The sequence below is a fragment of the Giraffa tippelskirchi genome, chromosome 4 (genome assembly GCF_054371585.1).
Source record: "Giraffa tippelskirchi isolate mGirTip1 chromosome 4, T2T-mGirTip1v1.2.pri, whole genome shotgun sequence".
Taxonomy (NCBI): domain Eukaryota; kingdom Metazoa; phylum Chordata; class Mammalia; order Artiodactyla; family Giraffidae; genus Giraffa; species Giraffa tippelskirchi.
In genome coordinates this window covers 73060998-73265859 of record NC_137278.1, presented here as the reverse complement: position 1 = coordinate 73265859, position 204862 = coordinate 73060998, and the positions used below count along the sequence as shown (strand labels likewise).

Here is a 204862-nt window from a genome sequence, read left to right as displayed (position 1 = left end):
GTGTTGGGGAAGACTCTCGAGAGTCCTTTGGACAGCAAGGAGATCAAACCAGTCAATCCTAAAGGAAATCAGTCCTGAATATTCACTGGAAGGACTGATGCTGAAGCTCCACTATTTTGGCCACCTGATGCGAAGAATTGACTCATTAGAAAAGACCCTGATGCTGGGAAAGATTGAAGGCGGGAGGAGAAGGGGACAACAGAGGATGAGATGGTTGGATGGCATCACCGACTCAATGGACATGAGTCTGAGCAAGCTCCAGGAGTTGGTGAAGGACAGAGAAGACTGGCGTGCTGCAGTCCATGGGATTGAAAAGAGTCGGACACGACTGAGCAACTGAACTGAACTGAGAGTGCTTATACAATTTGTCTTCACTTAATGTCAGCTTACTAACTTACTTGTGGTCTCTCAAAGTATGCCAAGTCCATTACTATTTGTCTGCTTTCTACTCTCCAAAATTTGGTTCTTTTGATATCCTCTTTCACTCTCTTTATCCTTAGGATTTATGCCACGCCTTTACTGTATTTTTATGTGGTGAGATTGAGAAGGATGAAAACTAAATATGTTTCATTCCACTGTCTTTATCCAGAAGCTTCAATTTCACGTACTTTTAATACTTGTCATGTTTCTAATTGTATTCAGACACTTACCCTTTGGAATGTGGGCTATCAGGTGGAAGAGAACAGATACAGCCTTTTTTTCCTTCCCACCCTTTCTTATAGATAATATTATAATTGGGAAGTAGGAATGAAGAGAAAGATGTTAACAGAGCTTATTGGAGATTAACTGGTTGAAATTGAAGTTCATCTTGAAGGGTTATGGGAGATACGAATACAATAAATAAGGTGGGATCAGATTATGAAGCCTAAAAGACTGGTTTGTTGGTATCATATTGAATCCAGGAGGCAGTCAGAAAGCATTATGGACTTTTTATCTGAGAAGTGATTTGACGAAAGTAGATTTTATAAATATTAATCTCAGAGCTCTGACAACAGATGGACAAGAATAGGGAATGAGTAGAGGCAGAGGAACCTTCCATGACTGTGGCTGAATAGTCACAGTCAGATAGAGTGATAAACTAGGCCACAGTGGGAAGCATGGGAATGGAAAGGACAGATTTAAAAGTCATTGACAGGGAAAATTTGATTGTTACCTCCAGCAGGTATAGAAGTTAGATCACAGTCGAATGTATAGAATCTTACATTCATGGGTGGTAGATCTGAAACACCAAATAAAATGTCATTTGTGGCAAGAAATGTGCCTGGTTGAGCACCACGTGATTTACTGAGAAAAGGCCCAATCAAGACAAGTCAAGAAAAGGGAAAGGGAGGCTATTATAAATTCACAGAGTGGTTGCACTGGAATATAAAGATTCCTGAAGAACAGCCAGTCCTCTGGAACTGGAAACAGAAACGCTTTCTCTTTTTCGCTTCTGCTTTATAGTGAACACATCTGGCACAAGGCCCACAAAGGGCCATTCTAATTCCCGAGGTCACATGACCTCTCTGGCTTCATCTCTACCACCAACTATTTCTTCCCTCTAGTGTTTCAGTTCAAGCTACTGAAAGAGAATTAGGGCCCAGCTCTACGTTTCAATTCAGGGCACACGTTACACATGCCTGAGCCTCAGTGGCCAGTAGTGACAGAGGATGGGCTGTGCTGTCCATTCAACAACAACCACAAATATGGCAGGCACATTGACTTGCCCAGACAAAAGAGTTGTTTTAATGAATCTGAATTAGAACAGAAGTGAAAATTTTTGGTGAACAATTTTTCCTTTTCAAGTTGGTGTCAGCTACAGAATCACCAAGCTACCTTACGAAGCAGCCATGGTGGAAATGTGAAAAGACTATGGGATCGGCTCAGTGTGCTTATTCCTTCTGTGTAAGTAGTTTGCACTTCAGACTAACAACTCTCTGAATTCAGCACCAGGTCTGCTGCCTACAAGCCAACTAGCCTCGTGACAACACCTCATCCAGGTTTGCTTATGTAATGTTTGTAGAAAAAGGGCACAGTTTGCTAACAAACGGACCAATACACCCTCATCTCGGCCCCACAGAAACTGGTCTGCTGAGGTGCTCCAGGAAACTTGTAATTCTTTCAAATGAGCTTGCAATTTTTCTACATCTATGTAGTTGTTCAAGAGCCAGCAAACTATGAAACACAGACTAATTGCCTGTTTTTGTGTATACATTTTTACTGAAACACAGGTATGACTATTCATTAACAGATTGTCTGTGGTTGCTTTCTTGTACAACAGCAGAGTTGCAAAGCTAAAATATTTACTACCTGACCCTTCAAGAAAAATTTTGCTGACTGTTGTTCTAGATAGTTCTAGAAATGATCAGCATTTCGGGAAAAATCTTGAGTAGATATAAAAGGTTAGTGGCTGCACAGTAGTGGTACAATGTTTTCCCATGCTGCTACTTTTGTTGTTTCTTAATTCCTTAATCACCTTATGGGCCACATTTGGCCAGAAGTCATTCAGACATCTCTCAGGGTTATCTTACTGGACTAAGCTAAAGCTCATGTTATTCTCTACTGATGGATTAGACTGTTAAGTAATTCAATCTAGACGACTGTTTACAGTTTAATGCAAATGTCTTTAGTTTGTTCCGATTATTTACCCTAGGATTTTATTTTCTTGCTACATGTACTTAAGAGTAATAGTACATCTTTGTTTCCTGTGTGATCTGGAACACTGGGGTCTCTTGCCAGATGCAGTCCTTTGATTTGTTTCCACATCACTGAGTTGCCCCTTCAGGTGATGTCGTTGAGGTTCCCCAAACAGGATATTAAGTTTTGCACAACTAGAGAAACATCATCCTATTTCATGATTTAGTGGGCCAGAGATCCTCCTGCCTTCTCACACTATCCTTCATCTATAAAATAAGTGTTAATTTCTTTCTTTGTGGCTCATTTGCAACAAACCTCTATTTTCAAGACTCTCTCCTCAAATTCAGGTGAGCATACTCAGCTAAGATAGCCCATTTGGAACACATGAGCTTTGGCCAAGAGTTTAATGATAAAAATACATTGCTTACAAAAGTTCTCAGGTGTCTGTTGGTTTTGCCAACAAATTCTTCTTCTCTTGAAATATAGGATCTTTTTTAATTAAAAAAAATTTTTTATTTTTATTTATTTGGCTGCCCCAGACCTTAGTTGCAGCACATAGGATCTTTAAATGTGGCGTGTTAACTGTTAGTTGCAGCATGGGGGATCTAGTTTGCTGACAAGGGGTGGAATCTGGACGTCTGTATTGGGAGCATGGAGTCTTAGCCACTGGGCCACCAGGGAAGTCCCTGAAATGTAGGATCTTTAAAGTCAACTGCCATTCTGTCTCCAAGAGGGCAGGGGGAGAGTTTGTAGCTGTTGCATGGTAAAGGACCTGCCCCACTCTCACACCCACCCATTTCTCCCGTAGGCTCTTGATTTAGCACAAGTTGAGAAACAGGGAAATGGAACATTCTGGCTTAGGCTTGCAGTTAACAGCCTTTTGAATGAGCAAAATGTGTTCATAATAGTCAAATTTGAAAGGTATGGCTACTGGAAATTTGGGCTGTTTCAGAGCCTCCCAAGTTTGCCCTGCCCCCAAAGCCCTGGTGCTACTTCTCTCAAGTTCTACCTGATCCTTCGTCTACCCTAGAAGCCTTCTCTGACACCTCCAGACTTGCCACAGTGTTTCACTACATCCTGCATTTTCCCATCATGATATTGACGTCCTTCTCCTGTCCTTTGCATGGGTTTCACTCCCTCCCGGACTAAGTTGTAAGGTCTTGAAATCCAGTGACCATGCCTTTTCTGTTCAACAAGATTCATAAATAAATTCACCAAGACCAAAACAGGGTTGCTTGTTCTCCAGAACATAGTATAGGAATTCAGTGGTTATGAATGAATGAACGAATTGAACAAACACACTTCAGATCTACCTAGGGCAGGAATATCAGAGTTAGTGGCAGTTGCCTTTCCAACAGCCCTAGGGGCAAGAAGTTCCAGAGAGAGCCTGAGAGGAGAGCCACAAGTGATACCCTGGCAGGGTACAGCACCTCCCCTTTCTTCTCATCCTTACCCTCCCTCTCCCAACATCCAGTCTGACTGGTTGAAGAGCCTTCATATTCCACAGAAGGAGCTTTCAACCTTCACCTCATCCCTAGAAAAGATCCTTTTATTACTCAGCATCATGTCTAAAAGTCATTTAGTCTTGGATGCAAACACGGCAGAAAACATGAAGAGCCTTAGAAAAACTGCACCACTGCTGGGAGTCTTATTTTAATTATTCTCTAAAAGTTCACTCTTTGCTCAGTGTCTGATTTCATTTGGGGCTAGTTTCCCCTCTTGCAGGCCCTGGACCCATGAAATCTGTATTAATTTATATATGTGGCAGAATAGTACCAGCCTATCCCTTTCCCTGTGTTTAACTGCCTTCTTTCTTCCCCTCACTCAGGCATCTAGCCTAGTCTGTGCTTCTTACCCAGAGAGATGTGATAGCTACAAGTAGAGAAATGAGTGTCAGAGAAAATGGCTTTTGGTTTCAAAATTTGCACTTAGGATAAAGAAGAAGAAAACTTACACCATAGACAAAATATTTGGAGGAAAAGATACTAAGCATAGAAAAGAGCTCCTTATTCCCGGTGGGGTGGGGGGATGAATTCCTGGGAAAATACCAAGGGCAGAAACGTTTCCAGGTCCTGGGCACTACTCTACAGGATCACCCTGGAAAGGAGGCACAATCCTAGATGGTTGTATGGGGTCTGAGAATAGAGAAAATGTTTCTTACACCCTCAGGAGAGCCCCGGGAAGGTTTCAAGACCTCAGAGAAGGACTAGGTGCATGGTGGCTCCCTGATGAAAGGGCTTTAGGTAGGCTGGTAGAATTTTTCATGCCCCAGTGAGACATAAAGCTTTTCTCCTTATGCCTGAGAGAATGCCAGAGAAATGGAGAGTGCTTCTGAACCTGAAGGGGTCATGCAACCAGGGTAATGGATGTCCCAGTAAATACCAGCGTATGTGATAGAACAACCTTGGGGAGCAGATTCAGCACTCCCTCCACTCCCCCTCCCCCACCACATACCTTGTCACTTAATAAACCCCTCCTAGGAACTAGACACAATCAGGGGAAAGGGGAGGTTGAAATCTACAAATTCACTGAGATTAAGTTACTGACAATGCCAAGAAATGAAAGACTGGAATAAAATTTAGGTTCTATTTCTTACATAAATTTATGAATTAAGACATGTATCCACTGCTCATACCTTATATTTAGGGGTGACATTTCCCACAGAGCAGCTGTGTTCAAGTAGCCATTAAAATGTCTTCTTAGGTTTTAAGTTTCTAGAAACCAAATGGTGAGTGTACTATCCAACATATGCCATGAAAGTAGAGCCAATAACTGGAGGGAAAGGTTTTCTTCTAATGGTAAAGTGTCCAAATTCCCTGACCCAATAACAAAGTCAAATGATCCAAGTATAAAGACTGCGTGTCAACATTGAAAAAAATGTTTTTGCTTAAATTCAAGCATGATATTAACTCGACCTTTTTTAGTAGCCACCTACTTTTTTTAGTATCCACCTGATTAAGAAAATACATAACAAAAAGCTAAGATATATTCAGCAACATTGTAAGATAATTTCACTCATCATAAAAACATTTATGTGTATTTGAGAAAGAATCCATATGGATGTGCACATTTTTCACTTAGTCTACAGACAGAACATGCATGTGGGTTTGCAGATCCCCTCAGGTAACTCCACTGCTCCCAGGGGTCTGAGGTCCACAAGTGGGAACCTGCTGGGCCAATTCATTTGAAATTAGTCTTATTTGGCAATTCCAACATGTGTGATGGTGATGTCTTGCAGAAATACCTCTTTTAGTATTCCAGTCTGTGAACTCTGGCAGAAATAATAGTTTGTTGCAAAACAGATCACTCTTTTTTGTTTGCAAAGTCGTCATACCAGCTGAATCACAGCTTGCTTTTCACTTCTCCTAACACCTTGCAACATCGCAAAATATTTGCTGGAGTTTGTGAAGGGCGGCTACAGAATTAGTAAACTGAAAGGAAGCCTGCCTTCACTCCCACCCCTGTCAGCACCTTCTGTTCTAGCAGACCGAAAGGCAGCTTGAGAACTCTGATTGCTTCTCCAGATAAGGACTACTCTTGGCACTGTTGCCTCGGGCGAGAATGGAAGCAAAGCAAACATTAGGGAGTTGTGCAGGTGCCAGTTCATGATACTGTCACTTCACAGAATGAAATCAGTAAATGACTCCATGAAGGTAAATTGCTATGGTAACCAACCTTCTCAACTTTTCTATCTGTAAGTGAGGACAATGTGGGCCGTTTTTATTTGGGGGTATATAATCTGGTTTTAATGAATGACCACCATGCTCTAACTCCTACTTAACTAGGCTTATACGATGCTAAGCCAGGGAGGGACCTTAGCTAGTATCTAACTCACTTCCCAGGTTGATAGATGAGGAACTGACTCAGAGAAGTGAAGATATACAGCTAACATGTCTCAGACCTGATCCCTTGTTTCCTCATTAGTTTTCTAGTGCTCTTTTCCTTTTACCATGCTGCCTCTGGATGGACTCACCCAGCTTCCATGAGTGGATAGGAGAAATGGGACCACTGTTAGACATAAGGCCACCATCACTTCTTACTGAGAGGTCAAAGCAAATATTATGGATATACTGGGGTCTTAACTTTCTCCAGAGTTATCACAGATTTCATATTCCAACAATTTTCATTTATCCAGCTGATATGAGTAGAGTTAATATCACGCTTGAGTTTAAGCAAAAATATTTTTTTCAGTGTTAAAATGTACGCTTCACAATCAGATCATTTGACTTGATATTATTGGGTCAGAGAAGTTGTACAGTTTACTATTAGGAGAGAACATTTCCCCCAGTTATTGGCTCTACTTTCATGGTATATGTGGGGTCATCAAAGGTACTAGGGGAAGACATAGTGTGGAGAGGTAGGGTGTGACCTGGGGAGATGATCCAGTGTTACGGTTCTATCATACATAGGTTAGAAAAGAATTAGAATGTACCAAAATTATATTGGACAGACACAGTAAGAATAAAATAAACTTCTTTTGTTTATTTTCAATTTTTATTTATTTGTTTATTTTTGGCTACACTGGGTCTTCAATGCTGAGTGTAGGCTTTCTCTACAGTGGGCGGGGGGCTACTCTAGTTGAGGTGTATGGGCTTTTCATTGTGGTGGCTTCTCTTGATGGAGCATGGGCTCTAGGGCATGCAGGCTCAGTAGTTGTGGTGCGTGGTTTAGTTGCCCTGAGGCATATGGAATCTTACTGGACCAGGGATTGAACCCAAGTCCCCTGCATTAGCAGGTGGATTCTTATCCTCTCTACCATCAGGGAAGTCATACGCTTTAGTGATTCAGAAAACATCCTTTAGGAATATGCAAAGCCTAGTTTCTTCAACAACAGTTTCCATTGTATAAATACATGTGAAGGTGCTTTGAATTAAAGATTTCCTTTCAGTTCGTGAATCACAAGGCCACAGACAATGTGGCTATTAGGAATCTTCATAAGTTCTCATAGACAGAAATGGCAGAAATTTGAAATACTTAATACCATTCTTTTAAAAGCAAATCAAATGCACTGTGGTGACCTGAATGGGAAGGAAGTCCAAAAGAGAGAGGATATATGTATATGTATGACTGACTCATTTTGGTATATAGTAGAAACTAACACACTGTAAAGCAACTATACACCAATAAAAATTAATTTTTAAAAAAGCAAATAAAAATCTAAAGTTAAACTGAACAGTAAAATTGAGGAGCATTTTAGATAGAGTACTATTTCATTTTAAAGGGACATGTGAATACTGATACTCAGTCCCCAAAAGTCTGAAACCATCTGGAGATCCTGTTAAAATGCAGATTCTGGTTCAGCAGGTCTGAGACGAGACCCACAGTTCTACACTTCTAACAAGCTCTCAGTGGTATCAAAGCAACTGGTCCTTAGTCCACACCTCTAGAAGAAAGGGACGAGTTTACTTGGTGCCCATGTCTTTAAATGTGTTTCCTGTGGACTGACTTTTTCATATCTACGACTACCCTCAGTGATAGGAATCTTTCTGCCCTGAACTCCTAGTACACTTATTATATGTATCATCCGCAAGCTCTTAGGTACTATAGTGTATTATGTCCTGTATAGGCATGTCTTGTATCCCCTAGTAGATTATAAACCTATCTGTGTTTGCTCAGCCCTATGTATACAACGTAGATGCTGAGTGAAGAACGACTGATAACCGATCGATACATTGAAGATCATCCCCCACTTCCTCAGAATGCTACACCTAGCTCATGAATGAGCTCAGGACTTAAATCAAATGTCTGGTCTAAGAGACACTGAGTCTATTCTGCCTCTCATTTCCCCTCTCTAAGTTGGTGTTTTAGAAACCGGTGGTTGTGTGGAGAGTTCTGCTTGGGTATGTGATAAGACAACAACTAGCCATGTGGGGAAAAGAAGTCGGGGTAAGAGTGGGGAGACTGTTGCAGCAGGAAGCATGTCCACTGGCTGCGTTAGATTACCAAAGTAAAAACCCTGGAAAGAGCACAGGCTTAGAGGCCGACAATCCAGTGTTCAGAGCCTCATGTCTCCCGCAATTGTGTTGGATAGTTTTCATGAAGGGTAGTAGCTCCATCTAGTGGCTTACTGCTAAGTTCCCTCACAAAACTATGTCTTCTCCTAGTACAGTTGATGGTCATTTGATTCATCCATTCATTTCGTTCAACAGCATTTACTGAATGCTTACTGTATGCCGAGCATTTGTCTGCTAAATCTACAACAGTGAATGAGACAGATGTGGTTCCTGCTTAGGGGAGTTTGTGGTCAGATGGGAAAGACAGGAATTAAATAATTTGTCAAGTACATTTTTGTTTTTATTTTTGTCTTTTTAATTTTTACTAGTTTTAATTGAAGTATAGTTGATGTATAATCTTATATAAGTTACAAGTGTACACTATAGTGATCCATAATTTTTAAAGGCTGTCTTCCATTTGTAGTTATTATAAAATATTGGCTATATTTCCCAGATTGTGTAATATATTCTTGTAGATTATTTTATACAGGACGGTTTCTACCTCTTAATCCCCTTCCCTCTTGCCTCTCACTACTGGTAATCACTAGCTTGTTTTTTATATCTGTGAGTCTGCTTCTTTTTGTTACAGTCAGTAGTTGGTTGTATTTTTAAGATTCCAAGTAAATTTGAATTCAAATTACAAAAAGTTGTATGAAGACGTATAGGATCCTTCTTATAAGAAGTATGAGGGAAGTGACATTGAAGGTAAGAAGAGAAGAAGCTGGCCAAGAGACAACATCAGGCATGAGTTAGACACCCAGCAGCGTCTCTCTGGAGCCCTCAGCTCCTGTTTCAGATCAGGACCAGTCCACTGGGACCTCCAACCTTAAGCTATGGCCTCGTTCATCAGTCATTTAGCATCTATCAGTCCACCCTGTGCAAATCGCTTTATATACATCAGCACTGATCTTCTTATATTATCCTTTTATGACAAAATTCAGAGAGGTTAACTCACTCACACAAAGGTCTAAAATGACACATCAGAGACAGGATTCACACCCTGATCTCTCTGCCTCCAAAGTCCATATTCTTTCTTCTACTCATGGAGTCTCCCTAAAGCCAAGGCCAGATCTCTTTATTCTGCTGTTTGCCTTCCCCTAAAAGGAAATCATTAGGAGAAGTGTTTAGGAAGAGTGAAAATATGAAAGGAAAACAAAATAATAGCTTGGTGGATCATGTGTGAAGAGCCTCTTACTGAGGGACCTGAGTCACTCTTTGTCTCACCTTGTCTGCCGTGGTCTATGAGCAAGACCTGCATTGGACCCCAGGTGTCAATAACTGTCCCAGCCTAACTTTCATGGCCTAACTTTCAGACTCTCCCAGTTTGGCCCATTTCTAAGGTGACCAATCAACATGGTTTGCTAAGAAATGTCCCAGTTGTAATGCTGAAAGTCCTGTGTTACAGAAAGCCTCTTAATCCTGGGCAAACCAGAATGGTTGGTCACCCTACACACCACACAAGCCTGCAGCCATTTTTTGACCCATTGAAGTTTTGCTCTTGGTGTTAAATCACAAGATCATAGGAACATTGTTGGGGAGACTTTCTTTCCTAATGGAGGAGATTGCTCCAGTTTACTTTTTTTAAAACACACTGATTGACCATAACTAGCCAAGCCAGCAGAGCAGTGCCTAGCCCATAAGAATACGTGAACTGTCACAATGGAATTCTCAGGAAGAGAAACTCATGTGTCACCCTGTTCTGATCACTTCTGTAGCTCAGTTTGCCCATCTTTGTAAAGTGGAAATCAAAAGCCCTGTGAAAATTTCCAGAAGAAACAAAATGGGCCATGATCAACAAGGAAATGGATCATGGTTAGGAATATGTGCTCTGAAATCAAACCGCCTCGGTTCTGCCCTGCTCTGCCAGAAGGTCATTTGTTATTTCACCAACACTTATGGGCCAGGCACTCTTTTGAGCACTTAAACATTCAGGTTGGTACTGTTATTCATCCCATTTTACAGAGATTGAGGTGAAGCACAGAGAGGTTATTTAACTTGCTCAACTCACACAGGAGAGAGAATCTTGGGCTGGTTTTTTGACATCTCTGTTCCCCTACTTCCCCCAGAATAGTGGGGATAATAAATTATGATGCCTACTTCATTGGGTTGTTATGCAGATTAGCTGAGGGTCTAGACCATAGTAGGCTCTCCATACTGAGTCACAATGTACTACTTAACTGGAGTGACAAAACACATGTGCTGTAATTATCAAAAAATATAACTGGTAGTTTAGGATAATGGCTAAATGAGTAAAGTAGAAGTCTAGGGTGAAGCAGGATACATAAAAAGCCCTGAGTTTAGGAAAAGGAAGGCACAATTAAAGATCTCATTTACATGAAAGACAATTCTCCCATCTCTTTGGGGAGAAATGGCAAAGAAGACTTCTAAGGATTGATGATTGGTCCCAAAGCCCCAGGCTTTCCTTTCCCAAAAGAGGGACAGTAAACAAGTCCTCAGTTCTGGGAAGAAGTTCTTGAAAGCCCCAGATAGGTGAGCTGAGGTACCTGGAGAAGCCCAAACCTGGGCCTGAGCTGGACTGGCCAGGGAGGCCTGAACATGCTGCCTTTTTGGGCCTCTGGAGCAGGGCTCCACCCCACACTCCAGAGTTCTACCATGACTTGCTTGCCAGTGTGAAGCCACAGTTGTCTTGGCATTATCTCCCTGGTGTCATCCATTTAGACTCTCATCTTTGGCTCACAGAACTCAGCCCTCTCTTCTTCACCCGTTCTATTTTTTATTTGCTCCCCTGATTCCAGGGAAGACACAGGACTATCTGCCCCAAGCAGGGGGGAACTTGAAGGCAGAGGGGACTGGCAGGGTGAGAGGAGTAATGCTGATCAGAGTTGCGGCAAGGTTACTCACAAATAGCTTTAGACTCTTGTCAGGGTCCTAGAAACTCACTCAGGTCCTTCATCAGAGAGGGCATTAAATTTCATTTCGGCGACCTAGTAAGAGTTGTAATTAGCAGCATGGAGAGAACAAGAATCTTCTCCTCTCGGCTGAGTGACCAGAGCAGTAAGCCTTGAATGGACATTGCTTATCCAGTCAACCCATGGTCCCTTTCTTCTTCTCCCACCTCTTACAACGTGGCTGAAGCTGTGCTCTCAGTCTCAGAGACTTCGTCCTGGTTGCACTGCTTTGCCTGCAAATGGATTCTCCATATCTCCGAAGCCCTTTTGGACAGATGACTACATTAGATGGGACCAGGTTTGCATTTCCATTTCTTGTCTGGATGTTGCTCTCTTCAAATCTTTGGCATCCAAGACTGCTGATTCCATTTCTCCTCCTTGTGTGCTACACCCTGCCCGGAGCCAATGCCTCTGGACCCCTTGTCTGTGTGGAGGATTCAGATGATGGTTGGTGCCTGACACATCAACCTTGGTTTCTGGGTCTTGGACTGTGGGTAGGAAGTTGGAGAATGGTGGCTCAAAGGAAATTGAATTGTATCCTACAAATTAATGTTGCCCAGGGAGACACAGCTAAGGTCATCATGTGCCTCTAGATTTCCTCTAATGAAGCTTTCAAGAAGAGACCCAAATTGAGCTTCAGTTGGGCTTGAAGGATGGACCACCCACACCGTGCATTCAGGTCTGCATTTCAGCTCAAGGTGTTTCAGGAAAGTGGAGCTGGAGAGGATGGTCATGTCCCAGGTCTCGGGTGAGTACCTGGGATGCGCTGCCAAGTGAGGGTCCTTGGCTTTGTGCAGGAAAGAACTCAAGAGTGAGCCATGGTAAAGTAAAAGCAGGTTTATCCAGCAAGATACACACTCCACTGACAGAGTGTGGACCGTCTCAGAAGGTAAGAGGCAGCCCCAGGGCATGGGGTCATCTGGGAAAGTGAGAGCAGCCGTGGGGGTGGTTAGTTTTTATGGGCCAGGTAATTTTATAGGCTAACCAGTGGGAGGAATATTCTAACTATCTTGGAAAAGGGATGGGGATTTCCAGGAATTGGGGCACGACCCACTTTTGGCCTTTTATGGTTGGCCTCAGAGCTGTTCTGGAGCCTGTGGATGTGTTATTTAGCATAGGCTAATATATTGTGATGAGTGTATAATGAGGCTCAAGGTCGACTAAGTCGAGTCTTCCTCCATCTTGGATCTAATCAGTTCTAACCAGTTTTTGTCATATCCTCTCAGATTTGAGGTGAGCCTGTCTATGAAATAAGGTGTGGACATATTTTTGTTTATTGTGATTTCAAAGGGCGAGGAGGAGAAAATGAAGATGAGAGAAGGAATGAGGAGCTAGCATTTGTTGAGCCCTTGAGATAGAGGCCTCACATGCATTAACTTTTTCTTCCTCACACTGATCTTGGGAGGTGTTTATTCCACTTTACAGAGGAGGAAACAGAAGGTACATTGTAGCACAAGTACCACAGCTAGTAAACCGAGAAGCCAGTTGCTACTTTGTTCTTTATTTAGTGTAAAAATTGATGAAAAAATTCTGAACAATTCAGTCCTAAAAAATAAAAAAAGACTTCCTGAAGCATGCCATCCAATCCAATGAGCTGTGTGACCTGGGACAAGTCAGTGAACCTCTCTGGGCTATAATTTGAATAGCTATCTCAAGAAGCTATCCTGGAATGATCTACCATCTAAGAGCTTCTGACCTGGTCTCTAATCACCCTTGTTCTCAAAGAAGGACTTCCTCTTGCCCAGTCCGAATCTCTCAATAACCTACATTGTACTGGGAGGAAATAACGGATTAGTACTCACCAGGAGTACATCAGGAATTCACATCCTCCTTGGCTGGACAGCACTGGCAGAGCTGTGCTATAACTCTCCTAAATCAGGCCCTTGAATAGGCAGGAGAATGAAAACACACAGTGAGTGCTGAAGGGGCTCTACATCACCTGGGTTCCCACCTCACGGCTCCCCCACAGTCACTGCAGCCGGTGTGCCTTCCCCCTGCCACTGCTCCCTCTTCAGCTCAGGTGTGCCCCCACAGCTGGCCTCCTGCACCAAGGGAAGAGCCAGTGGCCACCATGCTTTATCCCAGGGCAGGCCTAGCCAAGACAAACAGGTTGGACTTGCATGGCCTCCCCTGTCCCCTGGGAGAGCACTGCCCAGGTAGGGACAATAAGATAATGTTTATGAGAAAAAGTATAATCTACAGCAGCACATGCACCTTGAAATTCTAGGAGCTCTGAGCTGCAAAGGCACTCCCTGGTTCCCTGTGCAATTTGTACTCACTTGGTCTCGGTGGGGAAGGGAGCACACATCCACACACATATATGCATGTACATGGACACACATACACACATATGTATATATATGCATGTATACATACCAACTGTCTCCTTGGGGTTTGCTAAGCCTCTCACATGAAGCATCAACAGCACTAGGAAATTGTACTTATGAACTCTAATTCCACTGGAGCTTGCCAGCATTCCAGGGCCAAGTCAAGGCTTTTAAATAGCTGTGGACTAGATTCTAACCTTGGAGCACAGACTGGACAAAAAAGGGCCTGAAAATGCCAGGGAAGCCAAAGTCTACCTTTCTCACCACCCATGTCCCTCTCTCCTACCCAGCCTCCTATATTTACCCTGCAATACATACATCAAAAAATCAGTAAATCCCAAAATGAGCAATTGGCTGTAAGAGAGACAGATGCCAGTTGAAGCTTTGTGTGTGAGGGTGTGTGTAGCTGTGCCCAGTGCTTGATCCAGGGATGGCCACCAGAGGCAGTGTCATAATTTAAGTCAAGTTGTCTTTGGCACCCACCTGCGGCACACAGATTAGCCTCTTTGTTCCCATCCCAGCCCTCCTCAGGCATGCATCCAAGCTGCTCTGTGCACTTCAACTAAATTTTTAGGACACTGCTCCACTCGGCACTGTGCTGAGGAGTACAAAGTCATTCTGGTATCAGGTCTGTTGCAAGCTCTGCGACCTTGGGCTTCTCAAGTGACTGTGTTCTTTTTCCACCTTAGAGATGCTGGCATGATGCAAGAAAGATGATGAGGAACTCACACTCAGAGGAAAAGCCTAGGCTTCTCACCAAAAGACTGGCAAATAATCCCCTGCCTGTATGTTATAAGTTAAAATAAGGCTTCCCAGGTGGCGCTAGTGGTAAAGAACCTGCCTGGGAATGCAGGAGATATAACAGATGCTGGTTCGATCCCTGGGTCAGGAAGATCCCCTGGAGAAGGGAAGGACAACCCACTCCAGTGTTCTTGCCTGGAGAATTCCATAGACACAGGAGCCTGGCAGGCTACAGTCCATGGGGTCACAAAGAGTTGGACACAACTTAGCAACTAACGCTTTGTTTCTTTCAAAATGCTTAAGGCTTGTGTGTTTCATTGTCTTATCTGCTCTAACCAATGTTTTCAAGTAACTGATAACAGTAGTCTCAATTGCATTTGATGAGAACATCTACAATAATATCCTAATTCCCTTTTTTTTTTTAAATTAGCATCTACAGTTTGTAAGAGACTAAGGAGGCACTGTGCTGGAGGGGAAAGGGAGGAGTTACTGGGAGGGGTGGGACTTAGGGGTGGGACTAGAGCCAGGCTGATTGACAGGAGAAAGGATCAGGCTGGGGAAGGATACAGAGCATCAGCCCAGGTCTGGATGCAAGGCCAGAGTTGGGGGTCAGGGAGGAGATAGGGTTGCTGGGACACAGGAACTTGTAAGAGAGTAAACAATAGGACATGGAATTGGATAGAAAGAATAGGGAAGAAGAAAGACTTTTTATTATGCACCAATTAGTGAGCAACTTCACTTTCACTTTTCCCTTTCATGCACTGGAGAAGGAAATGGCAACCCACTCCAGTTTTCCTGCCTGGAGAATCCCAGGAACGGGGGAGCCTGGTGGGCTGCCGTCTATGGGGTCGCGCAGAGTCGGACGCGACTGAGGCGACTTAGCAGCAGCAGCAGTAGCAGTGTATCACATGATTTTACATACTAATTTCATTTAATCTGAACATCCCTGGGAAAAGGTGGGGCTGGGAACAGTGGTTCCTCAGCCTTTAACAGGGTTCAAGGAAACTAACCTATTTGCTTAATCTCAAACAGCTAGTTAGCAGTAAAACCTAGATTCTAATTCTCCATTTCCATCTCCAGGTCCAATGGCTATTTCTTTTCATTTTACTGCACCTACCAAGTTTATATCATGTTAACTTTCTAAAAATAGAATATGACATGGATTGTATGTGCAAATAAATAGAAATAATATAACATGTATTGTTTAAGAAAATTAAGTCCTTATGAACCCACCCCTCAACTTAAGGCATAATATACTACCAATATGATTGAAGTATCGTATTCCCCTCTGTTCCCAGCCCTGGAGGTAACCACAATCCTGACATGTGTTCCAGCGATTCCTTTGTGCCTTTTAATTTTACCACATGTGTTTGCTGTGCCATTGCCACTTGCCGCTCCAGATCCATTCTCCAGTTTTCTTCATCACAACTGGTGTCCCCTGAAGCTGCCCTGTATTGACTGCCCTGGGAGGCTCCCTTGATCCCTGGCTTCCTGATGGGTTTGGCTAAAGTGAAGTGCTGGCAGGAGATCAGAGGATGAGGAGAATGATGCCAGGGTGTTAGCCCCCCTGCCCCTCCCTGCTGGGTCACCCACTGTAATAAATCAGTTGCATTCCTCTACCAAAGGTAGGCAGCCTTCCATGCAGCTATCCCCTCCCTGCCCTTCCCCTGCCCCCACCAGCTCCTTCAGGCTTAGGGATGGTAAAGCTTCTCAACTGCTTTGCTAGCCCCAGGGCACTTACACCATTCTTTGTGGTTACCCAAACCTAGTGTTTCTCAAATATTTTTTTTCCCATGTTCACCACCCACCTCAACCACCAAGTAGCCTTTTCAGATTTTTTTCCTAATCTTCTTCCCCACCGTGAAATTTTAATACCACAGACATACTATGTATTTGTTTATGTGCTATACATATCTCTGCTTTACACATGAAAAGAATAATACTTCTTTGCCCCCTTGGGGATAATATGGTCCCTCATTGAAAATGTATACCTCAAACCAACTCATGTTTTTTGTAGAGTCCCTTTAAAAAGTTTCCTCAGCCACCCAGCTTGCATATGCCATTTCTTTCTTGCCAGAGCACTGACTGACAAGAGTACATATCTGTGTCCCTGAACAATACATTTTTAGTTTTTCTGGGTTCTGTCTTACATAAATGAAATGACACAGTGTATTTTTCTTGGTCTTGCTTTTCTTCGTGTAGTTTGTAAGAGTCATCCATAATGAAGTGTGTAGCTATTGTTTATTTGCTGTATAATACTGTATTGAAAGGAACACATCAAAATTGACCTGTTCACTTAGTGTTGATGGATATTTGGGTTGGTTATTCTGAACATGTGGCACAAAACATTCTTGTACATGTCTCTGGGTTTAGATACAGATATCTATAAATGTGGATATGGATATAGGTATAGGCATAAACAGGTATAGATATAAATAGGTATATAGGTATAGGCATAAATAGGTATAGATATAAACATAGATACAGAATGTCTATGGTACATACCTGCATGTAGAATTACTGGATGGTAGGGTATGTTTGTCTTGACCCTAAGCAGGAAATACCAAATTATTTTCCTGTACCTGTACCAGTGTACATTCACACTAATGAGGAGTTTTGGTTGCTCCACATTCTTTCCAGCATTTGTTGTTGTTAGACTTTAAAATTTTTGCTCATTGGTTGGGTATGAAATGGGTATCTCATTGTAGCATCTTTTTACTTGTTCATTAGCCATTTGTCTTTCCTTTTCTGTGAATGCCTGCTTATAACTTTTGTCCATTTTTCTATTGGTGTATTTCTCTTTCTCCTTGATTCATTGGTATCCTCCTTATATTGCAGGCAGTAATCCTTTATCAGTTATATATGTTGCAAATACTTTCCCAGAGTGTGGCTTATCTTTTTGCTCTCTTCAAGGTGAATTCTGATTAATGGGAAATTTTAAAATACAATGTAGAAAAAATGTACTATTCATTTCCTTAATGGTTTATGCCTTTTGTGACTTATTTGAGATACTCTTTCCAATGCTGAGTTTCTAAACTTATTTTGTAGTTCTTTTTTAAGATCTTTTAAATTGTACCTTTTACATTTAAATTTTTATTCTATCAGAAATTCATTTTTGTACATAGTAGGGATCAAGTTTCTTTTTTTCCTTACGATAAAGGAAACTAATTTTCCAGTCTCACTTACTGAATAGACCCTCATCTCCCTTTCCTATCTTTAGGGCTTTCTCAGTAATGTATATGTATGTGTGTGGGTCTGTTTCTGGACTTTCTTCTATTCCATTAGTCTAGTAATATAGCCCCACACCAATAACAGTTTTAATTTCTATAAGCTTAAGAATAAGTCTTAATATCTGGTAGAGTAAGTCTCTTTACTTTTTTAGAAGTATCTTATCTATTCTTTGCTCTTGGCTCTTCCCTGTAAAAAGTTTTAAATGGTTTGTCAAGTTCCTGGAAGGACTTGTCATGGGTGGAAGCAGGAGCGGGGGGCATCCACATGAACACCAATGAGGACCACTTGAGGCAGAGCAGGTGACGAAAGGTGGCACCAGTCACCATAGCATATCTGAGATCCAGAAACCAAGGCCTCTGGAGCCAGAATACCACCCAACATGGGAAAGCTCAGCCAATGTCAAAAAGTGATATGGGGCTGTATCTGCTTATTTTTATTAACCCAGTGGCCCAGGAATATCATAAAGGTACTAAACCTCCATGTTTGGGGAGGTTTCTTGAAGAACTGTGGCACAGGTGTTCCAGGTGGCACAGTGGTGAAGAATCCGCCTGCCAATGAAGGAGACACAGGTTCAATCCCTGGGTTGGGAGATCCTCTGGAAGAGGGCATGGCAACCCACTCCAGTATTCTTGCCAGGAGAATCCCATGGACAGAGGAGCCTGGCAGGCTACAGTCCATAGGGTTGCACAGAGGTGGACATGACTGAAGCGACTTCGCAAGCACGCACACACTGAAGAACTGAAATTACTTATTCTGAAAAAAGAGGAAAACTAGGAGTGACTTAATTGTTGAATACTGTTCTAGGCTAAGGAGATAAATGAAAATTGGAAAAGAAGCCAGAGTTGGGGATTCAGACTCATAGGCATCGATAAATATCACAAGAGACAAACTTAGTTGAACCCATAGCACTAGTCTGTTTTCTTCCAAAAAGAACATAGATGGTTATGGTATGAATCCATGTCCATTTACTGATATTTGTGTTTGTTTGTTTAGACACCACTGATCATTTACTATGGGCCTCTCTTCCAGGCACTTACTCCATGTAGTAATTTATTTAAATCTCAACTACTCCAACCTAAATCAACTCAGAGTATGTATCCAGCTGATGCTTTTTCTGTTGGTGTTTTCCCATGAGGAATAGATCACTGAGGGAAGTTGAAGAATTCTATGTATAGACTGTCCACGACCATTCCTCAAACCAGGCTTTCAAATGTTTTCTAGTGGGTCTTGTTTATTTGACCTAAACAGTAAATTGTAAAGCCAGGTGTCAAGTTATGCAGTTTAAAAACAAAAAGCAACAGGATCATGGTGACCATGTTTTCTCTGAGGAAGCAGGTAGAAGGAAGGGGACGAGCAGGAAGAGGGGCTTTTCTAGAATAAGCTGCCTGGAGCAGCCATTGTATCTTCCACAGAGGCTGTACGTGTATCTTCCACAGAGGCTGTACAAGTAAGACCGAGCCCTCTGCTCCAGGCGGGGATGTCCACGGCATCAAGGATTTTTTTCAGCAAGAAGGCAGCGCCTCAAATCCTTTGTGGAGCAAGACAGGTTATAAATAGATCCATAAATTTTTTTAACTAGAAGGCAACAGGCTTAGCACAGCTATTCTTCCCCGTTGGTTCTCCTCCCTGCACCGCTTTGCCTATTAAATCCCTGCTACCAGGCAGATCCACCTGCCTCTTAGCCAATCCGCTGCAGGAGCCTCAGGAGAGCCAGGCTGGAAACTGGCTTCTATTAGGGCTCCAGGTTGTGACCTTGCTTGTGGAAAAGACTAAATCTTCCTATCTTATCTCTGGCTAATTGGGCAGGAGGTAGAGGAGAATTTATGGTCCAATTTGCCACCTGCTGACTGAAACACTAATGTCTCCATTTCAGAGGCAGGCTCTGATTTTAGTGACAGGCTGAGGAGAAAAATGATGTAGGCTGGGTTTCTGGAACATGTAGTGAAGACCTGCTTACGGGGCTTTTAATTACAAAATCTGAAGACTGGTATTTTATTGGCCAAGTTATATGTGGCTTGTGTTTTGTGTGTGCATGTGTGTGTGTGAGAGAGAGAGAAACAGAGAGAAACAGAGAGAGAAGCAGAGAGATTGATTTCATCTCTCCTAACATGCAGGGACTTAGAAATTTTTAGCCCAGGGCATCTCAAACTCTTTTGTACATCAGAATCACCTGCAGGCTTGTTAAAGCGCTGACTGCTAGGTCTCGACCCAGTGTTTCTGACTCCGGGTGGGGCCTGAGAATTTGTAGTTCTCACAAGCTACTAAGTGACGCTAATGCTGCCAGTCTGAGGACCCCACTTTGAAAACCACTAATTTAGTCCAATGTCCAGATCACCGATGAGGAAACTGATGCTCAAGAATTAAAAGTACATGTTTAAGGGCCCACAACTGTTTATTAGCTAAAGCCGGACGAGAACAGAGATACCTGACCTCTAATCTGGTGCTTTCCCACTGCTTCAAGCTGGTGCCTGGTCAGGGTGCCAGGGAGGTGTCATTCCAACGATAAACATGCTATCCTTTATGGCTGAAGATGACCAGCGTCCACGTTATTTTCTGCCGTCCTCCATAGCCCAACATCACTGGCTCTGCTGGCTCAGTACATAAATAGACCAGACCAGCCCAGCCCACTCGCTCCACCACCCAGTGGAACTGACAACCAGGTCCTGTTCCCACAGTCAGGGTGCCTACTCACTCCGCTCATATCCTCACGGGCAACTGAGCTGAGATCTGAGGCCTCTGTGGTGACCACTGGTCATGCATATTGGCCCTGAGGAATAGTTCTTTCTACATCCTCCCACATTCACCAGAGCTTTGACCTTGGTGTCTGACATTTAAGCCCTTTATCCTGCTTAGCAAATAAGTTCCCTTCTGAGACTGGAACTCACTCTGAATGACCATCCAGAACTGGAGGACTATCCTTCTGTTGGTCCCCTTCCTGGGCTGGAGTGTTGGCCTATACCCAAACCCTGTGGTTGGGTCCTACAGCCCATGGGCCAGCCTTCTACATGGTGTTTGTCCATTCAGAGGTCTTCTGAGCGCTAATTGTCTTCTGAATTCCCAGGGTCTGTGCTCTGCCTGCCAGATTGGAAATCCCAGGTTTGACCTGGTATAAGTCAAAGCTGAGATTTTCATCAAGCCTTGGGATGCTTGTCTATGTATCATGGGCCAGTTTCTCCATTGGATCAGTTCCCCAACCCCATATAACCCTAGCCACATTCCTTGGTTTGCCCAATGAGACCCAGCACAAAGATGTCCTAAAGAGGACAAGTGCTTCGAGTGGGTTTTCCCCACCACGAGGAAGGGATACACTGACCCATCCACAGTGGTACCTTACAGGCCTCTTTTCATTTGGAAGTGATGCTCCAAGACATGGTCTTATAGGAGACAAAGAATTGGCTAGATTATTCTGTGTAAGGAGTTGGTAGATACTGGAGATGAAGGAAAGAATACAAAAGAGAGGATCCTGGAGAAGTTTGGAGTAGTTTGAGTGACATAGAAAGATTCTGGAACCTAGGGGGAAAGGAGCCAATAAGAGATTCCCTATGTGACATGACCAGAGGACTTTTGCTGTTGAATTTTAATTTGTCTGCTGTCAGGCAAGATGATCTCTTCCCTACTCCAAATCTAGATACACCTCTATAGCTTTTGTGGTGGAGACATGAGGAGTGAGACAGCAAGACAGTATAGAGAAACGTAGTCTGCTCCACTCACCTCTGCTGAGACTCATGTAGCTAGGGGTGTTGGATCTCGATTTTAGGCTAGAAACTGCTAGTTCCAGTTGGTCAACACTAAGCAGGGTGAGCAGAAGCTAAAAGTGGGTCTGGGAGAAGCAGGGAGGAGTGCTTGACACAGAAGCAACTGCCAGGTGGACTTAGGCAGGGACAGGAAACATATCCCCTGTTTGCCAAACACACCAGAGGCTTTGAAGGCAACTCTTAGACGACTGTGCTGGGTTATTCTGGGATTCACTGTCATTACACTCTCATCATTTGAGAGAGCTAGCCTGATATCAGACACTCTAGAGTCTCTTAAATTTGGATCCAATTAGCTTGGAATCTGCGTTCCCATGGTCAGGGGTTTGGATGAAATTACCTTTTTCTTGTCTGTGAAGAAATAAATCAGAAGTAGAGACAAGATGGTAGGAAACATGTTTAGCCTATGCAAATTTAGTAATCCTTGGCTTCCTGCCTTGGGGGGAAAATGCAATAAATGCATTGATAGTTGATGGGGGTTTACAGTTTTAGGGGAAAAAATTTTAAAACATTTCATTCTTTTTTTTTTTTTGTAACAATTTGATTTGAGGATGGTTCCGAACCCCTTTTCTAGTGACTCCCTCCGCTGTAGAATTGATTCTTTTGTTTCTCCCAAGCATACCTTGCCTGGTGAGAAGATGGTGTGGAAAGTCAGTTTGCCATTTTAAAGTGTCCCTCAAACATCCTAGAATGGGACAGCTTTTCCTTCTCCCCTCCAAGTAAGTGTCAACCATCAGGGCTGCAGTAGACTGTCAGGCTGTGGCAGTGGGAATGAAAAGGGAGGCGAGGAAAAGGTTCTTGCTGAAACTATTCCCTTCCCTTCATTTGTTCCTAGTCCAAGAGCGGCTGGAATGAGTCACTCAGAACACACCTTGGTCCTTTTCCTGAGGAAGCCAAACTTGGAAGTGACTAGCAGGTCTAATTGTGCCTCTGTGGAATCTAAATTCTGGAAGGAGACAAAGAGAGGTCTGGAGGCCTCTGACTGGAGAGCCTGATGGATTATATCCAAGCCGCCAACCGTCCCAAGAAGCTGTCAGGGTGCCTGGGCCGTGTGGAGTCGATCTGGACGATGCATTCCAGATGGTTTGCCTTTCTTCCTTGGGTTTGGGGCCAGTTGGAGTCCTGGGCGGTCTCCCAAGGTAGACCCCCAGAGAGCATAGGGCGACTGTCCAGATGGGAGGGACCAGGCTGAGGATCACTATGGCAGGCTCGAAATTAGAGGGAAGGGCCCCCCGCCTTTGTGTCGAGCATCTGGATATCATTTTTCAGGCTATTAAAAACACTAACTCTACTCTGCTAAATGCAGCCAATTCATTTTTTTCAAAAAGCAGTTGGGGGCCAAGCAGTTGCCCCAAAAGGGATCCAAATAACTTGGGGCTGTGATATGGGGTGGCTCAGAAAAGGGGCTCCAAACCTTGCTAACAAGCATCCAACCACCACCTCCACTCCAACCTCCCAACTTCACCAGTTCACAGGCAATGAACCCACCAATAGCCAAGACTCAGGACAGTTCCAGGGCTTTGCAGTGTATTTTACTTTTTGTTTTTGAGTGAAATGTACGAGGCAGATGAAGAACATTTTCTTCCACATCGAAGGCTTTCCGATTAGGTTACTGAAAATAAGCAGGAGATAGACAGAAGAGTGGGGGCAGGAAGAGCAGGCAAGAGAAGAGAGAGAAGGAGCAGGCTAGATGAACCACTGAAAATTCTCTGTGGACTCCAAGGTCTCTGAATCAGCTCTAGCCATGACTGAATTTGCTGCCATGGAAAGAAGGCCTGTTTACCTGCGGTCCTGTTGCAACCACGTGGTTGGCCAGCAACCTGAGGGTAAGAGGCTAAGAGCAGCCCATTCTCAAAGAGCCTGGGAAAGAGACAGGAGGTGAAGGATGAGCTTCTACCCATGAGTGTCCCAGGCTGGTTGGAAGAGAAGTGGTCCCAGCTCTCGGGAAATCCTGGCTACCGAGGCAGCAGGCCCCAGCTCTAGGGAGATTCTGGCTTACTAGAAAGAGAATAATTGCAAAGCACCTGTAATAAACAACTACAAGGGAAGGGAGTTTGTAAGTACCAAGGGGACACAGGGACGGGGTGAACAGAACAGTTTGGGATGCTTTGGAAGGAGAAGAGTTGCCAACAAAGGAAAACCTTTCCAACCCAATAACCTTACCCAGAGGAATCAGAGGAAGCCCAAGGATAGATCCTGCCCAACCATCCCAATGTCTGTTCTGTTGCTTTGAGAACTGTGCTTTAGTCAAACTATTTTGGACGCATTTCTAGAGGGTAGATATCAGAAAGTAAAAATCTTACACATCCAATCAATCCCCGGAAGTATCCTGTTTGAGGGGTGAAAATGTCTTCTATATGTATCTCCTAGCTCCAGGCACTACCTGTGATGGCAAAAGCAGGCTTCCTAAAATTTTCAGCCTAGTCCATATTGGGAGAAAGTGATGACATTCAGGACATAAATGTTTACTGTAAATATACATCATTATACATGAACAAACCAGAAGTCATCAAGTACACAAGTCTGTACACTGCAAACTTGTGGTGACATGCCCCTATGCAAGGTATCCATGCCCCTAACTCTTATTCATGCTTTGTCCTTAGGAATCAGTCAAGAGGATTGCTATCCCCATTGTTTAGAGACCTCACTTGACCCTGGTCCTCACGGATGCCTCAGCATGAAAATCTCTAGCTCCGAGGCCCAGACCCTCACCTGTCTTGACAGGGCAAACAGCTCCTGTTGTGTGCCAAGGTGTTATTAATGAACTCTGATCTCACTCATGGCAGCTCTGCTGCGAAATGCCAGTCCTGTTAATAGCTCACCATCAGGCTCTGTGCTTGTCTTCATGGAGTCATACCTCAGGACTAACCTTTATCTTCCTTTTATGATCCCAAAACATCGAGAGATTCTCAAATGCCATAACAATAAAACACGTCATGAGCACCAGCCAGTCCTTCTGAAATAATATTGATGTCAGTGACAGGCATGCTGTTTTCACTTCCAGATTTAAATGGGAGTGTTTTGATATGGTTTCCCAGACCAGGAGACTTACATGGTAGAGAACTTCCATGGACTGGAGCTTTCTTGCTCACTTGAATTTTAAGAGAAATTTCCTCAAGGGGTTCAGATAAGTGTTGCTCTAATTCTTTACACAGAGCAACATCAGTGCTTGTCTTGTTCACACTTGTTAACCAGCATTACTCTTCTGCATGAAGTTACATCCTTTCCTGCTGTGGTTGGATCTCTGCCTTTGTAACTCCTGCTTCTCCACAGTAAGTTGATGAGGGAGCCTGGGATTCTCCCAATCAGTAAAACCTGAGCCTGGCCCCAAATCAGGTTGCCTAGGGAACAGAAACAACAGGTGAAGGGCATTGCTGCCCAGCCCCAACTCCATGGCCATCCCATCCTCATTTTTTTCTCCTGGAGTTGCCACAAGCTCTACTTGAGGCTGAAGCTCTGGTGCTTGCTCAGGAAGGAGATGCGTGGGGAACTACTCCCTGATGAACTGGAGTCCTTGAGTCTCTATTTCATAGGGTTTCTTCTAGATTTTCTAGGATAACTCATTCCACCAGAGGAAATGAGCTCATCTAGTCACTGACCTGACAGATGGCAATGACTTTGGTCAAGAGTGCCAAGGAAAACACCCCAGAAGATGGCTGCTCCTCCCTGTGGCTTTGGTGGCAGCGCCACGTGGATGGGTCTGTCTGCCTATAGCCTTCTCATACCCACAGAGTGTAAACACCAGGAGCAGCCACATTCCTTGGGATCTGAATAGGGGGTGCCTCAGCAGGCATCTGACCTGATCTGAGTCCACAGAGAAGAAGCTGTCAAGCCAACTCTCATCTGGGAAATGCAGAGCTGTTTTTAGACTCTGATCTGGTAGAGTTCATCCTGGAACCGTGAGCCAAGGAAAGTTGGCTGAAACGAGCAAGACTCATTTAAGAAGCTGTAATGGAGGAACGCCCATTCTGCCCTGGTGGCTGGCTGCCAAAGTAGATTGGCTCCAGGTAAGTCACTGGCAAGGACAACAATGCTTCTTCCTGCTCCGCCTCAGTAACCTGTGCATGGGTCGTGTGCTGCAGGAGGAAGGGCGAGGTGTGGAACTGGAAGGGTGCCAGAGGTTTATGTGGTCTGTAATCCTGGGGCTCAGTGAATTCTTCCATCTGATCTCCTACTTCCAGGAGGCTTCCTCTCCTCACTTCTCTCCAGGTACTGTGATGAGCCTATGATTTGATATTGAGGCTTTCATCTAATATTTCCATACCATCTCTGTCCACGCCTTCATCTGAGATTTTGTTGTGTTCTTGGCTGACCCAAATGATCATAATTCTGAGTTTTTTCCTCAAGTTTCTTCCACTTGTAACTGAGAAATGAGATTATCATGTAGTAAGTACTCTAAGAAAAAGGTACACAGGTTTGCTGTTACCAAGAGTATCTAAATTGACTTTAGTCTATAGCAATTCATGTTAGGGGGAAAGGCACAGCAGTTTCCTTTTTGAGAGTTTTCCCTCTGTTCATTTTGTCCTTGTAACTCTTAGGACCATGTAGAGACAAGTCAGATTATCTCCGTTTGAAAGCTGAGGACAATTCAGCTCCATAGTGACTTGTTTGAGGGAGTCCAGGTAATTGGTGACAAAGCTGATGTCTGGTCTCCTGATTTCCATTCTGGGGTTCTTTTTACCAATCTTCCTTATTTCATTCGTGCATGTGTGCTAAGTCACTTCAGTCGTGTCCGACTCTTTGCAATCCTATGGACTGTAGCCCACCAGGCTCATCTGTCTAGGGGATTCTCCAGGCAAGAATACTGGAGTGGGTTGCCATGCCCTCCCCCCAGGGGATCTTCCTGACCCAGGGATTGAACCCTTGTCTCCTGAGGCTCCTGCACTGCAGGCAGATTCTTTACCGCTGAGCCACCCAGGAAGCCCTTTTCATTCATTCAGTGTAGCAAGTAAAATAAAAAATTGCCCCTACATGCCATGGTAGAAACAGGTCTATAGTCTTATCTCCTAGCCCGCCCACAGAAACCATCTGTCCAGTCACACAAAAATAGCACCGTATTTCAGCCTCAGCACCTTTGCTCCTGCCATCACTTGTTTGAACTGCCTTCTCTTAGTTCTCTGCTTAATGAAATTCAACTGTCCCTTAAGCCCAAGTTTAACTGTCTTCTCTTCTATATTGCTCTTCTGATTATAGCAGCAAAAGTAGTTTTTCTTACTTGGGAGTTAATAAAAAAAGGTGTAAAAGCCATCATATACTGCCTTGGATTATAGCTTTTTTCGCAGGTGAATTTTTTTCTACCCAAATAAACTGTGAGTCCAAAAAGACAGAAATTGTGTGTCACACATCTTGTGTTCTCCGGAAGGTCTCACATAGAGTATAAGCTCAGTCTTCATTGAATGAGCAAATGTGACCTGGAGAAGGTTAGCTGGCTCCTCGACATAGTCACAGTACTGAGCTTTGAATTCTGAATTCCAGAAGCTGGCCTCCATGTTCTTTCCACCAAGAAAACAATGCAGTTTTCACTATGATTAGCCTCTTTGCAGGTCAAAAGTGGTTGAAAATAGGCTACTTCATATGGATCAGTGTAATACAATGCATATTGAGTTATTCTAAAAAAAAAAATAGAATAGGTAAAAAAACCCTGAATTTTCCTGGGTTGTTGGCTAGTGGTAAATGAGTAGCCCTCTTTCAAGGATGCTGCTTTCTCTCACAAACTTGAAAATTGATTCTCACCATGAATCAATGTGGGAATAAAGTATGGTGGTCATTAAGGTGGCTTCATGGGCCAAAGAAAGAGGTGACTGAGAGTGACCCAGTGTTAATCTTTTTTTTTTCTCACTTTTTACAAATTTAATTAATTAATTTTATTTTTGTCTGTGACGGGCCTTTGTTGCTGCACTCAGGCTTTCTCTAGTTACCATGCATGGGCTTCTCATTGTGATGGCTTCTCTTGTTGCAGAACGTGGGCTCTAGAGTGTGAGCTTTAGTAGTTGCAGCACATAGGCTTCCTTGCCCTGCAGCTTGTGGGATCTTCCTAGACCAGGTATCGTACCTGTGTCTCCTGCATTGACAGGTGGGTTCTTAACCACTGGACCACCAGGGAAGTCCCAGTATTACCTGCTTTTATCAATCATGCACTGTTTCCATCTGCATTGACTAAGCATGCTCTGTCTGCCCACAGTGGACGAATTTATGTAGATACAGAAATAACACAGAAATCCCTCATAGAATGGCAATCTTGTGATCATCTATTGCTACTGCAAGTCATTTTAGTAAAAAGCTTAGATTTAGTGGATATCTTTTGTCTCTCTTCTTTTTGTTTTATCTTAAGAGTTGAATTAAGGGTAGAACTCCAGGCCTCATTCTATAAATGAAATGTACACTCAGTCTGTATACTGAATCAATCTGTATACTGAGATGGAATAAAATAGAAATAATTATGCTTACTTGAAACCTCTCAAGAAGCTGCTTGGGTTGGGAGACTCCCAAGGGAATTATGCAAGTGACAACAGTATTTCACTCACCTGCCTTTAGAGTGGGATGGGATGTGGTCAGCTGTAGAGCTCTTCTTCTGCTGAGCAGAGGTACAAGTTTGATCAGAATTAAATCTCAAGCCAATAGAGGAGAGACAGATTCTATCCTCTTTCACTTGTGGTTGTGAAGCTGTCTTTAAATAAATATTAAGCACATATTTAACTATATGTGTTTTAAGCAACACAAAGTTGTCCCATTAAGGCATCTGTCTGTCTTGGTGCAGCCTTGTTTATCAGTGTCATTTTACTTATCAAAGGGAATGGACCACTCCTTGAACAGTCACAGAAACCATAGTGGAACTCAGGAATCTTAACCCAGTCTTGCATCCTATGCATTCACATCCCATTGCTAAATAACAATTAATTCCATTTGTTTATTTATTAATGACAATTACCTACATTGTTCAAATGACTTCCTCATCCAAATTAAATATTAGGATACTAGGTCACAACATGGCCTTTCTGAAGGCCATACCTCTCTGATATACAAAAGAGAATCAACAAACCAAGCAAAGGCTAACAGCCTACTTCCTACCAGGCACTGTGCTAGGTACTGGATAGTACAATAGGTTGAATCTAGTTTGGCTTATTCAGAAAACAACCCTGAGGCAAACCAAGGACTGTTTTTATAGAAGGATAAAAATAGTCTTGAATAAATCATCTTTACAAAATTATAGACACATCCTAAGCAACTCTTGCTTCCTTTAACAACTCATTATGAATTCTTTATCCATGCAGTTACCTACATTGCAGTAGCATTTATTTTGTTCATGTCTCTAGTGCTTCTTGGTATGATAAATTTATAACTCAAAGACTAAAAGTAGAATCCCCTCTTACGTGTTCTAAAATTACTCCTTTCAAAGTTCAAAAACTCCTTCTCCCTTTTAGTTTTAGTGGTGGAAAATCTGGTGAATCATTCCTGATTACACAGTATATAAACTTCATAGTTTCATAAAATCTAATCATGTTCCTGTTCAGTCTTCCTTCCAAAGTGCTTTACCCCATTCAGTAAGTCATCAGTCCTCAAGTCATTTCTGAGACCCTTCTGGAGCTTTCTAGATTCTCATATTTGTATTGATGTGTACTTTTTCCAAGAGAGAAAGCAATAATTTTTGAGGTTTAGACTGCCACGATTCTACAAATATCCAGGTTGATGTTTACATGGCTCTTTAGTAATAAACTGGTCAGTATTTCACATCACTATTTGTCATTAATCCATGCTTCTTACCCAGATATTTCTTGCTGTATAAACATCTTTACTGCAAAAATAAAACAGCTATACTGAAGCAAACACCTATCTAGAACATTCCTTCAAAACTCCTTGTCTGCTGCTGCATTCTCTTCCCTGATTTTGGTTTTCTGTGTACATTTAAGCACTCATCTATGTGCTCAAAATAAACAAAGATGCAAAACAAAACAACCAATATATCTTTCCTTTCCTCCTGCAGAATTCCAATCAACAAACCCTCTCATTATTCCCTCCCTTCCCATCCTCATTTTTCTCTTTACTCTATTTCTACACCCTTACTAAACTCTCTTTTCTCTTCATTCTTTGTCATCTTTTTTTGTCATAGTGTATACGTTGAAAACACAACAAAAAGAAAAGACTTCCCATTCTCCAGTTAATGTGTAGCCAATGCAGCAAGGAGAAACTAGGTCTCTTAGGCTAAATAAATTTTAGCAATTAACAGTTATCTTCTGTGCATCATACTTAAAAATGCAGTTTTTGACATTTCATACTTCACAAATGTCAATTGTGAGACTTGCACTTAGGTAATAATTAACTACTTTAAAACTGCTCCACAAACATTGAATATGATTTAGCGTGCACCTTGGGTATAGGAAATGTATCGTAAATAACTGATGAGGCTTTACTCTGATAACTATATGAGAAATGCCTACTGTCCTGTAGGTTATAGTACTTAATGCAGATGTCTGGTGGCAGTTTAGTTAGCTTTATGAATGTTCTTGATGGATGGATAGAAATCACGTAGTGGATTGATAAGGAATGGATGGAGCGTATGGGTTTAAGTTTTTAGGAGGTAATAGTCCCTTTGGGATCTTCTAGATAGTAGTCCCTTTGGGATCTTCTAGATAGTTTGTGGGCTAGTACTGTGCAGAGTTAACACAAATATGACAGCAATATATATTTAAGGAAACTAATTAGTTCTAGAAAATGATGCTTTTTAATGTTTCATTGGTATATTTTCCAAAAAGGCAGGATTGCACCCATTCACTCAGGAAAAGCTTTTTTTTTTTAAAAAAAAAAAAAAAGCAGATTAAAATTAGAAAATTGTCCCGAGTGTCTTTAATCTTTCATTGAACTGTCCACTCTAAGTACTTCTATTCTAAGGACTCATCACCGCACTCCAAACTTCCCCAAAAAAGCCTCTACTGAATTTTCATCCTGAGTTTTCTAGTGACAGGTTCAATGCCAGCAGGGCTCCATGGACATGTAAATGGGATCTTCACCTTTACATACTCAAGCCACTGAGTAGGTGGCATCATATTTCTGTGAATTGGGAGTGAACATGAAATTCACAAGGACAAGCATGTTGACCCAAACATATGAAGATTGCTGAGTCTAATATTCTAAAATACATAATTAGTCAATGACTAGGAAGCCTTCCTCACATCAGTCTGGAAAAACAGTCAAATACAGAATGTTTTCTTTTTCTTAGATAACTGCGCTAGTTGACTAGTCAATACTATGAGAGTTGCTAATTTTAGAGGTTTTGGACTCAATTTAACAGTATAGACATAAACAAAATATGAGGACAAAAAAAGGCAATTTTTTTGAGAACATAACAAAAGTTTCTATCAGTGGCTGCACATCGTTCATGAGAAGCCTGTTGAAATAGAAGAATATAATAACAGCCAACTGTCCCACCCAGCTGACTTTAGAAAGCTGAAAAAAACACAGACATATCACCTGTGGTTTGAGAGATGCCCGAATAGACTCCTCTAACATATTCGTATTAAAACTTGACCCCATGAGATCTTCAGTTTCTGCTTCAAAGACACTGTGGCTTATGGAAGGGGCCATATGCTCTTCCTCCTGACTTGGTCTCTGAAAGGCAGTGTGCCCCTCTGTCCTCCAGCTGCACTGTTCATCTCAGAGCAGTGCATAAAGATTCCATAAAGATACTACAGAACTGAAGATCCTACCAGCTCTTATTTACAAACCTCTTTGATATCTATTCACAGACATTGGTTCAGAATGAAAATGCATAGGACATACAGTCTCTTCCTAAGATTTCACTATTTTCTTTTTGCAATTTAGGAATAGGAAGTCTATTAATTTAAAGTAAATGTCCATGATTTCCCCGGTGGTCCAGTGGTTAAGAATCTGGCCTGCCAGCGTGGGAGATATAGGTTTGATCCTTGGTCCGGGAAGATTCCACATGCTACTGGGTGACTAAGCCTGTGAGCTGCAACTACTGAAGCCCGCACATTCTAGAGTGTGTGCACTTCAACAAGAGAAGCCACCACAAAGAGAAGCCGTGCACAGCAACTGGAGAAAGACCGCGCAGCAATGAAGACCCAGCACAGTCAAAAGTAAATAAGTACTTTTTTAAAAATTAGGCAAATGTCCACAGAAAGCACATCATCCTCAAGGTAATTTGATCACACCTACCAAATTTTAATTAATTTGCAAAAGCGAAGAGGAACTGAGGAGCCTCTTGATGAAAGTGAAAGAGGAGAGTTAAAAAGCTGGCTTAAAACTCAACATTCAAAAAACTAAGATCATGGCATCCAGTTCCATCACTTCATGGCAAATAGATGGGGAAACAATGGAAACAGTGACAGACTATTTTCTTGGGCTCCAAAATCACTGCAGATGGTAACTGCAGCCATGAAATTAAAAGACACTTGCTCCTTGGAAGAAAAGCCATGACAAACCTAGACAGCATATTAAAAAGCAGAGACATTACTTTGCGGACAAGGGTCCATCTAGTTAAAGGTACGATTTTCCCAGTAGTCATTTATGGATGTGAGAGTTGGACCATAAAGAAAGCTGAGCACTGAAGAATTGATGCTTTTGAACTGTGGTGCTGGAGAAGACTCTTGAGAGTCCCTTGGACTGCCAGGAGATCAAAAGGAAATCCTAAAGGAAATCAGTCCTGAATATTCATTGGAAGGACTGATGCTGAAGCTGAAACTCCTAAAGGAAATCCTAAAGGAAATCAGTCCTGAATATTCATTGGAAGGACTGATGCTGAAGCTGAAACTCCAATACTTTGGCCAACTGATGCGAAGAGCTGACTCATTTGAAAAGACCCTGATGCTGGGAAAAACTGAAGGCAGGCAGGAGGAGAAGGGGACAACAGAGGATGAGATGGTTGGATGGCATCACCGACTCGATGGACAGGAGTTTGGGTATGCTCTAGGAGTTGGTGATGGACAGGAAAGCCTGGTGTGCTACAGTCCATGGGGTCGCAAAGAGTTGGACATGACTGCATGACTGATATGAACTGAATCAAATTTTAAAATGAGGAGGAAATTATGGAAAGATGGAGGAAGTGGTAACATAGCTTTGAATCTCCCCAGATCCCTTCCCCAAAACAAATAACTGGATAGCAAAACTCGAAACCCTTGAAAATATTTACAGTAAAGCTTAGGTGATAAAGTAGCTCTGTGAACATCAAAATACCAAAAATGGGATAGCCAGAAGACCTGCCTGTTATCAGCACCTATGCATGAGGAAGCAGAGAAATCCAAGAGAAACAGTGTATCTAAAACATCAGGGGACCGAAAAGTTCAACAACAGCCAAGAGATATTTGCTGGAAAGCGTTTTGGGCTCCTGTGGTAACAGCTCTTGCATGGAAAAGAAAAGTTTGGAAGGGAAAACGTGCAAATTTAAAGAGATTTGAAAGATATATCAATAGTTTTTTTAATGGACAAAACTAAATTATCATATTTATGGATGCCACTTGGGTGGTAAAACCACAGAAGAAATTGATTTCTATAAAAATCAGTATAGTGGTTATTATCAGGGAGGGAAGCAGTTGTGATCATGGAGCACATGGAAGGCTGGCAAAGTTCTCTTTCTTGACCTAAGTGATGGTTAAGGGAGTGTTGCCTTATAACAATCCATTAAGCTCTGCATTTATTTTGTTTGGTGTTCTGTATTTGTATTTTATTTTATAATAAAAAGAGGCTTTAAAAAATTTAAATGAACATATCCTTTGGCCTAGTAATTTCACTGCTAGGGATTTGTCTGTAAGAGAAACTCACCAAAGTATGCAGAGATAGGCATGTTCATTGCAGCATTATTTGAAATAGCCAAAAAGTTGGGGGAGGGGTAGATATGAATGTGTATTAGGTGGAGACTCTGGGGTCTCGAAGAGTCGGATGCTACTGAGTGACTTCACTTTCACTTTTCAGTTTCATGCATTGGAGAAGGAAATGGCAACCCACTCCAGTGTTCTTGCCTGGAGAATCCCAGGGATGGGGGAGCCTGGTGGGCTGCCGTCTATGGGGTCGCACAGAGTCGGACACGACTGACGCGACTTAGCAGCAGTAAATAAATTATGATATAGCCAGCCATTTAAAAGAACACTATGCAGTCAAGGAAAAAATTGAGATGGGTCTCATCTATACACGTTCCCAGACATATCATTACGTTTTTTTAAAAAACCAAGATGTACAACAATATTATTATGATCCCATATATGTAAATACATACCCAGACACACAATGCATTCACATTTAAAATATTTGGAGGAATATCTAAGAAACAGTTACAAATCTTTACCCTTAAAGTTGAGTGGGAGTAGGGATGGAGTCAAAGGGTGAGAATTCAATTGTCATTTTGTGTGCTTTTGTATTTTTCAAAAGTATGTGTGTATTTTATTGTTATTTTTAAAAAGCTGATGCCTTGATTGCAGTCTTGTGAAAGGCCCTGAGCGGGAGAAATCAGCTAAGCTGTACCTGTATTTCTGACAGAAAGAAACTGTAAGATAATAAATGTTGTTGTAAGCTCTGTTTTGGAATATTTGTTACACAGTAACACAGAACTAACACAGTTGACTAAATCCAGTCCCTTTTGGAAGTAGAGCACATATGGTAAAACACTTGCCTTTGGGAGGCTATCTGATACATCGGGTGGATGTAGCAAAGTCAGGATGGTTTGTTTTTTTTAGCAAATGTCCTCACTTGTACCACTTAATTTTGTTTCAACTCTTTTCTAGCCAGGTGACCTTATCTCTGAAGACTTTATTCAAAATGGGCTTTCTTTACAAAGTCATTTTGCTTTCTTTTCTAGCAGTGAGTTTTTTCAATCTCATCTTTTATTTGAAAATTGCAGTTTGAAAGTGATTTAGTTAAGAATCATCCCAGATTCCAATTTATTACTCTATACACTTCTTATTTTCTGTCCATGACTGCTTTGTCCCATTGTCTGCATTCTTCTTTCTTTAGAGCTTTTCTTAATTCTTTCAGCACTTGGATGGAGCATAAGAATCTACTTGAGTAAGCCCTCCTATTATTTCCACATTTCAACATTTTTTCTTTTCTTTTTCTGCCTGGAACTACATTTTTTATATTATAGTCATTGCTCTGAAAGCTTGTGCATGACTTCCTTTTATTTCTCATTTAATTAAGAAAGAAGGAATAAATCCTCCTATAAGAGATAGACCATATGACCAATTTAGTAGTTCTATCAGGAGAACAATATTTGCATTATTTTTTGCAGCATTTTCAGAATGCTTAGTTCTTTGAGCAACATAAGGAATCCCAGATTTAGGGGGCCTGAAATTAGAGGAATGTGCTTCCCTCCCCTCCCCCAGCTTCTCAGAATGGCAATTCCTCAGCTATATAGGAGAATTCAGAAAGATAAGTGGAAAGGGAAGATTTTTGAGTACCATTTTCCTTTGTTTACCAAGTTGGTGTGAAATACAAAGGGACCTAAGGATTTATTTTGAATGAATAAAAATTACAGGCTCTATAAGTTACAAATAATAACAATAACAACAAAACAAAACAAAACAAAAAATACATCACTTTTCCTTCCAAAATATTTGAGACGCACTCTATATGAGGAAAATGGCCTTAGAAGAACATAGCAATATATATCTTCTGCCACAAAATACACACACGACATTGTGTCAAATAAGAGATCAAAAAACCTGGCAACCTATCCGACAAGGCTTTGACTTGCACTAAATGTTTTACCCCTTTCTAAGGGCAGCACAGTCCTGACATAATAAACATATTCTTCGACAATCCAACCGCAGCAGTAACAACAACAAAGACAAATGCATAAAAGATTTGCTAAATTTTATTTTGTTTGATTAACACATGGCCTCAGAGAAGCTAACTAAAGATTCGACCCTCTAGCTCTGTGGTGTTGCTCCTCAGGGCAAGGGTGACATTAGATACAGGTATTTGAAAATGAAAGATACTCCTTTCCAACCCAGAAGACATTATTCAGGAATCTGGGAGGCAGCATATGATATTTTGCCAGGTGCCACCAGTCTTTCTCAATAAAACATCCCTAGTGAAAAAACGTGGAGGCCAGAAAGGGCTGGTGAGGGAAAAGCATGACGAGGAGGGCTGGCAGCGGTGAACCCTCAGTGAATTCAATGTAAGGGAGAAATTCAGAGAGACACCATAAATGTGCTTTTCTCATCAAGTTCCTTTCGTTTTAGAGTTTGGAAAACTGACGTGCAGGCATAATCACCAAAGGCATACAGCTAGTTGCTGACAGAGCTGGCTGTCTCTACTCTATCATACTGCTTCTTCACTTTCCTAATTTCCTACCTCTGTTCTGTTCTGTTCTAAACTGCCCTTGTTAATTGGCACTAAAGTCTCTGCACCTAGAGTTTCAGACATATCTGGAAACTTCCTTTAAATGTGTTGATTGAGTGCTGAATTATTTGTCAGAGCAAGAACAACTCCCTCCAGAATGAGGTATTCAGAGATCAGTCATGATATGTTCCATTCTTCTAGGCTCTCTACATTTTCACACAGGAGGAATCAGTTTCTTGAGAGTGCACAGGCCCCCAAAAGCCATCATAAAGGTATCTGTGGAGAAAACAAGGCAAAATCCCATGGATCCAGCTGCCCTCCACAATCATCCTTAGGATGACCTTGGAGAACCTGATTCCTCCTGTGGCGATGATGTGTGTGGACCGGGTGATTTGTGAGAGGCAGGTGAATGAGCTATATGTACAGCTGGTCCTTGAGTCTTTGGTCCTCCTTAGCATCAGCTGGCAAGACCATGTCCTTGTCCCATTGCCTCTGAGAGACACTGAATCTTGGCAGGGAGAAGAAGAGGGAGTGATACTGCATCTAACTTTGAAAATAATCATTACCATATCAGTGTGCAAAGGACATGTTCCAATGGGCAGTGTAGGAGTATGCCTGTTTGTCTAGCTATCTTGAATATTATAGACATGGTCTAATTCTTCTTTATATTCTTTCTTCTAATAATGAATTGCAAAAGAACAAGATGTACTGTTGTGCTTTATAGTTCAGGCCAACAATACAGGTATTGGCTTACATGGTTTGATATGATCAGCTTTTTTTTAAGCCGATCTGGCAGAAAAGCAGTGGACTATTGCAGGAGTTGCACTGGCCCTTCCAACACTTCTCTGTCCAGTCCATTAATTAGCAGCAGAATCGCCAAGACACCACATTACTGTGCTATAGCTCAAGGAGGTCTGTGGTTGTAAGTGGGTTGACTGGGAACAAAGTTATATCATTCCAATTCTGATTGATTAATGCTGAAGTCCTTGCTAAAAAGTGGTTACCAGTCTCAGTCTCCACAAATCATTCAGTGGTGAATGAGGACTAAGCTAAACAAACTTGGGCCTGTGAACACACATTTTTCCTGCAGTGTGGGGCAGAGGTGTGGAGATGGTAGAAAGGGAAGAGAAAAACTAGATTTGACTGAAGAAGAAAAAAACCCTGCAGACTGGGTTCTTACGGCATCTTGGGCACTTCCCCTTCTTTTGTTACCTTGTTCCCATCTCTGCATTCACTGTCTCTCTGCAGTCAGATTACCACCAAATGGTACCACCACAGTCATTCCTTTCTATCACCCTTGGCTCTTTCTTTACAGGGCCCATTATTAGCCAGATGGAATTATTGCCTAGTTAAATGACTTAAACCTCCCTTCTCTGAAGCTTTTCTACCCAAATTCTCCAACTCCACCCAATTCCTCCCAATTACTTTTTTTCTAGCAAAGTACACTCCCAGTCATTTCCTTTGTCTCTTTCTCTCAGTCTCTCTTTTTCATCACTCGCATATCTAAACTTGCTCATTTGTGGAAGGATAACATTCCTCTACTTGGGTTAGATAATCTTTTCAAAAATGCTTTGTGTATTTCCACCAATCCTGGACACAGAGTAGGTAGGGTATTAGAATTGCAGGAATGTTTTGGACAACATCAAATTTAAATATTGCTTTTCTGTTTGGAGTTCTTTGAGACATATCCAAACAAATAATAGAGGGAAATGTTCTTTTCAATTTTAAGTAAGCTCTGGTTGTTTTAGTGTCAGCAATCTCAATGACTTCTTGCCAGCTTTCCATTTGGTAGAAGGTGCTTCCTAAAGATGAACTTCCGTGGAGTCAGAACCAGCATAGATGAGCCAAATCACAGTTAAAATGCTTGCTGGCTGCTCCTTTTGCCAGTGTAGCTCTGTGTTTCCACTTGTTGGAAATCTATCTGCCTGTCAGTGTTTGTGAACGTCAGTACCTTTTTTGATATAACAAACTCACAGTGTTCCGCTTCAAGAACGCCAGCATTCATAATTTTTAAGCCTCCAACTTTCAAGAAACGGAAGCAACTGAATTTCCCTTCATTTAAAAGTAGAAATAGTAGTATTACATAGTTAGAAATTTCTGTAAAGTGGAATTGCAATAACATTACTTATGCTTTCAAAAATAGGATTCTTCGAAATTTATGCCTGTGTATCAGTCACAAGATAATACATTCTTTGACTTTAAACTATTTTCTTTCTTGTCCTAGAAATCCTAAATGATTGTTACGCTGTGGACATTTACAGAAATTTGGCTTGAGAAAAAATGTTTCAAAACTCAGGTAGAGGTAAATTATAATTTATTACTGGGAGGAAAACACTCTTAGTTGCAACATCTCTAACTGGAAAGCTTTTGAATTTTCTAGATATGGCATAAAGATTTATGAGGTGTGATTTCACAGAAGAAAAAACATTTTGGTAAAAACATTTTTTTGGTAGGTAAAGTAGGAACTCACAAGAGTAACTAGATGAACTTTAGTGAAAGTCCTCTGTGAACTTAATTGAGCAAATGAAATCCATTAAACTCCAGGAAACTAAACATGCATGTTTATTATTTATTTCTGGCATTGAGTCCTTTCCATTTCCCTACAGAGTTGTTTGAGGAATCTAATATTTTGAAAACATGCTATTTTAACTTGAGTCAATAACTTGATTCTAGTAATTTGGTGAAAGGGCATGAGATTAGAGTATGGCCAGGGTCTCATTCTCACTCTGCTACTCACCGGATTTGTGACCGTGGTCATCTCTCTTCCATATTTTGGACTTCTGTCTTCTTATGTGTTTGACAAGAATAAGAAATACCTGATCTTGTTGCCTCTTAACATTGTTGTGAAGATCAAATAAAGTCCTAGTTGTTAAATCAGTTTGAAACTATCAAGTGCTATACAATATAAGGCAGTCTACTCATTATCACCTCAAAATTCCTCTCAGATTACATTGCTTCAAATGCATTATTTAGGAAAAGTACAAACTTGAATGCCATATGGAGTCCCTGTTGACACTGCAGATGTTGGTTAATTTTAGATTCTAAAAGAACAAAAGAACAGAAGCAGTACCAAGCAAATTAGCCTCTCTTTAGCTTTTTCTTCGAAATCTCCTATTATACAAATACCAAACTAAAAATGGCAGGCTAAATATTATAGAAAATTACATCATTTGAAGCATCAAAATTCTGTATATCCAAGCCTTTTTGCAGTTTATTTTTGCAGGAGTTTATTCCCTTCAAAACACATCACCAATGAATTTAATGCTATAAGATTAATCATGGTTATTTCTTCAAGGACCAAATAAGAGGATTTTAATCTTAAATTTTAACCACAAATAACACAGAGCCAGGAGAAATAGAAAAGTCTCAGGAAGACTCACAAAAAGCCATTTTGGTGGTCATAGTCTCTCTTGAACTAATAGAAAACTGAACTAAGCTCACCTAGCCTTGGTCTCTGATTCTGAAGATTCATATTTACCAGTGGGAATTTCCTTGAAGAACAGGTGTGGCAGACTTGCACATACTCATGACAACTGCTTTTACAGCCTCATCAGCTTGAGAAGACTCGTCCTGCTCACATGGGCCATCTGTAAGACATCTCTTTGCATTTTGTCAAACCTGACTCTGCTTACACATGCACAAGCAAGAGGTGTTTTTGTAAAACATATAGATGGCATCTGTCATTCTATCTCTTGTTTGTACACCACCCACTAACAAAAATATCCTGGAACAAGCTGAGCATTCTGTAAGTGCCTTGAAATTATTTATATTATATATAACATTTTTATATATTAAAATGTTATTATTATATATATTATATTAATAATATATATTATATTATATATTATTAATATAATATTTCTTATATTTATATATACAGAGGTCAAGTTGATATTCTGAACCTAGATTTTTACTTTTTAGAGGATAATCATGTCCCCAAATCGTTCAGTAAGTCTATTACTTTAATTAGAAATAATTTTCAAACAGAGGCCATAAGTGTTTCACCTATAAGGCACCTGCTCCTCTAAAAGAGGCAAAAACTTTAAAGTTTGTCTTAACTTATCTTTTAGTCATTTGGTGGATACAGTCTGATATTTCAAAGTCTACTCTCACGTGGATTAGAGTTATTAAAAGCAAACCCAAAGAGTAGATTTTATGATACAGCTTATTATAGATACAGTCTAGGCTGATTATTTTTGTATTAAGTATACTAGTAATCGCCTCCCTATCCTCCATATACTGCCCCTGTTAGCACAAAAGGCCTAATAAGACAGGTGCAACTTGATTCTACATTACATGGTTCCCTCATACTGGAACAAAATTTTAACTCCCTCAAATATTTTCCCCAGTGAAGGACTTTGGATTACAGCAGATGATTACAGGCCTAAACAAGAAATGGATTCAAACAACTCTCATTCACTGCTGAAACTGAACTGGAACTGACCCCTAAAAGAAATTGGCTTAATTCCTATAAGAGGAATATGAATCAGGTTGCCATCTGTTCCCTTCCTTCTTTAACTTCCCCAGTGAGCTGGGTTTAAGCATAGAACTGGAGGAGTCTTTCAGGGAAGGGAAAGAGGACTCTGGTTTGGTGTTTTGATGGGTTTGCTGCAAGGCTAAAGTCACTCTAGATGTGAGAAGAAAGGAGTCTGGGAATTAGCTGGGGAAATCACAAAATTTGGCAAACCATGGGCACAACATGAGCTTAATTTGCCAAATTTTGTTTGAAGATGTTGCATCAATCAAAAATCCTTTGCTCACCAAAGTTGAAAAAACATAACCCAAAGTAGCTGAACCAAAAGGTAAACTTATTGACCCATGTAACTGGCAGCCCACTCCAGTACTCTTGCCTGGAAAATCCCATGGACAGAGGAGCCTGGTAGGCTGCAGTCCATGGGGTCGCGAAGAGTCGGACATGACTGAGCGACTTCACTTTCACGCATTGGAGAAGGAAATGGCAACCCACTCCAGTGTTCTTGCCTGGAGAATCCCAGGGATGGGGGAGCCTGGTGGCTGCCATCTATGGAGTCACACAGAGTTGGACACGACTGAAGCAACTTAGCAGCAGCAGCAACATCCATTTTACCAGGCCCTTAAACCTATTTTCCAAAAGCAACCATGGGAAATTGAAGAATTACAAAGACAAATGCAAAGGGATGCTAATTTAAAAAAAATGGCTGATATCCAAAAAAATGGATATCTGAAGCTGGGGCTAGAGTAGCACTAGAGCTGTTTGGGGCAGTCTACACCTTACAAGTTCTCAACTCCAAACCCATTAATCCCATCATAGATTTCATTCAAAAGATGCTTCTATATGTTGAATTAAGAAAACTCAAGTATTTTCTAGAGCTTGCAATTTATTAACTGGCACATAATCAAGCTGAATATTATTCTTTCTTCTTTTTAAAAATACGCCAGCCATTACTGGTTACAGGAGAAGCAGATTAAATATTGTAAAATTTTCTGGACTTCCCTGGTGGTCTAGTGGTTGAGAATCTGCCTGCCAATGCAGTGGACATGGGTTCAATTTCTGATCCAGGAAGATTCCACCTGCCACAGGGCAACTGAGCCCATGCACCATAACTACTGAAGCCCAAGTGCCCTGGAGCCCATGCTGGGCAATAAGAGAAGACTGCACACTGCAACTAGAGAAAGCAGGCTTGCAGCAACAAAGACACAGCACAGTCAAAAATAAGTAAGTAAATAGATAATTTTAAAAAATAGTTAAACATGATAAAATACCAGTAAATGCTCATTGCAGATTTTTTTTTTAATTCTTTATTAGGAAATGATAAAAGCTACAATTTGCAGGCCAAAGGTTGAGGAATTATTTTTAATGGAACGTGAGAGCTAATCCTTTGAAAGTTGACATTCTAATTTGGAAACCTACTCACGCCACCTTAGAATATTCCTTTGGAAGATTTCATTAAAGTGTTAGGAAGACTTCTGGGGATTTATCCTAAAGATATACCTGCAGACATATGTGCCGGTTTATTCATCACAGCATTGTTTGCGATAAATAGCAAACATTGTAAACAGCTCAAGTGTTCATCGATAGGGGAATGGTTAAATAAACTGTAGTGTAATGCTATGCAGCTGTTTAAAAGAATGAGGAAGCTCTCTTAGTACTGATATGGCAGAGCTTGAAGAGACATTGTCAATGGGAAAAGCAATATGCAAATCAGGAGATATAATATACCACCTTTTGTGTAAGCAGGGAAGAAGAAAAGAAAGAAGAACTGCTTACATGTGCATGAAGAATCACTGTCAGGACACATGGAAAAACCAATATAAGTAACTATCTCTACCTATGAGGGTGGTGGGCATGAAGAAGGGGTAGAAGAAGCAGGGTGGGAGGGAGAATTTTCACCATATACCTTTTTTTTTGTTTTGATCTTTTTAACAATTTCTGGTGGAAATCATTTTTTTTTTAAGTTTATTTATTTATGTATTTATTTTTGTCTACACTGGGTCTTTGTTGCTGTACACAGATCTTCTAGGGGCTACTCTCTAGTTGCGGTACCCAGGCTTCTCATTGCTGTGGCTTCTCTTGTTGCAGAGCACAGGCTCTAGAGTGTGGGCTCAGCAGTTGTGGTGCATGGGCTTAGTTGCTCCATGGTATGTGGGAATCTTCCTAGACAGGGATCAAACCTATGTCCCCTGCATTGGCAGGCAGATTCTCAACTACTGGTCCACCAGGGAAGTCCTGTTTTGATTTTTGAAACATGTGAATGTATCAACTGGTCAAATATTAAAAATTAAATAAATACCAGAAAGAAAAAAGCTTGAGAGAAGTCATTCAGGAGTCATATAGTAATTTCATGAGAGTTACACTTACAATAAAAAGAAAAAGAAATCTGAATTCATCCTCAACCATAGGTATACTGTTGGTCAGGTATGAGTAGGCGGAAATAACAGAAGCTCAGACCACAGTGACTCCCATTCCTGTTAGCAGAGCACCTTGCTTCTGTCCAGTATCTTAACCTTGTGGTTCTTTTTCCATATCCTTCTTTTCTCTTCTCTCAAGGAAAAAAAAAAAAAAAAATCCAAGATCCCAGAAGATGCCACCAATGGAAAAGTTACCAATAGAAACTACCAGGGTAATTCTATTAACTGGTAGAGGCAGTCCTCCCCACCAGCCTGGGTTTTCTGAGGACAAGTACTGTGTCTTACTCAATGGGCTTTGTATTCTCAGAGCCTAGTGCAGCACCTCCATAGGCACTGTGTAAATTCAGTAAGCTGAACTTCTATCTGCCTGCTTAGCTCCTAATCCTAAGAGTCATCTTTTAGCATCTTTCCCTTGCTCGCTGTCATTAAATCCATCATTAAATCCATCAGTTAGACTCATCAGTTCTATCTGCCAAACATACCCCCAAACTACTACTCTTCACCAAGATCAACCTCTCTAGTTCAGACAGAAATCACTAGTCTGCCTTCGGATCCTCATTCCCACCTCCCCCGGAACACATTCTCCATATGTAGTTAGGGCTATTTTTAAAAAAACCAATCAGATCATATCATACTCCTGCTTAAAATCCTTCAGTGGTTTCTATTACAATTAGAATATGACTTAAACTCTCTACTCTGTCAGTCCAAGCTCTGTCTGCTTGTTTGACTTCACCTCCTGCCACTTCTCCTCCCTCCCTTCACACCACGTCAGCTTACCTTCAGTTCCTCACATAGACTTTGCCTTCCCCTGTCTCAGGGTATCTGTCTGTGCTCTTCTCTCTGCCTGGAAGGCTATTCCTCCTCCTTTTTGTAGGATTGTCTCCTTCTCATTATTGATGCTCAAAGGCCACTTTCTCAGAGAGGCTTTTTATGACCACTCCAGTTACATCAGTACCAATTCCCCATGCTCTTTCTGTAGAACCTTTAACTATGTAGATTAAATATCATTCAGTGACTCTAAAAAGTTTTTGTTGAATAAAAACAAAGACTTTTAAAATTAATCATGGATACACTATATAGTTTATTTCCTCAGAGACCTTTTGATGAAACTATTTAATTACAAAGGCAATAAACAGTTATAAAGGGCTTCCCAGGTGTTGCTGGTGGTAAAGAATCCACCTGTCAATGCAGGTGACATGGGTTCGATTCCTGGGTCAGGAACATCCCCTGGAGTAGGAAGTGGCCACCCACTTCAGTATTCTTGCCTGGAAAATTCCATGGACAGAGGAACCTGGCAGGCTACAGCCCATGGGGTCTCAAAGAGTTGGACATGACTAAAAAAGAAATAAAGTGTCATGATTTGCTTTTATATTGTACAAAGTAGGCTAAGAGAATAAATGAAGAGAATATAGTTCTATTAATACATGAAATAGTAACTTATGTCATAAACCAATCTAGGCGACAGGCAGCTTGAGCACTATGTTAAGTAGAAGGAAAATAAAGATGGCCAGATGTTGATTTTGCACTCAAGGAGCTCAAAATCTAGCAGAAGATATTTTAAATATCTTAGTTGCTTAATTGCTCAGTAATGTCCAATTCTTTGCTACCCCACAGACTGTAGTCTGCCAGGCTCCTCTGTCCATGGGGATTCTCCAGGCAAGAATACTGGAGTGGGTTGCCATGCCCTCCTCCAGGGGATCTTCCTGACCCAGGGACTGAACCCAGGTCTCCCACATTGCAGGCGGATTCTTTACTGTCTGAGCCACCAGGGAAGCCCAGCAGAAGATACAGCTTTGTCATTATAATCTCTAATATCTGTATAGTGCAAAATACATTCACATTTATAATTACACTTAGTTCATTTAATCACCAGAACAGTCTTATGAGTGGGTATTATTCAAAGTGTTATCTCAGTTTTATAGTTAAATAATCAAGGTTCAGAGAGGTTATATGACTTGCCTTAGATGGCACAGCAAGTGGTGAATGAGGTTTTTAAGTTAGACCCAGATCTTCTGATTCGGCTCTCCTGTTCTTCTGTTGTTGTTGTTCAGTGTTCAGTTGCTAAGTCATGTCCAACTCTTTGTGATCCCATGGACTGCAGCATGCCAGACTCCTCTGTCCTCCACTATCTCCCAGAGTTTGCTCAAATAAATTCTGTTCATTGAGTGGGTGATGCCATCCAACCATCTCATCCTCTGCTGCCCCCTTCTCCTTTTACCTTCAATCTCTCCTAGCATCAGAGTCTTTTCCAATGAATCAACTCTTCACATCAGGTGGCCGAAATATTGGAGCTTCAGCTTCAACATCAATCCTTCCAGTGAATATTGAGGGTTGATTTCCTTTAGGATTGACTGGTTTGATAACCCTGCAGTCCAAGGGACTCTCAAGAGTCTTCTCCAGCACTACAATTCAAAAGCATTAATTCTTTGGCACTCAGCTTTCTTTATGGTCCAACTCTCACATCCATATACAAATACAGGAAAAAACCACAGCTTTGAATATATGGACCTTTGTTGGCGAAGTGATGTCTCTGCTTTTTAATATGTCTAGGTTTGTCATAGCTGTCCTTCGAAGGAGCAAGCATCTTTTAATTTCATGGCTACAGTCACTGTCCACAGTGATCTCCTGTTCTACTTAATCACTATGTCTGTTCAGTGTGATAAATATATGTGCAGCATGCTATGGGAGGTCAAGTGTAACAGACGGAATGACTATTTTTATCTGGAGAGGTCTGGGAAGGCTTTATTGAGGAAAGTCGTATAAATGGGGCTATGAAATGTGGAGGAGTTTCCAGGTGGAGGAAGAGGCACATTTCAGACAGAGATCTGATACAAAGCACAAAAAGGTGAAAATGTATAGCATGCTTTATGTGGCAGGGAGCAGAGGAATCCAGGAGGGGAGGTTGGGGCCATACTGTGAAAGATTTTCAGTGCTACTTTTTATGCTGTTGGGCAGTCTCTGAATGCAGAGGTTTGAAACAGTCAGCTCTGGGTTTTCAAAAGAGAATTAGAGGGGCAGATTGGTGGATGAATTGCATCATGAAGAAACTAGTTAGGAGGTTTTTTTTTATTTTTATAGTGATTGTGAGAGCAAGATGTATCTGAATGATGATATTAGAAATGGAAAGGACTGATTACACAATGTTTGTGTGAAATAGAATCACTTTTTTGGGAGGTTGGAGAGAGGGAAGAGTGAAGATTATTTTTTAAATTTTCATGCTTATATGCTTGGGTGGATGATAACTTCTTCAGCAGAATTGAAGAATGCAGAAAAATGATTTGCAAAGGGAATTGGAGGAGATGGAGGTTTTCTTGTAGCTAAGATAAAGCTTTTAGTCCTATTTGGTTTGAGGAGCCTGCCGGCCTCCTCTGTCTATGGGATTCTCCAGGAAAGAATATTGGAGTGGGTTGCCATGCCCTCCTCTAGGGTATTTTCCCAATCCAGGGATCGAATCCATGTCTCTTCCGGCTCCTGCATTGGCAGGCAGTTTCTTTTACCACTCGTGTCATCTTGGAAGCTCAGCTATGTCAAGTAGATGGCTATAAATATGGGTCTAGAATTTGAAAGCACGGTTGAAGTTAGAGACTAGATTTTGGAGTAATCAAAATATAAGTTGTATTAAAATTTCTGCTGCGAAAGGGGCACAAGGGAACTTTTGGGGGTGATGTAAATGTTCTCTTTCATGATTATGATAGAGATTACAAGGGTATACATGTCTCAAAACAGATCAAATGGTGCACTTTAAATGGGTTCATTTTATATAATCTTGAATTTCTTAAAAAAAAACTGCTAATAATAAAAGTGAACTGCCTTGTATAACATACTGCTAAATTGTTTTTAAAAACTGTTAATTGTTTTATAAGAAAGAAGAGAATGAGAAACTGTTCTACACACATCAGTTAAAAACAACTGATAGGCAGCAAGGAAAGCTGCCATGGTTTCATTGGTTCCAGAAGCCAGTGCCTGAGGTGCCAGTTTATGGGCCATTTGGGAGTCCTCCATTCAAAAACTTATTCCCTACCCAAACCACTCTCTTTCATCCTCAGCCCACCCTTGTACCACCTGGGTCGACTTCCCCATTTGGAAGAGCTGAGATAATAAAGGTACTTGAAGAATACAATATGACTCACGGCTGAACAAGAAATCTTTCCATATTGATTGATTTCAGGCTTATGGCCAATTTGGCCTCCTTGTTTGGCACCATTCCCTCAGCATCATTTCTGAATTGTTCTTTCAATGTTCAGCTTAAAATCTACTTTGTTCAAAAAACCATGTTTAATTTGACAGGAGAAGGAAGAGTCTGATACCTGTATTCACCACCCAGTGTGAACACATCTACCATGAATATACAGTCACCAAATTTGTACATTTATGTTGGAATCTCAGTTCTGTCACTAAGTCTTTGAGACCTTTAAGAAAATAAGGATTATAAGAGGCACCTTGTAGGGTGGTGTGGATCAAGTCAGTTAGCGTATGTGAAAATGCCAAGTATGGCATTGAGTAGGCGCTCAATAAAAGGCAGATGCCTTGTCAAGCCTGACTATACTTTCTGAATTATTTAGTCTGTATTATAAGTTTCTTGAAAGTAAAAGCACCCTTTTCTGCACTCTGCACTCCCACCCTAACTAATACATCCTCCAGAGACATGGGTGAATGATGCTTAGAAAGCTGGCAGGTCAAGGATAAAGTTGAAAAAGATTTACACAATAAATATGTAGATGAGAAGAGATCATTCTGGGGACATGGAAAAAAATGGAACTCCATTTAGAAGAGGTGGCAAAGGTCTTTCTTTACATTTCCTCTTTTCATTCACTTAAAATTTTATCTTGCCAAGAAGAGGGGACAGAAGGTTTCATCTTGATGAGCAGAGCTGCAGGACTGTGTGCCAATACACCTGGTATTGATTCATGCCAGCTGGGAGAGGAGCTTGGCTTCTCTGTGTTTTACGACTGTGGTTTTCTGGGCTGGGCAGCTGGGTGCCTAATAATGATAAAAACCATAATAGTACTTCATAATTACGCACTGCCCTTTGCCAGAACTTGGGTTTAATTACAATGACTATGACGGAACTGGCAACATCTCGCTCCCTGTTGGGGTGCAACACCCAAGGGCCTGGAAATAGAGTCAAGTGGCAACTGCAACCCTTCTCCTGCAGAAAGTCTCCTGGCAATTTACCCAGAGTGCTCTGGGTTTGAAGCTCCTCATCAGAAACAAAGAGTATTTTAAATTGCCCACGTGTACTTGGCATTGTCAAGTAAAGTAGTGTTTATGATGCAACTCCTGCCCCACATGGGACACAGCATCATGGAATCCCAGGCCTGGAAGGAACCAACAGAGGTAATCTCATTCATTTATTACCCTGCCCTCTGCCAGGAGGCATCACAGCCTCTACACTCTAATAGATGAGCTTACTGACCTTCCATTCTGATTGGGCTCAAGATGCTTTTGTGGCAGTATGCTTCAGGGGTCAGGAGATTTCACCAGTTTATTTCAGTATGCATTTTGTGAGTACCTATTCTGAGCCAAGACACTGTGGAAGCCCAAAGATGTATAAGGTGTGACCCCTGCCCTCAAAGAAGCTTATCTCCTAGCTGGGGAATTGGTATTGAGGCAGCCCTAACAAAAAGATAGATGGAAGTCCTCACAGATGAAACGAAGTAAAACCGCTCCAGATGAAACAATCAGGGCCATCTTTTCTTCGAGAACAAGAAGGAAGGATGAGAAGATGTTAAGCAGGGTGGGGAGGCTGGGGGAGAGGGATGGAGGGGGAGACTGAGGTGAAGAGCTGGGCAACTACTTCCAGAGGTTCTTGCATGTTTCTCTGTTTTTTGGTGGGAGATCTTTATAGTACATATCACCCCCTTGAATTATTAATTTGCTACTTTACTCATATATGCATTATTTCACCCTATTCAGGAACTTTGTCAGTTTTGTTCACCACTATATCCTAAGCACCTAAAACAGTGCCTGGCACAATGTAAAATGCTTAGTAAATACTGGGCTAATGAATAAATGGCCCAGGTGAAGCAATGGCTGTTGAAATTGAGAGGAAAGAGCAGTTAGAAAAGATAATCAACAGGACAAAGCTCAAAGGGGTACAGAAGTGTTACAGCAAGGAGGGAGTAGCCTGGAGGATTGCTCCCAGGTTCTGGTTTGGTTAAGTGAACGAATGGTGATGTTATCAAAGAAGATAACAGACAGGGACGAGAAGGTTTTGTGGACTTCTTCGGCTATTTCAGTTCGGATTTGGATGTGTCAAGATTAGATTTAAGTGGAGACATCCAAAAGCACTAAGACAGGCAGATTGGAACCTCATTAAAAGTACACTCAGTCATCAGAATGGTTAGACCACCTTAGTGTGCAGCAGAATGACTCTGTACCTAAAGGAGAGGACTAAGGATTAGATCCTGGGACTCTCTTAAAAAGCCAACACAATTGAATTAGAAAGGTTAACTGAAAAGAAATACAGTCTGAGAGTTTATGGTCTTAGGGAAACTGGAGTGAGGGGAGACCTTAGAAACTACTACAAAAGAGATCACCTTATACAAGCAACCCTTGAACTCGATCATAAGGATGTCACTGGTGGCCTTGAGAGGGGTACTTTGAGTGGATTAGTAAGGAACATAATTTAGTCTGTACTGAAAGCACGAATTGAAATACAGCTGAGAGCTAGACAGGGTCTCATAGTCAAGTTTGTTTGGAGGTGTTGTAACATGACCATGGGTATGTCTAACACAAAAGTGGCCGGTAAGTTTGTGAATGACAAGGCTTCTATAAGTCCAGACAGCCTGTCCTGGTGAAGTCATACTGCCTCAACTATGCTTTTATCCTTTTAGCCATTTCTAGGGCGGGGGCCTTTCCATCCAAACTGCAAGCAAAAACTGGGAGACACCCCTCCATCTGATCTGAGTCATGTTTGTGACAGCTGGCAATAGGGATGGGAATACTTGAATTAAACGAAGTGCCTAGGTTCCTGTGGATCTTGGAATTCAGTAATAGGCTCTTTGCTGGAGGGAACTAGGGAGACTCATTCACATTTTCCGACCAGGAACTCACGCCTCCATTCAACATTTTTCCTTTCCTTTTCCCTAACAGAGTTGAAACCAGGGACAAAGCGTTCCTCCTCCTACCACTTCAAGGCTGACCTTCCGCCCTCAAGCCCACCGCTGCCCCTTCTCGGACCACGTGACCCTGCTCAGACCCAGTGACTCGCCGCCGCCGCCCCCTCCCCTTGGGCCCGCTTTACTCCGCCCCTCAAGCCCACGTGACCTCATATCTCCCATCTGACTGGCTCCTCCCTTTCCCCCGGGCCGGACCCGGCCGCCGTCGCAGCGGCCCGACTCCAAAATGGCAGCCGCGCACAGACCGTACCCAAGCGGCCGGACCTCCCTGACTCCCGGGCCGCCCAACTCTCGCTCCCAGCCTCCTTCCTTCGGCCTTCACCTACACGCCTTCGGATTGGCCGCTAGGAATCCCGCCCCTCCAGAGCCCCGCCTGCTATTGGTCACGGTAGGCTGCCCTTCAGAGAGGCGTGCCGCCGCCGCCGCCCCCCGCCCCGGGAGGTATTTTCCATTCCGGTGGGGGGTGGGGGTTGGGGGGTGGGGGGAGGGGTAACGGTGAAGAGGGGGAGGCGGCCTGGGAAAGGGGTGGGGGCCTGGAGGGGGCATCCGGCGGAGCTGGGGTCCCCAGGCTCCGTCCGGAGGAAGCGAGACTACGCTCGCTCGGGCAGTCGCTGGGAGCCGGACGGGACTGGCGGGCTGGCCGGCGGACTCGCTCTCGGTGACTGCGCCGTCCGGGCCCGTCCTGCCTGGCCGCAGGTGCCCCTGGATGAGGCCGCCCCGCGCGCCCCGACCGGTGAGTGTCCCCGCGGCCGACCTGGTTAGTGAGCGCTCCCCGGCCCCCGCGCCGCCGTTAGCTGCCGCCTCTCCGGCCCCAGGTGCTTGCGCCGGGCGCAGTCCGTCTCCGGCCGGCGCCTCCACATCCCGGGAGGAGGCAGCCCCGGCCCTCTGGCAGGGAAGAAGACGACGGGCGGGGGACGGCGGACCCGGGCCGCGAGCCCGGTGCAGACAGTGCGGCGCATAGTGGGAGCTTGCGCTTGGTAGGCTTTCGGTGCATTTCGTTTAATTATTTTTCTGGTTGGAGGAATGTGGGGCGCTTAAGGGGAGAGGGATCGCTCCAGGCTAGTCGGAAGGCGTTCATGATCAGGGTCGTGGCCAATCTCGGGGGTCACCAGAGACTGGGGCATTTGCGCGCGCTGCATGGAAGAGGGCACCCGTCAAGATACTGGGCTCTGAGGCTCCAGTCCGGGGGTCCTCAAGGTCGACGAGAAGGTCCACCGGGAGATGAGAGAGGGAACTGGGAAACTTGGATGGGGGAAGTGACTGGAGCACCTCCGGAGTTTAACTCGAGGTGGAAAGGGATGCTCAGGCGGGCGCTGGAAGACCCTCTGCAACTACTTGGGGTCCTAAGATTCTTTGGTACTGGGATTTGGGGATTCAAGTAGCTGAGGCGAAGTGACTTTCTGGAGAGGGCGTTGTATTTAAAGAAGGATGCTCAGAAACAGTTTAAGCGCTCATCTTGGCTCGGTTCTGAACTTTGAGAGGCTGGAGGATTGGAGTCCCGAGGTGATTTTTGACATTTTCTTTCGGCATTCCAACCAAAAGGTGGACCTTGGCAGCTACCTTTTAAAATGTATGTATGCGTTCGATGGTGTTTTACCGGTTATTATTTTTGCTGGAAATTCTCAAACTGCACCTTGAAATTCACAAACTGCACCTCTTGTAGAAGCTTCTCCATCTGCTGAAAATCCCTCCTTCAGGTCTCTTCTTCCATAGCAGTAGTTTACTTCTTCCAATTGAACATTTAGACTGGTGTGTGCTATTATTACAGTTTGCTAATGACTCTTATTCTATAAGATTAATAAGTAATTCACGGGCTTTCTTTCCCTTGTTTTGAATTGCTTCTTTACAAGGTCATATAAAATTGAACCACAAATTTTATAGAAGTTTAAAATATTTTAACTTTGTTGAACTGGGAAGATGTTTGGTAGGCTAGCAGCTCTAGAAAGCAATACTAAAATCAGGTTGATTTTTCTAACAGTTGGGAATTTTAATGTCAGAAGCTTAGTTTAAGTTTAATAATATTGTATTTGCATAACACTCTTGAGAATGAGTTAAGAGCATAGAAAATGCATACCAGGGTTAGTCCACAGAATCCACCTCTGTGGCAGCCCACGGAGATTGTTCATGTCGCTTAGAAGAGGAAGCTGAGAATTTCACAGCTAGATTTTTAATCTTTTCACAATCATATATCTTACTGATTCATCAAAATTTATAAAATAAATGCTTTTTTTTTTAAGGGAGTATTTAAGCATAAGAGAAAATTTTGTAGATCGTATTTTCACTTTGATGTAAAATGTAGTTCATCAGTCAGAGAAAACATTTCTGCAAAAGGATGTTAGTATCTTCACTTGGCACCTTCTTAGTTATTGAATAAATAATAGAAAATTAAACTTTTTTCTCCCTATTGTCCTTGAATTTTACTATTTGTCCTTAGGGAGAATGTACTGGCACACAAAACAGTAGCCTAAAATATTGAAACCTAACACCTTTTAACATTATAATAGCTTCTACATTATTCACCTTCGGACTCATTTATGGCAAACTAGTGGTCAGAAAGGCTTTCTCCTCTTAGCTTTGTTTAGAATGGGATATTCTCCCATTGTAAAAATAAGGGAAAATAATGCTTAATGCTTGCAAAGTAATGGTAATAACTAAACAGAGTGAGAATAGGAAGCTTGGAAAAAAGATTTATGTGTGTGAGTCACATTTCTTTTAGAGTTGGAAGAGTAGAATTTGGATATGATTATTTTGCAGATCAGGAGACTGAGACCCAGACCAGTGGAAGGGTCTAAAATGCTAGCTAGTGATGAGCTGTGATTGGTGGGCAGGTCTCTGGACTCTGGTGCAGGGTTTTTCTACTTTATCATGTTCACATTGTTTATTTCTAAAGCATTCTAGTGCCCACTATAAGTGGTTTTAGGATTACGGGTGATGTTGTTGCCGTCTAAGGATGGGGAAACTTGGGTTGACTACTATTATATATGAAATGATATACAATGAGATGAGCTTTTATTGAAAATTTAAAAACAGTATGCAACATTGTTAGTGCAAGTGCTGATAATTCCCTCTCATTGTCATCTAGATTGAAATATTAGGTGAACTTCTTAGAGTAGGCTAGTGTTCTATAATTTTTATGCTAAAACTTAATTGCTTAAAAATTTTTCAGTTCAATAGGCTCAGATATTTTCAAAATAAATTATACAAAAATTATTATTTTACATAAGAGTGGGGGTTTTGTTAAAATGTATTTTAGTACCTTTAAAAAGAACAGTAGTAGAATTACATAATTATAAAAACATGATTTTGATCATAGTTGTAGTAAAGACTGAATTTGTATAATAACGTCATGATCCCTGGCAAATTATGTTAACCATTGTGTACCTAAGCTTCCTCACATGTAAAATGAGGTTAGTAAATATACCCCCTCATGGGGTATTGGTGAGGATTAAAAGTACAGAGTAAGGGTACAACAAATAGTAGATATCATTTGTAATGTTCATTAGGTATATACAGGCACTTATATGTCCAGTTGTTTACTTGCTATTAATGAAGTCACTTTGTGGCTACACAAATTTCCTAGATAAATACATGATCAAATAACAGTCTGCTTTAAGGGACACTTAGAGCAAATGATGCCCTCCTTTATTTATTTATTTATTTATTTTTAGTTGTTAATCTGCTCACCTTGGAACTTGAGTTAGATAAATCTGTCAAGTTAGAGTGAGTGTGGCTGTTCTGAATGTCATTGGGAGACCCTTGTAGAAGTTTCATTATTCTAGAGTTAAAATGTTAACAATTGATTTGCAGATATTCTGTTGAAAATACAGTGAATTCTGCAGGCCTCCTTGTTAAACTTAGATGAGGAAACCAGGTCTCTGTAAGGTCTATTACTATTTGCAACCCCCTTCTCCCAATGGAACTATGAGAAAGTCATTGAACATTGTTTTCTATTAAGTGAATATTTTGATGACTTCATTCATTAAACTGTTAGGTTTTAGTGATAAAATTTGTTTAGCTCCAGTTTTATAACATTTAATTCTTTTTGATTTGCTGTAGCCCACATCTCACTAGTCTCAAGAACATGTGGTTTAGCAAATGTGTTTTATGGTGACAGTGGTGGATTTTTTTCTCCTGGGCATTTTGGAGTTCGTCCTCATCAGGTTCTTCAGTTGATGTTATAGCAGCTTGTCTTCTGTTTGTTGTTGTTTACTCTCTAAGTCATGTCTGACTCTTTGAGACCCTATGGACAGTAGTCTGCCAGGCTCCTCTGTCCATTGGATTTCCCAGGCAAGAATACTTGGGTGGGTTGCCATTTCCTTTTCCACGGGATTGTCCCCACCCAGGGATCGAATCCGCGTCTCCTGCATTGGCAGCGGGTTCTTAACCACTGAGCCACCAGGGAGCAGTCACACAGGAGCTTACTTTTTTTTAATACCTTTTTTTTTTACATTAATTTCAATTATTTTTTAGGTTATATCACATAATATTTAAAAATTGCCCTTATTTTTAGAATTTCATTGAATTCAGCCCATTTTACATGTCTGAGATTAAAATAAGAAATAAGTTGTAGCTCAAAAGCATTTTTATTATGCCAGTACTTGATTTTGACTATTTTGTTCTAGATCTCAGGTAGGCATTCTTTTGGTCGTACTTCAGATGATAAACACACAGGTCATCCCTTTACTCTGAAGTAATGCTGACCAGCAGGGCTAAGAGTTACAAGGAGTCACCAAAAGTTTCCAGAGTCATTTTTTTTTTTTCCATTGGTACAGAATTTTACTGTTTGAGAATGACCAACCCCTAGTCCTCTTTTGATAAATTATTATAATAAATATTATGAAATCACTACAATTTGTTGGTCATTTTTGGCCTCACAGTGTACTTTTAGGAATTTCGTAGAACTTAGACATACAGATCTTTTCTTCACATCTATTATATAATCTAATTATGTGAATAAAATATTTAGTTAAATATGGTTTCAAAAGATATCGTAAATACCATACAATAATAAAAAAACAACAAACCGTTACTCAATTTTTCATTAAGTTGATTTTCTTCATGTATTTAAAAATAATTATGGTGTTGTGAATTGCCTGTTAGTCATATGGAAAATTCATGGGTATATGGACTGAGTAGATACAGACCATGCAAACTGCTTTTCTTAGCCTCATTGTAGATGTTTTCGAGTGACAGGGAAAATATAAATCATTTGCCTTGCTCAACTTAATGAATTTTTCATATGACTTATCCAGCTATCCTACTTTTAAAGGGGGGAAAGGACTTTTGTATCTGGTTAGAGCAGAAGTAATCTTGAAGGGTAATTGGCTGAGTTGGACTGTTGGTTTGGGTAAGTTTGCATCTGAGTAGTTTAACTGAAAGTTAGTTACTTGTCTTTACCCTCCACCTGGTCTTCCCTGGTGGCTCAGTGGTAAAGAATCTGCCTGCAGTGCAGGAAATGTGGGTTTGATTTCTGGGTCAGGAAGGTCCTCTGGAGAAGGAAATGGCAACCCACTCCAGTATTCTTGCCTGAAAAATCCCATGGACAGAGGAGCCTGGTGGTCTATAGTCCATGGGGTCGCAAAGAGTTGGACATGACTTAGCGGCTAAACAACAGCAACTCTCCATGCAGGTGACACATTCTGAGGAATGCCCTGAGGGAAACCGTAGTGACAAGATTGCTAAATACATATAGAGAGAATCAGTTCAGTTCAATTGCTCACTCATGTCCGATTCTTTGCAACCCCATGAACCGCAGCACCCCAGGCCTCCCTGTCCATCACCAACTCCCGGAGTCCACCCAAACTCATGTCCATTGAGTCGGAGATGCCATCCAACCATCTAATCCTCTGTCGTCCCCTTCTCCTCCTGCCTTCAATCTTTCCCAGCATCAGGGTCTTTTCAAATGAGTCAGCTCTTCGCATCAGGTGGCCAAAGTATTGGAGTTTCAGCTTCAACATCAGTCCTTCCAATGAACACTCAGCATTGATCTCCTTTAGGATGGACTGGTTGGATTTCCTTGCAATCCAAGGGACTCTCAAGAGTCTTCTCCAGCACCACAGGGAGAATATATGTCTGCAAGTTCACTAATAGTATATAAGCATTTTACTTATATGCTGGTTCACATCAAAATTAAATTTACCTTCCCTTTGGTGAGATGTCATATGGTTACTGTATCTTTATCAAAGCTAATAAGAAGAAGCAGTAATGAAAATAATTTTGAAACAGTTATTTTTGAAATGAGTTTATCTGCTCTGGGATTGTCTTCAAATAATAACTTCCTTATTTTATTGGAAAACTACAGAGCTTCCCTTGTGGCTCACGTGGTAAAGAATCTTCCTGCAGTGCGGGAGACTGCGGAGGTGGAGTTTGATCCCTAGGTGGGGAAGATCCCCTGGAGAAGGGAATGGCTGCCCATTCTAGTATTCTTGCCTGGAGAATTGCGTGGACAGAGGAGCCTGGTTGGAGCTACAGTCCATGGAGTCACAAAGAGCTCAACATGACTGAGCGATTAAGCATGCATGCATGCATACAGGAATAATATCCAGTCTTTCTATTCTGAGCCAGAGTCTTCAGTTAGAGGTGGTAATCAAGTATTCATATGCGGTATTTCAAGCAATTGAAAAGGATAGAAGCTTACTTAAATTATATATATAAATACACAGGCTTAAAATGGAACATGAAAGATAAAATGATGGAATGAAAATGATTTGGGAACGGAACTTCAGGCCTGCATATGCGGCAGGTAGTCAGAGGAAGAAAGTTAAGAATTAGAGGTTGGATAGAGAATGTTGAAGAAAACTGGGCTTTGGTAGGAGTTTAGCCCTAGCATTGATCCTAGGTTCTATATATTAGGTGTGTCTTTGTATCAGGAAAACTGCTGAAAGATAAACTTAGTAAACGTTAAATATAACCTGTTGGGAGAAGTCCAAGTACTTTAAGAGTTAAAATATGCATGTAGTCACGGGGGGGCTAATTTATCTAATTATTTATTTAGTCTTTGACCTTGGTTATTAACATGAGAAGTAGGTCATCCTTATTACTCTTCAGATGATCAGTGCTGGGACTAATTTTATTTAACATTTTTATAAATGGTTTAAAGACATACTGGCATTGAAAGTTGCCAGATTTGCAGCTGACTCCATGTGTCTTTCCAAGCAGTTAAAAGCCAAGCCAACAAGGAGAAGCTACCGGAACATCCTTCGATGAGTTTTTGTGTGGCAGAGAACAAGATAATGCATTTAGGAGAAGATAGTCCAAATTATATTTATAGCCTGAGCTGTGACCCAGGAAGGGGATCCAGAAGTTGCGGCGATAACTTCCTTGAAGGCATTTATTATAGTTACTGCTTGGCCACAAAGTCCAAGGAAGAACATGTTGAGTGTTGTGGGGCCAGGTTCTGAAAACAAGAATGTTTGTACATGAAAATAATTACACAAAGGGTTACCATTTTTACTATTATGTTCCAGGCTAAGAGATTTGCCATCGTGCTTTGATTTAATTCTGTTTTAACAGTTTTGAAATGTAGATGGCATTCAGTTTTATCAAAGAGGAAGTTTGATTTAGAGGAGTTAAGTAACTTTCCCAAGTTGGCCAGTATGTGGTAGAATTGGGGCTGAGGCCCTGGGTTTTTTTTTTTTTTTTTTTTATTGTTAACCCTAAACATTTCCTGGTATATTAAAGGGCAGCTCTTCAAACTTGTCATCATTTAGGGTTAATGGAATGTGGTTGTACTCCTTTGCTGTGGCAGCTTTGGATGTCGTTACCAGAAGAGACAGTGTCTAGATATTTTGAGAGGACTTAGAGACGTTCCTTAAATTATTGATTTTTAAGGAAAACTAGGGATGTTTTGGGTTTCCTAGGTGGCTCAGTAGTAAAGAATCCGCCTGCCAAGCAGGAGACAGGGATTTAATCCCTGGGTCAGAAAGATCCCCTGGAGAAGGAAATGGCAGCCCACTCCAGTATTCTTGCCCGGGAAATCCAATGGGCAGAGGAACCTGGCAGGCTACAGTCCATGGGGTTGCAAAGAGTTGGGTGTGACTTAGCAACTAAACAACAACAACAATAAGAATGTTTTAGTGTATAGTCTTACTCTCAGTGCTGGCTGCCCATAAAATGTTTCTCCTGTTGACTTTATAATATGCTGGATTATTAATGGGCATTACTAAGGAAAACATGAACAAAAAATAGTTTTTGGGTGGAAAAGACACCGGAGTAGGAGTCCAGAGACCTGGGTTCTCCTAGTGGTCTGAAAGAGGGGTGTGAAAACATTTAGATAACATTGAAACAGGCATTAATTTTCTTGCTATGAAAGTAGGAGAAGGCTTGAACTGTGTTTTAAGAGATGAGAAGGTGAAGAGAGAAATTGTAGTTTCTTTAAATATGAGTTAAAATGTAAGAAAATATTTTATATTTCACTTAAAAGGATGACATCTATCGTGTAGAAACTGTTACACGTATTTTGTATTTATTGATTTTGGCACCCTCAAAAAATGAGGTTCTAAGAACCAAGTGAGTAAGTAAATGTGAAAGTACTTTGTAAATTTTTTAGTGTTCCATCAGTAAGAGTGATAGAGGAATACTGATTCTCTTGAGAAGAATGGGCAAAGAGGATGCTGTGAAAACTTTAAGTAGGAAGAGAAAAGTACAAGAGGAGAAACAGCAGAAGTGTTGAAGGAAGATGTTCAAGATGAAAGAAAGGAAGTGAATGAATGTGAAGAAGATTGAGCTGTAGTTCTCTTTGTGCCAGTTGATCAAAAGGAGAGTAATACATCTGTAAGTGAGGACTTTTTAACCGTAACTTATGATAAGGAAGTAGCTCAGCAGGTTGACCATGTTAATAAGGCTAGGAAAATAGGCTAATTGAGAGTTGACTGTGTTGTCTGTTTCTCCACTTCCATATAGGTGTAGCTAATGGCTTTAAATTGTATAGAAGTGAAAGTGAAGTCACTCAGTCGTGTCCGACTCTTTGCGACCCCATGGACTGCAGCCCACCAGGCTCCTCCATCCATGGAATTTTCTAGGCAAGAGTACTGGAGTGGGTTGCCATTAAATTGTATAAGGGTGCTCATAAAAATAAAATAAGCTGGACTGAGTTATTGTTTATTCTAGATTATTAAAAATAAAAGGGCATAGTGTGTTTAAGGAAAAGGGTGAAGTTTGATCTGTCAGAATAAGTGCAAAAGAAAATTAGGGAATCAGACTAGAACCAAGGTAGAATGGGAACAAATGCAATAGTACAAGTTAGGGTTTTTATTTTCTTTTATAGATGAGGAAGTGATAAAAATCATTTGGTCTTTTAAAAACAGTTATAGGTGTAATAAAGAGAACAGCCTAGAGGAGCAGGTAATGGAGACGTTTATTCACCAGTAATGCTGCCCTGGTGGCTCAATGGTAAAGAATCCACCTGCAGTGCAGGATCAAACCTGATCCCTGGGTTGGGAAGATCCCCTGAAGAAGGAAATGTCAACCCACTCCTGAGCCTGGCAGGCTACAGTCTGTGGGGTCACAAGAGTCAGACACGATTTAGCGACTAAACAACCAACAACAATACATACAGTAGAGTGAGTGAAAGAGGTATTTTCTCTGGCCTCTGGTAGGCAAATCACAGTCAAAGATGCCATATAAGGCTCTATAATTCTCATTCAAGAATGAGATTATGATGGTCTGAATTAGGAAATTTGTAGTAGGGATAAAAATGAGCACTGATTTCAGTGATATATAGGAGTTTTAACTTCTCCAGACTTGGTTTGTGTTTGGAGTTTAAGGAAGTTGAAGATGAGTCTAAGGTTCCTGACTTGGCAGTAGAATAATATGTGCAGGTAAGAGAAGGGAAACACTGAGTTTGCTTTCAGGTAAGTAGTTATGCTTTTTAAATAGGTAATAAATTATCAGTTGGAAATAATGGGTCTAGCTCAGGAGCATGGTCAGGTTTATAGATGTGATTTGAAAGGTATAAAGTTTGTAGTTGAAAGGTTTGAAATTAGACAAGTAATGACCATAATTCCTAAATAATAATGCATGCAGAACAAAAAGTAACTGCCATTGCTAACACTAAGCTCAAGAATGTAGACATTTTTAAATATTTGTTTGAAATTTTGCCCACCTCTAGTCAAACACCCACCACGTAGCCTTACAAAGAATACATAGAAATATTTACTGCCAGCAAGCCAGAAATATTTTAGTGTCCTTGAAATAGTGTACCACATCCTGTCTGGCCATCCAGCATAACAGGGAATTCGTAGACAAATGCACTTCCTTATTCACTTTAGTCTCTTTTTGGAATCCCGTTTGCTTCCTTGAGCTGGCGGGGTTGTCTGAACAGATACTGAAGCCTGAAGGCTTTTTTTACCTTTAAAATCTCACCCAGAGCAGCTCTAATTAACCAACTCTTTACCTCTCTTTCCTACTTTTCCAGCCCTATGGAGCTCAAGGCTCTGGCAATAGAATGGCACTCTTAAGAGGGAAAAGTAAAAACAGCACAAGAGAAAGAGCCTTGAAGAGGACTATAATCTTTTCAGTTCTCCCCCAAGGTTCTACTCTCTAATCCAGGGGATGGAGTTGGTGAGTCATTAAGAAGAGCTGTCCAAATTCAGTAAAATAAATACATCTATTAGGAGCTAGGTCTTCAAGTGCAGAGGGAATTTGGAAAGAATCTGAGGTGGTTTAGTACTTAGTGGAAAAGATGAGTTTTTGGTTCAGTTTTAAAGGAGGTAGCAAGACAAGGCTGTGCAGCGAAAAGTAAGAATAACACTATTAAAGAACTAGGGAAAACAGTATGTACCAAAAAGGTAGAACTTTAAGAAAGCAAAGGAACTGGTGAACAGGATTCTTTATCTAAAATGCATAGTTTGGGATGTGGTTCATGAGGAATTAGTGTTAAATGACTGAAAACTAAAATTTGGAGTTAGTACTCCTTAAAGTACATAAGTAGAAAGTTGAATAATTTAAATAGCAATTAAGCAATTATGGAAGATGACAACTGTTATATATAGGTTATGGTGTAATTATGATGTATATGGCAGTGATTAATTTATATAACATCCAAATTCCTTATTTTTTGTCTTTGTATTATGTACTTCTATACCGGTAGTTCTCAAACTTTCCTGGGCATAAAAATTATATAAAGCTCTTGTTTGAAATATAGATTCATCCTGATACATGTAACAGTGTGATACATGTAATAGTGTTTAATTCCTTTCAGTTAGCTGACTAGTGTTTCATTGTATGGATATACTGTGGTTTATTATTATGGAAGAAAGGGTTGTTGCAGTTTTCGGCTGTTATGAGGAAAGCTGCTTTGAACATACCCATACAGGCTTTCTGTGACACATGTATTCCTTACTTTTGGGTGAATACCTAGAAGTGGAATTGCTAGGTGTATGGGATAGGTGTGTTTAACATGAGAAACTAACAGAACAATTTTCAAGGTGGGTTTCGCAATTTGCACTCCTACCAGCAGTGTTCCCGCTTCCTTTTTTTTAGGGAAGAATTTGGGTACGATTGATGTTCTTCCTTAAGTGTTTAATAGACCTCACCAGTGAAGCCATCTGGACTTGGGAGTTTTCTTTGTAGAAAGGTTCTTAATTAAGGATTTGATTTTTAAAGGGATAGGTCTAAGACACTTCAGATTTTCTATTTCTTTTGGTTTCTGTTTTGGTAATTTGTGTCTTTTGAGGAATTTGCTTCATCCAGCTTGTCGAATTTATCAGCTTGAAAAATAAATTACACATTTTATGAAACCGTATTTTGTTTTAATGTAAGATATGTACTGGTGTTCCCTCTTTCATTCCTGGTTATTGGATTTATTTTCTTCTTTTCCCTCCTGATTACTCGAGCTAGAGGTTATCAGTCCTTTCCAATAATCAACTTTTGGTTTTGTTGATTTGCTCTGTGATTTATCTGTTTTCTATTTCATGATTTATGTTTTTTTATCTTTTACTAATTCCTTACTTCCTCTATACTTTGGTTTTAATTTGCTCGACATTTTCTAGCTTTTAAAGTGAAAATTTAAATCATTGATTTTTAATTTTTTGAAAAGTGATCAACATTTAAAGCTATAAATTTTCATTACCATTACATTCAAAATAGTTCCTAATTTCTCTTATAATTTTTCTTTGACCCATGGGTTGTTTCAAAGAGTTTTGTCAAATAATTTCCCAATATTTGGAATTTTTCAGCTATTTTGTTACTGTGTTTTCATTTAATGCCATTGTGATGATAGAACAAACCTAATAATTCCAGGCAACTTAGGCTTTTTTATTATTTTATGGCCCAACAGATAGTATATCTTGGTGAATGTTCAATGTGTATTTGAGAAGAATGTGTATTCTCCTATTGCTGTGTGGAATGTTCTCTAAATGTCAATTAGGTTAGATTGGTCTTTGTAATCTTCTTATATTTTTACAAATTTTTTGCCTGCTTGTTCTATCAGTTACTGAGAGCAGAGCTGAGGTTTTCACCTACAATTTTGGATTTCTCTACTTCTCTTTTCAGTTCTATCAGATTTTGTTTCATGTTTCAAGCATCGTTACAGCACTCTTAGGTGCATACATAGTTAGGATTGTTAAGCCTTGTTAATGAATTGGGCTCCATGTCATCATGAAATGTCGTTTTTTATTCCTGGTAATTTCCCTTGTTGTGAAGTTTCTGTGTTCTTTTGATTAATGGTATATTTACCATTGTTGCATGGTATATTTTCTTCCATCCTTTTAAAAGCTTTTAACCTATCTGTATCATTATATTCAAAGTAGGTTTCTTGTAAACAGTGTGTAGTTGCATCTAACTTTTTAAATCCAGTCTGATAATATCTCTTTTAATTTGGTATATTTAGACCAGGAGTTGGTAAAGCTTGGCTGTCAGATCAAACTCTACCACCTGTTTATGTAAATAAAGTTTAATTGGGACATAATCATACTCATTCATTTACCCACTGCTTGTGGTTGCTGGTGTGCTGTAGGTGGCAAGGTTAAGTAGTTGGGACAGAAACCAAAGCATAACATATTTTCTGGTTCTTCATAGAGAAAAATTACCAACAACTACCTTAGACTGTATACACTGAATGTAATTATTGATAAGGTTGGATTAAAATGTATCATGTTACTATTTGTTTACTATTCATTCTTTTCTTCCTTGATGTCCTTGTCTTCGTTTGGATGGGTTATTTTTTAAGGTTCTGTTTTATTTTTTCTATTGAATTATAACATTTTTCTTAAAATTTTTTAGTGGTAGCCCTTATACTTAATTAATAGTCTGCCATCAAATAATATCATGCTACTTCATAAGTAAAAATCATACATAATATTACACTTCCAACTTCTCCTTCCCATCTTTTGTGCATTTTTGTCATACATTTTGATATGTGTGCTTTAACCCTGTTGCTGGTTTTTTTGCTTTTGTTAGGCAGTTGTACCTTTTAGAACATTACAGGTAAGAAAAATGTCTTTCATATTTCTCTTACTTTAATCATTTCTTTATGTGGATTCAAGTTTGTATCTAGTATCATATTCCTTTCGTTTGAAAAACTTTGTTACATTTCCTTTAGTGCAACATTCTCTCTTTCCCTCTCTCCTCTTGCTTTCTCTCATTTTGCCTTCAGTTTTGGAAGTTATTGTTAATATTAATAGTTACAGAATCCTAGGCTTTTAGGATTTTCCCCTCTTTTAGTACCTTAAAGATGTTATTTTCCTATCCTCTCATTTGCATAATTTCTGATAGAAATTCTTTGGTGATATTTATGTTTCTTTCCCTATATGTAGTGTGTGTTTTCCGTTTGGCTGGTTTTATGATTTTTCTCTTTATTGCTGGTTTTCAGAAACTTTATTATGATGTTCCTTGGTGTGGTTTTATGTTTATTCTTGCAGTTTATTGAACTTTTAGATCTGTGGGTATATTGTTTTCACCATGGTTGTAAAATTTTTAGCCATCTAACTTCAGATTTTTAAGTTCGCAAGTATTTCTTTTCTCCTAAGACTGCAGTCCTACATATATTCATTTAGCCACTTAATATTAATTCACAGGATCACTGAAGCTCTTTTCATTTTTCTTCCAATCTGTTTTTCTTCTTTTCATTGTAAAAAGTTTATGTTAACCAGTCTTCAAGGGCACAAATTTTTAAAATTCTCCTTTGTCTAACATACTGTTATACCCATCCAGTTAAATTCTTCTGTCAGATATACTTTTTTTAATATAATTCTAGAATTACCATTGATCTTTTAAAAATAATTTCCACTTTTCTGTTAAGGTTTTTCTTTTTATTATGTCTGTGTTTTCCTTTAAGCCTTTGAACTCTTTTCTAATAGCTATTTTGAAGTCCTTTTATTAAAATTCTCTTTATCCCTGCCACTCCTGGATCCGGATTATAGATGACCATTTCTTATTTTTTCATACATTTGGTAATTTCTTATGGGATTATGGTGTTGAATATTTGTTTTTTTCTTTTTTTCTTTTTTGAGTAGTAAGTTTAATTCTGGCAGGCAGTTACTTTGTGGATCAGCTTGATCTTTTAAATTTTGTTTTCGGGGTTTTTTGGGTTTTGGTTTTGTGTGGTTCTAGAATAGCTATTAGTTTAGGGCTAGTTTGGGCCCATTACTGAGGCATGTTCCTTCTTGTGTCTCACTTCATTGCCGTATGTGTTCATCAAGGTTTATTCATCCTGGCTGGTAGAAACGGAATGATCCTGGCCCTGTGTGAACTCTGGGAGTTGTTAGAGCTCCCTAATATTTGTTTTTTTCTTAGAAGTTTTCCTCTGAGAGTCTCATAGATTTACATAACACACATATGCAGATTGGTATTTAGCCAGAAACTCAAGAGGCCTCTTCTGTAGATTGTTGAGGGTTTCTGTTTAGTTTCTAGCTTTATGATCATATGCCCTGAAAATCCTACCCATGTCAGACTCCACAAATTCTGAGCTCTGTGACCTTAACTCGGTAAGACTGTTGACTCTGTTTGGGTTCCCCCTCCTTTTGTTGTTGTTCCAAACAGAAAACTAGGGCAATCTCTGGGTTGACCTCATTTGTTTCCCCTCTTTCAGAGGTCATGTTTCCATACTGCCTGTTACCTAGTGTCTGAAAATAATTGATTTATGTTTTGTCTAGTTGTCTACTTGTTTGTGTCAGGTGGACAATTCTGGACTTTGTTGGTCCCTTTTGCCTTCACTTTTGAAGGATATTTATGCTGGATGTAGAATTTTAAGTTGGCAGCTTTTTTTTTTTTTTCTTGTAGCATTTTAACACCATCATTTCATTACTCTCTTAAGTTGTTTCTGATAAGTTAGTGGTCAGTCTTACCATTGTTCGCTTGATGTAATATGTCTTTTTCCCCTCCTCTGGCTGCTTTAAAGATTTTCTCTTTATCTTTGGTTTTCAGCGATTTTATTTACTCTAGGACTAGCTCAGCCCTAATACCAAGCATGGCCTTTCTGAGATCTCTACCAAATGCATGTAATATTCATTGAGGTCCCTCCTCTCCAGCTGCCAGGAATTTGAATGTCTCCCAGGTAGTTGTTCAGCTCATGCTCCATAGCTGTTCTTTCCCCAGATTTTGTTCTTTGGCCTCATGGAGTCTTGCCTTGTGCATATTCAGCTTAGTCTTGGCAAAGAATTAGGAGATCTCTTGACAGGTTTTTGAAATGTTTTCTCACAACTCCCTTCTTTCTTGTATTTTTTTTAAATTCCAGTGACTTCAGTAGCCTCAAACATGAAGTTCTGTTTTTTTCAGCTTAGTGAGATCTCTGTGTTCTTTGGAGGTTTCCCTTCCCAGGTACATGCAGAAAACCAGGGTGTTCATGAGTCTTTGTTTCCCTCCTCTGAAGAATCGCAGTCTGATGCTGCCTGTTGTCCAACATCTGAAAATAATACTTAGTATGTATTGCCCAGTTTGATGGTTTTTCACAGCAGGAAGTCTAGCCCTGTATCAGTTACTCCATCATAACTGGAAATGGAAAATTTCATTTTAATTTTTCTTCTTTTTAAAAACTTTTTTTGTTCTGTGGCTTGTGGAATCTTAGTACTCTGACCAGGGATCAAACTCAGGCCCTCAGCAGTGAAAGTGCAGAGTTCTCACCACTGGACTACCAGGGAATTCCCTAAAAACCTTTGTAACTTTTGGTACAGCATATCATCATATTTTAATTTTCAAGCCATACTGAGAGCTATAAAGAAGAAAGTTCAAAAGAAAGGAAGAAAGCTTAATATTCCAAAATGAGGTTACCATGGTTACCTTTATCATTTCAGATCTCTTATTGCAAATATTCACATAGAAAAATAATTTTTTAAGGTAGATTTATGCAATTCATACTATTTTTAATTAAAAGCACTGTAATTAACAAGGGTAAATTTATTAAGCAGAATCAACAGTGGAAGAATGGCTCAGCCACAGCTAAATATTTATTTACTACAAGAGATACTTCCTAAAAGATTTTTCTCTAAGGTTATGAAATAAGATTATGGGAAGAAGCCCAAGAGGTTGGAATCATTACATCATAGTCAGCATGCTTCAATAGGTCTCTCATATTAAAAAAAAAAAAATCAAGTGTTGGCAAATACTTGCTGTTGTTAGGAGCATAAATTGATACAAGTTTCTAAATGGCTATATTAGCCCAAGCTTCTATAACAAATACTATAAACTTATGGTATTATAAACAACAGGTGACTTATAAACAACAGAGTTTATTTCTTACCGTTTTGAAGTCTTGAAGCTCAGGATTGGGTGCTAGCATGGCTGAGTTCTGGTGATGCCCTTTTCAGAGTTGCAGACTGCAGACTTCCTGTATCTTCACATGGAAGAACCAGAGCTAACTAGCTCTTTGACTGCTGCTTATAAGGCACTAATCCCATTCTTGAGGGCTCCATCCTTGTGATCTAGCTACCTCCCAAAGGCTCCACTTCCAAATACTATCACATTGGGTATTAGATTTCAATATATGAATTTTGGGGAGACACAAACATTCAGTCCATTACAATGGCAGTTTGGCAATATATATCCTTTGCCCCCAATTCCATTTCTAGCAATTGATTCTAAGGAAGTATGGGATGTATATGTATATATGAATGTGTGCGTTATTCATTTCCATGCTATTTATAAAGTTTAAAAATTAGAAGCCTCTTAAATGATTAAATTATGCTACAGCCACATAACCAAATACCATAAAACCATTGTAAATTACGTTTAAATTTGTGTTTAATATACTAAAAAGGAAAAATTGCAGGTGACAAAAATCATGAACTCTAAGATGTTTAAGAAAATATTGAAAATATAGTAAATGAAAAAACTAAGATGATACTTTTGAGTTTCTTATAAAGGAAATATTTATGTAAAAGAATATAAAAGCATCCTAACTTTAAGCAGTTAAGTTATAGGTTATTTTCTAATTATCTCTTATTTAATGTTTTTCACATTTTTCTACAAGAAGCATGTGCTATGTTCACTCATACAAAAAACTTAATTTTAAAAATTCTGATAAAATCAATGGGAGGATAAGGGCAGAAGGATTTAAGTGATTGTAGTTTTTCTCATCTTAATCATGCCTCTTCTCTACTTTTGCAGATACTTTAACTTGAGCTTTATCAGTATAGATATAGTGAAACATTTATTTATTCTTACATTATATGTATAATATATATATCCTAACTTTTTCTATTTTAAGGCAGTCTCCCATGTTTCATAGTTTAAAATTGTGGATTTCAATCAAGCACTGCTTTGTACACTTGAAGAGATTAATATCACTTTCTTTCCCCTTTTTTTAGAGCTTTTTTTTTTAAGTTTTTGTCTTGCTTTCTCAGCCACCTGTTACTATGCACCTGCTTGCAGATGTGGATACCCTTCTGATATAAAAAAGAAGTCGCAGTCTTTACTTTTCTCAATAAAAGACTACATTCGCTGTCTCAGTCCCTGGCATCTTAAAGGGTATGGACCTGGTGTTCTTTAGGAACTCACTCCAGTGACTCAGCTTCACATTTTTTGCTATATATAGAACATGCTAGAAATCCAGTGGAGAAAGTTAATATACCAAAGAAGAGACAAAGGAATGTTGTGGTTAATGAATAAAGAACTAAACATGTCTTCCAGGGAGGTACCATTTATATCAGACTTCAGAGAATGACCTTAACTTGGACAGTCTGGTGTCTATTCCTTAGCAGTTGCAGATCCAGAAACTTATTTTGGTCAGGGGAACTGATTTCATGCTACGCAAAGTTACTGAAGATTCCTATGGGAAACAAGCAAATTATTTCTTAATAGTATCAAGCCATAATAGTTTGATAGCTCATATCTTCACTGTAGGGCTACATCTGCCAATGGAATGTGAACAGTTAGGGTCCAGCTAATCAGACTGTGTTTTCCTGAAGGCTCAAAGCAGTACATTCTTCTTTGATTACCTTATTTTTAGACTTTGTGAAAGACTCTATAGCTGTAGGCAAATTTTTTAATCTCCGCAGTCTCAGCTGTCTCATCATTAAAATTGTGATAATAACTAGCTACTTCCTAGACTTGTTGTGAGAACTAAATAAGGTAATCCATGTACTGCAGTGCCTACTAGAGAGTTGCCATTCAGTAATTGTTCAGATGATTTGTTGTCTTTGACTTCTAGATTTGAGGTCTGGGAGTTAAGACAGGCACTCTTATCATTTCTTGCTCCCTGCAGGCATTGATAGGAACTCTAGGTGGTGTTGAGGTACTAACACTATTTGATTTCTAAGAATATTGTTCTGAGTGATAAAGTTAACTCAACCTATTGAAGAACTGTGATGAATCTTTGCATAAGTTATGTTTTACTATGAGATCTAACCGTTTTCATATTTTTAAAAAATTTTATTTTATTTATTTATTTTTGGCTATGCTGAGTCTTTGTTGCTGCATGGGCTTTCTCTAGTTGCAGAGAGCAGGGGCTACTCTCCGGTTGTGGTATGCAGACTTCTCATTGCAGTGGCTTCTCTTGTTGTGGAGCACAGGCTCTAGGGCACATGGGCTTCAGTGGGTGAAGGCGTATGGGCTCAATAGTTGTGGCTCCTGGGCTTTAGAACACAGGCTCTATAGTTGTGACTCAAGGGCTTAGTTGCTCCGTAGCATGTGAGATTTTCCTGGATCAGAGATTGAACCCATGTCTTCTTCATTAGCAGGTGGATTCTTTACCACTGAGCCATCAGGGAAGTCCCCATTTTAATATTTTGAGACTAAGGTAAGAATCATTCTTTTAAGGACTTCAATAGTGTTTTCTTTTCTAATTTGACATTTCTAAACAGCTTGGTATTTCTTATAAAACAAACAAGTCCAGGTAATAGATTTAATAAACTGTTTTTACTTGTTGCTGACAACTTAGGTTCATACTCTCTAGTTAATATTTCTAATTTATTACATTTGTAGATTATAATGTTGTAAAGGACTTGATCCCATTCCCTTTCCTTCAGATGAGCTTACTGAGACCCCGAGAACCAACCTGAAACTAAGTCAGACTAAGCTGATGCGTCATAGTGGGTCTCTGGGACTGTGAGGTGCTGGTGAAGCTGGGTCCAGGACAGTGCAGCCCTTGATGAGTTTGTACTCTAGAGGAGACAAGGGGAGCAGCTAGCTCCTTCCTTTAGGTGTCAGCATCCTTTCTTTCACGTGGTTGTGAGAAGGTGTTATTCAATGCAAGCAGGGAGCTTGCGGTGTCTGCCTGAGTAGCAGACATCCTAAGTAGGTTCCTTCTAGAAGGAGCCCCTGCTTGCCCCTCCTTCTTGCTTAGCCAAATGCAAATCACAGTGAATGAACAAATGTCCTTTTTGTGTCAGGTACCAACCATGTCTACTCCCTGGGCACTGTGGAACAGCTGGGACTTAACCCCAGAGTTTTAATGGCAGGGCTGAGACAAGCCTCTGGACTCCAGCACACTCTTCTTTTTGCCATACCCCCATCCTCTCTACATCAGATGATTTTTTTTTTTTCTCTTCTGAATTACCATTTGATTTATATAGGAGACTTGTTAAAGAGTGTTTTGAAATCTGTTTAGATGTTACTCTTTAATTGTTCTACATAGTACTTTCTTACTTACAGTTCTGGTGTTTTATTATCTCACAGGTGTGTATTGTATCCTCAGCTAAATCCTTGAGGATCTGTGCCATTTTGATCTCTTTTCTGTGACCCTTAGGGCTTGGAATACTTCAAGCATTCAGTAAATTGTTGATCAATGAGTAAATATGTTATCAATTTTTTGATTACACCAAACTTTACATTTTAACATACTTTCAACTCGAGAAAGATCTGCATTTGCTACTTAAAGCTTGTATCCTTGGAAGAGTTAAGATTGAAAAGAGTTACAAAAGTGCTGTTATCATTTGGAAAAAATTGAGTACTGTCACATATAACTGTAATGCTTTAAGAACTAGGAAAAGTTGCAGGTGGTGAGGTTGGTTACTTATTTGAATAAATGACTTGTGGTCATCTGTTTGTGTTTTTGTTTTTTACAATCATAACCTAAGGTCTAATTTTATGGCACCCATCACATATATATCATTATAGAGAATAGCTGTCTCGAATTATAATCCTGTGTGTGTTTTAGTAGATTGATTTACTCTGGCTTTATTTCTTGAGAAGAAAAAAAAAATTATTTCATGGCTCCTTAGGATGGTACAAGTGTGGTACAGTTATGACAGTCTTAGTATGTGGTCTCAGTCAGCAGTTTTTTGTTTTTTTCCTCCCAGCTTTATTGAGGTCTAATTGATGAGTAAAATTTGTATATAGTTAAAGTGTATGTGTGCGCATGCGCACTTAGTAGCTCAGTTGTGTCCGATTCTTTGCAACCCATGGACTATAGTCCACCAGGCTCCTTTGTCCATTGGGATTCTCCAGGCAAGAATACTGGAGTGGGTTGCCATGCCCTCCTCCAGGGGATCTTTCCAACCCAGGGATCGAACCCAGGTCTCCCACATGGCAGGCAGATTCTTTACCAACTGAGCCACCAGGGAAGCCCATGAATACTGGAGTGGCTATATATTTAAAGAATACAGCGTGGTAATTTGATACACATATACATTGTGAAATGATTATTGCAATCAAGCTAATTTACATTTCCATTGCCTCACATAGTTACCCTCTTTTGCAGGAGGAAATGAAAACATTCAAGATCTACACTTTTTGCAGATTTCAAGTATATAATACAGTAATATTAACCACAGTCACCATGCCATACAGAAATTATTCATCTGATAAATGAAAGTCTGTACTCTTTTATCTCCCTGTTTCTCCTACCCCCTCCCCAAGCCCCTGGCAAACACCATTCTACTTCCTGTTTTTATGTATTGTCACCTTATCTTTATTCATCATGTCAGCATTCTTAAAAGTGTTTTTTTTTGTATCAAGCTGAATCAGTTGAGAAAAATTTGGATAAACCACTGTAAATCTATAATTGCTATTAGGAAAAACAAGGGACATACGATACTAATAATAAACAATGTCATTTTTATTTCAAGGACCAAATGAATATCTAGTATGAATGTGGAATCTTTCTTTTGACTTAATGTATGCTCTATTTGTTTTGTCTCAAATTATCTTTTTTACATGGTGATGTTAAATATTTGTCTTTAGTTGTTGCTAAGTATTAACAGCCTCTATGGTTAGTTGAGGGATAGAATTTGAATTTCTGAGTTTAGAATTTATATCTTTGTATATCTGCCATATCTTTGTATAATTTTTAAAAATTTAAGTCTCCTGTCAACTGTCTTTGTCCTCCCATTTCATTGGTTTTCACATGCTGAAAACATTTATTTTGAGCCTTAATTCATGACTAACTAGAAAAGGAAGTTCTACGATAGCTGAAACTATATATTTTTAAAAGCTTTGAAAAAAGTCTTGATTAACCTACAGTATAATAGACTTTTTTGGTGGGGAGGGTATTGTTCAGTCGCTAAGTCAGGTCTGACTCTTTGCAGCCGCATGAACTGAAGCACACCAGGCTTCCCTGTCGTTCAGTGTCTCCCCGAGTTTGCTCAAACTCATGTCCATTGAGTCAGTGATGCCGTCAAACCATCTCATCCTCTGTTGTCTCTTTCTCCTCTTGGTGTCAGTTTTTCCCAGCATCAGGGTCTTTTCCAATGAGTTGGCTCTTCACATCAGGTGGCCAGAGTATTGGAGCTTCAGCGTCAGTCCTTCCAATGACTATTCAGTGTTGATTTCCTTTAGGATTGACTGGTGTGATCTCTTTGCTGTCCAGGGGACTTGCCATAGTCTTCTCCAGCACCACAGTTCAAAAGCATCAATTCTTCAGGGCTCAGCCTCCTTTATGGTCCCTCTCACATCCATTCATGACTACTGGAAAAACCATAGCTTTGACTATACGGACTTTTTCGGCAGAGGGATGTCTCTGCTTTTTAATACACTCTCTAGGTTTGTCTTAACTTTTCTTCTAAGGAGAAAGGGCCTTTTAATTTCATGGCTGTCATTGTCTACATTGATTTTGGAGCCCAAGAAAATGAGGGTTTATGGTTGTATAAATTTTAACTTGTATATACATCCATGTACCCACCACCACAATCAGGATACTCAACAGTTCCATCACCCCCTAGAACTCTCTCATGCTGTCCCTTTGTGTCACATCCCAAACCCCTGGCTATCCCCGCTTAGCCCCTGATAATTCACTGCTGCTGCTGCTAAGTCACTTCAGTCGCGTCCGACCCTGTGCGACCCCATAGACAGCAGCCCACCAGGCTTCTCTGTCCCTGGGATTCCCCAGGCAAGAACACTGGAGTGGGTTGCCATTTCCTTCTCTAATGCATAAGAGTGAAAAGTGAAAGTGAAGTCGCTCAGTCATGTCGGACTCTTCACGACCCCATGGACTGCAGCCTACCAGACTCCTCCGTCCATGGGATTTTCCAGGCAAGAGTACTGGAGTGGGTTGCCATTTCCTTCTCCTGATAATTCACTAATGTCATATAAATGGAATCATACAGGATGTAATCTTTTGAGACTGGTTTCTTTCACTGACAATAATGCTTTTGAAATTCATCCAAGCTATTGCGTGTATCATTAATTCATTCCATTTTATTTTAATCAAACTGAAGTTTGATTATCTGTTCACCTGTTGAAAAACATTTGGGATATTTCTAGTTTGGAGTGATTATGAATAGAGCTATTATAAACATTTATGTACAGGTTTTTGTGTGAGCACAGATACTCATTTCTCTAAGATAGATACAAGGAATGGGATTGCTGGGTCATATAGTAAGTGTATATTTATTAATAACTTGATAAGGAGCTGCCACACTTTTTCAGAATTGCTGTCCTATTTTGCCTTCCTACTTATAATGTATGTGAATTGTAGTTGCTATGCATCTTCTCCAGCATTTGGCATTGTCACTCTTTAAAAACAATTTTAGCTGTTATAATATCATTATGTCTTTAATTTGGACTTACCTAATGGCTAAAATTACTGTATATCTTTTAGTGTAGTCAGTTGCCCTCCGTCTAGCTCTTTGGTGAACTTTTTGTTCAAGTCTTTTACCCAATTTTTAACTGGGGTCTGTGTTTTCTTGGAAGGAAGGTTATGGCCAACCTAGATAGCATATTTAAAAGCAGAGACATTACTTTGCCAACAAAAGTCCGTCTAGTCAAGGCTATGGTTTTTCCAGTGGTCTTGTATGGATGTGAGAGTTAGACGGTGAAGAAAGCTGAGCACCGAAGAATTGATGCTTTTGAAGTGTGGTGTTGGAGAAGACTCTTGAGAGTCCCTTGGACTGCAAGGAGATCCAATCAATCCATCCTAAAAGAGATCAATCCTGGGTGTTCATTGGAAGGTCTGATGTTGAAGCTGAAACTCCAGTACTTTGGGCACTTCATGTGAAGGGTTGACTCATTGGAAAAGACCCTAATGCTGGGTAGGATTGGGGGCGGGAGGAGAAGGGGACGACAGAGGATGAGACGGTTGGATGGCATCACCGACTCGATGGACATGGGTTTGGGTAGACTCCGGGAGCTGGTGATGGACAGAGAGGCCTGGCGTGCTGCAATTCATGGGGTCGCAAAGAGTCGGACACGACTGAGCGACTGAACTGAACTGAACTGTGTTTTCTTACTACTGAGTTTTGAGAGTTCTTTACATATTTAGAATACAAATCCTCTGTCAAATATGCCATTTGTAAATATTTTCTCCCAGTTATAGCTTGCTTTTAATTTTCTTTGTCTTTCACAAAGCAAAAGTTTTAAATTGAAGTCTAATTTATAATTTTTTTCTTTTATGGATCATGCTTTTGGTGTTGTGTGTAAAAATTCTTTGTCTAACTCCATGTCATAACAGTTTTATCCTGCAGATTCTAAAAGTTTTTTATCTTTGTATTTTACATTAAGATCTGTAATCCAGTTTTAGTTAATTTCTATAAGATATGAGACTTAGGTTATATTTTTGCCGATGGATGTCCCGTTGTTACAACACTGTTTTTGGAAAAGTTTGTCCTTAAATTGCCTTTGCTTATAGTTTCCTTTGCCGTGCAAAACTTTCAAGTTTAACTAGGGCCCACTCGCGGAGAAGGCAATGGCAACGCACTCCAGTACTCTTGCCTGGAAAATCCCATGGATAGAGGAGCCTGGTGGGCTGCAGTCCATGGGGTCACTAAGGGTCAGGCACGACTGAGTGACTTCACTTTCACTTTTCACTCTCATACATTGGAGAAGGAAATGGCAACCCACTCCAGTGTTCTTGCCTGGAGAATCCCAGGGACGGGGGAGCCTGGTGGGCTACCGTCTATGGGGTCACACAGAGTTGGATGCAACTGAAGTGACTTAGCAGCAGCAGCAGGGCCCACTTGTTTACTTTTGTTTTTATCTCAATTACTCTAGGAGGTGGGTCATAGAGGATCTTGCTTTTGATTTATGTCATTGAGTGTTCTGCCTATGTTTTCCTTTAAGAGTTTTATAGTTTCTGGTCTTACATTTAGGTCTTTGATCCATTTTGAGTTTATCTTTGTGTATGGTGTTAGAAACTGTTCTGATTTCATTCTTTTACATGTTGCTGTCCAGTTTGCCCAGCACTACTCACTGAAGAGGCTTTCTTTGCCCCATTGTATATTCTTGCCTCCTTTGTCAAAAATAAGGTACCCATAGGTACGTGAGTTTATTTCTGGGCTTTCTATCTTGTTCCATTGGTCTGTATTTCTGTTTTTGTGCCAGTACCATATTGCCTTGATGACTGTAGCTTTGTAGGTATAATCTGAAGTCAGGAAGTTTGATTCATCCAGCTCCATTCTTTTTTCTCAAGACTGCTTTGGCTATTCGGGATCTTTTGTGTTTCCGTATGAATTGTGAAATTTTTTGTTCTAGTTCTGTTAAAAATGTCATTGGTAATTTGATAGGGATTGCATAGAATCTGCAGATTGCATTTGTTAGTATAGTCATTTTCAAAATATTGATTCCTCCTCCCCAGGAACGTGGAATATCTCTCCATCTGTTTATGTCGTGTTTGATTTCTTTCACCAGTGTCTTATAATTTTCTGTATACAGTTCTTTTGTCTCCTTAGGTAGGTTTATTCCGAGATATTTTATTCTTTTTGTTTCTGTGGTGAATGGGATTGATTCCTTAATTTCTCTTTCTGATTTTTCATTGTTAGTATGTAGGAATGCAAGTGATTTCTGTGTAGGGATTTTGTATTCTGAGACTGTGCTAAATTCACTGATTAGCTCTAGTAATTTTCTGATAGTATCTTTAGGGTTTTCCATGTATAGTATCATGTCATCTGCAAACAGAGAGAGCTTTACTTCTGCTTTTCTGATCTGGATTCCTTTTATTTCTTTTTCTTCTCAGAATGGGAGAAAGTAATAGCAAATGAAACAACTGACAAAGGATTAATTTCCAAAATACACAAGCAGCTCATATAACTCACTGCCAGAAAAACAAACAACCCAGTCAAAAAGTGGGAAAAAGACCTAAGCAGACATTCCTCCAAAGAAGACATACAGATGGCTAACAGACACATGAAAAAATGCTCAACATTGCTTGTTATTAGAGAAATGCTAATCATTACTACAATGAGATATCACCTCACACTGGTCAGAATGGCCATCATCAAAAAGTCTACAAACAATAAATGCTGGAGAGGATGTGGAGAAAAGGGAACCCTCTTGCACTGTTGGTGGGAATGTAAATTGATACAGCTACTATGGAAGACTGTATGGAGATTCCTTTAAAAACTAGGAGTAAAGCCACCAGATGACCCAGCAATCCCATTCTTAGGCATATACCCTGAGAAAACCAAAACTGAAAAAGACACATGTACCCCAGTGTTCATTGCAGCACTATTTACAATAGCTAGAACATGGAAGCAACCTAGATGCCCATCGACAGATGAATGGATAAAGAAGTATGGTACATATACCCAATGGAATATTCAGTTCAGTTCAGTTCAGTCGCTCAGTCATGTCCGACTCTTCACAACCCCATGGACCACACAGCATGCCAGACCTCCCTGTCCATCAGCAACTCCCGGAGTCTACTCAAACTCATCTCCATTGAGTCAGTGATGCCATCCAACCATCTCATCCTCTGTCATCCCCTTCTCCTCCTGCCTTCAACCTTTCCCAGCACCAGGGTCTTTTCAAATGAGTCAGCTCTTCACATCAGGTGGCCAAAGTATTGGAGTTTCAGGTTCAAAATCAGTCCTTCCAGTGAACACTCAGGACTGATCTCCTTTAGGATGGACTGGTTGGATCTCCTTGCAGTCCAAGGGACTCTCAAGAGTCTTCTCCAACACCACAGTTCAAAAGCATCAATTCTTCTGCGCTCAGCTTTCTTTATAGTCTAACTGTCACATCCATACATGACTACTGTAAAAACCATAGCCTTGACAAGACGGACCTTTGTTGACAAAGTAATGTCTCTGCTTTTTAATATGCTGTCTAGGTTGGTCATAACTTTCCTTCCAAGGACTAAGTGTCTTTTAATTTCATGGCTGCAGTCACGATCTGCAGTGATTTTGGAACCCCCCAAAAATAAAGTCAGCCACTTTCCCCATCTCAATTCAGTTCAGTTCAGTTCATTTCAGTCGCTCAGTCGTGTCCGACTCTTTGCGACCCCATGAATCGCAGCACGCCAGGCCTCCCTGTCCATCACCAACTCCCAGAGTCCACCCAAACCCATGGCCATCGAGTCAGTGATGCCATCCAGCCATCTCATCCTCTGTCGTCCCCTTGTCCTCCTGTCCCCAATCCTTCCCAGCATCAGGGTCTTTTCAAATGAGTCAGCTCTTCGCATGAGGTGGCCAAAGTATTGGAGTTTCAGCTTCAACATCAGCCCTTCCAATGAACACCCGGGACTAATCTCTTTGCAGTCCAAGGGACTCTCACGAGTCTTCTCCAACACCACAGTTCAAAAGCATCAATTCTTCGGCGCTCAGCTTTCTTCACCGTCCAACTCTCACATGCATACATGACCACTGGAAAACCCATAGCCTTGACTAGACGGACCTTTGTTGGCAAAGTAATGTCTCTACTTTTAAATATGCTATCTAGGTTGGTCATAACCTTCCTTCCAAGGAGTAAGCGTCTTTTAATTTCATGGCTTCAATCACCATCAGCAGTGATTTTGGAGCCCCAAAAAATAAAGTCTGACACTGTTTCCCCATCTATTTCCCATGAAGTGATGGGACCAGATGCCATGATCTTAGTTTTCTGAACGTTGAGCTTTAAGCCAACTTTTTCACTCTCCTCTTTCACTTTCATCAAGAGGCTCTTTAGTTCTTCTTCACTTTCTGCCATAAGGGTGGTGTCATCTGCATAGCTGAGGTTATTGATATTTCTCCCGGCAATCTTGATTCCAGCTTGTACTTCCTCCAGCCCAGCATTTCTCATGATGTACTCTGCATATAAGTTAAATAAGCAGGGTGACAATATATACAGCCTTGACGTACTCCTTTTTCTATTTGGAACCAGTCTGTTGTTCCATGTCCAGTTCTAACTGTTGCTTCCTGACCTTCGTACAGATTTCTCAAGAGACAGGTCAGGTGGTCTGGTATTCCCATCTCTTTCAGAATTTTCCAGTTTGTTGTGATCCACACAGTCAAAGGCTTTGGCATAGTCAATAAAGCAGAAATAGATGTTTTTCTGGAACTCGCTTGCTTTTTCGATGATCCAGCAGATGTTGGCAATTTGATCTCTGGTTCCTCTGCCTTTTCTAAAACCAGCTTGAACATCTGGAAGTTCACAGTTCATGTACTGCTGAAGCCTGGCTTAGAGAATTTTGAGCATTACTTCACTAGCGTGTGAGGTAAGTGCAATTGTGCACTAGTTTGAGCATTCTTTGGCATTGCCTTTCTTTGGGATTGGAGTGAAGCTGACCTTTTCCAGTCCTGTGGCCACTGCTGAGTTTTCCAAATGTGCTGGCATATTGAGTGCAGCACTTTCACAGCATCATCTTTTAGGATTCGAAATAGCTCAAATGGAATTCCATCACCTCCACTAGCTTTGTTTGTAGTGATGCTTCCTAAGGCCCACTTGACTTCACATTCCAGGATGTCTGGCTCTAGATGAGTGATCTCACCATCGTGATTATCTGGGTCATGAAGATCTTTTTTGTACAGTTCTTCTGTGTATTCTTGCCACCTCTTCTTAATATCTTCTGCTTCTGTTAGGTCCATACCATTTCTGTCCTTTATCAAGCCCATCTTTGCATGAAATGTTCCCTTGGTATCTCTCATTTTCTTGAAGAGATCTCTAGTCTTTCCCATTCTATTGTTTTCCTCTATTTCTTTGCACTTATCACTGAGGAAGGCTCTCTTATCTCTCCTTGCTGTTCTTTGGAACTCTGCATTCAAATGGATTTATCTTTCCTTTTCTTCTTTGCTTTTTGCTTCTCTTCTTTTCTCAGCTATTTGTAAGGCCTCCTCAGACAGCCATTTTGCCTTTTTGCGTTTCTTTTTTCTTGGGGATGGTCTTGATCCCTGTCTCGTGTACAGTGTCACAAACCTCCGTCCATAGTTCATCAGGCACTCTGTCTATCAGATCTAGTCCCTTAAATCTATTTCTCACTTCCACTGCATAATCGTAAGGGATTTGATTTAGGTCATACCTGAATGGTCTAGTGGTTTTCTCCACTTTCTTCAATTTAAGTCTGAATTTGGCAATAAGGAGTTTCATGATCTGAGCCACAGTCAGCTTCCAATCTTGTTTTTGCTGACTGTATAGAGCTTCTCCATCTTTGGCTGCAAAGAATATAATCAACCTGATTTCAGTGTTGGCCATCTGCTGATGTCCATGTGTAGTCTTCTCATGTGTTTTTGGAAGAGGGTGTTTGCTATGACCAGTGCATTCTCTTGGCAAAACTCTATTAGCCTTTGCCCTGCTTCATTCTGTACTCCAAGGCCAAATTTGCCTGTTACTCCAGGTGTTTCTTGACTTCCTACTTTTGCGTTCCAGTCCCCTATAATGAAAAGGACATCTCTTTTGGGTGTTAGTTCTAAAAGGTCTTGTAGGTCTTCATAGAACTGTTCAACTTCAGCTTCTTCAGCATTACTGGTCGGGGCATAGACTTGGATTACCGTGATATTGAATGGTTTGCCTTGGAAACGAACAGAGATCATTCTGTCGTTTTTGAGATTGCATCCAAGTACTGCATTTCTGACTCTTGTTGACGGTGATGACTACTCCATTTCTTCTAAGGGATTCTTGCCCACAGTAGTAAATATAATGGTCATCTGAGTTAAATTCACCCATTCCAGTCCATTTTAGTTTGCTGATTCCTATAAAATGTCAAGGTTCACTCTTACCATCTCCTGTTTGACCACTTCCAATTTGCTTTGATTCATGGACCTAACATTCTAGGTTCCTATGCAGTATTGCTCTTTACAGCATCAAACCTTGCTTCTATCACCAGTCACATCCACAACTGGGTGTTGTTTTTGCTTTGGCTCTGTCTCTTCATTCTTTCTGGAGTTATTTCTCCACTCATCTCCAGTAGCATATTCGACACCTACCAACCTCCGGAGTTCATCTTTCAGTGTCCTATCTTTTTGCCTTTTCATACTGTTTATGGGGTTCTCAAGGCAGGAATACTGAAGTGGTTTGCCATTCCCTTCTCCAGTGGACCACATTTTGCAGAACTTTCCACCAAGACCCGTCCGTCTTGGGTGGCCCTACATGGCATGGCTTAGTTTCATTGAGTTAGACAAGGCTGTGGTCCGTGTGATCAGATCGGTTAGTTGTCTGTGATTGTGGTTTCAGTCTCTCTGCCCTCTGATGCCCTCTCGCAGCGCTTACCATCTTACTGGGGTTTCTCTTACCTTGGACATGGAGTGTCTCTTCACAGCTGCTCCAGCACAGTGCAGCCACTGCTTCTCACCTTGGACGTGGGGTATCTCCTCAAGGCTGCCGCTACTGACCTTGGACGTAGGGTATCTCCTCTGGGCTGCTCGCCACTCCAGTGCCGCGCAGCTTGGCCATAAAAAGGAACACATTTTAGTCAGTTCTAATGAGATAGATGACCCAAGCCTATTATTACAGAGTGAAATAAGTCAGAAAGAGAAAGGTTAATATCATATACTAACACATATATATGGGATGTAGAAAGATGGTACTGATGAATTTATTTGCAAGGCAGCAGTGGAAAAATGGACATAGAGAACAGACTTATGGACAGGGGTAGAGGGGGGGAGAGGGTGAGATGTATGGAGAGAGTAACGTGGAAACTTACATTACCATGTGTAAAATAGATATTTTGCTGTCTGTCTCAGGGAAGTCAAACAGGGACTCTATCAACCTAGAGGGGTGGGATGGGGAGGGAAATGGGAAGGAGGTTCAAGAGTGAGGAGACACTTGTGGCTGATTCATGTTGATGTTTGACAGAAAACAACAAAATTCTGTAAAGCAATTATTGTTCAATTAAAAAATAAATAAATTTAAAAAAAAGAAGAAATTGCCTTTGCAAACACCTTTGTCCAAAATCATATGGGCTGTATTCATGTGGATCCGTTTCTCAGCTCTAGTCAATTGATTTATGTGTCTGTTCTTTAACCCAATGCCATACCCTCTTTACTACTGTAGCTAAAAATTGTTTGGCTTTTTTAGCTCCTTTGCTGTTGTTTTTAGAGTAAGTTTGTCTATATATACAAAAAAATATTCTGGAGGGTGGTAGTTTGATCAGAACTGTGTTTAACCTACAGATTAAATGAGAAAAATTGACACCTATACCATGTTGCACTTTGAATTCATGAATGTAATAGGAATTTTCCATTTAGACCTTTGATTTAATAACAATGTAGTTTTTGGCATACAAATATTGTACCTGTTCTATTAGATTTATACCTCCGTATTTAAAATTTTGGCAAGATATTGTAGTGGCGTTTTAAAATTTTAGTTTCCACTTGTTCATTGCTGGTATATATGTGATTGATTTTTTTGTGTGTTTTCCTTATATTTTATGACTTTTTATAATTTTACTTATTATCCAGGAGGTTTTGTGTAGATTCTCTGAGATTTCTATGTAGACAATCAAGTTGTCTGCAGATAGGAGCTATATTCAACATACTTTCATTGTTAAGTATGTTAGCTGTAAGCGTGTCCTTCCTTCTACTTGATTTGGGTTTATTTTGATCTTTTTTTCCCCTAACTAAGGTAGACACTTAAGATTTGAGAATTTTCTTCTTTGCTAATATAAGCATTTAATGCTATAAATTGTCCCTTGAGCTTTGTTTAACTGCATTGTACAAATTCTGATGTGTTTTAATTTTCTTTGAAGTAAAAATATTTTCTGGCTTTTGCTGAGATTTTGTCTCTGACCTATGGATTATTTGTAAGTGCACCATTTAAATTTCCAGTTTTTAGAGATTTTCCTGTTACCTTTCTGTTATTGATTTCCAGCTTAAGTTCATTATGGGCAGAGAACATATTTTGTGTTACTTTAGTTGTTTTAAGTTTGTTAAGATTTATTTTCTGACCAAGGATAAAGTCTGCCTTGATGAACATTCTGAGTGTACTTGAAGAGAAAGTACACTGCTCCTATTGGGTGGAGTGTTCTATAAATGTCAGATGCAGTTGGTTGATGGTATTCTATATCCTTGTTGATTTTTTATCTACTAATCATATAGATCACTGAGATAAGAGTGTTGAGGTCTCCAACTGTAGTTAGAGATTTCTTTATTTTTTCTTCCAGTTTTGTCAGATTTCACTTTATGTAATTTAAAGCTCTACTACGTGCATACTTATGTAGGAGTATTATAATCTTCTTGGTGAATTGACCCTTTTATCATTTTATAATGCCATTTTTTATGCCTTATAGTTTGCTTTGAAGTTTACTTTGAGATTAATACAGCCATTCCAGCCTTCTCATGATTAATATTTCTGTGATACATCTTTCCCCATCCTTTTACTTGTAACCTACTTATAAGTTTTTGAAATAAATTTCTTGTAGGTAGCATATAAGTGGATCCTGTTTTTAAAATCCATTTCCTAGTCTTCGTCTTTTAATTGATGTGTTTAGATGCTTTACAATTAATATAATTATATATTTGGATTTAGTGCTACCATTTTATTGTTTCCTTTCTGTTCTTTTTTGTTTTTTCCCCCCTTTCTGCCTTCTTTTTGGCAGAAGCTAAAACAGCTTTTAGTGTTTCATTTAAGTTTATTATTTTTTTTTATTATATCTCATTCTAGTCTTGGTGTGGGTGTGTGTGTTTGCTCTAGGGATTATAATATATCTAAATTCTTATAGTCTTCTAAGGATAAATGTTTTCCCACTTAAGTGGGGTGTAGAAGCCTTGTTACTGTCTATTTTTGTAACAAGATAAGAGTTGTATTGTCATATATTATGTTTGTTGTATTGTCATATATTATGTCTACATACCTAGAAAACTCCATCAGACAATGCTACAGCTTTTACTTTTAACCACTAAACATTTTAAAGAATTCAAGAAGAGAAAACATAGTTTATTGTATTTACCCATATGGTTATTAATTCTTTTTTATTACTAATGTTCCATTTTTCCCTTGGCATAATATCCCTTGTGCCATTCAGTAATTCTTTCAAAGCTGATTTGCTGGTAATGATTTTTTTTGGCTTTTCCCGTCACCTGAAGGATATTTTTACTGGATATAGAAATTCTGCATTGACAGTTTTTTCCTTTCAGTCTTTTAAAAAATATGCCTTTTCTTTCAGAACTTAATGTTTCCTGCTGAGAAATTCACATCCATTCAAAATTGTTCTTCCCCATAAGCAATTAATCACTTTTATTCTGTCTACTTTCAGATTTTTTCTTTGCTTTTAGTTTTTATCAGTTTTACTGTTATGTGTCTGGGCACAGATTTCTTAAGGGTTTATTGTGTTTGGGTTCTTTGTGCTTCTCAAATCTGTATGTACATTGTGTCTGTTATCAAGTTTGGAAAGTTTTCAGCCATTATTTTCTCAAGTACTTTTCTGAAGTGCACTCTTTCATGCTCCTTTTACAATTCTAGTGATACCTTAGTTAGACCTTTTAGTATCCCAGAGGTTCTGAAGGCTTTGTTTATGTTTTTTTTCCTCCTTGTTGTTCAGACCTGATAATTTCTATCAGCCTATCTGCAAGTTCACTGACTTTCTTTTGTCACCTCCATTTTGCTTATTCAGCCCATCCAGTGAATTATTTCAGTTGTTGTATTTTTTAAATCTAAAATTTACATTTGGTTAGGTTTCTTTGCTGAGACTTTTTCTTTTAGTCTTTTAAAGTGTTAGTTTAATATAACTTAGTTTATATTAGTTAATTTATGTAACAGTACATGCTTGTTGTAAAATAGATATATGTGGAAGTATATGGAATTTTAAAATTTCGTTGTATGGATGTTACTATTAATGGTCATATAAATTGTTTTTACTTTTTTTTCTGTGCAAACCAACATGGATGTTTATATATGTATATTCATGCACACACATACTCACTTGTATATCTGTAAACTTTTAGAAGTAGAATTCTAGGTAGGCATTGTTTTTAATACCCACAAAATAGTTCACATAATCTTTCCCTGTTGAGGTGTAGTGTGAAGATTATTTTTTGTTTTACACTAATACAAATTCTAAAAAAAAAAAAAAGCAAAACCCCACTATTCAGTGAAATGGCTTTGCAGAACTAGAATTAGTATGTTAAGTGTTATGAACATGTTTAAATTTTGTCATAATTTGTAAATTGATGTTCCAAAGACTTGGTGATAAATTTACACTTATAATTGTGGAATTTAAACTCAGGAATAAAACCCTTGTGTTTCTCCTGGCAAAGAACCAGAGACTACTGGAAATATTTAGAGACCTGTTTATTTCAAAGGTGTTTGCCCTTCTTGGAGCATTTTTATAACAGCTGCTTTCAAGTTTGTCAGATAATTCCAACAACTATGTTGTTTCAGTGTTGATGCCTCTTTATTGTACCAAGCAAGTTGAGATTTTCCTGGTTCTTCATATGCCAAGTAATTTTGAATTGCATCCTGAAATATTATGAGACTCTGGGTCTTGCTTAAATTCAGTGGAGAATGTTCATTTTTGTGTTTTAGCAGGCTATGGACCCTGTCGGTTTAGGCTGTGAGTTGCAGCTAGCTTTCTGTGGGTTGAGATTTTAGTATCAGTTTGGTTTTCAAAGTCTGTAGTGCTCTGCTGTTTGGATCTGTCCTGTGTGTACCCTGCCTATTGGCCAGTTTGAGATAGGTGACTTTGTGTCTTTGTTCAATTCTCAACCTTTTTGGTTTGTTATTTAGGATCAATTCAATGCTATGTTCAGCTCTGGAGTGACCCCAGGTGTTCATAATCAACCTTATGGGGTTGCTTTTCTGAATTCCTCCCACTCAACTATTTCCCCTACCCTTTCTGCTTCCCTGGAATCTCCCTGAACGCTGTCTACTGTGCTTACTTCCTGTGATTGTGCCCACATGCCTGGACCAAGTTGCAGGGGAGGAAGGGTTAGGAGAGGGGTTTGCCCCACCCTGTTGAAACCACAGCTTCTGGGATTAAGAGAGGAAGATTTCTCTTGCTCATACTTTAAAGTACCTGGGGGCCCCCTGCCATTCCTGCCCAAACCTTGAACTAAAGGGTGCCATGTGAAACACAGTCTGCATTACTGCCCACTTCCAGGTTTTTCCCAGTCTAGGTGAGTGATAGGATACAAGAGGGAAAGAAACCCACCTCTGGTCAATGGTACTTTGAATCCTGGTCTTGCCCAAGCTACCTGCTACCGTTCAATAACTGTTCCAGACATTTTGTTTAGATTTGACAGGTATATTCAGTAGAAGGGACAGAGTGGAGTGTTTTTACTTTATCTTAATTGCCACTGGAACCCTGTATTGTGTGCTTTTAAATAGGTTATTATTTATTCAGCCTGTATATGTCCTTATCATTTCAGTGAGGACCGTGTGCTTGGCAGTTTAAATATATTATTTGTTTAATTCTCTGACAACTGTCTGTCTTTGGACATGAGGAAATTGAGGAGTGAACTCTTAAACTAGGTCCAAAGATAGTAAGTGACAGGCTGGGAATTAACAGAGGAGCCTAGGTGTGTTCCCAGGACCAGCATCATCAGACCCACTTGAGAACTTGCTAAAAATGATCTAGCCTCACCTCAGGTCAACTAAATCCGAATTGTAGGAAGGGGGCCCAGTAATTGGTTTTGATGAGCCTCTGTTAACCTTATGGATGCTAAATTTGAGGACCATTTCTCTATGCTATAGGACTTCACAATACTAAGTATATTTTAGTTTCTTTTCTGAACTCTAATATAAGAAACAGAAGTAGCTTTTCACCATTGTTTGAGACATATGGTAGTATGCTGAATGAGAACTAATTTTCTTACTGATGTAAATAACATACAGCTTTAAAATTACACTTTATTATTCAAGTTTACAGTAGTTAAAATATTAATACTATGAATTTAAAAATTTAAATGTGTGTGTATGCAAAGATATCAGTTTAGAGGTGGTTTTTGGCCAATAAGTCATTTAGTCTCTGGTAGTTACTATATTATATGAGAAAGTGAAAAGGTTAGTCTCTCAATTGTATCCAACTCTTTGTGACCCCATGGACTGTAGCCCCCCAGGCTCCTCTGTCCATGGAATTCCCCAGGCAAGAATACTGGAGTGGGTTGCCATTCCCTTCTCCAGGGGATCTTCCCGACCCAGGTATCGAACCTGGGTCTCCCACTTTGCAGGCAGATTCCTTACCATCTGAGCCATCAGGAAAGTCCATGATCTGTATTTTAAAGTTTAGGATATTAATACTTATTTCCCTAGATTTCAGGGTAACTTGTTATACAGGTTTAGACTAAGATTGGGTTAGATAAAATGGCCCAAATTTGCAGATAGTCCTATTTTGTGTAATTCTATTTTTTTCACAAAAGATTAAATGTACACCTAAGTTTAATTTGCATGTCCTTATAAGACATTTCGTTTTTTTTAATTGAAGTATGTAGTTGATTTAAAATGTTGTGTTAGTTTCTGGTATACAGCAAAGTGATCAGTTTTTTATACATACATACATACGCACACACACATTATTACTTTTCACATTCTTTTCTATTATGGTTTATTATAAGATATTGAATGTATATAGTTCCCTGTGCTTAAGTAGGACCTTGTTGTTTATCTCTTTTCTATGTAGTAGTTTGTATCTGCTAATCCCAAACTCCTAATTTATTCTTCCCCCACCTTCTTTCCCCTTTGGTAACCATAAGTTCTTTTCCATGTATGTAAGTTTGTTTCTGTTTTGTAAATAAGTTCCTTTATATCATAATTTAGATTCCACGTATAAGTAGTATCATATGGTATTTGTCTTTCTTTACCTGACTTACTTCACGTAGTATGATAATTTCTGGGTCCATCCATGTTGCTGCAATTGGCATTATTTCACTCTTTTTTATGACTAGTATTCCACTGTGTGTATATGCCACACCTCCTTCGTCCAGCCATCTGTTGGCGGACATGTAGGATGCTTCCCTCTCTCGGCCGCTCTGAATAGTGCTGTGACGAACACGGGTGCATGGATCTTTTCCAGTTGTAGTTTTCTCCTGACATATGCCCCTCCTGCTGGATCATATGGCACCTCTGTTTTTAGTTTTTTAAGGAACCTCTATACTGTTTTCCATAGTGACTGCACCAATTTACATTCTCACCAACTAGTGTAAGAGGTGAGAATGAATCATTTCCTCGGCAAGCCATTCAATATCACAGTAATTCAAGTCTGTGCCCCAGGCACTAATGCCGAAGAAGCTAAAGCTGAATGGTTCTGTGAAGACCTACAAGACCTTCTAGAACTAACACCAAGAAAAGATGTCCTTTTCATCATAGGGGACTTGAATGCAAAACTAGGAAGTCGGGATATCTGGAGTAACAGGCAAGTTTGGCCTTGGAGTACAAAATGAAGCAGAGCAAAGGCTAACAGAGTTTTGTCCAGAGAACATACCAGTCATAGCAAACACCCTCTCCCAACAACCAAGAACATCACCAGATGGTCTGTATCAAAATCAGATTGATTATATTCTTTGCAGCCAAAGATGGAGAAGCTCTATACAGTCAGCAAAAAACAAGACCTGGAGCTAACTATGGCTCAGATCATGAGCTCCTTATTGCAAAATTCAGACTTAAATTGGAGAAAGTAGGGAAAACCACTAGACCATTTAGGTATGACCTCATTCAAATCCCTTATGGTTATACAGTGGAGGAATCAGATCTGGCAGACCAAGTGCCTGGAGAACTATGAACAGAGGTTCATAACATTGTATAGGAGGTGCTGATCAAAACCATCCCAAAGAAAAAGAAATGTGAGAAGGGAAAGTGGTTGTCTGAGGAGGCTTTTCAAATAGCTGAGAAAAGAGAAGAAAAGTGAAAAGCAAGGGAGAAAGGGAAAGATACACCCAACTGAATGTAGAGTTCCAGAGAATAACAAGGATAAGAATGCCTTCTAAGTGAACAATGCAAAGAAATAGAGGAAAACAAAATGGGAAAGGCTAGAGATCTCTTCAAGAAAATTAGAGATAGCAAGGGGACATTTCATTTAAGGATGGGCTCGATAAAGGACAGAAATGGTAAGGATCTAACAGAAGCAGAAAAATTAAGAAATAGCAAGAATACAGAGAAGAAGTATACAAAAAAGATGTTAATGACTGGGATAACCACAATGTGGATAACCATGTGTGGTCCCTCACCTAGAGCCAGACATCTTGGAGTGTGAAGTCAAGGGGGCTTTAGGAAGCATTACTAGGAACAAAGCTAGTGAAAGGGATGGAATTCCAGCTGAGCTATTTAAAATCCTAAAAGATGATGCTGTTAAAGTGTTGCACTCTATATGTCAACAAATTTGGAAAACTCAGTAGTGGCCACAGGACTGGAAAATGTCACTTTTCATTCTAGTCCCAAAGAAGGGCAATACTAAAGAATGTTCAAACTACCATACAATTGTGCATATTTCACATGCTACCAAAGTGAGTGAAAGTCGCTTAGTCCTGTCCAACTCTTTGAGACCGCATGGACTGTAGTCCATGGAATTCTCCAGACCATAATACTGGCGTGGGTAGCCTTTCCCTTCTCCAGGGGATCTTCCCAACCCAGGAATTGAACCCAAGTCTCCCACATTACTGGCGGATTCTTTACCAGCTGAGCCACAAGGGAATACCCAAAATTCTTCAAGCTAGGCTTCAGCAGTACATGAACCAAGAACTTCCAGATGTAGAAGCTGAGTTTAGAAAGCCAGAGGAACAGAGATCAAATTGCCAACATTCCTTGGATCATAGAGAAAGCAAGAAAATTCCAGAAAAACTTCTGCTTCATTGACTACACTAAAGCCTTTGATTGTGTGTATCACAACAAACTGTGGAAAATTCTTAAAGAGATGAGAGTACCAGACCATCTTATCTGTCTCCTGAGAGTCAAGCAGCAACAGTTAGAACCTTACATGAAACAATAGACTGGTTCCAAATTGGGAAAGGAGTACGTCAAGGCTGTGTATTGTCACCCTGCTTATTTAACTTACATGCAGAGTACATCACGTGAAATGCTGGGCTGGATGGATCACAAACCAGAATCAAGATTGCAGGGAGAAATATCAACAACTTGAGATAGGCAGATGATACCACCCTAATGGCAGAAAGCAACGAGAACTAAGAAGACTCTTAATGAAGGTGAAAGAGGTTAGTGACAAACTGGCTTAAACCTTCAGCATTCAAAAAACTAGGATCATGGCATCCATTCCCATCACTTCATGGCAAATAAAAGGGAAAAAGTGGAAACAGTGACAGATTTTATTTTCTTGGGCTCCAAAATCACTGTAGATGGTGAGTGTAGCCATGAAATTAAAACACGCTTGCTCCTTGGAAGAAAAGGTATAACAAACCTAGACAGCATATTAAAAAGCAGAGACATCACTTTGCTAACAAAGGTCTGTATAGTCAGAGCTATGGTTTTTCAGGTACAGATGTGAGAGTTGGACCATAAAGAAGACTTAGCGCCAAGGAATTGATGCTTTTGAATTGTGGTGCTGGAGGAGACTCTTGGCGAGTCCCTTGGACTGCACAGAGATCAAACCAGTCAATCCTAAAGGAAATCAACCCTAAATATTCTTTGGAAGGGCTAAAGCTCCAGTACTTTGGCCACATGATGGGAAGAGCTGACTCATTGGAAAAGACCCTTGTACTAGAAGAGATTGAGGGCAGGAGGAGAAGGGGGCGACAGAGGGTGAAATGGTTGGATAGTATCACTGACTCAATGGACATGAGTTTAAGCAAAGTTCGGAAGATAGTGAAGGACAGGGAAGCCTGGTGTGCTGCAGTCCAGGGGGTTGCAAAGAGTCAGACACAACTTAATGATCTAAACAATAACAAGTGTAAGAGGGTTCCTTTTTCTCCACACCTTCTCCAGCATTTATTAATTGCAGACAATTTTTAATGATGGCCTTTCTGACCAGTGTGAGACGATAACTTGTAGTAGTATTGATTTGCATTTCTCTAATAATTAGCAGTGTTGAGCATTTTTTTATATGCCTGTTGGCTGTCTGTGTTGCTCAGTCATGTCCGACTCTGCGAACTCATTGCCCTCTATATGGGAAAACATTTTATATAAATTTACCAATCAGAAAAAAATCTTATTAGATCACATCTTCAGAATTTTTTAAATTAGCCTACAATCCACCTATGCTTTTGAGGTATGTGGGTTGGTTGATTAGATTAGTAGGTTAGTTATGGAACATTTCAGAGAAGGCAATGGCAACCCACTCAAGTCCTCTTGCCTGGAAAATCCCATGGACGGAGGAGCCTGGTAGGCTACAGTCCATGGGGTCTCGAAGAGTCCGACACGACTGAGCGACTTCACTTTCATTTTTCACTTTCATGCATTGGAGATGGAAATGGCAACCCACTCCAGTGTTCTTGTCTGGAGAATCCTAGGGACAGAGGAGCCTGTTGGGCTGCCGTCTATGGGGTCGCACAGAGTCGGACACGACTGACGCAACTTAGCAGCAGCAGCAGCATGGAACATTTTCTTTTGTGATAATCTCTCTTACTGGTAGAATAGCTGGGGATTGGGGTAGAGTAGGTCTTAATTCTCTATTTTAGAAGTAGGTTTTATAGTTACTATTTATATTAGATTTTTAAGTCTGTTACCCCATGGTATCTGCATTAGCAAGACACATAATTATCGCTGAGTACTCTTGTAAGGTAAAAAGGGCCCTGCTCTCAAGGAGCTTACAGAGAAACAGTTACTATTCCAAAAAAAATAGTTACTCTGACAAAGATATATGGAGTATTGTGAGTGTGGTGTATTGGAGACAGGCTGGACCTGCGACCCGAGCTGTTAGTATTTGAAATCATCTGTGGTGGTATGTACACCACACCAATCAGAAATGTTACGTATATAGTTAGTTCTGCTGTAACAGGACAAATGCATTCCTAAAAATCACTAAGTATAGGGAAAAATGGGATTGGGACACACTACTCGAAAACTTCCACAGCCACACATTTCTTTTTAAAAAAAAATTAAAAAAGGAGAAACCTAATTAAAACGGTAAAACAATTTTGCATATTAAAATGGAAATGGTTAAGAAAAAATAAGCATTATTATAATAGGGTGCTTTAACTTGAAAAGCACCCGGTTTGTTTGTGAAGTGGGTGTGGGGGAGATTGCCTCTTGTGAGTTGTGGAATGGTGGAGGGAAGGTGTCTGATGCCTGAGGCAGAGTTAACACCTGATGTGGATGGGTGAGGCTCCTGACAGGAGGTGGGCTGAAGTAGCTGGGAGATGTTGGAGGTATGTGTGTGTTCTGTGTCTTCCTAGGCGCAAGGCTTAGTGCAGCTGGGTGCAGTTTTCTGCATTCATCTAAGCGTTTAATCGCACATAAGCAAATGACATTCCTGTGGTGCTCTTGTTGTTCCGTAGTGAAACAAGGGCAGTGAAACAAATTTAAGTTTTCTAAACAAATGTTAGAGCAGAACTGAGTGTAATAGAGCTTTTTTTCCCTTCTGAGACCTGGTTTACCAGCATACCTCTGCAAGTGGAGCTCTTTGGTCAACCTGAAGGAGTCTTGGAAGACTTGACAGAGAAGACAGTTGAACTGAGACTTGGCAAATAAATACATTGTTTTGCCAGGTATGACATAGGTAGAAGGAGGGCATTCCAGGCAGGGTGAACAGCAGCACCTGAAAAAACAGGCAGATGTAAGCCTGGTATGTTTGAGAAACTCTTATGTAGTTCAGCATTAAAGAAGGTTAGAACTTGGAAGGAAGGAGAGAAGGAAAGAAAGGAAACATAGTTAATAAAACATAATAGTTAGGCAGGGGCCAAATTCTCAATGGCCCTGAATAAAGAATTTACATTTTATCCCTTAGTGGGTAGAGAACACTGAAAAATTTTCAACTGTGAATTATATTTTTTATCACTGATTTATATAGCACTCACTGTGACAGTATGGAAGGTAGACTGAAGGAGACTTAGCTGGAATCTGGGAATCTCATGGGATAAGGAGGAACTAGTGTGGATTTTTCATAGCCTTGACCCCTTTGAGAGTATTATCAAAGCTGTAGATGCTTACTAGCAACTGTGTCCTTTCTGTGTTCCTAGAAGTCACTACTACTGTAACCCTGTTTCTTGGTTTTAAGGGCTAGGGCCTTGAAAGTTAGTCTTCTGTATGGTGAGGAGTCCACTGAATTTATTAATATAATCAGCTTTCACAGTAGCTAGTCTCACTGTTAGCTTTATTTATATAATGTTTAAAAATGATGTGGCTAATCACTACTGGAGAAGTTGTATCATTGTGCATTCATTGAGAAATAATTACATAGGCCAAAAGTCTCTTTGCCCATTGAAATTCCTATTTTTGCCCAAATTAATAAAGCATAACTATTGTAAGGGATAAGTAATTATCAGATGAAATTCAGGGGTTAAGAAAATGATATAACTAGAGTCTTCCCAGCAAAAGTTAGATACAAACGATTTTAATTACAAGTCTAAATAAAGAAAGCCATCTAGCCCACCCCTTAAAAAAGTGTATCTTTCCTCACAGGAGTCCATAGCATATTTTGATGCCAGTTAACCAGAGGACGATACTGGTAAACCTCACAGTCTGGTTGAAGATACCAAAGATACTCTAAAACTAATTGAAAACAAGAATATCAGGATAAAATATATATTTTAAAAAAGAAAACAGGTCTTGCAGTTTTCTAGTTAATAAATTCTAGTATTCCATACAGTACTTAAGGTCTGGTCAGCAAGTAATAAACATTTATTAGGAGGCTAAAATGCTATACTTAAGTTTAGGGAGAACTAGAGACAAAAATAATGGAAACTGAGAGATTTCTTAAAAGAATTTTCTGATCTTTGAAACTTTGGAGAATATAATTATTATATTATGGAGTTATGGAGGCCATATACTCCTTAGTGTTTTGTCTGTAATACTTTAAATAGTTGCTGCTGCTTTTTTATTTAATTTTTTTGATGGGGCATTGTTGGTTGCTTGTTTCCTTAATTATAAAACTAAAAATTTTCAAAAATAATATATGATTATTGCAGAAAATACTACTACTTGCATGAATAAAAGTTAAAACTCTTAATAACCTTAATGCTATTTTGTTTGTTTGTTTTTGCTCCCTCCTCATTTTTATAACTCTTCTTTGATGGTGAAAGGAGTTTGACCATCAAATACCAAGTTCTTACTGTGGACTAGATGCTGTTCAGTTATTACTTATATGATAGTCTCTGATAGCCACTTTGAAAAGAAACCATGGGTATAGGTATACAATAAAAATAAAATGTGTTACAATCAGATGGCCATATTTATACTGTAATTCACGGACCTCTGTTTGCTTTAAAAGGCAGATTCTAATCTTTGCCTCATCCAGACGTTGCTATATTGTATGCATGCTCCTTTTCTTGTACTGTCCATGTTTTCTTCCTTCATGCTCTCATAACTTGTAATCTTGGTGCCAAATATTACTTCTTCTAGTCCTTAGGATTTACAGAAATAACAATGTGTCCTTTTCTCATAGAAATAATGCTTTGTTTTCTCACTGAGCCATTTGGCTCTTCTAGAATATGCAGAGAATCATCAGTGAAGTCGCAGTCATTCAGTACAACTAAGTACAGGAAGAGAAGCACCCTTTTTAAGCATGTCATGTGAGACCCTTTAGAGTCTTTATTTCCAGCTTTTCAGGTTGCGTTTTCTTTTTATTTCACTCCACCTACCCTGTCCTTCAGCCACCTGAACACACCTCTCCTTTGGGAGGCCAGATCCTGTCCTCTGTCTCTGCCTTAAATACCTTTCTCCACTCACTCAGCAGGCAGCTGTTCATTTTTCAAAACCTAGCGCAAAATCACCTTTTCTGTGAAGTCTTCTTTGACCCCCTGTGTTAGTTAGGATTAGGTACAGTGCAAGCAACAGAACCTACAAAATAACAGTGGTCTAAAGAAAAGATTTATTTCTCTTCTGTAACAGTGGAATATGCAGCATAGGGCTGAAATGACAGCTTTGCTTCATGATGTCATTAGAGAAGTGATGTCTCCCTCAGGGCGGCAGAATCTCTCAGATTTGTCCTCACCATCCAAAATGGATGGTAATCTATTTTATGTACTATCATGTACAAAGGAAGGGAACAAAAAAAGGGACTAAGGGTACATGAGCTGTCTCATAAAATTTTCCTAAAGCTGCCAAATTACGTATCTGCTTACATCTCACCGGCCCCAGGGAAGATCTGGAAATATAGTCTTTATCTTGGTGGCTCTGTACCAGCTAATCATATTATTATGGAAGAAAGGGAGAACATGTATGGAATACAGCTAGCAGTGTGCCACAGTTGCCCAGCTAGAGATGGTTGCATTGTGCTTTGTGTTCTGGACAGCACTCGAATTAGCATTGAGGTTGTATTAGAATTCATGTATCTTCTCCACCAGATTGTGGACTTCTAAAGGCATTCAGGAAAATTACAGCAAAATTATCAGAGACAAAAGCAGGCAATGATACTTAACTATCCATGTGAACGAGGGAAATTGCTTACATAGACACTGATCTCTTAGACCTAAGTTTTTTTTTGTCTTTTTTCACCATTTTGTAGAGGGAAGTGGACACTGCCAATAGTCGAGGGCATGGCTTCTTTTCAGTAATGCCTCAAAATTGACCACACAGAACACAGAGTTATTTAAAAGGTTGTATATAAACAAGAATCATGCAATCATGCTTCACTTAAAAAATTTTTACTGAAGTATAGTTGATTTACAATGTTGTGTTAATTTCCACTGAACAGCAAAATGACTCAGTTACACATAGACATATATACATTTATATATATATTCTTTTCTATTATGGCTTATCAGGATACTGAATATATTTCTCTGCTATACAGTAGAACCTTGTTTGTCCATTCCATGGACAAATGGAATATGCTTCTTGATGTGCCATGAGTAATAGAATTCCATGTTTATGACAAAGAAAATAAATAAAAATGACTAGTGTCAGGAACAATGAAAAATAAAAGGTATATTCTCTGTATTATGCCATTTTTAAGAATTGTAGTAAAATTTACCCAAGAGTCACCATTTTAGCCATGTTTAAGTGTGCTGTTCTGTGGTAGTAAGTGCATGCACACTGTTGTGGAGTCATCACCACTGTCCCTCACCAGAACTACAGCATATCTGATGCCTAGGAAATTCTGGATATTGACCCCTATCCCACTAGATACAAAGTCCAAATTAGCAATTAAATTATTTTACTAAAATTCTGATTAAACTTTGAAAGTTACGTAAATAACAAAGTACATGTCCAGTGGTTTAAACAGAATCTCATAGATACCTTCCCATTGCAGCTGATTGTTTGGTCAGTTTGACAAAATAGTGAGTCATACTTCTCTAGCTAACCACAGACCAGCTGTTGATTTATTCAGTTACGTGAACCAAGACCAAAGCACCAGAATAGAATAGAGAACCTTGGCTCTGTTAACATTTTGTCTTTTCCCTGAAAGTCTGAATGTCAGTTTCCATCCTTCCCCTAGGTGTTTTGAGTTACTAGAGGCAGTCGCAGACCTCGTTGTCATTTAAATCTTTTAGTACAGTTGTAGAGATAAAATTGACACGTCTGAAAGGATCTGAGGAGAAAAGAACATACTGTGGTGTTAGCTCTGAATTTGGGAAATCAGAAATTGATACAGACATTAAAAATTGACGTGAATAGTAAAGGACAAAGTAGTGGAGGTGTTTTAGAGTAAGAAATAAGTTCGAATAAAATGGGACCTGATTATGGATGGCAGTGAGTGAAAGTGAGGTACGAGAAGGTGTGTGTGACTGTTGAATGTTCCTGAAAAAAAATGAGTCTGGCAGGAAAAGAAGAGAGACTAAGGTGTTGCAGAAATCTAGGAAAGTGGCAATAGAAATTTGGACAGGGTTACTGGCAGTGAAAGTGCAGAAAGAAAGATAAGTTTGAGAGCCATTCTGGGGGGAAAATATCTGTGGAACTAAATAACAATAAGTATAATTGTGTCAAGTGGAAGAAGAGCAAAATAAAAATTTTTCTGAGAAATTCCATAGAAATGTGACTGATATCCCATTTTGGGGAAAGTTCTTGAATTAACTTTAGATATGGTAAATTTGAGTTGTGAAGGAGAATAGCCAAAATGAGACAGATATTTTTGGGGGCTCGTAGTGGACTGAAAAGTGGGTGGAATGTGTGGTACAAATCCAGCTGTACTCAAGGAGGTGAGAACTGGTCCTGGAAAATAGGATCACTGATTATAACAGTAACAGCGAGAGCACATTTTCTCCTAACTTCTACATACCTGAGAAACTCTTAAATAAGTGTTTTAAATTTATTTATTTTTAATTGGAGGATAATTGCTTTACAATATTGTGATGGTTTCTGCCTTACATCAACGTGAACCAGCCATACGTATACATATGTCCCCTCCCTCTTGAACCTCCCTCCCACCTCCCTCCCCTTAAATAAGGTCCCCCCCCCATTAGCTTCATTTCAACTGATGAGACTAGTTAAATAGATGTAATTCATAAATTACATCCAGGACACTGAAGTTCTTCTCCCATACTGTTAAATCAGAAAGCAGAATCTATGCCTTACACAGAAGGATGCAGAACAGGGACAAGAACTTCGATTCTTTCACAAAGAAGAACATCTTAGAATAAATATTGTGGCACAATAATGTCTTGCCAAGGAGCATTATATTAAATTTTATAAGCTACTGAATTAACTATTTAATTTGTTTGATTTATAACATTTGAAGTAATCTACTAGTGTATAATTGAATGTTTCATGTTTTCCTTTAGTGGAACATTTAGTTGAAGGTGCTATGCCAAATGTTTATGGCTTTCTGTCTCAGAATGGCTCTTTGTGTATATAGCAAAACATTTATAACCATATGGAGTTAAGTAGAAAAAAACCTTGGCAATAGAGTGTTTCTCTTATAATTAGAAATTGCCTAAAGATACAATATGTTACAGTAAATGATAAAGGTAATATAATTGGAGAAATAGTCAATTAGTATAGAGATGATTGGAGTTTCACTGAAGATACTAAGGTGGTAAGGTTGAATTCACATCAGAGTGCTACTTTTTTGATTAAAATTTTTATAACAGTGGAATTCCCACCATTCCTACCACTGCTTTTTATCTTCTTTTTATTACATGTTGGAAACTCATCTTCTAAGCTCAGCTGTACTAGAAGTGTTAAAGTTGTATTGCATCACATAATCTATTTCTGTTGGTTATCCTGTAAATAGTATTACCATACACAAAAGAATGCATATTACTTATCAGTACGCTTTGGCAAAGGATATTTCCTACTTCCCAGTCCAGTGTTATTTACTGCTGATCCCAAATACTGTCTGAGAATCAGGTTGGCTTTAATGGAGAGCTCTGTGTTTGTTATTCCTTTCTCTACTGATGGTGTTTATCAGCCCCTTCAACCCCCATTTCTTTGTATCTTTTCTAACTCACTGTTCCCCCACCTTTTTTTAAAAAAGCTTTAAAAAATACTTTATTTCTTCTGCATTTTACACATAATTTGGGTTTTATAATATGAAATCAGATTGGTGTTTTTCAAGATACACTTCCTTTTGAAATAGCATTTTTCCAACTAGGTAATTAATACACTACATTTGAAAGTAATATCTTGGAAAAGACAGAAAAGAAAACAGGAATACAGAAAAGAAAGAAAAAAATGAAATTACAGTAATTAAAAACCACCCAAAATAACTACAGTGCTATTTCCTATCCATAATCTTTTTATTAAAATGTTTGTATTTATGTGTAGAGGTTAGTTTACATACTAATGATATTTTATTACCGTATTTATTTTATTTCATGAACATTTCCAAAACACTAAATGCTCCAGAAACATGGTTTTAATGTCTATTATTCCCATCAATGAAAGCACTACAATTTATTTAACTAGTCCTCTATTAACTGAACAATACAGTTTTCCCCCAATTTTTGCTAATATTACTTAGGCTATGATGAATATCTCTTTGTATATAAACTTTTGTGTCTTTATCTGATTATTTTCTTGGAATATACTTCTAATTGTGAAGTCTTGTCAAAAAGTATACACATCTTTTTTAAAGTTTTGGTAACATAAAATTTCCTTCTTGAAATGCCATGTGGATTTATGTCCTCAGGTTAATATGTAAGATTACAGGCTTCTCAATACCATGTTTAGATACTACCATTAAAATGTAAAAGAAAGAAAACAAACTTTGCCAAGTTGATAAGTAAAAAATCTTATATTACACTTTGATTTGGATGTCTGGTAAATTCTAAGAATAACCTTTTTTCCTAAATTTATTGGTCAAGTGTTTTATCTGATTTTGTTTTTGTTTTTTTTTTTTCCTGGACATACCCTTTGCTGTTTTCTATTTGTGGTGTTGTACTTTATCTTTTTCTTATAAATGTATTAATACTTTGTCATATGTTGAAATTTTTTTATGTAGCATACCATTTGTCCTTTAATTTTGTTTATGGCATTTTTTGACATGTAAAAGTTTAAAATAGTAAGCCATTAAGTATTTTGATAATTTCCTTTTGGTTTCTTTCTTCAGCATTTTGTTTAAATAGACTTTCCCATCTCTTCTTTGATAGGTTAGACAGTCTCTTATGTTTATTTTTTTATTTATGGTGAGTCTGTTTTTACAGTCCATTGAAATGCTCATCCATTCCTTTTATGTTGGAAAGATTACAAAATTTTAGATTCAGAAGTATAGAGTTCTCTAATTTAAGAAAATCTGTTAACTTTATTTTTACTCCCATCTCCTTAAGGGAAAAAAAATGATTTAACAATAAATCTACACTTGGATATTTAGTATGGTGATAACTGACTTATACTTATGCAAGGGAGTGGGAGGGGTAATCTCCAAGTCTGTAGGCCTTCCATTCAGGTTTCCTGTTAGTAATAGCAGAAAAGAGGAGGAACAATGAGTTACATGTTTCTCATTGTCTGCTTAAAGGAAGCATATCAGTTTTCTTAAGAGAGAAATCTTGGCAGTAAAGTTAGAGGAATTTTTTGTGTGGATCTTTATATGAGGATTAATGTCTTTGATACCATTTTTATAGGACATGGAATAATAGAAGGCCATTTATTTTGTAAACTCTTAATAAAAGTTAAGGGCATAATATTAAGTTTTAATTGTGGTAAAATACTATATCTGCAGGAGTCAAAATAATACAAACCACATAGGTGTCTTTTTGGTGAAGTTATTTGATAAGGGGGAGAGTTTAGAAAATGTCTTTGGTTGGTTAGATATTTCTCTCTTCCAGCATAATAATTGAAATTTTTAAAAATTAGATTTTGATTTGTGTGTATTTGTGATTCCAGTTAGAAATAGCAATTGTGGAATAGTTCATACACATTAGATCCAAGTGTTTAACTGGAAAGTGTGACGTTTCATTGTGAAAATTAGCCAATTATTTGACAAAGTCAAGAATTATCTCATATAAGTGGCTTTCCAGGATTACCTGCAAGCAATAACAAACTATTTTACTTGCTATTTTTACTTCAGACAGTTAAAATGTGAACAGTTTAAGTAAATAGTAAATCTTAATTCATTTCAGATCTGACAGAATATCTAAGAATTTTTTTTAATAAAGTACTGCTTTATTATCAAAGAATATTGAGAATTAACTGTACTTCAAATTGCTCAATTTATCTTTGACACAATTTAAACTTACTTTATCTGTAAAAATAACCCTCATTTTTAAGCTGTATGTAGGGCAAGTAAATATCTCTTAAACTGTGCTGGGAATGTTTATGTAAGGGAAGACAGGAAGGAGAAAGTTTGTGACAGAGTAGTACTTATAATTATGAGGGTTTTTGTTGTTGCTTTGCAGCTGACCCTGAACCTTTAGTGTTTAAATTCAACATTAAATCAGCACCTGACTGAAACCTGACTAGTTAAATAGAGTACAAGACGGTTAGAATAGCTCAGTATGTTGGACATTGGGGGATTATACTTTAATCGCACCGTAGTATGATTAGGACTCAGAATTGTATTTGATGTGCTTGCTGCTGGTCGATCTTAAATAATGTGACTCTATTTATGGAATGCTATACTCAAATTTTAAGTTCTGATATTTTAAAAAATCACAGATCGTTGAGGTTAGTTAATGTAGTTGCTTGTATAGAGAGGACTCCCTGGGCTGGCTGGAGACAGAGGGTTGCTTATCCTCTTTAACATCTCCCATGAAAGACTCCTTACAACCTTCTTCTGGTTGTTTATTTACATTTTTAACTATTTGAAATACTAATTTTTTTCTAAGAGTTTCTTTGTTTTTGTCTTCCTAAGGAATAAAAAGAATTCTTCCTGGAGAAAGACTCTTTATATCCCTACAACAACCATCTGGTTACCTTATTTCTCCAGGTGATATGGTTTCAGCTGTATCTTTCTATTCCTAAGTTATAATACTGATAACTGTTGATTTGTTGCTCCTTTTATGCTGAGATCTTAAAATGTAGAGGAAGAGCCAGACATAGAGTCCCTTGACTTTTCTTCGCTGCTTGAAATCCTGGGATCAGTCTTAAGGCAGATGTTCTAGAGGGGAGTGAGAGTGAAGGAAGATGCATTACTTAAGCAGCTGTTTCAAGTAGTGTATGCAAATGATGATGAAAACTGAACCTGGGAGAGGGCAGTGGAAAACAGAGGGGAGGCATGGACCTGACAGGGCTCTTGGGTGGACTGTAGACCACATTTTTCCAGTTCACCCTTTCCTAGGGGAAGTATATAGGCAGTGGTAACTCTAGGATGTCTATATTTCTCCCCTTGCAATTTGAATCTCAAACTTCCAAAGCATACAAAAGTTAGGGCTTTGCCTAAAGAGTAAAGAAATGACCTACCAATGCTTTAAGGTCATGTTCATTGTTGCATCTCTTCAGTTTCCACGTTTGTGTTTTTAGCGTATAGATCTTGTATCCTGCAAACCTGCTGGGCTGTCTTTTCCTTTTTTTTTTTAGGATTCCTTAGGTTTTTCCATGTGGAGAATCATGTCATCTGAAAATGGGCAGTTTTATTTTTTCTTGCCCAATCAATTAACATTTCTTTTTCTTGCTTTATTGTGGTGGCTTTCATTTCTCTCTTAACCCTAATCTCTTGCTCTGGCCACCAGTGATTTAGAAATCATAGTTGTTAGATTGACTTCTGCCTGGAACACTTGCCTGGGTTGGTGCTTTCCTTATGCCAAGATTTTTCATTACAGATTCAAAATCTTTTAGAGTTATGGGCTTAGTGTTTTTTATGTTTTCTTGAGTCAGTTTTGAAATTTTATATTTTTCTAAACATCTAGCCTTTCTAAAACCCTTTTTAATTTATTGGCTTAAAATTCTTCATGTTTTATATCTGTTTGCTCCTTGTTAAATGTCTTACAGTGTATATCCATGTAATTTCTGACCCCCGGCTGTTATGCTTTCTAAGATTCTTTAGTCTCTTGCCCTGGTCAGCTTACTTCCTCAAAGCACTTCTCTTTAAACCTCTATGCCCCTGCCACCCTTTTTTCATTTAGTTTCCAAATTGCTGTGCACTTCTGCATGTAGTATCAGTAAACGTTAAAATGAATATATATTTTTATCGTCTTTTCAGATTACTTGTTTTTAATCTTTTGATAGGTGAGGTTTTATTTCAGTTGTTAGCAACCTAAAGGTTTTTTGATTGTCCTATTTAAAAAAAATAAAATTGTATGTAACATGGTAATACATAAAAGTGGGGTATATTACTTGGAGTTTCTAGTCTATAATTTTGGTCAGAGTGCTTCTCTTGAAATTAGTTTTCTTAAATGGTTAAAAGGTATCCTATTTGTCTTTACTTCTTCCAGTATTGCTCCCAAATACCTTTCTAAAGAATAGACTCATTTCAAGATGTTTAAAATTTCTTTTACTTAGGCCAATTTAAGGATCTAGATAAAAAACCAAAGAAGTTGTCCTGATTATGGGGCTTCTTCCTTTCTTTTACTCACTCATTACAAGCTGTCAAATTATTTGAAGACCATGGATTATCTTCAGGCCTATAATTTGGCATAGAAGGAAGGTAGTATCCTTTAGTTTGTATAATAGTGATAATAGAAGGAAAGTGTTATTTTAAAAAATCATTTTATTTTAGTCCTTGGAATCTTTGTATTTCTGTGACACTAAACTACTGGAGTTACAAAATGGTTATCCTTCCTAGAGAAGGAATGCTCCAGATTATAGTTGCTCACTTACCATTGGTAACTAAATATTCTTTGTAAATTATTAGCAGGACTGCAGTGAGCTCATTGTTAAACAGGCCCCAATCAGCAATGAAGGCTAACCAGTGTAGTTAACTTGATCCACTAAATTCCTCAACTGAGAGCTGTTTTCCTTTGTAGATATTTGTTTCTAGTTTACTTTTTGGTATTAAGGGAGATTTGTGTATGTGTGTTGGGGGTAGGGGGTTGGCCCTGTGCTCTAGGAAATGTTATAGGCATTTCTGAGAAGGTACTAATCACATTGGACTTCCATGGAAGCTTAGTGGTAAATAACCTGCCTGCCAATGCAGGATACTCGGGTTCGATCCCTGGGTCAGGAAGATGCCCTGGAGAAGGAAATGACAACCCACTGCAGTATCCTTGCCTAGGAAATCCCATGGACAGAAGGAGCCTGGCGAGCTGCAGTCCATGAGGTCGCAAAAGAGTTGGACATGACTTAGCAACTAAACAGCAACTAATTGCATCCTGTTTTGATGCTTAGTAAAAACAGTTTTTACTAAAAAAACAGCCAAAGAATTGATGCTTTTGAACTGTGGTGTTGGAGAAGACTCTTGCGAGTCCCTTGGACTGCAAGGAGATCCAACCAGTCCATCCTAAAGGAGATCAGTCCTGGGTGTTCACTGGAAGGACTGAGTTTCATTGAAGCTGAAACTCCAATACTTTGGCCACCTCATGCAAAGAGTTGACTCATTGGAAAAGACCCTGATGCTGGGAAGGATTGGGGGCAGGAGGAGAAGGGGACGACAGAGGATGAGATGGTTGGATGGCATCACCGACTCGATGGACATGGGTTTGGGTAAACTCCGGGAGTTGGTGATGGACAGGGAGGCCTGGTGTGCTGCGATTCATGGGGTCGCAAAGAGTCGGACAGGACTGAGCGACTGAACTGAACTGAAAAACAGTTTTGCTTTTTGCTGCTATCACCAGCACGTACTTTCTGCTGCCCTGTAGACTGTATAACAGAAGTTACCTCTTCTGAGCCCTTGTTATATATACTCAGCTATACTTACTTTTATGTCATGTTATCCTCTTAAAAACCCTTGTAAGAGAGGGGTAGTTATTTCCATTTTTAGATGGAAAGGCTGAGACTTAGATTTCACAGCTGGTGAGTGCTTGAATTTGCTTTTAAGGCTTTCTGAAGCGAAAGCACATGTTCTTTGTGTTCTACCACAGTGTGCCAATAATGCTAGCCAGATAAGAAACATCTCAATGAATAGTATGTTTGTTAGTATATTACATAAGATACTTTCTCCATAGAAAATGAAGCATAACTTACTAGGATTTTATGCCTCCCTAGCGTGCAGTATATATATGGTAGAATTTAAATGATGGCAGTGTTATAAACTAAAAAGAAATTTTGAATCAAAAAAAAAAAATGAATGAGGACTATGTTCCTGGGCCTTGCCCAGTACTGTACATATTAGCTATGCTTAGTTTAGGTTGTAGATGAGCAATGGCTTCAATGACTAAGGAATACTGAAATCCCTGTAATACTTCTTAGGAAATAATATAGAATTTTAAATGATTAATGATAGAACTTTCAGTCCGGTAGATTTTGTACATCGGAAAATAAACTGAAAGGGAGCATTATTTTTAAGAAGAAAGGAAAGCTGAAGGTTCATGCTAGATAGTACTGGTAACAGCCACTGTCTTTTGAGTGTCTCCCATGAACCAAAGGCTTTATAGATATGGTTTCAAATCCTCACATCCAACCCATGAGGTAGATACTGTTATCCTCATTTTACCAAGAGGGACATTTAGGTTCAGAAATGTGAAGGACTATTCTTATTCAGCCTCCTCCCCGACTCACGCCCTCAGTTGACTATCTCATGCCTATTCCCTTTTCACTATGTTGTCCTAAGCAAAGTGCAGGAAGAATCACTATAAGTACTCTGTGTTTAAGAATCTGGGATTTTGATGGTTTGGAGCACCCTCCTGTATAACACTGGAAATTAGAATTATGTGAGTACAATTTAAGAAAGATGCAAATTTTAGACACTTTTTTTTTAAATCAGAAAAAGAAGTAGCTCTTAAATTGTCTTTCAGGGGGTTTATTAAGGCAGTCTGTATAACACTATGACTCTTAATTTGATTTAATGTCCATTTTTTTCTTCTTTTTTAAGATGTGCTATTGTATTTACCTTAATATGCAGAAAGAAATACAAGAAATTACTAAGCTTCATCCCTTGAAATTAAGCATGTGGTTCCAAATATATTCATTTTTTTAAAAAATTTATTTATTTTAATTGGAGGACAATTACTTTACAATATTGTGATGGTTTTTGCCATACATCAGCATGAATTGGCCATAGGGATACATGTGTCCCCCCATCCTCAACCCCCCACCACCTCTCTCCTCACCCCGATCCCTCTCGGTTGTCCCAGAGCACCGGCTTTATGTGCCCTGCTTCATACATCGAACTTGCACTGGTCATCTGTTTTACATATGGTAATATATATCCAAACATGTTCTTAATTGATCTTATATTTGAAAGTAGTATTCTAGAAAAGAAGTGAAATTTAGTCATATATTGATAGATCCATTAGTTATAATAATATCAGAACATTTCTGAGTGGTATACAAGCCTACAGAAAGAGTTATGACTTTCATAGTAGGTAGGCATAGAATAGAGACACCAAAACATTCACAGTAGGCCTGTGAATACACCTTTTGCTCTGGGTTCTTTTGGTCAGTGTTGTTTCACACATTGCACTTAAAATGGAACAAGCCAGTGGTTTTCTTCTGAGTGCTAGCTTTGTCACATTTTAATATCAGTTCCATCCTTTAGTGGAACATTTTGATAAATCACCAAATTGCATATAGAAAAAAAATCTCCCAAATGTTAATATGCTATTGTCTAAATCATCTGCAATTTTCAGTTTTGAATTCTTCTACCAAAGAGTTATGAGAGCCTTTTATTTTCCTAGTAGCTTTTTAAATAGTGTTTATTAATTCCTATTGTGGTCAAAATGTGGCTGTATAATTTTAAAACTTATTGTGCAGTGTATTGGATACAGGAAAGACTGTGTAAAATTGTAAGTGAGGTCCAAAAAATATTTAATAAATAAACACCATGTAGCCATTACCCAACCAAAGAAATAGAAAATTAATAGTGCTTTAGAAACGCCTTAAGTGCTTCTCACTAACTCTGTATCCCTCCCCACAAACATAACCATTTACCTGCTTTTTATATTCTTACTAGATACATATGCCTATCTCAACAACATATTTTGGACTTTAACAGATAAATTGATTCATAATGTATATATCTTATGTATCATATCTTTCTCTAAGCATTGTCTTTGAGTTTCATAGGTATAGATGCAAGTGGGTTATCACTCCTGCTTGTCTAGTAATCATGTGGATATACACTCATGGAGTGATGAGGTTTCACTAGGATGTCTCAGTGACAGCCTCAACTGCAGTGTTTCCTAAACTGAGTCTATTAACTCGCTTCAACCTCTCATTGAAACTGAGTTTATTAGCTCATTGGAACTGAGTTTATTAACTCTCTTCAACCTCTTATTGGAAAAGGAAATGGCAACTCACTCCAGTGTTCTAGCCTGGAGACTCCCATGGACAGAAGAGCCTGGTGGGCTCCAGTCCATGGGATTGCAAAGAGTCAGACATGACTGAGTGACTCTCACTCACTCACTCAACCTCTCATGTGCCAAAACTGCTCTATCTACTGTGTTTTCTGTCTCTGAAATAGCACTTCTTTCCATCCATTTACCCAAGCCAGAAACTCATTTTTGACACCTTTCTCTTCCTCTTTCACCATTTCAAGGCAATCATTAATTCTGTAGGTTTGACTTCTAATCATTTCAAATCTGTGTCTCCCCTGTTACCAGCCTAGTGGAGTCCTTACCTGGACCTCTGAGGTGGTCTTTGTGCAGCATCAGTATCCTTTCCTGTTCTCTTTCCATGGATTACAGCCCTGCCTCTTCTGCGTCACCTTGGCCCTCATTCCCTTCACTTGCTAGTGTCTGTTAACTTCAGCCATTGTTCGTGCCGTGCTCCTTCCCGCTTCATGACCTTTGCAAATGCTGCTTCCTCTGCCTGTAGAACACTGTCCTAGTATTCTACAACACTGTTGAACACTGTTCATTCTCATTCATCCTTCCTGACAGAATTTTGAAATATCACCTCCTCAGAGAGAAGTCTTCCTTACCATCCCTGAATCTAGCTCATGACTCCCTGTTATCATTAGGACTTTGTACCAGTCCCACCTGGCATGGCTATAAAATTAATTAACTGGTTATTAAGGAAGCCCTTTCCTTCGATTCAGTCAGTACCAGTAGTCTACAAAGTCTATTAAAGCAAGAAATCATTAAAAGGGGTGCATGCCTTAAGTATTTTACTCTCAGAACATGACTCCGTGTTCATTTGTCAGTCTTTTTATTAAGGGACAAAGGCCTTTTCTTTGGGAGTAGGTCTATTAGTTGCCAGTTTCATGTTGTTTATCTTTTAGAAACTATACTCATAATATTAATATATCATTTAAGATTTATAGTTTGGGTTTTTTAAGAAGAACAAGAGTTTAGACTTCTCTGATGCATTCTGATCTTAGAATCCTTGTATATTTTTGTAGTATTTTTTCTAATTTTTGAAACTGTTTTCTTGCGTGTACCTAATTCAGCAACAGAAGTATCTCACTTTTATTGAGTATATCAAAAGTTATTCAGCTCAGTCTTCACATTCCCCCACATTTTGTTAGGTTAATTAACAATTAAATCACCTAATTACAATAGATATAAATGACAAAACAGATCTAAAACTCAGTAAAACTCAGCTGATGGGGAGAAGTCTGAGTCTACTAGGTTAGTGGATTCCACGTGTACATACTCTACTATATTAATGTACTGTGTATAGTATCATACTGTAACTGAGTTATATGACCATTTATTACCCACAACACAGCAGTTTTATATGGTTGAATATAATATTAAATAATAGTGTAAAAGATATGTAGGCATACAGTTGGATAATGTAGATCATGTCACAGACAATAAAGTATGTTAAAAATATTTAAAAATAATTTCCTAAAAAACCCCAGTGGTTCTCAGTCTCTTTTAAGGGACTAGAGCTATGACAGCCACGCATCCCTGGAGTTCTGGATCAGTCTTTAATATTAAACACTGTATTTTTTTTTTGAGTTATTGAAATGTTGCCAAAATATCAATCAAAAATTAAATCTCCTAAACTGCATCTTGTACTTGACTTTGGCACACAAATACTTCAGTCAGTCAATGTGTCCCAGTTTTTGTACTGTAACTGAAGAGCTTTCTATTGAAAAGGTATTATGATTAGTAGTCTAGATAGATTAAAAGTAGAGGAGAGGTTTAGTTGGGTCACATGTTTCCTCTCTGCCCACTATGGCATGCCATGTAGTCTTAAAATTTATTGAATTTAATTTATTTCTGATAAAGTATGGATTAAGTTCCACTGGAATGAACTCCTGGGAACTATTTCAATGACTTTGTTTTGTGGAAATTTTGTAATAGATACTACTTGGCATTAAGAGGGCCATTGACTACAGTCTTTACTTTGTTAATATATGTAAATTTTTTAGTAATGGAATTTGACCTCTCATTTTTCATAATTCTGACTTATAGCTTATCCTGTTAATTATCACTTTTCAACAAAAGCTGTTTAACTTACAGTATTATAAAACCAATTTAAATTATGATTGTCCTTCAGGAAAGGAATGACTTTTTAGAAATTTGCTTTGGATAGGTTTAAAGATAACTCTGCAGGTATAGAAATGTGAAAGACTGTTAATGGATGATTTCAATCTAGAATCAATACAATTGAAATTTAACACTTTTTCATGAAAAAGCACTGTGTAACTTTATATGAAACCATAAAGTAATCGAGTTGTAATTTAGTTCTCAAATGGTTTCAGCTGTATTTCCAAAAAATTTAACCAGAAAAACAAAAGAACCTCAAAATTGACATTGTAAATATTAAGATAGTTGATATATCTTCTTGATTCTTGTATGGACTCTTCTATGAATCACTATTGGGATTTTCTTCCCACTATTATAGCCACCCACATAGCATTCCCCACATCAAGAAAATATCCATGTTCTGTCCCCAAGGAGTGTGGAAGCATACTAGTCTTTTAAGTTAGGATATTTTGTCACAGTGCAATCTGGCAGCAGCCTTCCACATTAGAAACAGAGAGAGCACTAAATTTCATGCTCTGTCTGTGAAACTGAACCAGAGGTTTAGTGTTAGAAACTGCCTGCTATCACCTGGCCTGTCATGCAGCTTGTTCATACAGCTTACAAAGAGCTATATATGAAAGTAAGTGGTTTTAAGTTTGGTCGCTTTCTGAAATGGTTGTTTTTTTAGATATAATTTGCTTGTCAAAGAAGTATCTTTAGATAGCTACAAAACGTATCTTATAAACATGGAGATGAGAGATTTCTGTACTTTTTGAATATTAGTCTTCTAGTTTCTGTGGTGATATGGCTTATTATCTTAACATACACTAACTAGACCAAGGTCAACAAACTTTTTCTGTAAAGAGCCAGATAGAAAATACTTTAGACTTTGTAGGCTTCATGTGATCTCAGTTGAATGTTCTTTCTGGGCTTTTTGTTTTTGTTTTTTTTTTAATCCTTTTAAAAATGTAAAAACCATTCTTAGCTTGAGTCTATACAGAAGCAGGCCACAGGCCAGATTTCCTCCTCGGGCTATAGCCTGCTGACCCTTGCTCTAGATCAGCGCTGTCCAGTAGAATTATAATTTGAACCATATATGTAATTTAAAATTTTCTAGTGGCCACATTTAAAAAATAAAAAGAAGCAGATGAAATGAATTCTACTACAATATTTTACCAGTTACATCCAAACTTGTTATTTCAATATGTGGCACTAACCACATTTCAAGGACTCAATAACCACATGTACCAGACAGTACAGTTCTACACCAGAGCTATTCAAAGTGTGGACCATGAACTGGTGTCAGTCTACAGTTTGTTACCAGTTTTTGACAGGTTAAGTATAGAAATTAAAAACAAGCATTTAAAATATTTTATAGCAATTTAACAGTTACTTTATATCTGTTCAATTAGTAAGAAACTTGGCAGTTATATTTCATTTCTTTCTTACATTTCATTTTTAAAGCAATTTTATTATATTTTACAAAAGAATCAGTCTATGAAATTAAGAAGAAACTGCTTTCACTACAGATAATTTAAGAGGCCCCTTCAGTGCTTCTGCAACCAATTTATGCTGCTGGCTCAAAAATTTGAGGAACCAGTTACCTGGTGGTAAGGGTCAAGTATGGAGCTGAAAACAGAACAGTGGGCAGTCTGTGTATCAGTCTGAGCAGCCTGGAAATGACTGTTCCTTTACCTTGGATAAAACTAGAGGTCAGAGCTGGGAGGAGTTTAAGAAGTTTAGTCGTAACTAAAGTTGGGATATCTTTTGGAAATAAGTGCAACTTTTGAAAAACAGAGACTAACTGAAAGTGAGAATACTGAGGTTAAGACCTCACAACTCGCCTTCCCTGTACTCAGAACATGGCAGTCAGGTGTGTATGCCGCACACAGGAGATTGGAACGTTTCTTTCTGGGATGAACAGCCAGGAGACAAAGCTTACAGATAGTAACTATTGAGGATTCCCTAATAAAAAACCAACTCATTGTCTCATTACGTTGTAACAAAGCCAACCAGTCAGCAAGCACCGCCCCCCTGCCCCCCCATCCCCCCCTCCTCCCCACCCTCCCAGCGAACAGAGCTTCTGATCAGTGTGTCAATGCTGATGCATCATCAGACACTTACAGAAAGCCTCGGAAGTAAAAAACAAAAACCTAAAGATTTAAGGAGAAAAAATGATACACTTAGAAGAAACAGATAAAAATGTTTAAAATGTTAAAAGAAGAAAAAAAGGAAAACAACGTTTTAAAACTTTGTATCCTTAGAGAAATGAGATACTATATCCAGGAAGCTGGAATAGGATGCTATTAAAAAGAACATTCAGAGAACAAGAAAATTTGTCTTGAAAATTAAAACTGTGATACAAAGAACTGGAACTGCCCTAGAACTGTTGGAAAGTGATGTCAAAGAAATCTACCAGTAGAAAATGAAAAGAAAGACAATCTTAAAAGGAGATATACGATAATCAGAAGATGAATATAAGTGGTCTAGTGTCTAATGAACTTTCAGGAGGGAGGGAGGGAAGATGGGGGAGTAAAAAGAAATTGAAAGGGCCTGGCACAATGAGTGTAAAAAAGGTCCCACACTATGGATAAAGTGTGGATAAAGAAGCTACAGTGTTTCACGAAATAAAAACAGGTCACATGCAGAAGACTGGGAACTGGTATAACATTAGACTTTTCAACAGCCAAATTGAAGCCATTAGAATAGTGGAATAAGGCCCTCAGAATTCTGAGGGTGAATTATTTCCATCCTAGAATGTTATCAACTGATATGAACACATTATCTAGAAACAATGAGGAAAATAGCAGCAGAAACAGCTTGACAAAATTCAAAGTAACTTTCCTTGACCCCTGAGAGTGGGAATCAAGAATGGAGAAAGTGTATCAGTCAGTACTCCTTTTTGTTATAAGCCTTGTAGTAGTGTTTGACCTTTGAAACTGTAAATGTATGAATTAGGTAAAAATAAAAAGCAACTTTAAGAAATGAGAAGGAAGCCAGGCTAAAAGGGCTAGGATGTTGGAAGAGTACATCTACAAATTCTAGTCAACAAGAATGGAGCAGGAATTAGCCCTAAAAATAACAGGGCCATAAGTGAAATCTTAATATAAAAAGAATAAGTGATAAAACATGTTCAAATGGTGTAAGACTCAAAAAATGCTTACAAAAGATTTTTTTTGCAAGGAGAGGAAGCAAAATGTTCTGACAGAGTTTAATAGATTTAACAGTCCCATCTGACATTTTATTAGAACATATACCACCTATCATGCAAATTTCTATGTACTTAACAGTATGCTTTTAATAAAGAGGACTCTCACAGTACATTTTATGATTTCAGAGATATAAATTATCTATGTTGGCATTGTCATTATTCCAAGAGCACTGTTAGTTCAAGACCGTTTCTGTAAGAAACTAAAGAGAAAATACATAATTCTTCTTAAGAAAGTTTCTCTTGCTCCTAGTCAGCTTCTTGAAAATGGAAGTATTTCTGACAAAGAGATTTAGTCAATTATGGAAAGATCAGCTCTAATGAATCTTATCACTGTTAGAACAAAACTCAGTTTTCCAATACTGATTCTGAACTGTGCAGAATAGTACACAATGAGATAGTAAATAAACATGAACAAAAAATTCAGGGGAAAAAATGCCATAAATATTAAATGGCAAAATAGAAGAAGAAAAAGATTCTGCTATCATATTGTGATAAAACTGGTTGAAGTTTAGGCTTTTCTATTTCATCTAACGTTGATTTTTAGGTTAGTAAATGAGACAGTGTGCCTATAAATGTCATAGTCTTAAAATAATTTGCTTGTAAAGTGCCATGAACTGCTTTAGATTTTTTTTAAAGGAGCAAGAATAAAGAACCCAAACTGCATAGTTTTTGTTTTTTAATTACTATAGTATCATAACTTTTTTCCTATTATTCTGTTATTTTCAAGTTTTTCCAGGATTAAGAATCGGGATGCTTACCTTCTATTTAAATACTGTATTATCTTTTCTTTTTTCCTGTTTTCTGTTATACTCAAACTACTTCAAAATCATGGAAAAAAATTATGTCATAGGATGAGGAGGGAAGATTAGGAATTTTTACAAGTGATTGACCTGTAAGGCTTAGATTGCTAGATGAGTGGAGTAGAGTTAGTTGGTAAGTGAAATTAGATGACTGCTTCAAGGTTTTTTTAATTAATTTTGATGTATTACACAAATGTGGTCCTGATTGAAACTTTTAAGAAGTTGAATGAAGACGTGTTTCGACAACGCAAAACGTATTTTCCCTTTATAATACTTGAGGCAGTACCTAAATTATTCCAAGTAAGGAGACAGAAACCAATGTCATAATGGCCTGATGACTCAGTGGTAAAGAATCCACCTGCAATGCAGGAGATACAGGTTTGATTCCTGGAGATCCCACATATCGGGAAGATCCCCTGGAGAAGGAGATGGCAACCCACTACAGTATTCTTTCCTGGGAAATCCCATGGACAGAGGAGCCTGGTGGCCTACAGTCCATGGGGTTGCAACGAGTCAGACACAACTTAGTGATTACCAACACCAACACGTATGAAAAAGCCACCCGAGTTTAATTAAAGGGTTTGTTTCCTTTCCTCTGAGTTCTGTATTCTATTTGAAGACACAGTAGGGCCTCATAACCCTACAGGTGCCAAACCTCATCATCATAATGGGGTGATGTAATGTAAATTTCTGACCAGAACCACTGATGTTTCCCATGGAAAAGAGGGGTGGGTACTTACTGCCTTTTTTGTTTTCACACACTCCTTTGATTAACTTATTTTCTTCTTTTTCTATTGTTTGTCCTTAGGTCTTATAATCAATGGAGAAAGTGGGGAAAATGTGGAATAACTTCAAGTACAGGTGTCAGAATCTCTTCGGTCACGAGGGAGGAAGCCGTAATGAAAATGTGGATATGAACTCCAACAGATGTTTGTCTGTCAAAGAGAAAAACGTCAGTTTAGGAGACTCAGCTCCTCAGCAGCAAAGCAGTCCCTTAAGAGAAAATGTTGCCTTACAACTAGGGTTAAGCCCTTCAAAGAATTCTTCAAGGAGAAACCAAAACTGTGCCACTGAAATTCCTCAGATTGTTGAAATAAGCATTGAAAAGGACAATGACTCATGTGTCACCCCAGGAACAAGACTTGCAAGAAGAGATTCCTACTCTCGACATGCTCCTTGGGGTGGGAAGAAGAAACATTCCTGTTCCACAAAGACACAGAGTTCACTGGACACAGATAAAAAGTTTGGTAGAACTCGCAGTGGACTTCAAAGGAGAGAGCGGCGGTACGGCGTCAGCTCCGTGCACGACATGGACAGTGTGTCCAGCAGGACTGTAGGAAGTCGCTCTCTTAGACAGAGGTTGCAGGATACTGTGGGCTTGTGTTTTCCCATGAGAACTTACAACAAGCAGTCAAAGCCCCTATTTTCTAATAAAAGAAAAATACATCTTTCTGAATTAATGCTTGAGAAATGCCCTTTTCCTGCTGGCTCAGATTTGGCCCAGAAATGGCATTTGATTAAGCAGCATACGGCCCCTGTGAGCCCACATTCAACATTTTTTGATACATTTGATCCATCCTTGGTTTCCACAGAAGATGAAGAAGATCGGCTTCGAGAGAGAAGGCGGCTTAGTATTGAAGAAGGGGTAGACCCCCCTCCCAACGCACAAATACATACATTCGAAGCCACTGCACAGGTTAACCCATTATACAAACTGGGACCAAAGTTAGCTCCTGGAATGACTGAAATAAATGGGGACAGTTCTGCGATTCCACAAGCTAATTGTGACTCAGAAGAGGACACAACCACACTGTGTTTGCAGTCACGGAGGCAGAAGCAGCGTCAGGTATCTGGAGACAGCCATGCCCACGTTAGCAGACAGGGAGCCTGGAAGGTCCACACGCAGATTGATTATATACACTGCCTCGTGCCAGACTTGCTCCAGATCACAGGTAATCCCTGTTACTGGGGAGTGATGGACCGCTACGAAGCAGAAGCCCTTCTGGAAGGGAAACCTGAAGGTACATTTTTGCTCAGGGACTCTGCACAAGAGGACTACCTCTTCTCTGTGAGCTTCCGTCGCTACAACAGGTCCCTGCATGCCAGAATTGAACAGTGGAATCACAACTTTAGTTTCGATGCCCATGACCCATGTGTGTTTCACTCCTCCACTGTAACAGGACTTCTGGAACATTACAAAGACCCCAGCTCTTGCATGTTTTTTGAACCATTGCTTACAATATCACTAAACAGGACTTTCCCTTTTAGCCTGCAGTACATCTGCCGTGCAGTCATCTGCAGATGCACAACGTATGATGGAATTGATGGGCTCCCTTTACCGTCGATGTTACAGGATTTTTTAAAAGAGTATCATTATAAACAGAAAGTTAGAGTTCGCTGGCTAGAACGAGAACCAGTCAAAGCAAAGTAAACCCTCCTGTCCCCAAAGGGCATTAACTAGGTCTGCTTTTATGTGCATCAGGCAGTATACCTATAGCAAGCACACATATCAGTGTTAGGTTTTTTCAGTACAGTATGTAAGCTTAGTGTTAGTATCTGTCAGGTGCAATCTGCTGTTACTTTTACTCAGTAAATGTGGTGCCTATTGAGACAACAGGGGATAGAGCTACAGGTATTCAGTAAGGCTGCAAAAACATTCTGCCGATTTAGCTGACAGTTTGGTTTTTAATGGCGGTAGTAACTGAGTGAAGCGACTCTGGGGCATTTGCTATGAAGAATTCTATTTCTTACTGAAGAACAAATTATTAATAGTGAATGAGTATTTCAACAGTATGACTAATGTTTGAAATTATTATTTTTTCTAAGAATTTTTCTATAACCTTCCAAAAGTAGTGATGTTTATAGTTAACTATAAGTCAAGTTTGGAAGTCCAAAAAAATAAAGACTGCCTTTCCTTTTAGAAAAAAAAAAAAAAATGCAATTTTCTGGCCACAAGGGCATAGTGCAGTTCACGTAAGTGTTGATATAGTTTATAGTCAGTCTCCTTTTCTCTTCTGCAAAAGGTACTGTTAAGTAAACCAGGTTTTCTAAGTAGTAGTTCTTAAAATTTCAGACTTATAAAAAGTTGGTAGTAGAATTTTATTTAAGGCCTTAGGTATTCCATTTTTTAATGAGTGCTTTAACTTAAAACGCATTGGAAATAGCTGCTGCAAGGTAGGCCTGCGTGTGATTTTTTTAAGTTGACATGTGCAGTCGAGTTGCTGGTTTGTTAAAGTTGGATCTTTTTCTATGCCCATGATGAGTTTGTGAACCATGAAGAAAGTGAGACGAGAAGATACCCAGACAAGTCAGATGATACTAACTACAGTGGTTGCTGGTCGTTGAGATTATTGTTAAACTGTAACTCATAATTTGGATGGCAGTATTTATCTCTTTGTTGTAAACTCTCATAGCTGAATTGCTTAAGTACAAGTTATAGAATTTCAGTGCACTTAATTTTTAATGGAAAATCTGAAACCTAAATTGCTGATTTAAAAGGTACTGTACAACCGTTGTATCTGTAAATAACTTTACTTAGCACCTTTTTGTCACTTAGAATAGTATGCAATACTACTTGAGTGAGCTATTTTGGACGTAATACCAAGTTCTAGTGTTTGCTTCTTAGTATTGAACCGAATTTACAGTCTGTCTTAGACATTTTGCACTAAAGTAGTCAAATCCGTTCTTGTGTCTTTCTGTTAACGTGCTCTGTACCACTGGTGAGTGCTCCCTAGTTTCCTTACCTGCTGCTACAGAAAGTTATTTTACATCCCAATGGCTATCACCAAGGCCACAAAAAAGAAAAGCTATATTTGTATGCAACACTAACCCTTTGACTGCTAATGTATGTTTCTGCTTGCTGTGCCTTGTTACGGCTGCTTTTTTGTGCTAATAAAGTATGTTTGGTGTTCTCCTTGTATATCTGCTGTTTTATACATTTGCAACAATTTCTCTTGTAAGTGGAATGGTTTGGGGTTTTTAAATAAGTATTACCTGGCAACCTACTATAGTTAATGCAGAATTACTGAACAGTCTAATATTGACTTATTCCAAGTAAGCTAATTCTAAATTTAATTCTGTACATCTTTCCAATCATAATCACATATACTGTGGAACAGTATCTCTCTAGTTACTGAAAATTACTGTATAGTTTAGGTTATAACAGAAAATGAACAGAGAAAGACTGACTAAACCTATTGATTTCTCTGCTTATAAGTGAAAGATTGAAACTATCAATGACATGTTATAATAAATGAATATCTGTAGCCTCCTGCATCAGAAGCAAGTTAAATGAAGTCTTGTGAACTAATAATACAGTAGCACCATTTATTGGTTTGGGGACCATTTTAATTAATAATAAATGCCCAAAATGTAGAAACTTTAACCAAAGACTTGTCCATTTTAAAGCAAAATGGGGATTGAAGGGACTTATAATTCCTGTCATTTCTAACAGAAGTCCCTGAAGAACATATACCAAAGTGTTTGAGAACGTCATCCAAACCTACTTTAAAGCATTATGTGCAATTAAGTTGTTATGACATAATTACATTGCATAATTGTTGGGTCCGTTTTCTTGAACTTATAATGTACCTGAAAAATAAATCTCTTGGGGAAATAAAGAGTTCATACTGATTATTGGAGAAAGACTATATATGCAAGCAAGATCTTGTTTTAAAGAGGTAACTTGAAACTCCAAGAAAGCACTTGATGTTTTATATGCTTGTAGGAAATTGATGTTTTAATTGTAGTTTTATAGAAAGTATTAATGCTTTTATGTATTTCAGAAATTTCTTATGTTAAATGGAAATTGTTTTAAATGTGTAAATATTTGAGTTTATGTAAGCATGTATACACTGTGCTAAAAGTCACTTATGTTTCAGTTTGTGTGTAATATCCATATGCAACTTTTGGTTTAAATTTTTTTCTTAAAAAAATTAGTGGCTTACATTTTAAAAAAAGAAAAATCACCAGCATGAAACTGCACCTAAGTCTATATTCACTGTGTCTTTTTCTGAATCCCACTGTAGCCTGTCAACTAAATTTATGTTTTCATGGTTTTTTTGAAGTGCATTTTAATACAAACTAGGAAATTCTTTAGAAGTTTAGATACTTCATATAGAAGTAATTAACCCAAAGAAAGACTGCTCTGGTTCATATACATTCTCATTCTTAAGTTCCTTATCCATTCATTCATATTCTCTATATACATACACACATACATACATATGTGTTTATGATGTTAATATTACTTTCAACATTAATATTGACATCTGATTCAAAATCATTTAAAGGCTTTATATATATATAAAGGCTTTTATACATATATATACACACTCTGTCCTTGTACCATTCAGGTTTGATTATCTGCACCTGAAGTTTAGACTTGTAACTATAATCTTGTTTGTAATACCTTATAAAGAGAAAGCATTCATTAGTATTTTCTTTACTGGCTAAACACAGCAAAGATTCTTTGAAGAAACAGCTTGGTTTAAATATAGTTATTAAGAGTCATAATTAAATTTATATTTCTTAGACAAAAGTTGAGCCCAAATAATGACACTTCACAAACTGATGTGTGTTCTTATGGTCCATGAGAAGATTTATATAAGATTTATAGTGGCTTGAACCATAAAAATTGATGCTTGAATTCTAAGCTTCATTTTGACAAAATTCAAAGTTTATGAACATTTTAATTTGACATTTTGACCTTGTTGCTGTTCATTTTCATCCTAAGTTTTCTCTTACTCCATGTCACTAAATATTAGTTTGGTAAGTTTTATTGAGATTGGTCTTAGATTCCTTATTTTTATAACAAAGAAAGCTATAAAGTTGCTTTTTGGTAGTGGCAAAGAGTCTGGAGTGAGTCAGAACTCTCCTAGGAAAGATGCAGAGCCTATGTCCATCTCTGGGTGTGTGTTAAGTGTTAACATGCGGCAGATCACATGAGTTCCTTCATATTCCGTACCACAACACATACAGTTTAACCTAGATGAAATTAGATAAACATGCACACTAAGGGCTGACTTAAAGGTGAGAAGTATTATTTCCAAAGGAGGCAATACTGCTTGGTGCATAAAAACTACATATCTAGGCTCATGTTTTATTTCATATTTTTGCAACAGCCAAATACAGAACATAGACTTTCACAATGTGGTATATTTCTAAGGAGGTTTGGGATGGAGTTTTTGTGGGAGGTGGTTGGTGGTTTGGAGGGGGGGCGGCGCAGGGTGTGGATGAATTGTCCTTACAAAGTAAGGATCAGTTGGAACAACTTTTCATACCCAGGAAGCTTGATTAAATATTAAGACTCATTTCAGCTATTCATTCAACAAACACTCAAAGACCCATGTGCCCATCACCATTTTAGTGATGGGTTATCAGACAAAGTTATAGGGTCATTGGGGAATGGTGACCTTGAGTGACGAGAAGAAAATCACCAATATCAAAGAAAAGTATTTTATGAACAATAAAACTAAAGATCTGAAAGCAGGAATGAGCTTTTATACTGAAAAAGAATGCTAGTGAGCCAAGTCCATTGAGTATGGTAGGAAATGGTAAATGGTAGGTGATAAGGTTGTAGAGATGACAAGGGCCTGACCACTTAGGGCTATGGGTCCAAAGTAAGGAATCTAAATTTTATTCTGAGTCTGATGGTAATAAGGGGGTGCCATCGTCTGCCTTATATTTCTTTAATATATGGAGAACAAGCTGCAGTGGGGCAAAATTGTAGTCATCTAGGTGAGATGGTGAGAGCCTAGATTGGAGTGGTAGTCATGGGGAAGAGTCTTGCTGGAAAAAGATAACAGGATTTGGTGATAGGTTGGATGTGAAGAAAGAAGAAATCAAAGATGACTGATTTTGAGCAAAGAATGGTGATGCTATGATTTTAGAATAACATTGGAGGAGCAAATTGGAAAGTATAAATCAAATCTTGACCTTGGGTATGTTGAATTTTGAAATTACTATTAATTATCTCAGTGGAGACACTGGGATGTATGAATTGGTTATCTCAGCAGAGACATTGGGATGTCTGAATGTAGAGTTAAGGGGGAAAGAAAATATGGGGCATTGCTATATGAATAATACTTACAACTACAGGACAGGATGGCAAGAGCTAGGAATTTTGCAGGGGCTAAGTATTTCTTTGGAAAAAGTGAAAGTGTTAGTCGCTCAGTCATGCCAAACTCTTTGAGACCCCATGGACTGTAGCCCACCAGGCTCATCTGTCCATGGAATTCTCAAGGCAAGAATACTGGAGTGGGTTGCCATTTCCTCTCCAGGGGATCTTCCCAACCCAGGGATCAAACCCAGGTCTCCTGCATTACAGGCTGATTCTTTACCATCTGAGCCACCAGGGCAGACCCACCAGGGAAGCAAGTATTTCTTTGGGAGAAGTAATTATGGCAGTACTTAACTTTAATTTGTCAATTCAAGATTCTGTATCATTAACTTTTTTGTTTTTTAAGCCATCTACTTTCAATAGAGGACTTGCGCTCCAAAAACTTTTCAAATACTGGAATCATAAGCCTTGTACCCAGTTTTAAAACTTCATCCATGTCAAATTAGTTGTCATGTTTTCCATGTCAAGTTAATATGCCTTTTTTTAGTACAAGTGTTTATATGAAAAATGCAACTTCATTATGGAATATTTAGAAAATACTGAAGATTATAAAGAATTGGTACCTCAGATGGGACTTCCCTGGCAGTTCAATGGTTAAGACTCCATGTTCCCAATGCAGGCTGGGCACAGGTTTAATCCCTGGTTGGAGAACTAAGATCCCACATGCTGCACAGCATGGTCTAAAAATTTTTAAAAATAATCAGGACCACAGAAAAGTCTGTATTACCATTACCTCTACCATCATCAACCCTGACCCTGACCTCCCAACTCCCATTTTGTAGAGGTAACTGCTATTAACTTTATTATTTTCTCTTCCACTATTATCCATGCATTTCTAACAAGATAAAAGTTTTTGAAATATGGATAAAGATAGATGATATACCAAGAGAGGAAGAGAGTTGTGGACCTTGAATCACTTTTAGGGCATACTCCGATATGGTCCAAATTTTACTCTCTACCTGATTGAGTGTGGATCTTCAGATTTTTGAGACAGTCATTCAACAGTTAGAGTAACTGACACTGCTAAGCCCCAGTCACTGATGGTTTCTTGAAATAAAATTGTCAGTAGAAGATGAGAATCTTCATCTCAGAACTTTTAAACTAACAGGGACAGAGGCAAGTATATAAATGTGGAGTGATAAAAATATATGAAAATAGACTGATGAAAAAGTAATTTAGCAGAAACTGGTTGCATGCTTGATAACGAAAAACATAAAAGTGACCCACTTGGAGGCAGGGTGATTTGGTGTCTTAGGTTTATTTCATCACAAGAATGTCTAAGAAATTGATCAGCAGATAGTGGAGAAGTTAGGTGTAAAAGTGTAGTGGTAAGTAGCAACTGATGAAGGCAGAGTGAGGTAGACGAATCTGTTGAGTGTAACATTTGAATATACTAGACTGAAGAGTCTGAATTTATCTAGGTTCATAGCAAGGTAGAATTTAAGAGATTATGCCAGCAGCTGAAAAATGGATTATAACCAAGAGAGGCTGGAGAAAGGATGCCCTGTGAAATTTGCCTGGGTCAGGTTGACACCACTGGAATTAAGCTGAGGAGCACATCTGAAAGAAACTGGCAAAGGGGTGGGGGAACCCCACCATTTTGGATAAGGAAAACAAGCAATTTGCTTGCCTAGAAGATTGTTAGGTATGTCATAATTTCTCCAAATGCAAGCAAATTATAGGAAAGCCAAGCTAGTATCTCATTTAATGTGAATATGTATCCTGTTTTTAAATATGGATAGTGTATTTTTGAAAGGCACATTTTTAATGCAAAGAAGTAATATTTAGGGAAAAGTTCATCACTCTTAGCTTTATATAGAGAATTGGAAAATTATGTAAAATCTAAACATTTTCAACCTGACAAAAATGCTGAGAACAGGCGGCAAAATAAGATTTAAGAGGGAGTTACTGAATTTAAACCCCCCAAAAGCTGTTCTAATTGATGGAGTTTTTCTCATTTTTAATTTTAGTAAGTGAAGACTGCATTAAGTTCTTATTTTAGTACTTAGGGTTATATTTATAAATGTATAGTACTTATTTTCTGATAACTTCTTTAAAAAAGTATTTCTTATGTTTAACTAGAACCCCAAGATTGTAGGGTATTTTTTAAAGAATACAACTTAGCATTACACTGAACAGTTTAATATGTTCTCATCTGTCTTAAAATGCATATAATTATGCACTAATCCTACTTTTTATTGGCTTCTGTTTAAGATGAATTACTCTATAATTTTTTGTAAACACTTGAATATATTTTTAAAATTGAACTGGAATAATTTTTTATCTAATTTTATAAATATTTTAAGATGCCCTTGAGTGTAATAAAGGAAGTGTTGAATTTTAATGACATTATATAGGAATAGAGAAAAATTTTAGTATATAGTAGTAGTTACAAGACTGATAAAATTTGTAAACTGTATTTTAAATTATCTGTTAGCAGTTTCTATCTGAATAATAATAGGATTAGAAAACTAAAATTAATTTCTAAAATTTGGCTATACTCTATTTCCATCCTTCAAGTAGATAATCTGAGAGGCAGTAGTACTGGTGACGTGAACAAAATAAATGTTAAGGGTCTACATTTAATCTATGAATTCTGTCAGAGGCTGGGTGACATACCTAAAATAATCCTAGAGGGGAAGCCATCAGAATAGTCTCCTGGCCCAAAAAAGAAACCATATATAACCTGATGCAGCAGATGAATTATTGTGTAACACATAAGATTTACTTGAGCTGCTGTGTCTAATCCTCTGCTTGTCTTGATACTTGACTTAGAAGGGTTAAGTACTTATCCAGAGTCACAGAGAGAGTGAATGTTGGAGCTAGGTTTCAAACATGGGTTGAGGCCAGAACCTAAGCGCTTATCAATGATACCTTTATTTTCTGGATCCTAATTTTGTGAACCAAATTTCTTTCAGTACTTTGTCCCGTATTTTCATGTCAAGGGGACAATAGATTTTCAACAACTGATAAAAATAGATTCTAAACCATTCACAAAAGTGTTGAAGCATTAGGCCCCTAGAATTCCGTAATTCATACTCCAGTTCATTATCTAAGGAGTCTTCTATTTCTCCAACTTTTTCTAGCACCGCTGTCCTCCTTGCTCACTTCTCTGCTGTCACGCTGGCTTACAGTGGCCTCAACACTCCAATATCTTTCCAACCTCAGGACTTTTGCACTTGTTGCTCCCTTCTGAAATTCTCACCTTCACAGTCTTCCACATAGCAAGATAGGTGCTTTTCGTTCTTTATCTCTTAAGCTTAAATGTCACCTCCTCAGAGAGACCTGATCATGTCATTTAAAGCAGCTCACACCCAGAGACAAAAAACAAAACCCAATGGAACCAAAAACTAGTTCATTGAACAGATAAACAAAACTGATAAGTCTTTAGCCAGATTCATCAAGAAAAAAAGGAGAGGGCCCAAATCAGTAAAATCAGAAGTGAAAATGGAGAAAGTATAGCTGATGTCACAGAAATACAAAGAATTATAAGAGACTACTTACAAATAACTATACACCAATAAAATGGACAACTTAGAAGTCATGGAAAAATTCTTAGAAAGGTACAATCTCCCAAGACTGAACCAGGAAGAAATAGAAAATATGAACAGACCAGTTAACCATTACTGAAATTGAATTTGTAATTTAAAAACTCCCAACAAACAAAAGTCCAGGACCAGATGGCTTCACAGGTGAATTCTACCATTTAGAGAAGAGTTAATGCCTATCCTTCTGAAACTATTCAAAAAATTGCAGAGGAAGGAAAACTCAGCTTTATGAGGTCAGCATCAACGTCAGAGATGAACAATACAATAACTGAAATGAAAAATGCACAGAAGGAATCAAGAGCAGAACAAATGAGGCAGAAGAATAAGTGAGCTGGAAGACAGATCGGTAGAAATCACTGCTGCAGAAGAGAATAAAAAAAATGGCAAGAAATGAGGACAATCTAAGACCTATGGGAAAACATTAAATGTACCAACATTTGCATTCTAGGGTTCTCAGAAGGAAAAGAGAGAGAAAAAGGACCCAAGAAAATATTTGAAGAGATAATAGCTGAAAATTTCCCTAATATGGGAAAGAAAACACTCAAGTCCAGGAAGTGTGGAGAATCCCATACAGGATAAATCCAAGGAGGAGCATGCTGAGACACACACTAAATGGACAAAAAGAGAAAGAACCTTGAAGGCAACAAGGGAAAAGATACAAGGGAATCCCCATGAGGTTATCAGCTGATTCTTCAGCTGAAACTCTGTAGGCCACAAGGGAGTGGCATGAAGTATTTAAAGTGATGAAAGGGAAAAACCTACCAACCAAGAATATTCTTCCCAGCAAGTCTCTTGTTCAGATTTGATGGAGAAACCAAATGTTGATAGACAAGCAAAAGCAAGAATTCACCACCACCAAACCAGCTTTACAACAAATGCTGAAGGAACTCCTCTAGATGGAAAAGAAAAGGCCACAACTAGAAACAGGAAAACTATGAATGGGAAAGCTCATTGGTAAAGGCATAGGAGACAACAAGGTACAGGAAACAAAGCACCTGTACTCTGAAAACTGTAAGATGCTGATGACAGAAATCAAAGATAACACAAACAGGTGAAAAGATATACGGTGTTCTGGGCTGGAAGAATCAATACTGTCAAAGTCACTATACTACCCAGGGCAATCTACAGATTCAGTGCAATACCTATCAAATTAGCAATGACATTTTTCACAGAACCAGAACAAAAATCTTGTAAATTTGTATGAAAACACAAAAGACCCCGAATAGCCACAAGAATCTTGAGAAAGAAAAACAGTTGGAGGAATCATTCTCTCTGACTTCAGACTATACTACAAAGATGCAGTAACCAGTGTGGTATTGGCACACACACACAAAAGATCAGTGGAACAGGATACAAGGTCCAGAAATGATGCTCATACTTACAGTCACACAGTCTACAACAAAGGAAGCACAAATGCACAATGAAGAAAAGACAGCCTCTTTAAGTAGTGCTGGGAAACCTGGACAGCTACATGTAAAAGAATAAAATTAGAGCATTCTCTAACACCATATCCAAAAATAAACTCAAAACAGAGTAAATACCTAAATGTAAGACTGGATATTATAAAACTCATAGAGGAAAACATAGGCAAAACATTTTTTAACATGGATCACAGCAAGATCTTTTTGGATCCACCTCCTAGAGTAATGAAAATAAAAAATAAACAAATGGGATATAAGTAAAAGCTTTTGCACAGCAAAGGAAACCATAAATAAAGCAAAAAGACAGCTCACAGAATAGGAGAAAATATTTGCAAATGATAAGACTAACATGAGATTGATCTCCAAAATATACAAACAGCACTTGCAGCTCAATATCAAAACAAACAACCCAATCAAAAAAATGCATAGAAGATCAAATACACATTTCTCTAAAGACATAAAAATGGCCAGAAACACATGGAAAGATGCTCAACATTGTTAATTATTAGAGAAATGCAAATCAAAACTATAATGAAGTGTATCACCTCATATTGATCAGAATGGCTATCATCAAAAAATCTACAAATAATAAATGCCAGAAAGTGTGGAGAAAAGGGAATCCTCTTGCTCTGTTGATGGAAATGTAAATTGATACAGCCACTATGGAGAATAGTATAGAGGTTCCTTTAAAAAACTAAAAGTAGAGTTACCATATGATCCAGTCTGGGCATATATCCAGAAAAGGCATATGCTCTTTATTGAAAAGATGGATGCATCCCACTGTTCACAGCAGCACTATTTATAATATCCAAGACATGGAGGCAACCTAAATGTCCATCAACAGATGAATGGACAAAGAATATGTTGAGGGAGGGGTGTGTATGTAATGGAATATTACTCAGCCATAAGAAGGATGAAATAATGCCATTTGCAGCACATGGATGGACCTAGAGGTTATCATACTAAGTAAGATGGATAAAGACAAATATTATATGATATCACTTATATGTGGAATTTTTTTTAAAAAAATGATACAAATGAACCTATTTACAAAACAGAGATAGATTGAGACATAGAATACAAACTTCTGGTTGCCAAAGGGGAAAACAAGAGAAGGGATAATTTAGGAGCTTGGGATCAACAAATATACACTACTAAATATAAATAAACAAGGAAGATCTACTGTATAGCACAGGGAACTATATTCAGTATCTTTTAATAACTATAATGGAAAAGAATCTGAAAAAGAATAGTTATAGATGTTTAACTAAACACTTTATTATACACCTAAAACATTGTAAATCAACTAATACTTTCAATTAAAAAATACAAAAAAAAAAGACGAGGTAACTAATATGATGACCCTCCTGTGGTGAATGGGAAAACCCACAGGTAATACATAGAACAAACGAATGCTAGAAAAACTAAGGCAGATGTTTCACGTAGTTGGAGGTAACTATATCTATGAAACTACATACCCTAAGTTTTATGGCACTGAAAGTCGTCTTTTTAAAAACTAGAAAACTGTGCCCTTGAAGAAAAACTGTATGACAGTTTATGAGATTTTAGGGAGGCCGGATGTGATTGGGCTTCCCTCACAGCTCAGTCGGTAAAGAACCTGCCTGCAATGCAGGAGACCGGGGCTCGATCCCTGGGTCGGGAAGATCCCCTGGAGAAGGAAATGGCAACCCACTCCAGTATTCTTGCCTGGAGAATCCCATGGACAGAGGAGCCTGGCAGGCTACAGTCCATGGGGTCGTAAGAATCGGACACGACTAAACTACCAACCAGAGAGGTGGGATGTGATGGGGTTAGAAGACTTGGGTTCAGGTTCAGAGATCATCACTCATGTCACCTTGGTCAAATTACAGTTTCTCTTGGCTTTTGTTTCTTTTCATTGTAAAGGAATTATCTGCCCATTTCACAGAATCACATTTTGGAAATTTATCTCAATAAGAAATGATAGGAAAAGCACTAACTGTTAATTTTCAGAACTCTGGCAGTTGAAAAAAATTTGTAATATGTGACTTAATATAAAGACAGAGATGTACCTAAAATGATTAAGAAAGAAGTCCTTTATATGATGGTTTTCTCTTGAAGAACTCAAGTTTCTTTTAGCTGTGTAGCTGCTGTCAGACTGCCTGGGTTGCATTTCAGTTCAGCTGCCTCCTAGCTGGTAAGCTTCTTAACTCTTTTCAGGCTCAGTGTCTTCATTTCAGGCTCATCTTTACCCTCATTGTGGTGTGGAAACACATTTAATAATCCTTGAGAAACACACAGCATAGTGCCTGGCACATACTAAGTTTTCAGTAAATATTGTTTTCTTATCCTTCCATCCATCATTGATTACATTAGCACATGTGTAGAACTGGAATCTAGAGCTTCTGATCAAAACCAGTCTTTGTTTTTCTCTGTTAAGGGCTTGACTGAAATGTAAATTCAGCCAGTAAGTTCTCTTATATACTGTTGGCTTAATGTGGAGTTTTGATGGACATAATCAAAATGTTGAAACATTATTTCTAAATCTCAGAAAATTATTGGGGAGCAGATAGGATAAAGAGAACCATAATTCTATTCAAATTTTTATTTCAGTGCTCATAAGATGTTTTAGTTTTCCATAAAGCAAAAGAATTTATCTTTGGAATTGACAGATGTATAGTTATTATGTATTTGGTTCATGTTTTTACATCCCAGTAGAAATGTGGCAGTACACCTAGAAAAGTTTCAGGAATTATTTTTCTCCAAATGCACCATTTTATTTTCTAACCTGGCTATGACTGTTAGGCTTAGGAAATATATACACACACACACAGCATAGGCATGGCTACAGAATGCCTTAAAACCTGTTGTAGCCATCGTGTACCACCAATACAGATTATCACAGTATCATCCTGTGAGAAATCCATACTGTTGTCAATTGTTGCCTGAGACTTTGAAAACCAATGTGGCTCCTTTCATGACTGAGATTTCTGGGGAAATCTCCCTGTACCCCTTTTCACTTAGTTTGTTGCCTCCCCACTTTACACATAGTGCTGTGCTTAGATGCTCAGTTATGTCCAGCTCTTTGTGACCCCATGGACTGTAGCCTGCCAGGCTCCTCTGTCCATGGGGAGTCTCCAGGCAAGAACACTGGAGTGGGTTGTCATGCCCTCCTCCAGGGTATCTTGCCAGCCCAGGGAGTGAACGCAGGTCTCCTGCATTGCAGGCAGATTCTTCACCCACTGAGCCATCAGGGAGGCCCAAGAATACTGGAGTGGGTAGCCTATCCCTTCTCCGGGGGATCTTCCCGACCTAGGAATCAAATTGGGGTCTTCTGCATTGCAGGCAGATTCTTGACCAGCTGAGCTACCAGGGAAACCCTTACACACAGAGTCATTGCTGTGTGTTCATCGAAAAAGCAAGAGAGTACCAGAAAAACATCTATTTCTGCTTTATTCACTATGCCAAAGCCTTTGACTGTGTGGATCACAATAAACTGTGGAAAATCCTGAAAGATATGGGAATACCAGACCACCTGACCTGCTTCTTGAAAAACCTGTATGCATGTCAGGAAGCAACAGTTAGAATTGGACATGGAACAACAGACTGGTACCAAATAGGAAAAGGAGTACATCAAGGCTGTATATTGTCACCCTGCTTATTTAACTTATATGCAGAGTACATCATGAGAAACGCTGGGCTGGATGAAGCACAAGCTGGAATCAAGATTTTGGGGAGAAACATCAATAACCTCAGATACGCAGATGACACCACCCTTATGGCAGAAAGTGAAGAAGAACTAAAGAGCCTCTTGATGAAAGTGAAAGTGGAGAGTGAAAAAGTTGGCTTAAAGCTCAACATTCACAAAACTAAGATCATGGCATCTGGTCCCATCACTTCATGGCAGATAGATGGGGAAACAGTGGAAACAGTGGCTGACTTTATTTTTCTGGGCTCCAAAATCACTGCAGATGGTGACAGCAGCCATGAAATTAAAAGACGCTTACTCCTTGGAAGGAAAGTTATGACCAACCTAGATAGCATATTAAAAAGCAGAGACATCACTTTAACCTTAACCACTAGTCAAGGTTATGGTTTTTCCAGTGGTCATGTATGCATGTAAGAGTTGGACTATAAAGAAAGCTGAGTGCCAAAGAATTGATGCTTTTTAACTGTGGTGTTGGAGAAGACTCTTGAGAGTCCCTTGGACTGCAAGGAGATCCAACCAGTCCATCCTAAAGGAGATCAGTCCTGGGTGTTCATTGGAAGGACTGATGTTGAAGCTGAAACTCCAATACTTTGGCCACCTGATGTGAAGAGCTGACTCACTGGAAAAGACCTTGATGCTGGGAAGGATTGGGGGCAGGAGGAGAAGGGGACGACAGAGGATGAGATGGCTGGATGGCATCATCGACTCGATGGACATGGGTTTGGGTGGACTCAGAGAGTTGGTGATGGACAGGGAGGCCTGGCGTGCTGAGATTCATGGGGTTGCAAAGAGTCGGACATGACTGAGTGACTGAACTGAACTGAACCTGTGGGTTTGTGGGCGTAGAGATCATACCACCAAGCTCCTAGCCAGATCCCTAGAACCCAGCTCTCCTCGTGGCTCATGGCACGTGCTCAGTAGATATTTGTTCAAAGAGTGGATTCTCAAAAATTAAGTAATTTAATATCTATTGTGGATACATTTTTAAAACATAAAACATGAAGGAATTAAAAAGCAAGCTAGCATTGTGTAACTGCTAGTTTTAACTTATGTCAAAACATTAATAAAAGTCATTGTACTTTATTGTAACCTAATTACTTAATTAGTTTACTGCCTTATAGTTAAAAGTCTCTTAATTTTGAAATTGAGACTTAACCTTTTTAGGCTTTATTGCATCTTTCTGCTGCTTAGGTAACTCTTTGAAACCATAAAGAGTAACTCAGGTTACTTAGACTTAGGTAACTCTTTGAAAACGTAAACTCACATCTTTTGATTCTGGAACTGCTGAAGGTTTAGAAGCCAGTTTTGCTTTGAGGTTGCAGTGCCTACCATTTGTTGAGAAGTGAGGCTCAGAGGCCCTGCAATGCATCAGTAAAAGGCAGAAAGTGCTCCCACCTAATTAACATCAAGTATTTCCTGAAAGAGAGATGAGCTGGGGGACATACATAGATACAGGCCATAGAACTGTCCCTCCTGAACGTGTCTGTTTACACTGAATGGCTATCGTAGTGGTGCTTCCATTCTCTAGGGCAAAATGTTTAGAATCTTGGGACCTACGCTGGAGCAGTTTCTAATGGAACATTTTGAAAACTCTATGACGCTTTAAAGACTGTCTGAAAGCCATTATGCAGACCAAGCCAAAGAAAGTACTGTTTTGATTTTAATGGTTTGTGACTTCTACTATGTGTCCTGTCCTTGGGTCCTGGCTACTGTGACATTGTGTGTAGGCTTCACTGCAGAGGCATTTGTTTCTCTATGTCAGCTTGGGAAGGAAAGTCAAGGTGAAGACAGGGTATCCTCAGACAAACCACTTTGACCATATCCTTAAATTGAAGCTAAATTCTACCTTCAGTCAGTTGATTCTAAATTCTACTGTAAGTCAGTTGAGTTCAGGAAAGCTAATAATACATAATCAAACCAGAAACATTTTTCAGGAGAGAATAGTTCCAATCTCTTTGAGTGATTCTAGCACTTGTTAAAAACTTTATATTTTTTGATCCTATGATTATTTTTATTCTATTATTGAATGAAAGAATAACACTGAATGGGTCAAAATATATTTTAATTTGTAAGTGTTGGTTAAATTTAAGTGTTTAAAAATAATAATTGCCTGGATCTCTCAACCTCACATCTTGGAAAAAGAATATCTCCATGCTTACCAGGAGTCTCTGTGTCCAATAAGTGACTCCTCAAGAAATGATATGGCCCCCACCCTCACAGAAGTGCAGCTCCGGTCCCCACCAGACATTTGGGAGTGGCAGTTGTTTGGACTTTTACTCGTGTCCGTGTTCTATTGTCTCTTCCTGAAATAAGAACCGCTTCCTTCCTCTAACTGATGCATACCTCACATCATTTGAGCCCATGTCCCTGAAATCCTAGGTTCCCATCGGTTTACAGCGGCAGTTCTCAAACTTTTGGTCTCAAGACTTTATTACACTCTATAAAATTACTGATGACCCACCCAAAAGTTTTATTTACTGATTTATCTATCAATAGTTACCATTTTAGAAATTAAAACATAAAATGTTTATTTCTTTTTAAAAATTCATTATACATTAAATACATAACATTTTTTTGAAAAATAACATATTTTGGAGAAATTGGTGAGAAGAGCCAAATTGTTTTAATTTTGAAAGTCTCCTAAATATCTGGCTTAATAGAAGACAGCTGAATATTCTTATTTCCACTCAATCTATTGCAATATGTTGCTTTGGTTAAAGAATTTGAAGAAACTCTGGCCTTACATAGATACGTAGTTGGAATAGGAGTATTTTAATAGCCTTTTCAAATAATTGTGGATATTCTTCAATAATACTAGAGTAAAACTCAGCAGATGATAGTTTCTTAAAGGCTGGTTACAAAGCAGAGTCTGCAACTGTATCAAGGAACTAATGGTCTGTCTTGCACTTTGAATGAATTTTGCAGCATCATGCATTGGTCATTTGGAAAATCTTAGGTCACTGAATTATGCCTTTCTTCCAAATATTTATGCCTTTTGATATACAATATTATAAAATCACATTTGCTAACAGCACCCCTAATCTCATTGATAAATAACTGGGAAACTTATAATATTTGATACCAGTTCTCCAAAATTCAAAATTTTGATTGAAGACTCAAATTTTATTATTAGCAACAAATTCTTTCAATTATTTACCTTGAAGTAACAATTTCAAGAAAATGTCTGCCAGATAGAAATCTGAGTCACCACAGTTTGTCAGCCATTCTTTCAAGTAAAAATGGTGTTTCATTAAGAAGTGGCTAGTTCAACTTGAAACTCAGTCACACAAGTGCTTTTCACGGAAACAACCATTTACTTTGAGAGGCAGCAGAATGTTTTTTTTCACTTCCTCTGTTGGAACGCATAATATTAAAAAGATGTGTACTTAAGAGTTGAAATTGAATAAAACATCCTTTCTACTGCTTTTTCAAGGACTTTCTTAGGTGGAGCTGGCTCTTAGTTTTGCCAGTGCATAGCAGTACAGAACACAATCATTCCTAGTACAGTTTGGTATCAACACCTTGATTCATGCAAGGGCACCATTTTTGCCCACCATGGCTTTTGCACCATCAATGCAAATTTTGACACAGTTGTATAGAATAAACCATGAGATTTGAAAAATACCTTTAAAATCCTAAAATTAGGTCGAGGATTTACTGATGCCTCAAATGAAATAATCAGTGGCTCCCAAGAGCCATGGATTCAAACTTGGATCCAGCATCTCCTTCCACCTTTGCAGTATGATTCTGGAAGCCTAGTCAGTTCTGGTAAAGAAGCTAGAAATAACTTTTCACTATTTGATAAATTAATGAATTTAAATTCCCACATGCTGTTCCTCCAGACCCCTTCATAATCATTAATTTTCTTTCGAATAAGAAACTGCAACAGCTAAAACCATTTGTATACAGTTAAAACTTAATCGCTTTACATTTTGAACATTCCTTCTAAAAGAAATTTCCTCCGAATACAAAATACATGAGTACCTATCATGCACTCACTACTAACTAGGCACTTTAGGGAATAAAACAAGTGCACATTCCTACTCCTCAATTATTAATTTTTGCAAAGGCTTACTGCATGAAACAAAGGATGTATGGTTAAATGTTGCCTCAGATGTAGGTTATAAGTAATAAAAATAGAGATTTATGGATTTCAAAGAGAAGCTGACGGATAGAGGAGCTAGCCCAAGGAATCTATGGTTTGGACAAAGGTACTGAAGCTGGGGCTTCTCTGGTTGTTCTGACAGTAAAGAATCTGCCTGCAATGCAGGAGACCCGGGTTCAATCCCTGGGTCAGGGAGATCCCCTGGAGAAAGGAATGGCAACCTGCTCCAGTATTCTTGCCTGGACAATTCCATGGACAGAAGAACCTGGTGGGCTACAATCCATGGGGTTGCAAAGAGTTGGACATGACTGAGTGACACACACACACGCACACACACACACACGTGCGCGCGCGCGCGCACACACACACACACACACACTGAAGCTGGAAACGAGCCAGTCCTGAGGGGTTGGAGGTAATCGGGACTGTAAATATTTATACACAACCACATCCAGAGCTGGAGAGGTGAAGAGAAAGGGCTGGAACAGCTCTTTCTTCTTCACCCTCCTACCCTCCAATTGCCTTTAGTTGAGCAAAGAGATGTTAAATAAACCAAGGGACATGGGGGAGGCAACTCTAGAGTGAGTCACAGCCAAAAGGGGTTGTCAAAATAAAATGACAGAGTGGGACTTCCCTGGTGGTCCAGTGGTTAAGACTTCCAATATAGGGAGTGCAGGTTCAATCCCTGGTTGGGGAGCTAAGGTCCTACACACCTCGGGGCCAAAAAGCCAAAACATAAAATGGAAACACTATTGTAACAAATTCAATAAAGACTAAAAAAAAATTTTTTTAATGACCCAGATTATCAGGGCACCATTATCTGTGGTATACCAGATGCACTGCTTAGATCTCCATCCTAGAAAGAACCAGCTATCTATCTATAGGAAGTGTTGACGATCAACTTCCAACTGTCAGTTCCTTCAGGGTCGGCCTCAGCTGCAAAAAGCCACTTCTCTGCAAAAAAGCTACCATCCTCAAGGTCATACCCTTCCCAGGACAGTTTATATCCATTAACAGACAGGGGCAAGGATGTAAAAGCATAGCCATTCTAGACAACTCTGCAGACAGTATTCACTCCAAAGCTCCCTGCTACATTGGCTGAGGCCTTAATGCAATTCAACTTCTTCTGACCCATCCTTCTTTCTCCTTCTGCTCACAGGTGGGATCCCCTGTGAGAATTCCTGCACTCCAAATTCTGCCTCAGTACCTCATTCTAGAGAATCTAACCTGTGACATTCTCTCTTGCTGATCGGTACATATATATATGTGCATATGTTTATGTATACATGTGTGTGTGCTCTGTTGCTCAGTCGTGTCTGACTTTTTGTGACCTCATGGACTGTAGCCTGCCTGGCTCCTCTGTCCATGGGATTTTCCAGCAGGAATACTGGAGTGGGTTGCCATTTCCTCCTCCAGGGGATCTTCCTGACCCAGGGATCAAACCCATGTCTCCTACACATGTACATGTTTATGTATATGTACATATGTCTATGTATACATATATTTTTAAATTACTTTCTCCATTCATACAGTATACTGTCCACAGATTATCAGCAAATAGTGTTTTCAACCTGTTGGCTTATTTATTCTAAATATAGTCATTATTTCCCTCTAATAAAAATGTTTGTTGCCAAAAAATTTTTATAATGGCAAAATTATTTATTTTCCCACTAATGCCTATGTTATTTTTGCCCATTTTAGAGATATTAAGATGCTAAATATACATAATTTGTTCAGAACAGTGGGGCATTTTATCTGTTTACCCCTGGGTTGGGAAGATCCCCTGGAGAAGGAAATGGCAACCCACTCCAGTATTCTTGCCTGGAAAATCCCATGGACAGAGGAGCCTGGTGAGCTACAGTCCATAGGGTCACAAAAGAGTCAGACATGGCTGAGCACGAGCACAGTCAACAACTGAGAGTAATTCTTAGTAAGAAGGAAAAATATTCCAGTCGTAACTTCAAAAATATGACATGTGGAAGGTTGAAAGTCACTTTCTCAGCAGTGTGGGGTATAAGCCTTAGTCTTGACACCTCTATTTAGTAGCACGCTCTGAGGTCCTTCAGCCTCATGTGCAGGGCAGAGGACCAAGATCTGTTTGCAGGAAACTCAAGCAAAGTCATGCCCTTTCTGAAAGACCTTCCACCAAAGAAGGTGATGGACTAGAGGATCCCTAAGGTGGTTCTTTTTCTAACATCCCAAGTCCCAAGTTCTGTGCTGTGTTGTCACATAGGTTACTTGGAGTCCTGAGAAGCAGATTAAACTATGATTTTAAATTTTTATTTTAGGCAAGACTTTTTATATAAAGCAACAACAAGCATTTGTGGCAGCCCTAAAATCATTTCTTTCATGAAGCCCAGGTGGGAGGGCAGCCCTGGGCTGGACTGGAAGCCCAGCAGAGGCATCCTTCTTCCCAATACTCTCTCTGCCCTGTCTGGTGACTCCTGCCAGCCTGCTCCTCTCACCACAGCTCCCCAATATCACTTCTACAGTCGCTGCTCCACTGACTCCCCGGGGCCATAAGATACAAGCCAGATCCCATAGGCTGGCACACACGCCCTCTGTGGTCTGACCAGTGGTCACCTTTCTAACTGCCCTGGAGCCCCCCTCCTACCCATGCACTCTGTCTCTAGTGGCTCTGGAATCCTCACAGTCCATGAACACACTGCTCACTCTCAGCTCTGCCGCTCTGCACATGTTCCTCTTTCTCCTCACTTGGCCCTGCCCTCTGTCCTGCCACCCCATCTGCCTGGCAAAGCCCCGCCCCATGCCTCCCTCTGTTATTTCCTCTGACTCTTCCTACCTACTCTGGATACCCATCTACTCTGTTTGTAACTTCATTACAACTAGGCTTTTTGCAGTAGAAACCGTTTATTTTTCACATCAGACACCTCACTTGAATGTGATGCCTGAGGAGCAATAGCAGGACCCAGTTCACCTTTGCATCACCAGCGCCATCACAGTGCCTGATACACAGTGGGCCTCAGGCACTGTTTCACATAGAAAGTTGAATTAATGGCTTCCTGCCACTGAATCCGCCACCCAGCTCTGTTGAAAGCATTGTTTTGGTCTCGTGTTGTTTGCCTCTTTTCTTTCCTTCTGGCCAAAGCATCTCCAACAAATGGGAGAAGTCTAAAGAGTGACTTGCAGACAAATCATACGCTAACCACAATGCCCAGCATCTAATAAACAAGTACTAAAATGTCGCTAAATTAAGGACTGGAGGCCCCCATCGATAGGCAATGCTATGCCTCTCTTTTCTAACTCACTGGTAATTCAGTTGCAGGCTAGCAGGAAGGCATACGGTAGGGAGAAGCAGGCCTCTCAATGGCCTCAAGTCATGGCATATGGGGGTTACCGTGGTCTAAATGCTTGTGTCCCCCTCAGGTTCCTATGTTGAGATCTAACCCGCAAGATGATGGTATTAGGAGGTGGGGCCTTTAGGAGGTGCATAAGTGATGACAGTGGAATCCTCACGAATGGGATTCATGCCCTTGTAAAAGAGACACCAGAGAGAGCCCTCGCACCTTCTGAGGACATTAGTATTAGTTTAGTTAACTAAAGTAAGATGTGTTAGTGAACCCTGGAAACCGGAGTTGAGTGCTAGCAAGGCTACAACTGTAAGTCTGCAAGCCAGAAGAGGACCCTTACCTGACTACACTGGCACCCTGGTCTTGGACTTCCAGCCTCCAGAACAACAAGCGATGCATTTCAGCTGTTTAGAAGGTATCCAGTCTCTGGCACCTTGTTAAAACAGTCTCAATGGACTGAGGGGACCACCTGCTCATACACCTGGCTCCTGGAGGCTTAAAAAGGAAATAATTCAACTCTTTTCCAGGACAAAGTATGGTCTGGGCTCTAGAGGTATTAGTTTAGTAAACTAGAGTGAAATATGTTAGCAAACCCTGGGAACTGGGGTTGCATGCTTGTGTGAAGCTGAAGTTGGTAGAGTCTCCCTCATCTATATGTTTCATGGGGATGATTGATGTTTGACTCTTGTCAAGTAGGGCTACAGGGAGGTTCCAAGAGGGGCCTTTCACTAGACTAAGAAAAGAGGAGGTGTGGGAAAATGTGTCTGAGAAGCTCATCCAGCACAAACATATTTGCTGCCAAACTGTGAAATTGTTAAATTTATACCACACAAGACTGTTACTTAAAACATCATGGTAAAATTGCCTGCTGAAGCAGAAAAGAGAGCTTTACGCACCTCTTGAAGGAACATATGTGCTCAGGTGTAGGTCCCTGCCTCCTCCTCTCCCCTGTACTTGGTAGCTGTGTTTCCTAAGACCCTGTGCTGCTCTCTGTCCTGTGAGTTTCAGCTAGGATATGAGCTTCTTAAGGACAAGGTCCTTAGTATCATCTTCCTCTCTTATGCTGGGCACACAGTAGCTGTTCAATAGATGAACATCTAATTAGACTGGAAGATGTGCACATTGCCAAAGCTGAATTGCCACCATGTGGCAGCGTGAAGAATCCAAAAACAGCTGCCCTTTATTGCTCTGCACAAGATATGCATGTTCGTGCATGTGTGCGTGCTCAGTCATATCCAACTGTTTGTGACACCGTGGACTGTAGCCTCTCAGGCTCCTCTGTCCATGGAATCTTCCAGGCAAGAATAGTGTAGCAAGTCACCATTTCCTACTCCACGGGATCTTCCCAACCCAGGGATCAAACCGGCGTCTCATGTCTCCTGCATTGGCAGGCGGATTCTTTACCACTGTGCCACCTGGGTGCCTGAGAAAGACCCTACCAGACCAGCATTCCTACTGACAATAACTATAAACTCTCAACAGAATGCAGGTGATAACTAAGTAAAACAGCTATTCAAAGGTACTGGAGAGTGAACAAAAGCAGGCAGATTCTGGTGAGGGGTCCATGCTTGGAGGAGGGGAGTTGTATGGAGTGAGTTGCCATTTTAGACTATAGCCAGGTAGTCATTGTGGCACATGGGACAGTGGAAATGCTGATGGAACAACTGCTGTCTTTCTGGGGAACCAGAAGACTAAATATGGGGGAACCACAGCTGCTAGAAGGGGCTCCAGAAGAGAGAGAGCTGGAGAAGAGATCCCCAAATTCTGTCTGTTCACATCTCTATTGGCTTTGAATCACACATACGCAGAACAAACTGAAAGCAGCTCTGCTGAGGGCAGACAATCTGGTTTGAGATTGGCGGAAGTGGCCAAAAAAGGATGTGTTGCGGTTTGAGTTCAACAAAGATGATTGCCTGCTTTAAAAAGAAAAGAGAAAGAAGAAAGGAAACAGTTTTTAAAGAAAGAATGTTTATCAGGGTAAAATAACATAATCTTGAGTCTCCACAAATTAAAATTCATAATGCCTAGGATACAGTCCAAAATTACTCAACATAAAAAGATCCAAGAAAATGGAACATATTTTCAAGAGAAAAGAATATCCACTGAGGAAAAAGCCTGAGATGAATGAAATATGGAATTAGCAGGCCAATTTTAAAGCAGCTATCATAACTATCCTCCATGAAGTAAGAGAAAATGTTCACAATGAAGACAGAAAATTTCAGCAAATTTAAAAAAAAGATATTCTTAAAAATTGTATGTGTATAATATATAAAAACTGTATAATGGCTGAAGTTTTACAAAATCTACTGGATAAATTTAACAGAATGGAGATAACAGAGAAAAAAGTAAGTGAACTTGAAGATAGATCAGTAGAAACAATCCAATATGAAGAATAGAGTTTAACAACTGAAAAAAATAAAAGCCTCAGACATCTTTTAGATAATATCGGTCAAAAATATATGTAGTTGAAGGGGAAGAGAAAGAAAATAAGGCAGAAAAAATATTTGAAGAAATAATGAATGGAAATTTCATGAATTTGTTGAAAACATAAATCTATAGATTCAAAGTATTCAAAGAACATCAAGCAGGCTGTGCTAAGGCACATTTTATAGTCAAAATATTGAAAGCCAAATACAAAGAGTAAACATTGCTGAGGTAGCAAGAAAAGAATAACGTACTACATTCAAAGAACAGTTCAATAAATGGCTGACTTCTTATTAGAAATTATGAAGTCCAAGAGAGAGCAGAACAATATTCCTGAAGTGCTGAAAGGAAAGGAAATCTATCAGTCCTGAACTCTATATCTAGCAAAAATATCCTCCAAGAATGAACGTCAAATAAAATTTTCAGATAAAACTAAGAGAATATGACACCAGCAGACCTGCACATAGAAATGCTAATGGAAGTTTTTTAGAAGAGGCTAAATGATACCAGCATGAAATTCAAATCATCAGAAAGGAATGAAGCAGAAGAAGTGATTAGGCAGCATTAGAACCTGCTTCCTCTTTTTTGGCCCAAACCCCTGCAGTAGCCCAAAAGTCAGACTCGAGCGTGCCAGGTTTCCAAACAATCCACAACATTCTGTTAAAACTAAATACCATTTTTAGTAGGATGAAAAACACCAAATACTTAGGAATAAATCTAACAAAAAATGTTCAAGGAAAACTGAAACCTACAAGACACTGCTCGGGTCAGAGAGCAAAAAAGAAGAGGAGACTGTTGGTGGAGCACATTTGTTCCACCCCCTCTGCACGTTCTGCCTTGGTGGTCTAGTGCCCCAATTTAGAACAGGGAGCAGGATGGAAAACATGGGCCTCAGACTTCTTGCTAAGTCCATATTCTAAGCTGTTCAGTTGCTAAGTCATGTCTGACTCTGCGAACCCTTGGACTACAGCTCTCTAGGCTTCCCTGTCCTTCACTGTCTCCCCCAGTTTGCTCAAACTCATGTCCATCTAACCATGTCATCTTCTGCTACCCCCAGTTTGTCTACCCTTGAAACAATTAACCATAACCGTGCATAATTGCATAAAAGAGCTACCAGGACCAATTGCTTTTACCAAACGAGTTGATGGGAGGCAGTTTCTACAAAGTAGGCAGGAAGGCAGCTCATTTGGTATCTAGCACAGTAAGAGAAGAATGAAGAAAACTCTCTTGATTTACCAGCAAGCAAATGTTAAGGTGAAACTACGTCTTAGGAAAGCCTCCTATTGGGAGGGTACAGGATGTGCTGGTAGGAAAGGGGGAAAAGAGAAGGAACGGGATGAGCTGGAGGCCAGGAAAACATTTGTAATCAGGCAGGCAAGATGTTGGTGGGATAATCAGCAGGAATATGCTGCAGGAATTGCCATGCCAGTTCTTCTTATTATCATTACTAAAACTTCCATGATGATTGATCAAGAGTGTAATAGTAACTGCAGCTTGTGGTAAATACACATTTCGGCATATGTCATTTATCTCCAAAACCACACAAGAATGCCATTTCAAAATGTTTGTCTGGTTTGGGCAGCGGAGTTTAGAGCTGGGGGTGGAGAAAGAGTACAACCTGGAGGGTGGCAGACACCTTGCTGTTTATTTCAGGTGTTGGGGACTTGCTTATTCTCCATGACCATTCATGTTTCTAGAATCCCCTCCAATATCCCCATCCGTTTCCTCCTAGACTCTGCAACATTCTTGAGGGGGACTACAAGTACCTCCATTACAACTGAAGAGGAGTGTGAGGCTTAGAGGTGGGGGCAGCTGCTCAGGGTTGGCTCTGGCGGCAGGGCCAGCTTTCAAGTCAGCAGCGACGATGTCAGCACAGGCAGCAAGAGCCCACCTTTGAGCCTTGGTCACTGTGGCACTGTCTGTGACCTCCAGCCCACGGGGAAGTTCCTTGCAGGCTCAGAGAACAGTATGTGCAGATGACTTCTTGCCTCAAACACCTGAGGCTCTGCCCAAGGGTTTTGTCTGGAACCCTGAGCACTCTTTGCCTGTGAACAGGTCAGACTGAAAGTCTGAGGGAGTTAATGCTTTTTTAGGGGCCCCTCAAAATACAAAGAACCAGAGTGGGCGGAGATACCTTAGCTTCCTCTCTGTTCCAGCCTCCTTGCCCTCAATGCTGCTGCTACTGCTGCTAAGTAGCCTCAGTCGTGTCCGACTCTGTGCGACCCCATAGACGGCAGCCCACCAGGCTCCGCCATCCCTGGGATTCTCCAGGCAAGAATACTGGAGTGGGTTGCCATTTCCTTCTCCAGTGCATGAAAGGGAAAAGTAAAAGTGAAGTCGCTCAGTCGTGTCCGACTCTTAGCAATCCCACGGACTGTAGCCTACCAGGCTCCTCCGTCCATGGGATTTTCCAGGCAAGAGTACTGGAGTGGGGTGCCATTGCCTTCTCCACTTGCCCTCAATAGGGTGACTCAAGGTGAGTTGTACGCTGAACTTCAGCAGATCCTCAGCAGGATTGCCTCTCAGTTGCCTAAGCTCAAGGCCCAGAACTCACTGACATAACCCTGAGTGGTCTCCTCCCTTCCCTGTCTCTTTCCCTCTGGCCTTTTCCGTGCTTCTGGGAATCATCACCAAATAAACAAAGTGAAAGTGAAAGTGGAAGTCACTCAGTTGTGTCAGACTATTTGCGACCCCATGGCCTATACAGTCCATGGAATTCTCCAGGCCAAATAAACAACTTGTACCTAAATCCTTGTCTAGAGTCTGCTTTGGGGGGCACCCACACTGGGACAGACAGCAATCCCATCCAAAAGTGCTGGACCCCTCTGCCCAGAGGAGTTGGGAGACCCCTTCAGGTGGCTCGAGGAGGGATGGGGAGGGACTGTGAGGTCAGCAGATGGCATTTCAGGTAAGGGGTCTGGCATGAGCCTATTCTGGAGGGTGTGTGGGATGTAATGTGTGTCTGTGGTGGGGTGGGCAATGGGAGTCTGGGGGTGGCGGGGAGGAAATCGGGGATGAGACCCTGACTCTTCCAGCAAAGGGGACTGAACCCACAGGCCTCCAAGCAGATGCCAGGGATGCCGCAGTCACCCTCGATTCAGTTACGGCTTTTAAGGGATGGAATTGGAAATGCCATTTTCTGGTTTGCTATTGACCCAGTATTTCTTGTTTTACATTTTTTTTCTCTGGAATTTCCATTGTCCTTACTCCTTAGAGGAGACTAGACTTTTGTGGGTGGTAGAATATGTCCTCTAAGTCAAATGTCGTTTCTCCAAGTGCCATCATCACATTTTTCAGCGCCTGGCCATTTACATAGCTCTTTCATTTTGTGCTGATAAAATAGCTCTTTGAGGTCAGAAAGGCAGAGGCTAGAATTTCCATTTCTGAGATGCTGGCTAATGTGCAGTGTGACCCAGCTGTAAGTGACAACACCTACCAAAGTGGGAGGGGGCTCCAAGAGCCTGGCTTCACTCCTGCAGCAAGATGGAGTGGGGAGCTCAGCAGGACCCCTGTGAGTATGGCCCCTCCACTGGGCCCAGTCAGAAACATTCAGAAATTTCTTCCTAGAAAAGTGAGGATTTTACAAAGGAAACTATGAAACTCCTCTGTTGGAATCAGACAAAAAGGATGATCTTTAATAAAAGAATCAATAATGGATGTTACACAGTTAAGCCTAATTCTCCATGAGGGCCCAGATGACATGAGAACTAATGTTCTCTCAGTTCAGTTCAGTCGCTCAGTTGTGTCTGACTCTGCAGTACGCCAGGTTTCCCTATCCTTCACCAACTCCCAGAGCTTGCTCAACTCATGTCCATCGAGTAAGTGATGCCATCCAACCATCTTATCCTCTGTCATCCCCTTCTCCTCCCACCTTCAATCTTTTCCAGCATCAGGGTCTTTTCCAATGAGTCAGTTCTTCACATCAGGTGGCCACAGTATTGGGGTTTCAGCATCAGTCCTTCCAATGAATATTCAGGACTGATTTCCTTTAGGATGGACTGGTTGGATCTCCTTGCAGTCCAAGGGACTCTCAAGAGTCTTCTCCAGCACCACAGTTCAAAAGCATCAATACTTCAGTGCTCAGCTTTCTTTATAGTCCAACTCTCACATCCATAGGTGACTATTGGAAAAACCATAGCTTTGACTAGACGGACCTTTGTTGGCAAAGTAAAATTTTTACTCTCTGCTTTTTAATATGCTGTCTAGCTTGATCATAGCTTTTCTTCCAAGAAGCAAGTGTCTCTTAATTTCATGGCTGCAGTCAGCATCTGCAGTGATTTTGGAGCAAAAGAAAATAAAATCTGTCACTGTTTCCATTGTCCTCATTTATTTGTCATGAAGTGATGGGACCAGTGGATGCCATTAACTTATTTTTCTGAATGTTGAGCTTTAAGCCAACTTTTTCACTCTCCTCTTTCACTTTCATCAAGAGGCTCTTTAGTTCTTCTTCCCTTTCTGCCATAAGGGTGGTGTCATCTGCATAGCTGAGGTTATTGATATTTCTCCCAGCAATCTTGATTCCAGCTTGTGCTTCATCCAGCCCAGCGTTTCTCATGATATACTTGGCAAATAAGTTAAATAAACAGGGTGACAATATACAGCCTTGACGTACTCCTTTTCCTGATTTGGAACCAGTCTGTTGTTCCATGTCCAGTTCTAACTGTTGCTTCTTGATCTGCATACAGATTTCTCAGGAGGCAGGTCAGGTGGTCTGGTATGCCCATCTCTTTCAGAATTTTCCAGTTTGTTGTGATCCACACAGTCAAAGGCTTTGGCATAGTCAATAAAGCAGAAATAGATGTTTTTCTGGAACTCTTTTGCTTTTTTGATGATCCAGCAGATGTTGGCAATTTGATCTCTGGTTCCTCTGCCTTTTCTAAATCCAGCTTGATCATCTGGAAGTTCACAGTTCACGTACTGCTGAAGCCTGGCTTAGAGAATTTTGAGCATTACTTTGCTAGCCTGTGAGATGAGTGCAATTGTGCAGTAGTTTGAACATTCTTTGGCATTGTTCTTCTTAGGCATTGGAATGAAAACTGATCTTTTCCAGTCCTGTGGCCACTGCTGAGTTTTCCAAATTTGCTGGCATATTGAGTGCAGCACTTTGAGAGCACCATCTTTTAAGATTTGAAATAGCTCAGCTGGAATTCCTATACCTCCACTAGCTTTGTTCATTGTGATGCTTCCTAAGGCCCACTTGACTTTGCATTCCAGGATGTCTGGCTGTAGGTGAGTGATCACACCATCATGATTATCTGGGTCATGAAGATCTTTTTTGTACAGTTCTTCTGTGTATTCTTGCCACCTCTTAATATCTTCTGCTTCTGTTAGGTCCATACCATTTCTGTCCTGTATTGTGCCCATCTTTGAATGAAATGTTCCCTTGGTATCTCTAATTTTCTTGAAGAGATCTCTAGTCTTTCCCATTCTATTGTTTTCCTCTATTTCTTTGCATTGATCATTGAGGAAGGCTTTCTTATCTCTCCTTGCTATTCTTTGGAACTCCACATTCAAATGGATATATCTTTCCTTTTCTCCTTTGCCTTTAGCTTCCTTTCTTTTCTCAGCTATTTGTAAGGTCTCCTCAGACAACCATTTTGCCTTTTTGCATTTCTTTTTCTTGGGGATGGTCTTGATCACTGCCTCCTGTACAGTGTCACGAACCTCCATCCATAGTTCTTCAGGCACTCTATCAGATCTAATCCCTTGAATCTACTTGTCACTTCCACTGTATAATTGTAAGGGATTTGATTTAGGTCATATCTGAATGGTCTAGTGGTTTTCCCTACTTTCTTCAATTTAAGTCTGAATTTGGCAATAAGGAGTTCATGATCTGAGCCACAGTCAGCCCCCAGTCTTGTTCTCTCAGCTCCTTTTCAAACCTTCAAGATCTGAGTCTAGCTAATTGACCACACTTTATTATTATTGCTTTCATCATATTAACACACAGAAATTTTTTCCTCTGTGAATTCTCTAACATTCCAGTTGCCATGGGATTAATCTGGAGTTTAGAGATGACATTTTTCTTCTCTTTGGAGAATACTGTGAGAAGGCCAACTCTGAATGCTCAGAAGAATAGCTTTTGTCTCTTGTGTCTCCACTAAGGAAAAAGATGTCACCTGGGAGGCCAATCTTGTTTCACTCTTCACCCCCAACCTATGAGAGCCTGCCCTCTGCCCATGTCAGGTACAGCTGCCTAGACCAGGGGGGCCTTTGACCTCAGGTTAGCTTTCCCAAGGCCACTGAATTGTGGCCTGGTTAAAAAAAAAAAAGATCCACTAAGATTCCTCCTTCAGGCCATAAGTGGGGGAAACTGAGAGGCTGCTGACGTTTTGGAAATGGAAACCAAAGCAGAAGGTTGTGGTGCAGAAAGGGGAGAGAAGGGGGTGATCAGCAAGATGGTCACACACCAGATGAGGGCATAAAGGAGCCAGGGGCAGAGACGGGAGAATGGAGCAGACAACAGCAGCATAGAGGCCATGGGTTCCTGGAAAGACGAGGAGTGTGGCCTTATCTTGGGACCGCTTTCCCATCTCAGTTCCAGCTCCATGGGAGCCAGCTGGGTCAAGGCTTCTTTTCTAGGGGTCACCATCCCTTCCTCACAGATCCTTGCACTAAATCCCTCTTCCCTGAGCCAGCTCAAGGTGGGTGGGGAGGTCTCTTTCTGAAACAAGAAAAAGTGTTTAGATCATTTACACTTAATGTATTATTGATAGAGCCAGGTTTCTATCTACCATCTTGCTGCTTAGTTTCTACTTGCTCCCTCTATTCTGTTCTCTTTTTAATCTTTTTGTCTTGTTTTGCATTAATTGTGCATTTTTTAGTGTTCCATTTTACCTCCACTATTGGTTTGCAAACTATATCACCTTGTCTTATTTTTTCAATAGTTACTCTGGGATTTAAAATATGCATAACTAATGTATCACAGGGTATCTTCAAATATTATACTACTTCCCATATAAAACTTTCCAACAGTATGCTCCTATGCTCCCCTCCTGTACTCTGTGCTACTGTTGTCATATATTTTACTGCTGTATATGCTATTAACACCACAATACATTCTTTTGCTTTAAGTCATTAGTCTTCTAAAATTTTTTAGTAAGGGTAAAAAAGGTCTCTTATTTTTACCCACATTATTTACCATTTCCCAATCTCTCCAGGCCTTTGTGTTGATCCAACTTTCCATCTGGCATTATTTTCCTACTGCCTGAAGAACTTTAATATTTTTTAAGTTCAGGCCTATTGGCAACAAATGCTTGCATCTTTTGTCTGTCTGAAAAAGTCATCATTTCACCTTCATTTTTAAATTACATCTTTGCTAGATTTAAAATTCTGGGTTGACTTTTTTTTTTTTTTCCAACACTTTAAGATGCATTCCACTGTCTTCTGGGTTGCATTGTTTCTTATAATAAATCGGTGACAAGTTTTATCTTTGTTCCTCTGTACAAAATGTGTCTTTTTCTCTGGATGCTTTAAAGATGTTCTTTTGTCACTGTTTTTCAGAAACTTGATCATATTGTGTCATGGTGTAAGACATTTCTATCTGTAGATTTATAGTTCTCAACAAATTTGGGGAAAATTTTTGGCCGTAATTTCTTCAAATACTTTTTCTGTTTACTCCTCTTTTCCATCTTTCTGGAAGTCCAATTTCATGGACACCAGACTGCTTGATATTATTGCACAGGTGATTGGAACCGTGCTATGCACTTTAAAAATGTATGCATTTTCTTATATGTAAATTAAAACCAAATATAGTTGATTTAAATCAATGAGAATATATACAAGACCCAGCACCATTCATGGCACACAACAGGCGATTAATAAATGCTGCTTTTCATCTCCCCAACCTCACCTCTTTAATCTCTCTCTGTGCTCGTGTTCTTTTTATCCAGTTTACACACTTCAGCCTCTTTCGCTTCTCATACCCTTCTGGGTCTCCAAATTCCTCCCATCCTTCAAGGCACAGTTTGAATCCCTTCACCCTGAACATTTTCCAGGTTACTTTAGGTCACAGTTCAGGTCTAAGCATTCACCATTTGCCTCCCCAGAATTAAGCATTATTGTATATTGATATGCATCTTTCACAGTGCAAGGGTGCTTCTGTGTCTTGCCTCAACTTTGATTTTGAATTCCTCAGGAATGAGTACTATAATACTTTTTCCCCCTGCAACATCATCACTGCCTGCTCCAACAGTGCCAAGAGGTGTTTCTCATTGTGAATCACCTGGGACAGAGCCTCCCAAGCATCCTGGAGCACCAAAGACCTCCTGCCCCTGGCCAGCCGGCTCCCTGGGGAAAGAAACTGCTCCAGAGTGACACTGTGGTGTTCTGAAGGAAAAAGGACTCTGGAGACCAACCATCCTGGTAGAAATCTCAGCCCTGTCTGCTTCCTTCTATATAACTCTGGCCAAGTTACTTAGCCAGACTGAGTCCCAGTTTCCTCATCAGTTTCATGGATGTGATGAAGTAAAACAGAGACTTGTGTCAAGCCCCTAGCTATTATCTGCTGTCATGATAGCTGGATTCATGAATGTAGCACAGGGTTCCAGTCTTTCAGAGGGTACACGAAGCTGGTACTCTTATTCAGAAAACACCTAGACTTGTGAATTTTTGTGCCAACTATGAACTCATTTCCCCAGGCTGTGTCTAAGAGTTCTGCATCCCTCACAAAAGCTTATTGTGTTTCTTTAGTCCCATCCACACATCTGGTTGCACTTACTGATCTAAAAATGTATCCATCCTTCTTGCCATGTTCACATTTCTGAACATGGTGCAACCCCAAGGGGGAAAAACTCGTAAATACCATGCATTAGAAAAATTAATGCCATGCATTTACATCCTTCCAAAAAAGGAAGGTCTAGGACAAAGAGCATAGCCCTCTGTAAGTAGCAGGGACATGGACAGCTCTGCACACCAGGGGCTGACTCACCAGCATCCCTGGGACTTGAATCTAGTGGTCTTGGTGGTGGTAGTTAGTCAGTCATGTCTGATTATTTGCGACCACATGGACTGTAGCCCACTGGGCTCCTCTGTCCATGGGATTCTGCAGACAAGAATACTGGAGTGGATTGCCATTTCCTTCTCCAATCTAGTCGTCTTAGGCTAGGAAAACCCCTCCAAAGCAGTGAGGAGGACTTCTAGGGCAAGGAATCCAGAAAACAAGAAGTTCTTTTGACTATCTGGTAGAGGTTTACTTCCAAAGGTGAGAGGAGTAGCAAGGAGAAGTCAAGAGACAGGACACCTGGTTCTGCCTTTAGATTTCCCGAGTGACCAAGAACATGTCACTCAGTGTCTGTGGGTCTCTCCGACCCATCTGTGCATAATCACTTATGTCTCCACTGCAGCTGTGATTCTGTGAATGTCTGAAATGAGGCAGAGGTATTTATCTATGTGTTTGTATCTGTCCATGTTCTCAATGCCAATTAAGTGTTTGGCATATAGCAGATACTCCACACATGTTTTTTAAACAGATGAATGTTATAAGGTTGAAATTGTAAGCCTCTATCTAGATATGCACTTTGCCCTCAATTACTGTGACATCAAGCAACTTCATCTCTGAGCTCCAATTTCCTCATTTGTAGAACAGATAATGAGGTCTATACGTGATGACTGTGAAAATTAAAACAGGAAACCCTCATTTTAAATGGACTTGGGAAGTCCTGAAGGGGGATCTTTCACACGCAAACCACCAGTTGCATTTTATTTTATAATTCTGGGCAGGAAGAAGCTTACCTTACCACCCCATTAGCAGAAAGTAAGATTTTCTCTTCACCCAGTAACAGCCCAGCCAATGAAAAAGTCCAATAACTCAGCTAATGAGAAACTGTCACCATCCTGACCCCTCACTTTCCTTGGATGGACTTTCATTCAAAGAAGCCCCCCTCAACTTCCTCCTTTATCTCTATAAAGTTACACTCCTCTCCTTTTTTCTCCAGACTTGCACATGGTTTGCCATAGCTTGCATGTCCTGCATTGCAATTCTTCTGCTATTCCAAAATAAACCCATTTTGCTAGTAAAAATAACTGGCTGTCTTATTTTTAAGGTAGAAATGGTTAAAGGAGATGTTTGTTAACTCCATAAAGGATGCCTAATACAGAGAGATTTCTCACTAAATGACAGGGATCATGGTTATTGTTATATCTACCACAATTCTGCTTGTTGGTTTTTTGGAATGGCTGTAGGAATTTCCTCTCTTGTCTCTTTTTCCCCCACTCTCCCACTCCCAGTATAATGCTGCAGTGTATGGATTTCCTCACTCAATGGGCTGTCTCTAAAGATCAAACCAAAAGAACAGACTTGTGTTGTAGTAGGAGATTAGATTGGAGTTCAAGCTGAACAAAGAAAGAAGTTATGAAAAGAGATGGGGAACTTTCCCCAGGAAATCTGTTGGAATATATAGATGTTTTCATCAGTGACTGGCTCCTGTGTTGACCCATATGGGTCCATATGAGCTTTTACTTAATGGCCTCTACAGGCCATGAAGAGCTCAAGGAAACTGTGATGAAGCCAGTGGGCTCCGTCAGAGATGCTCTGTGTGTGATCTGCTCCACAAAGACCCACGGGTCTTTGAAGTTACAGAGCTGCTGAGATGCATTAGTGCTACCCAAGGATACAATGAAAGAAGTAGATCCCTGACTGGTACCCAGCCAGCCCTGAGGCCTGAGTTTGAAAGAGGTAATAGAGAATGGGCCCGCCAGACCTGCTTTCTCATGAGACTTTTATGCACTGGGTCTTTGTAGAACCTCCTGGCACCTTTAAAGCCAACCTAGGGCACTTGACAGCCTCGATGGCATGCCAGCACAGCCTGAATGGCCAGGTCTGGTGGGCTCATATACCTACCATGACCTCTTCTGTCCTCCTGCCCTTTTCACTGTGGGTTCGGTTTGTAAGGGGAGAAGAGGAGTCACATTCTAGGCTGAGCTGTGTCCTCCAGAGGCTCTCCAACCAGTGTTGAGGACTGCCAACCACCCCCAGGGCCAGTTGACTAAAGGAGCTGGGCCTTTGGTTCCTGTTGGGAGGGACTGGGATGGGGGTAGGTGAAGTAAAGGGGAAGGGATGTTGTGAGTTGTGAGTGGTGCAGAGAAGAGAGAGAAAATTTCTGCTCGTGTTTTTCAACGACTTCACTAGCTCAGTCAGCTGAAGATAGGGACGGCTGACCCAGGACAGGTAGGTAGCGTGAAGAGCAGGTTATACTGGGCTGAGCTGAGCTAAGTGGAGTTGGAAAGACAGATCCTGCTCTCTTAGAATCCCTTGGGCCGAGGCATCCGTTCTAGGCAGAGATTGAGTTTGTTTTCCTAAAATTGTCTCTGGCAACTGAAGAAGAGAAATGCTTGACTTATGGACAAGACACCCAGGGAGACCATCTCAAGTCCCCAGAAGCGAGTCTCCTGAAGGTGCCCTCAGAAAGCTCCTGGGCTGCCTCCACTTCCACTGCCCCTGCTCTTCCCTGCTCCTCATTCCCACTCTTCCTCTGCCCTCACTCCTGTTCCCCCAGGGGAATGACTTCATGCCTTCTTCCCCAAGGGCCTTCCAGACTTCCGCACTTATCTGGCTGCATTTTACCATATCCTGACCCCCATTCTCCATTTGTTTTGTTTCTCTGGGTCCTTTCCCCTGAATAACCGACTACTGTAGAGGCTAGATACATAATTCTTTGGTGTCTCCTAGAATACAGAACTCGGAATATAATAAATACTTCTTGAATGAATGACTGAAAGGCTGTATTACCTCAGATCTTCAAATGCAATTCTAGGGCTTCTCCAGGTGGTCTAATGGTTAGGAATCCACCTGCCAATGCAGAGGACATGGGTTTAATCCCTGGTCTCGGAAGATCCCATATGCCGCAGGGCAGTTAAGCCCATGTGCCACAACTACTGAAGCCCATGCACCCAGAGCTCATGCTCCGCAACAAGAGAAGCCACTGCAATGAGAAGCCTACATGCCGCAATGAAGAGAAGCCGCCACTTGCCACAAATAGAGAAAGCCCTTGCATAGCAATGAAGACCCAGCGCAGCCAAAAATTTTAAAAATAAAAAATAAATTAAAAGTTCAGGTCATAACAGGTGTATACATTCCAACTTATACCTTAAGGATTATTACTGAGTAACTTGGGGCTTCTAAGGCTCTAGCTGTGAGTCCTCGGAGGACGGTGGGACCAGGGCTAAAGGCATGAGGCAGATGTCGCAGCCCTGCCACCAGTTTATGTGTGATGGAGAATAAGTCATGTAACCTTTTCTCCATGTCCTTACCTGCTCAGAGGGTCACCACCCACTTGTATAAAGTATTGAGAGCAGAAAATGGGGCAGTTTTGAAAGCGGTTTGGTAATGCTGAATAAATGAAGGAGATTATTATTCTCAGGGGTTCACGAGGGATTCATTCAAAACATCCTTAGTGATAGTCTACTCTGCATACTAGGAATACAAATACAAAGGTGCTTCAAACCTTGCCCCTGGGAAGCTGGGGAGAGAGACTCCAATACCAACAATGGGATCAGCATTGTAGGAAAGGGGGAGGAAAATGTCTGAGGGGCAGACAGGAGTGCATTTAAAGAGACCTTTGGGAATCATCAGATGTCTCCGGGAAGAAGAGTGGAGAGGCAGGAACCTGACAGTAGTGAAGGCTGAAGGCGTGGACAGGAGCTGGGAATGGTGCCTCGTGGCTCCAGTGGAGAAAAGCAGGGTGACAAGGCTGCCAGGGAGCTCAGCACAGATGCTGGGAAGGTAGGTGGCTGAGCTGGGGAGCTCTGCCACTCTGGTGGGGTAAGGCCAGGATGGGGTGAGAATGCAGGGGGAGAAGTGTCAGAACCCTTCTGGGACTCCAGCTGGTGCAACCACAGGCAGAGCCTGGAGTTACTGGGTGAGCAGGGAGGCCAGGCCCTCCAGGTTGCTCAGCACAGATGGGCAGAAGCATAGTGCCTGTATTGTAGCCATGCGTTCTGGGAAACAAACTCACTCAGAAGGACAATGCAGATAGTGGAGTACAGTTCATTACACCAGTGGGCCCAAGGCAGAGTCTCCTCTTAGCCAAGGACCCCAACCAGTTTTTGTGAAAACCTTACATACCTTAAGTGTACGTCAAACCCACCTCCCCAAATTCCCTGAAACTAGTCTGAACAAAGGAAAAGAAAGATACAATCAAAGTTAACCCGTGATTCCTATGCCTTAAGCCTAGGTAGTTAACAGTGGACAATTATCGATAGGCCTGTGGTCATACCCCAATAAGCATAATAGAATGTATGATTCTATTCAGTTACACAGATAATTAGGGTATTCTTTTAGGCAAGGGAGAGTCTAGGTACGAGCCCTGGGGCTCTTCCTTCCAGGGGCCTGGTTTTCCAGTTGGTATGTTGTTTCCATAGATACTGGGCATATAGCTCAAAGTCCACAGTCCGGCCCAAGATGGAGTCCTGCCTTTCAAGATAGAGCCTGTTCTGTTTCTTCCTTCACCTGGTCCTTCCTTCTCTTAAGAGCTCCAAGGGCAGCCAGGTCAGATTACTCGCCTGCAACTCAAACGTGTAAAACTCTCTCACCTCTGTGCCTCTGTACGACTCTCACTCTGCATGGACTGTTGTTAATGGCCCTCATCCTCCAAGTCCCTGCTTCCATGTCACTCCCCGCCCCAGGGCCCTCCTTGGCCCATGGGTCCTCCTCACCATTCTCTATTATGGCACCCCCATTGTTCCTTTAACACCTTGTAACACAAGTGGTTCTTGTCTTTCCTGTTTCTCCCCTCTAACATGTCAGTTCTGTGAGGTTGGGGACTTGGTCTCTCATCCCGAGTTGTTGCTGGCACACAGTAGGTGCTGAATAGCTGAATCAATGGCCTGGCTGTAAAGCGTGACTTGAAGGGTGTTGCACTTAAACCTGCAGTATCATCCATGGGTTCTGGTGGGGATCAGCATCCCCCATAGTAGAAATCAAGAAATCGGGGTCCCATTCTTGGTCTTAAATATGTATCACGTTAAATTTCATAGTAGGCAACAAGGAGAATTGACCGCAAAGCTCCAAGGCTGAAATCTGGCTCTGCACCTGCCTCTCCTCACTCCCCGAGCATCATGTCCTAAATCCTGAATCCCAAATCCAGCCAGGGTGGGAAGCCCAAGGTGGACACAGTCCTAAATCCAGCCTGGTCAAGGAAACCCAGCTGGCACAGGAAGGTCTCCTGTAGGGCCTGGGCCAGCCACAGAGAATGGAAAGAACGGGCTTCAATGGGCAAAAGCTGCCATTGCCTTACTTGGCAACACACGTGTCTTTTTAAATAACAGATTTAAATAAGTAATGCAAACTGTGAAAATCTGTGGTTAAAAATGAAAGAGGAGGGGTGGGAATAAAGACTCTAGCAGATGGTTGCCGGGCCTCCCTCTCTGACAGGTGGGACAGATCATCTACACCAACACATCCCGAAAGGTCTTCTCTCTTAGTGGAGTGTTTATTGGCATCCCACAGGATGAGCCCTGCACGTTCAGACTGCATCAACAGCTAAGCCCCGAGCAGCTCTGGAAAGAGGACCTTGGCCTTGGCTGGGCCTCACCTGTGGCCACAGAGTTACCCCTCACCAAAAGGGGGGCAAGGAGAGAGAAAATCCTGCAAGCCTAGGTAAAGGCACGATCCAACCAGAAGTGGGGAGGAAAGACTCGACACTAGCCCTTGGGGTGTCTGAGTCAGCATCTCACTCACACTCACTCACTCACTCACACACACACGTGCTGCCTCCTGCAGTGTCTTGGCCCTGTTCATGTCTGCTCTGCTCACACCTGCTCTCTGACAGCCAGGACTGTGGGGCCCATTTAAAGACCCCACCTGGCCCTCTAACTGGTTCACGGAGGAGAGTCATGGGCCCCTAGCTAGACTGTGGCCCAGTGGGAGGTGGAGACCAGCCCTTGTCCTCCAGTATTCCCAAGGCCTAGTGTCCAAGAGGCTCAGGCACAGCCACCTTCATTTCCCAGCAGAGCCATCAGTTTGGGGTCAGCCACTGAGGGTCATGGGCAGGCCTCCTCCCCACATCCTCCAACCCCTGGGTGTGTTAGCGCTGAAGGTTGGATGCTGATGCTGAGTCAGCACTGGGTCCACAGGGTGTCCCTTGAGGGACTGGCAGGGAGCTGTCCTAGGAAGCAAACCCTCATCTCATCTCGGGGTCACCTGCCATCATTAAGCACTTGTCGGGCTGGCCACTGTGCTGAAAGCTTTATGTGCAGAATTGCTTTAAATCCTTACAACACCCTACAAGATGTGCCAGCATCACCCCCATCACTGTCATCTGCATTTAATAGAAGAGGAACCTGAGATGCAGGGAGGGCACGGAACGGGTCTGCGGTCACAGTGAGCGGGATGCGGACACACGGACCCCGCAGTCTTGCCCCACAGTGTGTGCTCCAAACCCCAGGGAAGCCAGAGCCGTGCCGCACAGCCACCCTGACTGCACTGTCCCTCAGTCACTGGCACCTGTACATAGGCTGCAGGACTGTGCAGGCTCAGCTGCTGGTGCCCCTGGTCAAGTCCTTGCCTTTCCCTGAGCCCTCGGTTTCTCATTAGTACAATAATACAGGGTTTCGGAGAAAAGCCATCTCACAGGGTTATCGGAGGAAAAATGTGCTAATATGTGTGACAGGCTTAGAACACTGCCTGGTACCAGACACACTCAACAAATATGAGCCTTGTCACGATTATGGATAATATGAGTGTTCCAGTGGAAACTTCCAAGTCCTTGTCTGAGCTACAGTCCCTTCTCCATGGGGTCCGTGTACTGACCTCCCATATCCACTGTCTTTTTAACATCTCCCTCCAACTCATTCTTCCACCTTCTCTTTTTCTCCTCCTTTTACTCCCAACTTGCCATTGAATCTGTTTAATTCATTTTAATGCTCGGAGCCCCAGATCCCTGACTGTGACAGATTGAGGGGGTGGGGTGGAGGTGGAGAATGGAGGAGCTTGTGTAATAGGACATAAATAAACTTGCACATGCTTCTTGGTTTTTACTTGCAGATTTTATCCCATCACAGGGCAATCTTTGCTTTGTCTTCTCTAGAATCAGGGGGAGGATGTTTTATTCATGCCCATCTCCCCAGCACACAGTGCAGGAGGCGCCCAGTGTGCCACGTGCCCGGTTCTGTGAGAGCTGATGTTTATGCCAGGTGCTGTTTGTTCTCAGGGCCTCACACACTCACTCACTGAGGCTCTGATACCATCTTAATGTCCCCACGCCCAGCAGATAGTAAGCACTCTGATGGCTCGCTAGCAAGGAACAGTGTTCAGTCTGTACCCTCTACACCATTTAAAACCCCCATCTCGGTCTTGGTGACTCATGACCATCCCCTCTTACTTCTGGCCTCACCCCTCTCTAATATTTAGGAAGGGGGTTTCAGTGCAAACTTTCAACGTGATACATGGCCCAGGTGACAACAACAAAAGTGAGTGCACACCTAAAGCCACTTAGGTGCTTCCCTACAGGGTGTGACTTGAGCAGCATCAAATCATCTAAAACCTCTCCCTCAGCACTGGTAAGACATTCTAGTTACTTTTCCATGTAGCTCTCTGGAAACCGCAAATCATGGAGGTGTAACACATCACACCAAGTCATGGTCAGATAGGCTTGGCTTCACATGCTCTCCCGTTATTTTCTGAGCAGATTCCTGATGTCCTCTGAGCCACAGCTTCCTCAGTGATGGAGCGAGGGCTGTGGGCCACCCTGAGGGGCCATGGGAAGATGACCCAGTTCAAAGGTCAGCCGTTTAGAGGGTGGCTTCCTCACTCTTAACAGCCCACCGAGTACAGGCTACTAAGGAATGAAGAACTTCGAGGGAGAAGAAAGGAAGGAAGGATGATTTTAGCGTCTGTCAGGCCTGGGGTGGGACGGGGTGGTGGGTGGAGGCTGGGAAGGGAGCGAGTTGTTTACCGGCACAGTCCACAAATAAGGATCGAGACTATAAAGCCAGGCATTGTGCTGAGTGCTGAGGCAGTGCAAAGGAATTTTTATTTATAAGTTATACTCCACCTACTTCCCAAGAGAATTTGAAGGTGACTCAAAATGAAAACCACATATGCAACATGATCAGTAAAATAGAAAGTCAAATCCGTGGAAATGAAGAAAAGAAACCAACATTGATGATCACCACGCGTCAAGTTCTTGAGTGTCATCATTGTTTAATCCAACAACCCCATTTTACAGATCAGAAAGGCAAGAGCAAAGAGGCAGGCCCAGACCAAGTGCAGGTACAAGCACAATGGGCTTGGGATATTTAGGAGCCCGTGAAAATGTTTAAAACATTCTTTTAAAATCAGAGTAAGAAGAAAAATTTAGGTTGAAGAAAATGTTTTAATATGCAATCTTAATATATTCTTCTTTATACCTCTATACTTTCTATACAATCGTAAAATATAATTTTTACTATTTTTAATGGAGGAGGGGACTCACAAATGGTAAAGTGCCCCAAAAGTCATCCTGCAGCCCCAAACTTCAGCCTATCTAATTCCAAACCTGTATGTGAGAGTATTTGTTGTTATTGAGTATCATGTGCAAGTTATCTCTGAAACTAAAGAGAGAGGATGATGAGCTAAATAATTTTCAGTTTCATAAAAAGGATGTGTGGTGGGGCACATGTACTTATTTTACAATGTGATTGTAGTTTTCTTATTTTCTTTGTAACTAGTCATCCCTTTCTTACCAGTTCCACCAGGGAGCCAACCCCTAGTTGGCTGGGGGGATTGGCTAAATGTTGCCCAATTTGATAAATTTCCAATCTGATTCAGTAACTAAAATTGTCTAAGTAATGGATGACTCCATTGAATCTCAACCTTTGGGAGACTGTTTTGTCTGCCTCCTGAATCCAGTGTGGCAAACGGTTCTGATGAGATCATTGTAGCATCCCCGGAGAACATCCCTGGAGCATGCCTGGATCCTCACTGCTCTCCACTGCCAGGGTATGTATGGACCAGCCTGCTACCTGAGCTGATGGACCACTGAGGTGGGATGGGCTGCATCTTGCTTTGCAGGGTGCTGGGCCAGGATGCATCAGCGAAGCCTGTGGTCCCCACCAGCTGCCAAAGTGACCACTCGGTCCTGCGGCCAGGCCTGTCCTCCACCATCCTGCTGGCTCTCCCGGTAACTCCTTGTGTGCTGCCTCAGGCTTCCCTACCTACCACTCCTGCCACACATTCACAGCATCATGTGGGTACCTCCGGACCTGTCATGGCCCCCACATACCTGGAGGCAGATAGAACACTAGCCCAGACGCTCGCTGTCTCCTTCATACTTTTCTGGATGCCTTAAAAACTCCAACAGATTGTACCCTGACATATTGGTAGGGACAATGGAGGAGGCAATAAGGAAAGTGGCAGAGAAAAACCCTGGGGCCTGATCTGTTATCTCTCCATCCTCCTTCCCACAATCTATCAAAAGAGAAGAAACAAGATTTCCTCTCTTCATTTTCTAAAAATTAGGCAGGCAGGCCTAATTCTTGATATGTTAAATGAGAGATGAAGGAATTCAGAAAATCTTTTCTTTTAACAATGACTGCATTCCATCCAAGAATTTTGCTATGACTCAGACAAAAATCTAATTGGAATATACTGAGCTAGTATTCTATCTGTCTTCCCCTTACCTCCTACACCAAACATTGCTTCAGTGGGCAAGCAACCCCAGAACAAGATTTATAGGATGTGAAAATTCATTGAAAAATAATTTCAGAGTGTCAACCCTGTTGCAGAAACATGTTAGTTCAACAGGAGAAACCAACTATAGTGTATTAAATCCCCCCAAAAATGTATTCTGTGGGTCCTTTTACAAAGAATATTGAACAACATGATGAACACCATTTTCAATGCTTTCTTGAACCTACTGGATCACAGGTTTATTATAAAAGAATATAACTTGGGAACAGCTGGGTGGAAGAGATGCATAGGGTAAGGTATGGGGAAAGGGCACAGAGCTTTCATACCCTTTCCAGATGCACCACCCTTCCCCCGTTTGCATGTGCTCACTCACCCAGAAGCTCTCTGAACTCTGACCTTTTGAGTTTTTAATAGAGGCTTCATCACATAGACATGATCAATTAAATCATTGGTCATAAGCAACTGATTCAACATCTAGCCCTCTCTCCTCCACAGAGGACAGGAGTGGGAACTTCACTGCTTGCTTTGCAAAACTTCTTCCAATACCTTTTGCTATATGGGCTTCCCTGATGGCTCAGTGGGTAAAGAATCTGCCTGCAACTCAGGAGACACAGGAAACAAAGGTTTGATCCCTGGGTTGGGAAGATCTCCTAAAGGAGGAAATGGCAACCCACTCCAGTATTCTTGTCTGGGAAATCCCAGACAGGAGGGCAGAGGGCAGTGGGCTACCGTCCAAAGGGTCGCAAAGAGTTGGACACAACTGAGTGACTAAGCAACACCTCAACAAAAGTAGACCAGAATATTAGGTATTTCTGTATGAAAAGGGGATCATTAGGTGAGTTCAGTTACGCTATACCTGGTGTTCCTAACAGTTGAATACAGGTTAAACACCCCAGAAAAGATAGCACAGCACTGTCCACCTAGGTTTTTCAAGCAATGTTTAGATGGGGGAAGAAAGTCACTGTCCTCCTCTCCCACCTTGAAGGAGATCAGGGAGAATTTAAGAAAACAATGATAGGTGTTTTTTGTTTTTTTTTTAAGATTCATTGTGATTCAAAATTTGGGCCAGAAGTGGTTTGAGAGTTTGTGCTGGACTTTTACGAAGCTTTATTAAGAGATATTTTATTTTATTTATTTATTTTTTTAATAAATTTATTTATTTTAGTTGGGGGCTAATTACTTTACAATATTGTAATAGTTTTTGCCATACATTGACATGAATCAGCCATGGGTTTACATGTGTTCCCCTTCCTGGACCCCCCACCCACCTCCCTCCCCATCCCATCCCTCTGGGTCATCCCATTGCCCCGGCCCTGAGCCCTTGTCTCATGCATCAAACATGGAATGGTGTTCTGTTTCACATATGATAATATACATGTTTCAATGCTATTCTCCCAGAACGTCCAAAAAAAAAAAAAAAAGAGATATTTTAAAGAATGTGCTAAGAAATGCAGAGATATTCTACATTTATGGAAGGATGAGCTGGTATTATGAAGAGGTCATTTTCACAAGTTTATAGATAGATTCGATGCATCTCAATTAAAATTCCAATACATATTTACATGTAGAATCTGGCAAGCTTATTATAAAACTCATTTGAAAGTGCAACAATGAGAAGAAAACAAGGTGAAGGAATTGTCCTACCAGGTATTATGACTAACTACAAAGCCATAGTAATTAAGACAGTGTGACATTGGCACAGACAGAGAGAAATAGATCAATGAAGCAGAATAACGAGCCCGTGAACAGACCACACATATAGGGATGCTTGATATATGATAGAGGTAGGATTACAGAGCACTGGAAAGAACAAACTATTAAAAAAATGATGCTGAAAAAAGAGTTATGGGGAAATGTATTCTAAGTGGGGATTAATTCCTTTGTGGGGTCTTTAAGGATCACTCCAACATGGCCATAGAAATTACACTCAGAGAGGCATACGAAATGAAAGGGTTTATTATACTCATGGGTCCAAGAAGAGAGAGGCATGGTAGGCTACACAAGGTCATTTATATCTCAATTTAAAAAAAATAATGCATACAGTATGTTACTTATTTACCAAGCCTAAAAATAGACTCAACTACTAGCTTAAACTACAGTTGGCCCTATGTACTTGCATGTTGTGCATCAGTGGATTCAAACAATTGGGTATGAAAACTATTCAGGGGAAAAAAAATCCCAGCAAGTTCTAAAAAGCAAAACTTGAATTGGCCATCCTTCAGCAACTATTTGTAGTACTCACATTGCATTTACAACTATTTACATAGCATTTACATTGTACTAGGTATTATACATAATCTAGAGATGATTTAAAATATATAGAAGGATTGCATAGGTTATTTGCAAATACTGCACTATTTTATATAAGAGAGCATCTTAGGATTTTGGTATCTGTGGAGGTCCTGGAACCAATCCCCTGTCAATACTAAGGGATGACTATATGTGAAATTGCTGATATTTAACCATTTTTGTGGGACAAAATGGCAATTTCCTACAGTTTACCCTAGACAGAGTAAAGCAGTGGGAAAGAACTATTAGAAATGATGCTGATAAACATTATGGGGAAATGTGTTGTAAGGAGGGACAGTAAGTCCCTTGTGGGGTCTTTATGGATCACTCCACCATGGCCATAGAAATCCCTAGTATTTTTAGGGTGCATACACAGATGGTAAAACCATAAAAGAAAGCAAGGTAATCATGAACTGAAAGGTCAGGATTGTGTTACCCCTCTGGGGAAGAGGTCGGGAGATTTGATTGAAAGAGGAGGAGGTGGAAGGGGGACTTCACAGGTACTGGAGATGTTCTAGTCTATTTCTTGACCTAGTGAGTGGTTACAAAGATATTTGCTTTACAGTTCTTTAAACTATAAATAATTTTATGCATTTTTAAAAAAGGAAATAAGAAAAATGTAGATGCCAGTTCTCAGGGTTCTCGGGCACCCTAGCCAAACAAGTTTTCTATGCTTGAGTGGCAGAGAGAGCAGGGCACCTCCTGTTGGATGCCAGGGGCCCTCATTGCAGATTACCTATAATAGCTGCCCTGGCACCATTGGTTTGTCTTGTTTTGTTTCTCCCAGATAACAACTGGTGATACTTTTATTACCCTACTTATAATGATATATTATACTAGATTAGTTATGTGCCTTTTCCCAGTGAAGGGTAAGCCCCTTGAGGGCAAGGACTGAGAAGTTTCCATGGTTGACCCAGTGAAGCCGAGCACCTGACACACTGTAGATCCTTGAATAATTGCAAGGATAAACTCCAGAGGAATGTCTGATTGGAAGATAGATGGATGGACAGAGAGCTTACTGGCTGCAGGTCGTTACTGAATAGGGGATTTTATTTTCAGAACTAGTGAAGAGAGTTTTACAGCCAAACATGATGAATAGAGTGGCTTTATATGTGTAAAAGTGCTAGTACAGTATAGTATAAACGGAGTATGGTATAAGCCATACTCAATGATTTAGTAACTGGGACAACACACGCTGTGTTTTGAATATTCAGTGATGTCCCATCTAATTATGCTGCTAGGACTTGCCAGCCACACAGGGCCCACTACTTCCTTGCACAGCTGCAGGGCAACTACTCACTTCATATTTACGTAAATAGCACTCCCTGAGTTGTGCAATAAGAAGGTTTGAAACCTGCCTTTGTCAGGAGGACCATGGAGCAAGGGGCTCAGGGATGACCCAGGAAGGAGGTTGTTGGAAAGTTACCCATGTGTGGACTGGTTCCTTGGTGCACCTCAGTCTTGGGAGGCCGCACTCAAGAGGACAGTGTGCAGGGAGACATGTTCCTTCCTCACGTCTCCCCTTCCTTTTTCCTTCCTTCCTGCCTGCTTTCCTCCCTCCCGCCCCTCCTCCTGTCCTCTCTTTTCTCTCTCCCTCTCTCTCTCTCCTCCTCTTTCCCTTCCTTGATTCTCTTGTCCCTCTGCCTTCTCTCCATCCTTGTCCATGCCCCTCTCTCTCACTCCCCCTTTCCTTCCCCGCCCCTGCGTTCTTCCCAGTCCCCTATTTATATCTCCCACCATCAGTCGGCTGGACCCAGCATAAAGAAACCCAAACATTTTAACTATCCTTCCCTTCGCTCCCCAAGAGACAGCTCTGCCCGTGGTTTTTAGGAGACTGAATTCCCTCTGGGTCCTTCACCCCAAGCACTTTCCATCCACCCACACAGTCCCTGGACTCCTCTGGGTGGCCTGGAACCTGCTCCACCAAGTGACCACAAAGCCCCCCTTGGACTGGCCTGGGACCCCTTCCCAACCCACAGCCAGAGAAAGGGCCATTTGTTACTTCTAAATGTCTCCATCCTCAGCTCTATGAGCAAATGGCCCCCCTTTCTAGACCCCATAATAGAAACACAGATTTTGGCTGCCCTTCTCTTCACCCTAAAGAAGGGCTGCTTTTGCAATAAGGGGCATTAGAAAATTGTCGTCTGCCAGGAACGCAGAGATGTTTTTTCTCCACAGTCTCTGCCCTGGGCTGATCTGGCCTGATTGACAGGAGAGACAGAGATCATGGGATGAGGGGGAGGAGGAGGGTAAGGAGGAGGTTGGAGAGAGTACAGAGAAGTAGAGAGAAAGAAAGATCAAATTCCAGAATTTTAAAACTGGAGGAGGAGGAGGATGGTCATCTAGTAGGGTGGTCCCAACACACACACCACCCATTCTGCAGAGAAAGAAACTGAGGCCTCAGAGACCAGAAGCGCTCTGCTTCCATCCTGTCCCGCATCAATAATTGGCAGAGTCCGGACTAGCAGGCGGGTCTCCCGGACTCTAATCCCAGCCCAGCAGCAGCACCCCCGCTCCCCTGCCTGACTCAAAGCAGAGAAAGTTGATTCTCTTGGCAGCAAAATGAAACCTTTTGATTTACGAGGAATTCTGAGATATCTTCCAGTTGACAGTCTGGAGAATTGCATAAGTCCACACTTTTTGTGGGGGTAGCATTTAATGAAATGAACACGAGTTATTCATTTTTCATTAAGGATGACATGCAGAGAGTCCATATCTAAAGATGAAAAGTAGGTCCCCGCCTGGAGCCCCACAGTCCCATGGTCCCCTGTACCACTTGTCTCAAAACACAAACATTGACTGTCAGATTCATTATCTCTTGTAACACTCATAGAGACACAGAAAGCTAGGAAATATCGCTCCAGTATTAGGAGAAAAGTGAGGCTCAGAGAGAGCAAGTAACAAGCCCTAAGTTACCCAGCTAGGAAGCGACAACTAGAATTTACATCCCAGGAGGCTTTGGCTCAGCTTCAACAAGCTCTCCATGTAGGAATGGGAAGCCTGGGGTCTAATTGTGTAGATGTTGCTCAGAGCAGGGCCTGAGCTGCAGCCACTCACTCCAGATGGATGCTCTAGAGATAAAGGGGCCCTGAGTCCTGGCAAGGGGATCCGTGGGCTTTCGTGTTCAGCCAGGCCCAGCTGGACAGTGACTGAGTCCATGAAGTCTAGGGGACAGTGGAGCCATGAAATTGTTGCCCGAGAGGCTCTGATTTCACCACTTTGCAAATCCCCATCCTCGAAGAAGCTTGGCATCTGCATCAAGAAAGCCAGCCAGGGCCCCATCTCAGATGCAAGTAAAAGTGTGAGCCTTGGAGCTAGTCAGACCTGAGTCTGAATCCTAAGCTTGCCACTCATTAACTGTCAGACCCTGAAAAAGTGCCTTAACCCTCCAGAGCTGAAGTTCCCATACCTGTAATAAGTATGTAACAATACCTACCTCTGGGTATTGAACTGAAAATAATAAAAGTTATTATTAACAGCAACTATTGGATAGTAGTAATGACAACTAATACGCACTGAGGGTAATTTTTGCACTCTATGCTAGGCAGAGCATTTTACTACATTACCTGAGTTAACCTTTGATACAACCCTCTGAAGTGTATTATTATTAGCTCCTATGAGGAAATGAAAGCACAGAGAAGTAGTAGTACTTGCTTGCACAGACCCCAGAGTTAGCAAGTGATAGGATCAGCACTTGCACGGAGGTCTGTGTGCACCCCCAGCCCACTAGCATGACTGTAAGCAAAGTACCGAGCACATAGAATTCAAATGGGAGCACTCAAATGGGAATTCCTGTCCCTTCTTTTTTCCCCTAAAAGCCCAGATTTCCACAGTGCCCTCTGGGATCTGCTTTTGGGCTTGCCTACACAGACTTCTCTGGAAGTCAGGAGAAAGCTGGAGGTAGGGGATGAGGGGTGGAGGGGAATCTCTCATTCCAAACTCCCCTCCCCTCTCCCCCCGACCCTCCCCTCTCCCCCCGACCCTCCCACTCCCCTTCCTTATAGGGTTTGGCAAAAGCGGCTTCACTCAAGGCCTCTTGTGTTGCTGGAAACAATGCAAGTTTATTTTGGCACCACAAAGAGAGCCCAACTCTCCCATTCTGGATGGCTATGTGGGAAGAGGACCCAGAGAATGTGGCCCAGACCCCCTCAGTTCCTATTACTCTGCAAGTAGCCATCCCGTGCAGCTTGGAGAAGGAAATGAGATAAGAGCTTTCTTTCAACTTCATATAGATCCTAAGATTTGTCCGCCCCTTCTGGGCTCCCTCTCCAAAAAGAAGTCAAGCTGAAGGCATGGTGCAACATTTAACTACCCACTCTTATCCCAGCCCATATAAACCCTGTGGGCACTTGGTCTGACAGTGTCCTCACCTGGGCCGTTGGTTACCTATGCTGATTAAAGTCATGGGCCCTCAGAGTTGCAAGGGATCACCTGGTACAAGCCCCCACCTGGCTTCTATTCACACTCAACCAGCATTTATCCACTACTGACAACTGGGCCAAGAGTATTTTTGCATGTTAGTTCATATTTCAGAATCCTCATACTGCTCTTTTTCAAAAAAGCCTTATTTCCACATTTTCACAAAAGTGGAGCCCGTGGTTCAGGGAGATGAAGCAGCTGACTCAAGACTGTGGGGACTGTAGGTCAGAGGTGGACCAGGATGTGGTCTTCCAGTGCTGACACCAGCCCCGTCTGCCCCAGCCTGAGAGGCGGCCTTCTGCAATGCTCTCAGTGGAAGCTGCATCCAGGCTTGGTCTGAGCTCCTCTGGTGTTTCCTGAGAAAGCCTCTTTTCAAAGGTTGTCCAGGTGAGCTAAAATCTGCCTCCCTGACAATTTCTCTCTCAGGCCCTCGAAGTCCTAAATCTAACATCAAGCAAAAAGGGAAATCCAGGAATCTGCCCTTGGCCATATCTGTTCTTCAGAGGTGGGGAAATGGCCCCAGGTGGTCCCTGATTCTGTCCCAGGACTGGCTGGGGATAGTGTTTGCACCCTCCCAAGGAGGCTGACCGTCAGAACCCTGTCTCTGTGGGCCTTCTTAGGCTCTCTGACTGCCCCTCATGGCTCTGAGTGGGAGTTAGGGCAATCTGGAGGTTAAAGGTGCAACCAGGTGAGCCTGCCAGGCAGGCCCCAGGTAAAAGGGATGGATGGGGACTCCAGCCCAGGCCCAGAGAACAGGAAATGTTCAGGAACACCGAGGACGGCACCACTGAGTGGGCTGTGACCTGTGGCGGGGGGAGAGTCCTTGGGCCCTAGAGGGCACATGCTCCCCACATCCCACACACCCTGGCTTGGCCCAGGGCCAGGTAGGGGAGGTGCTGATGCACCAGCAATAATGGCCTGGATGACAGCTTTCAGAGCTCGTTGAAGGAGGCAGGCAGGGCAAGCTTCATTTCGGTTTACAGATGTGGCAATGGAGGCCCAGAGAACTCAGATGCCTTTCCAAGGCCACACAGCCCCGAATGCAGGACCCTGGGCCCCTTTTCTTCTGTCAGCTCTAGGAGGATGGGTCTGGGCACAGCCACGAAGGTGCAGATAAGAGTAAGTAAGCTCGGGCAAAGGAATGGATGGATGGATGGGTTGATGGGTTCAGTTGATTGGATCAGTGAGACCTCGCCTTCTGAGAGCTGCCAGTCCTGCTCAGTCCACCGTCTCTACTGCCTCACCGCTCTGAATAGGAGGAGAGCAGATCTGAGCTTGCAGTTCCCACTAAGGGTGTGACTGAAACACTTATGGTTCCTATTTAAAGCCATACCTCATTCTTCATTTCAGCACCAACCAACAATTAAAGATGATTCAATCAATTTAAAGCAGGCCTCACAATTGGCCTGTCCCTGGCTATTTAAAACCCTCTCCGGACTCCTGGGGCCCTTCAGAACTGGGACTCTCTGTCCTGCCAAGAGCAAACTCTGCCTGTCTCCTTCTGGATCTGCACCCAGACCCAGATCTGGATGCATGCATCGTCTAGGGCCTGTTCCAGCCACCGGGGCCCCTGCGGCCATGTGTCACATAGCCTTCGGTTGGGACTATCTCTGCCATCCCAGGCCTGGACTGGCTGTCTGCCAGGGCTTAGGGGTGCTTCTGGGAGGGCTTGGAGATGCCAGGGAGAGGGAGCAGGGGTAGCAAAGAAAGGCAGGAGCCCACTTAAGAGGTCATAGAAGCCCCAAGGGTACACACTTTTGGTCCTCTGTTGGATTTATTTGGGCCCTGAGCAAATGTGCCCCCTGCCGCCCAGGGAGTGATGAGAATGTGGGAACCTGGATTTGAATCCTGACTTGGCAATGGACTACCCAGTCCTGTGACCTTGGCCAGGTCTCATGGGCTTTCTCAGCATCACCATCCTCATCAATATAATGGGAATTGAAAACATCCCTCCCAGTCCATCTCCCTGAGTGGCTAAGAGATCCCTGCCATCTGACCCTCCTGGGGAGGTTCTAAGACATGGAAGTTATGAGTAGGGCAAACATGATCTTGCATTAGGTCTGGTGCTATGAGGACAGCATAGTGATCCCAATACCTGGTTGTAAGAGTGACACTTGGTGTTCATAAGGCACTCTGGGGCTGCAGAAACACAACAAATCACCTAGTGCAGATGATGACCCCTTTGGGCTGAGGACTCAGTCCAGACTGGTGTAGTCAAGGAAGTCTTCTGGGAGGAAGTGGGCTTGAGCCAAGTTTTGAAGCTTGGACAAGACTGGAAAAAGCCAAGTGCGGCAGGGAAGCTAAACTATGTAGAGCTGCTGAGAGCTGGTGAAGAACTTCCATGGCTGTTTCTCATTTAATCTTCATGATCACGCCCAATTTAAATAATTGGCTCCCTGAGAGGTTCAGGCAGCCAGATATGGCTTGGAGTTCCTGATGCCAGTTGCCTGGTGTGCTCTGCCCCACTTGCAGAGCAGAGAACACCAGAGATGGGAAAGGGGAAACCAGGGGAGTGGGAAGATGGGAAGATTTCCAGCAGGGTTCCTTCCTCTGGGATTCCTGGTGCGTATCCTTCTCAAAGGAAGGAAAAGCACAAAAAGTGCTGAGATAATGTGAGAAGTGTGTGTGTGTGTGTGTGTGTTGGGGGGCGGGGGGGGTTGCCATGTGAGGGGCTAGGGAGCATGGGGTAGTGACAGCCAGCCATCCTTGTCACTGTGGGAGCCTAAGCTGCCCTGACGGGATAGAGGGGTCTTTCAGGCCCCAAGTTCTGGTGTGTGGGAGGGAACGATAGCCTCTCCTCTCAAGCCCCAGGGATGAGGCTGAGGAGTGAGATCATGTCTGGGGAGGGAGGGGCAGGGACACAGGATGTGAGTGAGCACCCAGGGGAGCCAGCCGCCCTCTCTCCCTGAAAGTTTTCCCCTCTCCCCATCCACCCCCCCTCCCTCACCTCCATCCCAGTCTCTCTCCTCCAGGTTCCATAAGTCAGGTCTGTGTGACCCTTCTAGGATTCTTCAAGGGTCTCACAGACCCAACTAGACTGCAAGCCCCTCAATGGCATGTGCACAGCCCCACATGTGTTAAGAGCTCAGGAGCCGGCACAGAGCAGCGGCTTGGGGGCGGGTGCAGGGAAGGCCTCCAGTCCTCACACTTATTAACTGCGTGATTTTAAGCCTGTCCCTTAACCTTGATAGTCTCTTGTGCAATGAAGGTAAAAATAGGACCTATCTCATAAGGTCATAGTGAAAATTAAATGAGTTAATCAGAGTACATGCTTACCAAAAATACCTTCATCTGGTGCAGCCCAGAGCAGCTAGCACAGGCTCAGTGTTTAGCAGTATATAACTTGACAATCAGCCGATTGCTGCAGCACCGAGTCCTGGGGTCGGGTGTGAGCAAAAGCTCTATGACACAGACCCATGATTCCAAATCAAGGGCAGAGGTTGTCTGGGGAATTTCCCTCCTTTGAGGCCTCAGGAACATGGCAGTCCCCAGGTTAGTCTGCCCTGAGGGCCTCACACCCCCATATCGTGGGCAAATCAGCAGCCCCTAGACTCTCCCTGGGGTCTTCCTGGGGAATGTTGGCCCCTGCCTCGTGGTTGGGGTGGGAGAAGAGACCTAGGGATAGGGCTGCCCTCCTCTAGCTGAAGCTTAGCAGGCAAACATGGGGGTGCTGGCTTCCTAGGAGGGGGGGACAAGGGAAAGAGAAAGGACCCCAAGACCGTGAGGATTAAGTAAGGTGGCATATATCAGTCTCTAGACCATAGCTTCTGAAGTTTTCTGTAAAGGACTAATTTTGAAACTATCCAATCAGTCACAGACCAGTGCTTTTGTAAGGCATAACAAACTTGAAATACTAGAAAAAAAGATGATCACATATTTGAATACTGTGGCATTATCAAATGGCTCTACAAATTTGTATTTATTCTGTTTCTGGACTTAAGAGCAACCAGTGACAAACTTAGCACCTCCTTAACTGGGTGGCGAAGGGGTTCTAAGAACACCGCAGAGGGCATGGCAACCCCATGGCAATACCCCTCCAGTATTCTTGCCTGGAGAATCGCATTGACAGAGGAGTCTGGTGGGCTACAGTCCATGGGGTTGCAAAGAGTCGGACATGACTAAAGCGACTTCGCATGCATGCACAATCCATGTGTTTAGAAATCATTATCTGTGGTTCTCATCTATGGTCCTATAGCTTCTTTTTTGGAGGACAGTCCTGATTATACATATTCTGTCTCATGGAAATGTGTTCTGACTTTTTAAAATGTAGTGTCTGCCATACAATAGATGTGTTCCTGAAAAGATGAGCGTGAATTCTATATTTATGCAAAGAAATGTGTGGAGAACTGGGTCCCAAGGCAGCAAGCCCTTCCCAGGGGTGAGTATAGAAACAGAGTGTCTGTCTGTCTGGATATAGAGCAAAGGCTTCCCCTGGGAACTAGATGAACAGCAGCTACTATTTTTTGAGCACATAAACTATGCCAGACCCTGAGCACCAGTAATCTGTTTTCCCACTGATTCTACAAGGTAGAAAATGTTTTGTCCGATTTAACAGGAGACATCTCGACTCTATGAGTTCCTAGAAGGAGCTATGTAAGTGCTACAAGGTAGCCCAGAGGGTTTCAAAACAGCCCCTCCCAAATGCTGATCCTGAAAGGGGTTCTTAAAAATGTACCTTCTCCAGCTCCACATCCTAGATTCTGATGCCCAAAGCCTAGGTGGTAACGAAGTGATTCTGATGATGGGCCAGTTCTGGCATTACTATACTCACTGATGCTCAGACCTGGAGGCAATCCAAGAGAGCCCATCTGATACAGAACTCAAAAGTGAAGTCTTTCGGGGCCAAGATGGTGGAGTAGAAAGACACTGCACTCACGTCCTCTCACAAGCACACCAAAATCACAACTAAGCTGCAGAAAAGTCATCAGTGAAAAAGACCAGTACCTATCAGAAAAGATCTACAGCTAAAGACATAAAGAAGGAATTGCAATGAGATGGGTAGAAGGGGTGGACTTGAGATATAATCAAATCCCATACGTGACCCTCACCCCGGATGGGTGACCCACAAACTAGAGAATAATTATAGTGCAGAGATTCTGAGACAGGAGGGGAAGGGGCAGGACACGAGGGCTAGATAAATGAAGAGGGGGCATGGCTGTTTGGAAGATAATCGAGACTAACTGGAACCAGCTGAAACCAAGCTGGCTTCGAGAATAGTTTGGTCATTGACCTTTAGCCCATCATACCTTTATGGTCATATTAAAAGTCACTCTCCCTAATGCCATGATGGTTCTGAAATGGACCATAAAAGGCCAAAGAGTAGGCAGTGGCCCATTTCCTACAGAATCCCTGCAGTTCAGACCCCTGTCTTGTCATGACATCCTAACCCAAAACGGGAGTGATTATAAGCACTGTGAAGGACTCTCTGTTAGAACGCATGTTAGCTAACTGTGGCAGATTCAGACAGAATGGCTTAAGAAAAAAGAAATTAATCTTATTTTGAACACTGCATGGCCCCAAATAGGGGATCAAGAGATCTGGCCAGAAAATGGATTATTGAACTACAATGCCATCTTGCAGCTGGATGTGTTTTGTAAAAAGGAAGGTAAATAAGGGGAGTCCCGTATGCTCAAATGTTCATGACCCTGTCTCAAGATCCATATCTAAAAGACTCCTGACGAGTGTGCCTGGCTCATACCCCTCCGAAGTGACTTCTTCCCCCACAGGAGCCCGCTGCTTTCCATGGTCCTTTATAGGTCCACCTCCTCAATGTCCACAATTAGGAACTCCTATGCCCCCCTAATTCTGAGGAAGGACAGTCTTTCAGATCATCTACCCCTAGTCCCCCATCTGATCTACTGGAAATCCCACTGCCTTATCCCTCCAGTTCTGTCCTATATCCTCTGGTACCAGTGCCAATACTACACGAAGCCGGGCTGCCTACCAGCCTCCTCCTACCAGATTCTGTCCCTTAAGGAAAGTGCCCGTGGGTGATGGAGGAACAATGAGTCCACATCCCTTTTCCTATGGTTGACCTAACTACTTGCAAAGAGAAATTTGGACATTTTTCTGAGGACCCTAGTCAGTTTGCAGAAGAATTCACCAAGCTGACAATGTCTTGAGAACTTACCTGGGGGACTGTGACAGATCCTCCTTTCTACTTGCTTCACCTTTGAAGAGAAAAGCTGGATCCTTGCTGCAGCCTGGGCACATGCCGGTAAACTGGCAGCCCCAAATCAAGGACATACAATCTACCTTACAAGAGAGAATGCAGTCCTTGACCAAGACCTCCACTGGGGCTGCCAGCAAAGAGGTAGAGGGCTCACACACAAGAATCACATGGCGACTCGCCTCATAGAAGGGATGAAAAGGTGTGTTGTTAAGCCTGTTAATTATGATGAAATCAGAGAAGTAACATGGAAAAGATGAGGATCCGGCCCTCTTACAGGGCCAGCTGGTAGAAGCCTTTAGAAAGTATACCAGTATTAATCCTGACACCCACAAAGGGCAAGTCCTAGTTAACACTCATTTTATCACTCAATCTGCCCCAGACATTAGAAGAAAATTACAGAAAGCAGCTAGGGGACCCCAGACCTCCATGAACCAGCTCATGGACTTGGCCTCTGGAACATTTAACAATAGAGAGAGGATTGAGGAAGCGAAGAAGATTCAGGGAAAACCACAAAAGACACAATTATTGGTGGCAGCCCTAGCCCCTGCACCACCAGGGTTATACCCAACCCCTTGTAAAAGCCAACAGCAGGGGCAGGATCTGAAAAATCCCTCAGAGCCACTGCCCCACTGAGAAGGAACCTGTTCTAAACGCAGCCAGGAGGGCCACTGGAAGCTTGAATGCCCTCTGTATGGGAAATGTCCACCCAAATCCTGCCTTGCATGTACACTAGAGGACTCCTAGAAGCAAGAGGGCCCCCAGTCCAGTTAGGGGCTTGGGGATCCCCAAGCCGATGACAACCAAGAGGACTGAAGAGTTAGGGGGCCCAGGACCCCCTTGGCTCCCAAAGGACACCAGGTCATTTCCCTGAAGGAGCCTCAGGTAACCCTTGATGTGGCAGGTAGAAAAGCTATTTTTTTTTTTCCACTAAATATGGGGCCCACTCCTCTGTGCTGACTGATTTCCCTGGACCCTTGTCCTCCCCATCCTGAAAGTAATGGGGATGGATGGATGGTCTAAAACCAAGCAATTCACCCCCCACCTTCAGCTGCTTGCTAAGAAGTTTTACCTTTGCACACAGTTACTACTCCTGCCTGAGTGCCCTGCCTGCTTGCTGAGAAGGGATTTGCTCACTAAATTCCAGACAGTAGTTCAATTCAGAGACCCCCTCAGAGAAGGCACCCACCAGGGAAACAATTGCTCTTGACCAATGGAGCGTGCCTCAGTCACAAATCAGAGGAGGTCTCCTTTCCACCCCACAATGTTTCTCAAGTAAACCCCTCTGTCTAGGACACGGAGGTTCCTGGCAAACCCAGCAATCTGCCTTAGCTCAGATTTCATTAAAACCAATGCTGATCACTGGTGGATAACCAGTATCCCTTGAAGCCCAAGGGCCAATGAGGTATCCAGCCTTTAATAAACCAAGTTTTAAAAACATGAGCTGTTATGACCCTGCCGATCTCTGTGTAATCCCACGTTCTGCCCATAAAAAAGCAAAGTGGAAAATATGGGTTTGTTTGTTCAAGACTTGAGGGCAGTTAATGAGGCAGTGGTCCTAGTTCACCCTATAGTCCCTAATTCACATGCCATACTGACCCAGGTTCCAGAAAACGCTGGTTTACAGTCCTAGAACTAAAGGATGCCTCTTTTGCACTCCCCTGCAGCCAGACTCCCAGTATCTCTTTTTGAGTGGACAGATGCAGACCCTCATAACACTTCACAGCTAACGTAGACTGTGCTGCCCCAGGGTTTCAGGGTTTCCCTCCTGTTTGGAAATATATTAGCAAACAAATTAAGAGAATTACAACTGGTAAATAGGTCTCTCCTACAGTATATGGATGACCTCCTAATTTCTAATCCTACCAAGGAAGACAGATAAAAGCATTATTCAGATCCTTAGCTTCCTAGGTGAATGAAAATATTGAGCCTCTCCTCACAAGGCTCAGATTCCTCCCAACAAGTTAAGTACCCAGGATATGTGCTCAACTCTGAGCTTCCTTGGTGGCTCAGACAGTAAAGAATCTGCCTGCAATGCAGGAGACCCAGGTTCAATCTCTGGGTCAGGAAGATTCCCCAGAGAAGGAAACGGCTACCCACTCAAGTATTCTTGCCTGGAGAATCCCATGGACAGAGGACCCTAGTGGGCTGCAGTCCATAGGGTTGCAAAAAGTTGGACACAACCGAGCAACTAACACTTTCACTTTTCACTGGGACAAGGAGACTGTAACCAAGGACCAAGGAAGCCATTATAACCACTCAACTCTCCCCGACCCCTGGACCCAGACAAAGAGGCAACTGAGGGCCTCTGTGTGGATGGCAGGATTTTGCAGGATCTGGACACCTGGATTCGGGCTTATAGCAAAGCCTCTCTATGAGGCTCTAAAAGAAGGTGACCACAAACCCCTCAACTGGGATGAAAACTGCCAACAGGCATTCCTGGCCCCTGTGTTGGATTTCCCAAACTTACTCTATGAGAGACAGGAGTAGCCCTGGTGTCCTCACCCAAAAACTGGGGGACCTCCCTAGACCAGTAGCTTATTTCTCAAAACAGCTTGATCAGATGGCCACTGGATGGCTAGGATGTCTTAGAGCAGTGACTGCCACTGCTCTGCTAGTAGAAGCCAGTAAGTAAGTTCTCCCTGGAACAATCACTGGAAGTCCTAACCCCTCACCAGGCACAAGGAGTCCTAGAAGCAAAAGGGCACTGGTGGCGACTGATTAAATACCAAGTGAAGTCACTCAGTCATGTCCAACTCTTGGCAACTATGTGGACTGTAGCCTGCCAGGCTCTTTCATCCATGGGTTCTTTAAAGGTTAAGTATACTGGAGTGGGTTGCCATTTCCTTCTCCAGGGGATCCTCCCAACCCAGGGATCGAACTCAGATCTCCCTCATTGCAGGTAGACTCTTTACCATCCGAGCCACCAGTGAATCTCCTACTCCTGTCTCTCACAGAGAGGGTAAAGGGTTTTTACTAAGTTTGGGAAACCCAACCCAGGGGCTAAATACCAAATCCTCCTGCAAATCAAAACTACAATGAGGTATCACCTCACATGAATCAGAATAACCATCATTAAAAAGTCTACAGTAATAAGTGCTGGAGAGAGTGTGGAGAGAAGAGAACTCTTCTGCACTGTTGGTAGAAATGTAAGTTGGTGCAGTCACTATGAAAACAGTATGATGGTTCCTTTAAAAAACTAAGTGTAGAGTTGCCATATGATCCAGCAGTTCCACTCCTGGAAAACTCTATTTTGAAAAGACATGCATCCCAATGTTCATAGCAGCACTATTTGTAACAGTTAAGACATGGAAGCAACCTAAATGTCCACTGACAGATGAATAGATAAAGAAGATGTGTGTGTGTGTGTGTGTGTGTGTGTGTGTGTGTGTGTGTGTGTGTGATGGAATAATACTTGGTCATAAAAAAGGATGAAATAATGCCATTTGAAACAACATGGATGGACCTAGAAATTGTCATACTAAGTAAATCAGAGAAAGACAAACATCATATAATATGGCTTATATGTGGAATCTACAATATGATACAAATGAACTTATTTATAAAACAGAAACAGACTCACAAGAGACTCACTCAGAGTGACTGAAGGGAAAGGCAAGGGGTGGGGGGCAGGGGTGGTAGGGGTAGGAATAAACTAGAAGTTTTGGTAGGGGTAGGAATAAACTAGAAGTTTTGGATTAGCAGATACAAACTACCATATATAAAATAAGAAAACAAGAGAGTTCTACTGTATAACACAAAGAACTATATTCAATATCTTATAATAAATCACAACGGAAAAGAAAATGAAAAAGAATATATATGTATACCTAAATCACTTTGCTATATACCAGACACTAACACAACATTGTAAAACAACTTTACTTCATAAATAAATATATAAACCAAGCCCTCCTACTTAGTCCCACAGGCATCAAACACTTAAGGTTTGCCAAGTCCTGAACCCAGCAACTCAAATACCAGAGCCCCCACCCCAAGTATTCCTTGTTCACTCCTGCATGGAGACTATTGAACAAGTTTACTCAGTAGGCCTGACCTCAACAGTGAGCCCCTGACCAGTCCCCATGCAGAATGGTTTACTGATAGAAGCAGTTTCATACATGAAAGGGCTAGAAAGGCTGGCTATGTATGTCATAGTCAGCCTGCAGACAATTTTTGAGCTTTACCCTCTTATACTTCTGCCCAAACGGCTGAGTCAATTACCTTGACCAGAGTACTCCAACTAGGAACAGGAATAAGAATCAATATAAATCAATTAAGAATCAATATAAATACTGATTTCAAGTATGGTTTCCTAGTGCCACACGCCCATGCTGCCATATGGAAAGAAAGGGGGCTACTGACAGCCAAAGAATTCGTGCCTCTATTAAACACCAGGCACAAATTCTAGAACTCCTAAAAGAGGTCTGCCTCCAGAGGAGGTTGCAGTCATTCATGGCAGGCGTCACCAAAGGGGCCACAAATCCTTTGAAGGAGAAATGCCCTGGCCAACAAGGCTGCTAAGGCTGCAGCCAATAACACCCAGTCCTACAAACTGCAGCTCTCAGACCCGACAGTCCACCCTTCCCAGCGGTGCCATCTTATACACCTGAAGAAACTGAGGGGGCTAAATATACGGGACTGGAAAGAAACCCCTCAGGGTGGCTGACAAAAGATAACAAGCTTCTCATTCCTGGGGCTGAGCAATGGAAAATAAGCACGTCCAAGAATTCTCCCACTTAGGGTGGGACTTCCTGTTCAAACTGTGTTCCTGGGTAAGAGACTGTCCCAAACTGTTAAAAATGTCACAGGGGCTTGCAAGCTTTGTGCCAAAATAACCCAGAAAGCCACCCCATACCTCCACTCCTAACTCAGCCCATACAGCATCAAGGAACATATCCAAGGGAAGATTGATGAACAGACTTGACCCAAATGCCGTCAAATGGGAATGGTAATGGTATTCCCGAATGGGAATACCTATTGGTATTCATAGACACCTTTAAGCTTTCCCTGCTAGAACTGAAAAGGCAATAGAAGTATCCAAATTTCTGTTTAAAGAGATAATTTCGAGATTCAGGTTACCAAAAAGTCTACAGAGTGATGACGGACATCCTTTCACTGCCAAGGCGACCCAACAAGCTGCCTCAGTTCTGGGTATTAACTACCGCCTCCACTCTTCCTGGAGGTGGCAAGGTTGAAAAAGCAAGTCATGTTCTAAAAAGAATGCTCACTAATCTATGTAAAAAGGCTTCAGAAACCTGGGTCTCCCTCCTCCCTGTAGTCCTTCTATGGACTAGGATGGCCCCAGAGGAAATTTTGAAACTTAGCCCTTTAGACATGACTGATGGGAGGCCCTTCTTTACTTCATATCTCTCGTTTGATGAGGAAGCCCCAAAATTGGATGCCCATATTGTTCAGCTTGAGCCAAGCTCAAAGGGCCCTCCAAGAGTACAGAAACAAAGTGCTGCCCCCACCCCTATGAAAGAAACGGGTCGAGGTCTCCATCCAGTCAGGGGACTTGGTCCTACTAAAAACTTGGAAGGAAGCGCCCCCTGAGGACCAGCTACAACCACAATGGAAGGGACTGGGTCAAGGGTAGCTAAGCAATCCAACTACTGTCAAGTTATGAGAGTCGCTAGTTGGGTACGTCTGTCTAGAATAAAATCTGTGTAAGTCCCAATAGAAACCAGAAGAGACCTACTCCTGTGAGCCCGTGGAAGACAGACAAGCTATTCAAGAGGACCAGTAAGTGACTTCATGTTGCCAAGGTGGCTTGGTCTAGTCAACCTGGCATTTCTGACTATCATGCTCTTATTCTGCCGCTTTTCAGAATCCCCTCGCCCTGATAAGCATCTTCTTTGCCCCTGCTGGGTCTGAACAAAAAAATATAGTAATACAATGTCAAAAGCCATAATACTCCTAGTAGAACTTCTGACAATGGTCTCAACTCAGGAGGAATGGGAAAAAATGCTCTATTAAACGTATCTAAAATAGTCACCAGGGAGAAAAACTAGTTAATTGTTGGGTCTGCCATGAAAACCGTGGCTTACAATCGTCCTTACAGATACAAATAGGTACATACCACAAGAGCTTTACCACAGACTCACCGATTTCAAAAACAAATCTGTGGGTGCCAAAGGGGAGACGTCAGGAGTGGGGAGTGATAAATTAGGAGCTCGATATTAGCATATACTCATTACTATATATAAAACAGATAACAAACAAGGACCTACTATATAGCACAGGGAACTCAATATTCTATAATAACTTAGATGGGTAAAGAATCAGAAAAAGAATGAATATATGTATACGTAGAACTGAATCACTTTGCTGTACACTGAAACTAATATAACACTGCACTACTCCAAAAATTTTTTTTATAAAAGAGCTTTACCAGTTCAAACACATGGAAACAACCCTCCCCCACCACACACACACATATACCAATATGAGCTCAATGGGCAATGCTTTCATCAGGCCTGATACCTTGCCACATTTAACTCTTTTTAAAAAATATGACATAACTTTTCCATTAATCATGGCTACTGTTGTCATCCAGAAAACCAGTCATGCTTCTGATGTCACTACACTTATGGCTCTCTAGGCTGTGGTGAGCCTCTTTGGAACAATCCCTGGTTGCCGGATGTTAAGATGACCACAGTGTTTTGGAACCCAGACCCAAGCTGCATTCTCATGAATGCCTCCATTCTGTGTGCTCACAGTGGAGCCCAGGCCCAAGGTTCCTACAGGACAGGGATGGATTGGACTAAAAACTGTTGGACTTTATGGAAGGGGTGGGTAAAGCCCTTTTGTACCCACCATCTCATCCAAGCCAAGGGTGTGGAATACTCCCAGACTTAACTCTTTTCAATATACTATTGGGCCTTTGTCCCCTCATTGAGTTCATGACCTGTCCCTTCTATGGATCTGGATGACTGGTTGCTTTTTAAAGTCTTCTGTTCCCAGATCTCTTATTCCACCTTTAGGATATGCCTGCATGTGTGGCACTCCCCAGAATGAGGGCCCAAAGACAAGGGCATCCCATAGGAAATTTGGCCCCTGTGTAATTGCTTATCCTTTTATTAATACTGTATGGCACAAGGGAACCAGTACACCAGGACAGTTGGTCCCATTCACAGTCACTATACATAGTAATACTCAATACCACCCCAGGAGGGTCATTGGATTAATACTGGCAGGAATAGGACTGGCAGAGGGGATTGGCAGCTCTCTGGGGAGGCTTTACCTTTTGTGAGGTACCCCTAGGAAATCTAACCAACACTTTAGAGAGCCTAGCCTGACCACTGGAAACGCCCTAAATAGACTTTCGGCTTCTTTAAACTCACTGGTCAATGTGGTTATGGACAATAGATTGGCCTTGGATTACTTGCTGGCCGACCAGGGTGGTGTGTGTGCAGTCATAAACAAAACCTCCTGTACCCATGTCAATAATTCAGCCCAGATGGAGATGGACATCAAAAAGATTTATGAACAAACATCATAGTTACACGGCTACAACCAGGGGTCAGACCCTAATGCCATCAGGTCCACCTTAAGAGTGCCCTCTCTAGCTTTATGTGGTTCCTGCCCCTCCTGGGCCCAGTTGTGGTCATGTTCCTACTCCTCCTCTTCTTCCTGCCTCTTTAACCTCCTGGTGAAGTTGATGTCTTCCAGGTTACAACAGGTTCATGTCAAAATGATGGCTCTGCAAGGATTCCAGCCCATACCACCCTCCAACTCGAAACAAGGAGCTGTCCTGCCCCTGGGACTCCCTAGGCTAGGCATTCCGGGGGTTTTACTCCCTAACAGGCAGAGTCAATGGCCCTGCTCAGCCCTGAAGTGGGTACAGACGATGGCCCATTGTGCTTCTGCTTCCCATAAGAATATGGGAGTAAAATCTCTGCGGGGAGAATAAGACATGAGGGAAAGCAGCAGGACACGGGTGCTAGATAAGTGAAGAGGAGGTCCGGTGCTGGGATTCAATAAAGACTGGCTGGAACCAGCTGAAACCAAGGTGGCTTCGAGAATAGTCGGGTCATTGACTTTTAGCTCATCATACTTTTATTGTAATACTAAAATCACTCCCCTTTATGCCACGACAGTTCTGAGAGGAACCATAAAAGGTCAAAAAGTGGGCAGTGGCCCAAATCCTGGGAAATCTCCACGTTCCCCTGAAATAACAAGAATATTCCTCCCACTCTTTTAGCATATGAAGTTACACAGTCCATAAAAAACAAGGACCCCATGCTCTGGGGCCACTCTCACTTTCTGAGCCAGTCCGAATTCTGCCTGTGGAGTCATGCATTCTTCTAAATAAACTTGCTTTTGTTTGTCTCTGGCTCTCCCTTGACTTCTTTCATGCACGAAGCCAAGGACCCTCACTTGGTGGTCTCTCCTAAGGACTCCTGCAAGTCCCAGGACAGGATATTTCCCTCTTCTGTAACGGTTCCCCACAGGAATGACAGTTCTGAGCCCCACATGGGGCTCCCCAGCACGGGGAAGGCGAGCCCCCAGAGCATTAGGCTCTGAAGGCCAGCGGAGCTTGATTTCAGGAGCCCAGGGGTCTGGGGGAAATGCACACTAAATGCCACACGTCCCAGGACAAAAGCAGTCATTTGATAGGTGCTTGGGCCAGACCTACCTGCTGGTCTTGGAGAGTCTCCTGGAGAGGTGGGGACGGCAGCAGTGCATCCCGTGAAGCTGCTTCTACCTCGTGAAGCCAGTGCAGGCAGGCGCCGTTGCGGAAGCTCCTCCCTCTCCTTGTTAATGCCCAGACCTGCCCCGCCCAGCCGCCTGCAGGTGCCAGCGATGGGGGCCTCAGGCCAAACAAGTAACAGGTGGGCACACAGCCCCACCCATCAGCAACTGGCTGCCTAAAGACTTATACTAAGTGAAGTAATTCAGTCAGAGAAAGACAAATATCATATGATATCACTTACATGTAGAACCTAAAAATGATACAAATGAATTTGTTTACAATACACACTCATAGACATAGAACACAAACTTATACTTACCAAAGGGTTTGGGGAAGAGGGATAAATTAGGAGTTTGGGAAAGAATCTGAAAAAGAATGGATAGATGTGTATGTATAACTGAATCATTTTGCTGTATACCTGAAACAAACACAATATTGTAAATCAAATATGGGTGCATCCTCTATTGTGTCCGACTCTTCGTGACCCTATGGACTGTAGCCCACCAGGCTCATCTGTCGATGGAATTCTCCAGGCAAGAATACTGAAGTGGATTGCTATTTCCTCCTCCAGGTGAGGTTCCAGACCCAGGGATTGAATCCCAGTCTCCTGTGTCCCCTGCATTGGCAAGTGGATTCTTTACCACTGAGCTACCTGTGAAGTCCATAAATCAACTATAAAAGTGAAAAAGTGTTAGTCTCTCAGTCGTGTCTGACTCTTTGCAGCACCATGGACTGTAGCCCACTGGACTCCTCTGTCCCATGGAATTCTCCAGGCAAGAATACTGGAATGGGTAACCATTCCCTTCCCCAGGGAATCTTCCTGACCCAGGGATCAAACCGAGGTCTCCCATATTGTAAGCAGATTCTTTACCGTCTGAGCCACCAGGGAAGCCCAAATCCAATATTAAAACAAAAAACATAAAACTTCCTGAGCCCACGGCCACCTCTAGAAGGAATCAATAGTAGATTAAATGATATAGAAGAACGGAATAGTGAGCTGAAAGACAGAATAATGGAAATCACTGCCACTGAACAGAAAAAAAAGAATAAAAAGAAATGAGGACAGTTCAAGAAACCTTTGGGACAACATCAAGCAGACTAATGTTCACCTTATAGGGGTCCCAGAAAGAGGAGAGAAGGAGACAGAAAGAGCATGAGAACATATTTGAAGACCTAATGGTTGAAAACTTCCCTAACCTGGGAAAGGAAGCAGGAAGTGCAGAGAGTCCCATACAGAATAAAGCTAAAGATATCAATACACACTGTGATCAAAGTGACAGAAACTAAAGATAAAGAGAGACTATCAAAAGCAGCAAGGGAAAAGCAATAAATAACATACAAGGGAATCTCTATAAGGTCATTAGCTGATTTTTTCAGCAGAAACTCTGCAGGCCAGAAGAGAGTGGCAGGATATATTTAAAGTGATGAAAAGGGAAAAGGCCAAGACTACTCTACCTGTCGAGTGTCTCGTTCAGATTTCATGGAGAAATCATAAGCTTTACAGACAAGCAAAAGCTGAAAGAATTCAGTACCACCAAACCAGCTTTACAACACATGCTAAAGGAATTGCTTTAGGCATGAAAGAAAAGGCCACAATTAGAAGCAAGAAAATTACAAAATAAAAAGCTCAAACATACAGTAAAGTAAGGAAGTCATTCACACACAAAATTATCAGGGAGGTTAAAAATGAAGCCTTTTTTAACAACATGGGAACATGCTTATGTTAAGGGAACAAGGCAGGTAATAAAATTGTATATATAGTTTTACCTCAACTATGTAACAACAAAAAAGAAGACAGAAGGAAAAATGCAAAAGGTTGATGTCAATAAGCTCCAGATGAAGGGATTATACGTGACTTCATTTTCTTCTTTTTACATATACCTTCATATACCTTCATAAATGGAAAAGCAATAATACATATACCTTCATAAATGGAAAAGCAATAAGCACTGTTTTAAAAGAGAAAGTCATGTATCCTGTATACCCCAACTGCAGGAGTCAACTTTGACATTTGGGGTGAAGCAGAAATTGCTGGGATTTTGTTTTCTCCTGTCTAAGGGCAGGAAGTGACTATTTCCCACTGGGTTTCCTGCTGGAGTTGGAGGCTGAGGAAAATTCTGACTGAAGACTGAAGACAGGTATAAAAATACAAGACATGCAGGCCTTTTGCAAGTGGCTTCTGCTTATCTCTGCGGCCCTCTCCCTCTTTACCACTTGCTCGAGGAGTCTTCTCTAGAAAGCACCATCATTACTCTTGCCTGAAAGACTTGGCCCCTGCTGTCCCCACAACCTGGAAGGCTCTTCCCAATAGCCACCACCTCACTTAACTACCTTTCTGCAGGCATCACCTGAGGTGTCCTTGTTCTCTAAAGAACTTCCCTGACCCCAGCACTGAGGGAGGGCCCTCACAAGCGCCGGAATGAACATCCTGTCCAGTAACAGATGTGTCACTTTGGACTGTCATCATGGCTTACTTCTGTGCTTTCCCACTGACCTTTAACCCCATGATTGTTGGGACCTGCCTCTCCCAGAGGGTATTTCTCCCTTGGAAGAAAGTGACCCCAGATAGTTCTTTCTGCATAAAGGTGTTATGGTTCATGCCATGTGCTCAGCAAAACTACCTCCCTGACCTGCTGCAGTGGATAAGACTAGGGGTTGGGGCCCCAGCCAGAGGCAACCAGAAAGGCTGGAAGCGGGAGGGAGTCTGGCCTTTCCTCACGTGGTTCACCCAGTAGGTAACTCTATATGGAATGGTGGCTAGCTGGCCAATCAGACATCCTCCTGGGAAGAGGGTCGTTGGCATGGAAATCTTTCCCTCAAAGCCACTGACTTTCATTCACAGTCTCCAGCCTGGTCTGGAAACCCCCAGAAGCAGAGCCCCCTTCATCTTCTCATACCTCAGAATGGAAAGCATCTCCCTCTGTCTTTTCCATGAAAACTAGAGCCTGTGTCACAGGAGAGGGTGGCCAGCCATGCTGTCACTCTCTCTCTAGCTGCTCACGAGCCACCCTGTGGCCCCTCCTCTGGGCACCCTTCTTCTCTGGGCAGGGCGCGGGGGTTGCTCCCCGTGCCAGGGACCTGGCCCAGCTGGCCACGTGCAGGGAATGGCTGGCATGCCCGCTGGACCAAACCCAGACTGGCATGTTCACAATTGGTTGATGAGTTCGGGGTTCTGCCGTCCTCTCCCCCAGCCTCTCTCCTGCCCAGGGCACAGGGGCCAAGACAAATGTAACAACTCCTCCCTTCCTTACACACTCTCTTCACCAGAGCAAGGGGAGGCATTTGGCACACAAGCTTATGCTGGTGCGGTGGAATGAGCTGCACCAGGGAGATGGGGAAAAAATAGAAACATGTTGCTGAGGCTGCAGGAAGTGTGCTGGGAGCAGGGGTCCCCAGAGGACAAGAAGGAGAGGCTTCCAGGATCAAGGAGGACTGACCCTCTCATCTGCAGGCGGCATTCTTCCCAGGCCAGCCCTCAGTAGGTCTTGTCCCCACCCCACCCACCTCCTCCACCCTTTCAACACTTTTTCCTTGCTTCCCCTCCCCTCTTTGGGAAACCAGTGTCCTCCTGGTTCTGGAAACCACATGTTCCTGACTCTGAAGGATAACTCAGATTTAAAATATCCTCGTCCCACATCAGAGGGTGTGTCACTGTGCTACGGCTGCCCCCAAGCCTCCTGCCCGGATTAGTGGCTGACACACTCACCCACACCGAGGAACTGGGGTGGGCAGGACAGAGGGTGAGGAAGATGGGTGGATTAAAAAGAGCAGCCCCTGGGAAACAAGGCTCCATCAAAGAGATGACTTAGCCTGAGATGGACCCGAGTGGTCAGAGATGTGGAGCATGGGCTTGCTTTCTCTACCAACACAGAAAGGGCTTCCTCGAGGTAGGAAGCTTGGAAGGGAAGACGAATGGTCGTGTGACACAGGCTGACCCCCAATACCACCTTGGAATATAAACTGTCTTCTCACAGCAGAGGGGGAAAGAGCCCTGTGCCAAGAATCCAAGGTGCTCTTAGTTCTGGTCCCTGAATGAGTCTTGGGACCCTGGGCAAGTTACCCACTGGGCCTCAGTTTCCCTCATGGTAAAATGGGAGTAATCCTACCTACATCTCAGGGTTGTTGTGTGCTCCATTGAGATAAAAGACCCAAAAGATGCAGGCAAGTTAGACGCGGGACACTGTGAGGAGGTGGAAGAATAGTGATTGGGGTGTCTAAAGATGTCTGGCTGTGTGGCCTTGGGCAATTTGCTGACCCTCTCTGTGCACTGAGAGGGTTGATTGTCCAATCTCAAATGCAGTTAGGCCCCTCTCATTGGAACAGGAAATGGCAACCCACTCCAGTACTCTTGGCTGAAAATTCCATGGATGGAGGAACCTCGTAGGCTACAGTCCACGGGGTCGCAAGGGGTCAGACACGACTGAGGGCCTTCACTTTCTTTCCCTCTCATTGCCATTTTCAGTTATGGAGAATAACACCGTTATCTTCACCTTTCTTAAGGGCTCTTTTCTGAGGCGGTACTGCCAGCAGTTTCTAAATTATCTGTAATGACAACTCAGAGCCACCACCAAGGCCCTTGCTCTGCACTCTGACCGATCTGAGGACGTTATGCTGGGGGAGCCCAGGGCAGAGTGAGGCAGGTGGGCCCTGCCCTCCTCCTGCCCCTGGTGCTTGGGAATGATCTGTCACTTTCCTTCCCTCCACACCCTCTGGCTCCCAGGGTTGGTTTCCCTGCCTGGTCTCTGTCATTCCCTGACTGCCAGCTCTACCCCACACACAGGCTGCCCCCTGCCCTGCAGGTCACTCCTGGCCAAGCCTGGTCTTGGGACCTGAATGAAACTTCTATAATCTGGGGCTCCCCAGTGGTTTCTGGGAGAAGTTACTAGAAGCATGGTTCTAGGAAAGCTGCCTCCTCACCCCCCGACCTGGGTCAGACTGAGTCCTGGTCTGCTGGGATGTGCTGTCAGGGAAAGATCTGGCCATGGAGCTGCTCTGGGAACGGGCATGACTCACGGCCATCTGGTCCAGGAAGACCGCGCTCTCCGGAAGGGACGACAACTCATAGACAATGATGCGAATGTGTGACTTTTTCTCTTCATCTCCCCTTCCAGCCTTTGATTTCTTCTGGCTCCCAAGAGCAACACAGTGACTGGGAAAGGAGTAAATTGCTGGTGATGCCTGGTAGTTGTCCCGTGGGCCCTGGCTAAGGGGGTTTCCCAGGTCACATCCCCACCCCCAGCCTCTAGGCCTGGCCACACTGTATCCATCAGACCAGCTCCCCTTGGGCCCCAGGGTCCTCAAACCTCCCCCTTTAAGCCTGACCTCCTCATTTGGAGGTGAGGGCTTGGCCCAGAGGAGAAAGGACAACCTGGTGGGACTGAGGAGGGACCCTGATGCCTGATAAGCTGCACAATGCTGGATGGAGTGAGGGGCCCTGAGAAGGACCCTTCTGTCCACCACTCAGCCCTCCCCTCCAGGCCCCTTCCCCCTTCGGGCCTTCCTGCCTTAGGTGCTCGCTGTATCTAACTGACCCCATCCCACTGTCTTTCTCTGGATCTCTGTCACTTTGGCCCTGTTCTCCTGTGTCTCTGCCTGTCTCCATCTCTCCTGATGGCTTCACAACATTCTCTACTGTCTCTCGCACTGTGTCACTCTGTCCCATTCTGTCACCCTCTGACCATTTCTCTGACCCTCCATGGCCCTCCCCGCTGCATTTGTTGCTCCCCTCTGCATGGGTTCTGTCATCCACTTTGCAGCAATCTCATGAAAAAAAAAAAAAAAGGAAAAGGAAAGAAAAGGCACCAGTTGGTTTTTTTCAGTGCAATGGAACCCTGGTGGCCTTTGAATTCGGCTCCAGGGCCTGGCCACCTCCCTGCTGCAGTTTGCCCTTCCTTCCTCCTGGACAGTCTCTGCTGGGGCACCCTCCTTGTGCACCAGCCAAAGATGCCAGCTCCACTGTATCTCCCACCTGACTCTTCTACAGGCCAGGGCAGTGACACGTCAGCCACAACACATGCCCTGAAGGCATAGCCAAGCATAGGGACAGAAGAGGAACCCACAGGGGCCAGGACACGCTTTCAAGTTCCAAGTGGAGCTGGGTGTTCACTATGGACTGAATGTTTGTGCTCCCTCGAAATCCACATGTGGAAGCCCTAACCCCCAGGGCCCCAATATTTGGAGGTAGGACTTTTGGGAGGTTAGTAGGTTTAGGTGGAGTCATATGGGTGGGCCCTTACAAGAAGAGGATGGGATTATGCCCTTACAAAAAGAGGAAGAGAGACCAGAGCTCTTTTTCTCTGCTATGTGAGGACACAATGAGAAGGTGGCCATCTGCAAGCCAGGAAGAGAGCCGTCCCCAGGAATGCAACCAGCCAGCATCTGGCTCTTGGACTTCACAGCCTCCAGAACTCTGAGGAATAAATGTCTGTTGCCTTCAGTTCAGTTCAGTTCAGTTCAGTCGCTCAGTCATGTCCGACTCTTTGCGACCCCATGAACCTCAGCACGCCAGGCCTCCCTGTCCATCACTAACTCCCTGAGTCCACTGAAACCCATGTCTATTGAGTTGGTGATGCCATCCAGCCATCTCATCCTCTGTCGTCCCCTTCTCCTCCTGCCCTCAATCTTTCCCAGCATCAGGGTCTTTTCCAATGAGTCAGCTCTTCGCAACAGGTGGCCAAAGTATTGGAGTTTCAGCTTCAACATCAGTCCTTCCAATGAACACCCAGGATTGATCTCCTTTAGGATGGACTGGTTGGATCTCCTTGCAGTCCAGTCCTTGGTATTTTGCTATGGCAGCCAGAGCTAAGACAGTGCTCTATCCTGTCAAGCCCTCTAAGGGGAAGCAACAGTCCTATCAGAACCAAGGCCACCCCCACCCCTGTCACTCTCTACCCTCACCTCAGCTGTGTGGCCTCTGGTTTCTGCCACAGGCGCTCCCTTAGGAATGTGACAAGACCCCTGATCCCAGGCTGGGCCTGCTTGAGGGCTGGCCTCCAACCCAGGAGCCTGGAAATCTCATTGGCTTGACTGCAGTGGGCATGGGAGGCCCATGACTGGCCCCTAGGTCAGCACGCGGTATTGACCCACTCTGCTCCTTGTGTGGGAGAGAGAAAAGGGAACAAGCCCTAGGGCAGTGCAGGGCCACCCCACCCCTGCCATTCTCTATCACTCTCTTGCATTACTTAGGAGCATCTGTGTGCCTTGTCTGTGCCCTACCAGAGGCTCCTTTCCTCCTGCCTGCCCACATGTCCCCACTCACCACCCACATCCCCCACCTACACAAGGGCATCACACGTGGGGAGCTGTCTGGAGGGCAGAGTGCAAACCCCTCCCGTTCCCCATCCAAGTGGCCCCACATCATGATGACAGCAGCTGCTTTTTGAACATTAAAGTGTACAGGAACCTACAGTTTACAGAGGGCTTCCTCCTGCTTCATTTCACTGATTCCTCACAACAAGGTTGACTCTGTACATAAATTAGAGAGGAGGAAACCAAGGCTCCGGGAGTTGAGTGACCCCACGCTAGTTACACAGGCAACTCAGGGTTGACCCCTTGCTCCTAGGGCTGGGACTCAACTAGCTAGCCTACTGACACACAGTCGCTTTTGGCCAAGACAACTCTGTTAACCCATAGAGACACCTATTATGCTCCTGCCTTTGGGCCTCTGTTTGGTCATTTACTTGCTGGAAATGCTCTTACCCATGCTTTCTGGTCATTTAAATCATACTCACCTCTCACAGCTCAGCTCCTGCCCAACTCCACCTGAAAATCTTCCATTGCCATCATGGAACAAGACTTGTTAGAGCACCATGTTGCACTTGTAATCAGCACCATGGAGTTTGATAAGTGTGGAAAGCCTGCTACTTGTCCCTCAATATTCATTTTCCCCTTCTTCAGTAATGGAACCCCTGAATTTTAGCAGGGCACATGAGTGCCTTGATGGAAACCTGTATTTCCCAGTTTCCATGTGATTAGATGTAGTCAGATTCTAGCCAGTTTATAAGCAGAGTGTCACAACTTTTTAGAAGTATTCATAAAAGGATAGATTCTCTTTTTCTTACTTCCTTTCCTGTGTCCTGCCAGCTGGAATGTGAACATGATGGCTGGAGCTCAAGCAGCTATTTTGGGCCATAAGGTGGATGCCATATTTGAAGATGGCAAAGCAACATGACCAAAGGAACCTAAGATGCTGATGATCATGAAGCTTTACTATAATTCCTGGGCTGTTTACTTCCACATTTTGTTTATCTGCAGGGTTAATTAACTTCCATCTTGTTTGTTGATGTTGTTCAGTCACCAAGTCGTGTCCAACTCTTTGGGACCCTGTGGACTGCAGCACACCAGACTTCCCTGTCCTTCACTATCTCCTAGAGTTAGCTCAAACTCATGTCCATTGAGTCGGTGATGCCATCTAACCATTTCATCCTCTGTTACCCCCTTCTCTTCCTGCCCTCAATCTTGCCTAGCATCAGGGTCTTTCCAATGAGTCAGCTCTTCATATCAGGTGGCCAAAGTATTGGAGCTTCAGCTTCAGCATCAGTCTTTCCAATGAATATTCAGGGTTGATTTCCTTTAGGATTGACTGGTTTGATCTCCTTGCTGCCCAAGGTACTCTCAAGAGTCTTCTCCAGCACCACTATTTGAAAGCATTTTGGGTGTTCTGTTACTTTAGCCAAACACAATCCTACTTGATACAAAACTACCACCAACAAGTAAGTTCTTATTGAGCACAGGACAAGACAGGATTTTTTAATAAGATAACATCTCTTTATTTTATTTATTTAGTTTGGCCGTGCTGTGAAGCATGCAGAATATTAGTTCCCAGAACAGGAATGGAACTGATGCTCCCTGCATTGGGAACATGGAGTCTTAACCACTGGACCACCAGGGAATTCCCAAGGCAAGATTTTTTAAAGCTGTTTTTGTTTAATTTTCACAACAATCTTAAAGCTGGGTGTTAATACTAACTAATTAGTTTAATCTCCCAAATGAGTTTTGTTCATCCTGCATCATCTGTTGGTTCTTACTGCATACCAGACACTGGGCAAGCATTGAGGCTTCAGTAGTGAGCAAGACAAACTACTTTTCTTCAACATAATGACAGTCTAGTCGGGGAAACATACAAGTAAATGAAAATAACAAAGTAATGTGATGATGATAATACTGCATAACCATTTTAAGATGTCATCATTTGTAAGACACACTGTACCATCAAGAAAAGTAATAGTGCCATTAAACTGACACAGGATGCCTTAATAATTGTCCCACATGACATATGAACCAGTTACACCAACCTCCCATGACTTGGACATTTTTTATTAGCTATGTCAAGGATTTCATAACATCCCCTGGCATAAGTTGCCTTGCTTCAAATGTGACAGGCCATCTTTTCAGACATATGTCATTAACAAAATATAACACAGATTTATCTATTTGTATCTGCCTTTCCTGTCTCATAAAGCACTTGGTTGTTGGCTTTGGAAGAAGCACGGAATGGTGATTCCTCTGATGAGGAATATATATTTCATTAATATCAAATTTATGTCCTGCTACTCTTTTTCATGCCTTTCTTCGTACTTAACAACTTTTTGTTCCTTTGCTAAAGCTTCATTCTTGAAGACAGTTTGAATGGCAGTTAAATTCAAGAAATAAAATTTTAAGAATGCACATAGCTCTACTGAAGAGTGATAGCCAAGTTTATGCTCACGCAAGAAGTGACAACAATGTGGGACTGCCACTTGAGAAACAGTGATTATAAAATGCTCTGTTTTTGGCCATTTCGCACCACTTGAAGGATCTCGGTTCCCCAACCAGGGATTGAACCCAGTGAAAGCCCAGAATCCTAACCACTAGGCAACCAGGGAACTCCTCATAAGATGCTTTTGATTATAAGTACAGCTCCATCTCAGAGATGCAGGGGGGAAATGTACATCTTCCAGGGGCCAGAGGAGTGAGGAATGGGGAATGACTGCTTAACACATATGGGGTTTCCTTTGGGGTGAAGATGTTCTAGAAATAAATCATATGAAGGAGGCACACATAGTGAATGGACTAAATGCCATTGGATTGATACACTTTCAAATGACTAATGTGGTAAGTTTTATGTTATGTGATTTTTGTTGTTTTTTTAGCTGCTAAGTCCTGTCTGACTCTTTTGTGACCCCATGGTCTATAACCCACCAGACTCCTGTGTCCGTGGAATTTCCCAGGCAAGAATACTGGAGTGGGTTGCCATTTCCTTTTCCAGGAGATCTTCCCGACCTAGGTATGGAACCCGCATCTCCTGCATTGGCAGGCGGATTCTTTACTGCTGAGCCACAAGGGGAGCCCCATGTGTATTTTACCACAATAAAAAACTATGTATTAGATTTGATGAAAATGGTAGCTTTTTTTTTAAACTACATTCCAAGCACTGTTCTAAGGACATTACTGCTGCTGCTGCTGCTGCTGCTAAGTCGCTTCAGTCATGTCTGACTCTGTGCGACCCCACAGACGGTAGCCCACCAGGCTCCGCCGTCCCTGGGATTCTCCAGGCAAGAACACTGGAGTGGGTTGCCATTTCTTTCTCCAATGCATGAAAGGGAAAAGTGAAAGTGAAGTCGCTCAGTCGTGTCTGACCCTTAGCGAACCTATGGACTGCAGCCCACCAGCCTCCTCCATCCATGGGATTTTCCAGGCAAGACTACTGGAGTGGGGTGCCATTGCCTTCTCCGAAGGCAAATACAATCCCAGCAACAATCCTCTACCATAGTTAATGGTAATCACTGACTCTGATTGACCACAGACCATCAGCAACTCAGTCAGGGCCTTACAGGCACCAGTTCTCTTATCCTTCATAGCAACCCTATAAAGTTCAGTCACTTCTGCCATAGTGTTTGTTTTGAAAATACGAATCTGTTCCCTAAAGACTGGGATATGAGGGAACAACGTGAGCGTAATGCAAGTTCCACTTTTGCTCATGTGCGATTTTGTCCATGAGAAACACTAGGTCCAGGGTTGGCGACCATGGCCCTCTGGCCAGTGGCCTGTTTTTGTAAATAAAGCTTTATTGGACCCACAACATTCATCTGATTTATGTCTGGTCTATGGCTGCCTCCACACCACAATGGCTGAGTTAGATCATTGCAACAGAGACCATATGGCATTGCAAAGCTGAAAGTATTTATTATCTGGCCTTTTAAGAAGTTTGCTGAGCCCTATGTTCCATGACCCCAGAGAGCTGCACCCAGCTGAACCAAGCCACAGAGAGAAAGCACACCAGCTCTCCAACAGGAAAGATGGTCAGTAATCAGACAGCTATAATGCAAGGCCTGAGGGGATACACAAAGGAGGGTCATCAGGACTGAGAGGATCCTGAAAGGCTTCTCCTAGCTGCTGAACTTCCCTAAATACCAGGCTTAAATTCCAGAGTCAGGCAAGGGATCAGAGGCCCAGTGGAAGGAGAGCCTCCAGAGTCCTTTGGATCCTTTGGATCTGCCCATCCATAAGCGAATACGATCCCAGCAACAATCCTCTACCATAGTTAATGATAATCACTGACACCGACTGACCGCAGACCATCAGCAACTCACAGTCAGGGCCTTACAGGCACAAGTTCACTTATCCTTCATAGCAACCCTATGAAGTTCAGTCACTTGTGCCATAACATTTGTTTTGAAAATACGAATCTGTTTCCTAAAGACTGGGATATGAGGGCTGCATTTCCCTGTGGCCTGCCCCTGAATGGGGGGCACTAGCCATCACTCTGGGTCTTGGTCCATCCCCTGAGCGAGCCCCCTTCCTTCCCTCCCCCACCAGCCTTCCTCAGAGTCGGCTCCACATTCCAGCAGAGAGCAGCCTGAGGGCAGATGAGACCATTTGAATTTGGAGAACAAGAGCATTCCAACATCGCCTGGCTGCCTTGACCCTCAACCAGGCTCTAATTCCCCCAGACGTGGTAAGCCCTTTTTCATTTTAGAAACAACAGGAGCTGAGACCAAAGAGAAAGATTGCTCCTGGAAGGGACCAGAAACAAGTGTGCAAGTCCCTCGTGGTCTTCACTTTCTGCGGTTCAGCTAAGCTCATCAAGTGAGAAGAAGCATCCTGAGCAGCAGCGGAGGGCTCGTGCTGGGCTCTGTGGAGGAGGCGTGGCACTCAGGGGGCACCTCTCAGAACCGCATGAGGAAAGGTGCAGCAGAGGCAGGGCCCGAGCTGTGGGGTCAGGCGGGCCTGGGTCCACGTCTTCCCTTTGCCACCTACTTTGTGATCTTGGGCAAGTCACTTGATCTCTCTGAACCTCAGTTCCCTATCCATGGAATGAGGATCCAGGGTCTGATTCCTGGTTCCTCTGAGGATTAGGGAGATGACCCTTGCCTGCCGAGGAACCCCGGGAGCCACCCCTTCCTTTCCTCTCCTGCTTTCAATGGATCTGTTACACTGAGCAGAGGTGACTCAGAGCTGAAATTACAAGGCACCTTTATTTTTGCTTTTATTTGATGGGAGAAGTTCTGTCCTATGACCCTTCTGTTCATTTTCAGATGGTGCAGACTCACAAAATGCAGTTTTAATTATTAATAAGATACTTAGAACATCCGGTCCCGTGAAATAGCCCATGACTTTAATTCAGAATTACAGTTCCCCTCCTCTGGCTACCTGCCAGCCATCTGAGTAGGGGACTGGCTTCCTCTTTCTCCTTTACTTCTTCTCTATCTCTTTGGCTATTATTTCGGACTTCACTGGAGATGGGCAGGGAGACAAACAAGGAGGAGAGGAAAGGGGCCGATGGGCCTCCCCAGTTCTGTTGGTGTCAGCGTTAGTTCTCTGGGCAGCCTTATTAGCCAGAGCCTCATAGGAGCCCACGTGAACCCTGTATTTGTTTCCTTGGGTTGCATAACAAATTATTGCAAACCAGGTAGCTTAAAACAATAGGAATTTATTCTCTCACAGTACTGGAGGTTAGAGTTCTGAAATCAGGTAACAGCAGCTCCCTCCGAAGGCTCTAGGCAAGAATCCTTCCTTGATTCTTCCCAGTTTCTGTCGGTCACCAGAACTCCTTGGCTTGTAACAGCAACCCTCCAATCTCTGCCATCATCAGCCGTGGCCCTCTCCCTTGACCCCTGTGTCCTTGTGTCTCTGGGTCTCCCAGATTTAGGGCCTGCCCTACCCCATCATTGGAAAAGACCCTAATGCTGGGAAGGATTGGGGGCAGGAGGAGAAGGCGACGACAGAGGATGAGATGGTTGGATGGCATCACTGACTCAATGGACATGGGTTTGGGTGAACTCCGGGTGTTGGTGATGGACAGGGAGGACTGGTGTGCTGCGATTCGCAAAGAGTCGACACGACTGAGCGACTGAACTGAACTGAACTGAACTACTCCATCATGACTTTGTCTTTAGCTGATGAATCTCCAAAGAATACGGTCACACACACACACAAAAGAAGAAATAAATAATAAATAAAGAAGAAAGAAATCCCGTGTCCCATGGGATACATCCACACATTCTTTCTCCCAGAAGACTCAGCCACTTCAGGTTAACCTCAACTCAGCCCCCTCTCCTTCAGCTCGTTCACTGAGCAGCTGGCTAGCTGTCTCTAGCCCTTCAGGTTTCAGGGGGGAGTCAGGCATCAGTCCCCCTGCCCCAGCATGTGGGGATCCCATCCTCACCTCCCCAAGAAGCTCTGACAAAGCCCTCCTATTGATTGATATGAGAGGCAAGAACCTTCCACATTCCTCTTCCTTGAAAGGGGAGGAGCATAACGTTCAGTCAACAAATTCTTTTCACCAAATTCTCCTCATTCATCTCCAAGAACCTGACTCTCAACCACAAGAAGAACTGTAAGATTTGCAAAGCTTATAAAATATTTCTTTTTAATTTGCATTGTGCTGCAGCAACTCTGGAAACCGATGCCTGTCATCTTCAGAACTCAGCAGACACTTCCATCGTAACATCCCCTCTCACCCCTCTCTAGGATCGAGGAATTGGAAACCAGACAGCCCGTCACAGATGGCCTCCGCAATTGCCAGCCAGGCCTTCTCCAGGAGAGGCCTTTAGGCTTGGCCCCCAGCCAGGTCCTGCCTGCTCTGGGGCCACCCCTCCTGTTAGCAGAACCCTAACAGTGTGGAGGAAAAGAAGTCCAGTGCACCTGGTACATTACCACTTCCTCCATCTGTGACCTTATACGAACTATTTGCTTCATTGATCTGCATTTTCCTCACCGTAAAATAGAGAGAAAAGTAATAATAATGCAGCCAGGGTTGAGAACCATCGCTAGCCTCTCAAACTTTGGGAGGAGTGATATGGCTTCATTGTTTTTTTGTTTTTTAAATTGCTAAAAGAGAAAGCAACTTTATTTTTAAATGCCAAACTGCCAGGGTGGGGTGATGGTGTCAAATTTCCACACCACCTTTGCCTGCCTCCAGCCACTGCCTCAACATTCTCGCAGCTGCTCCAGTAAAGCCATGCTCTGGCTCAAAATGTTTCTTTGCCTTTCTGGAAAATTCTGTTCCCAGGAAACTCCCTCCTGAGTGAGGGCATCTTGCTCTCAGTGCTTTGTTGTTCTGTCCCAGCATCATGCAGTTTTGCTCAGATGTCATCGTGTAACAAAGAATTTTTCAGAAGAACTGGAGGAGCCCTTCCCTAGGAGGCCACGGCTGCAGCAGAGGACAAGTGGAAAGGGTGCTGGATTTGGGAACCAGGTTCCCCCAACCAAGTTCCGACACTGCCACTAACTAGCTCCTCCCTCTAAGGCTCAAATTCCACATCTGTGCAACGGGGGTGGCCCCAGTGACCCTCCACCCCCAAGTTCCTCCCCACTCTGGCCGTCTGAGACATCAGAAGTTGCTCCAAGCTGAGTACAGCTGGGCCTGAGTGCAGCCACCTCTGGGCTCTGCTTCCTGGGGCCTCAGCCAAACCCTGGGCTTCCTGCCTGGTAAGCCGCGGGCACAAGGGGCCTTCACAGAGTCTCCGCGTGGTTTTCCTGGGGAGCAGGGTGAGGAGGCGGGAGCCTCACAGAGCTAACACAAGGCTTCGTCTGTGTCCCAGGCGAGGGAGGGTGGACTGAGCGGCCCAAGGGGACTCTACCTTGCCTCTGGATTTTTCCGTGGACTTTTTCAGAACCTTTTGTTTGATCATCAAAGAACCCTGCAGCAGTGGAGACTAATAAGGACAATTTCATTTCGCATCTGAGGAAGCTGAGGTGCAGTGAGGCAAAGTGATGCTGGAGGACACAGTACATCAGGGCAGTCAGGGGTATCAGCTGTGCTACCGCTTGACCTTTCTAAGCCTCAATTTTCTCACCCAAGAAAGGAAATACTCTTAAATGCTCCGGCAGGCCTGCCTGTGCTGTGTGGTAAGGGAGGCTTGGGGGTCACCTCTGGGCAGAAGGTGGGACCCAGGAGCCAAGTCAAGGCAAAGGCAGGACCCAGAGATCTATGATGGGCCACATAGTGTTCTAGAACTTTCTCAACTTCATCTCCCATCACCCTCACAACTGCCCTGTCAGTCAGGCATACTTTGCCCAGTTTGGCAGAGAGGAGAGGCTGAGGGTCCACACAGACAGCCAGGTGTCAAACTCAGGTTCCTATTCTTGTTTTTCCACTGCCCTGTGCTGCCCCTTTGGAGGAGGGTTTAGCTCAAGAGGCAAGTGCTGAGTCTATGTTACGTGCTCACTCCTCCAGACAGATGGCCCCAGGCAGAGGCCCCAGGAAACCAGGGAAGGAAACCGTTGGGTCTGAGAAACCTGTGCTTTGCGATTATCCCCTTTTTTCAGACCAGCAGGAGTTTTTACAGAGAAATTTTACAGGGATTAAACAGCTACATACTTAAAAAAAAAATTAATGTGTTTATTTTAATTGGAGGCTAATTACTTTACAATATCATGGTGGTTTTTGCCATAAAGAAACTAGAAGAGAAACATTCAACAAACCTCTGGAGGGAGAATGTCTTTTTTAAACCTAGAATCATCGATGAAATCACAAATGAAAGATTAGCAGGTTTGACTACAGAGAAATTACATTTTCTGCATTTAACAAAAAGACTGGAAAGGGGCAAATGGGAAGAAATACTGACAACGAATAAGGGAGATAAAAGGTTATTGTCTCTTTTTAGTTATTTATATACTCTGGCTCCTTCCTAAAAAGTCTTGAGGAGGGAATATTTCATAAAGAGTACATGCAAACTGATAGTTTAAAAATAAGCACAGGTCTGGACTTCTCTGATGAACCAGTTAAGAATCTGTCTTCCAATGCAGGGGACATGGGTCTGATCCCTTAGTTCCCGTGATGGAACTAAGATTCTGTCATGGAGCGACTCAGCCTATATGTTGCAACTAAGATCTGATGCAGCCAAGGAAAAATAAACAAAGGGCCTTATATACAAATACCTTAGGAGCATAAAGAAGCAATTTCCATAAAACAAATTATGACTAGTAAATGTGTTCATAGAAAAATGTCCAACCCAGCTAATAACCAAAGGAATGCAAAGTTACATAGAAAATAATTTCAGCTAATACCCAGTGCTCATGCAGAGATAACAATTACACCTTATAATCCATAAGGAAAATATGGTGACAGATACTCAGAACTATAAAAATATTTGTTTTCTTCAACAAAGTAATCTTACTATTGGAGATTTATGCTAAAGATTCTAAAATATGGAAAATGGTACACGAAGGTATTCACTGCAGCATCAAAAACAAACTCAAAAGAGCTGAAAATTGAAAATGACCTAAATGTCTTAAAGCAGGGAAGTGCTTAACTAAAGCTTGACCTATCTGATAAAATATAATGCAACTTTTATAAAAGTTCACAGAGGCTTATGGTAAAAAAAAAAGAAAAAAAATGCCTACAACAAAATGTTAGGTTTAAAAAGCAGGCTATAGAATCATAGCATTCACAATATACAATTCATAGTATGAGAATTACTGTGTATGCATGCCGATATGAGACAATAGGTCTGCCCTCAACGTGTTTCAGGGCTTGGGGTACAAATGGAGACCACATGCCAAATGCCTAAATATTAAATTATTATTTATTAAATATGTATGCAATTGATTTAATAATTTAATGTAATATTAAAGTAAATTGAATAGTTTAATGTATTAAGTTAATAATTAGGCATTTAAATTACTATAAATTAAAAATAACAGTATTAAATATTTAAAGTGTTACTTATTACATATAAAATTATTAAATAATTCATGCTGGCAAATTGTCAAATATTCTCCTATTTCGTGATAAGTTAAGATGTCTGTGGTAATCCCTAAAGCAACCCTTAAGAGAATAACTCAACAGATACAGTTTTAAAAACAAAGAAATTAAAATGGTATGCTATAAGAATATTTAACACAAAAGAAGGCAGTAAATGAGGAACAGAGGAACAAAACAGACATGAGACATATCTAAAACAAACAGCAAAATAGTAGATGTAAATCCAATCGTATCAATAATTATTATTATGGACTGAAAATTTGTCTCCCCCAAAATTCATATGTTGGAGCCCTAATCCCAATGGGTAAGGTATTTAGAGGTAATTAGGTTTTAAAAAGATCATGAGTATGGGGCTCCCATGATGGGATTAGTGTCCTTATAGAAAGAGAAAGTGAGACCATATGAGGTCTGCCATATGAGGAGGCAGGAAGAAGGCAGATGCTTACACGCCAAGAAGAGGGCCTTCACCAGGAACTGAATCTGTCAGCACCTGGAGCTTGGACTTCCTAGGCTCCTGAGCGATGAGAAATACCTATGTGTTGTTTAAGCCACCCAGTCTATGGTATTTGGTTATAGAAGCCCAAACTGGGACTTCCCTGGTGGGCGAGTGGTTGGGAATCTACCTTCCAATGCAGGGAACGCAGGCTCAATCCTTGATTGGGAAACTAAGATCCCACATGCTTGGAGCAACAAAGCCAGGCACTGCAACTAGAGAAGCTCAAGTGCCTCAATGAAGGCCCAGAACAGCCCCCACAAAAAGAAGCCAGAGCTAAGACAGTTACATTAAATCATAGCAGTGTTATTCATAATAGTTCCAAACTAAAAATAACTCAAATGTCCATCAACTAATGAATAGATAATAATGGAATACCATTCAGCAACGAAAAAGTAATGAGCTACTGACACAAGTTAAGTATTAAGTGTTAGTCGCTCAGTTGTGCCGATTCTTTGTGACCCCATGGACTACAGCCCACCAGGCTCCTCTGTTCATGAGATTTTCCAGGCAAGGATACTGGAGTGGGTTGCCATTTCCTTCTCCAGGGGATCTTCCCAACCCAGGGATTGAACGCAGGTCTCCTGCACTGCAGGGAGATTCTTTAACAACTGAGCTACAAAACCTCAAAATTTTTATGCTAAATGAAAGAAGCCATACACAAAAGAACACATATTGTATGATTCCATTTATACCAACATATCCAAACAGGCAAATCTTTTGGCTAACTGGGACTGGTAGTTTAACAGCAATTAACTGGAAATGGCCCAATAGCTTTCTAGGGGGTGATAGACATGTTCTAACACTAAATTATGATGATGGTTATAGTGATGCACAACTCTGTAAATTTACTAAAAATCACTGAACTGTGAGCTTAAAATTGGTGAAATTTGTGGTATATAAATCATACCTCAATAAAATTATTTTTGTAATATGCTAAAAATTTTTAAACTGTGCTGCAAATGATACCATCAAAAAAATGAAAAGACCACCCACAGAATAAGATAAAATATGCAGAAAGCATATATCTGACAAAGGGCTTATATCCAGAATACATAAAGAACTCTTGCAATTCAATAATAAAAAGATAAAAGGCCCAACATAAAAATGGGCAAAGGATCAAAACAGATATTTCTCCAGAAAAGATATGCAAATAGACAATGAATACATGAAAAGATGCCCAGCATCATTAGGTATTAGGTAAATGCAAATCAAAACCACAAAACCAAATGATATATGTATATGGCTGAGTCCCTTTGCTGTTCACCTGAAACTATCACAACATTGCTAACCAGCTATACCCAAATACAAAATAAAAAGTTTAAAATAAAAAAAAAATAAAAGCACAAAACCAGATGAGATATCCACTAGGAAGGGTAAAATCAAAAAAATGGATAAACAAGTGTTAGCAAGAGTGTAGAATCCTCAAATACAGCTGGAGGGAATGTGAAATGGTGCACTCACTCTAGAACAGGGGTCATCAACCTCCTGACTGTGGACTGGTGCAGCTGGAGATGAGCAGCCGGCAGGCAAGCAAGTGAAGCTTCATCTGCCACTCCCCATCACTCCCCATTGCTTGCATTACTGCCTGAACCATTGGTCACATGGTCTTCCACGAAACCGGTTCTTGGTGCCAAAAAGGTTAGGGAACGCTGCTTTAGAAAACTGTCGGTTCCTCGAATTGTTAACATAAAGTTTCCTTATGACCCAGAAATTCCATCCAGGATAATGCTCAAGAGAACTGAAAACATATGTCTAATAAAAATATCATAACTGCAGTATTTGTTACAGCCCCCAAATGGAAACAACCCAAATGTCCTTCAATGGCTAAATGAATAAATTAAATGTGCTATACTGATATATTTTATTCATCAATAAAAAACACGGAAGTACTGATATATGCTGCATCATGGATGAATCTTGAAAATATTATGCTAAGTGCAAAGAGTAGTCACCAAGGACCAAATATTGATCAGGCAAATCTTTAGAGAGAGAATGTAGCCCCAGTGGTTGCCTAGGACTCGGAGGAAGGGTGTGGTTTGGAGGAAAATGGGGAATGAATACTAATAGGAACAGTGTTTCTTTTGAGGGTGACAAAAATGTTCTAAAATTGTGGTGATGGTTGCAGAACTTTGTGGACATACTGAAAATTACTGAATTGTACACTTTAAATGGGTGAATTATATGGTATATGAATTATATCTCAGTAAAGGTGTAAAAGCAAAACAACAGTGTACGCTGCTATTGCCAATATCACTGCTATATTCCCAGAATCCTCACACCATTGTTTTCTTGATGTCTTCTCAGTTCTTCCCAGAACGGCCCTTTGGCCCTTTTTGCAACCCTCCCACCATGTATTGGAAAGATCAGTGGGCAGAGGGTCAGTAAACAGGTGCAAGATCCAGTCCTAGGAGCCTGGCTTGGGTAGCTTACAGATCCTCTTTGGGGTCCAGTTTCCATGACTTTCCTTTCTGATTTGTTTTCTCATTCATTCAACAGGTATGTTTCACTCATTCATCAGAACAAACACTTACTGAGAGCTCACTGTGTCCTGGTACCATTCTAGGTGCCAGGGATTCAGCTGTGAATAGGACAAAACGGCTGCCCTCCTGGAGCAGGTGGGAGGAGGAAGTACAAACAAGAACATTACTTCTGTAAGTACACTGCAGAAAGCATGTGTGTCTGACTCCTTGTGGCTTCCAGGTGGTAAAGAATCTGCCTGCTAATGCAGGAGACACCAGTTCGATTCCTGGGTCAGGAAGAACCCCTCAAAGAGGAAATGGCAACCCACTCCAGTATTCTTGCTGGAAAACCCCATGGACAGAGGAGCCTAGTGGGCTACCGTCCATGGGGTCACAAAGAGCTGGACACGACTGAGCAACTGAACACTCAGCACTGGCTCCTTGAGGCCAGAAACATGCCCAGCTTCTCCTCCTGCTAAGGCTCATACAGGGAGGCACCTGTAGATCTTGAATACACTTGGTACTTAAACTGGATAATTCCTTGAGTAAATCCTCACAAATAATGCCATGAGATTCGATTCCCAAAGGAGTATTCCTATAGAAGAAGGGAAGAGACCTTAAGTCACCTACTCATTCGTTCATTCATACATACATACAAGTGCTTTGAGCATCTTAGGGTAGTTAAATCATTTTGTCTGCCACTAATAGAAACCTAATTTAAACTGTCTTAAGCATAAAAAGGAATTTGTCGGCTAAAATAACTAAAAAGGTACAAGGGTCACTTGATCCAGGTGTGCACACGGCATCATCAAGAACACCTCTCAACCCAGTCTTCCTCTGACTGGCTCCATTCCTGAGTGCTCCTTTGGTGGAGGCAAAAATGGCTGTAGATTGTCCCAGAATCTCATCTTCCCGTTCAATACTGCAAGAATAGTGAGCTCTACCTCACCTAACTTCCCTTTCTTAGGCTCCCTCTGCCCTTTCCCCTCAAAGTCCTGCCTGGGCTTCTATTGAATTGAGTTCAGTCTTGAACTAATCACTGCAGTCAGAGAATGAAATGAGCTAATTCCTAATTCACAGGGCCTGGGCATTTGCCATGGGTGGGAGCAGTTAGCCCAGTCTGAAGCACAAGGACTGAAAGCACGGGAGAGGGCGGCTCTCAAAGGAAGAGGGCTGTTTCCAGAAACAGCAGAAACTGGAGAACAGATGCTTCATCAACAAACAAAAATAACCCATGTCCCCACACACTTTGATACCAGGCCCATCAATTACTGTCTTCCTTATATTACTGCCTTACTTGTATTTGTCATGCATACAGGACAGGAGAGAAAGATGACAGGGGTTTAGAGAAGATGCAGCGGCAATTCAGAAAGTGGGGGATTATATTCCCATAGGGGGAACCAAGGATCACCTCATGGAAGAGGTAACATGGGAACTTGACTTTGAAGGATGAGTGGAGTTTTTCATATGTATCCATGAGAGGGGGCACTCCAGGCTGGGAGAACTGTGTGACCTAAGGCTTGGGGAAAGTCAGTGATTCAGTATAGCCAGAACACAGGCCCAGGAAGAGGTGATGTAGCCTATGAGGGAGGAGGTGGAAGCAGGGATCAGATCTTAGGGGACTTGGGTGCCAGGATAAAGAGCTTAGATGACAGTCTAGGGAAAGCAGGAAACCACTGAAGCCTGTGACCATGGCAGGGATATCACCTGGGACATTAACCGGCTCAGATCGTTTAAAAAGGGGGAAACACAAAGAGCAACCAGTTACGAGACTGCAGACATGGCTTAAGCAAAAAATAAGAGAACCTGGAAATCCCTGGAACCTCCAACACAGTGTGTCCAAGACAGAAGCCAGCCAGCTTGGCTTCCCCATGCCCCTTCTCTACCCAGGTTTTCTGCCTTAATGAATGGCGTCAACATCCCCATGTGTCATCCAGGACTCCCCCCTCTCACATTTCCCCCTCAATGAACTCATCCATGAAGCCAGTCCATTTTCCCTCCTAAATGTTTCTTGAATGTACTTGTCTTGTTCCTCTGCACCACCTTACTCCTCAGGCCATCATCATTTGTTGCTTGGATGGCTCCAACGGCCTCCTAGCTGACCTCCCAGCCTCTAGCCTTATCCCTTTTCAACTCTTGGTTCAGCAGCCAGTCATCAGTTTAAATTACAGCCAGCTGGGGACTCACTGAGGACCAGCCCCCTTCAGGATGTGGTTTCCAGCCTCATGTCTTCTGCACCCCCAGCCCAGCCATTCTGGGCTGTGTTGGACACACCCAGTGGAGCTGATCTCTTTCCCCTCTGGACATGCATAGGCTGCTCCCTCTGCTCTCCCCTACACTAACCTCCCACCTCCTTTGTTCCTGGTGTAGGAGCTGGAAGGCTGTTCCTGGTGGGAATGTGTTTGGGAGGCTGGGAGACAAGAGACAAAGAATGGGTGGAGGGCTTCCCTGTGGTGGATGTGTTCCTTGTCTGCCTGGTACTTGCCTTCTCCTGGGAAAAGCAGCGCCCCAACTCCTGTGTTTTGTAAACTGCTCCCCACACTCACCTGTGTGATCCAATGGGAGCTGCCATTTTACATGGTCTCACCTGCCTGTCGTAGGGATTCATTGTGAGGTGGATGACCTAACTAACCTGGTCGTGTCCCTCTCCAAAAGTTTTCTAACTGGAGCTATGGGGAAATGGCCTCTTTCCTTTTCAGCTATGAGACTGAAAAGCTAGATTGTGGAGCTCCAAGCTGCCAGGTGCCCTGCCTGTGGCAAAAGATAACATCCAGACAGAAATGAAAATGACAGGCTGCGGGAGAGGTCCTGACCAGTTTCTGGCCACTTTTAAGATCCAGGGTGGTCGTTAACTTGCCATCTCATAGAGCAGTGCTTCCCAGACTCTCTGTGGGGAAGAGTCAGATTTTTTTTTTTTTTTTTTTTTTTGGCTTCGAGGGATCTTAGCTTCCGAACCAGGGATCGAACCTGCACCTCTGGCATTGGAAGGCGAAGTCTTAACCCCTGGACCACCAGGGAAGTCCCCCCAGATTTTTTATTTTGCCCAATCCACTATAAATCATAACTTTGGTTAAACACAATACAAAACTTAAAAAAAAAAAATCCTGCACACATTTTTAAAGCCTCAGTTTCTACTGTTATATTCAACTAACATTAATTTGTCAATTTGTTATAAAAATCTGTCAACACTTGATCCCAATTTCTGTACTCACCTTGTCATGGACTGTATCAAGCAGCAAGTCTGTGGCCCACTCTTTGAGTAGCCCTGCCCCAGAGAACATTGTCCACCCTTGCTGGCCCCAGCTCTGCATTCCAGCCGGTAGCAAGGGGGAAACAAAGGAAGGTGTAGGGCAAAAAAATTGTTTTTAAAGAAGTAATGCAGTCCAAGGGGGAGGAGAGGTCAGGGAGGGAAGGACTAGGAGTTTGGAATTAGCAGATGTAAACTAGTATATATAGGATGGATAAACAACAAAGTCCTACTGTTTAGCACAGGGAACCATATTCTATATCCTGTGATAAGCCATATTGGAAAAGCCATATGTATGTGAATATATATATATATCTTGTACAACAGAATCATTTTGCTGTACAGCAGAAGTTAACACATTATAAACTGTACTTCAATTAAAAAAAAAAGAAGTAATGCCAAAATTTCACACATTCCTTTCATTCCATTCTACTGGTGAAAAATGTGGTCACACTTAGTTGCAAGGAAGACCAGGAAAGATAGTTCCTAGTTGGGTGGACTTGTGCCATTACTAAAAAGTTCCATTACTAAAAAGATAAAGGGCAGGACAGTTATGTGAGACCACAGCTTCTGCCACACACTCCTAAGAGTCACCAGGAGCCTGGCCTCAGGGGCTGACTCTATGCTTGGGGGTGCGGAAGGCTTGGCTACATAGGGACTGTATCTGCCATTTGGGTATCGGCCATTCTCTGCAGCAAACTACTCCAAATTTAGTGGCTTAAAATGACAACCATTTTCCTGGCTCATGATTTTGCTGGTCAACAATATGGCTGGGTTCATTGATGGCCCTGCAGCTGGTATTGCCTGGGGTCTCTCATGCAGCTACAGTCATCTGGTGGTCTGATTCGGGCTGGATAGGCTAAGATGCCTTCACACACGCATCAAGCAGTTGTCAATCTTCAGGCTGGGATGCTTCGGTTTTCCACGTGGGCTCTTCAGGAGATGAGCTCAGGCTCACTCACATCCTCGTTTCCACTCCAACCACAACCAGAGAGAGGGCAAACCTCAAACAAAGGAGGGTTTCAAGCCTCTGCTTGCATCACATTTGCGAATGGCCCACTGGCCAAAACAAGGCACATCTCCAAGCTGGGATTCAAGGAGAGGTGAGAGGACATCACCTCTTGATGAGAAGAGCAGTGACGTGACATCACTAAGGAGTATAGGAGGGATGCTTCATAACATCTTCACAAAGAGCCTTCCATGGGAACCTCAGCTTCCACCCACAGGACCAGGAATGTCCACCATTGTTCAGGCTCTTGTGGTCCCAAGGGAAAAAAAAATCCCATCAGTGCCCCAGGGAAAGAGTTCTCTTTTTCAGAGAACTGCATCTGAAAGGCTGCCAAGAATCAAAGCAGTCCCCAGAAGCAGAAGGTCTTCCTCCATCTCTCGGCTGAGCTGCAAAGTCTCCTTCATGGCACATCTTCCCCCTCTGTGTCTGCTCTATCCTTCTCTCTGCTAATTGCTTTATTTCTCATTACTTCTGGCACCTGCTCCCTCACAATTTCTGCTGGCCCCAAGCATCAACCTATGGCACCCTTTCACCTTCTGGCCTAGCTGTTAACAAGCTCAACCTCTCCATGTTTCCCATATTCCAATTCCAGAACATATCACTTTGATTAGCTGGCTCACATCCTCAATCTGGACCACACTGAGGTGGGCAGGTCAGCCTATGGATTGGCTCTCTGGAGCTCAGGTGCCCACATCTCATCCAATCACCTGGGGAAGAGGGGAAGCACTACTGTAGGTCAATCTGTGAATCCGAAAAAAGATACAGCTGTGTCCTAATCATCAGAACCTGTGAATGTGACTATTTGGAAAAAAGGTCTTTGTATTAACAGATATGGTTGAGATAAAATTATCCTGGATTATTCAAAAGGGTCCTAAATTTAAAAACATGTCCTTCTAAGAGATGTGTAGAGAGAAGACAGACACAGAGGAGGCCGTGGGAAGATGGAGGTGGAGGCTGGTATTATGCAGCCACAGCCAAGAAATACCTGGCACCACCAGAAGCTAGAGGACCCAAGGAAGAATTCTCCCTTAGAGCACCTGAAGAGAGTGTGGCCCTGGCAACACCTTCATTTCAGACCTCGAGCCTCCACAATGAAATAAATTTGTTATTTCAAGCCACCAAGTTCATGGTAATTTGTTACAGCAGCTCTAAGAAACTAATACAAGCACATTGCTCAAAACATAGGTCCTGGGCAGCAGGACCCCTTGGCAAGACACTTTTCCTGTGCTGACATTAAGGCCACATAAACATATACCTCATTCCCCGACCAGGGAGTGAACCCTTGCACCTGTTTCTTCTAAGACCTGAGACCTGCAAGCCAAGACAACTTGCACCCCAGTGTCCTACTATTCAGCACCAACACATGATGCTTTCAAGAGGTCTCAAGACTAAAAAGATGTGATATATAGCATCTCTTAAGTCTCCTGCATTAGCAGGCAGTTCCTCACCACTGCACCACCTGGGAAGCCCAACAGAAAACTATTCAGTCATAAAAAAATGAAAGTGAAAGCTGCTCAGGCGTGTCCAACTCTTTGCGACCCCATGGACTATATAGTGCATGAAATTCTCCAGGCCAGAATACTGGAGTGGATAGCCATTCCCTTCTCCAGGGGATCTTCCCAACCAAGGGATCAAACCCAGGTTTCCCGCATTGCAGGCATATTCTTTACTGTCTGAGCCACCAGGGAAGCCCAAGAATACTGGAGTGGGTAGCCTATCCCTTCTCCCGGGGATCTTCCCAACCCAGGAATTGAATTGGGGTCTCCCGCATTGCAGGCAGATTCTTTATCATCTACCATGGAAGCCCACTCAATCATAAGAAAGAATGAAATCTTGCCATTTGTGACAACATGGATGGATCTAGAGGGTATCATGCTAAGTGAAACAAATCAGAGAAAGACAAATATCATATGATTTTGCTTATATGTGAAATCTAAAAAACAAACTAAATGAACAAATACAACAAAGCAGAAACAGATTCACAGATACAGAGAACAAACAGGTGGTTGCCAGAGAGGAGAAGGCGTAGGGGAATGAGTGAAGTAGAGGGGGAGATTAAGAGGCACAAATTTCCAATTACAAAATAAATGAGTCACGGGGATGAAATACACAGCAGGGGAATATAGTCAATGATATTGTAATATCTTTCTATGGTGACAGATGGTAACTAGATTTATCGTCATGATCATTTTGTTACGCATAGAAATACTGAATTACTACAGTGTGCACCTGGAACTAACATAGTGTTGTAAGTCAACTTTAGTTGAACTAAAAATTTTTTCCCATTCCCTCCAAAAAAAAAAAAGGTATAAATTAAGATCAAGATGGAACAGTATTTTAAGAGAATTAATGATAAGGTCATGGAAAGTGTTTCCTTTGGTTGTCTGTGTCTGAAGGACACAGAGTTCTGAGCATCCTTTCAGAGGTGGAGGGAAGAATCCAGGGAAGCAGGCGAGGAGACAGGAAGAGTCATGTCCTGATGCCAAGTGCACCATATCTCTGTTCACACAAATCAACAAATCAGAGCATCACAGAAGGTTAGGGTTTTGCTTTTAGCCCTCTCACTTAACAGATGAAGAAGCAGAGGACACAGAAAGGAGTGACTTCCCCAGGGTCCCCTATAGCTGTTTGCTCCGGACATCCAATCCCCTCCTCTTCCCATGTGTCCAGGACTTCACGGTGTGCCCTTGGCAAAGACAACTATTTTTTAACTGCCTTTATTCATGTCTCTACACATTGTAAAATGCCTCTAGGACTTTTCTATTCTTGTGCCTTTTCCCCGCTTCCCTGGACATAGTGGCTCATGAACGCCTTGTCCCTGCCAAGTGCGTCCGAGGAAATAGGAGCGGCCACTTGGCTGAGAGGACAGGAAAACATGCACTGAAGGGGTGCTGGTCCTCTAGCCTGGCCAGGACTGCAGCACCCCCACAGGACTCCACGTTCCTCGGCCGCCAGCTGAGAGCCCTGGGGTCTATTGTTTCCCACCTTC

General features: G+C 41.5%; 1 protein-coding gene and 3 long non-coding RNA genes across 10 annotated transcripts; 2 read left to right on the top strand and 2 right to left on the bottom strand.

Moving 5' to 3' along the window:
* Window positions 1-44590: 44590 nt before the first annotated feature.
* LOC145546109 (uncharacterized) lies at window positions 44591-50769 on the bottom strand. The gene is made up of 2 exons (XR_014082517.1): window positions 50619-50769; window positions 44591-47723 (listed from the first exon to the last, which is right to left on the bottom strand). It is a non-coding gene; the product is annotated as an uncharacterized LOC145546109 (long non-coding RNA).
* On the top strand, window positions 50066-115594 carry SOCS5 (suppressor of cytokine signaling 5). 6 transcript variants are annotated; one of them, XM_081592015.1, is made up of 3 exons: window positions 50066-50252; window positions 68974-69035; window positions 112484-115594. In XM_081592015.1, the coding sequence occupies exon 3, from the start codon at window positions 112496-112498 to the stop codon at window positions 114104-114106; it is 1611 nt and encodes a 536-aa protein (XP_081448141.1). In that variant the 5' UTR covers window positions 50066-50252; window positions 68974-69035; window positions 112484-112495; the 3' UTR covers window positions 114107-115594. The 6 variants fall into 6 exon arrangements, with proteins under 6 accessions (XP_081448141.1, XP_081448136.1, XP_081448139.1 ...); XM_081592014.1 differs by lacking the exon at window positions 50066-50252 and adding an exon at window positions 50337-50597; XM_081592010.1 differs by lacking the exon at window positions 68974-69035.
* LOC145546107 (uncharacterized) lies at window positions 66540-168937 on the bottom strand. 2 transcript variants are annotated; one of them, XR_014082515.1, is made up of 6 exons: window positions 168738-168937; window positions 112416-112610; window positions 100127-100310; window positions 91281-91433; window positions 80092-80242; window positions 66540-66753 (listed from the first exon to the last, which is right to left on the bottom strand). It is a non-coding gene; the product is annotated as an uncharacterized LOC145546107 (long non-coding RNA). The 2 variants fall into 2 exon arrangements; XR_014082514.1 differs by lacking the exon at window positions 66540-66753 and adding an exon at window positions 104356-104496 and having other exon boundaries at window positions 78644-80242.
* Window positions 125435-128543, top strand: LOC145546108 (uncharacterized). The gene is made up of 2 exons (XR_014082516.1): window positions 125435-125940; window positions 127089-128543. It is a non-coding gene; the product is annotated as an uncharacterized LOC145546108 (long non-coding RNA).
* Window positions 168938-204862: the final 35925 nt, after the last annotated feature.

What these genes read in the sequence shown, in the direction of transcription:
- SOCS5 (XM_081592010.1), top strand. Translation starts at nt 112,496, where the DNA reads ATGGAGAAAGTGGGGAAAATGTGGAATAACTTCAAGTACAGGTGTCAG.